Here is a 288,358-nt window from a genome sequence, read left to right on the forward strand (position 1 = left end):
AATTATTATAGAGTTTAAAATTTGTTTCTGCATTCATATGAACCATTCTTGAATAGCCCTTGAAATAGTGACCAAGAAAGATTACAAAGAATAGGAGGTAAAGTTTTTCATTCACTTTTCAAGTGTGCAAATATGAAACAAATTAGACTTTTAAAAAATTTTAAATTATTATGGGTACATAATATATGTATATCTACATACGGTACATGCAATGTTTTGATACAGCCAATACAATGTGAATTAATCAAATCAGGGTAATTGGGGTAACCATCACCTCAGGCATTTATTATTTCTTTGTGTTAGGAAAATTCTAATTCTACTCTTTTAGCTATTTTAAAGTATACCGTAAGTTATTGTTTATTAGAGTCATTTTGTTGTGCTATCAAATATTGTTAATTCTATCTATTTAACTATATTTTTACACCCATTTAACCATCTCTACTTTATCTCCCCTCCCCACTATCCTTCCTAGTCTCTGATAACCATCATTCTATTCTCTGTCTCCATGAGATCAATTGTTTTAAATATTTAGCTCACACTCCATATGAGTCAGAACATATGATATTTGTCTTTCTGTGCTTGGCTCATTTCACTTAACATAATGTTCTCCAGTTCTAATCATGTGGCAGGATTTTATTCTTTTTGTGACCATATAATATTCCATTGTGTATATGTACCACAATTTCTTTATCCATTCATCCATTGATAGACACTTAGGTTGATTCCATACCTTGGCTATTATAAATAGTGCTGCAATAAACATGGGAATGTAGATATTTTTTTGATATACTGATTTCACCCTCCTTTGGATATATACTCAGCAGTGGAATTGCTGGGTCATATCGTAGTTTTATTTTTAATTTTTTTGAGGAACTTCCATATTGTTCTCCATAGTGGTTGCACCAATTTACATTCCCACCAACAGTGTATGAGGGGGTCCCCTTTCTCCACATTCTTGGGGTATTCAATATTCAGTATTCAATATTGTCTGTCTTTTTTTTATAAAAGCCATTTTAACCGGGGTGAGATGATACCTTATTGTAGTTTTGATTTGCATTTCTTTGATGACTAATGATGTTGAGCAATTTTTTATATACCTGTTGGCCATTTGTATTTCTTTTGAGAAATGTCTACTCAGATCCTTGGCTCATTTTTAATCACATTATTTGATCTTTTTCTATTTAGATGTTGGAGCTCCTTATATATTCTAGTTATTATCCCTTGTCAGATGGGTAGTTTACAAATAATTTCTCCCATTCTGTGGATTGTTTTCTCACTTTGCTGATTGTTTCACTTGCTTTATGGAAGTTTTTTAGCTTGATGTGATCTCATTTCTCCAATATGCTTTCACTACCTATCCTTTTCAGGTATTACTCAAGAAGTCCTTGCCCAGACCAATGTCTTGAAGAGTTTCTCCAATGTTTTCTTTTAATAGTTTCATAGTTTCAAGTCTTAAATTGAAGTCTTTAATCTACTTTGATTTGATTTGATGTTTGTATATGGTGAGAGATAAGGGTCTAGTTTTAATCTTTTGCATTTGATATCCAGTTTTCCCATCACCATTTATTGAAGAGACATTCCTGGAAGTCAGGTAATGTGATTCCTTCAGTTTTGTTCTTTTCACTCAGGATGGCTTTGGCTACTCTGGGTCTTTTGTGGTTCCATATAAATTTTAGGATTATTTTTCTATTTCTGTGAAGAATTTCATTGGTATTTTGATGGGATTGCATAAATATGTAGATTGGTTTGGGTAGTATGGACATGTTAACAATATTGATTCTTCCAATCCATGAATATGGAATATATTTCCACTTTTTATGTGTCCTCTTGAATTTCTTTCTCCATATTATAGTTTTCATTTAGAGATCTTTTACTTCTTTAGTTAAGTTTATTCCTAGGTATTTTATTTCATTTGTAGCTACTTTAAATGGGATTACTTTCTTGGTTTCTTTTAAATATTATTTGCTATTGGTAGATAGAAATGCTACTGATTTTTGTATGTTGGTTTTGTATCCTGCAACTTTACTGAATTTGTTCATCAGTTCTAACAATTTTGGGGTGGACTCTGTAAATTTCCCTAGATATGAGATCATATCATCTGCAAAGAAGGATAATTTGGCTTCTTCCTATCCAATTTGGGTGCCTTTTATTTCTTTCTCTTGTGTGATTACTCTAGTTAAAACTTCCAGTACTGTGTTGAATAATAGTGGTGAAAGGGCATCCTTGTCTTGTTCCAGATCTTAAAAGAAAAGCTTTCAGTTTTTCCCCATTCAGAATGATACTAGCTATGGATCTGTCATACATGGCTTTTATCATGTTGAGATATGTACCCTTTATAGCCAGTTTTTTGACAGTTTTTATCATGAAGGGATGTCAAATTTTACAGAATGCTTTCTCAGCATCAGTTGAAATGATCACATGGTTTTTGTCCTTCATTCTGTTGATATGATGTATCACATTGCTCGATTTGCATATGTTGAAACATCCTTGCATTTCTGGAATTAATTCCACTTCATCATGATGAGTAATCCTTTTAATGTATTGTTGAATTCAGTTTACTAGTATTTTCTTGAAAATTTTTGCATCTGTGTACATCAGAGATATTGTGCTATAGTTTTGTTTTATTGTTGTGTCTTGGTCTGGTTTTGGTAGCAAGGTAATATCTTATAGAGTCAGTTTGGAAGTATTGCCTCCTCCTTGATGTTTTGGAATAGTTTAAGTACAATTGCTCTTCTTTGAATGCTTGGTAGAATTTAGCAGTGAATCCATTGGGTCCTGGGCTTTTCTTTGATGGAAGACTTTTTATTACTGCTTCTATCTCATTACTTGTTATTGGTTTATTCTGGCTTTGGATTTCTTCCTGATTCAATCTTGGTAGGTTGTATGTGTCTAGGAATTTACCCATTTCTTCTAGGTTTTTAAATTTATTGGCAGATAGTTGTCCATAGTAGCTTGTAATGATCCTTTGGATTTCTGCCATATCAATTATAAAGTCTCCTTTTTCATCTCTGATTTTATTTATTTGAGTCTTCTCTCTTTTTTTATTAGTCTGGCTAAAGTTGTGTTTATTTTGTTTAACTTCTCATAAAACCAATTTATTTCATTTACCTTTTGTATTTTTGTGTCGATTTCATTCATTTCTGCTCTGATCTTTATTATTTCTTTCATTCTACTAATTTTGGATTTGATTTGTTCTTGTTTTTCTGGTTCTTTGAGTTGTATCATTAGGTTGTTTATTTGAAGCTTTTCTACTTCTTTGATGTAGACACTTATTGCTATAAGCTTTCCTTTTATTACTGCTTTTGTCATAGGTTTTTTTTTTATTTTGGTATATTATGGGGGTACAGATTTTAAGGTTTCAACAAATGCCCTTTCCCCCCTCCCCCCACAAGTCTGAGTCTCCAGCATGACCATCCCCCAGATGGTGCACATCTCACTCATTATGTATGTATATACTCACCCCCCAACCCTGCACCCCTGCCCAATACCCTATTACTGTAGTGCCTATGTGTCCACTTAGGTGCTGCTCAGTTAATACCAGTTTGCTGGTGAGTATATGTGGTGCTTGTTTTTCCATTCTTTGGATACTTCACTTAGTAGTATGGGTTCCAGCTCTAACCAGGAAAATATAAGATGTGCTATATCACCGTTGTTATCATAGGTTTTGATATGTTGTGTTTTCATCCTTTTATTTCAAGACATTTTTAAATTTCTTTTTTAATCTTTTCATTTATCCACTGGTCATTCAGGAGAATATTGTTTAATTTACACGTTTGTATATTTTCCAATGTTGCTCTTGTTATTGATTTCTAGTTTAATTGCATTGTGGTCACAGAAAGTATTTGGTATGATTTCATTTTTTTAAATTTTTTTAAGACTTGTTTTGTGGCCTAATATATGGTCTATCCTTTTGAATATTCCATGAGCCTAGGAGAGGAACATGTGTTTGTCAACTCTTGAATGAAATTTTCTATAAATATCTATTATCTCCATTTGACCTACAGTGCAGATTGAGTACAGTGTTTCATTGTTGATTTCTGTCTGGATGATCCATACAATTCTGCAAACGAAGTGTTGAAGTCTCCATCAAGTATTATATTTGCATCTACCTCTCTTTATCTCTGATAATATTTGTTCTATATCTCTGGGTGCTCCAATGTTACATGCATATATATTTAGAATTGTTATATCCTCTTGCTGAATTAACCCATTTATTATATAATGGCCTTCTTATCTCTTTTACAATCTTTGTCTTAAAATCTACTTTATCTGAGAGAAGTATAGCTACTCCTCCTTTTTTCTGTTTTCCATTTGCATGGAATATGTTTTTCTATCTCTTATTTTTCAGCCTACATGTATCTTTAAAGGTGAAGTGAGTTTCTTACAGACAACATATAGTTAGCTCTTTTTTTTTTTTAATTCATTCAGCCACTCTATGTATTTCTATTGGAGAACTTAATCCATTCACATTCAATGTCATTTTTGATAACTAAGGACTTACTACTGCCATGTTATTATTTGGTTTATGGTTGGTTTATGGTCCTCTCTTTCTTTCTTACACCCTTCCTATCTTCCTTTGTTAAAAATTATTTTCTCTGGCCGGGCACGGTGGCTCACGCCTGTAATCCTAGCTCTCTGGGAGGCCGAGGCGGGCGGATTGCTCAAGGTCAGGAGTTCAAAACCAGCCTGAGCAAGAGCAAGACCCCGTCTCTACTATAAATAGAAAGAAATTAATTGGCCAACTGATATGTATATAAAAAATTAGCCGGGCATGGTGGCGCATGCCTGTAGTCCCAGCTACTCGGGAGGCCGAGGCAGTAGGATCGCTCGAGCCCAGGAGTTTGAGGTTGCTGTGAGCTAGGCTGACGCCACGGCACTCACTCTAGCCTGGACAACAAAGTGAGACTCTGTCTCAAAAAAAAAAAAAAAAAAAAAAAAATTATTTTCTCTGGCAGTGTGTTTTAATTTCTTCCATTTTTTTTATATACCTATTATAGGCTTTTTGATTTGACATTACCATGAGGCCTGCAAAAAAACTTTTTATAATCAACTATTTTAAGTATATGACAACTCTCCTTACAAACAAATAAATAAACACATAAACAAAGAGAAATCTAACAGAAATTCTACCCTTTGACTTCATCCTCCCCTGCTTTCTATCTTTTTGTTTTCATCTATAACCTTTCATGCTATCTCTCAGAAAGTTGCTATTGACATTTTTGATAGGTTTGCCTTTTAGCCTTTCTACTCAAGATATAAGTGGTTTGTACATCTCAATTATAACAATAGAGTATTCTGTATTTGTGTACATACCATTACTGGTAAGTTTTATACCTTGAGATAATTTCTTATTGTTTATTAACATCTTTTTTTTTTTCCAGATTGAAGAACTCCTTTTAGCATTTCTTGTAGGACAGATCTAGTGTTGATGGAACCCCTCCTGTTTTGTTTGTCTTGGGAAGTATTTCCCCTTCATGTTTGATGGGTATTTTTGCAAAATATAATATTCTTGGGTTACGGATTTTTTCCTTCAGTGCTTTGAATACATCATGCCACTCTCTCCTGGCCTCACACTTCTCTAAGAAGTGTGTTGCCAGACATATTGGAGCTACTTTTGTGATTTGTTTCTTTTTTCTTATTTCCCTTAGGACCTTTTCTTTATCCATGACCTTGGGAAGCTTGATTATTCAATGCCTTGAGATAGTCTTGTTTGGCTTATATCTGCTGGGTGTTCTATGATCATCTTATACCTGAATATTGATATCTTTCTCTAAGTTTGGAAATTCTCTGTTATTATTTCTTTGAATAAACTTTCTACCCCAATCTCTCTCTTTCTCTACCTCCTCATTAAGGCCAATATATCTTAGTGTTGCTTTTTTCAGGCTATTTTCTAGATCTTGTAGGAGTTTTTCACTTTTATTTATTTATTTTTTTTCTTTTTCTCTTCTGTGTATTTTCAAATAGCCTGTCTTCAAGCTCATTAATTTTTTATTCCACTTGGGTCAATTCTTCTGTTGAAGGACTCTGACACATTTCTCAATTTGCCAATTGAATTCTTAAGTTCTAGAATTTCTGCTTTTGTGTGTGTGTATGTATGTGTGTGTGTGTGTGTGTGTGTCAATCTCTCTGATAAATTTCTCTGATAGGCTTCTGAATTCTTTCTCTGTGTTGTCTTAAAATTCATTGAGCTTCTTCAGGACAGCTATTTTGATTTTATTTATTTTTTTTTTTTTTATTTTATTTTTTTTGAGACAGAGTCTCGCTTTGTTGCCCAGGCTAGAGTGAGTGCCGTGGCATCAGCCTAGCTCACAGCAACCTCAAACTCCTGGGCTCCAGTGATCCTTCTGCCTCAGCCTCCCGAGTAGCTGGGACTACAGGCATGCGCCACCATGCCCGGCTAATTTTATATATATATATCAGTTGGCCAATTAATTTCTTTCTATTTATAGTAGAGACGGGGTCTCGCTCTTGCTCAGGCTGGTTTTGAACTCCTGACCTTGAGCAATCCGCCCGCCTCGGCCTCCCAAGAGCTAGGATTACAGGTGTGAGCCACAGCGCCCGGCCTTGATTTTATTTTTATTCTGAAAGGTCAACTATCTCCATCACTGCAGGATTGGTCACTGGTACCTTATTAAGTTCATTTGGTAAGGTCATGTTTTCCTGGATGTTCTTGATACTTGTGTATGTCTGTCAATGCCTGAGCATTGAAAAATTAGGTATTTAATTTAATCTTCACAGTCTGGCCTTGTTTGAACCTATTCTTCTTGAGAAAGGTTTCCAGAGATTCAAAGGGAATTGATTTTTGTGGGCCAAGTCTTTGGTCACACCCAGTGTGCAACCCTCGTGCTGATATGGTCACTGCAGCCATATCAACACTGGGGGTGCCATAGCCTAGTAATGCTGTGACTATTGCAGACTCCTGGTGGTATTGCCTTGGTGGACCTGTATAAGATATAGAAAAATTCTCTAGATTATCAGGCAAAGTCTCTCACCCTCTTCCCTCACTCTCTGTACTCTCTGTGCTGGGCTGCTGGAGTTTGGGGAAGAGTGATATGGTTACTTCCTCATAGCCACCAACACCAGGTCATACCTGAAGCCTGTCTAGTCTCACCAAAAGCCAGTGGTGACTATTGCCTGACTACCTCTGAAGTTTATTCAAAGCTCCTTAGTCACCAGGTGTTGAATCCTGCCAGGACTGGGTCCTTCCCTGTAGGGAAGCATGTTTCCTTCTTGCCCAGGGTGGGTCCAGAAATGCCATCCAGGAACCCTAAGGCCTGGGCTCAGGGGCTTCAGGAGTCTGCTTGGTACTTTATTTTACTGTGACTGAGCTGGTACTCAAGTTGCAAAACAAAGTTTTCTGAGTTCTTCACTTTACTTTCCCCAAGTGGAAGAAGACTCTCCCTGAGCTTTACTGCCTGTAGTTGGGGGCGTGGTGGCACAGGCACTGGTTTGGTCACAGCTGCTCATGTCTTACTGGTTCATATGCACCCCAAGTCCACTCACTCTGAGCCAGCACAACCATAGGAATTTCCCAGTAGTGTAGCATTTGTAGCTTGACTGCTTTACAAACTTAGTCCAGGCCCCAAGTTGCTTTTCTGTCAGCCAGCGTTGGGCCTAGCTGGAACTTGTATTTTGGGGCAGAACATTTCCCTCTGGCTTGGCTGGTTAAAATATTCCTTCTGTGGGCCCTGGCAGAATTCTTCCCTGTGCTATGTTCCCTGTGCTAGGGCGACCCTGAGTCTCAATGTAAAGACCCATAATCACTTCACTCTCTCACCCTTGGGCACACATATTCTCTCTCCACTGGCCATGCTGGCACTACACTGCCAGGGTCTGGGGAAAGGGTGGCATAGGCAGTGCAAGATTGTCTTTTCATCCCTCCTCAGTGCCTCTTTCCTTGATATGTTAAAACCAGGTAGTATAATCGCTCACCTGATTTTTGGTTCTTCTGAAGGTGCTTGCTTTTGTGGATAGCTGTTGAATTTGTTGTTTATGTGAAGGGACAATTACTCAAGTTTTCTGTTTGGGTATCTTGCTCTGCCTGCTTTCAAATTAGACTTTTAAGAGAGATAATGGTATTTATGCATGTTTGCATACCATACTAACCAAAATAACAAGTGCAACAGAAAATAATAAAGGAATCTCCATTTATAAATAAATTAGTAAATTACCACAAAATCCCTTATTATAGAATCTAAAATAAAATTTTAATAATATTTTCATCAATATAAAAGGAAGATGCTCAGCTTTGACAGATATCTTTCCCAATCAAGAGTGAGATGCTATTTGGTAAGAAAGTAGGAAGTACTCTTCAAATATTCTTTACTTAAAGATATGAACTCTTGCAATTTGGGTATGTTTCTGAAGTATGGGTCACCATTTTGGATTCCTTAGGCTATGAGTTCTCTGAGGTTAGAAACCATAATGTTTTTGTTAACAATTTTATCCACAGTTCCTGGCATATAGTAAAGGCTGAATAAATATTTGTTGGATAAATGCCTGGAGTTGTTTTCCCTCCCACATAATGGCAGAAGTGGAAGGAGAAATGAAATGGCCATGTCATTTTAATTCAACCCAACCTAGTTTCATATCCAGGAGGAAACAGCTGCTCAGCCACAAAGTTAACCAAACAAACATAAATAAATATTCATCCAAGCAAAAACCCTGTGAATCTTGGAGCATTAACACTGATATGACCTGCCAGGATGACCTGGGCCAGTCTCTCTAAAATGGAGGAAGCCAAAATCTGGGAGATTCAAGATTTGAAGTATTATAATTCAAAATCTGATGTTTTTAATCATTGTATTGGACTGCATCTTTTTCTAACAAGAATGAAGTAATCCTCCCCATGACTAATTTATAATAACATACTTGTAAGGTAACATTTGACTAAAATACAGTCTTGTTCTTCTAGATGGCTCCCAATTAATCAGAGTAATAAAAGAACTTTTGTGATGGAAAGTCCACAGGTTTAATCAAAGATTTGGTGTCACAGGCCACTTTCTAAGAGACTGCACAAAAGCTACTTGAGATGGCCAAGAAGTCACTGTGCAAGTGACTATGCAAGTCACTGTGTAAGACTGTACAAGACTGTGCAAACTTATTAATATCCAGTCCTAGCAGTGTCTGATGCATTATGGGGTCACGGGATTCCACTGGATTTTAGAATGGATTTAAGATTTGATGTCTTTGCCTTCTCAGAATATTTTTCCACATCTTAAATTCTATATTTGGTGTCAAGATCTAAGCTCATCAAAAGTTGTGACTGATTTAGCAATAAAAAAATTCATTTATCTTTATTTTGTTAACTTACCTGTGCATGAAGAATAAATTACAGACTTGTGCCAGCCAAGATCACCATGCAGAAGTTTATTTAATAGAGATGTAGTGGCTAAATAGGGTTGGTGTAAGTCTGTTAAATAATAAAAAAATTACTCTAACTTGAGAAAGAAAGTTAAATTTATTAAATTACTAAGACAGTATGAAGAAGTGAAAGACATGTCGAACCTGCTTTGACAAAGCCTAGGAACAAAGGCTGCTCTGTGTCTTCAGCATCTGAAGCTGTCAAATCTTCTATCAAGTAGCAACATTAGTTATCCCAGCTTAAATAACCTTCATTCTCTATGTGGTTATCTTCTAGTTTAATATTTCCAAGAAAAAGAATTGGGTTTGCCCAACTTAGGTCAGACATCTTTATCCTTGATTAATCATCCTGGCAAGTATATTTTTAAAACAGGAGATGTTGACACAGACACAGACACAGATACAGGGTAGAAATTAAGGGCTGAGCCATTGCTTCAATGTACCTTGGTGCAGTGGGATACCAACATGGTTGGAGCATGTTCTCTTCAGGTAGAAGTGGATCACCAAATTCCTCTTGGAAAGTGGCTTAACCACTGTTGGATTTGTTCTATGACAAAACCAAGAAGTAGAGTCATATCTGTTAAGTTGATTTGGTCAGCAAAGTGGTAATATGCCAAATCCTGCAGACCTTTGACTAGGATTCAGTATTAGAGCTCTTTCCTCCTTCCCCCTCCTCCAGCTGCTGTTGACAGAAAAAGATGCCACATTTTCCTTGCTTCATAAGAGGTTAGAGCTGATTTTTAATTGACTTAGCACTTTCATGTTTAGCTCATTAGATGTAGGAAGCCCACATCTTGTTGGCTCATTGCTTGCATTAGGAATTAGAAAATCTGGAGCAATTATTTGCTGGAAACTGCAAGATCATAGCTATCTCTTCTACTCAAAATGGTATATTATGATGATACTCTGGTGCCCTGTCTTGGAAACATAAAAAAAAATTAATAAATCAAACATTTTCAATCATGTCACCAGAGAATTTGTAGAAACAGAATGACTGAAAGCTTTAAAAAGTTGTAAACAAACCAGTGAATGGCCACTTGCAATCACAAGTATAGATGATAGGGAATTAACTGCCCCCTGCCTACATAAATCAGGGACGATCTGACAGAGATGTAACTTGTCTGAACCTTCAACAATATTTGGTCTGTCCGGAAGGGTTCCAGCCATGTAATAATGAAAAATAGAGACATTTATTGAAGAAGATACAAGATACAAGAAATGTTGTACATAGGACAAAGATGCCTCAGTCCCCTTCAAAGTTTGTACCTTGGGACCTCACATAGTTCTCCCTGGTGTCACTTAACCTAGCCTGTTCAACAATCTCAGGTGTTCTGCTTGTTGCAGCCCTTCCAGAACAGGGATCACTTTCAACAGATTCTTGACCATTTTTGAAGCGTTTGTGCCATACTTTTATTTGTGCTGCATTCATTACATCATCCCCAAAAGCCTTTTGAATCATCCGAATAGTTTTCTGCAGAGGAATATTCAAGCTTAATGCAAAATTTGATGCAGATTCATTGTTTTACTTGTTCAATCATTTTGAATGTGACAGCCACACAGTACACAGTGCTCATTCAACGGTGTCTAGCACCCCCCTTACTAGTATAGTGAAGTCAGCATTGTTCACACTTGCACATCCCAGTCCGCTCTCCTTGGCTGCCAGATTACATCAATGTCACACAAACTGTTCTCCTTATATTAAGAATGGCAGGATACTTTCTGACAGACCTTACATGAGCTTGCTAGAAATACCATGGTCTCAAACAATTCTAGGCAGAGATTATTATGTGCAAGGGTAGCATTTGTATGCTGTTTAATCATTTTCTTTTTGAAACACTCTCCTGTCTTGATTTCCATCACTTCACACTCTCCTTGTGTTCCTCATTATCCCTTGTTCCAGAGGTATTTCCTGTTTTTCCTATTTTCAGTGGATGGACTTCTCTAACATGCACTCCTGGCCTCTTGCCTGACCCCTTAATTACTCCTCCCAATGAAGAAGATATCAGGTTGTATTGGTGGTTGATAGTCATTGGTCCATATTTCATGTCAATCATCCATGATCACTGAGGACTTGAATGCCTTTTCTCCTTTCTCCATCAGACATCCAGTGGGGGCAAAGAGCTGAGGTTAAATATTCAATATCAAGTTTACTCACAGGAAAACCTTCCTGAGACATAAATTGCAGATGTGAAAGGGGAACAGGTGACCAGGACATTCTAATTGATCCATTTACCCCTCATGCTACTTTCAGAGTTTAGCAGCAATTAAGAGGATGCTATAGTCTCTCTCTGACACTCTATTTCAGAATTGGTTACACATTTGACAAGGAAAAGGAAGTATTAGATACTGACAATCTAAAATCTCTGCAATTTGCATTTTATTTGTAATTATTTTTTGATTTGGCATGAGAAGATTTGGTGATTGATTGGATGTGGGAGGTGAGGGAGAGAGAATTGGATAACTCTCAGATTCCAGAAAACAGACTATAGAAGTGACAGAATAAAACAGACACAATGATTCTGTTTCTTTGAGTTTAAGGTACTTGTGGGGCTTCCGTATAGAGAAGTCAAGTAAAAAGATAAAAAAAGAGTTACACGGAGGAGCACCCAGAAGATGGCGGATGAGAAACACCACCAGACAGAGTGTTTCTGCAGAAAAGACAGATTCTAGCAGAAATTAGAAGAAAGAAGCAAGAAGACGAGCATACATCCGATGAGGGTCGGAAGGAGGAGTACCTGAGACCACGGGAGACTCCACGGGAGGAGGTCACAAAGGAGAATGGAAGCTGGGACCCCCAGAGCAGCCCGGAGACCAGCGGGAAGTGTAGGTGGATATGTTGTTTCCCCTCCCCTGCATCCTGGACTGCTGGTGGGCTCCCCAGCGAGTGGAGAGACCTGTGGACACCAGCCCAGCGACAGCCACTGCCAGTGAGCGGTAAGCCAGTAGTGGACATGGCACCAGGCTCCCAACTCCCTCGGGGCACCTCTGTGTGCACAGACCTGAGCTGTGTGGCAGACGCCATATTGCCTCCTCCTCCCCTCCCCCGACCCTACCCGTGGCTGCCCAGAGAGACAGAGAGACAATATAGCCACCAGCCGGAGGCACCTCCAGGGAAAGGGACCTTCCCTCTTGGGGCCCCACAGCTGACTAAGGGGAACTCAGACTATGAGCTCCCTACCCGCCAGCCCTTCCAGGTGCTACTGGCATGGGGATCCCAGGAAAACGGGGCAGACCCTGAGGTTGAGAGACATAGACCCAGTGTGCGCTCCCTGTGGGTGAATTGGGACTGGCACTCCTCTCCCTGGTGGGGATATAGTTTGAACTCTGGGACCCAGAGGTCAGACCTGCAGACTACATCCCGTGCACCCAGGCCTCGCATTGCCTGGGGCACAGAAGGGATATTTGTGAACAGCCTACTGAGGTATGTGTGCCTTCAGGGGTAGATTGGTGTCCTAGAGGGCAACCCTCCCCCCAAAGGGAGGCTGTGTGCCCAGCCCAGGTAGCATTCCTGCGCAGGGAAACTCCCTGATGGCAGCACAGCCAGGGGAGGCCTGGTGGCTTGTGGTCTGGCCTGCTGGCAGAGGCCCAGGAGTAGCCGTGGAGTTGGGGATGGTGGAAAGAAGCCAGACCCGCTCCAGACTGCGAGTCTCAGACAGCCCACGCCCACACACAGACTCTCTGACTGAACCAGGCCATTCCAGCCCCTCCCTGTCAGGTTTGCCAGGAAACAGAGAACAGAACTTTGACCCCTGATAACGACATTGGTGGTGCCTGAGGGCAGGCTTACCCAACCCAGCTCCGCGCAGACTAGACTAGCCCTCTCTGAAGGGGAGAAAAGGACACACCTGGAAGTCCCAAGGCCCCACTCACCACCTGAGGCACTAGAGTTCTCTCTACAGGAACAAGAGCTGATAACAGGACATAAAAACAACAATGTAGCTTATTCCTCCAAGCAAGTGCCACCTACTGACAGGGAGAGCATCCTGCACACCCTTTTCACAACACCTACTGACTCATTATACAGGGAGTGGTCGAATCTCACCCACAGACACCACCTACCGTCTCAGAAACTAAACAAGGCATGTGAATACCCAAACAAAAACCTAAAGAAAAGAAACAACAACTGATCAACATGGGAAGAAATCAGCGAAGCAACTCAGGAAATATGAAGAACCAAACAGAAAACACCCCCCCAAAGAGGAGCCCCAGGCACTATGAAAAGGGCACCAACCAAAATCAGGCAACCAATATGACAGAAGAGGAATTTCATATGTGGATCATAAGAACACTCACCGACCTGCAAGAACAACTCAATAACCAACACAAAGAAACCACAAAAAGCCTCCAGGATTTGGAAAAAAAGTCCACTAAAGAAATAGACACAATGAAGAAAAGTGTAACCGAACTCCTGGAAATGAAGAATCAATTCAGGGAACTACAAAATACAGTGGAAAGTTTCAAGAACAGGGTAGATCAAAGTGAAGAAAGAATCTCAGAGATTGAAGTTAACACTCTCCAACTAAATAAGTCAGTCGCAGAAATAGAGCAGAGAAACAAGAGAAAAGAGCAAAGCCTACAAGAGATGTGGGATTATGTGAACAAACATAATGTGAGGGTCATAGGGTTACCAGAAGGGGAAGAAAATCACACTCAAGGGTTGGACAAGCTGTTTGAAGATATAATAGAGGAAAATTTCCCAGGCCTTGCTCAAAATCTCGATATACAAGTTCAAGAAGCTCAGAGGACCCCTGAGAGATTCAATGCAAACAGGAAGACGTCACGACATGCAGTCATCAGACTGACCAAAGTATCAACTAAAGAGGCCCTTCTAAGAGCTGTAAGACAAAAGAAGCAAGTAACATACAAGGGAAAGCCAATTTGAATAACACCAGACTTCTCTAATGAGACTTTACGAGCAAGGAGAGACTGGGGCCCCATTCTCACTCTTTTGAAGCAAAACAATGCCCAGCCTAGAATCTTATTCCCTGCAAAACTAAGCTTCATATATGAAGGAGAAATAAAGACATTCTCAGACAAGCAAGGCTCAGAGAATTCACCAAGACAAGACCAGCCCTACAAGAAGTACTCAAAACAGTGTTACCCACGGAACATCATAATAATAACCCACAAATATAAAAACAACCAAAACCCAAAGATTAAAGGCCAGATATTACAATGGCTCAAGACAGAAATCATAACAACAACATCCAACCCAACAGAATGAACAGTAATCTACCTTACCTATCAGTTCTCTCAATAAATGTGAATGGCTTAAACTCTCCACTCAAGAGACATAGGCTGGCTGAATGGATAAGAAAATACAGGCCAAGTATATGCTGTCTTCAGGAAGCACATCTAACCTGCAAGGATGCATATAGACTAAAAATAAAAGGGTGGAGATCAGTATTCCAAGCAAATGGAAGCCAAAAGAAGGCTGGCGTGGCAGTTCTAATTTCAGACGATTTAGTTTTTAAAGCAACAAAAGTAGTGAAAGACAAAGAGGGCCATTATATAATGGTGAAGGGCACAGTCCAACAAGAAGAGATAACAATTTTAAATATATATGCACCCAACTTAGGTGCACCCAGATTCATAAAGCAAACCTTACTGGGGCTAAGCAAATGGATTAATAGAAACTCCATAATCACCGGAGATTTCAACACCCCACTGACGGCACAAGACAGATCCTCCAAACACAAAATTAATAAAGAAATAATGGACTGAAACAAAATTCTAGAACAATTGGGTCTGACTGACATTTACAGAACATTCTACTCAAAATCCACTGAATATACGTTCTTCTCATCAGCACACGGGACATTCTCTAAGATTGACCATATCCTAGGACACAAAGTAAACCTCAAGAAATTTTAAAAAATAGAAATCATACCATGTACCTTCTCAGATCACAGTAGAATAAAAGTAGAAATCAACCGCAACAGAAACTCACATTTCTACACAAAAACATGGAAATTAAACCACCTCCTACTAAATGATTACTTCATAAATGAAGAAATCAAGATGGAAATTAAAAAATTCTATGAAGAAAACGACAATGGAGAGAAAAGTTATCAACTACTCTGGGACACAGCTAAAGCAGTTCTGAGAGGAAAGTTTATCTTCATAAATGCCTATAACCAAAAGTCAAAAAGATCACAAATAGACAATCTAATGAAATGACTCAAAGAGCTCGAAAAAGAAGAACAGACCAGCCCCAAACCCAGCAGAAGAAGTGAAATCAGCAAGATCATATCACATCTAAATGAAATTGAAAACAAGGAAGCTATTCAGGAGATTAATAAAACGAAAAGTAGGTTCTTTGAAAAAATAAACAAAATTGACACGCCACTGGTTAAGCTAACGAAAAGCAGAAAAGAGAAATCTCTAATAAGCTCCATCAGGAACAAAAAAAGAGATATCACAACTGATCCCAAAGAGATACAAGATACAATTTATGAATACTACAAAAATCTTTATGCACACAAACTGGAAAATGTGGAGGAAATGGACAAATTTCTAGAAACACACAGCCTCCCTAGGCTCAACCATGAAGAAATAGATTCGCTGAACAGACCAATCTCAACAGCTGAAATAGAAACAGCAATTAAAAAATCTCCCTAAAAAGAAAAGTCCCGGTCCAGATGGCTTCACACCAGAATTTTACCACACTTACAAAGAAGAACTAGTACCTATCTTGCAGAAACTATTCCACAACATCGAGAAGAACAGAAACCTCCCCGACACCTTTTATGAAGCGAATATTACTCTGATACCAAAACCAGGAAAGGATGCAACAAAAAAAAAAAACTACAGACCAATATCCCTAATGAATATAGATGCAAAAATTTTCAACAAAATCTTAGCTAACCGAATCCAGATGCTTATCAAAAAGATAATCCACCACGACCAAGTGGGCTTCATCCCAGGGATGCAGGGATGGTTCAACATACGTAAATCTATAAATGCAATTCATCACATAAACAGAAGCAAAAACAAAGATCACATGATTCTTTCAATAGATGCAGTAAAAGCTTTTGACAAAATTCAACACCCTTTCATGATACAAACACTTAAGAAAATAGGCATAGAAGGGACATACTTAAAAATGATACAAGCCATATATGACAGACCCATAGCCAACATCATACTGAATGGGGAAAAACTGAAATCATTCCCACTTAGAATTGGAACCAGACAAGGCTGCCCACTATCTCCACTTCTATTCAACATAGTACTGGAAGTCTTGGCTACAGCCATCAGACAGGAAAGTGGAATTAAAGGTATCCAAATAGGGGCAGAAGAGATCAAACTTTCACTATTTGCTGATGATATGATATTATATCTAGAAAACCCCAAAGATTCAACCAAGAAACTCCTGGAAATTATGAATGAATTTAGTAAAGTCTCAGGATACAAAATCAATACACAGAAATCAGAGGCATTCGTATATGCCAACAACAGCAAATTGAGAACCAAATTAAGACTCAATTCCCTTCACAATAGCAACAAAGAAATTAAAGTACCTAGGAATATACTTAACGAAGGAGGTAAAAGACCTCTACAGGGAGAACTATGAAACACTGAGGAAGGAAATAGCAGAGGATGTAAACAGATGGAAATCCATTCCATGCTCGTGGATCAGCAGACTCAACATCATTAAAATGTCTATACTACCCAAACTGATCTATAGATTCAATGCAATACCTATTAAAATCCCATCAGCATTCTTCGCAGATATAGAAAAAATAATTTTACGCTTTGTATGGAACCAAAGAAGACCCCGAATATCAAGAGCAATTCTAGGCAACAAAAACAAAATGGGAGGTATTGATATGCCAGATATCAAACTATACTACAAAGCTGTAGTAATTAAAACAATCTGGTATTGGCACAAAAATAGGAATATTGACCAGTGGAACAGCTCTGAGAATCCTGATATAAAACTATCCTCATATAGCCATCTAATCTTTGACAAAGCAGACAAAAACATACGCTGGGGAAAAGAATCCCTCTTCAATAAATGGTGCTGGGAAAACTGGATAGCCACCTGTAGAAGGCTAAAACAGGACCCACACCTTTCAGCTCTCACAAAAATCAACTCACGCTGGATAACAGATTTAAACCTAAGGTATGAAACTATTAGAATTCTAGAGGAAAATGTTGGAAACACTCTCCTAGACATCGGCCTAGGCAAAGAGTTTATGAAGAAGTCCCCAAAGGCAATCAAAGCAGCAGCAAAAATAAACAAATGGGACATGATGAAACTAAAAAGCTTCTGCACAGCCAAAGAAACAGTCATGAAAGTAAACAGACAACCTACAGAATGGGAGAAAATTTTTGCATCCTATGTATCCGATAAAGGGCTGATAACTAGAATATACTTAGAACTCACGAAAATCAGCAAGAAAAAATCAAATAACCCCATTAAAAAGTGGGCAAAGGACTTGAACAGAAAATTTTCTAAAGAAGACAGAAGAATGGCCAACAAACATATTAAAAAATGCTCATCATTAATCATCTCTAATCATCAGGGAAATGCAAACCAAAACTAAAATGAGATATCACTTAACTCCAGTGAGAATGGCCTTTATCAAAAAGTCTCCAAATAACAAATGCTGGCATGGATGTGGAGAGAGAGGAACACTCCTACACTGCTGGTGGGACTGCAAACTAGTTCAACCTCTATGGAAAGCAATATGGAGATACCTTAAAGCGATACAAGTGGATCTACCATTTCATCCAGCAATCCCATTGCTGGGCATCTACCCAAAAGATCCAATGACACTCTACAAAAAAGACACCTGCACTCGAATGTTTATAGCAGCACAATTCATAATTGCAAGGCTGTGGAAACAGCCCAAGTGCCCATCAATCCAAGAATGGATTAATAAAATGTGGTATATGTATACCATGGAATACTATTCAGCTCTAAGAAACAATGGTGATATAGCACATCTTATATTTTCCTGGTTAGAGCTGGAACCCATACTACTAAGTGAAGTATCCCAAGAATGGAAAAACAAGCACCACATATATTCACCAGCAAACTGGTATTAACTGAGCAGCACCTAAGTGGACACATAGGTACTACAGTAATAGGGTATTGGGCAGGGGGGAGGAGGGGGCGTGTATATGCATACATAATGAGTGAGATGTGCACCATCTGGGGGATGGTCATGCTGGAAATTCAGACTTGTGGGGGGAGGAGGGGAAAGGGCATTTATTGAAACCTTAAAATCTGTACCCCTATAATATGCCGAAATAAAAAAAAAAAAAGAGTTACACATCCTTTGTTATGTGAGTTGCCTAAAGTTCATTTCAGAGTATACAGTTTATTATAAATCAACAAGAAAGAGAAGTTTATTTGCAGGTTAATAGAGACAACACAACTTAATCAGAAGTAGCATGACTTTCATCAAAAGACCATCAAATCTCAGGAGAAAGAATTTTAGGAATCAGAAATATTAGAGTCATTTCATTAATTTTAGAATGCATAGTGAATGCATTAGAATAAGGAATAATGACCATAATTTGTTGATATATTTCTTTAAGATGAAAATATGGCAGTCTATTCCATCTCTCCTCTGTCCTAATCTCAACAGCGTTATCGTTACATGATTAACTGTAACATGATTAACTGAAAAATGTCAGTGGCTTGAAGGCCTAACTTAAATCTTAGCAGTCTAAGCAAAGGAGACGTTCTAGATTATAATTTAATGTGTAAACTCTGACAGTGGGAAGTATGCCAGCTTTTAGAAAATAATTTATGACTCAAAAGCAAGCAGAAAAGGGCCCAGCAGGATGTGAAAGTATTAGTTACTAAGATAAAATATAGTTTCCAAGAAGAATGTATTTTTAGTGGGTGACAACCTTTCTTATCATTTTTCTCTTAACAAATGTGTGTATGTCTGTAGTACTTTATCATTTAGCTAGTTCACTAAAAGTTACACCCAATGTGTCACATTAAGCAACCTAATATATGTCAAGCCAAGCTTCTGTAAGTTTTCAAACATGAATCCCAGTTTGATATTTCACTGTGCTGACAAACTTGTATTTTTTACAAACAGCATTAAATAAAATCTGTAGGACATTAAAGTAGGTATTGAGAAATCATATCCAACTGGGGGATTGTGTAAGGCTTCAGAGGGGAGGTCAAACTTGAGCTAGATCATCAAGAACCTTGACAGATGAGGTTATGGCATAAAGAAAAGGTGTTTCTCAAAGTACATTAAACTTAATAAAGTAAAATTGGGTATTTTGAAACCAGTGTTTTCTCTCTCCGTGCTACCTTAACACTGTGTGTTTAAGTCAGCCTCACCTCCCAGGAACTAGTGACCCAAAGGAAAATAAGCCCCCAGGACCTTTCTGGGGAATTCATGGCAGTCATTGAGGGCCCTATCAATTTATTCTTTACTTGCTCCTGGCTCTGACTCCTAGCTGTCTCATCTATGAAGCTACATTTTGTACCTTTTCAATTTGGGTATCTACATTCCATCTCCTGATTTTTGGTTATCAATTCTCCTTAAAGATTTTTTGACACTTGATTGATACTCAATTCTGTGACATTTCTTACTCTAGTCTATCTTGTAGAATGCCTTTGCTTGGTTTTGGTCTTTTGGGACTCTCATTTCCAGTGCCAGGCTTGGTTGGTAGACAGGGTAGCCCAACATGGACCCACCTGGGGAAGAATATAGACAACATTGACCACTGAAGCTATCTTTGTTTTATTGCAATTTTTGTTTTTTCTGGTAAGAAAACAAATACATATTCATTGGAAGAAATTTGGACAAAAAGGATAAGTATACAAAAGAAGAGAAAAATCACCTGCAATTCTACCAGTCAAGATAAACGCTGTTCTCTTTTTTTTTCTAGTCTTTTTTCTATATGTGTTTAATACAAATTTTTAAAAATAAAATTGTGTTCAGAGTGAATATATAGTTTGTATCTTCTTTTTAAATCCTCATTTTATCATGATTATTTCCCAGTATCATAAATAGTCATGGATAAAATTGCTTTTGAATGGCTGAATATTTCAACATATATTAATAAGTGTAATACGATGAAGCTCTGTTATTAGTAATTTATGTCATTTTTCTATTTTCCACTATTGTACATGAAATTCTAATATCTGGTAGCCTATGTACTGCAAGGAATTTCACTTTCAAGGAAATATAGATATAAAGCTAAATGTAACTACAAAAATACAACTTCTATATATGCATCTAGGAGACCATTCACAGGGAACCTATTCACAATCCACTGTAAATTTCTGAAACACCCCCTTTATCATCCTAGGCTTCAGCCTGAATCTTGAGCAGTGTGGTACTCTGACTGAGATTTAAAAACTTCTTTTTCTCATTAGCCAGAATCTCAATTGTTGATCATCCAATTTCAAGAGGCTGAGGCATACCTACATCATTTCTGGCTATATGGGTTTTAAATTTCATTATTGAATCCTGTTCTTTATCATCCAGGAAAGAAACCACTTCTCCTTACTCAGCCTTTGTCATCTTCCCATTTTGGGAATTTTGTGAGTCTCAATGAAATCCAGTGCTACTTATTAATTCCTAATTACAGATAATCAATCTGTGAACTTTGGCCTGTCTGAATCACATAAATCTCTCTTGGGTATTGATTTGTGGTATATTTTTTCTTCATGAATACTACTAATACTACCTAACATGAATACTACCTAACATGAATACTAACATACTACCTAACATGAATACTACTAATTATTTTTCTCTAGTTTGCTAACATCTTGATTACACATTCAAGTGTGTCACTGTTCCTCAGGCCATACCATCAACAATTCTCCAAAAAGAAATACTCTTTGTGGCTTTGCATTCATGAATTTAGTTGCTAGACCTACCAGGACTTCCACATTTTTATGGCATTCTTTGTCTCTGATATAGCCAATTCACTATTTGGGTGGCTTTTTCAATTATGGTTCAAGGTGTAATTTCCCTAATAAATGGTTACAGGTTTTGCAGGGATTGGTTAGCAGAAGATTTAAGTATTTTTGAGTTACTATAGAGTTCTGTCTCAAAAGTTCCCAGTATATTCATATATATATATATATATATATATATATATATATATATATATATATATTTGCAGTTCCATGTCTTTTTTATTATTTTATTTTTAAATTTTGTATTTTTACTGATTATGGGTACATAATAGTTGTATGTATTTATAGGGTACATGTGATATTTTGACACAGGCATACAATGTGAATTAATCAGATCAGAGTAAATGGGGTATCCAGCACCTCAGGCATTTATCATATCTGTGTGTTAGAGACATTCCAATTCCACTCTTTTAGTTATTTTATAGTATAGCACAACCTATTGTTCATTATACTTTGTTGTGCTATCAAATATTGTTCATTCTATATAACTATATAACTATATTTTTGTACCCATTAACCATCCCCACTTTACACCTCACTCCGCACTACCCTTCTCAGCTGCTGGTAGCCATCATTCTACTCTCTATCTCCATGAGATCAATTGTTTTTAATATTTAGCTCCCACATATGAATGAGAACATCTGAGGTTTGTCTTTCTGTGCTTGGCTTATTTCACTTAACATAATGTTTTCCAATTCTATCCATGTTGTTGCAAATGGTAGGATTTCATTCTTTTTGTGGCTATATAATATTCTATTGTGTATATGTACCACATTTTCTTTATCCATTCATCTGTTGATGGACACTAGATTGATTCCATATCTTGGTTATTGTGAATAGTGCTTTAATAAACATGAGAGTGCAGGTGTCTTTTCCATATATTGAATTTTGTTCTTTTGTATATATATCTAGCAGTGAGATTGCTGGTCATATGGCAGTTCTATCTTTGGGGGAACTTCCACACTATTGTCCATACTGTTGTAAATGTACTAATTTACATTCCCATCAATGTTATACAAAGGTTCTCCTTTCTCAACATCCTCACCAGCATTCATTTTTGAACTCCTGACCTCGAGCAATCCACCCACCGTGGCCTCCCAGGGTGCTAGGATTACAGATGTGAGCCACCGCACCTGGCCTACCAGCATTCATTATAGCCTATCTTTTTCATGAAAGCCATTTTAACTGAGTGAGATGAAATCTCATTGTAGTTTTGATTTACATTTCCCTGATGACTAATGACATTGAGCATATTTTATATACTTGTTGGCCATTTGTATGTCTTCTTTTAAGAAATGTCTTTTCAGATCCATTGCCCATTTTTAAATCAGGTCATTTGATTTTTCATATTGAGTTGTTGGAGCTACATATATATTCAAGGTACTAATCCCATGTCAGATTGGTAGTTTGCGAATATTTTCTCCCATTGTGTGAGTTGAATTTTCATTTTTTTATTGTTTTCTTTGCTGTGTAGAAGCTTTTTAGCTTGATGTGATTCTATTTGTCCAATTTTGCTTTGGTTGCCTGTGCTTTGGGGACATTACTCAAGAAGTCCCTGCCCAGACCAATGTCTTGAAGCATTTCCCTGTTGGGGGTGGGACTAGAAGAAAGGATGGATGGATAGAAAGAATGTGAGTAGTGTGAATGAAAGGTCACGTGAAAACGCCAGTCAGAAGCTGCTTGTCTGTGTGCAAAAGTCAGCTGAAAACAGCTGACCTGTATGGAAGTTGTTAAAGAAATTAACAAACGGCCCTGAAACCTTTCCACATGTCCTTGGAAATAAGGGGAGGAATCTAGCTATGGAGGCCATTTTGTCCTTCAGACTTTGGCCTCTCCCCTTCTCTGTAAACACTATGTGTTTCGAGTAATTATTCATTATTCATTTATTCATTCCTTCACTACTGAGCTCAGGAGCGAAAAGCAGCCGCAACATTTTGCCTCTATTTTCTTCTAGTAGTTTCATAGTTTCAGGTCTTAGAGTTAAGTCTTGAATCCATTGAACAGAATGTAATACTAGGAGAAAAGCTCTATGACATTGGTTTGACAATGATATTTTGGACATGATCCCAAAAGCACAGACAATGAAAGCAAAAATAGACAAATGGGGTTATATCAAACTAAAAAGCTTCTGCACAGCAAAGGAAACAATTAACGGTTAAGAAACTACCTATAGAATGAGAGAAAACTTGCAAATTGTACATCTTATAAGAGGTTAATATCCAAAATATATAAGGAACAGACAACTCAATAGCAAGAAAAAAAATCTCAGTTTAAAGACATTAAAGGACCTAAAATGGACATTTCTCAAAAGAATACATATAAATAGCCAACGGGTATATGAAAAAATGTTCAACATCACTAATCATTAGGGAAAGGCAAATTATAACCACAATGAGATATCATCTCACACCTGTCAGAATGACTATTAACAAGTATTGGCAAAGGTATGGAGAAAAAGGAACACTTGCACACTGTTGGTGGGAATATAAATTAGTACTATCATTATGGAAAATAGTATGGAGGTTCTTAAAAAATAGAATTATCATACAGTATTCCCACTGCTGGGTATATATACAAAGGAAATTAGTGTGTCAAAGAGTTTTGCACTCCCATGTTCATTGCATTATTCATAATAGCCAAGATATGGAATCAAGTTAAGTGACTATACCTACACACAACTATTGAATACTATTCATCCTTTAAAAAGAACAAAATCCAGTCGTTTACAACAACATGGATGAACCTGGAGAGCTTTATGTTAAGTGAAATAAGCCAGGTTCAGAAAGGCAAATACTGTATGATTTCACTTACATGTAGAATCTAAAAAAGTTGAACTCATACAAGCAGAAAGTAGAATGATGATTATCAGGAGCTAGGTGTAGGAGGGTGGTTGGGGAAGTATTGGTCAAAGGATACAAAATTTCTATTAGGAAGAATAATTTCAAGAGCTCTATTTTACAACATGGTGACTATAGTTAATAAAAATGTATTGTATACTTGAAAATTGCTAAAGGAGTAGATTTTAAGTGTCTCACCACAAAATAATAATCAATATGTGAGGTAATGTATATGTTAATTATCTTGATTTAACCATTCTATAATGTATACATATTTTAAAATACGTGGTACTCTATAAATATACAAGGGCTGTCTGGAAAGTATCCAGCCATAATTTTCATAATTTTTTATATTACATGGCTGGATACTTTCTGGACATCCCTTATATACAATTTTGTCAATTAAAAAAACTATTCACCAACATGGCTGAATTTCAAATGTATTACATTAAGCAAAAGAAGCTCCACTCAAAGTCTATGTATGACTTCATTTATATGACATCCTGGAAAAGTCAATATAATGGGTATCAAATAAATATCAATAGTTGCATGGGGTGCAGCAGGGGTTAACTACAAAGCAGCATGAGGGAATTTTGGAGGATGATGGAGCTGTTCTATATCTTGATTGTTCACATAAAACTGTATACAAACTCATAGAATAAATTTTACAGGTATATAAATTATATCCCAATAAAACTAACTAAAAAAATGCATGGTTCCTGACATGAGGGAGAGAGAGAAGTAAATGAACTATTACAGCACAGTGCAAAATTTTATGATAAAATTTTGGACTATATGCAAAGGGAATACAGAGAGGAGAATAAACTATTTGGATGGATAACTGAATAAGTCCTTAGGACTGTAGTATGCTGGGCAGTGATAAAGATATTTTAAAGACAGGGAGTTATCCTTCTTCAAAGGATAAACTAATTCATTTGACCTTTATTTTGAGGAACAACTGAATGGTTTTAAGCAGATGATCAGATTTGTATTTTAGAAAGAGCTTTCTGGTTGCAATGTGGAGAATGGATTATGACATAATCCACTGTGAAGAGGAAGGATAAAAGTGAAGATAGGCAGACCAATTAAGAGGCTATTACAGTAATCCAGGCAAGCAATAATTTAAGCCAGTGTTTTGGTGTTTTTTTTTTAACTTTTTATATTGAAATACTTTTAAATTACAAAGACTTAAAGTGTTCCCATATACCCTTTGCCCAACTTCCTCTGATAAAAACATCCTACAGAACCATGGTACGTTTATGAAAAGATTAACATTGGTGCAATACTATTAACTAATCCACAGACTTTATTTGAATTTCACCAGTTTTTCCACTAATGTTCCTCTCTGGTCCAGGATCCAACCCAATCTGTGACGACTTCTCAGTCTTTCCTTGATTTTGACACTTAAAAAATATCCCAGTCAATAATTTTGTTAAATGTATCTCAATTTGGATTTGGATGATATTTGTTCATGATTAAACTTGGGATAAAAAATTATTAAAATGTGGTACTACTACACGTCAAGTGTCCTTGTCCCATCACGTTAGGGCATACATGGTATCAACATGACTTATGACTGATGATATTGACTTTGATCTCTTAATGTAGTATCTGTAAGTTTTCCCTACTGTGAATTTAGGGAAAGTTAGTTTTCCCTTTTCATATTCTGTTTATAAGAAGCAATCACTTAACTGGCTCATACTCAAGGGGAGGGCAAGTAAGCTCCACCTCCTAGAGGGAGGGCTATCAATTACTTTTGTGTTAGTTAAGACCACCACAGTAATTAATAAATATTTTTTAGAGATATGCTTTGAGGCTATGAAAGTATCCTGTTTCTCTTTAAAGTTTTGCCCACTCAGTGTAGCATTCATCAGTGGATCCTGTTTGAAGAAAGTATTAATATGATGTTTTAATGGTAATTTTCTATGTCTCTTATTTCTTCTACATCTATTTTCTGAAATCATTCTGTAAAGAAGATTTGTTTTTTCTTTCTCTCCCATTTATTATATATTCAATCATCCACTTATATCGGTATGGAGTCATAGATATTAATTTTTTCTTTGGGTTACAATTCAATAATATTATTTATTTTATTGAAATTGTTCCAGCTTTGGCCACTAGGAATTCTTTCAGGTATGTATACCTTTATCTCTGTGTCCTTGTCTTTTTCTTTCTTTCTTTTTTACTCATTTCCTTACTTTCTGTCACTACATAGTGCTTTAGACTCATCTTGTATTTTTCCTGCTTAGCTCTGGTATCAACCCATTTCTTCAAGGGGCCCTGGTGCCTTTTTTTTGGAGAATGATATTTAAAAACAAGATCTAGATTAGATGTGCTCATTGATACCAGAATGCCACTGTTTCTAGATCCTCTAAGCAGACAGAACTAGGAAATATGTGTTTTTATACTAACTAAATATACATACATGTCTATACTTATTCTGTATCTATCTGTATATCAAAATAAACATGAGTTCATACTGTTATCGCCAACACTAATCTAGTACCATAAGGCTCATTCTAGTCTTCCCCTTGCTTATTTGTGAATTCTTTCTCTTGACAACAGAAAAATGGTATTCATTCCCATGGTTCCATACACAACAGTTCCATTACCTTAACGCTGTTGTGTGACTTCTTTGCAGTCAGCTCTTCCCTCCTCATCTAAGGCCTGGCCACCAATTATCTGTCATCTATTACTATAGTTGTACCTTCTTTAAGGTGTCTTATAAAGGAATCATACAGTTTGTTGTCTTTTGTGGTCTCGCTTCTTATACTTAGGAAAATTATTATTATAATTATTATTATCATTTTTTAAAAAATTAAAAATATTTCTGCTAAGCCCCAGAATTCCACAGACTTATCTTAGAACTCCCAATAGGAGGTGAGAGGGATGTAAAATAAATAGCACTTTGAATCTTCTTTCACTCACATTTGATCAGAAAAAATGTGCTTTTATCTGATATGTATGGGCTTCCATAGGCCATTTTGGTTTCTAAAATTTTCTACTGGTTTTAAAGAGTTTTCTAGATTCTGATAATTCTAAATTAAGTCAGTAGGGATTAGTAGTTTGAAGCAGTTGTAAAAGATATTAAATAGGGAACTTTGAAAAAACATGAAAATTAGTTTGAATGTGTTGAGTAAGTATAAACAATAAAAAAAAATCCCTAGGGATTTTCCTATATCTGTGTTGAAGAGCTATATATATATATATATATGTATATATATATATAAATAATTTATCAAGATAGTTAATTCAGAGGAAGAGAAGATTTGGAAGAAGAGCTAAATTCTGGTTTGAAAATACTTAGTTTAAGGTAATTCCAGTTTTAAATGGAGAGGTCCACTAACCATTTGGAACACAGCAATTAGGTCTGTATTAAAAATACAGATTTGGTAGTTACTGATTTACAAACATTAATAAAATGTATGGATATCGATAAGGTGCCACAAGGAGAATGTAGAATGAAAAAATGAATAAAAACTTAAGATGCTGCTGTGTGAAACACTGATAGTTATAGAGTAAGAAAAATATAGACCATAAGGGATACAATAGAGCTATGTGAAAGGAATCCAGGAAAGAATGATATCACAGGCTTCAAAAGAATGAAGTTTTTTAAGGATTAGGGTGCTCAACCATGTCAAAAGTTATAAAGAAAGGAAAGGAAACACAACAACAGTGATGGTCCCTCTTGATTTGGCTATTCTAAGTTTGTTGGTGATGACAAAAGTCTCAGTGTATCAGATGAAACCAGATAGTAGTTGATTAGTAGTAAAAGATAAATACATACATATATACACATACATAAAGGTATATTAGAAAGAGTAGGTATAGCCTAGTCTATCTAAAAGTTTGAATTTGAAAAGAGAAAAATACGAGGAAAAGAAGTGTGATCTGAGGAACTTATATGGTTGGTAGGTAGCATTAAAGCTCACTTAAAAATATTTAGAACGTGGCTTAGTTTTTTCTTAGGTATTTTGAAAAATTGCTTTATTTATTCCTCAAAACGACTCTTTTTGGTAAATGTTCTTAAATATGCTTTAGTAAATTTTTCTTGATATATGACATAAATAAAACTACATCCAGTAAGCAGCAAGTCCAGAATTTCTGCTGTCAGATAAGGTAAGAGAAAGAGTTTTTAGAGCTGTCAAAACTTAGAACTGGTTCACTCGTCCTCCTCAGACTCCTAAATATTAAGGGGAAAAATTTTTAAGTATTTTGGATAAGAGTTTGTTTCATGAGCCAATTTTCATCTCAAAATAAAAATTAACTAAAATAATCAAACACAAAAAAGTTAAATACTGAACCCTGTTCTTTCTAGGGTCAAAAAGGAAACAAAACAAACTAAGTATGACTAAAATGATGAATCCAACCATTTGGGGTTTAAGAAGAAAAATAATATCTACAGGTCAAAGACAAGTAACAGAAAAAATGAGATAACAGGGATGAAAAAAGGATTGGCTCTAAATTATTCCAATTCAACCTCTGACTTCAAACAAATCTAGGCAATTAGCTGCCAGCTCAATCCCTTGGGAACTGTCCACTAAATCTTTTTATTTTTTATTTTTTATTTCAGCATATTAAAGAGGTACAGATGTTTAGGTTACATATATTGCCCTTGCCTCACCCGAGTCAGAGCTTCAAGCATGTCCATCCCCAGATGGTGCACATTGCTGTCATTATGTGTATATATACCCACCCCCTCCATCTGCCTGACACCTGATGAATGTTATTGCTATATGTGCACTTAGGTGTTGATCAGTTAAAACCAATTTGATGGTGAGTACATGTGGTGCTTATTTTTCCATTCTTAAGATACTTCATTTAGTAGAATGGGTTCCAGCTCTATTCAGGGTAATACAAGAAGTGCTATAACACCATTTTTTTGGTGGCTGAATAGTACTCCATGGTATACATACACCACATCATAAAAGTGGGCCAAGGACATTAACAGAAACTTTTCAAAAGAAGACAAACCAATGGCCAACAAACATATGGAAAAATGCTCAACATCTCTAATCATCAGAGAAACACAAATCAAAACCACAATGAGATATCATTTATCTCCAGTGAGAATGGCCTTTATCCAAAAGTCACTAAATCTTTTGAAGCCTCAGATATCTCCTCTACAAGATTGGACTAATGATAGCAACCTATCTTATGGAGCGCTTGTGAGGACTAAGTGACCTAATCAAAATGATGTTGTGAGATCAAGGTCTGGCACAAAGTATGCTCTCAACAAAAGGTAGATGGTGATGATGATTTCATTTCCTTAGTCCAGCTTCTTGGTTCACCTGAGAATACAGAGGAAAAAACAAACGTAAGAGTAAGAGAGCTGATTCCCAAGTTTATATAATTTTCTATCTAGCAGAGTTGTATCACTGTAGTCATTTGGACTGAATGTTATCATATGCTATGATTCAAATATACTATATCTCTTTTATGTACTGTAAAGTTAATGAATAATCATTAATGTCCTGAAAACAAAAAATTACACCAAATAAGAATCTTACTTTATTCCATAATTGAGAGAAAAAGTATAGTTGACAAAACATCATTCTGTAAACCATTAAGCTTGAAAAAAAGAGCCAGAAAATATTTTTCAAGTATTTGAACTTTATTTAAAACACATAAGTTGATCCACACAGATTTGAATAATTTACGTGTATTGTCAAAATCAAAACTTGTTTTGACATTTTATTGGCCTTCTATGTGATAATTTTTAGCGTAATTCTTCATAAAATCTGATATGAACAATTCTTTTGGAAAATTGCCTCTTGAAACCTTCACTTTTTAAAAAAATTAAAATACTATAACTCATTTATTAGATTTCACTAAATTACTTGAACAGGTATATCTGCTCTCAGAAACACTTGAAAAATATATATTCAAATGACTTAGAAAAACCAGTAAAACATAGCATTGTATCAAACAAACATAGAGCAAATTGTTTTAAAATACAAACTAAATACAAATTTAAAGCTAATAGATAATAAATTAAAGACATACCACTATTTCTCACTTGGAGTTTTTATTTTTTATTGTTTTTGACTCTGAGTTTTAAAATGTACACTAACTTGGAATGTAGCACAAAATTTGTGGGGGAAAAGGTAGTCTAATTTCTTAGAAAATATTTAAAGAAATATGCATATCTTATGGTGTTTCCTCTTCCAATGTAAAGTACCCACTGTGGGAAGGCAGTTTGAGAATGTTATTTATTTGGAAGTTTTAAAATTATTTTATTAATGCTGTTATTATTTTCAAAGTCACAAAACCAAAGGAAATGTATAAAAATAGAAAAGAATAATTTCTATCATAAAATACTTGTATCATTTTATAAAATTATACTACAGCTTTAAATATTTTACTGATGGCTAATTTTCTTAATGGTAACAAATTTCTAATTATCTTTTGCCAATGAGAATATCTTAATTTATAATTAAAATTTGCAAGTCACTTGGGAATAATAAATATTTTATTAAATGAACTATACATTAACTATTAAGTATAGGAAAATTAATTCATCTCACATGAAAAATTTGCTAAACCTTACACAGAAAGATTTTACCTTCTAAAAGAGAATTGGCACTAGGCTAAGTTGTTGAGGTTGGCTAGAGAATGTAAATCCTTGGAAATATTTATGTCGAATAAATGATTGTGTGATTTATATATCAAGAGGGGTATATTTTTGTGGGATTATAGGACTTCTTGAAATTTCTTCCAGTGATATTATTATTAAACGTATTCTGTTGAAGTGTCCTTGCTCCAAATGAAAGGGAGGGGGAGGAGATTATAAAGACATTAACATAATCATTCCTATCTGGGAACTATATGATTAGATCTTATTTTTTTTTTTTTACTTTTTTTTATTTTAGCATATTATGGGGTTACAAGTGTTAAATTTATGTATATTGCCCATGCCCCCACATATAAATGAAGTATTAAATTATATTGTCTTTATCTCTTCATCACATTTTCAAATGGTATCGATTACATGTTACTTTTTGCATCTGTTTTAACTTAAAATTAAAATCAATGTTTTCCCATGTCATCACAATCTATTAGAAAACAATTTTTATTATAACAAAAGGCCTCAAAGACTGGCTTAAAACAACTATTTGATTATGTCTTATTCTTCTGTGTTAACTGGCTTGGTTGGGCAGTTCTGCTGCACCACATCATGTTGACTGGGGCTTCAGTCATCTGGAAACTCAGTCGGCTAGATGCCCAAGGGAGTTCACGCAAATGCCTGGCAGAATACATAAATTGTTGGCTGGGAGCTGTGGCGTCTCCAAGGGGTTTGGGTTTCTCACTCCATGGTGGATGAGTTCTGAGAGAGAAGGTTCCAATAGCAAGCATTCCAAGGGAGAGGAACACGAAGCTACTACTCTTTTTATTTATTTATTTATTTATTTCTCAGCATAAGAAATTTGTATGGGGGTACAAATGTTAAGGTTACGTATATTGCCCTTTCCCCCCCTTCCCTCTCAAGTCAGAGTTTCAAGAGTGTCCATTCCCCAGTTGGTGTGCATCACACTCATTATGTACATATATATCCATCTCCCCTCCTCCACCTGCCTGACACCGATAAATGTTATTCCTATATGTCCCCTTAGGTGTTGATCAGTTAATACCAATTTGCTAGTGAGTACATGTGGTGCTTATTTTTCCATTCCTGGGATACTTCACTTAATAGAATGGGTTCCAGCTCCATCCAGGAAAATACAAGAGGTGCTATATCACCATTGTTTCTTATAGCTGAATAGTACTCCATGGTATACATATACCACATTTTATTAATCCACTCATGTATTGATGGGCACTTCGGTTACTACCCTTAATGGCTATAGACCTAGTCCTGGCACAGTGTCACTTCCATTGCGTTTTATGGAATAAGCAGTCACAGGACCCAATAAAGGGGAAAAAAATAGACTGCACTTGAATGGGGAAACTGAGAGATTTGGGTGCATCTTTAATCCACCAGAATAGCAACATATTTTTTACTTATATATGCACCATAATTTAGTGAAAGTTAGAAATAATCTCTGCTAAAATTGTTCAACAAAAGAAGAAAGGCTATTATCATTCAGGTTTAGACACATCTGTGCAACTTCTTTGAGTTTAGCTTTTTTTGGAGTTGACTCAGCTTCTTGTTTATGTCTTTTTTGAAATTTAGGGTATTTCCAACCATTATTTCTTCAAATACTTTTTCAGTTCCATCCCCTTTCTCTCTTCCTTCTGAAACTCCAGTGGCACAAATGTTAGGTCTTTATTGCAGTTCCCCAGGTCTCTGGTTTTCTGTTCATTTTCCTTTTTCAGTTTATTTTGGTTCTTATGTTCAGATTGGGTAGTTTCTATTGTTACATCTTGAAGTTCACTGAACTTTCCTTTTTATTCTTCATTCTGCCCTTAAGCTCATCCATGAAGTTTCTTGTTTCAGTTATTGTATTTCTAGTTCTGAAATTTTCATTTAGTATTTTCTATTTTTTAGCTGCAAGTTTTTCATTTGTTTCAAGCATATTTATAATTGCTCACAGAAGCATTTTTATGATGGCTGTTTTAAAATCTTTGTCTTTTAATTCCAACATTAGTGTCATCTTGGCATTGTTATTCAATAATTATTTTCTCTCATTTAAAATGAGATTTTTCTGGCTTATCCTTTGATAGGTGATATTTTTTATTGTATCCTGAACATTTTGTGCATTATGTTATGAGACTTTGGACCTTATTTAAATCTCTGTTTAAGCAGACCTTCTCTGACATGTGGGAGTGAAAGCCCCAGTTCTCCATTTGACCCTCTTTGACACCCTGACTGGGAGAAGTACCTTGTTAGTGCTGGGCAGAGATAGTATTTCTTGTTCCCCACAAGGCATCTGGTGACACCATCCTACTTGGAGGGGGGAAAGCAGTTCATTAATAATTCAACATGATTCCCACTGACACTGCTGAGGGGGTGGGCTACTTGTTCCTGGATCACGTGATGAAAGTTCTGGTTTCCCACTCAGTCGTTTCTGACACTGGTGGTAAGGAAGGAGTACCTTGCATGGCTAGATGGGGATGGAAGTCTAGGCTCCTCATATGCCTCCACTGAAACCATGAGGACAGTGTCTGATTATCACCAGGTAGGAATTAAAAATCCCAGCTCTCTACTCAGCCTTCCCTAACACCACCCTGTTGGAGAAGGAGGGGTATCTCATTATACATTGGTAATAGTGGAAGTCTAGGCTCCCCATTGGGCCCTTTACTGACTGGGATGAAGGTAGACAGTGTTGCTTTCTGTGGTGTTGGTTAGAATAAAGTTGTTATTATTTTAAAGGTTTCTGTTTTGCATGATTACCCCTTTTCCGGTCTTTTGGCTAGAGAGAGCAGGAGATTGTTGCATTAAGCAGGAAGAATAGAGAGAAGTAAGTCTACTCGATCTAGAACTGTTTTTTTTTTTAAATCTGATTATTTTCCACTTTGTATGTATGTCATGAACATTTTCAAATTTTGTTATACTGACTTCTCAAATATCATTTTTAATAAGAAGGATCTGTACTAAAATATAAGAGAAATATCTTTAGATGGTGGAATTGCATGTGATTTTTACTTTCTTTTTTGTTTTTTATCTGTCATGTCTAAATACTCTAGTGAACATATTGCTTTTGTGGTAAGATATTACTAGATAATTATTATTAGAAAATATTAGATTAACATTCCCTATACAACAGTTAAATTTAAACAGTACAGTATAGACAGAGGCAACTCACAGGAACTCTATATACAGTTTAGAAGATTTGACAGAAGATTTTTAATAGTTCTATGTCCTTTAAGTAGTAAGAAATTTGCAAAAATTAAATTATTAATGCCTATCTTATAATTCAATAATAGTTAAAGCATATCCCTTTGTGTTCCCTCTCCTCATCCTCCCCCCTCCACCTGCCCAGGTATAGCATAAAACAATATTTCAGTGCTTTGTTTTTCTTATCTGTTTTGTACTGAAAAGAACAAAGTTAAGAATATCCTTAATAATGTAGTTTAGGGACAGATGGCCATACAAAAATAACCAAGTTTACCAAAATGATGGTAAAAATGCCACATTTCTCTGAACATTGTCACAGAGCAACAGGAGTGAAATTCAAGATTTTTATGCCTTCTCCCTCAGAACTGAAGAGTAAGGGAAAATAACAGTAACAGACTCAGCTAAAAGAATCTTTTCCCTGATCATTTAATTTTAATTAGTTAAACTAAACCTTTAACATATGAATAGTTTAACTTCTACCTCAATCAATTGGTTATTAAAACCCCACAAAACTGTGTTCTCTTTTCCTCTGTGTTAGACAAAATAGGACTTCTTAAATTATTTTATCTTTCAGCTTCCTCACCTATCAAATAAGAAATTGCAATGTTTTCCAACTTTGAAATCATTTTAACTTGAAATGAGAAAAAGGGCATTGTCTGTACCTTACTGGGTGGTCTGTAATCTTCCTTTTCATTCCCTGCTCACAGCCCCTCACAACACTCCATGCACAATTTAACTCAGAGTCCTTGTTAATTTATTAGGCTAGATATATTTTTTTACTTAAGAGATCAATTCAATAGTCCAGTCAACAGTTGATTGAAGAGAAGATGTTGAACTTACTAAAAAAATTATGTCAATATCAGTAATCAGTAATTATGGATCTCCACTGAAAACTGTACTCTTCTGATTTTGGTCGGAGTACCACCAAACACCCAGATAAGGGACTCCAGGCATTAAAAAGAGAAATTTCTTCATTTATAAATCAAAAAGAAACTGGTTGGGTGTTCTCAGAGTCAAGAGAAGAATCTTTTAGTAAAATGATTAGGAAATATAAGCAGTAAATGCTTTTTTTTTTTTTTACAAAAACATTGTGGTGCCCTTTTGTTCATGTTGATCAAGTTCAAATCTTTTAACTCTTTATTCATTCATCCATTTAATTCATTCAACAGACATTGTATTAAATACTGATATAGAGCAGTAAGCTAGATGGACATCTTCATTATGTTCATGAATCTTAACATATCTTCATAATGGAGTGTCTTCAAAAAAGATGAATTTGTAATTTAGCTTGTCTGTTTCTATACTGAAGATAACTTCAAAATGTGCTGATGGATTTACAAAGCCATGAGAAAGAGTGCTAGTGAAAAAAGATAGAAATGGAAACCAATTTTCCTGCCCTGAGGAGGCATTCTCTGTATGTAGAATATTGGCAATGATTATAGACCATGTATTCATTGTCTAGAAAATGACTAGGGGAGGAAAATGGGTAAAAGGACAGAAATAATTTATGTAAAGAGCTGACAAAAATCACAAATCACTTCTTTGAGAGTCCATATTAAATCTCCTTTTATCTACTGAATTCATTTCCTTTTTTAGTGAAATTTTCAACATATTAAGGGTGCATTCCTCCACTGCATCTGTAACCTGTTGTATCATCTTTCACTCAAGATGGCCGAGATATATGACACTAGCTATACATCAGCAAAATGTATGTACAATATTCCTCACTAGGGCTCCTTCCACAAATACCTACCACAATAAGTTTGGCTGGAAAAGCCATAAATATCAAAGCTCCTTCTCACTTTAGTATCTATTCCTTAAAGTCGAGTCCACAGCTAGTCTATCCCCTTCATCCCTTTTCCTTTGGTCCTATTCAGGTTCTCACAGCCATCCAGAGCTGAGCCCTACTGGGAAGTACTGGTCCTCTGTCACAGGGGATTCTCCCTAAAAGACACTGTCAATCCAATCATGACATTCCATCAGGGAACATAAACAACAAGTAGGAAAGAAACAGATACTCTCTTTTATTTTTCTCTAAAACTGTACCCTGCTATATTAGCCTCATTGTGTGTCCTTTAAGCATTCACTTCATATATTTGGGCTGTCTCTGATGAGGGTGTGAGAATTTGTGTTTAAAAGAATAAGAAAATAGGGAATCTAAAGTGTTTGAGAAAATCTTACTATGGCATTGTTGAACCAGAGGAAAAGAGAGACGGGGGGCACATCGCTGAAAGAAATTCTTGGTTAATAAAAAGCTACTGTCAAGGTTATATAGAAAAGAGAGAACCTTAATTTTTTGTTTGTCCAGAAGCTATGATAAATGTTGCTGAGGAACAAATGATGGTGACTATCTTAGTCTAAATACTGAACAATTCCTCACAGGGACATTGAGAGTACTGGACAATTGTATTTAAAGTCTTCATATGAAGAAAGTGGCATTTCCACTTCAGACAAGGATTGACCCAGACTCAGAATTAAATGATTCAATAAAAAATAAACAAAAACCCAACAGTACTAGGCTTATCTCTTTAGAGATTTTCCTTGGTCACATACACCTAACAGTTTCACCAGAGAATATAGTATGACTGTATGCTTTAGAGCAGGGTCTATTTACAGTTATTCTTAAGGTAATTGTATAGTAATATATATATATTAATACATATTTTTTCAGGTTTTCATGTGTATTTAGTTATTTTAAAGATAGTCTTACTATTTATATAAAATCCCAAATAAAATAAATCTTTAAGTGTCTATGAAGGGTAATTTATGTAATTCAAAAGATGCAAAAGAATTACTGATAACATTCAGAGTCTAGATTGACTAGGGAAGCAGAATCCTTTGAGAATAGTAATTCAATATAGCAGATTCTTACTGAGGTGTACAAATAGTTCCTGGGTAGCAATTATTTCATAACCCCTGCTAACATTTGGAAGAGAGAAAAAAAGGTTTTACAACAATTTTAGATTGCCAATGAACTCTATATACCTCTCTTGTCAATGAAAGAATTTCTGGTTTCTTTTTTTTTTTCTTTTTTTTTTTTTGAGACAGTCTTGCTTTGTTGCCCAGGCTAGATTGAGTGCCGTGGCATCAGCCTAGCTCACAGCAACCTCAAACTCCTGGGCTCAAGCAATCCTTCTGCCTCAGCCTCCCGAGTAGCTGGGACTACTGGCATGTGCCACCATGCCCGGCTGATTTTTTCTATATATATTAGTTGGCCAATTAATTTCTATTTTTTTTTTAGTAGAGATGGGGTCTCGCTCTTACTCAGGCTGGTTTCGAACTCCTAACCTCGAGCAATCCGCCCGCCTCGGCCTCCCAGAGTGCTAGGATTACAGGCTTGAGCTACTGCGTCCGGCCTGGTTTCTTAAAATTATAACAAAAGAAATAATAAGTGGCAATAAAAATTACTATTATTTAACATAATCCTAAAAGATATAGATTCAGAATACAGATTTTTAAAAAAAATTTTTACAAAATATTTAAATCAGTGATGGAGTTAGAATTTACACAATCTAAAATTTATTCTAGCCTTATGGTGCATATGTTTTCTCTTATTTCAGACTTACTAACCACTCCTACTCAATTCTTTAAGACCTATTTCAAATACCACCTCTTTGGTAAAGCTATCATTGTCCTCACTCTGCAAATACACACACTTTCACCAGCAAGCAGTACTCACTGTTCTCCCTCTCAAAGGGCTCTCAGAACACTTTGTACATAACTCTTGTCACATTTTATTATGAATTAGTTGTTGCTACATATTCCTTTCCCACTAGGCTGTGAAATTATCTAAGGCATGGACAACTTTTTATCAGGATGTTTATCCCCAGGGTTTAATAGTGTCTAAAACTGAGTAGTCACTTATTATGTATGGGCTTGGTGGAATGGTGGATATGCAGCCAGTTCCACTGTAAAGTGACTATGGGATATATTAATACCAGCAGCTGCCACAGCCATAATTCTGTAGCCATAAAAATTCTACATTCAATTTATTTATCTTTGGCTTCTTTGATCATGCTCCATGTGCATTTTGTTTTCAAAATCCTCTGTGGATTATGTTCAACCAACAAAACAAAATATCCACTGACTTAAACAGACTTGCCTTCTCTAAGAGCTCTTTAAGCAAGTGTCAGAATTTCATGTTCTTTTACAGCTTTGGTAATAAATTATAACTTGTATTATGAGATAGATTATATGTCTGGATCAAGTTTTTAAACTATGCACTATTTAAAAACAACATATTCACTAGGAAACAGATCAACTATTAAGAAACAATAACAACAACAACAACAAAAAAACTGTGAGCAGCTACTGAAGAACCATACAAGATACGACAAGTTCTGAGTGTCTGATAGTTTCAAAGGGCTTCTGACTGAATTATTAAAGAAGTTCATCATTACAGTCCTTGTAAGTATAAAAAAATATGTTGTGATTAAATAATGTCAAAGTGACAACAGGGAGTCCTGAAATCCTCTATAACGTGGCTCTACTCTGAAGCACCTTAATTAAAGTTGCTTATGAAAACCTAGCTCACTTTTGGGAAAGCACCCAAAATCATGAGCACATGGTGATCATTAGACTGGACAGAAACAAAGTTTTCCCTTTTTGTATGTATAAACATTTGTTTCTAGCACATCTATTAGTTTCCTATGAGTAGTGTTTTTAATGGTGTTTGTTTAGATAGAAACTGATATTTTTGGCTAGGTGGAGAATTACTTTAGAATCATGTTGATCTTTTCAGCCTGGGCCACACACAGAGGGCAACACTGTCAGTAATATACTAATCAAATGTAAAAGGTGACAACATAGGGAATGTACAGAATTTAATGTGCTGTTAAATCGAAGTTTAACAAATTCCTGTAACGTTAGGAAATATTTTCTATTAGGAAAACTAGGGCACTCCTCATCCACCAGGAAGACATCAAGAATTGATAACATCAGTCCCAATAGAGAGAGGTGCCAGAGCCTGCCAATGATCTCACAGAGTAAACTGGGGAGCAGAGAAGGAAAAAGATAAAGGAAGGAAGATTTCAAATCCAGGGAGGCTCTGAACCCAGTGAAAGGGAAGACTCTCTGGCTGGGTGGCCACTTCAGCCCCTCTCTGGTGGCTTTACCCAGAAACTGGGAGCAGATCATTGAACCCTGCCAAAACAGTTACCTTATCAGCTTTTGTGAAACCTGAGGGTGAGCTCACCCAACCCAGCCTCACCCACATCACTCCCCCATCTGCCTATGCTGGGGCAGAGATAAGGATACCCCTGGAAGTACCAAGGCCCCACCTATCACCTGGGACAATCAAATGCTCTTCCTGAGGGACTAAAGCCAGTCACAAAAACATCTCTGCACCTTGTTTATTTCAGCAAATGCCATCTACTGACAGGGAAGTCAATTTTCACAGCCCTTTACAGCAGGTACTGTCTCAATCATAAAGGGTGAGGTCAATTCTCACCCACACGTGTCACCCACTCTCTCAGAGATTAATCTGGGCATACCAGTACAATTCACATTGCTAATAAATCCACAGAGCTCGGGAAAGAGAAAGGATTTCAAAGACCTTCATCCTCTCTCATCAAAGAGAGACAGGCAATTTGCCCACAAACATAGCTCACCACTGCTACAGCCTACAAACAACTAGCAACTGAGAAAAACCGTCACACTAAGGATATCCACAACCAAGGCATCTGTTCAGAACCTAGAGTGCCATCAAAACACACACAAAGCCAAAGGATCTTGCCCAACATATATTACAAACACACTTGTTCTAGTGAGGGGAGAGGAAGCTCCATCTAAGGAAAGAAAATCAAAATTTAAGAAGCAACAGCTGCTCCAGATGAGAAGGAATCAGTGAAAGAATTCCAGAAGTATAAAAAATCAGAGCAAAAGGACACTGCCAAAAGGGAACACCAGATCTCTTGGGTGGAGTTTTACATAATTCCATGATTTCAGATGGCAATGATAGTATCTTCTATATAGTTTCCCACTGCTATTGTAACAAATCGCCACAAGTTTAGTGGCTTAAAATAAACACAAATTTATTATTTTACAATCCTGGAGGTTTTGAAATTGGTTGGCAGGGCTGCAATCTGTCTAGCGACTGTAGGGAAGAACCCGTTCCTTGCCTTTTCCGGCTTCTCAAGGCTACTCTCATTGTTTGAGTTCTATGCCTGCGTCACTCCAACCTCTACCAATGTTTTCACATCTTCTCTGATTCCCTTTATAAGGAAATTTGTGATCAGTTTGGGCCCACTCAGATAATCCAAGATAATCTCTCAATTTTAAGATTTTTAACTTAATCATATCTGCAAAATCCTTTTCACCATGTAAAGTAACATATTCACACATTATGGGGATTAGGATGCAGACGAGTTTGGAAACCATTATTCTGTCTACCACATCCTAAACTGAGGGCTGCCTGGAAAATATTTCAAAAGTATTCAAATCCATTTTTGGTGTTGTCCAAAACTGTCTATAACCCTTGCTTTGCCTTAGGTTACAATTGGAGGAGAAGGGAAAGATGCCCTGGGGACTTCGTGGAAAGAAATGGTGTTTAAGGGAGAAACAGCTTGGGTCCTGAGTCTTGATACTGTTACTGACGGGCAGGGTCATTTAAGTTTTCTTACATGTAAATTAATACCATTTTTACTTTAAAGATTACATTGCATTGTGAATGTTAAACACCTGGCACAATATCTGGCACAGTGGGTGGCTGTTATTATCACAGTTACAATTACTCATTTGGATTAGATGTTCTCAATTCTGAATGCCCAGGAGAATCATTAACAAAATAACAAAGTCCAGGAACCACCCTCAGAGATTATGATTTGATTGTTCTGTGATTTTTTAAAAAGCTCCCCAAGTAATTACAGTGACAACAAGAGTTGAAAAAAACACTGACTTAGATTAACTTGGCTAAGATGTTAACTAAATCTTTTGGCTGTATTTACCATAAATATCATTGTACTCCATCTTCTAAAATTCCTTCTTTTTAAAGTCATTATTTAAAAATAAGTTTTACGGATATAATTTGATGAAAACATGTCTGGTGAAGAGATGTATATTAATTACAAGGGATTTTTTTTTCATGTATTTAGGCCTGAAAAAATATTTTCTGATTTTATCTTTTATCAACAGATGATTTTGCTTGAAAGAACAATTTATTTCTCTATTGGGAGCCCATAATATGCTTTCAACATTTTCATGTAGCTTCCAAACATAATGTGGGAGGTAATGACTTCTTTTAAAATTTTTCATTTTATGTTTAATGTGTTTTAACACAGCTTAAAAATTGTTGTTCCCATTGTGTTTTAGGGTGTGCTATTAATTAAAATAATCTGTATGATTTTTTGCCTTGTGGCATGAACATTTATCTTAGATTATCTTTAGAAATAAAGATGATGATTGTGTCTCCATAAAACTAAACAAGATGATTTAATAATATCAGAACAGCCAATTGGTGAGGGTAAAATAATCATTGAAGCAAATTAATTAAAAGAATTGACAGGCTATTTGAATTTGTCTACCTTTTTAAATGTCAACTACAGATTTAAAAAATAAATTATTGTTGTATACAAAGAGATATGTCATATTTCAAGTGTAGGAGTTTGGAATATAGTTATTATTTCTTTGGAATCAATATTTTAAAGATAAATTTTAGAGAAATAAACTTTTATTTGGGCTCAAATAGACTCTGATCCAGACTCATGCTTAGACATCCTTGTGGAGAACAAAATGGACAAAGCATATCCATAAGAATGATGTTTGAGGATAACTGAAACAATTGTTTCATAGCCAAATATTTTTATGTCCTTAGGATAAATAATGAAAAACAGAATTTCTTCTTTTGAAATATGTATTTGAGTAGCAAATCAAGCCAAACTAGACAAAATCAATGTTTTTATCACTAGGTAGTATACTATATATTTTCCTTTATCAACATAGGTAAAGTGCATAGTGTCCTTGAATATTTTCAATAGTATAGAATATCATTCTACTGAATATCAAAAGAAAAAATATCCTTTCTTATATTCTTTTCTATCAATTATTTACCATTTGCCTCTAATACTATTTGCTAAATAATAGTTATGTATTCCACTTGCAAAAAGATTCTTTGTTTTCTTGTCAAAGAAAAGATAATCTCAGGTCTTTCTGGGTCCTTTCTGTTGACAAAGGTTTTGGTAAATCAATAATAGTCTGCAAAATGCAATAATCACATCTGAGTATGTGTGCAAAGCAATTCATTGAAGGATGGGAGAAAACATTAGACCTCTATTATCTATCTTTTGTAAAGAAAGAAAGCTTATTCATATTTAAAATACGAATTGATAGCAGAATATGTATATAATTTATAAATAAGTATTCATACATTGGAATTGTATGCAAAACTTTTGTGCTGTTAGTGATGCATAATCAAGGTTATGAGGACTATAAGTTCTAGTGTTCTATCCTAGTATAGGATAACTATAGTTAACAATAATGTATAGCTTCACATAGCTAAAAGGAGTATATTGAACATTCCCAACACAAATAAATGGTAAATGTTTGAGATGCTGGATATGCTAATTACCTGGATCTGATCACTACACATTATATGTACCAAAACATTATTATGTACCCTATGAATATGTAAAATTAATACTATTCAACTTAAAAATAAAATTTAAAAATAACTTAAAAATTAAAAAGAAAAGGAATATAAAGACTGCTAGAGATGATGCCCTTTTCCCAGCTAAATCCCTTATGGTTTTCAATATATAAAATTGGTTATAGAGAGCTAAATTTAGAAAAATCTGAATAAAGCTAGATTATTTTACATAATAGAAAGAGAAGAAATTGAAATACAATGGCATGAATGGCATATTCCTATAGGGAGATGTGAGGAAAAAAGATGAGTAGGAAAAAGGAGAAAAAGAGCCAGGAAAATAAGAGGCCAGGCCATGACCTATGCAGGGAGCACATAGAGACTCTTTTGGGGTGGAGTAGCCACAAAGCCTTTTAAAAACAGGGGCATATTTTACTTAGAGTTAAGTTATTTAAATGTTAGTTAATGAGATTCCTCTCTCATGACTTGTAAACCTTCAGTAAAAGGTCTACCTGCCATAGATTTGTATGTATGGATACTAGAAGGAGGAAGTAAAGGGGAAATGGCCACATTTGACCAATTGCCAAGGTAGCAATCAAGATGCAACTACTTTTTATTCCTAGCTATGTGAATTTGTGCACCACATTACATTCAGGTTTATCAGTCTTGAGAGTTTTTAAATATCTTCCTCCTGCCAAGAATATTCTCCTCTGAAACATTGACCCTGCACTATGCCACCTGATTTGGACTTTCTGGGTAGCCCCGTTTATTTTTCTCAGTTATAATCCTTGATACTTTGCATCTGTCAATATCAGTAAACTATGGTAAGTATATTTTATTAAGTTACCTTTAGAATTTTGAAGTCTTTTCAGAAACACAGATAAAGTGTTGGTAGAGGTAGAAAGAGAACCTTCCCAGGAGACCAAAGTGGGCTTTCTAGTATACAAAAGGAAGAGCACAGTATTTGAAGTCTACCCAAGAAAACTCAACTCATATTCTAGACCAGGCCCAACACTAACCAGGGTAATTTTTGCTACCTCATTGAATTAATTTTTTATTCAAAAATGGGATGATAATACCTACTTACATAGAAAGATTTAAAGTAAAAAATTAATTACAGTCTGGGCATGGTGGCTCACACCTGTAATGCTAGCACTCTGGGAGGCCGAGGCAGGTAGATCAGTTGAGGGCAGGAATTCCAGACCAGCCTGACCAAGAGTGAGACCCCGTCTCTACTAAAAATAGAAAAAATTAGGTGGCCAACTAAAAATAGAAACAAAAAAATTACCTGGGCATGGTGGCAAGTGCCTGTAGTCCCAGCTACTTGGTGGCTAAGGCAGGAAGATCGCTTGAGTCCAGGAGTTTGAAGTATCTATGAGTGAGGCTGATGCCATGGCACTATAGCCTGGGCAACAGAGTAAGACTCTGTTTCAGAAAAAAATAATAATAATAATTGCATATGTACATAAAATGTCTAGCACATAAGAGGTAATCAATATTAGCTATCATTATTATTTACAATTAAGTCTGATGGTCTTAGACAACATACCCTCACAGCATTACAGGATAACTCAGGCAGCCAAATTAGCAATGTCTTACATAATTGATGCTCAAAGGGCTTTATCCCTGTATAACTAAGCCAGATAAGCATCCCTCTTATATATACACTACTGAATTTGTTTTACTCAAGTTATGTTTTTCACCTGACATGTCATATTTTTAAAAACTAGAAAATAAATTATTTTTAAGTCACTCTATAATTTTTAGTCTCTTGTCATATAACCTGACCTTGTTCCTACCTTCTTTAAAATGATTATCAAGGTTGCTGGCAAGAGACAGCTTGAAGACTCAAAAAAATTCTGTGGTACATACAGAAGCAGGAAAAAAGTGTAACAGTTTCTCAAAATATCTGTTTTCTCTATGTGTATATGTGTACATTATAATAGAATCTTTAAGAAAAAAATTTTATAAACCAATAATGAGTAGTAATTTAACAATTATTAATGTGTTTTTCTCCTTTCCTTTGTTCAAGTCATTCTGAGGTATCCATTTAATAAGAAGTTTAGAATTTGTTAGTAGAGAAGTATAAGAAGTAAAGAAGTAAGATTGAGCTACCAAATATGTAAAATAGAATTATGCAGTTAAGTAGCAAAGAAGCAAGGGTACAGTTGAGCAAGCAAGTCAAGAAAGAGGATTATCCACATTTCTTCATTTCATCCATTATAATATTAAGGACTTGGAGGATCTAGCTCACAAAGATCTCCTATAGTATAGACAGAGCTACCTCTTTACCCATAACAAAAAAGCAGCCAAGCTCGATACTACTCAATGGCAGAAGGAAAATAAGACAAAAAAGGAAAACAAACAAAAAGATCTCCTGGATCCAGGGTAGAATGATAAGAGATCATAAGAAAGGAAAATGGCCGGGCGCGGTGGCTCACGCCTGTAATCCTAGCACTTTGGGAGGCCGAGGCGGGCGGATTGCTCAAGGTCAGGAGTTCGAAACCAGCCTGAGCAAGACCCCGTCTCTACCAAAAATAGAAATAAATTAATTGACCAACTAAAAAAATATATACAAAAAATTAGCCGGGCATGGTGGCGCATGCCTGTAGTCCCAGCTACTTGGGAGGCTGAGGCAGTAGGATCGCTGAGCCCCGGAGATTGAGGTTGCTGTGAGCCAGGCTGACGCCACGGCACTCACTCTAGCCTGGGCAACAAAGTGAGACTCTGTCTCAAAAAAAAAAAAAAAAAAAAAAAAAGAAAGGAAAATGTAAGGTGCCATGTATGACAACATACCTCCAGGCAGTAAAAGGTGATTTAGAAAAGTGAAGCTACCACTGGGCGATAACTTGTGTGTTCCCAATTTCCTATTTAGGACTGTAGAAAGAATTCACCCTGTCAGATATTCTTGCACCATCCGTGTGCTTGGCAACAGTCAGTCTTTGGTGTTCTGAGATTGGAGAGAAGGAGGCTTTAGGGTTTAACTGTCCCAGACTGCTTTCCAGACTTAGGTGGTGTAAAGGAGAGTTGAGGGCAGAGCTCCTGCCATAGGACCTACTGAAAGGGGCAAGATAAACCCTGGCAGAAGTTGGGCAACAGAGAGTCAGAGGACATGGAAGAGCCCCTTGGGTCTGCAGCCGGAAGAAAATGAAGTCAACCAGGGAATGCCATCAAAATCTGGACAAGAGACACCCGTTTATGAATGACCTTGCCTAAAGACCTCAGCATTGGAGACTGCTTTCATTTGGACCAGATGCTAGCCAGGCCTATTCTACAACTATTCTAAAACTTCCTTTCCAACATGAGTTTCTGACACCTTTTGTGGGTTGAAACCACCTGTTTCTTAAATCCTGTATTTCTTTGTTTTCATTCTTATTACTTTCTGGAGCCTAACCGCCACTAGGTTCCTGAAAAGAGGTGTTTGGGAGGAAAATTTTTTAAGACCTTGGGTACCTGAAAATGTCTTTATTTTATTTACACATATCCCTCAATTAACAGTTTTACCTTATTTCTGAAAACCCTGTTGCCAAGTAAAAGGTTGTTAAATTAAAAAAAGTTCTGGTCAGGTGTGGCTCACATCTGTAATCCCAGCACTTTGGGAGGCCAAGGGGGAAAAATCACTTTAGGCCAGGAGTTGAAGATAAGCCTGGGAAACATAACAAGACCCATAAAAAACTCCCAAAACTCAAAAAACTTAGCAGGTCATAGTGGGAGGATCCCTTGAGCCTGGGAGTTCAATGTTGTGGTAAGCTGTGATTGCACCACTGTATTCCAGCCTGGGCAACAGAGTGAGGCCCTGTCTCTAAAAAATGTAATAATAGAAAAAATGTCATTAATTTTAATGGGAAAAACTATTATGGATTCTTTCCCAACCCAAAATATATAAATGATTTTCATAGATAGAAAAATATATTAATTGAGCAAGGAAAATATGCTTCTACAAATAAAATATATCAATCTGAAAATAAATAAGTATAGTTTGTCATGTAACAAGTAATGTAATGAACATTTACTATACTCACCAGGGGGGGAAAAGTGGACTTGACAGTGGGTGGTGGTTGGTGGAAGAAGGTGTGAGGGAGCAATTCTTTGAAAGACGTGGAGAAGGAGGTGATCATTTTTCAGGCAGGCATTCAGTATGGGACTCAGGTATGCTTGATGATAATTTTGTTTTCTTTGAGATTGACAAAATAAAAGTTAAGCCTGAAAGTTCTTTAAAATACATAAGCATAACATATATGCACTAAAGTGTCATATAAAATTATACCTCTTCCTCCTCTTACTGACATTTCTAGATAAAACAAAATATTTTGAATTTGCTCAAACATTGTACCCAATTCAAGTTTTTCCACATTATGTTGGATAAATTGGTGTGAGTGTCTTAGGCTGAAACCATTATATTGAAATAACATCTTTTATTTATTTATTTATTTATTTATTTATTTATTTATTTATTTGAGACAGTTTCACTCTATTGCCCAGGCTAGAGTGCCTGGTGTCAGCCTACCTCACAGCAACCTCAAAGTCCTGGGCTCAAGCAATCCTTCTGCTTCAGCCTCCCAAGTAGCTGGGACTACAGGCATGCACCACCATGCCTGGGTAATTTTTTTTATATATATATATTTTTTAGTTGTCCAGATGATTTCTTTTTATTTTTAGTAGAGACGGGTCTCACTCTTGCTCAGGCTTGTCTCAAACTCCTGAGCTCAAATGATCCTCCCTCCTTGGCCCCCCAGAATGCTAGGATTACGGGCATGAGCCACTGCACCCAGGCCTTGAAATAACACCTTTTAAAGCTTATTTTATATAGTGTGTTTTAAGATGAATAAGAAAAACGAAAATGCTTTCCAAAATTTGGTATAACTACACAAGCACTTATGGCAATAATTCATTAACTGAACTTATGAAAAATATGTCTAAATACTCATATTTAATTGATAGTGAGGCTGGGTAGAAATTCTAGGTTAGAGATCATTTTCCCTCAGTACTTTATAGGAATTGCTTCACAGTTTTCTAACTTCTATTTTGCTGTAAGACCTATGTGACATTCTAATTTCCATTCCTTATGTGTGATATTTTTGTTTTTGTTTTCTCTTTGTATTGATAGTCTTTTCATTGACTCCAGGTACCTAAAATTTCATAATGATGTGCTTTAATAAGAGTCTGTTTTTCATTGTGATTGGAATTTATGGACCCTCTTAATCTAGAAACTCATATCTTGCATTAATAACTTTAGTAATTGTTTCTTTCTATCTGTAGTATCTATTTTTTTCTCCTGGAAATCTAATTGACTAAATATTGGTTCTCGTAGATTAATACTCTAATTTTACCATAATTTCTGTCCTATTTAATATTTTCTAAGGATATCCCCCACTTTTTCTTCCAACCTTCTATTAACAATAAATTCTCTTGAATGTTTAAATTTTATTTTTCTCTGGTATATATTTCTTAATAGCATGCTGTCTTTTTGCAAGGAAGTGATAACACTTTCTTTGTTGAAATATATTGCAGGTATTTTTGAAGTATTCTTCCTTATATTGTCTCTGTTTCCTCAATATATCTTTGTTTCCTCTGAGGTATATTGGCCTGCCTCTTAGATTCAAAGGGCCTTCTCAAACATTTGTTAATCCTTGGCTATTTTTTCATATTTAAGAATGAGACACTAAAATACTGGCTGGATCTTTTATGTTCAGGGATGAGACACATTGACTGGGGGTCATAACTGTAGGGTGATTAATGGGGACACAGATGCTTGTTTTAGGACCCCTAAATTTTAGAATCCATGATATTTTCCTTTTAGACTGTTCTGCTTCTTCAGAAAGTACTATTCAAAACTGGATATCCATATGCAGAAGAATGAAACGAGACACTTATCTCTCACTGTATACAAAAATCAAATCAAAATGAATTAAAGACTTAAATCTAAGACTGAAACTATGAAACTACAAAAAGAAAACATAGGAAATGTTTCAGGATATTGGTCTGAGCAAGGACTTCTTAAGTAATACGCCCAAAGCTAAGGCGACCAAAGCAAAATTGGACAAATGAAATCACCTCAAGCTAAAAATCTTCTGCACAACAAAGGAAACGATCAACAAAGTAAAGAGACAACCCACAGAATGGGAAGAAATATTTGCAAACTACCCATCTGACAAGGGATTAATAACTAGAATATATAAGGAGCTCTGACAACTCCACAGGAAAAAATCAAATAATCTGATTAAAAAATGAACAAAGGATTTGAAGATATTTCTTAAAAGAAGACATACAACTAGGCAACAGGTAGGTGAAAAATGCTCAATCTCATTACTCATCAGAGAAGTGAAAATCAAAACTACATTGAGATATTATCTCATCTCAGTTAAAATGGCTTTTATCAAAAAGACAGGCAATAAAGAATACTGGCGAGGATGTGGCGAAAGAGGATCCCTCATATGCTATTGGTTGGAATATAGATCTGGACATCCACTATGCAGAACAGTGTAAAGCTTCCTCAAAAAATTAAAAATAGAACTATAATACACCCAGCAATCCCACTTCTAGGTATATACCCCAAAGAAGAGAATTCAGTATATTGAAAAGGTATCTTCAATCCTATATTTATTGCAGCACTATTCACAAAAACCAATGTATGGAATCAACCCAAGTGTCCATCAACAGATGAATGGATAAAGAAATTGTGGTACATATACACAATGTGATATTGTATGACCACAAAAAGAATGAAATCCTGCCATTTGCAACAATATGGATGGAACTGCAGTATATTATGTAAAGTGAAAAGAGCCATGCACAGAAAGACAAATCTTGCATGTTCTCACTCATAATGTGGGAGCTAAATATTAAAAACAATTGATCTCATGGAGACAGAGAGTAGAATGATGGTTACCAGAGGCTGAGAAGGGTAGCAGGGTGTGGGGAAAAGAGGGGATAATTAATGTGTACAAAAATATAGTTAGATAAATAGAATGAATAATATTTGATAGCATAACAAAATGACTATGATCAACATTAAGTTAGGGTATACTTTAAAATAACTAAAAGAGTGGAATTGGAATGTCCCTAACACAAATAAATGTTAAATGCTAAGGTGATGGATACACCAATTATCCTGATTTGATTAATTCCCATTGTATGACTATATCAAAACATCACATGTACCTTATGAAGATATGTAACTATTATATACCCACAATAAGTAGAAATAAAAAATATAAGTTAAAAAAGAAAGTACTATTCCAATCTTTTACTTAGGGATGTGTTTGATGGATAGTATAAGCTTAGCTGTCAGTATTCTGGAAACTGAATATAGGAAGAGAGTTGAGATCTTATAGTTCATTCTATATAATTTCACTTGACTTTCAAGTTTTTAGTATGTATCACCAAGTCTAGTACCAGTCTGATGCAATTTCTCCAGAGAACAAATTCCTTTCCTGCTACCAAGATGCAGGAATGCATACACTATTAAAAGGTAGGGATGGAATCAAGATGCCTAATTCCTCCTTAAACAGACTCTCAAATAGTCTTTCTACCTTCCTGGATACCTGATGCCTCCAATTTCTGAATCTTTTTTTAATCCTAATTTCCTTTAATCTCAGTAGGATTTAACATTACTGACAGACTCTTTTTATTTTTCCAGCTTTTTAAAATTTAAAAATATTAAGGGGTTACAAATGTTTTTGTTATGTGGATAGCTTTTGCAACGCTTCAGTCAGCACTATTAGTGTGCCCATCATCCCAACAGTGTTCATTTGCCCTTCCTTCTTCCCTTCTTCTTATTTTCAATCACTTGAACTTCCCTCTGTGCCCACGTGTGCCCCTTGGTTAGTTCTAACTTATTGGAGTGTACATGTGGTGTTTGTTTTTCCATTGTTGAGATATTTCACTTAGGGTAATGGTCTCCAGTTCCATCCAAATTGCTGCAAAAGATATTATTTCATTCCTTTTGATAGATGAGTAGTACTCCCTGGTAAACATATAGCACATTTCATTAATCCACTCATGAATCGATGGGCACATAGGTTGATTCCACATCTTTGCACTTGTGAATTGTGCTGCAATAAACATTCATGTGCAGGTGCCTTTTTGATAAAATGACTTCTTTTCCGTTGGGTAGGTACCCAGTAGTGGGATTGTTGGATCAAATGGTAGGTCTACTTTTAGTTCTTTGAGGAATTTCCATGCTGTTTTCCATAGAGGCTGTACTATTTTGCAGTCCCACCAAAAATGTATAATGCATTCCTTTCTCTCTGCATCCATGGCAATATTGATTGTTTTTTTATTTTTTAATAGTAGCCATTCTGACAGAAGTAAGGTGATCTCACTGCAGTTTTATTTGCATTTCCCTGATGATTAGTAGTATTGAGCATTTTTTCATGTTTGTTGGCCATTTGTCTTTCTTCTTTTGAAAAACGTCTGTTCATGTCTTTTTCCCACTTTTTAATGGGGTACTGGGAAAATTGGATAGCCACGTGCAGAAGAATGAAACAGGACCCCTATCTCTCACCATTCACAAAAATTAATTCAAAATGGATGAAAGACTTAAACGTAAGTCATTAAGCCATAAAAACTCTAGGCTAAAATGTAGGAAAAGCTCTGCTAGATATCAGCCTAGGCAAAGAATTTACAACTAAGACACCAAAGGCAATTATAGCAACAACAATAATAAATAAATGAGACCTGATTAAATTAAAAAGTTTCTGCATAGTGAAGGAAATAATCAACAGAGCAAACAGACAACCTACAGAACGGAAGAAAATATTCACAAATTATATATCATATAAAGCGTTGATATCTAAAATCTACAGAGAACTTAAATCAGCAAGAAAAAAAACAATTTCTGAATCTTTATCCATCTATCTTTAACTAGAAATTTTCTTCTCACTTACCCTTTACCTCAGTTTCACTAGAAGCTAGTTCATGTCAAATAATTTTGTGCTAAAGGTTCAATATAAACCAGAGAGTAAACTTGAAAAACTAAAGTGACAAAAATAAATAAATAAATAAATAAGATTTAAGAATTTATTCCTATTGACCTGAAAATAAAACTTGGAATAATGTTTTATTAGGAGTTTAATTATTATTAAATGGCACCACACTAATTAATGTATAAGAGGAAAGGCTTTGGAGTCAAGTAAACTCGTATTTGCACTCTGCCACTTACTGGCTGTATGGCCTAGAAAAATTTGCCTTGCTTTCCTCCTTCATAACATGAAAACAACTAATATCTTCCTAATAGAATTTTTGGGAAAATTAAATTAGATAATATCAAGAGCTTAATCTAATACTTCACACATACATGGTGCCTTATGGTAGTTACTATATAAATTTGGCTTGCCCATCATAAGATTTTGTACTCTTGAAAAGTTCTACATTTTATAGTATCATTATTTTTACTGTTTTTATATAGGTTATATAGAGTTTTCATATAGGATATATAGAGTACATATATAGAGCACATACATACATGCTGTGTAGTATGAGTGTATTACACAGTATGTAGTATAAGTAAACAATTTGAAGAGGCACTGTCAGAAAAAAAAAACTGCTACAAGAAACACAAAGAGAAAGGACTAGGTTCTAAGGTTCTATCTCTTAAATCACCTATTCCTATTCTACTCTGCTGACTTCCACATTGCCAAGATATTTCTATTAGTGCTGATACTCAAAGTTATCCACTGGACTCTGCTGTGGAGGTCAAAAAGATTTGATTTATGCTAGGAGACACAAAAGAGTAAAATCTATAGCCAAGGTAAACTTTTTGGTTGTCGCGGAGGGATGAAGGTATGAATCGGTACTTTACCTGGTTTCTTCCATTGACTTATTCTCTCCTTCTCTGTGGTCTTCTTTGGGCTTTCAATGTAAGTCTATCTTCAGAACTATAGGCAAACATCTACTGAAGAGTCCTTGCCTAGAGATAAAATGTATAGTATCTTGTTTTTGGTATTTGCTTGAGGTCCCTAATGATCTCAAACTCTGCAAAGAAACTCTGGAACAATGAAGGCACAAGTCCCTCATTCAAATAAAATATCCTTAAGTTCTAATTCTGAAACTTGCACAGCAAAAGGAAAATTATAAATATTAAAACCACTTTTTAATCATTTTCCAGGCTGGTCAAATTCCCCTTAGTCTAGTCTCCAGTATCTATATACATATCTACATATAGAGATATGTATATGTTAGGATATGTATATGTTATGTATATGTTAGGCTATAGATATACTGGTACTATCATGGAGTCACCAAAGTAATTCTCTTATGCAAAGCCTTTTTTTTTTATTTCTCAATTGAGCATAGTGACATCATCAAATGATAATATGATTTTCAAGCAATCTATACTGAAAATTGCAGTCAGAGCAGAAGAGCTCAGCATATACATGAAAACCTACCTAAATAAATAACACTGTATGCAAATACAAACACATATTGTAGGATTATTTTAAAAACTTTCAACAGTTTACCTGTACTTATTCTTATGACACTTCTAATTAATATCCATATTTATAGCCTGAAAATTTCCTCTGGAGATAGGGAGATATTATTTTATCCATTCAAAAGCTGGGAAACTTATTTTTCACCTGATTATCTTTAATAATATAATGTTTTTCCTCAACTGTTTTCAAGGAGAAAATTATCAAAATGCCATTACAGATAAGTGAGTCTTTAAAGACCTCAAGGAATGGGATCAAGTTTAAGACTAAATTTAATATGTCCTTAATACCTGAAATAGATTGAAGTCACGGGCTTTTTAGTACACTAAATTATTATTTTTAAATTTTCATATTTGGAAATTAAGCTTCTTGAGAACAAAGACTATATTATTGGTGAGTTGTAGATTTGGGGATCCAGTCTCATCACATGAGTCATTCGAAGTGGAGAAACTTTCCTGGCTGTGGTCAGAGAGAGACAGATCTCATGGAAAAGGGATCAGTGAGATGCCACATGATAAGGACTTGACCCACCCTTGGTGGCTTTGGAGCCGGAGGAAAGGGAGCACAAAGCCAAAGAATGTGGATGGCCTTTTAAAGCTGGAAAAGACAAATAAACTTATTTTTCCCTAGAACCTCCAGAAACAAACATAACCCTGCCGACACCTTGATTTTTAGCCCAGTGAGACCTATGTTGAATTTCTAACCCACAAAATGGTAAGATAATAAATTTGTGTTATTTTATGCCACTCAATTGGTGGTAATTTGTTATATCAGACTTTAATAAATTTTATAATTTCCACATTTCTTTAGTGTTCCAATTTTATTAAAATAGAAATTATATTGATGAAAATATTTTCTACAAGAGAGGTTAAGGAACTACAAATTTTCAATCTTTCATATGATAGTCTATGGATCAATAATTTTGTACACAGAAACCTTAATTCACAAGAAGGCAAACAGCTATGTTCATGACAAGGAAGTTCTAATATTCTAAAGAAAGTTTTTCGTTATACCAAAGAATAACCCTATATATCAAAGAATAATTGTATACATTGTTTAAGGATTATGTAACATCTCATGTTGCACAAAGGAATCATTAAATTAATTTCCTTTTTTAGCTCTCAGAGTCTATACTAGTCATATCCAAGTCCCAAAGGATAAAATATTCTTATCAAGGCTTTAAGTAGTGATTGAATTAAAACTATTAGTGATATGTGCCAACTGCATTTCAATTCCAAACCAAACATCAAGATTCATAAACAAATGTTAAACAAAACACGTCAACATCTGCAAGTGTACACTATGGGGAAAGATAGTATCAAAAAACAAAAGAATAAGAGATTAATCACCTGGGAATGTTTGTTTCCTGGAAACCAAAGATAATTTCCAAAGTAAGAAATGTGAATTAAATATAATACAAAAACATAATAAAAGAAAACAACCTATTGTACTCAAAATGAATCCCCAGAATATAGCATTAACTGAATATTTTCTATGATAACATGATACTTGTTAGTATATTTAACTAGAATTCAGAAATAAGACACCAAATATGTTTAGATCTCCATTATACAGAGCATTCTGTTAGAGATTGTGAAGCAATTCAGAAAACCCAGTCTCTAATATTAAGGAATAAGGAATTTAAAGATTCTCTCAGGAGTCAAGACAAATGCAAGTGAAATGACTTATAATTATTACACAACAATTTTCAAGAAGTGCACAAGGTACAATGATACAGAAGAAAAATAGGAGTAAAGTATGATTAATCAGGGAAGACAAGAAGTAGGCAGCCATACCCAGAAACAAATTGGGTTGCCGGGTGCATGATACAAATGGAGATACACTGAGAAAACCACTTTCACCCTAAGACGACTTAAATTTCTGCCATGAATCCAATCAATCCATCAGCTATTCATTTAACCAGAAAATATCTATTGACTATAACACATGAGGTTGCATGGGTGCCAGCTTAAGTATTTTCCTTTCTTCTTCCTTTCCTTTAACTTTGGGCCATTTGAAATACAACTGTGTTCTGAAGAGATAACATGGAAAGCTATTATCAGATGATAACATGATATGACCTGCACCTTCCTCTCCTTGCTCTTCTCTTATTTCACCAAGCAAGTACAATAGTCTTTAGATACTTCCCAGCTATCTATTGTATACATTACTATATTAGTGCCAGAGCAATCTTCTAACATCATAATTCTCATCATCTTCTCCTATTTACTATTCATCAGTCAAAATTTACCTGTCCAGTGGCTTAATTCTTCAGAGCTCTAAAAAAAAAAAAAATAGCAGAAGTGAAATGAAGAAAAGTTTAGACAGAGATGAGGAAGAGTGAAGAAAATGACTAGAGCTTGATTACATTTATGGAGTTTGTAATTATCTCAAATGAGAGCTAACTGGTAACAATACAATAGAGAATGAGTGGCTGAATGTATTTTTGAAATGTATCATTCTATAGGAAGAAAGATAAGAGTTCAGTATTTGATATAAGCATGATTGATCTACTGACAATTGTAAAGTTTGGAACTCAAGATCTAGCAATCAATCTATACAAAATTGGTAAATTCATACCATAAGAATGGAGGAGCTTCTGAGAAAGATAAATATTAAGGGAAGGGAGCAATGAACAAGGAATTAATTCCTGGAAATTCCTGAATGGTATTATTAAAAAAAACTCAGAGTAAAAGGAATAAAGGGAGAAATAATAGAAGAAATGAATGTTATAAAATTTGTATTAGAGCTCCTTTAAAAGTTCTATTTTATTTGCAAAGAGTTTGGAATGAGGTAACTAAAAGTGTTCTGTGAAATTCCTCCTGATTCTCCTTGAGGTCAGGTATGATTTGATATTAAGCAGGCTAAATGGTTACAATTTTTCTTTTCTGAAAATTAAATAAACCAGAGCGGCTTTTTTTTTGACTGTTTATAAAAGAAGAAAATGAGCCGCCAAGCCACAGTTAATAATATCGTATATGTTTGAATTTATCACCAAGGAACTGTTAACAAGCCCTAGCGTGACATCTTGTTTTTGCATACCCCCAGCCAAATAACTTCCCAAATTTCTTATTCTTAAAACAACTCATAAGTAGAAGCTGGTATCCACACTATAGCATTAGCCAAGAAGTATTGCTTATTAAACTACTAGGACAAACTGAGTTACTTTAAGTGATTTTACCTACTGACTCATTAAAATGAACCACAATAATGCAATCTTTTTATTTATGTTGAAGTAGCTAAAGGCTAAAGATCTTTTAATATCAACATGAGTTTATATAGAACTTGACTATGAAGAAAAACATCATTTTGGGATGCTGTCCAAGAACATAGACCCTGCTTGAAGAGATAGGAATCAAGGAATGAAAAAGAAAGTGAAAAAGTTTATAGTTGTTCAACTCTTAAATTCCCATTCTCTAAGTGTTTCAGAGGTCCACATGCCCAGGGATGGTGTATACTTATGCTCCCTTATCCTTTGCCAATTGCCAATTGGTCATGGTCTTCCTTTCCCTTCAATAAAGATGAGCCAACATAAGACTCTATATAGCCATGACCAATTGATCCAAATTAGCTTGCTATTTGAAATCAAATTACCATTCCCAATACATCTGAAAGTTTTTCAGGAAAAGAGTTTGACAAAGACAATTTTAATGTGATTTCAGAATAGTTCATGACCATACTTTCCTAATTCCATAATTAAGAAGAGTGGTACACTATTATCTACTATTTTTATCATCTATATGTATTTAATATTTATCCATTCCTCCATTATTTGTTACAATTCCCTTTAGCATAGGCCTCTGTAAGCTATTGCTTAAAAAAGAACTTCAAATTATCATTTTGAATTTCACTCAAATTATTAATTATAACATATAAATTCTAGTTACACACAAAGAAAACCTAGTTACATTTGTGATTATTATATATTGGTTTTATTGTGATTCTTTACAAATGTCTCCTTTCTTCTATCTGACCTGTAGCTTCTTCTAGTGCCAACTCCTCCAACTCCTAAGAGAGAGGGAAAGCATAGCTGCCACATATAGGATATGTTACTTGTATTTACCCAGAATCAATGCAAGCATGTGATTGGTAGTGGCAGAAGGTAGGAATACAATGAGCAAGTCACTTAAAAACATGCTATGAAAGTAAAGCTCTGAGAGCACTAACTTTCTTAGGAGACTAGAAAGCCGTCATAGAGGAAGAGATGTTTTCCAGCGAATGAAGATTAGAGAAAAAGGAGCTTGACATTTCCCAAACATATTTAGAAGGCTCATGGGATGCAGACTTAGATAATGAAGTCAATATGCAGTGCATGTACGACCAGATGTGAAATGACTTTGGATGCCAAGATAAGGTGTTTGGATTTTGATATAGTAAATAAAAATGAATCATTTTTAAAGCTGAGCAGTAAGTACATGACTAGATTTGGAATGGGGGATTAATCTAAACAACTTTTTTTTTCAATTTTAGTTTTTCTTGTGTTTCTTTTTATGATGATCAGAAAATATTATCTATTTATGTTTTGAATTATAAAGTATAGATATCATAGAAAATAAAAATCACCTACAATCTCATCCACTCAGAGATAAATCATTGTTAATAGTTTGGCACCTAATATAAAGTACTTTTTTTCCATGAATTAGGATAAATATAAATATACACATGATATATGTATAGGACTTATATGTAATTATGCTTTATAATGAATCCTTTTATGTATGCCTTTTTGAAATTTGCCTTTTTCACCCTAATAATATACTGTAAATGTCTTTCCAGTAAACTCACATAATTCTGCAATATTATAAATAATATTGAGGTGATGTGTTCTGTATTTATATTTTTGCATATTTAATTATTTTTCTAGAATAAATTCACAGAAATGGAATTGTGGATCAATGAAATTTTGCTATTTTAAACCTTATGATTCAATTTTCTAATTATTCTCTCTAAAAGGCTATATCTATTTACATCCCTATTAGCATTTATGAGAGTGTACATTCCTCCCATGTCTATAATATTTGGTGTTACCATTTTTTAAATCTGTGACTATTCGATTGTGTGAAGATCTCATTATAATTTTATTTTTTACTTACTGATTACTCCTGAGGTTTAACATTTTATATATTTGGCCATTTGTTTTACATCTTCGGGGATGTTGTTTATCTATTGCTTTCTTTTATTGGAGTAATTATTCTTTCCTTTTTTCCTTTGCTTTAAAGATTAACAGAGTAAACTTTTATCTGTAACATATATTTCAAGTATTCTTCTGGGTTTCATTTTTATTTATGATGTTCTTTAAGTGTAAAATTTTAATTTTTAGTAAAATTTACCAAGATGATATTTAACTTAGTGATTCTATTATGTCTATAATTAATTTTGATGAATAATGTGACAAAGAACTTTAAGTAGTCATCCCAACATCAATTACTTAAAATTAGTTTTTCTTTATGAAATTAAAATGCTACCTTAATTCATTTTAAGTTATTAAAGTCAGTATAGCAGAGCAGGTAAATATATTGGATATAGTATCATAGCAAACCCGTTTTTACCGCTTTGACCTCTTCAAGTCTTAGCTTCCTCAAGAATAAAAGATGAAAATAGCACTAGATTATTGTACAAACTAAGATAATACATTTAAAATACTTAGCACATTGTTTGGTTCACAATAAACATCATGAGAGGATAGTGTTATTTTTATGTAGATACGGTCCTAGGTTTTTTATTTTTTTCACTAATTAGTATGTCTATTTTTGTACCCATGTCATAGTTTTAATTGTTTTGTATTAATGATTTTAAGTACTTTTTAATATCTGATAGAACAATTTTATTCAATCAATCAAAAAATATTTGTTGAGTAACTTCCATAGACCTCAAATGGCTAGGATTTTAAGGCATATGGTTTAGCACTAGTTCCTAATCAAGTAAGCCTATAATCACATCTAACTGAGGATTTAAACAGTTTATCAAGATCAAAGTGTTTAAAATATCCTTTTAAAACACACTAATCAGACAATTCATTTTTTGTGTATTTTCAAAACAGGATATAAAATCTAGAAAACTTTTAAAAAGTCCTGACACACTTGAAGTTCTGGCTGGGGGCGGGGAGGGGGGAGGAAGGAGGGGGAAAAGGGAGGGAATGGCAACACATGTAACCTAAACATTTGTACCCCCATAATATGCTGAAATAAATAAAAGAGAGAGAAATGATTTTTAAAAAGTCCTGTTATTCCCTCCCTTTGTGTAATCTTATCAGTTCCAATCTGTCTTTGATTAACGTCAGACACACTCCAGAAAAACATGTTTCCTTGAAAGAAGTTTTTCTTGTATTACAAAACACTGAAAATGTATTTAAATTTTTAAAAATTTTGTGTCAGTAAGTTTTATTCAATTTTAATATGAGCAGAAACCCAATCCAAAAGACAGTTGGACCCATATTTTTCTGTTGATCCATCATGTTCCACTACTGTCAGATTCCATGCTTTTCCTGTTTGGAGATGGCTGACTTCATTCAGTGTTTCTTAGATTATCTCTTAATGAAATCCAGTGGAAAAAGACCAAGAGATTCTTTCTGGGAAGTCTCAGCATCTTACTAATTCTGATTGTGTTACACATGAGTTCTTGAACTTAGCTCTAAATGATTGTCCCAAGGAGATGGAATATATTTATTTCCAACACTATGGATTATGTGCTTCTATCCAGTGGAGCATTCTTGAATGAATCTCCAAATAGCAGTACTGGAAATAGCTTGAAGTGATGTTGGAAAGCAAACAAACAACCTGGAAATGTCTAATCATTTGGCTACTTCATCTTCCCATTCATATACCTTCAAAAATATCTGTCCACATAATAAACTTATGTCATACTCCACAGAAAACATGCCCTCCACCCCTTCTCCAAAGCAATAATATGCAAAGTCTTATTCATTTACTGCACGCAGTTCTAAGTTCAAAATATCTATTCAATGCACAGTCTTCTCTGTTAGATCCATCTCTAATTTCTCTTGGCCTAGAGAACTAATGCTATATAGTATGTTTAATGAGTCCCAAAACATTCAGTACAGATTTTTAAGCTCCCATTTGGGGAAGGCAAAAAACATAAAGCGGTTGCTGGTACATAATTTATATGTTATGGCAGGGAAAGCATGCCAGGGAGAGCACAGACTCCTTGACCTAGGAGTGAATGAGCAAGAGCAAAACCACGTCTCTACTAAAAAAATAGAAAAAATAAGCTGGGAGTGGTGGTGTGCACCTGTAGTCCCAGCTACTGAGGAGGCTAAGGCAGGAGGATCTCTTGATTATATATATATTATATATATATATAATTTATGTGGGTCTGCTTTGACAGTTCATTTTGTTAAGTTTACACAGTTGTTTGTATGACCATAACGGAGATGTTCCTGTAATTCTTTATTAGTGTACTTCATTTAACCTCAGGTTCTGGAACCTGAGGATTATTTTAAGGCTTGGACAACCTTAGCCTCTTTTTTGTAAGGCTTTGGGTTTCTCTAACTGTAAGACTTATTTAAACTATTGATATGTTTTTAACCTATTTCCATTTTCTCTACCTCACAGGGTGGTAAACAAAAAAAGATACCATGAAGAATCATAGTATTTCTATCTGGAAATCATGCTTAGATTTTCTGTCTTCAAAAAGTAGTCCATGGCCACTGTTGTAGCTTGAATTATGTCCCTCTAAAAGATATGTTGAAGACCTAACTCCTACTACCACAGAATGTGACTTTATTTACAAACAGAGTTGCAAAAGATTAGTTCAAATGATACCACACTGGAATAGGGTGGACTCTTAATTTGACTAGTGTCCTTATAATTAGAGGAGCAGAAACAGACACAGAAAGAAAGATAGCCATGTGAATGATTAAAGTGATGTGTCTATAAGCTAAGTAACATGAAGGATTGCCAAGAACTGCCAGAAGTGAGGAGAGAGGCATGAAACAGATTATCCCCTCCAGTACTTACAGAAGGAAGCAATTCTGTTAACACCTTGATTTCAGATTGCTAGCCTCCAGAACTGTGAGAAAATAAATTTCCGTTTTTTAAAGCCATCAAAGTTTGTGGTACTTAGTTACAGTACTCCTAGGAAACTAGTACATCCACAATGCACTGCCAATCTCTTTAGCCCTAAGCTGAATGTCCTTTTTTATTGGTATCTGTATCCTTGGATTGCATCTTCTCAATGGGAGTAATGCATTCCCTTGTCAGGAAATGACTGCTTAAGTGGAAAAATGTGGGAAGGGCTTGAGAAACTAGATTATAATTTTTCTAACTGCCAGTCATATGTCTTGCTAGCTTTCCCACTTCTGATATTGCTTGAGTCAATGTTAGCTTGGAGCAGAGTACTTGGCTTTTTCTACCCTGCTACTGTATTTATAGCTATCTCAGACTTCAGATTGCAGGTAGAAAGAACATTTATGCTGAAATAATATTCTCTGGTTTCATTGTTTTCAGGTGGACAATATCAAGCTTAAAACTTTCTCATTCTTGTTTGACCTTATTAAAAGTTCTAAATGCTGAATTTTTTAAAACAAGTTTTATCATCCTGTTGCCTTGTTCAGTCTAGGATGCACAGTGGACAGTTCAACCAATTGTTTTCTTTACACTTAATCAAACTGCCAAGTTCCAAGACTGGAATTGAGTCGTCCACATTGTCTTCCATGTGACCTCATGAGCTTGGCTAGACTACATACGCAGTCTGGTCCCTGTTCAAAAGTTGGCACAAACACTCAGATGTGGCTCAAGTTGCTTATACTTTGATTTACTTTATTGTCCTTTCAATGAAGTTTGATTAGGCCTCAAACAGTATCACTGTGACCTAATTTCCTACTTTCATGATCTGCTTACTCTGTTCTGGTTCCATTCTCACAAAAGATCTCTCTTTATGGTGGAAAGATTGCTGCCACAGTTTTAAACTTACATTTTCTCTCATTTTAAGTCAATGAGGAGTTAGCAAAATCATGATGTGTTAGCAAAGTCATTTCACTGACTTTGCTTTAGGCAAGTTTACATTTCTAAATGAATCACAGTGGATGAAGCAACACCATGTGCTGAATGACTTAGGTCTAAATCATATTCTCTGACTCCTTTACCTGCAGAAAAATATGGGCTAATCACAAGGGAAGACTAAATCATCAAATGATCTTTTGTAGATGTAGAGTTAATTGAAGTTAGCCAGTCAGAAAATGTCCACTATAAATAATGGAATTAGAAAGAGGGATAGGGTGAAATGGTGGAGTAAGACTTTCTAACAATCATCCCCCCACAAAAACATCAATTCCCGTGCACAAAAATGCCTTCACAATAGGTAAGGAAACCAGATGAGAGATCACAGTAACTGATTATAACACAATAGTAAGAAAAGACCCATTAAAGAAGCTAGAAAGGACAGTTTTACATTACCTACATCATTCCTCTCCCAATCCCAGGCAACACAGTACAGAGAGAGATACCATCTTCTTGGGGGAAAGAGAGGAAAGTGACCATAGGAATTTGCCTTGGACCCCAATCCTGGGACCATCACAGTAAAACCCAGTACTAGATAGACCATCACAAACACACATTCTAGGCCAGTATCCACAAACTGAGCCTGTCCTGGTATCAGGTAAGAGTACCTAGTCCCAGACTTCAGGCTTATGTGACAGACTCAATCTTCAGCCCACATCTCCACAGGGTGACTTTGGACAGTCCTCAGTGACAGGCAGCCCTCAGTGATGCTAGGCTTCTGGCATACCTCAGTGCTACACAGGCTGCATCTGCCATAAGCACTACACCTTCCAGAGCAGACACCAGGCTTCAGATAGCACTCCACTGGCTACAGCTGCCCAGGGCTTCTGGCCCTCCCTAGTGCCACACCTGCTTCAGGGCTTTACCAGATAAAGCCAGTCTCTGAAAACTGGAATAAGTACCTACTTCTTCCAGTGTGCAATCAGAGCTAAGTTGTTACTGTCTTAAAATAATCTGTTATGCGATTATTTTGTAAGCCTCGTGGTAACTACAAAGCAAAAACCTATACTAAATATACAAGAAAATCAAGAGCAAAAATCAAAATATACCACTAGAGAAAATAAATCACAAAGGAAGACAGCAAGAGAGGAACAAAGAATCTCTAAAACAACCGTAAAAAAACCCAATTAACAAAATGGCAGTATTAAGTTCTTACCTATCAATAATTACCTTGAATGTAGATGGATTCTTATTCTCCAGTCAAAAGATATAGAGTGGTTGAATGGATTAAAAAGAAAGAAAGAATCAACTCTATGTTGCCTACAAGAGGCTCGCTTCACCTGTAAAGATACACATAGACTGAAAGTGAAGGATGAAGAAAGGTATTCCATGAAAATGGAAACCAAAACAGAACAAGAGTAGCTGTTATTTATATCAGGTAAAATAGACTTTGAGTCAAAAACTGTAAAAAGAGACAGAGAGGGTCATTGTATAATGACAAAGAAAGCAAGTTTAGCAAGAGGACATAACAATGGTAAATATATATGTAACCCAAACTCAGAGCGCCTAGTATACAAAATAAATATTAATATGTCTGAAGGGAGAGATTGACTGCAATGCAATAGTGGTAGGGGACTTCAACACCCCACTTTTAGCTATAGATAGATCATCCACACAGAAAATCAATAAGGAACATTGAACTTAAACTGCATTCTAGGTCAAGTGGACCTAACAGACAAATATAGAACATTCCATTTAGCAGCTGCAGAATACATGTTCTTCTTAACAGCATATCAACATTCTCTAGGTTAGATCATACATTAGGCTACAAAACAAGTCTTAACACAAATTTAAGAAGATCAAAATCATATCAATAATGTTTTCTGACTATACGATTATAAAAGTAGAAATCAATAGCAGGGAAAAACTTGAAAAATTCACAGATACATGGGAATTAAACAGCATGCTCCTAAGCAACCAAAGGGCCAATAAAAAAAATTAAAAGGAAACTTAAAAAACTTCTTGAGACAAATTAAAATGGGACATAGCATACCAAAACTTATGTAATACAGCAAAAGCAGTTCTAAGAGAGAAGTTTATAGCAATAAGTACATGCATCAAAAAAGATGAATGATTTCAAAAAAACAACTGACTGTTGCACCTAAAAAAATTGGAAAATCAAGAACTAGAGCCCAAAATTAGTTGAAGGAAATAATAAAAATCAGAACAGAAATAAATGAGAGATTAGAAAAATAACAGAAAAGGCCAACAAAACTAAGAATTGGTTTATTGAAAAGATAAACGACGTTGAAAAACTTTTAGCTAATCTAAGAAAAAAAGGGAAGACTCAAAGTAAGAAATGAAAAAGGAAACATTATAGTTGATACAACAGAAATATAAAGGCTCATAGGAAACTATTATGTGTTGTGGCCCGATTGCAGGATGGGGGATGAACACAGAAAGACACAGACACAAAAGAATTGACTACAGCCCCAGAAAAAAAGCACACAGTCAGACACAAAAGACGGTTCAAGACTGCAGTGCTTAAAGCACCAGTCATTTTATTTTTATACTGTTCAATTTAGCAAGCGTGGCCGCAGCTATTTTCTCATGCCAGCTTCTTTCCCAGCTACTTTTTGGTATGTGACTTCCTATGGGTCAACAGCACCTGTTTCTCCAGACATAGCACCAGAGATGCCCTTCAACGTCTGATACTGTTTGTGGATAACAAGATGCCTGGCTTGCATGCATAGTACGATGAAGATGCTTGCATACTATCCTCTTGGTGTTTGATACCATTTGCAGATACCAAGACGCCTTGGCATGCATGCAAAACCCCATGTCCTTGGCTGTTTGTCTGAGGAACAGTTCTCACTGCTGGTCAACAAGTCATGTCCTGCTAATTGTGGGAACAAGCAGCGAGCTCCCGTTCTGCTGACTTTGGGTCTCGGCCAATCTGACCCAGGGATGGCTCCTTCAATTATGAACAATTATATGCCAACAAATTGGATAAACTTGAAGAAATAGATAAATTCCTTAATGCATATAACCTACTAAGATTGAGTTATAAAGAAATAGAAAATTTTAACAGGTCAATAATGAGTATGGAGATTGAATCTGTAATAAAATGTCTCCTATCAAAGAAAATCTCAGGACCTGATAGTTTCACTGCTATATTCTATCAAATATTTAAAGAACTCATACCAATTCTTTTCATACTCTTCCAAAAAATCAAAGAGGAAGGAATACTTCCAAATTCACATGAACCTAGCATTACCTCTATATAAAAGCCAGACCAAAAGAAAGGTCTACAATCTACAGGTCAATATCCCTGATAAACACAGATGCAAAAATCTTAAAAAAAAAAAAAAAAGGCAAAGAAAAGATAGTAGTAAATCAAACAGTGCAAACAGCACATTATAAACAACATTCCATTCACTATGACTAAATGGCACTTGTCCTGAGATGCAAGGATGGTTTAACAGACATAATTCAATGAATGTGATACATCACATTGACAGAATGAAAGACACAAACCATATGATCATTCCAATAGATGCAGAAAAAGCATTTGATAGAATTTAACATCCTTTCATAATAAAAACTCTCAAAAATTAGGTATAAAAGGAGTATATCTCAACACAACAAAGGGCATATATGACAAACCCACAGCTAACATCATATTCAATGGGGAAAAGTTGAAAGCTTTTCCTCTAAGATCTAAAGCAAGACAAGGATGTGCACTCTCACTACTTCTATTCAATACAGTACTAGGCCTAGCCAGAGAAATTATGCAAGAGAAAGAAATAAAGGCATCCAAATTGGAAGGAGTTAAATTGTCCCTATTTGCCGATGACACGATCTTATGTATAAAACTCTAAAAATTCCACCAAAAAACTGTTAGGACTAATAAGTAAATTCAGTAAAGTTATAGGATACAAAACCAACATATAAAAATCAGTATAGTTTCTATACACTAATAACCAACTATCTGAAAAAGAAATCAATAAAACAGTTCCATTTACAATACCCGTAAAACAAAATAAAATATTTAGGGATAAATTTAGCTAATGAGGTGAAAGATCTTTACACTGAAAACTTTTAAACTTGATGAAAGAAATTTAAGAAGACACAAATATATGAAAAGATGTCTTATGTACATAGATTGGAAAAATTGATAGTATCGAAATGTCCATACTACCCAAAGCAATTTAGAGGTTCAATGCAATTTCTATCAAAATACCAATGACATTATTCACAGAATTAGAAAACAATCCTAAAATTCATATGCATTAATAATACTCTAAATAGCCAAAGCAATCTTGAGCAAAAAGAACAAAGCTGGAGGTATCATTTTAAAATATACTACAAAGCTATAGTAACCTAAACAGTATGGAACTGGTATAAAATCAGACACACAGGCCAATGGAACAGAATGGAAGGCCCAGAAATTAATCCATGTAGATCCAGCCAACTGATATTCAGCAAGGTGCCAAGAACACAAAATGGGGAGAGGACAGTCTTTTTAATAACTGATGTTGAAAAAACTGGGTATTCACATGCAGAAAAATAAAATTTGATCCTTTTCTCACACCATATACAAAAATCAAATTAAAATAGATTAAAGACTTAACATGTAAGATCTAAAACTATGAAACCACAAGAAGAAAACATAGGGGAAAACTTCCTTGACATCTGAGCAATGACTTTTTGGATATGACCTCAAAAACACAGGGAGCAAAATCAAGAATAGACAAATGGATTACATACATTGAACTAAAAATCTTCTGCACAACAAAGGAAACAATCAACAGAGTCAAGAGACAACTTACAGAATGGAAGAAAATATTTGCAAACCATACATCTGATGAGAAGTTAGTATTGAATATGTATAAGGAGCTCAAACAACTCAACAGCAAGAAAACAAATAACTCAATTTAAAAGTGGGCAAAAGACCTCAGTAGATATTTCTCAAAAGAAGACAAATGGCCAACAGGTATATTTTTAAAATGCTCAACACTATTAATCATTAGGGAAATGAACATTAAAATCACAATGAGGTATCACCTCATACCTGCTAGTACAGCTATTATCAAAAAGACAGATAAGTGTTGCTGAGGATGGACTCTTGCAAGAGAGCTCTTGCACACTATTGGCAGGAATGTAAATTAGTACAGGGGTTATGGAAAACAGTATTGAGGTTCCTAAAAAAATTAAAAATAACATCTTGAAAATTATCACCTCAAAGAAATGATAAAGGTTTGAGGTGATGGATATGTTAACTACTTTGGTTTGATCATTATACAATGCATATATGTATTGAAATATCACACTGTACTGTGATAAACATGTACAGTCATGAAGTGGGATGCTTGTAGTTAGAAAGCTTTTTGAGATCAGATTATAGTTTCCACTATACTGCCTGCAACTTTACAAAGAAAGTAGTTCACTTGACTTAACCTTTGAGATAGTTAACAAGATCTACCCATCATTCATATATAAGTATGGATTAGTCTACATTCACAATATATAAAACTGGTCTTATAGAAAAGGCAAACTAGAATGGTTTCTTGAGAAGTATTTTATTATTATTTTTTTATTTCAGCATATTATTAGGGTCCAAATGTTAAGGTCACATATATTGCCCTCGTCCCCCTCCCACCTCGATTCAGAGCTTCAAGTATGTCCATCCACCAGATGGTGCGCATCACACTCATTATGTATGTATAGACCCATACCCTCCTCCACCCTCCCATCGGCCCGACGCCAGATGTTATTTCTACATGCGCACTTAGGTGTTGATAGTGAAACCAATTTGCTGGTGAGTATATGTGGTGCTCATTTTTCCATTCTTGGGATACTTCACTTAGTAGAATGGGTTCCAGTTCTATCCAGGAAAATTCAAGAGGTGCTATATCACAGTTGTTTCGGATAGCTGAATAGTACTCCATGGTATACATATACCATATTTTATTAATCCACTCATGTATTGATGGCCACTTGGGTTATTTCCACATCTTTGCAATTGTGCTGCTATAAAGATTCGAGTGCAGATGTCTTTTTTATAGAATGTCTTTTGTTCTTTTGGATAGATGCCCAGTAATGGGATTGCTACATCAAATGGTAGATCTACTTGTATCTCTTTAAGGTATCTCCATATTGCTTTCCACAGAGGTTGCACTAGTTTGCAGTCCCACCATCAGTGTATGAGTGTCTCTATCTCTCCGCATCCACACCAACATTTATTGTTTTGGGACTTTTTGATGAAGGCCATTCTTACTGGAGATAAGTGATATCTCATTGTGGTTTTTATTTGCATTTCTCTGATGATTAGAGATGTACAGCATTTTTCATGTTTGTTAGCAATTATTCTGTCTTCTTTTGAAAAGTTTCTGTTCATGTCCTTAGCCCACTTTTTGATAGGGTTGATTTTTTTTCTTGCTGATTTTCCTGAATTCTAAATAGATTCTAGTTATCAGCCCTTTATCAGATGTGTAGCTTGTGAAAATGTTCTCCCATTCTGTGGGTTGTCTGTTTGCTCTCTAGACAGTTTCTTTGGCTGTGCAGAAGCTTTTTAGTTTGATCAGGTCCCATTTATTTGTTTTTGTTGTTGTTGTGATTGCCTTTGAGGTCTTCTCCATAAATTCTTTGCCTAGGCCAATGTCTAGAAGAGTATTTCCAACGTTTTCCTCTAGAATTCTTATAGTTTTACACCTTAGGTTTAAGTCTGTTAGCCAGTGTGAGTTGATTTTTGTGAGAAGTGAAAGGTGTGGATCCTGCTTCAGTCTTCTACATGTGGCTATCCAGTTCTCCCAGCACCATTTATTGAATAAGGATTCTTTCCCCCAGTGTATGTTATTGTCTGCTTTGTCAAAGATTAGATGGCTATATGAGGATGGTTTTATATCTGGGTTCTCAGTTCTGTTCCACTGGTCAATGTCCCTATTCTTGTGCCAGTTCCAAGCTGATTTAATTACTATAGCCTTGTAGTATAGTCTGAAGTCTGGCAAATTGATACCTCCCATTTTGTTTTTATTGCCTAGAATTGCTTTTGCTATATGGGGTCTTCTCTGATTCCCAAAGTGATCTACAGTTTCAATGCAATCCCTATTAAAATACCAGTATCATTTTTCACAGATATATATATATATATATATAGTATTTTATTTAAGGCAGAAACATAAAGGTATCAGGTTCTTATACAACATAAATGTTACTTTATGTAAGGAAATATGCTATCCATTGACAGTCACAGAAATGTTATTGATAAAGAATGTGAAGTTCCAAAGAACATGAATTTTCCAGAGATTGTCTTCAGAGACTATCTAATATTTCATCTTGTTCTACCTCCCTGATGGAAGTGAACCATAAATGAACAAGGTAATGCAATTCTAAGGTGTCTTAGTTCCGAATTTATGCATTTTAACTTTACCCCAAGTATAATTTATTTTAGGCTACCTATGTACTTATTGGCAAGACCTAAGAAACAACCATTATTAGATTTCTAATTATTTGCTTGCTATCATGATGGTCAGTGACATTATCCCTACTATCACATATGCAAATTTAAGTCATATGCATCAAATGTATGTTTAAACCTTGTGTTTATATTAATACTAATAACATTTATTTACTATGTGCCAGAAACTATTCTAAGCAATTTAAATATATTAATATGTGATATATAATAACACCAGTATATCAATACTGTTTAAGAGGAAAGGATTTTTTCCAACTTGCAGATGAAGAAACTGAGGACATATGGTTTAAACAATTGCCCCTGTTATATGGAGGTAATTCCAGAATTTAAACTTGTATATAATTAAACTTGTATATAATTCCAAGTTTGAGTTTAACTGTTTTTTTCTCTTAACTTGTTTGCTGTCACTCATGGTTGAAAATGTATCACAATCAGGAACTAATTAAATGTATGCTATTGCTAATAAACTACATGCCAGGTCTTCTTTCTTCATGGGAGAAAAATCTCTTTATATACACTAATGTATGTTTTTCATTTTAACAATTAAAGGCAAGTCAGGTTAAGGTTTTAAAAAGTAGCAATTTAATACTGAATATTTAGAAATATGGTACACACAGACACAATCATAATATAAAATGCATACAATTTTAAACTGTTTTCTTATGAACTCTTAACATGTATGGCTGATGCTTCCAACACATAAAAATTTGGACAAAGGTATCAGATATTTTGGGGGGTTCATTTTAAATACCATCCAGTCATGCAGTTAGGAGGTTTTTAAAAAAATAAATATGACAAATATATGGATTTCTGAAGTATAAATTGACATACAAATCTATATATTTTCTTCATAGTTTTCATTAAAGCATCTTTAAAGAAGATGCATTTTGTAATGTGAAGTTGAGAGCTCAAATTAGATGCAATGAAAAGGCATGATGTTTTATTAGAATTGTGTAATTCACATACCAAATATTTACATGAATGTATACACAAAATTGAAAAACAAAATTACATATTTTATTTTACTCTCCAAGGCTTCAATTTCAGAAAACTACTCACTGTACAAATTTATGAGATAAAATTCCCAATTCTGAATGCTAGTAAGGAAACACAGGTATGAGCAATTCCAGAAACTTAAATTCAACCTTCAGAGAAGCAGTGAAGAAGTACTGTTTTAACACTACCCCATGGGGATTGTCAAAGCTTTTTCCAGAATTCCTGGGGAGTAGCTTCTTTTGTAAGACAATAATTAAAACTCCATCCATTCACCAGCCTATAAATTTGTGATAGGCTTTCTTTTCCAAACTTAAACATGATCACAACCATAGATTAGTGATTTGGGCTTAAATGTCCCCCACTCCCATTTCCCTAAACAGGCAGCTCCAGAGGAAAAAAAATATTATCTTTTCTCACTTGAATAGTTTCAATAAAATATCTATTTTGAATTTATAAATAAATAATCTCACAAACTGAGAGCTTGTGAATTTAAGATCTTAAATTTCAAGTAATAAATACTAGTTATTGGAAGAACATATTCCTTAATGGAACTTAAAACACCAAAACTTATTGTGTTATATTGCTAATTTAAAAAGTTAACACAGGAGAAATAAAAGGATTTTCCCAAACTATTTTAGAGCAGTGGTCCTTATCCCTGACTACAAATTAGAATCACTTGGAGAGTTTTTTGGAAAAACTGAAACATGGCTCTACCTCTCAAAACTCAGATTTAATAGTTATGGGATGGAATCCATATTAAAAGCCCTCTGAATGATTCTAATACAAAGTGTGGGTTGAAAAACATTGATTTGGAATAATTATTAAATTATTATTTACTCAGGGTAGATGTGACTTAAATATATTTTTTAAAATTCAAATATATGAGCATTTCCACTAGGCACTGTTCCAAGTGCTAATAAGACAATTTTTTCCCTATAAAAATTACTGGATAACCTTATATATACATTTTATCATTTGAAGTCATATAGATTTATTAAAATATTACTCAAACTTTTATTATGCTGCTGTCATGAAAGATTTCTTCCTACTTTTCTGATCTATCTTCCACTTGATACTACAGCAGAAGAGATCACACTCTGAAACTTTTTCTCAAGATACATGGAGGGAAGATAAGATAGATTACATTTTTCAAGTCATAGTATATGAGGTATTCTCTACCTGATATCTGGAGGCACAAAGTCATAATCTAAGAACTGAAATTAAGCATTGCTTTGATGCTTCACAGAATCTTCCACATCATGAATTACCTCCCACTGGTATCAGTGCTTGCTTTAAATTGCCTAAAAAAAAAAAAAAAAAAAAATCTATGACAGATCCTTAGGGAACCTAGTAAGAATGGGTCTTTTAATTCAGACCATATATCTTATGACCTATTTGCAAAAGAATTCTTAAAAAAAATTACATGAATATGATCTTTGAAACATATATAATTAGAAATTAGTTATCTCAAAGGAACTAAAAAAATATATAGTTTTTGACATACTGTATAACTAGAAATTAGATACTATCCCAGGATGATAGCTTGAGCTTTAACATTTTAAATTAAAACCAACTTTATTAGATATTATAAAACTCATTTGAAATGTAATTTAACTCAAGAAAAAATCAGATTTAAATTAGTTTGATTTATATCTTTTTAACCTAACATTCAAGTTTAAATATGTCAAAACCAACTAACCAATTTATTAATCCTATATTAGGTTAATTATCTTTTATATAGCTGGACAGCAGGCCAATAATGATGGAATTTTGGTTAAACCATAATATACGTACATACAGAAAACTGGAATAGAAATTTTTTTCCATACACAATAGAATTAGAACAGCTTTAAAAGTTTTATGAAACCTCAGTAGTCAAAATAAATATTTAATAAAAATATATACCGTAACAAGATATCAAGAATTTAGTGTTTAAAAATAAACTTTGTCACACTGTTTTGCTTTCAAACAGAATAGAATTTAGTGGCTTAAAGTAGCTAAGAATGATTAAGGTGTGATTTTGGAAATAGAAAATTCAAATTCAAATAAGACCACAGAGCCAACACTAAGATGAAAGAGAAATTTACTATATTATAACTCAAAGTTTAAAGTTAGGGTTATTGGGATTTCTCAATGATTATGATCCTATGAAATATGAATAGTTTGGGGAGTAGAAATAAAAAAAAATCATGATTATGTGATTCATGCTGTGACATTATCAATAAGTAAAAAACAAATGAAAAACACCAAACCCCTTCCCCCAAAACTCAGCAGTATATATAAGCACCATTAGAAATGTGTGTATGTATATATGAGTGTATATATATATATGTGTGTGTGTGTAAAACTTTACCTGCTTAAAAATTGCATTTTAGAGTGACATTAAGGACATGTGATTATGAAAATACATTCTTAAGCTAACATGTCAAATTACTTTTTAAAAAATATTTCATCCATCATTCCTTCTAAAAATCAACCAAAAAATACAACATAAAGAAAGCCAGTATTCTTTTGTAGTGCAAAGTCCCTTGGTTAAATAAAATTAGTGAATGAAAACAATGTGTTCAGTAAGTGTTTTCAATCCATAGCTAAATTCCAAGAAGTAAAGGAAAAATGAAGTAGGCTAATAAATGGGAATTCACAGAATAAACCAGCACATGTTGGATTGGCCCTGAAGGGATTATCATTTAGGTCTCAGCTTTTAATTGGGTAGCAAAGATTATTGTGCCAGAAAAACCTTCCTTCTATAATAAAAGTTGCAAATTTGTCACCTACAATTTAATATTTGTTATATTCACCAAAACTCTGAAAACTTTTATATAATATATATCCTAGGAAAGACAGTTCTTTAATGAAAATGTTATTTTAGTGCTATGTAGAGATAGTTCACAATAGACTGTTATGTATCCTTGATATTTTTAGAGCTCTTAATACAAGCAATCACATGATACAGATTGAAGTTCTTTGATAACCATTGTCACATGATAAATAATAATGCTATTCACCATTTAAAATACGTTCAATCTCTTCCAGTCTTTTTAAAGCAGCAATTCTTTTCTTTTCAATTTCTTTGATGTCTTTTGTTGTTTTGTGGGGAGTCTCTTTGTCTGTATTTTTTCCTAATTGTTTGTTAGATTTAGACTGACTTTTATCATCACTTGTTTTTGTTATTTGTGTCGGTCTGGATTCACTTACAATTTCTTTTACACTTTCAGTTGGATTTTTTTCTCCTTCTACTACACCTGAAGCCTTCCCAGTTGGGAATATTAACTCTTCTGCAAAACTAGATGAAGAAATTTTATCCCTGACTATACCCAAATGGCGCTGAATATATTCTTCATGTGGTGCTAATGCCAATGTTTCAACCAGGCACCTTTCAGCTTTTAATAAGTCCTTCTCTTCAAAATAAACAACACAAAGATTGTGTTTTCCTTGCACATTGCTTGGATCCAACTCCAAAATCTTTTCAAAACATTTTTTTGCTCCAAGTATATCTTTCTTTTGATTCATCAAAATGTCTCCCTTCAAAATGAGACCCTTGATATGATCAGGATAGTATCTGAGTAACTCTTCCAAAATTGGCAAAGCTTTTAGTTCTTTTGCAGTCTGAGAATACAGGAGAGCCAGATTAAACAAAGCACTTCTGAAGTCGGCTTGTAATTTTATGGCTTTCTTCATCCAAATTTCTGCTTCAGTGTCCTTTTTGTCATCCATGGCAAGCATTCCCAAATTGAAATAGCCATTAGCATCTTGTGGCTCTTCATTTACATAGCTCAGAAGTCTTTTTCTAGCTTCAGGTCTGAGTTTAATCTCACCTAAGATTATTTTTTTAAAAGAAAAAAATTGTAATGTTAGCAAAACAATTAAGTCTGAAAAACAAAGATATTTACAAGTATTTAGTACAAAAAGATAGTATCAAAACAATTTCTATACCTAAAAATAGTTGAAAGCAAAATCTGAAAGTCTTCATAGATAAGACATATTTGAAACACTGAAATAATAGTTCATTTCCTTTCCTTTAAGGCAGTATGAGTGTTTCAGAAGCCAAAATCTGCTTACTAAATCAGATTATTTTGTATGTTGCATTTTTTGAAATGTTTTAAGGCCAAAAATATACCATTAAGTATAAAGTTATAAAATTAGGATTTAGGAAACAAATATTTATTGAGATAATTTCTATTGTAAATAAAAATATTTTCAAGTTGTACAATTGCAAACTTTATGATGCAATCTTATGTGGAATAATGAACATATTTCATGATTATTAAAGTTAGATAACCTTACAAAATTATTAATCTCCAAATGTATACCTTTTTCAATATCAGGCATAAGGATCTCCTTCTAGTCTTTCTTTTGACAGCATTATGAATAAAAAAAAATTCAAAATAAATCAGGAGGCTTCAGTTGTTATCTTGGATTAGCTATTAAAATAGCCATATGAAACTGGGGTAGTCATTAGATAGATAATGTTGGTCTTTAAGCTACTAAACAGAAGATCAGCAAAAGTAAACTAAAAGAGTCTCTTCAGCTCTAACATACTATGATTTCATGATTCTTTCATTTTTTGCAAAAGTTTTAAGAAATATATCTAAGAAATAACTAAAAAGTTATAAACAGATTTTTCCAACAGAAAAATTAAAAAAGATTATAAATCGTGTACACTGCCCTGTAAGGGAGAACTAAAATTCCTACACAAAATATGGATCAAAGATCTAGATTTACTGTGGTTAATTTAGTTTTGCTAAATTATAGGAAATACGAGAAATTACAATAGTATATCAGAAAATGTAGCAAAATTGGATATAAAATGATGCCAAAAATATTTGCTCTTATAAATCAAAAGAAAATAGAATGTTATTTTTTTGAAAACATATAATGCTCTTGGCTGCTTAGAGCTAATTATGTAAAAAATTTCACAAGTTCATTATTTGGGTAGCATATTTATTTATAAAAGAGGTTATATTATATTTATAGTACATAAAATGACAGAACAGATTAATTAGGTATTATTTAATAGACTATCTGAAATATTAGTCTTAACACATACCAAAAGAATAATTACTGTTATCATACATTTTAGTGCATATTACTTAAAAAGAGTATTTAAATATTCTTTCTTCAAATATTTTACATATTCTTTCTATAAATCATTTAAGCAATGTTTTATTATAAACTATCCACCCATAAAACATTTGCTATGGGTAATGAAGTTTAAAGTTTTTTACATTCTAAACTACAATTTATTTAAACAGAAATATTTTGAGAAAACATACCTGATTCTTGCATTAATATAGCAGAATTGAATAATGCTAGCTTATGCTTTGGATTTAGTTCTAAAGCATGATTAAAGTTTTTCAAAGCTTCATTTGGTTCTTTAAGTTCGATATATACAATTGCCAAGTTATACCAAAGATCTGCATTATTTCTGTCCAGCTCTAGTGCTTTAAGATATGCTTCTTTTGCTTTGAGAGGTTTATTCATTTTTAAAAGTAATTCTCCTCTGTGGAAAAAATCAAATACAAACTTTACTTACAACATTACCATGTCAGTTTGTAGAGACCATTTTTAACAAGTTTTAAGCCTTTCCACATATAGCTTTCTTTTCTACTTTCAACTTAGGCTCTTAAAAACTCTCTATCAAAAATAATTCTTTGAAACTGTTCCCAAATCTGAACTTCTTAGTTCAGCAAATTTGGCTTGATATATTTTCAAATATTATTAAAGAAGGAAAAGAACATGCCTGACTTTAGAGGGCAAGATGTGGGGAGGTATGCAAAAAAAGGAGACAGAGAAAATATATTCTTTGAATATATCTTCAAAAGAGATAGACTAGACTGCATCAGAAAAAATGACAGCTAACCAGAGTGGAGATCAATGAATTTGTCAGGTGATGAAGTAAAAGCATTTGAAGAAAAAAGTGTGTTACTCTTATTATAATACTAATACTATTCTTTCCTATAGTATAAGCTTAGGAATAAAACAAATAAATCATGATTAACATTCTCATTAAAGCAACTTCTAGAATCAGTGTCCAAAATGTTACTTTTTTAATGCAGAGATTATTGAATAATTCTTTGTGGATTAACACATGACAGATTTTATTTATAGATGTAATCCTGTAAAATTGGAGGATTTCAGTGAGCACTAGATAAGGATGAACAAAGACAACTTCCAATTTAAGAATAGATTTTTATTTTAAAAACTTAAATTCTGAATATACTTTCCCATAGCCAACAATGTTATAAATCATTAGGTTTCTAGGCCAGGATGCAAAACAAAGTTTAAAAATACATTTTATTCATGTATAATACAAATAACATTTATATAAGAAAACATATCAAGTTTTAACACATGATGTCAGAAAACTTTTTTACTGACAACCAAGAAGTTTTCTTTGAGGCAAAGGCATCAATAACCAGTCAATTCTCAAAGTTTATTTAAGAAAGTTCCTGAGAGTTGGATATTATAAGTAACTATTACACAATATAAGTTTTAGGTCTTAATTTAGATAGGAAAAAATTATTTTGGTGATGAGAAGAAAATGAAACTAAGAAGCTTTTTTTGTCCTTTCTTTCTTATAAAACCTAAGTTGGCTATTATAAGTTAGGGATTCCCCTTGTCAATTTCAAATCTATTAAATTTGATTGTCAGTCTAAAACAAGCTATGCCCTTCTATGTACTTCGTTGTCAGGTAAAATTACTAAAAGGAAAACATACGATTTAGTCAAAATCATCAAAATGTACATGCAGATGCAGCTTCCATATTTTATATATTATAGTTGTAAAGTGAACTACAATACCTGCTAATGTAAGCCTGCTTGAAGTCAGGCCGCATGCTTATTGCTTGTCGGTACAGTTGATCTGCTTCTTCCAGTCGGGACTCATTTGCTCGAATCAGGTTAGCCAGATTGATATAAACATTTAGGTGGTTAGGGGCAATTCTTGCTGCATATTTTTTACCAGGAATAATCTGTTTAGAAGAAAAAGCATTTTCATAATTTGATATTCTCTGCCAAATAAAAATCAAAAATAAGTATTCCTTGTGGATTACTTAAAATAACACTGAACATAAGATTATGCTGCTAATTTTACTAAAAAACTAGTTACTAGTTTAAAATATATCACATAAATGAGAAAAAAAGTATCTATGGCATTTATAAAAATGTAAATAAAATAATATTTTGTGGCAATGAAGGACATACTTTTTCATTCATGTCAGTTTCATGGACTATTGTTAGCTTTTTATTTATACCTATCTTTTTATGAAGTCAGATGAATCAGAACTTTTAGAGGTCAAGGTTTCAAGTTAGCATGAGAACAGGAATAGAACCCTGATCTTCCATCTCTTAGTCCAAAAACTTTTTTTACACTGTGTCAACTTTCATGTTGTCAGCAAAATATTTTCTGGTTGTGACAACATAGTAGTTAATTTTATTTTAGAATTATACTAAAGCTTCATGTGTCTGGTGAAGTTGGAATATAAAATGCTCCAAATTAATTATTTAGTTAAGTTTAATATAATATATATTTGGATCCAAATTTTCAATGAACACAATAAATTATAAAACTGATAAAAACCTATAACAAATACAATTTAAATAGAGTATTTCAAGACTGAAATAGCCCTTAGGATGTCAGATGGTCTAATTTTGTTTTTAAAAAAATTTATTAAATTACCTAATTGTTATTGTTAGTATTATCAATATTACCACAATTGAGAAAACTACAGCCTGGGCTAAACTATCTTTTCTGATGACACAATTTCTTCGATGTCTTTTGTTGTTTTGTGCAGGATCAAGGGAAGGATCAGATCTTACAACTTAGATGCTATAATGTTATAGTCAATGACTCTTGTACTTGTGCCATTATACTAACTGATGGACAGAATGTAGCTACACAGATGTATCTATTAATTCGATCAACTTTATTCATTTTTTTGCTAGGAATAATGCTTAATGTACATAAAATTCTTTTCATTTAAAGTCATTTAACTCACCAATAACTTATCCAGGATATCTAAAATTCAAACTTTATAGACTTAGTTTATACTTACACAGACTATAAAAACCAACTTTTTAAAATTAAGTGAGCTAGAAAAATATAGTTCTTTATAAAACATGTAGAAATAGATGATTCACATACACCTTACTTTTATATCAACAAAATGAAAAGATAAGGATTTTCCATCTAGATAATTCTAATATGGACATATAGTAGACATGACACAATAGATAAATTATGACAACTTACTTGAGGCATCAGTGATTTAGCCATCATGTAAGATTCTTCAGCTTCTTTGGTTCTATTTAAATTTTTATAAGTTCTTCCTACATTCATATGGGCACCAATATCATCTAAAATTTAAAAAAATTGTTGGCAAATACACTTATCAGTATTCAATATAATCTACTGAGAAGATGTGTTTCTAGAAACAAATAAACTAGGCAAAAAATTCAAAAGGAGGGAACAGGTCCTGCTTCCTCCTTAAAGTTCTTTTAACACAACTTATTATAACTTATGACCAATGGTACACTACAAAATTACTTAGAGCACTGTTAAGGACAGAAAATACACACATGACATGAAAAAACTATTTGAATGGATCTTTGAAGGGTTAAGACGTATGAAAAAAGAGATAAAGGTAATGAAGAAATTTACATCACCTCTCTTCACTATATTTTACTATACTATACTGAAACTTATTTCTATATCCTTAATCTCATACCTTTGGAATTCACTCTAAAACTATGGTTCAACTCTCTAAGTAAAATGGATCATTTCACTGATTTTTAGAATTATTTTGAGTTTTATAACTAACAAATACACATCATGGTGGGATAGGGACAAAGAGGCCGTGAAAAAGTTTTATGATTTGCTTTTTTAAAAGTTTTGTGAATGCTGTAGAATGAGAATATAATAGAGTATCAGGGTAACAGTATTACTCAAGATGCAGTGGCCCTTCTCTCTTAAATGATGATAAATTCCTTATATTTAAACTTTTTAAAAGGTTGTGTTAATATTAAAATGTCAGGAACTTATGTCTTGTTTTCTGATGTGGAAAATAAAAACTCCAGAAAATTTATTCAGGAAAAGAAAAAAAAATGCAGTTTAAATAAGAAAGACATGAGGACTCATTGAGCAGTAGTTTTTTCAAAAGATACATTTCCCAGTAAATATTTCAAAGGTTTGGAATAATGATGGAAGGGAGAAGATCTTAAATCAGACAATTTTTACTCAACATGAATTTCTAACAGACATGACAAGGTTTCAAATTATGATTACTACTTGCCTGTGACACCGATGGTTTTGCAATTGTGGAATAGTTCTCTGCCTGCAACTCCCAGGACACATAGGGGCCAAGCATATATATCTTGGGCATTCCCCTAGGAGGAGAGTAACAGTCCTAAGATCTTGCTATATTATGTTTCAGGCTGGCAATTTTGTGCACTGCACAAAACTGGCAAATGGAAGTGAAGGTTTGGTTAGAGAACTGGGTGACAAGGTTGGGAGTAAGGAAGTTGATTTTTCCTTTTTAGATATACTGCGGAATCTCACAAAGCCAGGAGAGTGTCAAGCAAAAAAATGTTTAGGCTAGCCATTCCCAATCCTGGCTACAAATCAGAATACCTGTATAGTTAAAAAAAAAAAAATCATGATACCTTAGCCCCACCCAGCTCTATCAAAACAGAATCTTTAGAAATGGTATCTGCAAAAACATGTTTGTAAAAATTTTCAAAGGCAATTTTGATGTAGAGCCAGGCTTGAAAAATCATTGTATTATCAAGTGCATATAAAAATATGGAGTAGAGTGATCAGATCAATCAAATAAATCCACACCATTTGTTACAGAGATCAGAAAGTTATTTAGAAAAATCTAAGGATATATAAAATCTAAGGATATATAAAATCTAAGGATATATAAAATGTGAAAAAATTACTTATACAGTAAGAATTTAACCTAAGAACAAATAAATTGAAAATTTGGATAAATAAAAGTATAACAATGCCAGCTGAATTCTTTAAATGTCACTGAAATTAGTCCCAACCAATCTCAGAAAAGGATGAGATTAACAACTTAGGTAAAAGATGAGGCAAATTACTACCCTCTGGAATCAGATTCTTAGAATTATGGCAAGGAGATATTGTCATCAATGTAGACTTCAGACAGTAAAGCAGCCCTACTTTCTCAAAGAACAAAGATAGCAATTAGACACTCTTTGGCATCAAAAGGGCTACTCAATACAGCTAATAAAATGAAAGATGTAATTTCTAAAGTTACAAAGTTTTAAGATTCTCAAAAGAGAAATAGTATTACTTCTAAGGTAAATGTAAATTGGAAAAAAGGTAAGAAAAAAGGCAAGATGTAAAAATCTGTGACATTTAAACAAGTAAAGGGCTAAAGGAATTAAAAAGAACAAGCTCACTCTTATGAATACACGATCCAAACAAACAGAAGCATGAGTTAATCAGTCCAACTTTTAATTCAATGTATATGAAGACCTCACAAATCTCAAATGTACTCTCTCAGTCTGTCAAAACTGTAAGGCTGGTGGTGGGCTTCCCTCCCCTCCCTAGATCAGAAAGAAAAGGCTCACGTGACCAGACCCACCAAAAACAACTGCCAGGCACCGCCAGCCCCTCCTACTGGAATCTGCAGATACAGCCAGCCCCTCCCATTCCTCAAGAACAGACAAAGGCTACAGTGGAAAATCCCCAGCTCTTCCCGCCAAAAGTCCCAGCCCGCCTCAGACAGTATAAAAGCCCTTTACCCCTTTCAAATGGACTCCTTCTCTAGCCCCTCACTTGGGAGCACTCAATAAAGCCATGTTGTTTGGCCCTACTTTGCCTGTATTTTTCTTTTGCTACCAAAAACTTTACAAAAACTACATTTTCTAATCAACTCACTTTTCTAGAACCTTCATTATTTCACTCCTCTTTTCTCCTCAAATCTTGAACATCTTATTTTCACGAGGAAAAAAAAGGATTAGAAGGGAGCTTGTTTATCATCCTACTGCCAAAGCTATCAACTTATCTATATGAATGTGTGCATGTCTTTATAATGCTAACACATACCTACCTGTGTATATATGCACACACAATCTACTTTCCCTCCTATACGTCTTCTCTGATCTAAGGCAAACCAATCTAGTTATGTACTGGATTACATTCCTTTTCCCCACTTACGGACTTTGTTTATGCTATTATCCTACCTACCCTGTAACACATCCTCCTATTGCTAATAGGAGTAATCTATATACCAAATCTCTTTGGAAGAGTTGTATATATATGTTCTGTTTGTACTTCCTCATTTCCAAGTATTTCATGGACAGAATTCAGGAGATCTGTGAACTTTGAAGGGAAAAACAATTGCATTTTAATATTTACTAACATCTATTAGAAAGTTTGAATTTTTATCAATCATTATAGAAACACAGTTACCAAATCCTAGTAGTATTAGAAATAGCTTGACTTTTATCATTAAATGAAATCACAGATTTTTCATATCACATTGCAATTGCAGCAGATAATCTTGAAATTTAGCTTACACTCACCATTCCTTTCAAATGATAGTAGTTATTAGACACTGGCTCACATGTGATCTTCAGTCATCCTCTCTGTGGATGTACATGTGATGTAGCTGGCAAGTACCAGGCCAACTATGTTTGACTAATAATGTTTCAGACACCAAACAGTATTCTCACATTGATGGCTCAGATATCTATGTTGCTTCCTAGTATTTCCTATTCACAAAATTGTCAACTTATTTTAAAAGATAAATTTATAAATATCTGGAAATTCCTAAGTTAGAACTTGATCCTTCATAAATACAGAAGTAAAAATTAACAGCATTTTAGTAAATCAAATCCAAAAATATATAGTAAAGATAAAATGCCATGATCAAGTGGTATTTTACTGAAGGAAGGTAAGGTTTTAAATTATAAATTAATCTCAATCAATGCAATTTACTATATTAACAGACTAACAAATGAAAATCTTATTATCTCAACTGATACAAAAAAAGCATGTGACAAAATCTGACACCTGCTTGTGACAAAAATTCTCAGCAAATGAAGAATTAAAAAAATGATGGGCTCTTTTTTTGCTGCCAGACTGCTGCCATCATGGGTCGTATGCATGCTCCCGGGAAGGGCCTGTCCCAGTTGGCTTTGCCCTATAGCCCCAGTGTCCCCACTTGGCTGAACTTGATGTCTGACGATGTGAAGGAACAGATTTATACACTGGCCAAGGGCCTTACTCCCTCACAGATCGGTGTGATCCTGAGGGACTCACATGGCGTTGCACAAGTACCGTTTTGTGACAGGAAATAAAATCTTGAGAATCCTTAAGTCTAAAGGACTTTCTCCTGATCTTCCTGAGGATCTCTATCGCTTAAATTAAGAAAGTGGTTGCTGTTTGAAAGCGTCTTGAGAGGAATAGAAAGGATAAGGATGCAAAATTCCGCCTGATTCTGATAGAGAGCCGATTCCTCGATTGGCTCGATATTAAAGGCCAAGTGAGATCTTCCTCCCACCTGGAAGTATGAGTCATCCACATCATCTGCCCTGGTTGCATAAATTTGTCTCTGAACTCAAGCAATAAAATCATTGTTTAACTAACAAACAAACAAAACAAAAAAACCAAAAGGATGGGGGCTCTATTATACTGCTGGCAGGAATGTAAAATAAAATACATTCTTTAGAAAACAATTTGACAGTCTTGTAAAAAGTTAAACATACACAAATCATATGACTATGCCATTCCTTTCCTCGGTATTTACCCAAGAGAAAAGAAAACAACCTCCACACATATGAACATTCATATACCAGTCAGCATTATTTGTAACAGTCCCAAACTGCAAACAAGTCAAATGTCCATCAATGGGTAAATGGATAAATGAACTGTGGGTACATCCACATGAAAGAATACTACCTAGCCACACAAAGGTACAGTTTTATGATTCATACATCAATATAAATGAGTCTCAAAATACTTATGCACAGTGAGAAAGCAAGGGAAAGAGAGTCCATACAGTATGATCCCATTCATCTAAAATTTTATAAAAAGCACAAGTAATCTGTAGTCTTAGAAAGAGGTCTATTTTGCCTGGAGCAGGGTGGGGTAGAAAGGGGTAGGAAGGAGATATTATAAAGGGACATAAGAAATTTGGGAGGCTAATAGATATTTTCATTATCTTGATTGTGGTGATGGTCTTATGGATATATACATATGTAAAACTTAGCAAACTATACATTTTAAACATGTATACTGTGTCACTTGTACTTCAAGATAGCTATTCAAAAAAATTATAATTCAATCATTGCTTTGGGTTATTGCAAAAGCCTTCTAAATGGTTTTCTTGCTTTTCTTTACTATTCTTTGCATAGCCAGTGATCTTAAAAATTATCTACACCAAAGTATATTTGCAGAGCTTGCTCTCTAACCTTATTCTTGCCTCTGTCAAATGCTAATTTTTCAGAGCCTTTCTCTGACTACTGTTTCTAATCTCTACTCCCTTATTTTTATAGCTTTTATTACTTTTGTATAATATATATGTGCATATACATGTATACATATTTTTGTATATTTGTTTAGTTATTATTTATGCCCTTATTTAGAATGAGAGCTCCATGAGGGCAGGAAGCTTGTATTATTTACTGGTATCCACAGGACTTAAAACAGTACCTGACACATGATAAATAAACAAATACATGCCTGATGAATAAACCTATATAACCACTTGCTATTCATTCTCTTTTCCGCCTTCCTCCCTGAATCCTGCATTTTTTATTTCCCTCCTCCTTTCCTAGTTTCAGTGAAAGTACTGTCATTAATAGTTACCAGCTCATATTTATTGTGTATACACTATTGGCTAGAAACTGCCCTAAGTCTTTTACAACCAGCATTTAACATAATCCATACAAAAGAATGGAAATATTTTTATTGTTCCAAATTTATATATAGAAAACTTAGGATGATTGAACTGAATTTGATACAAGGTTTGTCTGATGCCAGGGTCCAAGCTTTTAACCAACCACTACACTATCTGTCCGTTTTTAGCCCTATCCTGATCACTTTCTTCCCCTCTCTCCAATATCTAGTCTTAATGATACAGTAAAATAACATGTCATTGTATCTGTCAAATCCCCCTATGAAGAACATAGCTAATACAAGGAATAAGACAAGAAGCCATTGAATACCACATTCAATGGTTCTAAGTTTATATACTTTATTTATAATAAATTCTAATAAGCTGGTTTACCTAGCCCATGGCTTATCGGAAATAGCTATTTTGAAAGTGTGATAGTGAAGTCATAGTAAAGGAGACAGGTTTCAGCAAATATCTCAAAAACAGCAGTAAGTGATAACTGACAATGAAGGGGAAAATTATTTAAATACTGAGTGCCCATACTTGCAACATTCTGTGGTACACAGAGTATTCACTAGACAAAATGCAATATGTGCACACATACCCAAGCACACACTTAATTTAGTATTTACAACACTGCTGTGAGATAAAAATTATTATCCCAATCTAGAAACAAGAAAGATGAGTGCAGTGGCCTTAGTAACATCTTCTAAGTCTCAAAGTCCTTGTGTGTCTGACATCAAAAATGACTTCACTCTCCAAAAACTCTTAGAATGAATCTAAAAGACCTTAGAAAGTAATGAATTAAAACTACTGCAAGTAGGGACTACTGACTGTGATAAGGACCTTACTACATGATGCAGTGGGTACAAAGATGAATCAGATATTCATGCTGACGCCAGGAAGCTCCACGGTTTAAATAAATATTTTAAATGAGCTAACATTTAAGTAAATACAATATAGCATTAAATAAAAAATTACAAATATAGAAAAGATACAGAGGAAGTTGTAAGTAGTTTTATAGATAAAAAACATTTGCTTCTAGCTGAAAAGATAGTAAGGTTTTCAGAAGAGAAGGCCATGTGAGATGGGGTGTAAAAGATGACTAGGTTATGATGGAAGGTGGATGGGAGAGAAGAGAGAAGGGAGAACGGGGAAATTCTAGGCTCAAGAAGAATATAAACATAGGTAAAGAAGTGAGGAAGCACAGGACATGTATCCCATATTCTAAGAAAAACTAAAGTACATGAAGGACTATGGGAGATAAAATTGGAAGGCTAGATCATCAGTTATATTTCTACAACCTTTTCTTCACCTTTGTCTAATTGAAACTTGTCTCGGAGACATGGTTACCCTGTAGCTCTTCCAGTTGGCGACTGTGTTCTTTTTCTTATCCTTTGCAACACTGGGCCTGGATGAAAAGTAGGTGTCCACCTTGATCCCTGTTGCCACTTTCAGACAATTCTCTTTCCTTTTAAAAATCACTCATCTCTGAATCTCAGGTCATTAAACTCTACTATCTACTATTCCTCTTTGGTGCAGTCACCAATCCCTGTATCATAGATCCTGCCTGGCTCCTTACTGCTCTCTTCAACACCACATTTGTCAAAATTCTTTGTGATTTCAAAATCCACGTTGATTAATCTTCTAATATTGTGGCCTTGAATCCTTTCTTTCATTGATTTTTACCTCCCTCCTATCTTAACTAGTTCAATGGCCATAGTCATACTTACTAGAAAAAACTGAGATAGTGTCCACCACTCTGCACCTCTCTGAGGATGTTTAGTAATGTGGGGGTAGTGGTGGTTTCTTTTTGGTTGTTACTCTGAATGGAAAGTAATGATGGTATTTGGTACATCAGAGCCACAGTTGGTATATATCTTGTGATACAGTTCTATACAGTAAAAATACCAATAACACTTCTATTGAAAAATACTGCTGCTCTAGCTACACCCTATTCAGACACCAATAATTCTTCAGGCCTATAATCTACTGATCTTGTTATCTTTCCTCCATCCCTCACCCTCTCTCATATCCCTTCTTTACCAGTTTAGATTCAGTGTCTTATCATTCCCTTATCCCTTTTTTGTTCAGTAATATACATCTGACAAAATCCTAATCCTGTTTAACTGAATTCTCAATGCCTCTGCCATCACCATTACAGTTAAAAAGTTGCAAGAGAAAAACATGTACCCATACCAATTAGTTTAATCTCAAGCAGGGTGTTAAGAGTTATATGGCAATTATATTACATTTTACTAGTCAACACATTTTCCTAGTGACCTAGATCTTTGGTTCTCAAAGAAATGTGGACTAATCATCACTTGGGAACTCAGGACCTACTCTAAGCCTACACCAGAATATGTACTATAACAAAATCTCCAGGTGATTCACATGCACATTAATCTTCAACATTCCCTCCTCCTTACTCTCCACTGATGATTTTGCTATTTCACTGAGAAAACAGATGCAAAGAGAAGACAACTTCCAGAAGTTTCCTATATGTCATCTACTCACCTGCCTATATCCATATCACTATACTGTGCTTTCCTTGTTACCACAAGTTAACTATCAGTCCTATGATTAAATGAAGTCCTCAACCTGTGCACCAGATCCTATCTATCTCCTCAAGGACAGAAGATCCAGTAATTCATGCATCCACCTTGCATTATTACTTTTCCCAATTTTACTAGATTAGTCTCAGACATGCTTTGTTTCTCCCAACTTAAAACAAAAATAAAACTCTATTACCCTACCATCCTCTCTTGACCCATACACAGCACCACCACCCTTTCTTATCAATACTTTTTTAAGAGTTTTCTATACTAATTGTCTCCAATTATTCATACTCCACTCTATTATATTCACTCCTTTCAGGCTTTTGCACCCATCACTCCACCAAAATTATTCATCTGTGCCACCCAACAACTGTACGTTAAAAAAAAAAAATCCTTAAACATCTGATATAAGTGGCTCTTATATATAATTCACTTCAAAATAAGCAAGTATGGAACACTAGTATTTAAGTCATTGGAATAGAGCTTGAAAATAAACTCTACCTTATTTCCCCTAAATATAATCAAGTTTTTTAAAAAGCAAATAAATGATTAATCAATTTATTAATTAATAATACTTACCTGGCTGAACGTGGGTAGCCTGTAAGAAGTATTTTAAAGCTTTCTCAAAATTCTTTTCATTTTCCAGAGCATGACCCACATTATTCCATAGTTTGGCATTATTTTTATTTACCTCAAATACAAGTACAGATAGAAATAAGTTACAATTAAAAAATATGACTGTAGTTCACACAGATATTTGTTTGGTTTATTATTAGAATGAAATGTTCTATGAAGATGTCCCTGGGGATGAAGAAGGAGCCAAATAAAGACTACTTCACCAAATTAACTCTCTAACCCACCCCTGAACATAAACAAACTAAAACCACAGTAGTGTGATTTCATCCACTTTACATATTAAAATTTTTAGTAAAATTTTATCTGGTCAAAGCACAGTACTGTTTGAAAACTTCTACTCTATTTATATTCTTTTAGGAGAGAAAGTACTGGAACATGAGAATATGATTAAACATTGCACCGATGACTTAATTTTAGGCTTGACATATTTAAAGCTATTTATAGAGTCTATTATGGTAATGGGGACCCTGAGATTAAAGTTCTTGGTCAATCTGTACATTTAGAATTCACAGACTGGCATGGTGTTTTTTCAGGTAGAGGATGATACCCAACCAAAGAACTAACTGCAGTGGTTGGGGCTGTTGAGTATCCTGGGAGTGAGCACAAGCACAATTCCTGAAAATTACAGGGCTCCACTGGTATCATAGGAGTGTGGATTAATAAGCACAGTAAAGAGGTCTCACTTGTCTATAGACTTCTGAACTGGGGATGAGAGTGGAGCTATTGAGGGTAATTAAGAGGAGAGTCATCCAATCTTAAGTAGACACCAAATAAAGCTGTCTATTGGAATGAGGCAGCAACCCAATAAAGGCAGGCAATGGAGAGTAAAGAAATAGCCAAAGGAAGCAGAAATTGAGAGATCTGAAGAGGAATGTTGGTAACTGAGAACCTAAAAAAATCTTTGCTGATAACTTTTACAGAAAACAAATTTGTGTTTTCTTAAAAGACCCTTTTTTCCAATTTATGTTTTTCATTCTATAGAAACGCTAACTCAATCCTTTCGACCAGTTATCTTTCCTTAGTATTCTAACCACTGGTTATCTTCTACATAGTAGGTTACCATTTTTGCTGTGTATTTCATTTTATTGAACTGAAGATGCCATCTAAATATAAGACTTTTATGTACCATTAATAAAGAAAGTCACTAATTAATCGTAAGGTGCTTTCACTATGAGCCTTATTCTAATTTAAGAGATACTAAAAGGTAAAAAAAATGTGCACCTTAATAACCAATGGAATATAGTATTCTGATTTAAACATTTTATCATTTGAGCTTCTAAATGTATAGCATTCAGAGCATTATTCACATATGCTTTGGACATACAGCTAAGTACTATTCAAAGCACTTGATTATGACATTAGAGAATAAATTATTTTCATTAATCTTTTGGTGAAGTACTTAATATTGAATTAAATGGTCTAAGTAAAAGCAAAGTTAAAACAACTTAGAAATGACTACATGAAATAATTGATGACATATTCTTTTGTCATTCTGAACAATACTTTACCTTTAAGGCTGACATAAACAGTGTATATTCAGATTCCCAATCCCAATTTCTGTGGAGCGTTTTTAAGGCATGAGTGAGTATCACCATAGACAGACAAACCCAGGATAGCTTTTTTAAAACACTGTTTAAGACAAAAAAGGAAAACATATAAAAAACATCATCTACATCACCAAAAGCATTTTACCTGTTAGAACAAAATATGTTAAATGGTCCCAAACTATCCTGTTGAATTTATCCTACATCATTCTAATGATCATCCAACTCTGAAGGAAATAACACCCAACAAATTAAATACTGTGAATGTTATCTTCCAATTCAGCCTTCAATTATATTATATATTCTAATATTTGCCTCTGTTTTAAAAGCTTTGCTTAGATTAAATGACAAAAATTTGATAAAATTGGTTTTTAATTGCTACTTTTTATATTTAGAGTCTTTTGTATCATTACCTACAATTTAAGTATTCTTAATTGAGTTTATAAAGGGTCAACTTTATCACTGGCTATATTTAAAAATGTTTTTCATTCCTATTTATACCATGGACTATATGATATTCTTGCAATAATTTTACACTTTAAAGCTAGAATTGCTCATTAAAAGGCATAGTAAACATTAACTCTTTACAAAACAGATGTGGATTATCTTTACAACTTTAGATTGTTTGAGACTCAATTCTTCACTTAGAAAAAGATAATTAAGTGTTGATTAGTTCATATCAATCTGATGGTGAGTACATGTAGTGCTTGTTTTTCCATTCTTGGGATACTTCACTTAGTAGAATGGGTTCTAGCACTATCCAGGATAATACAAGAGGGGCTAGCTCACCATTGCTTTTGTGGCTGAGTAGAACTCCATGGTATACATATACCACATTTTATTTATCCACTCATGTATTGATGGGCACTTGGGTTGTTTCCACATCTTTGTAATTGTGAACAGTGCTGCTATAAACATTCTAGTGCAGATGTCTTTTTTATAGAACGTCTTTTATTCTTTTTGGGTAATGCCCAGTAACAGGATTGCTGGATTAAATGGTAGCTCTACTTTTAGCTATTTGAGGTATTTCCATATTGCTTTCCACAGAGGTTGTACTAGTTTGCAGTCCCACCAACAGTGTATGAGTGTTCCTATCTCTCCACATTCATGCCAACATTTACTGTTTTGGAACTCTTTGATAAAGTTCATTCTCACTGGAGATAAGTGATCACTGTGGTTTTGATTTGCAATATACTTTAATAACCTTTATAAACTCATTTATTATTAATATTGAGTCTGTGTTTTTGCTCCTATAACATAGTTCAATTTCTTTCATTTTGATAGATCTACTTAACCAGAACAAGAAAGCATAGATGAGAAAGGATGGTAATTGGAAGCAGTCAGATGCAAATCTAAATCAAAACTGTTTACTAGTTGTGTGATCATGGTGAGCTATATGAGCTTCCATTTTCACATCTACAAAACAGAGTTAAGGAATGTCAAAATTAAATTAAAAAACAAATTTAAAGTGTCTTGTCTATCATGTCCCTTTGCACATGGCAGGCAGTCAAAATTGGTAGTGGTTGTAATTGGATATATGGGTAGATGCTAAGAGAAAAGATTTAGTAGGTGGTAGTGAAAATTGTAGACATGGATGAGAACATCTACAGAACATATGCACTGTGAAAAAAGTGGCTGTGAGTAAAACTGTGAGAAATATAAATATTCGAAGAGCAGGTACAGCAAGAAGAATCTAAGCAGAAACGATCAGATGTGGAAGAAAATCTGGAGAAAGATATTTTATAGGCACTAGGGAAATACATTTTAGATAAAAGTGTTGACTGGATTTAGCTACCAGAAAGCAATTTGTTACATGTGTTAATAGAGTGATATAGGGAGAGGTCAGAATTCTGTGGGTTGAGGAGTGACTGGAAAATGAGAAAGAGAAGTGATCATTTCTTTTTCAAGTTGCAAATGCAATTTTAATATTATTTTATTAGTATTACTTGACCATAAGCAATCTGCTTTATTTGATAATTTTAGTACCATAGCATATGTATACAATAAAGAATACCTATAACAATTATAGTTTCTAAGCACATATACAGTGTGACTATGCCATTCATTAACTGTTAGTTTGAGGCAACTAGTACACAAAGATTAAGACGAAGATAGTGATGATAGCAAGAAATTACAAATTGTTTACTCTATGCATTTTTACATATATTAACTCAATATGACTCACTTAAGTTGGATGACTATTATCTTAATTCATTGCATATGGAAGTGGCAATGGTCACTTGTGACTTTAGTCTCAATAACATCCTTGTTTTCATTTGAATCTGACTCAAAGTTTGTTCTGTCTCAGGCTGTAAAATAAAGTCATATAAATATGGGGAAGAACACAGGATGAGTAGGTGCTGTGGAGCTTTCCTAATGTGAATTATATGACAAATGAGGAGAATATTGAGAAGATCAAAAGAAATATGAAAGTATGACTTATAAAACTAAATACAGATTTTAAATAACTGAATGTATCACACTTAATTCTACAGTTAATAAGCATTAAATGAACTGATATTTTAATTCACCTTTTGTTTGATATTTTCTGCCATCCATGGGCTACCAAAATACAGAACCCCATGCTAGGAACATATAATACTCGCTCAGCAACAACAAATCCAACTGGAAAAAAAAGGTTTGATGCAGGAATAAATGGTAATGCCATTAAGCAAAGTGCCTAAAAAGAAAAAGAAGATAGTTTATTAAATTAAAAATATATGAACACCTAACATTCAAATCCAAATATTTTATCATTTAATTTGAAAAAGGTAATGGTAGACCATTTTTAATGATACTATGAAGAATACTAATTTAAACATAAAGAAAGCAACTTAGGGATGGTAATAACATATATCAGGATGTATGTAAGCAAGATGAGATGGAAGTCTTCATGAATTCTAGAACTTAGAGGATATCTATGAGCTTGCTTTGAAAACATGATTCCTAGGTGTATTTAGGAATGATTTCTTCTTGAAATGAAAATTCGAACCATTATAGCATTTTAAATGTAAAAAGCATAATTACTGGTTTTCTGTGAAGAATATGCTTGCATAGTAAAATATGAAAACTTTAATAAAGGTAAATATTTATATCTTTAAACAAAAATTGAATAACAAAGGTTTACCCAATTAAATAAAAAAGTAGAAGTAAAAAAAAAGTAGAAGTATTTTTTGAAATTATATCTAAAATAAAACACAAATAATTCAATCCTAAAAGAGAAATGATTTGATTATAAAATGGGCAAAGGATCTGAACAGGTATTTCTTTAAAAAAAAGACATACTAATGGCTGACAGGTACATGAAAAAATGCTCAAGATCACTAATCATCAGGGAATGCAAATTAAAACCACTACGAGATACAACATTTAATAGCCAGGAGGATGGCTATTAAATAACAAATACTGGCAAGAATGTGAAGAAAAGGGATCCCTGCCACTCTCTGGTGGAGATGTAAATTAGCAAAGCCATTATGAGAAACAGAATAGAAGTTCCTAAAAAATTAAAAAGAGAACTACCATATGATCCAGCATTCCCACTACTGGATATATATTCAAAGGAAATGAAATCAATATGTCAAAGAGACATCTGCATTCCCAAGTTCATTGCAGCATTATTCAATTCATAATAGTCAAGATATGGAAACAATCTAGATTTCTATCAATGAATGACTAAATAAAGAAAATGTGGTATATATACACTAAGGAATACTGTTCAGCCTCACAAAAGAAGGAAATCCTGCCATTTGCAACATGGATAAACCTGCCAGACATCATGTTAAGTGAAATAAACCAGGCACAGAAAGACAAATACCATTGATCTCACTTATATATAGAATCTAGAAAAGTTGAACTCATATTAGTAAAGAGTAGAATGGTAGTTACCAAGAGTAGGGGAAGGGGGTTCGGAGATATTGGTCAAAAGATTCAACATTTCAGTCAGGTAAGAGGAACAAAAATAAATAAATGAAATGTTTACACATCTGACTTATGTGCATGTGATAAAAATAAAATGACAGGGAAAGATGCTAATAGGTTTTTCAATAAAGCAAAACTAGAAAGGTTAATAAAATAGCCAAACATGTCACTTTTTATAACTTTACTACTATAAGAAACCACATGATAATGTAAATTGAAGGAACGAAATAAGGTTATGTTCAGACAAGACAGCAGACTCTGCCTCTGGACCTTAGTATCACTCTGTATAACATTTTGCCAGGTCACATAAATTTAACTAGAGGTTTAGTATATGTATAAAAATAAAACTAACCTCCCCTCCCCTTAATCAATAGTCTTTTATTCTGTAAGAATTTCTAAAATTATAACACTATACACTGAAATAAAACATCACAAAAATGTTTAGATTTCTTACCATTTTCAAAATGGGATGACATGGTTTTCTCAATAACCACAAATAGTATACAAAAAACTTGTGGAAGGAAGTTTGGTCATCATTAGGACAGCTGTTTCTATGGATATCTGCTTCCATATTTTGTTACCCTAATTTGTTTTACAGTACCTAATCAAATAAATATGCTAATCCTTCAGCTTCAGAAGTTTGAGCCTCTTCTAATGCGGAGAGAATGATCTTTTTGTAATTAATATTATACTTGATTAGCAAAATATAGATGTAGAGATGTACATTGAATACATTGAAAAGAACACTTTCTCCATAAATGTTTACACATTATAATGAGATAATGAAACTGAGGAAGAGCACTACTATCAAATTACTCAGTATCATACTAATTTATATGCCTGAAATTTTAGTGTTTTTTTAAAATCAAAAAGGTAAAAAATAAATAAGGAGTGCACAGAATTCACTTATCATTTCTTAGAAATGCTTGACAAAAATAACCACCTAGATGTGAAACAGATAAAGACATGTTCCTAAATATATAGTTCTTAAAAAAAAATGTCCCCAGTAATTCATGGATGCCCTAAAGGAGTTTCATTTGAAGCAATTAAAAATGTTAAATTAACTCAAAGATGTATGGTACACCGAAGCATAAACTACACAAAGAAAGTAAAACAATCTCTCAGGAAAAATATATTGGATCTAGGGTAAGAAATGTCTCCAATGATTAACTTACTCAGAAGTCCTAATATGCTTCCTAATAATGTATGCCAACCTAGTTAACTATCAGCAGCTTATAATTTCCTTCTTCTAGGAATGTAAACTGTCTAAAAAAGTTTGAGACAAATCTGTTTCACTTATTTCCTATGTAATATAAAGTAAATTACTCAATCACCCTGAGAATCTATTTCTTTATAAATAAAATAAGGAGTAATAACTACTTACATTATGTAAAGATATATTTGACATCTTATCTTATAATTGCTTAAGATGGTATCTAGTCCTTGGTAGGTACTCCTTTGCTCTACTTACCCCTTCCAGAGATTTTCAGAAAATACTACCATAAAAAAGTAGTATGTTTAGGATTATACTTAAAGCAGAGTTATACTCAAGGTCACAACTGGTCCTTTTTTATATACATGAAATAATACACAACCCATGTAAATGTTTATTTCATTGGCATTATTCTCTATTTTTTATTCAGCTTACATTATATATGCCATTATTTTATTTGCTGAAACCTTAATTTCCTTTTTAAACCTTTCTTTTAGCAGAACTTCAGCTTTGTATGTATTCTACTACTTATCTATTTCATCTGTATTTATCAAAGTAGCAATATGTTGCTAGATAAAGTCCCAAAGTTAAGATAGACTAATATCACCATAAATGCATGATTACCAAGTTCAAATCGACTCTTTAGACTGCTTAGGATTTTTAGTTTCCTCTGATAGTTTTAATTCTTGACTGTTTGGGATGTTGCCTACTTTTCTCAAACTTTTGACCCATGTCACTTTCAGCAGGCAAACACACTTCCTAATTTGCAGAGAAAGCTGAAGCCATAAAACAAGAATTTCTTCAACTTCCTGCTACTAAACCTAACAGTATCCACATTCATGTTGTTCCCTTCCTTAACATAAGGGGTATCTCTTTCTTTTACCTCAGGCCAAACCTGTGCTCTGTATTCTCCTGCTTCTCACAAACCTCACTAACAATTATCTCTTCTCTCATTTATTCAATCACTTTCTTAATCAACTATATTCTTCATACCTATATTTTAACATGCTCTTTCCTCTCCAACCTTAAAAATCTTAGAGTTGTCAATACAACTCTAGGCTACCTTTCTCACTGATGATGTTCCTTAGGTATAAAACAAGTTCCCACAATCTTAGGAAAAGATTTTTGTAGCCATGGTAACAAGTAGCTAAATAATCTCAAACCCATTTAACAAGTAGCTAAGTAGTTCCAAACCAACTTAGCCACTCAACATTTCAACTTAATGAATATGTTTTTGCAAGCCAACCTATTAGTTATATCCCTTTGCTTCTAAAAGTCAGCCAACTGAGTACTTCAATGAAAATGCTTCTAAATGCCAACCACTCAACAGTCTTCCCCTGCCATCAACTCACTCCTGCCTCTGAAAGTCTACCAATCTCAGATATCCATGCTTTCCCCAAGCTCTAATAAGGTCAGCAGTCTGTTATGCTTGAAGCCACTGGCTAACCAGCACAGTCTTCTGTTACTTAGGGAGGCAATAAAATTCAAGTGCATCTCATCCTTTTAAATAGTTGAAGTTAAATTACCCCTACAAGGTTACCTATACCAGTTCTCTGCATTTTCTCATCAAATCACTCACTCTACAGAAATAAATTTAAGTAACTAATAGACCTAAAAGTGGCCAAAGCCAACAGACATTACTTTTCAACTAGATATCACTTTCCTACTCAACAGCATCTATTAATATTAACTTCTGGGCTCGGCCTCAGTGTGATGAATAGTTGGGATCACAGGTGTGAACCACCCTGCTCAGCCATTTAGTCTTTCTTAAAACATTTCTTTACCTTTCTGTTCATTTGCTCTGTCTCCTATTTAGGTTCCTTCTCTTCAACATCTAAATATGTGAGTTTATCAAGACCTACTTACAGGCTTCCTCTCTTTTCAATGTATGTAGCCTTGTCAACTGTTTTCTGGGGGAGAATTAAGACCAAATATTCTAAGGCTGCGGTCCCTAACCCTTGTGTCACCAACCAGTACTAGGTCCCTGGTCTGCAGCAGGAGATGAGTGGCAAGCGAGCTAGGGAAGCTTCATTTATATTTACAGAAGCTTCATTTGTATTTGCAGTTGCTCCTTATCCCTCAGATCACTGCATAAGCTTCAACTCTTGTCAGATCAGTGGGGGCATTAGATTCTCACAGGAGGGTGAACCCTACTGCAAAATGCATATGTGAGGGAGCTAGGTTGAGTGCTCCTTATGAGAATCTAATGACTGATGATCTGAGGTGGAGCTGAGGTGGTGATGCTAGCGCTGGGGAGCTGCTGCAAAGACACATTATCATTAGCAGAGAGGTTTAACTGAACAATAAATGTAATGCGCTTGAATCATACCAAACCCCACCTCCCCGTGGAAAAACTGTCTTCCGTAAAACTAGTCCCTGGTGCCAAAAAGGCTGGGGACTGCTGCTCTGAGGCATCCACTATGAGTATGAATTAACTTCTATGCATCTAGAATGTTACTAGCTAGTTACCACCTTTGAGAGAACTGACAAAACCCTAGTTGAGAAAGGTTGTTCTACACCTCTCCCATAGGCCACCTCATCTACTTCCTGGTTTCAATTACTACCTGTATGCCAGTGAATAAAATTTTTATGTGCAGCGTAGGCATCTCCTCTCAAGACACGAAGTGCTGTTCAAAATCTCCAACAAGATATTTCAAAGATCACTCACAATCAAACATGTCCAAGTAAACATGATCTTTTCCACACACTCTATAGTCTTTCACTCTTTGTACCTCAGACATTCTTCAGACAATCTTTTCTGCATCTCAGACATTCAAATTTCTCTAGAATGCAAGTTCTCTGGAAATAAGGATTTTCTATTTCCTTTTATTACTATATAATCAGTGCCTAAAATGCTGCCTGGTACTAAGGTTGCAGTTATAAATTTTTATTAAATGAGTAAATGAATCTAGTGACTGTAGACAAAAATGACATATCTGTGAAGCATTAAACATACTTTCTGACATATAGTAAACATTTGAGAAAACTTATGAGTAAGAAGTAACGCAGAGTAAAAAAATCAGAAAGAAGCAGTTTAGAAAGTGAACTGATTATTTGAATAATCAGAGTTTCTGAACATAGTAAGAACTACATTTGGGAGTAATGAAAACCTTGCTAATGAAAACTGAAATGTTATGTATTTCTAGCTGCATATCTCATATGGCATTCTTTTTGTGCCAGGAAAACAAGTACATAGTATGATCCATTTCTTCAAAAAATATATAATCTAGTTAAATAAAGGTAAGGAATACAAGAAAATGAATCCAAAAGGAATGCTTTAAGATTTCAGAGTTCCTACCAAATTAAGAAAAATTCATAACCAGTTTTCATTTTACATGTTGACTACACACGTCAAATTATGCCTACAAATTAACTTGACACATAATTTTAGGATAACCTAAAATAAGTTCATAAATTGGGATGCTATTGAACAAAGAAAGATACTGCTACTAAAAAGATGCTTTTCATGAATTAAAGGTACTTTCTTAATCAAGTGAATGTAATATCATCTGAAAAATTAATATCTCTTACCATTAGAACAGTCTTGGAAGAATCACCAGGGTATCGGAGACTGAATATTCCCAAAGCTCCCAGAAAGCAAAAGAAAGTAAATGTGGCCAGATTTCGAATATCCAGTAATGACTCTATAAGTGGTATTGTTCCCATGGTCCAATCACAGCAGAGCTCTGAAGGATTTAATAGAAGCCAAGCATTCACAGGAAGGAGGTAGTTAAAAGTTAGCTGCCTTGTAGGAGTTGGGCTTACAGCAGCTGGGTTATCAAATCTGTATAAAGAATAAAAAAAATTATATAAAATACTATTTTAAAAAAAATTAATATGTAACATAATAAATAAAATACTGAATAGTAAAAATAATATTTTATATATAATCTTGTTATACAGAAGACACAGATGTATTTTATGGGTACCTAGACTCTAGAGTTTAGTCTAAATTTTATGAAATGTCTAGCTGAGAGAAGTGATATTTATAAAGAACTCTTTGAAGAGCAAGCAGGTCATCGATTTCTAGTTTATTATTAAGATAATTCTGGCATACATACTATATAATATTATGACACTCTGCAGAAGTGCCCTCATTAAATTATGATGTTGTGATTAAAAGTTATAAAAGTTGTATAAGATTCATTATTGTGTATGTATTGCATAAATGCTTTTGAGAACATTCACCAGTGTTTTCCTGAATGAGATATTTCTTTAGAGCTAAATCCTAATAATATTATGCTTCCTACAAAGAATTAGTATGTTTTTTTCCTGTCATTGACAGAGAAAATTGTATCACCTAGGAGCTTTCCCTCTTGGACTCCTAAGAAGCTAAAAGACTAAATTTTCAGTACAAAGTAGTAACTGTTTAGGCCTATATTTAATTTGTGTTCTACTTTTTCTCTTAGTATATATTAATATAACCTTGTATCCTAGTTTATCTTTCCCCAGGCCCTGATACATTAAATATGTATTTCATTAGTTTTGTCTATTTCCCTAAATTAAGTCAAATCATTTTTTAGAAGTATATTTCAAATGAATAGCTTTAGAATTTTATTTCTCTAGTCTATGCTTCAAATTTTATTGGCTATATTGATATATGGTCCTTTAAAAATCCATTTTAAAATAAATAAGTCAATGAAAAACTAACCACTGCCAAATAACTATTTATTAGAGATAGCAAATGGTTGAGACAAAGTAAGATTAGACTATTAGAACAAATAATATCATTTTTAAAACTTTCATATTTGAATCCCTATATATATGAAAAATAATAAATCTTGAGTCTGGACTTAAATTTTCAAAATAATCAGAACTGAATAAAAAGCTATCTTTTTTAATTTAGAGTTTAGTTTTTAGAATTAACAGTTTATTTAGGATAGCTGATTTAAAGAAAGGGTTAATGGCAAACAAATCAAATCGTATTATAATCAACTTCACAGGGTAATATAATAAAATTTATATACACACTTTTTTTAATGCTTCTATTTCAAAAATATATACTCACATGCTAACAGCATCATATGCCCACCCACACATACATACATTCACATCTAAAAACCACATTTTCAGACTGTAGAAATGGAAAATAGTTGATTCAAATTCTCTAAAAGGAATGATAAGCAAAACAAAACCATTGAAACTATGGGGCGAAGAAGGAAATAGAAAGTACATATCTGTAATTCAATCTACTGTATTTCAAATACTGTAATATCTGCATGAGTTTACTTCAGCATGGCTAGACTCAGAGGTAAAAATTCAGGAAGATGAAAAGTAAATATTCTTTACAGAAAAAAATGCTAAGGAGGATAATTATGTGAAAATATATAATGTGGGGCTTAGAAAATTACCTGAATAAAATTATTCTAACCAACGCTAGCAATGCACTATCATGGATTATAACATGAACAGCATTTTGGCCTTTTGTTAAGAAAAAAGAGTTCTTGCATGTAATACCAGTAATTTAAAATTGAATAGAGAACTAGTATAAATTTCATTTTAAATTTTAGCTGAGTCAGATGAAATGGAAAATGGCTAAATGTTCAAGTAGGAAAACATGGTATGTAGACTGCTAAAATTCAGTATAACTTCTGTTTCTACCTTTAAACTAAAGAAAACTGGACAAGAGGTATATAACTCTTTTTAAACACATAGAACATCAGGTAAAAGAGAGTGATACTTGAGGGAAAAAAACACATGAGAGCAATCCTACTTGGAGGGAGTTTAGCACCTGAGTTTTTAGTCAGTGAAACACCAAGGGGGAACCTAAGCCAACCCCAGCAGTATACCTGAGTTGAGAAGACTGAGCTGGGACCTGAGGAGTCCAGGGGGCTAGAATTTGTGGGGCAGAACATAAGAGAGAAGAAAGTTGCTGAGAAAGAATTTGAGAGATCTGCAGAGGGTCTTTCTCCAGTTTGGGGTACTGAGTTCTAATCATAGCACATATATGTGAAAAAATATCCAAGATCAGTGTAGTGAGTTGACTCGTGTTTCCCAAATATCCATGTCTACCCAGAACTTTAGAATGTGTTTGGAAGTTATGCAGAAATAGAATTTTTGCCAATGTAATCAGTCAAGATGAGGTCACATCAGATCAGATTAGATTAGGGTGGGCCCCTAATTAGGGCCCCACCCTAATCTAATGACTATGGTCCTTACACAAAGTGGAGAAGACAAACAGACACACAGAGAAGAAGGCAATGTGAAGACGAAGAAGACCGGAGTGCTGTAGCTTCCAACCAAGGAATACCAAAGACTGCCAGCAGCCATCAGTAGCTAGGAGAGGTATGGAACAAATTCTTCCTCAGAGCCTCAAGAAGGAACCAACTGTGCTGACATCTTGATTATGGACTTTTGTCCTCCTGAACTGTGTGAGTGTAAATTTCTGTTGTCTTAAGCCATCTAGTTCATGGTTATTTGTTACAGCAGCCTTTAGAAAACTAATATGGTCAGGAAAATAAACTTCCTGGATTAGAAATAAAAATTCACAAATACCCAAATACAGAAATAGTTCCTGAGCAGCTAGAGTGGAAATCTTCATAATTCTTAGTCCATCAAGTAGTATCATCAGAAAGTCTTCGGTCAGTACTGGGGCAAAATTAGTCCTACCCTAAATGCTGCTGTGGTCTCACAAAACAAGTTTAAAAGTATGACTAGAAGATGAAACATTTTCCAAATAACTCAAATACCTCTCAGAACAAAGCTCAAATTTATAGAAATATTTTAAGGTAAAATTCATGCATAGTATCCACTCACAAATTACCAGGCATATAAAGAAGTAGAAAAATACTATCTGTAATGAGAAAATGCATTCAATATACACTGATCAAGAAATGACACAGATATTAAAGCAGAACATGAAGAGACACAGAGATGAAAAAATCAGACTTCCTCCTAAAGATGAAAATGGCTTCTTAGATGAGAAATAACTAGATGAAATTAAGGGCAGATTAGACACTTCGGAAAACAGACTAGTGACCTGAAAATACAACAAAAGAAAATATCTAATTAAAAATGGGAGAAGAAAGATTGGTGGAAAAAATAAACAGAGTATCAGTACAACAACTTCAACAAGCCTAAATATAAGCAAGTGAAGTCCAAGAAATAAAGGCGAAACAAGAAAACATCAAAAATAGCTAAAAATTTTCTTAAATTTTTTATTAATGTAAAACCTACATATTCCAAGAAGCTAGGTTCGCCTAAGCACAAGAAACATGAAGGTATAAGAAACAATGACAAAGTGAAAATTTTAAAATAGGAAAAGAGAAAAATATACGCAACATATAGAAGCATGAAGACGACAGAGGTTTTCTCATTGAAAACAATGCAAGCCAGAAAATAGTAGATCAACATTTTTAGAATACTTAATGAAAAACAATTAATGTAGAATTCTCTACCGAGGGAAAATATCTTTCAAAAAAATATTTTTAAATGCAAAAGCTACAAGAATTCATCACCACTAGACTTGAAAGTCAAGAAATGTTAAAGTTCTTCAAGCAAAAGGAAAAATGGTATCAGATGAAATTCTTGATCTAGCAAAGGAATGAGAACACTGGAAATGGCAACTCCATGGGTTAATGTAAAACTATTTATTATTTAAATTCTTCCAAAGGTAATTGTTTAAAGCAAAAAATAACACTGTGGGATTTACAATGTATGCCCAAGGTAAACATATGCCAACCGCACAAAGGCTAAGTTCATATATATATATAAATATATATTATACATATGATGTTTCTATTATATATGCTGATATTTATGTTATATATACTTGAAATTACAATAGCCTTTGAAGAACTGTGATAAGCAAAGGATGTATACTATAAACCCTAAAACAATCACTAAAATACAAAGATTCATAGCTAATAAAATCAACAAGGAGATAAAAAGAAATAAAAAATATTCAAAGGAAGATGGAAAGAGGAAAAAAGGGAACAAAGAACTGATGGAAAAAGAAAACAATTAGCAAGATGACAGATTTACAGCAAACTGTATGAATAATCATATTAAATATAAATGGATGAAACACTCCATTTAAAAGCCAAATTACATGACCAAACAACAAAGGAAGACTCAAGTATATGCAGCCTACAAGAAATTCTCTTTAAATATGAGTATAGATAGATAAAAAGTAAAAAGATGGAAAAAGACACACTATGTAACATTAACAAAAAATAGCTGGGATGGCTATTAATATAGAACAAAGTGAATTTCTGGGTAAAGACTTACTAGCTATAAAGAAGTTCATAAAAATCATAAAAGCATTAGTTCATCTAGATGACATGACAATCTTAATTATGCACATAATAACAGAGCTTCAAAAACATATTACGCAAAAATTGATACATCTGCAAGGAGAAATAGACAAATCTACAATTATAGTCAGAGATTTCAACATTCCTTTCTCAATAATTAGTAGAACAAATAGACAAAAATCACTGAGGATATAGAAGACTTAAGTAACACAATTAACACTAACCTTAACACCTAACCAGTTTGGGGGTCATTATTTTTATTGTGGTGGTTTCATGGTTGTATGCATATCAAACTTATCAATTTATATACTTTAAATATATGTGATTTTTAAAATGTTAATTATATCTCAAAATTATTGAAAAAAAACATGTAAATCAAAGACTTCCTGGAACATTTATAATCACTTAAAATCCAAAATTAAAATAAAGAAAGGAAAAAACATAAAAGAACCAGAATTCATACCTGGTGAATACTGGAAGTTGGGATTGAATGACCTGGACTCTAATCACAACAAGTAATAATGTACTGAACATCAAGACAATGAGTTTTATTAGTGTCTGCAGCATAGAAAATGGTATACTACCCTTTCCACGGAGAAACTGTCCAGCAGCAGTACATAATAATGGCAAAGTATACTGAAAAAGTAAAAAAATGTTTTAAAGAATAATAGTACATTGCAATGCTTTTAATAATGTCTTTCTAAATGTAAGATTAGACACAAATTAAGTATAATTATAAAATCAATGTGGTACAATTTGTGGAACTGATAACAAATAAAACTGAGCTCAATAATACTACCCAGTAATGAATTATAACTGTATATTATTGCATACTTTTCTAAATTGCCTAACAATTCCATCACTGAAAGTTAAAAAGCAGTCCTTAAAAAACTGATAGTATCATAAAATATTAAGTATGTAATTTTCAGTGTGTATGAGGACCAAACATGACTATTTCTTGTAAAATTTGTTATTATTATTGGTAAACAGACTGACTTATATAAATAACTATATACTTAGAAAATAAGGTTACTAAAATTTGATTCAGTAATGATAAAAGAGAGCAATAAGAAAATTTATATTTTTCCTCACCCCCTGGGCAATAAACACTTCATATACACAGCAAATTCCCACAACTGTTATTCCTTGTTCTTTACACAATGTTGCAACAGCCACTAAAAACACTGTCAATGCAATTGGAGTCCACACTGTAATTTAAGAACAGAAAAAAATAAAAATACACAAAACAATTTTATAGTATCATAAAATATTTTAAGCCTTGTGATTCATATTCACATTTGTGATATTTCCCATTGACCAATACTATATGCTTTAAAATGGACTTAAATTTTATAATTTTTGCTATACACAAGGGCTGTCCAGAAAGATTCTAGTCATGTAACCATTTTTGTGTTAGCAATGGCTGGATACCTTCTGGACGGCCCTTGTATATATTTAAAGCAAAACACCAAGATGTATAATTTGAACTAAAAAAATTGTGTGGAGAAGAATATATCTAACCAAATATTAACTTTTAAAACAAAGAAAGGGTAGTGAGATTTTTGGAAAAGAGAAATTTACAGGCTTGAGTGTTATAACAAATGAGCTATCAATCTGAAATGAAGAAAAATACCTGATATTATCACATAGATATATACTTTATTATATCTGTAATTCATTTAAAATTTGAAACCTAAAACTATTGGTCAAAACATGGTACCATTCTTATAAAAAAAGAGCTATAAAAATTAAAATGAAACAAGTTAACAATAAGCACTTAAATCAATACTATTCTTTAAAAAATTCACAGTAAAATATTCACAAGTTTCATTTAAGAACTTCATCAACTTTAAGGAAATGCCCACTACTTAGTAATTTGATTAAAGAGCAATGAACTATGAGAATAATTCTGGATCTACTACAAACTTGCTTTATGAGTCTGAGCAACTTTTCTGAGCTACAGGTTTCCTACTGGAAAATATAACCTCCAATTCTTTTTCAGTTAAAAAAAATACCTGGTAGTATGATCGTGTGACCTCAGTTTTTATTAAGAACATTAAAGCAAAAACTCAAATAATTGACTTAAGTCCAAGTATAAACAAGAACTTAATTCATGAATATAATAAATTTTCTTTTGTCATTGGGCTTAATATAGAAACTCATCTATTTTTAAAATTGCTTTCAGTTTTAAAGTACTATACAGAATAAAATTACTAAAAAGAAAAGAAAAATAATGAAAAACAAAAAACCAAACCCCAAAAAACTGTTAGGGATACTAATTATAACAATATTCTTTCCTTAAAAAAATTTATATTCTAATTAGGCCCAAACCATCAATACTAATGTAATAGATTATATCAAGGGCTACACTTTTAGTGCTAAATTCAACAAGAAATTCATAGAGGAAAGAAATCAGTATATGGTTATTCACAAAACAGGTTGGACCTAAAGCTTGATTTTCAAAGATATACAGGACATAGGAAAACTGGGGAAGGGAGATGTATGAATAAAGGAGTAGAAGTAGGAACAAGCTGAGCAAATAAATTATACAGAGAATAGTATGACTGGATGGGTATGTATATATTAAAAATTAGTGGGAAATAATGGCCTTTATAGCAGGTAATTTAAAAATATATTAATATTAGAGAGTTTATATAACCAGTTTAGCATATATTACATTTCACCGAATCTCAAAATCACCCTATGGGTTCAGAGGGCAGATGTAATCATACGCATTTTTTAAGATGAGGAAAGAATTTTGGAGGTTTTAAAACAACAGTCATGTACAATAAGGAGACCATGACTTTAACATAGTTGTTCTGACATTAAATTCACAGCTTCCAACTAATTTATATTTCCACTCCAAGGATGAGAAAGAAAACAGTTGTTTCTATAACCCTGGATTCAATCTCACCAATTAACAGCTCTAATAAAGGCAAAAAGCCTTACCAGTCACTTCAGTTCTTCAACCTTTAGTGACTATATTACTATATAAATACATATACTTTGATTTTATAATCAGATCTCTGTAGTTAAAGTCACCACATGTGATTTTTTCCAAAACAAGTATACCTACTTAAAGAGATTACTGGTTTGCAACTCCTATTAGTTCTTGAACTACCTCTTACTGCATGATGGACTACATAGGTAGAAGACAATTTTTATCCACATTTTATAAACAAAGGAAAGCATGGTGAAGTAATTTACACATGATAGTAAAGGGAGCTAGAAAATAATGGAGCTGGAATTTGAAACCAGATTCTTGAATTCATCATGTTCTTAACAACTATGTGTGCTGCCACTCAAACTGCTTTAAGAAGGCATTATGCATAGCAGTAAGAGGCAGACCTACTCATATTATAAAACTAAGAAACATTAAGCTGTTAGGTTAAATCACTTATTCCTTGAACCTTAGTTTCCACATATATAAAACTAGGCTTCTTATCATCAGTACCTTGGGACCATAGTGAAAAAATCCCCCCAAGAACTTAGGGAAAAAAATCTCAGTTAAATTTTAAGAGCAAATAAATAAAAGTTAAGGCTATTATGTCCCTTTCATGCCCACTATGCCAATACTCTAAAAGAAAATCATTTTTATTGCCTGGAACTTGTTTTGTGACAATTATCAGTCATCATCAGGACTAAGTACTTTCCAGGACAGATCGCATGGTAGGGGCTCAATAAATAGCTAAACCATAATCAACACATAATAAAAGTTATACCCTAACAGGCTTTTAACCTTGCCTAAACAATATCATAGCCTACCACTTATTATTTATCATAAGATAACTGAAGTACTGGTACTTGTATCATAAGTAGATGAAACTAGAACTGACTCTAAAACTCTAATATGCTAGGGTTTTGAGTTTTTAAAATTAGGTCATATAGAATCTATTTGCTTGTGATAAAATATAAAGTACACACACACATTTTTAAAGTATTGACAAGGTTCTATACTTCCACATTTTTATACATGCTAAAGTAGAACAATATATAAAGATAAACCCCAAAAGTTTGGCATATGTTTTATCAGAAGCACTTGGAGTAAATAAAAATTACTTGATCAGGTTTTATAGCTGTAAAAAAACATCAAATGTTAAATACTTACCTATGGAATTATCTGGTCCTTTTGATTTGGTATATGACAAAAATGCAGCTAGAAAAAAGATAGATGACAAAAGTTCTGCTCTTCCTACAACTCCTGTTACCTAGATAGAGAAAAGGAAGGGGGTTTATAATAAAGAGTATCTTGAAAATTTACTATATATAACAGCAACAATATTCTAACTAGAAACCAAATTCCATAACTTTTTTTTTTTTTTTTTTTTTTTTTTTTTTTTTTTGAGATAGAGTCTCGCTTTGTTGCCCAGGCTAGAGTGAGTGCCGTGGCGTCAGCCTAGCTCACAGCAACCTCAAACTCCTGGGCTCGAGCGATCCTTCTGCCTCAGCCTCCCTGGTAGCTGGGACTACAGGCATGTGCCACCATGCCCGGCTAATTTTTTATATATATATCAGTTGGCCAATTGATTTCTTTCTATTTATAGTAGAGACGGGGTCTCGCTCTTGCTCAGGCTGGTTTTGAACTCCTGACCTTGAGCAATCCGCCCACCTCGGCCTCCCAAGAGCTAGGATTACAGGCGTGAGCCACAGCGCCCGGCCAAATTCCATAACTTTTCAAGTGTACATTTCTGTTTCTTAAACATTCTTTGAGTGCCCTCAGGTGGTGAATTTGTATATCTTACATAAATGGAAAATCATCAGCAATTTTTAATAGTTCTTTTTATTATTGTTATAACTTTGAATAACTAAAAGATTCATAAAAATTTGAGAAAATAAAATAGAGAGGCCCTGTGTATTCTTTACACAGCTTCTCCCAATAGTTACATCTTATAAAATTATAGTACAATATCCAGAACTTAAGAGCTAAGTGCATCTTACATATTTTCTTAAAATACAAGCATTCAGTTCTTTTAAATTCTAAAAATTCAAATAACTCAATGTAAAATTTAAAACAACATATTATTTTTATAAATGTGTTGAAAAATGTCTGCTCAGCTAGGCACCAAAAGGTTCACCACAGTGAGAGACAATCTCCCTCTAACACACACACACACACACACACACACACACACACACACACACACACCCCCTGCATACACACTTGGGCTTATAACTGAAAGTTTGTAACAAAGCAACTCAACAGAGTAATCTTTGTTCTTGCTGGGAGGTAATTTTGAACTTCCAAGGTTACCAAGAAAAATAAATTATAGTTTGGGTATATCTTGGTAGCTAGACCTGACGGATATATTGGCAATAGCAGAGATAGCTCATAATTTTGAAACACATGACAATAGACAATATGACTGAGCATCATCATTTGCTAGAATGTCTGTTCACATTCCCATATATTTGATATATTTTCATCCCTTATTTAATTTGGCTTACTGATGGACTATTTTCTGTCCTTTGAAACATAAACATTGACAAATTGACAAATAATACTTAAAATCTGCATTGATAAAAAAATTAGCAAAGAACTGTACACATTTATACTACTAAAGTTAAGACATTTTTATGTTCTTGAATGAAAAATGTTTATATTTCAATAATTGTTTTAAATTTTAAAATTTTATGCAGTAGGAAGTCGGACTGTGCACTAGAAAGTTAAGACTTAAGTGTACTAATTTAAAAGTCTTCAAATACTTGGATTAAAGTCATGGTTACATTATTTTCTTAAAAATATGTAACATTATAATCACTGTAGGATTTATTAAGAAATAATGAAAAAAATTGATTTATAGTTTTACTTACTGCTTCAGTGTGTATTGGATGTACTGCAAAAAGTAAAGAAGCAATCACACTACTCCGGTTCTCCAGAAAAAGTTTGCAGACTTTAAGAAATATTACACTAACCACAGCATGAAAAATCATATTTAGGAGATGATATGACATTGGTTTTAGTTCACTAAACAGATAATTTAAACGAAAAGTCAATACTGTTAAGGGACGGTAAGATTTGTGGCTTCTCTCCTAAAAGGAAAAACAATCACTGATTATTAAAGTACTTTGCTCTTTCAGGGTACAAAAACTAATCACTGCATTTACTACTGAAGATATCTACATTTGACTGAGAAATAACAATACGATAATAAAATGTCCCAATAGTAACACAAACATAAAGGATAGCTTTATGATCTGTGTTTTTCTACTTCCTTATAGTATACCAACAAGGTAATTTCCTCCCTGATATATAATGATCATAGAAACAACAGTAGAACCAACAGTAGAAGAAGAAAGGCTATTAATTCCTCTTGAACCTTTAGTTGGTAATGACCAACTAAAACGACCTACGTTTTTAAAAAAGTAGGACAATGCTGGCAATGGTCAAGTTGGGTAGAGGATTCTCTCCAAAGCCTACCCCCCTAACTATTACCAATACAAAAGTTTATATAACTGTTGGCTAGATCTTCAAAAGAACATAAGAACATAATGCTTACCAGGTCAGTTCAAAGAGTGATGACTCAAAAAGGTACTCTATTGGTTTTATGAAAAAATGTCCATAATGTATAAACCAAAATATATTAAACTAAAATCCCCCAATACTACGGAAAGTAATACAAAAGCAAAAACTTTGTTAGAATGTGAGAACAGACACCTTTGCTGTGGTATTCTCTGTTGGCAATAAATCAGATTTATGTGAAGTATTGGATTTCTTTACAAATTAGAAGTTACATTTAACCAGAAATATTTTCTATCCTAAGATAAAAATCAAAGCAGATTAATAATATAACACATAGTTCAAAAATATACATAATATTACCCTATTTATTTTTTGTAGTTTTATTTAAAGGCATCCACACTCAGATTCTTTGCTCTTCTACCTCTCATTATATTCTGCTGTAACTCTCTGGCACATAGGTATAGCCTTATGCCTGTTTGTTTGTGTTTACTAGGGAACACTAGGAAACACAAAGAACGAACCTTTCCCATTTTGAAATGTTAATGTAGCTCTGATGGAACATATCTGATAGGTAAAAGGATAAAGCCAGAAAGTAGAAGGGAATATTTTTAATTGCAGTACACATAATTGCTTGGGTAGGTCTATTAAATGTACATATGCCATAAGTAATGACCAAATAAAAGACAAATTAATTATTATAAATAACTATCCATACATTTGAAACTTATTTCAGATTCTACCGCGAATCTGAAACTTATTTCAGATTCTAACCATCAGCTTATTAGATATCATGTTTACTCTGTAAAAATACAGTAAGACAGCTAGGTCCATCATGAACAAAACAGATCATTATTATCAAGCATCTTAAAGAAAAATTACTTATGATATTAGTTGGCAATAAAAATAAGCATGAGTATAATGAATGAACATGCTAATGAATAGGCTAATAGGCTTTGTTAATGTGAATCTCAATACAGGGATGGCAAAAACATAGTGAGATAGGATATCTCCAGAAGCTACCTTAACACAAGGTACTTTATAGGCCAAATGCTGGAAAAGGGTGGCTCATTACAGCCCAGTGGTTCTCAGCCATGGCTGTACCACAGAATCATCTAGATGACTTAAAGCAAACAAGCAAAACCAATCCTCCTTCCCCCTAACAAAAAAATAAAACACACACACACAAAATAAGACAAAAAATATTGATGCTTACATTTTACTGTGAGAGATTATCTCAAATAACAGGTTTGGATAGAAGCTTGGTAATATTTTTTTTGTTTAAATGCCCAGGCATATTCTAATATGGCAGCCAGGGATGTGATTCAGTCAACTATCGGTAAACAGATTATTACATATCTAAAGAATGGACCTACTAAAGAGATAATCTAAACACAGAGAAGTCCAGAGGAGTCTAAAGACCCCTACTATGGTAGTACTTTCATATGGCTCAAGAGAATGTCCTAAAATATGTTTTTAAGATCTATATTGGCACAAAAATCCTGTATGTATGCACACACACATGCTTCCAGGCTGTAATTACCTAATGACATCAACCATTAGATCTTTGAATGTGCTAATTCCAGGCTTATCATGAAACCTTATAACACCTAAATACTACTTAGAACAATTTTTCCTTTGTGTCACATTTGCCTACAGGGAGAGAATATGCCCATCAGAAAATATAAGGAAACTACACTCTTCAGTACAAATAGTTATTTTAGTTTGTTCATCCATTATGTCTAAGTATACTATTAAGACTCCTTTTCTTTGTCTGCTTATGGGTGGTCTGAACAAAATCAAATTTTCAATCTGAAAAGCTGACAAAATCACTAAACAGATCATTGACACCATGGTATGAGACCCTTTAATCTGGCCAGCTAAACTTTCAGTTCAAAATCTCAACATTATGACTAAAATCACTACAGATACTAGCATAAGGTGGGAGAGTGAACACATATATCCAGGGGTCTCTGGAAACCAAGGGTAGGCATAGAAAGGAATAAGCTGCCTAGAAATAATTTATAATAGGGCCATATTTTTCCCTCGTTATCAAAAGATTTTTTTTCAAAAACTAGAATTGGGTGAGAATAGAAAGGTTATAGGAGAATAAGATCTGTTTACTTAATAAGAAAAAAAATTTACTATGTGCTTGTGCCTAGAGGAATGAAAGATTCCATCCCTACCATTGAGAAGTTTCCAAATTTGGGGAATGAAAGAGGCCACAAATGACTGCTGAGAAACAAGCTATTACATTATTACATGTTATGTATTAACAATAATTTATTCAATATCTATGTGCCATGCATTGTATATAGATATATTAATTCATTTATTTATCCTCAAAGTGTTATTCTCTTTGACAGATCAGGAAAATGACTTGCCGTCTATTCATAAAAGCTGTATTCCCATCTATTTCGCACAGTTAATGTAAAATAGAACTGAAATTAGAACCCAATTTATATGATCCCAAGTTGACAAGGGTTTAATCCTAAACAGTTTAACCAGTTGCTCTTCAAAATAAAGTTACTGGCAGAGTAAAAATACCCTCATAAAAATGAACTAAACTTTTGAGTTGTCAATATGAAACTCAAATGACTAGTAGGTAAGAGATATGACAATGATTTAAAATTTTTAATAACCATTTCTTTCCCTGCAGAGGATCTGGCAATGTGTACTTACTATTTTTACCCTTAAAGTCTAATCTGTTTAATGTTGAAGTTGCCATATTTTAAAATGGTGAAATATAACAGTCATCTCTTTCGCCTGACTTATAAGACAGAAAAAAGAAGGAAAAAGTCATTTAGCAAGAAATAGACTTCTATTACACCTATTGCTTCCCTTACATATTTGGTTTTCACATACACATAATATTTTTTAAAAGTTAAGCCAAGGTACACAGCCAAAAAATAATCAAGTACTGCTTTATAGGAGATAATCACACCTTCGATTTTCTGTCCAATTTATTTCAGACATGTTTTGTCTCATATAAAACTTTAAGGGAAAAAATTCATAATTGCTATGATGACAATGTTGATAAAGAAAGAATTAGAAGTAATAAACTACCAGAATATTTTAAAATTTGAGATATGTATAAGTAGTATATAATTAATTACCTCAGACATAGGGGTTCCCCAGAAGTCATTCTGAAATAAAGTTTTTAAAGGTGTAGATGGATGAAGATCTTTATTATCAAGTATCGCCGAAACATCGTCAAAAACAAAACCACAAAAGAGGCTGTTCCAATAGCAGGCAGCAACTACACCTACTATTAAGGTTACTTCTTTGAGGTTAATATCAGCCATCTTTCCTATGAGCACTTGTGGGGAAAAACTGGAAAAAAAAAGCATGAAGATAAAATAAGTAACATGTTATTTGCAAATATGTTCAATTTTAGTAGGTAGATAATAAGTAAAATAAAGATTGTATGTTAATTATCCAGAGAAACGTTCAGCTCAAGGGCCATCCACCTCTACACAGCATTAGTGGACCACACTGTTAAAGTTCAGACCCCCTCTCTTACTAGATACAGCTAAGTAACCATCCCTCGTATACCATGGCAGAAGACTAGAGATTTCCCCTCTGGAATATTTAAAACACAGGGTCTCTGAAACAGGGGACACAAATGAGAACAATGGTAGCATACTGAAAATAAAGCTTAAGTAAAAGTATTTTATGTTGAGACCCTCCAGCCCTGTTCTTCAACTGGTCACAGAATTCTGTAAAATTTTATGACACTGGAAACAAAGAGAAGATTCTAAAATCTTCCAGAAACAAAGCAGGTTCCAGATCAAAGACCAGGAATCAAAACAAATCATTTTTTTCACCAACAATTCTGTAAGCTAGGAAAAAAATAAAAATTACCCCTCAAAATAAAAAGGAGAGTAATGCTTCAAATTTCTAAGAAATAATGATTTCCAATCAAAAATTCTACATTAATAAACCAAAATTTCCCAAATGGGAAAGTAGAATACATTATAAGTCATTCAAGGCCTCAAAAAATTTACCTCTGATATCCCTTCTCAGGAAACTAAGAGAGGTATCGTAATAAAATGAGGGAGTAGACTAAGAAACAGAAAGAGAATTAAGAAATGGGATCCAACACAAGACAGTAACATACATATGATGTAATTTAGAAAAACAAAATGAAAACAAGTCAGGGTACCTGTCATTGGGTAGGTAAAAATCAAGTTTTGTGCATAGGTCAGAAACCCCCCTCTCCTATAAATAACTCAAGTCCTTGACCTGATAACACCAATTCACTTGGGTATAAAAAAGTTCTGTTTGATTAAATGTTCTAACCAAAGGGAAGTTTAAAATTAATAGAAGACGGGAGGGTGCGGTGGCTCACACCTGTAATCCTAGCACTCTGGGAGGCCGAGGCGGGCGGATCGCTCAAGGTCAGGAGTTCAAAACCAGCCTGAGCAAGAGTGCGACCCCATCTCTACTAAAAATAGAAACAAATTAATTGGCTAACTAAAAATACATAGAAAAAATTAGCTGGGCATGGTGGCATGTGCTTGTAGTCCCAGCTACTCAGGAGGCTGAGGCAGGATTGCTTGAGCTTAGGAGTTTGATGTTGCTGTGAGCTAGGCTGACCCCACGGCACTCTAGTCCAGGCAACAGACTGAGACTCTGTCTCAAAAAAAAAAAAAAAAAAAATTAATAGAAGAAAAAGATGTAAATTAAACCCATGGTTTCAATACTTTGAAATTATATTTGGGAGTAACTTATGCATCTTATTTTTAGAATACTTGTAATGTTTGAGAGGATTTGACATCCTGGAGACTTTGATACATTAGCTTCATAACTATACTTTTAAAATATATGATATATAATATATATTATTTTAAGTTGTTGACTATGCAATTTCTGAATTTAGAATTTTTAGTTGAAAAGTACTAAAATTTAGGCAAGTGTACAAACAGCTTTGGAATTTTTATGAGAACTTCGGAGTTGCTATAGTTTTAAGTTTAACTTGTTAGATTTATAGCAGTTACTTAAATACTGAGAAAGTTTTGCTTGTTAAGTTAGGCATTGAAATACTTAAGTAAAAATGAATGCATTCAAACCAATTCTATTCTTCATTATAAATTCCTCATGTGATACAGATATACATGTGTATATATATTTTCTTTTATATATACATATTCATACACACACACATTTATGGGTCTTTTGTTTGTTGTGCCTGGGGTCATTCATGTGCTTACAGTTATCCTATGGCTTGACTATGGCTGGATGGTTTGAAGGGTAGGAGTCTCAGCTTTCAAAGCTAGTCTCTGTTACTTATGGTCATATCCTCTATTAGGTTAGCCTGGGCTTCTTAAATGATGATCTCAGGACAGTAGGAGGGTAAATCCCAAAGCACAAGCCCTTTTTATGCCTCTGTTTACTGCGTATTTGTTTACTATTAATCAAGCAAGCTAAATCCAGAATCAAAGAGGGAGAGGTTATTAAAGGACCAAGGTAACAAAATTTTTAAGATTCCTCAAAGGAGTGTAATATGAGAGAAAGGGAGAGAGGGCATGTCATGAGCTCAGATGTGGAGTCATCTTAGGTTATGTCCAAAAGAGTCTATCTGCAAAATAGAAGTTGGGGGGAAAGGAGGGGTTTACACAAGGGCATAAATAGACATGATTCACTGGGGGCCATTACTATAATTATGTAACATACCACTGTTGTTAGCTGTGGGACCTTCTAGTTTTTCCTAGGCACACAAGGACACTCTCAGATGCATATGTTCTAAATGGATGGGATGACTAATTTATGTTTGCTTATAAAAATGGGACATCACCATCTATGTGCCCCAAATCCAACTGCAATCGAAGTCTACTCACAAGCTACATTGTAGAGATACAAAACACAGTTCTTTCAACAAAACTATATTGAGTTTGTAATACAACATTACGACTGTAGAAAAAATAAATCCACAGGATAAATTTACATGAATTTGAAAATATTTAGCCTGGAAAGGAACGTTCTCCCAGTTTAATTTCCTGGGAAGTTGGGAAAGTCCTCTCAATTTCATTATTATTATATTATCGTTTACAAGAAGAGTAATCTACTATATCTGTACTATTTTAAGGTTTGTTAAATGTAGTTTGGCTTGCAAACTTTGCAAAGTTTGTATTTACACTGACTCCTACTAAACTTTCTAGTCTCCTCATGTTGAAGGAAAACAAGTGTCTGCTTGTTGCACACTCATTCCTATCCATGAAAACAAAACAAAACAAAACAAAACATTTACTATACACAGGATACTAAATTCTCATGGCCACACTTTATTGTAGACACTGGAAAAGTTAGCTACCATTTTCTTGATAAGTCAGCAAAAAGGAAATGGAGGTAAAATCTAAGGAACACAGATTCTTTGGTACAGGGAACAAAGTAGCAATTATAAAAGGCAAGGGGCTTTCTTGTGCAGTGATTTTGGTCAGATAAAGCTGTTCATAAAATCCTAGGAAAGGAAGAAGGCAGGCCTAGATAAGTATTCCTCTAATAGGCTATCTGAAAAATTGTCACATAAATCCCATCTCTTGATGAAAATTGACAGATGCAGAAAATCTGATGAAAAATAATACAGTTTTAGCAATTTTCCTCAAAAAACATAGGAAGTTACTGAACTAGAACTTGAGTTAAATTTTCTCATTCACAGGTACAAACTGATCACAGTGCATAAGAACCAGCTAACTCGTTCCCTGCTGTAGTTCCATCACCTAGCACAGTGTACAGTATCAAAAATATTGTTAGAATGAGTTAACAAATGAAATTTAAGTGATTTTGCTTTTAGTCAGGATTGTCATCTAGGTTACAATCTTAGCTTCATCAATTATTAGAAAATAACTCCTTTGTACTCATTCTCATTTTTTAAAAATTAGAAAAAAACTTACCATTAGACCAGGCACCTTGAGTTCCTGGTAATATAAATGTAAGCAAGAGGGTGAAGGAAGAAAGGGTGTAAAAAACACAAACAAAACTAGTAAATTAGTAAAAATAAGAGTTATAATAAATGAAAAAAAACAAAAGAAAAACAAGGTGCTGCAGTAAAAATAACAGATTTCTATTATGAAAATAAATAGGTCACAGTAAACATAGTAAATGACATAGTATGTGCTCAAATATTAAAATTTCATCCCTACCACCTTCTGCTAAATTATCAATTCAAAACACTTAACATGAAGAATATTTATTCAAATTCTTGAGTAATCAAAGTTATATTAGAATATGACAATATTTAATAAAAATAATAAGATTGAAGAAAAAGCACTTTATAGCTATTGTCTCCCAGAATATCTGAAGAGGTAGTATAAGCAGTTAAGAATATGTCTTCCAGGCACAAAGATCTGTGTTCAATCACACTATTTAGTTTAGAACAGAGTACTTAACCTCTCCAAGCCTCAGTTTCTTAATATAGATGGAAAATGAGAAGTAGGTAGACACCTGTTCCACTAGATTGTTATCATTAAGTAAGATAATGAGCAATATTTGTCATAAAAGGTTTCAGAAAAGGAGTAAACAAAATTGTTCTCACAAATCTGATGAATGTCTAAAAATTTATCTCACAAAGTCAGTGTTTTAATTTCCTACTAAAATACTTCTTGTTTTACCCAAACTCGAGGTTTAAAAAGAAATCTCTTCATTATTTTCAAAAATAAAATTTAATCAATTATGTAAAACAATAAAAAATAAGTGCTTAACAAAAAAAGTTAAAGATGAGAGGCACTGGTCCAAATAGTTGGAGATGTCATTTACCATTTCAAGTCTACAGCTTTTTAAAAGAAAGCTACCTAGTGGTGTATCATATTCCAGAGCAGTGAACAGTGGGATGAACAAAACTTGCCAAGAGTTAAGAGTGGTAAATACCTGAGAAGGTGCTTCCAGAAAGGGCGCTCTGGGCAACAAAACAAGTGACAACAGCAGCACAGGTGAGTCCTCCCGTCCCTTAGTCTCTCTCCACCCCACGCAGTGGCCAAGACAAATACTAACCTCTCCTCTCTAGAACCTTCACTTTTTACTAGCTCCTCAACCTTCAAGCCCTTCTATCCGCGAAGGCTATGGTGCCACAGGTAACCCGGGAGTGGTCGGAGGATGCAGTGCCCTCAATTCTTCGCTCGCCTCCAAACCATGGTCACGGCTGCCCGGCCCCCACGCTACTATACCCGGACAGATTCTGATACCAAAGAAAGCTAAAACTTCTTTTTCTCCCTTCTTAGAGAAGGCACTACTCTGGACGCCACTTGCAAACGCTTGATGGGAAGGAGAGGACTTCCCAGATTCTCAGGACCCTGCCAGGCCCTTACGCCCCAATAGTAAGAGCTTCTCACAGCCGGGACTGCACCCCTCCACTTCTCCCCATCCGCTGATCGACAACTCGACCTCACCTGGGAGCGGTTCCTTCAGGGGATGGTTTAGGAAAGCCGCAGGAAGAGCAGCCCAGTGAGTGACGCCACCGAAGCCACAGTCATGATCTACCTTGTTCAGGCCACCAGCGCGGACGCACCTCAGCCACAGCGCCTCCCGCCTCCCGGTCCTCCCCTACCGCCCCTGTACCGTCGCAGCCTCTCGCACTGCACGCCGGGAGCGCCCTGCCCCTCCTGAGACTTCGGTTCCCAGCATGCACAAGAATCCTGGCAGAACTGCACTCTGGGATTTGTAGTCCTCATACCACGCCTTCTCGTTTTTAACTCAGTAGTAGTCCAGGGAACCTGGAGGGTAATCTAAACGTAAAGCGTCACCCACGGTCGTGAACTGTAGGCTCCCTTTGCATCCGGGACCTTATTGTGGCCTTAGCTGGGTGGGGAATGGTGTCGCCTAGCAGCCGTCGCCGCTTTGGCTAGCTCGGGACCGGTTGGCAGGACCCAGAGAACGCGTGGAACCGCTCTAGGGAGCTGTCAGCTTGGTGGGTGCGGTAGATGAGGGACCTCCGCTGGCTACCAGGCTTAGTCTAGGTCGGTGGATCCTTGTAAGCGGGAGCAGGGCCCCTTTGCAACAGCGTAGTTACCCCTCCCCTTCCTAGGCTGTAGTTCGCAATGCTTCTGCCTTCTTATTTCAGTTCTGGTTTCCCAGACATAGCTTCACTCGTTTTAATTGTTTATTTCTGCATTTTTTTTTTTTTTACCTTCAATCCCTGGTTCTCCGAATCAGAGGTCACGTTCAGCCTTCCACACACCCTTGCACTTGGCACTAGTAGGGGTTCACTCACGTTTGTGGTGGGGAGTGTGGAGAAGGGGACTCAAAATCTTAGTCTTGACCTAGATTAGTTTTAGCAAGGAAGCCAGTCATGTTTTGTTTTGGCGGCACAATATTTGTGCTGACTGCTATAATTTTGATCAAGGCTGTTTTTGCGCACTTACCTGTTTTGCAGTTAAGGAGCCATAGCTCTGCTTAACACCACAGAGAGTTATAATGATGTAATCTGTGAAAAGTGTAAACTACTGTAGAAACAGTAACACTGTTTAGCTTGAAAATGCTGATACTCACCTATTTTGTTACAGAGAGTGGAGCACAGTGAAAGAATTCAAGATGCCACCTAATATAAACTGGAAAGACTTAATGAAAGTTGACCCAGATGACCTACCTCGTCAAGAAGAACTGGCAGATAATTTATTGATTTCCTTATCCAAGGTGTTTAATTGATAAACAATACATAGATATATACATTGATCTATGATTAATTTAAGTTGTCCTTGAAATCATTGAATGATACAACTGGAAGAGTTCTTATATTTTGGTTAAAGTTATAAGATAAAAAATAGTTGCTTTTCTCTTTACTTAGGTGGAAGTAAATGAGCTAAAAAATGAAGACCAAGAAAATGTGATACATCTTTTCAGAATTACTCAGTCGCTGATGAAGGTTTGTATGCAGTAGGCTTTAATGGTAGCTTTGAATGTTAGAGGAAATTTAAAAACTGTTCTTATATAAGCTAATCCCTCTGAAAGTACTTGGTAATATCTAAATCACCACTCAAACATGACACATAGTCAAATGTGAATTGAGGATTTTAATGTGCAAAACATTGCTAGTTTCTATGTAAAGTTCCTGAAAGAATGTGCAGCAGAAACAGAATTGTTTGCTAAAAATAACATAGGAAGGTATACCCTGAGGACCAAGTGAAAATATGGACAATGACTGCTATAGGGATATGTTAGTGGGGAAAGTGATTTAAGAGGTATCAGAAGACTTCATAAAAGACAAAGACTGAGCAATAGTTTTAGATAAGTGGAAAGCAGTGGTAAGATGGTAATGGAATTGTAGTGCTAGTGGTTACCATAAATAAATATTGGAAATGGAAAATATGCTTATTTTTTGCATTTGAGGAAACAAGTACAGAAAGTTTTTAGCAGGGTGTAAAGAAAACAAATCTTAGATAGATAGTTTGGGGTAGGCTATCCAGAGCCTTAAAGGTATATTATATGCTATCAGCAATTGAGCGGCCAATGAAAGTTTTTGAACCATGATTAATAGATATAGAAATATGCCTTAGGATGGAAAAACTGAGTATGTTATATAGGACAAATAGAAGGGAATTGGAGCTGTTTAGACATAGAATGATTAAGGAGTTTAGACATAAAATTATAGATTAGAATAATGGCAATTGAAACAGAAAAGAGTAAGAAACATTACAAAGGGAGAAGGTGCAATACTGGATATAAGACTTAGGGAATTGAGGTAAAAGGAAGAATCAAAGATATTTCAAACTTAAAAATCTAGAAATTGTAGCCTTAAGTACAAAAATAATTCATTTATTCATTCACCAAATATTTACTGAGTGTCTCCATGTGCAATCATTGCAGACACTAAGGATTGTGATAGGAAATAAAACAAAATTTTTATTTTCAGTGCTACATTCCAGTATGAGGTCATATTGAAATAATTTTTTTGTTTTTAATGTTTAGATGAAAGCTCAAGAAGTAGAGCTAGCTTTGGAAGAAGTTGAAAAAGCTGGAGAAGAACAAGCAAAATTTGGTAAGTATCTTGAAAAAAGTTTATTATAGTATTAAATAATGAATTCCATTTATTCATTAAGCAGTAGAAAATTTAATGTATTCTATTAAATGTACATATTCAATTTATTTTTAGAAATATTTTTTTAACTCCTATTTTATGGGTCTGTTGTGAAATACGTTTTCTTATGTTGGCTTGTTATAATCATAACAGAATCTTTTAAAAGAATTTTTTTATTTTACTTAAATTCATTTAAAAGTTTGTTTTGAGATAACTCTAACCAATTTAAACATTTGTCTTTTTTAAAAATAGAAAATCAATTAAAAACTAAAGTCATGAAACTGGAAAATGAACTGGAGGTATGTCCTTTTGTATTCCCTATAAATATAAAATGTAATTGTCATTCATTTTATTATTTTGAATTAATCATTTTTTATTATTGGTTAGGAAAATCACGAGGATAATATTGTGCTCATAGTTACTTGTTCAGTATATATTCTATATGCCTATTACGTGCCTTAAATTCTAGTAAGGATTGAGCATCCAATATAATACAATACAATATAATACAATACAATAAAAATAGTAGCTGGATGGAGCTTACAGTCTAAGGGAATATACAAAACGATTACTAGTAACTAAAGTAGAGGGTGAAGATTTGAGAAATAGTGAAAGAAGAGTATTATAGGAGAATTAGCTTTTGAGAAAACCAAGGACTAAAAATATGAATGTATTGTTGAGGAACTAAATACATTGAAATTCCTGAGAAGGTAGGAAGTTATACAAATGGATTAGCCTTTGAAAGGAGGACTCTCCCACTTTGTATTAGGAGAGAGAGGAAGATTGGATGTGTACGGAAGCTTTTATGTTTGTAGGTGTAGTGCCTAGAAGTTGAGTGGTTGGAGATGACATCATATGCTAAAAGCAGGAGTGGGAAATGGTGTGGTCACATTGTAAGGAAATCAGATAAAGCTTAAAGCATAAGGGAGAGAATAGGATGAGATTTGAGTTCTAGTCCTGATTCTTTTATTTTTTAACTCTGAACTTGGATGAGTATTTTTTATTTTCTATTGTATATCCAGCTCTTGGAGAAATGCCAAGCATTTTTAATAACTATTTATTGAATTATGAAGTTGGATTGATTCTATGTTAGTATTCTGCCAAGCAGCTGCTATAGAATAGAAGGGTAGGGTGGTTGAAGATATTGGTAGGGAAGTGGTTGAAGTGAGGATTGTGAAATCTTAGGTGAATAGGTAAGGAAGTCAAGATTGGAGTTGAGTGGGGAGAAAATGTAGACATGGGGAGGGAGAAGAGAAGTCAAGAAATTAAAATGTCCTGTGAGGTCAAAGAGCAGATATGGTGGTAATAATTGAGAGAATGTTCCTGCTTGGATAAGGATCTAGTGTGTGGAAGTAGGAGACGGTAGTGAATTCAATAAACAAGATAAAAAAATAGACTTGAGCAAAATTATATAGAAATTGCTTAGGCAGGCTTTTGATGGAAGACAGTATGCCATGTGCTTAAATTCTCAATGAATTTTGAGGAGTGACTGGGAAGTTGGTCACTTGCTGCTACCATGAGTAAGTAGGGATGAATAATTGGATGTCATGTGAGATTCAAAGCAGCCAGAATTTTTGCAGGGTGGTGGAGGAATGATAATCTAGAAATTGCAGAATAAGGTAAATCCAGTAGAGTACCAACACCTTCTCTTGACCCTGATGTATAGGGGATGTGAAAGATTGAGCAGTTTCCAATTGAAAGAGTTCCAAGGCAATTAGCATACTGAAGGAACTAAATTATAGCTAAGACAAAGAAATGGAAAGGAACATTCAGTAAAGAAGCTGAGGAGGTAAAATAATAATTTATTTTGAAAGAGGATTTTAAAGAGCACAGTGGAAGGCTTTTTGAAGAAGGGAAAGAGTGAGAAAAATTTGGTTAAGGTAAAGGAGTAACAGAACTGTATGGTGAAAGATGAATAGAGACCAAATGATATGATGTTTTGGGCTGTGACCTAAATTAATAGGAATATGAGGAAAAATAGGTTTAGTTCTCTGCAAGATCTTAAAGATAAATTAAATCTGGGCTGTTTAATATAGTAGCACCAACCACTTATGGCTATTTATATTCATTGAAATTAAAAATTCAGATCTTCAGTTGCACTAGCCACATTTCAAATGCTCAATAACTACATGTAGATAATTGCTACTAAACTGGACAGCACAGAGAACATTTCCATTATCCCACAAAGTCCTGTTGGACAGCACTGGTCTAAATAGTGCATGTTCTGAGGGAAACGGCAGGTTAAAAGCACCAAAGTTTAGTGCTAGGGTGAGGCTCTGATGATTTATAGCCAGTTTCAGATCTCTGCCATTCAGGAGAAGCCTTGATAATTCATTGCCTACATTGTATGCCTTTGTAGTTCAGTTTGGTACCTATGGCTCAGGGAGAGCTTAAGGAGTTGTCAGCCTGTGAACTAAAGTTTGTGTAAGTTGAATTTTTAAAAAAGTGGTCCTTAAGCTAATCTGATTTTAAACATCTGTGCTAAAGTATAATAAAAATTTAAAGTCAAACCTCTAAATGTAATAGGATTAATTTATACTTTTGATTTATTGCTTTAAGATGGCTCAGCAGTCTGTAGGTGGACGGGACACTCGGTTTTTACGTGATGAAATTCGCCAACTTGAAAAGCAATTGGAACAAAAAGATAGAGAATTGGAGGACATAGAAAAGGAGTTGGAGAAAGAGAAGAAAGTTAATGAACAAGTAAAACACTTTTTTTTCAATGAATCTTAACTATTCATGTTACTTCAGTTAGAACACCTGCTTTTGTTTTCTGCAGTTACTGGTTATAGTATCAGTTTTTATGTTGTATAGTTGAGGAATGATGCATACTTATCTCGAAGGTTTTATAACACTGTTCATTTTGTCATCACAACTTTAAAATATAATGGATCTGATACTTCTCATTAATATGACTTGGAGATTAATTCTTTATGTTTGGAGGTACACTTTTCTCAGGACATTAAAATTATAACATACATAAAATTTATGCTTTGGTCTTGAATATTGGTATTAAGAAATTAACAGTCATTCGTAAAGTGATTTTTACTATCATAGTTGATTTTGCATAAAAGTTATATTTATTTGTTTTAACATATTTATACTAGAAGGAGATTTGGAAATGAACTTTTTAATGATGTCTTTGATAATGGTTAAATTCCTTGTTTTCAGATCTACCTTACTTTATGTAGTATATATACATTCTTGCAAAGTTGTTTTAATGCCAGTATTTTATAAATCATTCCTATTTAAAATCATGACTTTCTAATACTAGCATATTTTGTTATTACCCCTTAGTTATTTCTTATTAGTCATAAAATAATTCACTTAAATTTAATTTTAGGAAAAAGTTGTTTTCTGCAGATAAATTTGTATTTCCGGGTAGAAAAGTCTATTTTACTTCAGATTCTTAGTCAGTATTTTATTTATTTATTTAGCATACCTATTTAATGTTTATTTAACAATTCTTATTTTACCTTAGCTGTCAGTAAACTTAGTACAGATTTGGTACCTAACTGATAACTCTTCCATCGCTGATAGCCAGCAGCATTTTCTACCTTTGTGTCTTTTAGAAGGTAACTGCTGTATTATATCTCTTATTTTGTCCATTGTTCTGTCAGAAATCGAGGGTTATAAATTTTAAGTAAACAACAATGATTATCAGATGATACTGCTATTTAAAGAAAATCTATCATAAATTGATTTGTAGGGAAAAATATCCCCATTCTTGATATATCTATTTTACTCTCTAATTTAGAAGAATCATTTAAAAGTTAGTTATCAATACAGTTTTTGTAGTGGAAAAAGTATGCATTGATGCTACCTAAAAGGTTAGTAATAAACTCTTAGAAGATTATCTGGTTAGTTGACTCAGCAAAACATAACATACTTATGCATTTTTTAGCAACTGTAAAGGGTCCAACCTATTTTATTCACTTATAGAATTATTTAGGAGGATGTCTGGTTTTTTGGTCCTTTGTTCTTTTATCTAGGCTATATATCAGTTTACTTAGCATTCATACCACACACTTTTAGCTAATCAGAACTACCGTTTCCATTCATGTCTTAGAATACTTTGTTCACAGGTGCACACACAGAGAATACTTCAATATATGGCTGATATACATTTCTAGCTGCTAGAATCCTTGAGATGGAATATGGATTTAGGCTGGAAATTCTTTCCTTCTCCTTTAACAGTCATTCAGTCATATTTAGTATTTATAGCATGTCAGAGACTGTACTGGTTACTAGAAATACAGTGGGCAACTATATTCTGGTTCTCAAGGATATTCATAGCACTAACAAGCATAACATAAGGATAATATACTTAAGGGGACACAAGGATGTATCCTAGGGTAGTCTGAGGAGGGATACCTAAATGAATTATGGAGTTCAAGAAGTGATATGTATGTAAACTGAGGCCTGAAGTAGAAGTCAGCCTGGCATGGGGGATGTGGATGAACATGGTGGTTAAGGAAAGAACATTCTGGGTAGAAGACACATTGTTAAAGTAAGAGATATTATGGTATAGTCAGGAAACTACATTTATTCATTTGGCTAGAATACAGATAAAAATAGTTTCCATAGAGTCCTTACTATGAGCCAGATACTTTATATGCATTAATTCATTATTCCTTATTTGACACTTATCCTATGGGATAGGTCATTTCTATCTACTATACTACAGATGAAGAAATTGAGACACAGAAAGAGTTTTTTGAGCACAGGATATACTATACTTTTAAAGTTTACTGTGCTTTGTAGAGTGTGTATTGAAGGGGACCAAGACTAGTAAGGAGATATTTGTGTTGATTCAGGTAAGTGCTAATAATGGCCTAATTAAGGTAATGACTGAGAGTATTAAGGGACATAGACATGTTTGAGTGAAGCAGATGTAATTAGTTGTGATGAATTATTGGTTGTTAGAGGAGAATAGAGAAAGGAAATTCTGCTTAATTTTGTGGGTTGGGCCACAAAATAGGTAAATTGTGCCATTCGCTAAAAAGGAGAACAAGAGGACTTTGGAAGGTTTGAGATTATTATTTCAATTTTGTACATGTTGAGTTTGAAGTCCTTGTGGGCATATTCAAAAAGGTTATCTGTAGATATGGAATTCTCAAGAGACACTGGGTAGATAATGAGGGTTTATGGGTTGTCAGCATAGATATTATTGAAGTTATTGTAAGGCAGCTTTCTGAAAAATGTCATACCTTCGGAAAGATTAAAAGAAAAACAATAAACACCCATATTCCTTTCATATAGATTCACCAGTTGTTAACATTGTGCCACATTTCCTTTATCTTTCTGTCACACAGATATATTGTACACACAGATATATTTCTCTTTCTCTCTTTTTTGTTTTGCTGAGCCATTTGAGTTAAGATATCATGATATTTCATAGTTAAATATTTCTGTATGTCTCTCTGAAAAAAAAGAGTATCCTCCTGTATAACTACAATATAATTATTATGCTAAGAAAATTTAATATTGATTCAATACTATTATCTAATCTGGTCCACAATCAGATTTTCTCTATTGCCTCAATAATATCCTTCATAGTCCCCCACTTCCAATATCCATAGAAATTGTCAGACAAGGGATAGAAACCTAGGCCAGTCTGATTTCAGATTGCTTCTTTTAACCCTGACGTTGCACTGCCTTGTATTTTTAAGTAATTTAAATCTCACTTAGAGCAAAGAATAGTCTAGCTATGACATAGAAGAATGGTGAAATGTGAAGATCTTGGAGAGAAAACCACTCATTTTATTAGGGTTGTTTAGTAGGGGAAAGGGGATGATTTATTTGTTTGTTTCTATATCTTTTGGTTAGAGGGGTGTGTGTGTGTGTGTGTGTTTAATCTTTTAAACTGAACCTGTTTTATCCCTCCTAATCCTTAGTTTTTGAATTTTTGGCCTATTATTTATTTATGTATTAGGTAGATAGAAAGTCCTTAGTAGTTAAAACTTCTCTACTTTATTAAAGAGGATTTAAAATTTAAATCAGTTACTAAATACCTAATTTTATATTAAATTGCTCTTGAATTTTACCTTTTTTTATTTTAGTTGGCTCTTCGAAATGAGGAGGCAGAAAATGAAAACAGCAAATTAAGAAGAGAGGTTGGTAAAAAATTTTAGTAGTTGTGGTTCAACAAAGATACTTGTTTAAAAAGTTTACATAAATTTGTATTATAACTAGAACTGGAATCTTCTAAGTAACTGATGTTTTCAAACTGGCTGGTTTTAGGATATGACTTTGTCTCAGGAAATTAGAAAACAAATTAAAATGTGAGGCCATTAAGTACTACATTCATCTCTTAGATCCATGTGGGTATATCTTTCTTTCTGTTTTTTAAGCTATTCTGTGTTAGTTTGCTCATTGAATAGATTATTGGATTTCTGTTCTTATTTCTCTTATTTTACCCAGAATTCTTTTAAAATTTTTGTTACTCATAAAATCTCATAAATTCTGAGCATTATTTGGTTCTTCTGAGCCAAATAATGTTTGTATATTGTTCATTCTGATAAGAGTTCTTAAGTTTCTAACTTAATCAAAATGTTCTTTGTTTTGGTTGATAATTAACATTGTCACTTTCTTTAGTTATTCAAAATAATAAAACTCATTTTCCTAAAATTTCCTTTTTGTTCTTTTTAATTTCTAATTATTATTTTTAATTATGTATTGCCTTTCTCATTTCTAATTACCTTTTTCCTGTCCTTTCTGGAGAACAAACGTCTAAAGAAAAAGGTGAGGCTTTAAGGGTGGTGAAACCTTGGGAATTTAAGGATATGTTCTGAGAGCACTATTTAGAAAATGTAAATTTGTTTCTTTACAATGAATGAATAGTTCTTGATGGATTATTGTCTTTGGTCTACTTTTAGAATGAACAGCTTCGACAGGATGTTATGGACTACCAGAAACAAATAGATTCACAAAAAGAAACACTTTTATCAAGAAGAGGAGAAGACAGTGACTACCGATCACAGTTGTCTAAAAAAAACTATGAACTTGTCCAATATCTAGATGAAATTCAGGTAAAATGAATAGAAATGGGTTCAGAACAATGATTCTTACAAAACTTAAATTTCATTATAATGTAAATTGAATATTTAGCCCTACATGTAAATTCTAGTGTAAATCTGAAACTATGTATTTGTAAAACATGATATAAATTGCATCTTTGAAGTTACAATTGTTTAGTCATTGTTTTTATATGTGCCTATATTGGATATAAAGAACAATTGGGGGCCTTATGTACAATTTTCTTGATATTTACTTTGAATTAATTGGTCAACACCAATTTAGAGTAAAAGTTCATAAAGAATTATTTTTTTTCCAGTGGACACTTATGGCTCCATTTAGTTTTAATTTGGTTTAAATTTCAGTTTCTTTAAAAAATTATTTTTTAACCTAATGCTTTTAAACTGGTTTAGACTTTAACAGAAGCTAATGAGAGAATTGAAGTTCAAAATGAAGAAATGAGAAAAAATCTAGAAGAGTCTGTACAAGAAATGGAGAAAATGACTGATGAATATAATAGAATGAAAGCTATTGTGCATCAGACAGATAATAGAATGGACCAATTAAAAAAAGAAAATGATCATTATCGACTTCAAGTAAGAATTACTGTTAGAATGACTTTTTTACACAAACTTTATATTGTCTTATTACTATTTATTTGAAACTAGAAAGTACTTTAACTTTCTGCAATGTAAATTTTTGTCTGTAGTCTCAATATTGTAATATTTTGCTATGTTAATAACATTTATTCATATGTGTTTCTCTAATCCCCTCACAAACACTTTGTAATTCTTGTCATCTGAGGTATATAAATGGTGCTTGAATAAATGTGTACACAACAATCCTATAAATCTCATAATTGTAGGAATTTTCTACAAAAGATTCTTGGAAGTCCTAAAATTTAATTTTATCTTAAAAATAAATATAATATAAATATATTAGAAACCAATGCATTCTTTGTTATTTATGTGGTATTAAAAAGTAGAATAATGTTTAAAAATATAATTCTCTAGTAATGAAAGATAATTATGTCACTATAAAGATGCAAAAACCGTTAAAAGTCATCTTTATCTCCAGGACTACTCTAATAACAAATAGGTATATGTAATGTAATGTATCTGTATATATGTGCATACAGAAACATGTGTCTGCATGTACATATGTGTGTATGCAAATACATGCACATATATGTAATAATTATGCATATGTATGTATATATGTATTTATATAATGTATATATAAATATGCATATGTAATAAATATACTAGTTTGCATCAATTCTTGAAATAACTGTTGTATTTTAGGTCCAGGAGCTTACAGATCTTCTGAAAGCAAAAAATGAAGAAGATGATCCAGTCATGGTAGCTGTCAATGCAAAAGTAGAAGAATGGAAGGTACTTTTCTCAATTGATATAATAGCTTTTTCATTTTGTAGTTTAGACTTAAAATATAGTCTTATTTTTATTTAAAGGCCTTAGACTAGTTAATAACATTTTTATTAGGGTTTTTAAAAAGTTTATTATATTTCTTAGCTAAAGAAGCTCTAAAACCTATGCACTCCTCTAGCTAATTTATTATTGCATAAACTCTTCTAAATCAATGAGTTGAACGTTAAACATTTTGGTAGACTTCTAAGTCCAAAATATATTTGTCATCTAATTATATAATTCTAAATATAATTGAATTTTTTACTTAACTCATAGTTACTTTGTATTATATGTATTAGTTGTATAGTTCCAGATTTAACTTTAGTTTTTTCAAATCTTGTCTTTCATGTCAGATTAATCAGTGCGAATAGGAGTAAGCAAAGAGATCTATCAGAATCATTTGGGGAACTTTTTCAAAATACACCTCTCCCTCCTCACCACTGTCCAACCTCAACCAAATTCCCTGGTCTCACCATGTCAGAAGCTGAGATTATAATGGTTGTATACTTGAAAAACATTGGAGATGATTCTGAATGAATAATTCTAATTTTAAAAGCTACCACTTCTAGAGTCATTGCTTCTAGTGGGGATATATAAGTCTTGTTAGCACTTTAAATTGGTTATCATATGAGAAGCTCACATAACCTATATTTTATTTTTATTTTTTTATTTTATTTTATTTTTTTTTTGAGACAGAGTCTCGCTTTGTTGTCCAGGCTAGAGTGAGTGCCGTGGCGTCAGCCTAGCTCACAGCAACCTCAAACTCCTGGGCTCGAGCGATCCTTCTGCCTCAGCCTCCCGAGTAGCTGGGACTACAGGCATGAGCCACCATGCCCGGCTAATTTTTTACATATATATATCAGTTGGCCAATTAATTTCTTTCTATTTATAGTAGAGACAGGGTCTCGCTCTTGCTCAGGCTGGTTTTGAACTCCTGACCTTGAGCAATCCACCCGCCTCGGCCTCCCAAGAGCTAGGATTACAGGCGTGAGCCACTGCGCCCGGCCTGTTTTTTTTTTATTTTTTTTTGTTTTTTTTTGTTTTTTTTTTTTTACTTTTTTTTTTTGGTCAATTAATTTATTTCTATTTTTGGTAGAGACGGGGTCTCGCTCAGGCTGGTTTCGAACTCCTGACCTTGAGCAATCCGCCCGCCTCGGCCTCCCAAAGTGCTAGGATTACAGGCGTGAGCCACCACGCCCTATATTTTAAACAAAAGTAGTAGCAATGGAATGAGGCTTATGGAATCAATCAGAGGTTAGTCAACTTTATGTAAAGGATCAGAGGGTAAATATTTTAGACCATCTGGTCTCCAGTATAATTACTGAACTCTGCTGTTATAGCATGAAAGCAGCCATAGCCAATACTTAAATGAGTGAACAGAACTGTTGTTACTAAAACTTTATTTACAAAAACAGGTGGCAGGCCAGATTTGACATGTTGGCCATAGTTTGTTTACAAACCCCTGAAAGAAACAGTTGTTTTTACCATATTTAATTTTGTGGGGGCAAATGATAGCATGTTATATGTATTCTTACCTAATATCTTTTGGTAATTATTTTATATCAGTACCTATAATATTGCTTTGTTCTTTTCAATGGGTATGTAATTTTTCTTTGGAGATACATATATTATTTGATAATTGATTTCCTATTATGTGAGGTTTATGAGGTTTCCAATTTTTGCTGTTACAGTGTTTTAATGATGTCCCTATATAAATGTTATTTTGAAAATGTGTAAGTATATCTGTCAAATAAATTGCTACAAGTGTAATTGTGATATATGCTGCAAACACATTCTTCCAGTTTGTCACTTGTTTTTTCCTTATGGTATTTTTTTCTATGAAATATTTTTTTTATATTTAATAGTTATATTTATTGTTTTTTAATGGCTTTTAGCCTTTGTGCCATAATTAAAGCTTCAATAAGTATAAACTTGTTTTCTCACCATTTCTCCTAATATCTTTTTATTTTTCCTTTTACATTTAAAACATAGAAACCCATATAATTCATTTTGGTATAAAGAGTGTAATGTGGATGTGACAGAGCTACTCTGTTGTCCAGACATCATATATTATTTTCTCTTACTGAAATAGAGTTCCATTTTATTACATACAAAATTCCTGTTGAATTTGGATGTAATTTTGGACTCTCTTTTATTCAATTGATCTATTTTCTAATCATATATACTCATTTTAATTATTACATGTCTTAATATCTAAAAGCTAATCTTATTATTTTTCTGATTTTAGATTTTTTTTTTTTTTTTTTTTTTTTTTTTGAGATAGAGTCTTGTTCTGTTGCCTGGGCTAGAGTGCTATGGCATTAGCCTAGCTCACAGCAACCTCAAACTCCTGGGCTCAAGCCATCCTCCTGCCTCAGCATCTAGAGTAGCTGGAACTACAGGCGTGTACCACCATGCCCAGCTAATTTTTTTATATTTTTAGTTGTCTGGCTAATTTCTTTTTTATTATTATTATTATTATTATTATTATTTTTTTTTTTTGAGACAGAGTTTCGCTTTGTTGTCCAGGCTAGAGTGAGTGCCGTGGCGTCAGCCTAGCTCACAGCAACCTCAAACTCCTGGGCTCAAGCGATCCTCCTGCCTCAGCCTCCCGAGTAGCTGGGACTACAGGCATGTGCCACCATGCCCGGCTAATTTTTTATATATATATCAGTTGGCCAATTAATTTCTTTCTATTTATAGTAGAGACGGGGTCTCACTCTTGCTCAGGCTGGTTTTGAACTCCTGACCTTGAGCAATCTGCCCGCCTCGGCCTCCCAAGAGCTAGGATTACAGGCGTGAGCCACAGCGCCCGGCCTATTATTATTATTTTTTAGTAAAGACAAGGTCTCGCTCTTGCTCAGGCTGGTCTTGAACTCCTGACCTCAAGTGATCTTCCCATCTCAGCCTCCCAGAGAGCTAGGATTATATGCCTGAGTCAGCACGCCCAGCCTGATTTTAGATTTATGAACATTTTTAATGTGAATTTTAATGTGAAAAGAACAAAGCTTGTTCAATTTTTATAAAATATCTTGTTTATTATTTTATTGAGTATGTATTAAAATTATAAATTGATTTATAGATTCATTTGGGATAAAAATTTTTATGATATTTGGTCCTTTTAACTAAGAACACAAGGTACTTTTCCTTTCATTCATTCAAGATACTTAATGTTAACTTCTTAAAGATCAATTATGTGAAACTTTTTGTAGTTTTATGGAGATACTTATAACTTTTTATTTAGAAATGAATTTTGAAAGATTGATTCTCAAAAAGAGAAAATTACAGTGTATATTTTTGAATCATTTCCTGTTGGAACTTCAAGTTGTATATACTAAAGAAATAAAGATTGTATCAGTAGTTGCTGATACTTTCTCACTTCAAAGAATTTTATTTCCTGTAGTTTCTTAAATGTACTAGTGTTATATATTATTTATCATAATGAGGAATATTTTATTAATTTTTATTTTATATAACAGATCCTATTTTGTTTATTTTCTAGTTAATTTTGTCTTCTAAAGATGATGAAATTATTGAATATCAGCAAATGTTACATAACCTGAGAGAGAAACTTAAAAATGCCCAGCTTGATGCTAATAAAAGTAATGTTATGGCTCTACAACAGGTAAAATCTTCTCAAAATTTGGTTTATCAACCAGTTTTATTAAAGTTGGAACTCTGAACAATGTCTTTTTTTTTTTTTTTTTTTTTTTTTGTTCGGTTTCAAATGAGGCTTATTGAACAATGTCTTTTTTATTATTAAATATATCATCTGTGCCTAATCTAGTGGTTTACACTCCTAGGTGTATAATAAAGTCTTTTGAAATTTCTTACCATCTAGTCTCCAGGAAAAATTTAGAATTAACTTTAGAATTAGGGTTAGAATTAGGACTAAATTATTTTGTTTATTTTTCTATGTTGACATGGATAATACATTGTTTCAGTTAGGAATTATTTAATAAGAAACTTAAAAACTTTCAGAAATTTTAAAATATCTTAATACTCTGTTATTAAGGTTTATTATGTTGTATCTTAGTCCTGACATGGCCTATACAATGTGAAATAAGCTAAAAGTGTGTTTATAATTTGATTGTGAAAATATTTTAGTGAAAATATACTCACATAGAAAGAAGTCATCATCAGTGCTGTAATCACAGTCCAGAAGTAAGGAAAATTGAGAAATATTTGGAGAATAAGAACGATGCAGGGGGCAATATTTTTGTGTGAAGTTCTAAAGGGGTAAAAGGTAAGTGGAACAAAAGAGAAAGCACAAGGCAAAGCCCAAACATACAAAATGGTAAAAGATAAAATTCAGTGGTTGATGAGGAAAAGTGACACCTAAGGAGTTGAAAGAAGCTACAAATATTAGAGAGTTCTAGAATTCCTATTTGCCAGAGTGTTAGCCATTATATCCATCTTTCAGTGTTGGAGTGACAGCAGTATACCTAATACTGTGTTGTGCATTTAAGATGTAAAAAATAATAAAAGGCATAGTTTTACCTATAGGAAAATATATTCTACAGTATTGTTGAAAAATATGAGACCTACCTTTTCCTTTTCATTTAAAATATATGTTACTGTGTAATGTTTTAAAATATTTTATAGGGTATACAGGAACGAGACAGTCAAATTAAGATGCTCACTGAACAAGTAGAACAATATACGAAAGATATGGAAAAAAATACTTTTATTATTGAAGATTTAAAAAATGAGCTCGACAGAAACAAAGGTAATTAAATATATTAAAAGTATATAAAGGTTATTTTATATGCCATTATGTTTTTAAAGTATCTTATTTTTATTAAAATAAAATCAGGTCATGTCAATAGATACATTATTGAGGTCTCTTCATTTGAATTTCATATTTTCAAAAAATTATACAGGGTATTACTAATTACATATATTACTAGAGCTTAAATTTGTAAATAGTGGATGTGTTTTCTATAATTTTTCTCCTCTGATGAAAATTATATTAACTCTATTACCAGATTGGTTGTATGAAAGAAATGAAAAATGGTGGTATAATTATTTTATTTAACCTTTTTATAATTAACTAAGAATAGAGGATAGTAAAATTTTGATCAGTACAGTGGCATTGCAGATAGTTTTCAGAAGTAATTTGACATGTCAGCATTTGGATTAATCTTACCCAAATTAATATCTCATCATATTCTCCTTACCATGAATTATACTACCTTGTGTTAGTACTGCCTTACTAACACATCGAATCCTCTGCATATAAGCCCTCACAACATCCATGGTATTATAATTCCATAGTACTACATACCATAGTTATACAGGGCACACTAGGGCCAGCTATTCATGATAAATTCATGGACATATTTATTATAATTGCTAAAGATAAAAAAGACATGAAGGAGAAGTAGTGAGTCTGTATGTGTGTAAGGGTAGTGCTGATGGTGGTGTTTGGAGGTAGAGTTGTAATTTAGACAGTGAGGCAGAAGGCTCACTGAAGAGGTAATTGAAGTAAGGAAACTAGTCATACAGATAGCTCTAAGCAGTGGGAATAAGTGCACTGAAGAAGCACTGAAGAAGGAGTGTACTAGGCATGTTCAAGGAACAACAAAGAAGACTTTGTGGCTGAAGTAGAGTGAGCAAGTGAAGTACTCACTGTACTGAGTGAGAAGGGATAAGATCAGAGAGGTAACCAGAGACCATGATCATATGGGGCCTTACTGTTCATTGTAAGGACTTTGGTTTTTATTTTAAGTGAGAAGGGGCACCAAAGGCAGTTTCTAAAGATAAGGATGATATAATTTGACTTAGGCTGTTGTCTGCGATAGACTGTAGCAGTAGTAATTACAGAAGCAGGGACATCTGTTATAATACTATTGCAGTAATCTGGAGAGAGTTGATGATAGTTTGGAGCATGGTGGTAGCAGTGAAGTTATTAGATGTAGCCTGTTCTGGATGTATTTTGAAGGTGATAGAAATGGAATTTTCTAACAGATCAGTTATGTAGGATGTGAGAGAAAGAGTTAAGACTTTTGGTTTGAACACTGGGGAGGGTTGTGGGAAGAGCAGGTTAAAGACAATTAGGTAATTAGTTTTGGGCATGAAGTTTCAGATGCTTTTTAGATATTGAGGTGAAGTGTTAAGTAGGCACTTGTGTATAAAAGTCTGAGGTTTAGAAGAACAATCTAGGCTAAAGATAATTGGGAACCATCTCCACCAAAGTAGTATTTGAAGTTATGAGGTTAGCTAAGATCATCAAGGGAATGAATGTTGGTTAGGAAGAAAAATCTAAAGAGTGAGGCCTGGGATACTTCTACTTCAGAGGCTGAGGAGGTGAAAAGGAACAACCAAATGAGACTGAAAAGATATGGCCAGTGAAATGGGAAGAAAACCAGGAATGTGGAGGGTGCTGAAAACCACATGAGGAATGTAATCAAGGAAAAATAAACAACTGTGGTCAGAGATGTGTTCATTGCTGCTGATAGGTTAAGATGAGCACTGACAATTGACTGTTGGGCTTAGCAATGGTCATTTTTGGATCTAGAGAAAATGGATAAAGAGGAAATGGGGAGAAGAAATATAGGATCTCTTTTCCAGGACTGTTTCTATAAAGGGAAGGAGATTGAGAAAGAAAAGAGATTTTAAAAGGATTTTTTCTCTCTCTCTTTTTAAATTTAATTTTTTTTTTTTTAAGAGACAGGACCTCACTCTGTCACCTAGGGTGGAGTGCAGTGGCATGGCATAGTTCACTATAATCATAAACTCTTGCACTCAATCGATCCTCCTGTTTCAATCTCCCACGTAGCAAGGACTAAAGCCATATGCCCCCACTCCTGGCTAATTTTTTTTATGTTTTAAAAAAATTTTTGTAGAGATGGGGGCCTTACTCTATTTCGCAGACTGGTCTCAAACTCCTGGCCTCGAGTGATCTTCCCATCTTAGCCTCCCAGGTGCTATGATTATAGCTGTTGAGGCACCATGCCTGGCTATATTTTTCTCTTTAAGATGGAAGAAATAACTCATGATTCTAGGTTCATGTGAAAGTTCCATTAAAGAAGAAACATTTGATGAATTGGTGAAGCAGAGGAGGTAGGGAACTTCTGGAGCAATATCCTGGAGAAGGCAGTGGGATGGATTCTACTGTACCAGTGAAGAGGTTTGATAGCAAACATCAATCCTAGCCTTAACTAGGAACACAGAGAGTTCATCCATAATTACAGAAAGTAGATAGAGTGTATAGAGACAGATGCTGGTGGCTGGGTTGATGTCTTAGTTGGGGGAGCTTGTAGAAGTTCTCTACTGATTGCTGCTTTTTTCTCAGTGAATAAGGAAGCAAAGTTCTGAGCTGAAAGTGAGAGTGGGGGAAGATATATCACAAGTTTGAGGAGAGAAAAGAGAAGAGAAAGTATAAAATGATTGTATGAAAGCATGAAGACTTGGGAGGTGTACTGTAACTGTTGAATGGTATCAAGGGTCCACTTATATATGGGCCCACTCTCTGTGTGTATTATGTTTGTATTAGAATACTTTGACAGAAGTTTAAACTGCTTTAAAAGGATGACTGATAGTGTGGATTTTACATATTCCAGTCACCAGGAGGAAAGTAGTGATTGATGTTTGCTATCAAATAAGGAAAAGGTCTTATCTAATGACATTTTGGTCCATACATAGTCATATAACCTTAAAACTCAAAGAAGGCATGTCTACTAGACTATACTCTGTACCTACAGATAGATACAGAGTATCTAGGTATCTATAAGTAGATACATAGATGTATCTATGGCTAATGGTGTCCTTCCTTCATTGGCTAGGATTAGGTTTAAGTATCACCAGCAGAAATATGAAGAACAGTGGCAAAATCAAGATAGTTTATTTCTCATTTGTGTCACGGTGGCCTAAAATTAGGCAGTCCCGGATGTTGCCTTCATCTGCCCCATCCGGAATGGAGCTTTACAATCATGTCTTTATCCCAAACAGCAAGATAGAGAAAGAGAGGGCAAGAGACAAAATCATGTGCTGAAGGATAGGTGGGCAAATACAGTTTTTATTGTGGAGGGCCACGTGGAAGAAAGGGAGAATGGGTACCGGAGGACAACTCAGCCTTCTTATGTTCCACAGCTAGGCTGTTAGCTCCAGAGAGCAGGGCTCATTTTTAAAAACTTGTGTGATCTCCTACACTAGTCCAATGTATAGCGTAAGTCCAATGTAGGTAGGTGTATGCCATATGGAATGGTAAATGTTTATTACTAAATGTTTATTTATAGATGAGTGTGAGGAAAATGTGTGATCTCCTACACTAGTCCAATGTATAGCGTAAGTCCAATGTAGGTAGGTGTATGCCATATAGAATGGTAAATGTTTATTACTAAATGTTTATTTATAGATGAGTGTGAGGAAGATCTATGTCAGTAAATTTTAGAATGATAGGAATATTTTGTCTAGTAACAATTTTGTAAGATAATACAAGTAGTGATTTAGGAACTTTTTAGTTCAGGATTAAGTATAGCTATAAGCGACAAAAAAATAAATCAATTATAGAACAATGGTTTAAACAAGATAGAAATTTATTTCTCTGTGGTATAAACAAAGTTGATCTTTGTAAAGCAGTGTTTTGTAGCCTTTTGTAATCTGTACCCTTTTAGCTAAGAAGATTTTACTGAACTCACTTTTTTAGTTAATTTTATTAATAAAACCAGAATAAAACTTTCATCTTACAAGTATGAAATTGTAACATTAAGGGAGCTTTTTTATGTGGCATTCTACTTCTCTTGCCTCCATATTGGAACCACTTATTTGAAGGAATGAATATGCAATTCAGTTAATTCATGATTTTTGTTTTTACTCTGTAGGTGCTTCCACTCTTTCTCAACAGAGTCATTACATGAAAATTCAGTCAAAGGTACAAATTTTAGAAGAGAAAACTAAAGAGGCTGAGAGAACAGCTGAACTGGCTGAGGCTGATGCTAGGGAAAAGGATAAAGAATTAGTTGAGGCTCTGAAGCGATTAAAAGATTATGAATCGGTATGTATTTTTATCTTGTCAATCAGGAAGCTTAGAATTATTCTTGCCACTCACGGTTAGAGTATTCTGTGCTGTTTATACCATCTAAAAAATGTTCTATGAATATATTTTGATAAGGGTTACCCTAATTAATTTTTATGAAGCTATTTAAACTTTTGGGCATTTTTTGGCAGGAGAATTGTTTTCAAGCTTTTTGATCAGGGCATTTTGCCCAAATAATCAGCTTTGGTGAGACAGCAGAATTAGATTCTTTGTTATATGTGTCCTTCTTGCCACCATGTAGATATGACACCACTGGCTAGGTTGATAAAATGTGTGACAGGGACAGTTTTGTTGCCTACTGTGTTAGCACAACTTGCTTTGTACTTTTTGTACTTTTTAATTTATTACAACTAAGTTAGGCAACTAATGACATACATATTCTATTGGTATTGCCGATTCTCTTTTACTATTCTTTCTCTGTGTTTTATTAAGTATTAAGTGTTTTTTATATGTAATACATATTCTGAGTCACTTTGCTATTAGGATGTTTTACTGGAAAGTTTGGACTGTCCCACATTCCATCATCATCATTATTACTATATTGGATTTATAAAATCACAATAAAAAACCCAATTTAGTGATGTATAATTCTAGGTATATGTGTATTTTCCCTTAGACTTAATAAAAATTCATGCATTTGATACATGTATTCAAATAAACAATGTTATATTTAAATTAGATTGGATATTTTTCAGGGAGTATATGGTTTAGAAGATGCTGTTGTTGAAATAAAGAATTGTAAAAACCAAATTAAAATAAGAGATCGAGAGATTGAAGTATTGACACAGGAAATCAATAAACTTGAGTTGAAGATAAATGATTTCCTTGATGAAAATGAGGCACTTAGAGAGCGTTTGGGTAAGCCAATTTTTAAGTTATGTAGTTTGTTCAACTCTGATGTTCAAGTCTTTCTTTGCTTTACTTTTTGTTTATTTATTATTACTATTTTTAAGTAGTTAAATGCTTTTTTTCCAATAAATACTTCTCTCAAAACATTTAAAACAACAGTGGAGTTGCTCTGATTGAAGTGAAATTGGGGATTTGATGGGATTTTAATGGTGAGTGGGCAGGCCTTAAACATTGTTTTATTCTAGCATCTGCGCAATAATAACTGCTTGTTTAAAAAAATTAGTCTATTATATTAATACCACATATTAGAAGTTAACCTTTTTTTTTTTAGCAAAAGCACGGTCTTGTCTGTATGACCATGTTTGTTTGCAGAATGCCATGTTTTTGCAGAATGCGTTATTGAATATGAATTCATTGAAGATATTTAAAAATACTTTTTAAAGTTTTTAAAGACTCTTAAGTACTTTTAAAATCTAGACTGCTTACGTTTTACTTAGGTTGAGTATTTTATAGTTTCCATTGATTCTGCAAAGTATTGATAATTAGTAAATATAGCTTGAGAGTTTATATATTGAATTCAATAAATAGTTTATTAGTGAATGTTACTAGTTTGAATGTTATGACGTTCAGAGTTGCTGCATCTTTAAAATGAAAATCAATATCTAAATACTGATTTTTATTAAAGTTGCTAAATTTCAGTTAATGCTTTCTTAGTTAAAATGACAATCTGTAAAATCTTTTCTCTAGAGGAAGGAAACATAAATATTTTATAGAGATTATATATTTGTAAAGATGTCTGTCTAACAAAGACCCAGAGTTATAATAGGACCTCAAGTCAGACTTCTGATCAACTCGACCTGTCAGATTACACATAGCCAGGAATCTGGAAGTTCTTTTTCTTTTTTTGAGACAGTCTTGTTTTGTTGCCCAGGCTAGAGTGAGTGCCGTGGCATCAGCCTAGCTCACAGCAACCTCAAACTCCTGGGCTCAAGCAATCCTCCTGTCTCAGCCTCATGAGTAGCTGGGACTACAGGCATGTGCCACCATGCCCGGCTAATTTTTTTCTATATATATTAGTTGGCCAATTAATTTTTTTCTATTTTTATAGTAGAGACGAGGTCTCGCTCAGGCTGGTTTTGAACTCCTGACCTCGAGCAATCCGCCCGCCTCGGCCTCCCAGAGTGCTGGGATTACAGGGGTGAGCCACCGCGCCGGGCGGGAATCTGGAAGTTCTTAACGATAACTCTGACCAATCTAGATAGCTGTCTCAAACCCTTATTTTCTGTGTTTAAAAGGCTCCAAATCTTGGTTTATAATTTGCTTTAGGTTTTTTCAGGATTGCCATTAATAATTGCGATACAATTTTAACTTAGGTTATAGTTCAAGTATCTGGAAAATTTTTACACAAAGAGTACCCCATTCTTCAGTGATATTGGCTATATGAATTATAACCAGATGCTTGATGGTATATGAATTTTTGTAGTTTATTTGAATGTTATTAAATTTTTAATTATATTTCTTTTTACTTTAGGCCTTGAACCAAAGACAATGATTGACTTAACTGAATTTAGAAATAGTAAACGTTTAAAACAGCAGCAGTACAGAGCTGAAAACCAGGTTCTTTTGAAAGAGGCAAGTATGGTGGTCAGTTGATTATTTTCTTGGTTGAACTAAAGAGAAATACTAATAATTCATACTTTGCAGATTGAAAGTCTGGAGGAGGAACGAATTGATTTGAAAAAAAAAATTCGTCAGATGGCTCAAGAAAGAGGAAAAAGAAGTGTAACTTCAGGTATACTCAGTTATTCCAAACCTTTAAAAAAAATCACTGGGAAGTGAGTTGTCTAGATCTGGAATTTTTTGTATATTATTTTTGCTATTAATACATTACTGTGATTCTGCTACAAGTTTAATGAATGAAAATAAGTGGCTTGAAGAAGAGATAAGTGTGTATCATTGGGTTCAGCCCTGAATATGAAACAGGTAAAAAACAATAAGCAGATGAAAATGAACCGAACAATTGTAGAGTTATGAAAAGTTTATATTATAGTCTTAAATTCTAGATAGCCCCAATATGTTGTACATCATAAATATACTATTTTGTGAATATGAATGATAACACTTAGTAATTTTTATGTTAATGTGTGTTCTTAATATTTTTCCTTTTGTTAAGGGCTATGCATTGAAAATCTTTGTAAGTTATTCTTTACTATGTGAAAGTAATATTTTATTGAATATAAATTAGCATCCTTTTTTGTTTTATTTTACTTGAAATAAAGAGAACATTTAGTTAAGTTTTATACTAGCCATTGCAGTGCATTTTTGTTAGAAGACCATAGAGAAGGAAGTTTTTTCCCCAAGTCTAATAGTACATCTAAGAATATGAGCAGAGAGGTTTTTTAGCATTGTGGTTAATATAATACACCAAAAATTTTCTGTAGAAGTGGAACTTCATAATTTATTAGTATAGTAAGTTTACTCATTCATGATTTTTACTTAAAGATACTTTATGTATCTTTTAACTCCTTTTGTGCCTATTAATTAGCACTTTAATGTAGAATGGGCAAAGAATGGTAGAGAAGAAAAAATTCAAATTAGTTTCTCACATTATTAATAGCTTATTAAAAGTGAGCTAGATCAGAGAGAAGTTTGTATTGGCTACATGTGAATCAAGGATTTTGGAAACAATTGTTCTATCTTTTGTTTGGGTTAAAACTTAATTATAGTTTTTAAGAATTAAAATACTGGAATAGTAGGAGAGTTATTTTTATGTTTTTAATTTGTTAATTTTTTTATATTTAGGATTAACCATTGAGGACCTGAACCTAACTGAAAATGTTTCTCAAGATAGAGTAGGAGAAACAAAATGGGATTTAATGAGCCTCAGAAATATGAATGAAGCACAATCAAAGGTAAACAATAAAGTAACGCTATGGCAAAGAGCATAAAGGAAAACATTATTATCAGTGCTTTCATTTTTTCCCCCTTTGTCTCATTTTGAACATTTACTTCTTTTCATAGTTGTTAAATAATAAGTAGAGAAAAATGTTTGCTATTTAAATAACTTGTTGATCCAAAGATTGATTAATAAGCCATTATTTATTCTGAATACAGATTAGGAGTTCAGATAAAATAGAGCTGCTCCCTAGGAGACCATCATTCAGTATTCCACAATCAGATCAGAATGAGCCAGAAGAAAATATGACCTTAGGATCATTATCAAGAATGTTATCTGAAATCCATCATAGTACAGAAAGTGGAGTGGATCCGTTTGTGTCTTTAACTAGACATTCTTCATCTGTGCAAGTAAAAGATAATTCAACTCCAGAAACTATTACAATAAGAAAGATTTTTAAAGCACCCTATCTACAATCTTTAAGAAATCTAGAATCATTAGTCAGTACCTTTAGTAGGGAGAGCCATGAAGAAATAGATGACTACCTAGGCTCTCTTTCTGATGACTATATGAAGAAAGTATCAAGAAGCCATCAAACAGTAGAGAAGACTTTCATACAAAAAAGTGATTCATCTTTTCAAGCTTTATCAACAGCTTCAGACTTAATGCAGAAGTTATCACTTAGGCAAAAATCTACAATATTTTGTCAACAAATTCACGATCATAGAGATGACATGGATAAATCACAGTTAGCAGCATCAGAAGATGAACAGGTTCATACTCAAATAAAGTATTCTGATATCAATTTGAAAGAAGATAAAAGAAAAAGGAAAGTACCCTTACAGACAGAGATTTTGAAAAGTAAGCTTGAGGTTAATCTTCTGGACCCTGTGCCTATTACTGCACAAGCAAAATTATCTCAGATAGATCCTCTTGACAATCTTATAGAACAGCTACGGAGAGAACTAGTATTTCTTAGATCTCAGGTGAGCTTTCCTCCAAATTATATTCCTAGGATTGCTTTTTTTTGGCTTCTGTAACAAAGTTCTATAACAATTATAATAAGAATTTTTTTGTTTGCACATTAACACTAATTTATACATATTGTATTTTTAAAAATCTAAAAATGCAGTACATTTGATTTGAACTCATTGACTTGTCTAATTTATTAAATGTTTCTTTAGAATGAAATCATAGCGCAGGATTTATTGATCAAAGAAGCAGAGAGTAGAAATGCAGAAATAGAGCTTGAACGTCATAGAAGCCAGGCAGAACAGGTAGTGTAAAGGTAGACCATTAAAGAAATGACTATGATACTAAAGATAAAAACCTTCATTATATTTCTTTGCTTTTTACCAAGGGGTTGGAGGAGGGAGAAGATGGGAGGAAGATCACCATCTGTTTTACCATTTAGATTTTATTGTTATGATTGCTGCTATATCTCTATAGCTTTTCTGTTTGTGCTATATACTTCAATCAAACTTTTTCAAATTGGAAACTGTAGACTGTTGTGATATTTTGTAAAAGAAAAAGTCAACTTTATTTTCTTTGTTTTATTCAGAATGAATTTCTTTCAAGAGAACTATTTGAAAAGGAAAGAGATTTAGAAAGAAGTAGGACAGTTATAGTCAAATTTCAGAATAAATGTAAGTTACTGTTATCTTTTATTTTTCTATACTTATATTTTCTATGCTTAAAATCATGGTTATGAAAGGACTTTAAATACATTTTGTCTTCTAATCCTTTTTACTCTAAATTAGTTCCATAATGTATATACTTCAGTCTCTCACTCATACTATTGGTTTATCTTGCTATTTTTATTGCCAAAGAATGTTATTCATCTGAATTTTTTGTGAAGATACATATAATTTTTCTTTTGTGTTCTCTAATTAAAATGAAGTTAGAAAATCGAATTTAAAAGATTTTTAATATAATACATAGTTTAAGTTAAGGTAAGAGTATACTTGTGATTTATTTCTTCCAGTAATGAGATGTGTTGTATATTTTCACACATATATTAATAAATAGGTTTAACATTTGACTATTTAATTCAACTGTTTGCACTGGATTTATAGTTGAATGTTTTTGTATATTTATTTACATTTGCATTTCCCAATGAGTTTAGTTTTTTCTGTATGTAAAATATTCATCATCTCTATAGAATAGTGTAAATTGTGAAAAAAGATCTTTTCATTTAGTGAGAAAACTATTTAATTACAGTAAAAGAATTATTTGAAGAAAATAAGCAACTTGAAGAAGGTATGAAAGAAATATTGCAGGCCATTAAGGAAATGCAGAAAGATCCTGATGTTAAAGGAGGAGAAACATCTCTAATTATCCCTAGTCTTGAAAGACTAGTTAATGTAAGTTAATTTTTCATGTTAATGTTTTTTTCCTCCAGTACTTTAAAGATGTTCCACTATATAGTGTTCTCCATAGTTTCCTATGAGGCATTTTAAGTCATTTGAATCTTTGTTTCACAGTATAAAATATGTAGCTTTTCTCAGGCTGCTCTCAATGCTTTTTCTTTATATTTGTTTTTCACCAGTTTTGACTGTAATGTGCCAAGGAGTGTGTGTGCATTTATGGGTGCATGAGAGTATCTGTATCTTCTTGGGGTTTGCTGAGCATCTTAAATCTGTTCACTTATGCTATTCACCACAATTGGGAGGTTTTCTATCATTATTTAATAATTTTTTCTGTTTCATTCTATCTGGAACTTCAGTGACACAAGTATTGCATCATTTTTTGATATTTTCATACAGGCCCTGAGGGTCTATAGCTTTATTCTTTTTTTAAATCCCCTAATCTTTTGTGTTTACTTCTACCAATTGGATAATTACTATTGATCTGTCTTCAAGTTCACTGACACTTTCCTTTGTCCTCTTATTCTTTTGGTTCAAGGGTTAGCCTGAGACCTACCAGAGTTTTTTATACAGAATTTGGAGCTCCTTTTTGCTGACTTTCTTACTGGGATTTCCTGCTCACTTTCATGGGGCTTTGGTCTCTATCCTCTAGTTTTAGAGACCAGAAAGATGATAGGTCATTGCAATTATAGCTTGATCTCTAACTAAAGCCTTAAAAATGGCAAATTCAATTTTTGCTGGTCGTGGCTTCCAGGTTTCAAGTCCCCTCCAAAATGTGCTTACTTCTGTTTATTTTCTAGAACCCTTAGGTAGTTGCTTTTGTATTTATTTTTAAATATGGGAGTGTAGATCTGTTAGGAACTTATGCAATAAACCTAAAAGTTTTATGGAATGGCTTTATTGTAAATCTTTAAAGACTTATTACTATAGGAAAGATTTAGCCATCAAATAATATTCTATTTATATTTTACCATACAGGGACTTACGTATTCCACAGTATTGACTGTTACATAAACTTGAATAAAACACATATTTTAGATTCTTAATATTTAAGTATATGTCATTTACATTATTTGAACACATTTAGCATACTAAACAATATGGTGTTTCCCAAATTTATGCTTGATTTAAAATAGAAAAAAAAATCTAATTGTTCATCAAATTGCTTTTTTTTATTGTGACTAATCAATAGTTGAATACTTTAATAATCTGTAATTGTTAGCAGAGAGAAAGAATGATACTGGTATGTTAAAAACTTCCTAAGGAAGAAAACCATTTGACAAAATTTATGGGAACCATTTGATTTCCATTATATTTTTCTCATTCTGACTTTTCTGGTTGGTGACTTTGTTTTGCCTCTTGTTTTGAATGTCTGAAATGATTCTTCATGTTTTTTTAATGTGAACATCTTTTGTCTATCATGTCACCCACTACTAATACTGTTTCCCAGATCCAACTTCATTTACAAGGGAAACTCTACTTAGTGACCAAATGAAAAAATGAAAACAGCCCAGGAAATGATAACTTCTATTTCTGTTGACATTCTATGGGCTTTTCCCGAACCACTGTTTCCATAGAGTTCATTTACTTCTGTTTTGGACTGTCATCTTTTTTTTTTTTTCTCTGATTCATATGCCATTTCTGAAATTCACGAATCCTCTAGCAATCCTTTTTCTAGGAAATTTTCAGAATCCTTGACATTTTAGACCAAATAATTCTGCATTATGCACCTCAGTTTACTTTATATTAATACAGGATATTTTTTAGTACTCTGAACCACTATCTAATTCAACCTCGTTTTGCCAAAAGGCCATTTAGACAACATGGTACTTATTCCTCAACAAGACAACTAACTAGATTACCTTGTCATTCAGAGTACCTCCTTCTATGTTCTTCTGTCTTCCTAGTATCCTCTTTGAATTAAATATAACTTATTACTCTGTGTGGCCTGCTCTGATCTCCCTCAGATGAAGGCTTTTATAAATCTACTACCTAGAGTTAAACCACAGATCCTCCTGAGTAGGAGATTACATTTGTTTTTTCTCATCTTACCTTATTTTTCTTCTACTGTCATTTCTGAACCTTTAGTTTGCCTTTAACAGTTTTGTTCCTTACAATTCTTCTGAAGTCCAAATAATTTATATACATATATTGTGTAGATGTGTGTGTGGCATATGTGTATTTATGTATGCCATTGTTGGGAATTAAGGCAATTGAAGACACTCTAATATTTTAATATTTGGCATATTATTTTTGCTTATTCAGTACTTGTGGATAATACTCTGTTACCATACCTTGCCTTTGTTGTCATGTATGCTTCAACTGTGGAGAGAGGAAGCACTGAAAAATTCACTTACTGGAAATTAGTAGCTATTTCATTCCTTTGTTCATGCTTTAAATTCAGACACTGCGTAATTTAAAAGCATTTACATATAAATTATTTCATTTTGACTGTATAAAAACCCTGTGTAGTGGGCAGAGCTAATATTATTTTCCCTTTTTTTTAGAGACAAAGAAACTAAGGTATAAAGAATTTAAGTCAATTGCCCAGCTAGTAAGGCTGGTTAAGAGTCGAACCCTAGTTATTTTATTATTGTTTGGTTGTTTTTCTAGTGTTCCAGCCTATTAAGATTAACTAGATATTTGTTAGTTGTTATAATGAAGTAATTACTATGCTTGGTAATATAAATTAAAGTTTTATAAATTTATAAATAAGAATTTGAATTAGTATATTTTATTATGTATGGCAATGGGAAGAGAAAAATGCTTAAATATCAGTTTTATTTAAAGGTAGACTTTTTAAACCATGATTTTATTGTTTTTCCTTATATTTTTAATATATAATATAATTATACTAGGCTATCGAGTCAAAGAATGCAGAAGGAATCTTTGATGCCAGTCTGCATTTGAAAGCTCAAGTTGATCAACTTACTGGAAGGAATGAAGAATTAAGACAGGAACTCAGGGAATCTCGGAAAGAGGCTATAAATTACTCGCAGCAGTTGGCAAAAGCAAATTTAAAGGTGAGAATTTTATTAAACAAAAGAAAATGCATAAGCATAATAACATAGATTTAATAGGAAACTTGTTTTTTTAAATAACTGCCTTATGATGAAATACCTCGTGAATTTTTTCAACATTAGGAAAACTGTTTGGATTTTTTCTTATAAAATTAAGTGGAAAAACAAATGCTTTATAACATAAAAAATAACACAGAAATTCTAAGTCATACTTAGGCATTTCTAAGTAGAAATTAAAGTATGGTTTAATTAATTCCTGGCAGGGCATTCACATATCTATTTTTAAAAAGTAGTCAGTAGAAAAAGCATGAAGTATAAGTTACAGCTTTTCAGTTTGTCTTTCTTTGAGTGTAACAGATGTGATTCTCTTCACTGGATTGTTTATTTCCAGATAGATCATCTTGAAAAAGAAACCAGTCTTTTACGACAATCAAAAGGATCAAATGTTGTGTTTAAAGGAGTTGATTTACCTGATGGGATAGCACCATCTAGTGCCAATATTATTAATTCTCAGAATGAATATTTAATACATCTCTTACAGGTACTGAAAATTTCACATATGAATAACAAAAATCCCTGATAGTATATTTCTTAATTTAGTCTGCATATATTCCTTTGGGTTTTCAGAATAATAATAGTGAGATCTATTATTAATGGATTTTGATGTTATATCAAATGTGACAAATAAGAGCAATTTACTCCATTCAATTTATGTGTATGAGAAGCATGTTCATTCATCTTGTTCACATGCATGTCATTCATATGAAATATATGATTGACATGTAGAACAAGCAGCAACTACTATAAAGTAGTGATGTGTAAATAAGATGAGCACTTTTATTTACTGCTGTTTGGAAAACAATTCAAGAGAATAAAGTCTTTCAAAGTTTTTTAGATTTATGATCAGAATTTTTCCCTTTTTTGTGTTAACCATAAGAAAAAGTTGTTAAGCCAAATTGTCTTTTTTTCTTCCCTTTACCCTACAAGGGGTTAGTTAATCCATCAGCAAATAAGAAAGGGTACTATACTATAGTGCCTGTGTTGCTTTTGTTTCTTATTTTTGCTATCTATATCATGGTCATTATAAATGGCTTAACGAGAGATGCTTTTTATTATTTGATTTGAAGTTTAAATATTTGTAACATCACCTACACTACAAATTCAATTACAAAAATGTAATTCAGAATCAATGAAAATATGTTTTTGATGATAAGTACTCCTCTTTCCTTCTGCTAGATGATCCATTGGTGAATATACTTGAGTTATGATTATCAAATACTTGTTTTTGTATTTGGAAATTACATTAATCTTTTTTTAAATATTGGAGTTTGTATGTTATCTAAGTCAGGTAGGGGCCACCTTAACTATTTATCAGAACATTACTTTATAATTCATGTTATATCATTATAGTTCAATGTATAATTTTAGCACTCTTTATGATTTCTCTCATTCTCCTGAAATATAGGGACACTATTAGCAAGTAATGACAGTAGGCATTGTTATATTGTTTGAGATAAGATTCATGTTTTTTCATCTTTATTAAAAAAACATGAGAACCATTGTAGTGGATTAGAGAGCAGCTAATAGAGAGTTTGAAAACCTGTCCAAAGTGTTAAAACAGATACTTAGTCTCTCAATCCTAAAGCAGCATAGGACTTGGCAAGACCTTGGGAGTTAGGTAGACTCTACCTCAAATGTTGGATCTGCCTATATGGAAAGTATTTGGCACCAAGCCTGGCATATGTGCTTGGTAAATGGTTTCCAATTGTAGCGCTAATGGATTTTTGATGATGAATAAGTTACTTAGTCTTTTTAAGTTTTAATTTCATTTTTAAAGTAAAGTAATTTGAAAGAATAATTTAAGTGGGGATATGAAAGTATATGTTCACAAAAGGGTATATAGCTGAATGGAGGTGAGTTTGCAACTGTTCTGATAAAAAAATTCATGCATACGGTAACTATTGTATCTGGTAATTTGTGTGCTTACTGTAACTATCATATATGATAAAAATTATTTTATCTCTTGTAAATTGCTTCTTTTTTGCAAATTACTCATTCCATGTGCCTTAAACTAAAAATGTCCAAAATAATCTAGAAATGATCTATGTTACTTATAGGTTGATGACTTTTTTTCTCTTTTATATACTTTTCTATAACCTTGTCAGAATATGAGTTTATACTTTCTAATTCAAAGTATATTCTGAAGCTTCTTTTCTTTCTTATTTCTAAACCAACTTTTAGGAACTAGAAAATAAAGAAAAGAAATTAAAGAATTTAGAAGATTCTCTTGAAAGCTATAACCGAAAATTTGCAGTGATTCGTCATCAACAAAGTTTGTTGTATAAAGAATATCTAAGGTATAGGTATTAGCAAAACTTTATAAATGTAATTGCAGTATATTCTTATTCAAAGTGAAAGTAACTTAAAAAGAATTTACATATTTTGTTTTGTATTTCCTGCTTACGTCTTCTTTTTTCCCCATCACCCTACACCCAGTGTAGCTTAGTGATTATAAGCCCACCCTGGATTCGTTCTGCCTGGGTTTAAATCCAGACTTTAACATTTATTTATGAGACCTTGAACAAGTTATTTTACCTGTCTGTATCTCAGTTTCCTTATTTGTAAATTTCTGTGCTGGAAATAACCCTTTTCATAGAGTTGTTATGAAATGTAAATTATTATTGCATGAAAATGCACAGATGAGTGTATGACACATATAAATAGTTTGTAAATGTCACCTGTTTTTAGCATCATTTATCATCATCATTGTTATCATTAATCTTACATGCTCAGAGGGAACTAACATACTTCTCCTTATCTCTGCCATCTTATCTATATCAATGGAATTCTTTCTTTTTCTTTTTCTATTTTTGTTTTTTTTTTAAGACACAGTCTCACTTTTTTGCCCAGGCTACAGTGAGTGCCGCCTGGCGTCAGCCTAGCTCACAGCAACCTCAAACTCCTGGGCTCAAGCAATCCTGCTGCCTTAGCCTCCCAAGTAGCTGGGACTACAGGCACGTGCCACCATGCCTGGCTAATTTTTTCTATATATATTAATTGGCCAATTAATTTCTTTCTATTTATAGTAGAGACGGGGTCTCGCTCTTGCTCAGGCTGGTTTCGAACTCCTGACCTCGAGCAATCCGCCTGCCTTAGCCTCCCAGAGTGCTAGGATTACAGGCGTGAGCCACCGTGCCCGGCCATATTTCTTTAGTAGGAATTAGAATACCTAATCAAAGGTGATTTAAATACTAAGGGTGATTGTCAAAGGTAATTTAAACTCTAAGGATGATTTTCATCTTACCAAAGCTAGTTGTAGGGCAGGTTATATTTAGGGATTGTTGTTAATGCCTACAATGATTGTAAAACAGCTACATGAGTTTAAGGAAGATGGAACCATGCCCATTGAAGAAGAGGAGCATTTTTTCCACCTTACTTTTAATTTAAATTTAAATTAAATTTAATTTATTTATTAATTTTGAGACAGTGCCTCACTCTGTTGCCACATGTAGAGTGCAGTGGCATCATCATAGCTCACTGCAACCTCAAACTCCTGGCTCAAGCCATCTTCCTGCCTCAGCCTCTCGAGTAGCTGGGACTGTAAGTGTGCACCAAGACACCTAGCTATTTTTTCTATTTTTTGTAGAGATGAGGTCTTGCTCTTGTTCAGGCTGGTCTCCAACTCCTGAGCTCAAGCAGTCCTCCCGCCTCAGCCTCCCAGAGTGCTAAGATTACAGATGTGAGCCACCACACCTGGCTACTATCTACCTATCTGTCTATTTATTTATCTGTCTATCTATTTAGTACAGAGTGTTGCTCTGTCGCCTAGGCTAGAGTACTGTGGCATCCACCTAGTTCACAGCCTAGCTCGCCCTTCCACAGTGCTAGGATTACAGGCATAAGCCACCACGTCCAGCCTTTATTTTTAAACATTTTTTCCAGAGGTGTTTGGCTGACTTTGACTCAGATCTTATGATCTAGAATTAGGTCATATGTCTAATTTTGAACCATTCAGTGACAAGGAGAATAATGCCATCATAATTGGTATGTACCAGGCAGATTACAGGCAATTATGGAGTGTCACTTGTGTAGGCAATAGTGTCTTACATCCCTTTTAAAAAAGTTAATTAACATATTTTTGAGTTACTTTTTTAGTTGACAGGGTGATATTGTGTATATTTGTGGTGTACAACATGGTATTTTATGTGTGTATATATGTGTGTGTATATATATATGTATATATAAATATAGTACAGTGGTTAAATCAAGCTATTTAACTTATGTATTACCTCACATGCTTATTTTTTTGTGCTGAGAACACTTAAAGTCGACTCTTAGCAGTTTTCAGGTATATAATGTATTGTTATTAACTCTAGACACTATGATGTACAATAGATCTCTTGAACTTACTCCTCCTGGCTAACTGAAATTTTGTGTCCTTCTTTTAAGTCTAATGATTTCAAATATTGTTTGTATCTTAAATATTTTGTAAATACCACTCAAATTTAAAAGTAGGATCAGAATGTGAGACCTGATATCTAGAATTCATTTGGGATATTATTTTCTTAGTCCTCTATTTTCAAAAAAATGTTTATAAGATTCTGCTTCAATTATTATATTGTAATCCTTTTAGAGTGATGAATCAAGGAAGAATGAAAATAGTTTGATAACCTTGTTATCTTGGATTTATTTTTTAAGAATTTCAGGCTAACCTATTTAAATGAAATTTTAACTTCTTGTGTTATCAGACACTGAGTAGCTATGATGTCTCTTTTAAGAAAACTTTAAATTTCTATAATCTAAAGTTATCTCTTCCTATAATTAAGCATTATTAAATTTACTATATTGTCTTTCTTTTGTTTTTGTTTTTAGTGAAAAGGAAACCTGGAAAATGGAATCTGACACAATAAAAGAGGAAAAGAGAAAGCTTGAGGATCAAATCCAACAAGATGCTATAAAAGTCAAAGAATATAATGTAAGTAAAACACTTAAAATCAGTATACAATATTGTATAAACTAAGATAACTAGATTTCAATAAGTAATATCCACATGTCTTTTTGCAGAATTTGCTCAGTGCTCTTCAGATGGATTCAGATGAAATGAAAAAAATACTTTCAGAAAATAGTAGAAAAATGACTGTTTTGCAAGTGAATGAAAAATCACTCATAAGGCAGTATACAACTTTGGTAGAAATGGAGCGACAACTTAGAAAAGAAAATGGGAAACAAAAGAATGAGCTGTTGTCAATAGAGGCTGAAGTTTGTGAAAAAATTGGATGTTTGCAAAGATTTAAGGTACTTCTGATTCTTGTTTTGTTTTTGACTATGAAAATTTTCAGTTATACAGAAGATAGGATAGAATCATTAACACCCACCACCTGGATTAATACCACTTACTAACATTTTGCCATAATTGCTTCATCTGTTTTTTGTAGGAATGTTTAAATTGCAGAAATTTCTACCCTAAATATTTTAGTGTACATCTCAAAAAAATAAAGCCTTTTTTTGTCTACATAACCACGATAAATTGATCATACCTAACAAAATTGACAGTAATTCTCTAATATTACCTAATGTCCAGATTATATTCACATTTCCTCAGTTTCCAATCAAGGATCATGCATTTATTGCATTTGTATGTTACATGTCAAATCTTTTTAATATAGAATCCCCTTGGTTATTTTTTCTCTGAAAAATGTTTAAAGATTTATCTGATTTTTCATGTATGTCATTTTGTTCTTCTATCACCTACATTTACTGAAAGTTAGTTTTAAGCCTTTGTCAGAGTCAGATATAAACTTGGCCACAGTACTTCATAAGTAATGCTTTGTACCTTACATTGCATCACTTCAAGAATGTCTGGTTGTTCCACGTGTTGTGATTGATAACTACGTTAAAGAAGACAGCCACATACCTCCATTATTAAGTGATTTAGTTACTGTTTAGTGATATTTTGGTCCCATAAAAATAACAAGTTCTTCAGTCCTCCTAATGATTTTAGCATCCTCTGATAATTGTTGCCTGATTAAATTATTTCACTAAGAATTGCAGAAATCATAATTTTCTCATTATATTATTCTTTTACATTTATTAACAGACATTCTATAAAATAGAAGAGCTTTTCCTTGTTAGTTCAGACAATTTGGTATTCTTAAAGTATAATTCCTACTAAAAAGACAAGATAAATGTTTCATTCTTTCATTTTAATTGCTAGTATTCAGAATACACAATTGGTGTCATCTGCTTCTACCTGTTTTTTGCCCCCTCAGCTTTCTCTTCCAGTATCATAACAGACTCATAGATTTTTAAATATTCAGTGTGTTTTAGTTAATTAGAGTCATAATGTTTTGTTTCAGCTTGGGTCAGTGGGAGTCCTTTAAAGTTAGCTCTTAAGTCCTTTTAACAAAAATTGATTAGTTTTTGAACTATGTTTCAAAGCTTGGTTTGTTTTCTGGTACAACAAAATGTCTTAGACTTACCTTATATATTTCCTGTTTGTACTTGGAATAGCCATTTCTCTAAAGAACCCTAGTTTTTTTTTTAGAGGGGAAAGCATTTCTATACCAAAAACTGGCCACTGGGCGTCATTGCTCTCGGAGTGTCATTTCTACTAGTCCCTTTCAGTGGACAAATTAGGAAAATATGTATGTATCTAAACCATGAATTCATGCTGTTATTTCCAATTCAAATTTAACATTATAGGGTAAGTAAATAGTATGGGATTTTTGCTAACATTCTTTGATTTTGTGCTTGTATTATTTTTTCTTACATAGAAAATCTTGGTTATTAACTTTAAAATATTTTTTTATCTTACAATATGCATACATTAATTTGAAAATAATACTTGTATTCGTATTAACAATAACAACAAAAGCAAAGCTAACAGACAGAGTTTAAAGTTTCATTACAGGTCTTTTTTTCTTCAGAATATATCTTGCTGAGGATGTGTAGGCAAAGTAACATATTCTACAGTTACTTGAAATAATCTTGCTCCTCATGTTGTTATGTTATGTATTTGATGCATAGTTAAACTCATTTGTTTTCCATTTTTTTCAATTGTAGGCATTGTTTTCTTTTTTATTAAATTTGAATATATAGAACATTTATATATTCAAAAGATTTAATCAGAGAAATCTTCTCTCCTTGTACCTTTCACCTTATTCTGCCCTACCTGGTCTGGGTAACTGATTATCCTTCTAATGTTTCTTTTTGCAAACATAAATAAAGACAGAAAAGGTTACATCATATGAACACTCTTCTGCACCTTGCTTTACATCTTATAGCTTATTTTTGAGCATGTAAATGTTCATTTTTACATGACTAAATTTAGACAGAATCATATGAACACAGAATTTAAAGTAAAAATAAAATGAACTTGAGAACTTTACCATCAACTTTAAAGATAGTAATAGGTGATATTGTCATGCTGATAAACTTATTTCAGGGTGATCTTAAAGCTGAATCCTAGATACAAAAAGAAACCTGTTATAAAATGAAAGCTATTTTTATTCTGACATGTAATAAGGGAATTTTGAGATATAAGAAATGTTCTTGTTTTTATTTTTGTGTTAGATTTTTTAGGATCTTCTTAGAGTTTTACAAATATAGTTAGTATTTGAGATAGAAAGGAAAACAAAAACTGGAATTTTCTTCCTCTTCAACCTGCTCGTTCAACTTGATTTTTTAATTTTTTTTTACAAAATTGGAGGCACCAAAAAGATATTTTTAAGGGATAGGAAACAGAACCCTATCTACTCCTCTCTCCTCTCACAAAAGTAAAACTGAATCTCAAGGGTAAGGTAGAATAGGATGTACTTATTTAGATGGAGAAGAAAAGCTGTCAAATGAGATCTGGAGCCCTATTAAAAATATTTTTCCATCATTTTATACTTCAGAATGAATTATAACCTTAAGTTCTTCCTCACTTTATAAATTTGGTTATTCCTTTGTACCACTTCTTAATCAGCTTCCATCACAGTCTTCACTGTACTTTTCTATGTAATTTTTGCTTATCACAGAGCAGTTTACTGGAGAGAACTAAAAGTTCAGACATTTCTTCTTGGTGTTAATAATAAAGTATCTTTGAATAGTTATACAGCTGATGAATAGAATATGAAGCAAAATAACTGAAAGTCCTTGACATTATTTATTACAGAGAACTATGATAGGAAGTTTTTTGCCCTTAAACAATGTTTCCTTTATGTGAACAAGGTTTTCTTTTGATACAAAGCTAGTCTGTCTAACTTATAATAAGCAGAAATAACTAAGCTATAAAAGTTACTTATCATAATGCTAATTTTGCCATTCAACTATCAAAAGTTGTTTTTTGATCTTAAAAAATTTAGAAGAGTCATTCAGTGATACATTCTGAATGATATATTTTCTTGTTGCTGTTTATTATGCTTTCTCAAATTAATTAAATTTTATTATACTATGACAGGAGTTATAAAAGGATTTACTTTATTTTTATTTTTACTGTGATTAAAAATTAAAAATAGCATCATTGTAAGGAAGAAATTAATATTCTTGCAGATTTTTACTCACATGGGAAATCATGTATTTTCTAAATGGTTTTAAAATCTGTTTTGTTTTTAGTTGTATTATCTTGTGTTATCCTTCTCAAAAGTGGCTACTGTTTCAAAAAAAATATACAAACATAACTCAGTGTATCTTTATTTACATAGGAAATGGCCATTTTCAAGATTGCAGCTCTCCAAAAAGTTGTAGATAACAGTGTCTCTCTGTCTGAACTAGAACTGGCCAATAAACAATACAATGAACTGACTGCTAAATACAGGGATATCTTGCAGAAAGATAATATGCTTGTTCAAAGAACAAATAACTTAGAACACCTAGAGGTAAGTTTGTATGATCCTTGAACTTTGTGATATTAGCCATTTTTCGTTGATGATGTCTTTGCGTTTTGGAGGATTTTTGAAATTTTAATTTCAAGTTTATCTCTATTTAAGTAAATTTAACCAAGGTATAATTGGGTAAAAATTTTATCCTAAATATTTTGTTCCTGAATATCAACACACACACACACACACACACACACACACACGCACGCACACATGCACACATATATAACATATCTATTTATAGTTGCAGAATGACTTCCAGAGAACTTCATTCAGGTCATCCTCAGCTCACTTGCATGATTGAGCTGCATTGAATCTTTTCAACTAGGCACTTCATGCACTGACTCCAATAGTAGAAAAAAATTTTTTTTCCCTTGGGGCTACGGTGTTTCACTAAAACAAAGCGCTCTTTTCTAATTTGTTTCTTTTTATTGTTTTCTGTGCATGAGTTATATGCAAGGCAATCCATGTTTTTAGAATTAAATTAGAATACATTCTAATTTTTAATTAATTAATTAATTTTTAAAAATTTAATTTAAATATTAATTTTTAGAATACAATTAAATATTAATTATAACAATAAGAGCATCAACAAGTAAGATTCTTAGGAACCAACTGCAGGGTTTTGCTTCATGAGGCTCCAGGCTCAAAACTAGCCTGAGTTAAATACAACTCACATGGCAGTCAATGTGTTAAAAAAGAAAAAGGAGCATGAAACAGATAGGGTATTGTAATCATAGGAGGCGTAAGTATCCATTAAGTACCCATCCCTTTCTCTTACCCCTGTTGTCAGAGCAAACTGTTCTCTCATGGTTTCTGAATTCTGTTCATTAGGATGGATGTAGCCAAAAGTGGATGACCTTTATGGCTCTTCCTGGACCATGGATGAGCTATACAAGTCTCCATCCTTTCTTATTTTAGAGATGTGAAAGAGTAGGGTGCTGAGCACGAGCGACACCCCGTCTCTACCAAAAGAAGAAAAAATTAGCCGGGCATGGTGGTGCATGCCTGTAGTCCCAGCTACTCTGGATGCTAAGGCAGAAAGATCACTTGAGCCCAGGAGTTTGAGGTTGCTGTGAGCTAGGCTGATGCCATGGCACTCTAGCCAAGGTAACAGAGTGAGACTCTGTCTTAAAAAAAAAAAAAAAAAAAAATAATAGAGTGGAGTATCATAAATTTCACTTAAACTGTGAATATGGACTTTGTAATTCTCTTATAGCCCCTTGACCTCCATACCTTGTACTAATATGTTCACCTTCCTCATCAGAAATAAGGGCTTATGTCCTTTGCCTTATTCTCTTTTAACATCCTCTCACAAGAGTAGAATGAGATCTAATTCTGTTAGCTCAAAAAGGCTTTTGCTTGCTTAGAGAGATATGTTGAAATAAAACATTCTGTGTAGCTTTCAATGACTCCTACAAAATTGGGTCATTATTTATTAATGCTATCTAGAAGTAATCATGATCAGTTTACTTTTTTTACTTCTTTTGCCAAAGAGATTATGTTAATTTTTATAGAAAATTCTCTATGTTTAGGTGTGGTAATAATTTATTTTCTTTTTTCCCAATTCTCCATGTCCTCTGTCCTATCCTCTCTAACATTAGAAAATCCTAGGTAAGAGATTTCTTGTAGATAACATACCATTGAATAATTTTTAACTCTATTTTATCATTTTCCAAAAGGATATTTTTTATTTTTCCTCAAAATTTTAAAAAATGTGATATACCTTATAATTTAATCTTTGTCTTTTTATATATGCATTTATATACTAAGTTAATTACTTCAGTTCAACAGAATATGTTAAATGCCTGTGTCCTAGTTATTGCAGTGCAACAAAACAACCCTGAAAACTTAGTGTATAAAACAACCATTTTTATTCTGCTCATAGATTCTGTGAGCCAAAATTCAGATAGGGCAGAGTGAGAATGGCTTGTCTACTCTGCAGAGCCGCATCCTGGGAAGACTTGAGCTGGGGGTGACTTCATCAGTGTAGACTAGAATCATCTGGAAGCTTCTCTTCACACAGGAATCTGGGCTGGGATGACACTAAGGCTGATTCTCAGCTGAGAATGTACTACCGTGTTTCCCCGAAAATAAGACAGAGTCTTATATTTATTTTTCTCAAGAAGACACCCTAGGGTTTATTTTCAGGGGATGTGTTATTTTTTTTAAGTACGGTACAACAATCTACATTTATTCAAATAGAGTTACGTTGTCTTCTTCCTGGAACATCATCATAATTCTCCAAACCCCGAATTCCATCCTGAATTTCTTGCAACTCTATTTCCTTTAGAACCATTGGCCCCCCAACTCTCATGTCAAGCAATAGAGCTCTCATGGGGCAAATGAGAAGGGCTGCTTCTCTTCTTTTCCGCTCCACGAGGAAATGCATGGGTTGTGCAGATATCCTGCGTAGCCACGCCCATCACTAGGTCTTATTTTCTGGGTAGGGCTTGTATTGCGCAAATGCTTAGAAATCCTGCTAGGGCTTATTTTATGGGTAGGTCTTATTTTTGGGAAAACACAGTAGAGTATCTACATGTGTTTTTTTTTATACACATGAGCTTCCCCACAGCATGGTAGTCTAAGAGTAGTTGAACTTAACAAATACATGACTACTCAGGACTGCAGCTCTAGTATTCTAATGAAAAAGGTGGAAACCATGATACGTTATATGGTTTAGCTTTCAAAGTGACATAGTGTTATTCTCTGCTGTTTTCCATTGCTCAAAGAGGTCACAAGGCTGCCAAGATAATGAAAGAGAACATAGCCCCTACCTCTCAATGTAAGGAATGCCAAAAATTTTGTGGTCTTTTTTTCTTTTAAACTGTCACCTACACCATTTTCAAGGAATTTTCTATTAGGCTAATTGACAGCTACCTCAAACTCAGTATGTTCAAGGCTATTTCCTATACTTTTTATAGCAGACCCATCAGCCAATTAAGAGCCTGTTAGTTGTATCTCTTTCTCTCCTGTACTTCCTGCATTGTAGTTATAATTCTAAACATCATTTCTAGGGATATATCCCTACTGGCAAGGTCTTAGTTTTATTTTTTATTGTATTTATTGTGGCAGGGTTTACTCATATCTCTGTCTCGAGTTTTACATCCTCTTTACTGCTACTAGAATGATCATTCTAAACATGAATCTGACCATGTTGCTCCCTTCTTTAAAACTTATTAAAGCTGCTAGTCACCTGAAGGGTAAAGGTCAAATTCCTCTTCTAATTATTCTTAACTCATGTCCTAAGGAGTTTTGCAATTTATGTTTTAGAAACTGAACTACCAGTTTTCTGCAATACAGTGTTCTTTCTTACATATGTTCTCTTGTACATGCTGTTTCCTTTGTCTAGCAAACCATTTCTCTCTTTTAGTGTATATGTGTAGTGAATTTCTATTCATATTTCAAAACTTTATTCAGACATTACCTTTTTTCCTCAAGGATCTTTATGGAATAAAGTGACTCCTCTGTCTATACTAGTTCTATATCTTATATGTGGTTTTGTACATAGTACACATTTATATTACCCCATATTGTATGTGTTTCTGTGTCTGCCTCCCTTACTGGAATGTGAGGAATTCTATTTAATTTATTTTTGTGTGTTTAGCATCTCCTGTTTAGCACAGAGTTTGAGCTAGGATATGTTGACCTAAGACTGATTAGTGATGAAGAGTCACAGTGCAGAAGTCATCAAATGTGGTGATTAGGAAATCATTGATACTTTTTGAGACTTAATGTTTCATGAGAATAGAGATGGTGAAAATCAGATTTCAAAATATAAAGAACAGAGTGGATGATATGGAAATACAAAAACTGATGGATAATAAAACAATAGAAAAACTCTAAATTTAATAGAAGAAATGAGAAATTATCTGATTGAGGTAGAATCAAGAAGGGGATTTGTTTGGTTTTATGTTTTGTGGGGGTTTTTTTGTAATAAATATGAACAATGAAATTTCAGGGAAGATGGAAAGAAAATTTAGAGCTAATAAAGAGAGAGTGATGAATATTAGAGATGAGAGTGGTAATAAGTGAGGGAGTAAAATATCAGGGTATGTGTGAGAAAATGGGATTTGGAGCAAGATTAGGGTTATCCTGTGAAAGAAGATGGAAGGAAGAAAAAAAATTGGTTAAAAGTTATTTAAAACACCCTCAGCCCTCTTTTTTTTCTCCGTGTTTTCACAGTATCTAAAATTGACTATAATTATGTACTTTACCAAAAAAAAAATCTCATTTTATTCCCTTATTTTACTTATTATAGCATCCTCTTTTTAAAATCTCATCATACTGTTTTTATTATTCTTCATAACGTATTACCTGACATTGTAATATATATTGACTTATTTTCCAGCTATTCCACTAAAATGCAAGCTCTAGGATGGAATTTATTTACCATTGAAATCCACTGCTTAGAGTACCTGGCATGTAGTAAGCATTCTATTTGTTGAAAGAAACAATAAAGGAACTTCAAATATTACATTTATGTTGCTAAACTCTTACATTTATGTCTTTAGCCTAACTTTTTCTCACAGCTCTATTCCACTGTATAGAATTACCTACTTTATAACTTACATATTTCAAGGGGATCTCAAATTTAACATATTGACAATGAACTCCTGATTTCTGTTTCTCTCATCATCGCTCTTATTTCAATATATGCTGCTCTTACCTACCCAGTTAGTCAAGGAGCTACCTTACAGTTATTCCTTAGTCATTCCTTTCCCTTACCATATCGATTTCCCAATTGTATTCATATGTGTACTCTTTCCTCCATCTTCACTGATACCACCCTTGTCCTAACCAGCATCAGCACTTATCTGGACTTCTACAACGTCTCTCTGACTAGTTTCCCTCATGTTTCTATTTAATTAATCCTTTATTTATTCTCCACATCACAGGCAAAATGATTGTTTAAAGCTTCTTCCTTAAAATCCTCAAATTATTTCCCATTATACTGTTAAATTCTTGTTCCTTATCTTGGCATACCATGTCCTGCTTGCTATGGCCCCTGATTACCTCTCCAGCTTTATCTTAAACCGCTCTTCACTCTTACTTTTGCTTACTCTGCTCAAGTCCTCTAACACCTCAGATATTTTTTTGCTTTAGACCTTTTCTCTTCTCAGGTTGTCTAATACTCCAAAACCCTTTTTTGCTTTTAGAGCATCTGGGTTGACCAGTAAATACATCAGATCTTTCCATGGCTGATTTCTTGTCAAGACTCGCTCCTTCTCAGATCTCACACTTCAGCTTAAATATTACCTCTTAGGTGCTTAAGACCTTCTTCAACTACTCTATTTATATATGCACCCATTTATTATTCGCTGGCTCAGTACCCTGTATTTTCTCTCTAGGTGTTGAGATTTTTAATGGACTTTATGTTTGCTTACCTTTTTATTATCTGCTGCCTTCCACACCCTCCCCAACTCCTTCCACATACACATAGAAACAGACACTAAATGGTCAGAATTTTGAAAGCCAGAATTTTATGTTTCTTTTCACTATGAACATCTAGTATCTGTCACTTAAAGCATGTTAGGGATGCTCAGTAACTAATGGAAGGAAGTAAGCACCAGTTTGTGAAGGTTGTAAAACTCTTGAGTATTCTAGCTTGCCAAAATGAATGTATAGCTTTAATGGTAGAAGCTAATACTCAAAAGTTGAGGGTCACATATTAGAAACACAGTATTTTGATGATTATTTTTAAATAATAGCTTACATTATATGTATATATATGTATATGTATAAACATATGGAAGAAATTCTAATTTTGTAAAAAAACTAGATTGTAAATTTTCGAAGATATTACATAAAATTAAGAGAATATCACTTTGTGTTATTGGTTTAAATTGCAATGTAGTTTCTTAATGATGTTATTCAGTGTGAAAATACATCCTTAAAAGAACAAATAGAGGCTGTAAATAAAGAACTGGAGATTACCAAGGAAAAACTTCACACTATTGAACAAGCCTGGGAACAAGAAACTAAATTAGGTAAGTCTTATGACTCTGATCATATAAAATGATTAAGATCTACTAGTGATTATTTTTCATGTAAAATTCTTTTTCTCTACCAAATGAAAAGGAAATATTTAGACAATATTTAGAAAGTACTAATTTTAAAAAAATGAACTCTTTGCTTAACATTTTAATTTTGTAGGTAGTTAATGAATAATATCCAGTACTAATCCCCACCAAAATTTGGTTTTCAGTTCTTGAATTAGATTTGTTTCTAATGAAGTCATACATGTTAAAAATTTATGACTAAGCATTAGCTATTTTGAACTATTTAATAATGAAAACTGGTGATAGTGTAATATTAATAGTATTATGAGTTCTTTCAGAGTGTAAGTTATATTAGTTATACATCTCCTGATACTTTTAAGTTAAAAGATCACCATAAAACATCAAGGAAAATTTGAAAAGAATTTGTATTGCCTTTATATTGCCCATACTTCCACTACTATACAATCACATTTTTTGCTTATATATGCTTATATATTTTATATACTTTAAATTATAATAAGCAGATTATTTGTTATATACTGTATTTAGTAGATAGCAAAAATATTCCCATTTTATTTATCATACTTATAAATGTAAATATTCATGCAATTTTCTTCTGAATGATTAAATAGCTCTTATTTTTGCTATTGCTTATAATGCTACAATGAACATCTTCATGTATATGTGAAAGAGATATTACTATCTCAGAAGGTATTGAAATTTTTGTGGCTCTTGCAAGGGTTTTCCTTATTAGTTTTCCAAATGGTTAAGAACGCTTTGATAATTTTATCTCATACCATTGTGCTTTATAATTTTCAAATAAATTTGCTTCTATGGATAAGATATTTTCATTAGTTTTCTAGACTTTGGAGCTATTTGAGGTTTCTGTTACTAAATAGAGTTGTTTATTAAATTGGTAATGAAGACATTTGGTTTAGAAAGGCCTCACATTGGGAAATCTTAGATATGATTTCTACTTTTAGAAATGTAATTTTTTAACTCAAAAAGATTAAATATGAATTGACTTTCATTGAAACTAAGATGTAAGAGTATTATATAAGATGTAAGAGTATTATATATATATGTAAGAGTATTATATACAATTTTAGTAGATTCTTGGTTCACTTTATTAAGTGCCAAATTCCATACTTCAATTCCATTATTTTGAAGTATGTTAATCTCTTCCTTACATGGATTTATATCACTGAAGTTTTAAGAGCTTTTCCCTGTTTCCTGTTGCCCTTATATATTTGTTTTAAAATGTCACTTCATTAGCTTTTTTCATCCAGGAATTTGTTGGTGCTGGGCTGTTATACTCTATCCATCTCTGTAAGAAAACTCCAAACGTAAGAACATCAGGAGGCTAATCTGCTTCAGCACCTGCAATGCACTTTTTTCATTGTCAGAATTGAGCACAATGCAAAATGGAACAGGGGTTTTATGTTCTTTATATATTTATATGTAGTTCAGTTTTTTCTTCAAGTTGCTTAGGGTTGCTTGAATGGGTCTCTTATTACATAAAGAACAGATTTACGAACTTTTAGCTTCTTTTGGTGATTTTCTGTTAGTTACTTGATCGCTACTTACAGTAACTATTCTAAAATCATATATTAATATTTTAAAGACATGTAGAGAACATAATTAAGTACTTTTTATTTTTTAGAAATAACATTTTTAAATTAACATTGTACATAGTTTTTGAGATATAATGCTATTGCACACTTAATAGACTACAGTATAGTATAAATATAATTTTTGTATGCACTGGGAAACCAAAAAATTTGTGGGACTCACTTAATGGTGATTTGGCCTTATTGCAGTGGTGTAGAACTGAACCCATAATATTGTTTTTTAATTTAATTTAATTTATTATTTTTTTAATTTCAAAATATTGTGAGGGTATACATATTTTTGGTTAATTACATGTATTTATTTTGTTATGTTTGAGTCAGGGTTATAAGTGTGCCCATCACTCAGATAGTGTTCATTGTACTGTTAGGTAGGTTTTTGCCCATCCCCTTATCCCCTCTCCCCACTGCTTGATTTCTGCTTGGTTTCATTTCCTCTGTGCACATGTGTGCTCATCAGTTAGTTCCAATTTAATAGCAAGCAGATGTGGTGTTTATTTTTCCATTCTGTAGACACTCTACTTAGGAAAGTGGTCTCTACTTCCATCAAAATTGTTGCAAAAGGCATTAATTCATCCTTCCTCGTGAATATGTAGTATTCCATAGTATACATACACCACATTCTATTAATCCACTCATGTATTGATGGGTACTTGGGATGTTTCCACATTTTTACAATTCTGAATTGTGAAGTACTTTTTAAAACTGAGACAGTCACCAAAATTTTTTTCTTTTAAAAAAATGTATATTATTTTGAGAAAACTAAGTTATATAAAACTTGAATTTAGGAAGCTTGAAAAATAAGAGGGGACATTATCGATATTGTAAAAGACTATCTACAAAGTGTGCCATTGATTAATTCTTTTAAATAATTGGCTACCCTAAACATATGGGTTTTAATTAAGTCTCTAAAAAGCAAAATACTATACAAAATTTTGTCTTTTTCTAGAGCATGTCAGATAAAGGAAAAGTGTAAGTTTTTTTCCTTCTCCCCCCAATTTAGAAAGTAACTAATGATACTCTTATGTGATACCTTTTCATAATAAACTGGGGCTTTTAGTTCTCTTTTCATTTAACTACAGACTTTTGTGTCCAAAGACAAGCCATATAAGTACATATTTAAGGTTAAGTTATAACAAATAATAAAAGAATGTAAAATATTTGATATGAGATGTATACAAAGACCAAATAATACTCATGGTTAGAGAAGATCATATTTGGTTAAAATCAATCATACGGCTTTAGATTTTACTTTTCAGCTTGGCTCTTGAGACTTCAAAAATCAAATCATTGCACTTATAGTCACAAAGTCATGTTGCTTTATTGCATTGCTTTTGATACATTTCATCTCATTTGAGTGAAATATAAATTTATTTACCATTTTTTTATTTCCTCTATTTGACACCTCTGCGCTAAGTCCTTTACCTTGTTATTTCAACAATTATTTTTTATTATCATTTGATTGATGAAGAATGTACGTTCCAGAGAGATTAAATGGGACAGGCATCATATAGACAGGAAGTAACAGAGCTCAGAATAAAGTCCAGGTTTGTTGTAATTCAAAAATTCATTTGCTTTCTGTGGAACAATATTGCCTCCTTATATATAGCTAAAATACCTGAGATTTTAGGTAATTTTAATGTAAACAACATGAGATTGACTTAAGTATTATTACATATAGGAAATGAATCTCACATGGATAAGGCAAAGAAATCAATAACGAACAGTGACATTGTTTCTATTTCAAAAAAAATAACTATGTTGGAAATGAAGGAATTAAATGAAAGGCAGCGGGCTGAACACTGTCAAAAAATGTATGAACACTTAAGGACTTCATTAAAGCAAATGGAAGAACGTAATTTTGAATTGGAAACCAAATTTGCAGAGGTTTGATATTATAATTTTTGTTATGCAATTAGTAAAGAATTAGTATCATTGTTATGAGGTTGGTTTAGATCTCTAAAGTAGCATATTAATACATTGCTTGGGTTGCATGTAATGAGTAAATAAAAGATTTACTTTTAAATCTGAAGTGTTTAAAATGAAAGTAGTTAAAATGAATTGTTTAAAATGAAACATGAAACAACTGTAAATGAGTTCTTGTTTCTCACCAAGGTTACATTATTAGATTTAATGTACAAAAAGGATGTTATTTACTTAATACTGGAATTGCCTTCCATTACCATCCCTTCATTTAAAAAATATTTATTCATTGCTTGTTATATGTCAGACCCTGTATGGGGACTGGGACTATCGCAAGAAATAGAATAGACAGTAATCTCTGCTTTCAGGGACCTTCTACTAGGCGATTTTATATTTTTAGATGTGGTCAGAATCAATTGACTGGCAGTAAATATAGTTTGCAAATATTTGACAATGTATGCTTAAACAACATTCTTATAGTGCTTGCTTACCTTAAGATTTAATATATTTTCCTAAGCATAAATATCATTTGTGTTCATTTTAACTGAATCTCTAAATCTATATTAATAAGTTTTTATTAATTCATTTAGATTTATTTATAGATGATATAATTGAAGTAAAATATAATGAATATGCCACATTTCTAAGCAAATTAAGAATAGTAGAAGTTAAGACATTATTAGTGAGTTACATAATAAAAATGACTTTTAGTGGATTGGAATATAACCAGAGTTTGCATAATTTATTCCTGACTCTTTCATCTCTTTCCTTTCTTTAGTCTGTTCTTAATACTCACACTCAATTTAATATCTGGACCAAGACAAAGTAAAGAGGACTGTAGTACTCCAAAAGCTAAATTACAAGAGAAACCCCACCAAAAACTGATGTATCTGAACAATTTTTTATGTTACATTTTCTTAGCTTACCAAAATCAACTTGGATGCACAGAAGGTGGAACAGATGTTAAGAGATGAATTAGCTGATAGTGTGAGCAAGGCAGTAAGTGATGCTGATAGGCAACGGATTCTAGAATTAGAGAAGAATGAAATGGAACTAAAAGTTGAAGTGTCAAAGTAAGTGCATACAAACACTTTAGTCATTTGATTAAGTGTGTCAGCTCCAATTTGTCTTTAAGAAACCTAATTACAAGCATATAGCGGTAATAATCTTAGTGGCAATTAATACTGGTTTCTTTATATAAGAACAGGAATAAATAGTATTAACAAGATTGATTTTAACAGGGTTAAATAATAATATTGAAGTTCAGGAAATGACCTTTCAAGATTTGTAATTTTCAGAGTCCAGGAATATTATTGCAGAAAGCACTGAATTTGGAATAAAGACCCCGTGAGGTCCAGTTCTTTTGCATAATGATTTTTTTGAGGGAAGGAGCAATGGAGCAGGAATGGTTATTTAATGTATTTAAACTTAAGTTTCTTCACTCTAATAAGGGAGTAAGAAAGTAATAGTAGCTCTTCTACCTGTTTTATAAGGTTATTGTAAAAATATAATGAAAATTAAATTTTGATTTAAGTTAACATTTATTAGGCATCTGCTATGTACTAGGCACTGTGCAAAGTATTAAACATATATTTACTCTATTATAGATAGAGATAATTGATTGTATCTCTAAAAATAATATATTCTTTTATATTTGTATTTTTATATAGCCTTTCACGTATTTTCACATTATATATTTTTGGGGGACTTAAAAAAATACACTGAATAAGTATTATACCAGAATTGTTATTTGCTTATGAAAATTAAAAAATAAACCAGTAATATTCCAACTGTTATTTAATTAGATTTGGATTTTTAAGTTTGTTTGATTCTAGGTTTTTTTCTTTCATACTTATTAACCCTGAAGTAACATTGTTGTTTTCATTTTATGTGAGGAAACAGGCCTAGCTAGTTTAGTACACAAAATATATGTAAGGAGTGAATACTGCGTGCCAGTTAGATGCTGTCTTTCACTCTCTTTTGTAATTAAGTGCTATTTCAGTAGCAAATATGAGGAGCACTGAGAATCTGTCAAGTACAAACAATTAGTGAAAATATTTTTATGGCTTACTCATAAGGTTATAGTCATTCCATTAGAGCTTTCATAGTCCTCTTGGAAATATCAGTCGTTGATGCCCTTTTCACTGTGAAAGACAACTTTTTTTTATTCTTCCTATCTCCTCATGGACCTTACCTTTTGAAATAAACTAATTTCTAATTATTAATTTTATTAATCAAAACGTATATCTGGCAATGAGAGCTCTGTTCAGTATAAGAAAACCTGGTTTATCTGAGCTAAAAGTAAAGAGACTTTACATTTTACTTTGCCTGTACTATCACAGTAGGTTTAAGGGAAATGGAAGCACTTACGGACCATCAACAATCCCCTCTTTATGTAATTGTAGTAAATGCATACTTGGTGTGTTTTCACATTTCTGAATATGAAATGTGAAAATTTATAAGTTAAAACAGGTCAAAACATCCATTAACACAGTTATGGAATCTAGAAATTTTATGTTTCTGTATTCTTAACTGTATGATGGTATCAGATAGACCTACTTAATACTTTATCCTAGCTTACTCCAAATTACGATGAATATCCTATAAAAAGTATAGAAGTGGAGGTTCTTTGGCCACATACATTTGGAAAATGCTATGTATTAAGTACGATTTGAGGTAATTATTTATGTTAGAACTTCTGAGAACATTTAATATTGTATACTATGAATTTTCAATGGGGAGGGATGTTAGGAATGGAGTTTTTAAATAGTACACTTGTTATCATTTCATGGAATTATGCTTCATGAAACAGTTCAGGAAACCCTGTTTTAGTATTTTGTGCAAAGCTGAAAACTAATGGCTTTTTGCAAAAAGGGTCTAGAAATTTTTAATTGTATTATTTACTTAGAAAGTATACTTAGTTGTTCCTGAAATATCTTAACACTTCCCAGGCTGAGAGAGATTTCTGATATTGCCAAAAGGCAAGTTGAAATTTTGAATGCACATCAACAGTCCAGGGACAAGGAAGTAGAGTCCCTCAGAATGCAACTGCTGGACTATCAGGTATGTGCAGTATTGGCTCTGCTATATAGAATCTGCATTTTTTCTAAATTCACATTAGATACTGGGATGATGTTACAGTCTTAATCAGAAGATATACCAGTCAGAGGCTCCTATTCTTGTTAGTTGGAATCTGATTAGAAAACATTTATAATTTGAAATACCGTTCATAATTCAGAAAAGCATTCAGATGCCTACAGATGCATTATGCTGCTGAACAAAGTTAAGACACTGAGAAAGAATAGTTAGTAAATTTCTAATAACAATATTTTCTCTTATATTTATATGTAGCTTTTCATATATTCTCACATTATACTTTTTTTTGACTTCCAAAATATATACATCATCTGAGTCAGGATTATACCAGAATTGTTATTTGTATACGGAACTTTAAAAAAACTAGTAATATTCCAACTGTTATTTAGTTAAATTTGGATTTTAAGTTTGTTTGCTTTTAGATTTTTTTCTTTTACATTTCTTTGGTAATTATTTGTATTAAAGCAAAGTTAGATTTTTGTAGAATCTCATTTACCATACCATTTTAAAACTTTATTTAGTATTAATAAATTGTGATTTTTAAATCCCTGATAAGTTTCATTGAACAAACCTGGAACTTACTACATATATGTATTTTCTAAAATTAGGCACAGTCTGATGAAAAGGCACTAATTGCCAAGTTGCACCAATGTATTGTCTCTCTTCAAATTAGTGAGGCTACTGCTCTTGGTAAGTTGGAGTCAGTTACGTCTAAACTGAAGAAGGTGGAGGCCTACAATTTGCGGTTAGAACAGAAACTCGATGAAAAAGAACAGGCTCTCTATTATGCTCGTTTGGAGGGGAGAAACAGAGCAAAACATCTGCGCCAAACAATTCAGTCTCTACGACGACAGTTTAGTGGAGCTTTACCCTTGGCACAACAGGAAAAGTTCTCTAAAATAATGATTCAACTACAAAATGACAAAATTAAGATAATGCAAGAAATGAAAAATTCTCAGCAAGAACATAGAAATATGGAGAACAAAACCTTGGAGATGGAATTAAAGTTAAAGGGCCTAGAAGAGTTAATAAGCACTTTAAAGGATGCCAGGGGAGCCCAAAAGGTAAATGTTGATTTTAAATTCAGTATTTCCCAAAGAGTTACATAATAATTTTAAGTTCTTAATATTTGCCTATATAAAAAATGCATAATATGCAACCAAAATTCCAATTATAATTCATTAATTTAGGTTTTATAAATTAGGAATTTTGGCTATTTGAATGTTTATTATTTGTGAAAATAAAATGGAACATTTTTAAGAAAAGATTTTAGTGAAAGTATTCAAATTGTATAACAGCAAAGAATTTTAAACTCTCTAGAAAAATTCATATATTTAATTAAATACTAATTATACTATTTTTAAACATTGTAGTGGTCATCAATTGATTTCTTCCTCAATTTATTTAGACATAAAATAATCTGTTTAAAATTATAAATAATTTTATATTAAGTAATGGGCCCACATTTATTTTAATATGATTTGCTTTGTACCCCCATTTGGAAGGAATTAAATGAAAAATAATTGTCTTGCAACTGAATCCTATTTTCTAGGCTAGAAATATAATATTTAGGATTTCCATTTTTGAAAATAATACCAATGTTTCAGTGACATGATTATAGTAAGTGGTCAATAAATACATGATAGCAAATGAAAATGAATATTAGTGATATCCATTCCAGCATAATTTGAAGAATGTTTTAAGAGCCCACATATTCTTAGAAATGTCTATGAAATCCTAAATCACATTTGCCATGTGGCTCAACAAAGGATAATTTTATATCTTACTTTATATCTTTCTTTATTATAGGGTATCCATTAATTTCAATTAAAATTATTACAATCAATGGAGAAATATTTATATAGCATTTACATTTGTATATATAATTTGTAATTTTTAGGTAACCAATTGGCATATGAAAATAGAAGAACTTCGTCTTCAAGAGCTTAAACTAAATCGAGAATTAGTCAAGGATAAGGAGGAAATAAAATATTTGAATAATATAATTTCTGAATATGAGCATACAATCAGCAGTCTAGAGGAAGAAATTGTGCAGCAGAACAAGGTTTCATTTTATATTTACTTTGGTGTTTTTTTGCTAAAATTTTAAGAACATTGCATGAATGACTTATTCTCTTAATTGAATGCAGCTCTCATTATTAATGGATTATAAAATAATTCATGTATTATCTTCTAAACTATTCTAAAACTTTATATTTATTGAGTTTTTATAACAGTAGTCTTAGACTTAAAAGGAGCAATATATAAGCAAATTTATTTGGTAAGTTAATTTTTATTTTGATATTGGTCATTTGACTTTTCACAGTTACAAGTTTCTACTGGCTCTCACTGATTGTAGTAGAGGGCAGCTTGGTATACACTAAAGCATATGCTTTGGAGAGAGTTGAAATTCATCAAGCATGTGATTGTCTCAGAAATTTTGTTGTTACCTCTGCTTAGATTGTTCTTATCCTTGATACCTGTGTTGTTTATGCTTTCACTGCCTTCAGGTCTTAACTCAAATGTCTTCTTACCTTATCAGTGCAAACTTCACCAGCCACCTAATATGTAACAGTAAATCCTACCTAAAGATTCCTTAAATAGAGATTATTTATCTTAATTTTTCTCCATAGCACTTGTCTCCCTCTTACATATTACTTACATACTTGTTGATTGTTGGTTGTCTCCTTCTCACTAGAATGTAAGTTCCATAGTGACAGACACTTCACTGCTGTGTTTACACTGCCTAGAATAGTACTGAGTTTATGTTTAGGATGGATGCATGGATAAATGAATGGATGGAGAGGTTGAAATCCTAACCTCACATCTGCCTATGTCTGTGATCTTACGCAAGTTACTTCACCTCTTTGAATTTGTATCCTTTTCTAAAATAAAAATAATTATAGTGACTTCAAGTATTAGTGTCATGATTTTAAATAAGAAAATAAATGTAAAATGCCTATTACATACCTGGTGTCTTTGTGTGTACATCTGACACACATTGTCTTTTTTTTTAGTTTCATGAAGAAAGACAAATGGCCTGGGATCAAAGAGAAGTTGAGCTGGAACGTCAACTAGACATTTTTGACCGACAGCAAAATGAAATACTAAATGCTGCACAAAAGGTATTAATGATTAATCCTGTTTGCTACTTTGTAGCATGGCCTAGAGCATTAACTGACAGAAATATTTTCTAAATCAGATGTATTATAATTTTAATTGAGGTTATCTTTTTATATTAAAATATAAGTGGAATTTAATCTATCTTTTGTCATACAATTGTAAAAATTAATGTTATTCTCAATGCTGCAACTGCATTTTTAAAAAACATACCATTTCTTAATAGTTTGAAGAGGCTACAGGATCAATACCAGACCCTACTTTGCCCCTCCCTAATCAACTTGAGATTGCACTAAGAAAAATTAAGGAGAATGTTCGAATAATCGTAGAAACAAGGGCAACTTGCAAATCACTAGAAGAGGTAATTAGAAGAATTTGCTTTTTAATTACTGTATTATTGGTTATGTTTGTCAAATTTTCTAAATAGTATTTATTATTGAGGACAAATCATAGAATGATGAATCTCTTGCTTATTCCACTCTCTGTCCCTATTCTCCTATAATGGTTGTAATAGCCAATAATGAACAGCAAATATGACTAATTTGAATCCACTATTCATTTAATAACTATTTGTCATTTTAGGTACACTGGTAAGTAATAGTGAGCATGAAAAGAAACAAAAAGCATTTAATTATATCTTTATGAGCAATGTATTACCTTTCCTTATATGATCTTTTCATTCTGATTTATTTTTATGTTTTACTTTGTAGTGTATTATTATATAATCTGTGAATCACTTTTCAGCTCATTTGTTTTTATGCGTGGTTAAATGGTTGAAGGTAAACTAAACATTACTTATTACTTTAATCTAGATATTGAATTTGATTAATAGGTGATCAAATCTATCATCTTTATTAAATTACTCAGAAAATTATATAAACTAAATATGATTTTCATTTTAGTTTCCATCTAAACATATTTACTGCAAATAAATTTCAAAACAGCTTTTCAAATTATATTGTACATTTCAAATCAATCTAGGAAACTTGGATTTTCTTCTGTAATTGTAAGATTTGTCATTTATGTGAATTGCCACTTAGTTACTTGATTTAAAGTACCTTCTGAAGAGTAAAAACTTTTTTGGATTATTTTATGTTTGTTTTAATAAACTACAGGTTTCATAATAATGATTCATTGGCTTGGGCCACTAAAATTTCAGTTTTTGCTCAGCTGACTTTTATGGATTAGTTTTCCAGAGCTTTGATAGTCAATGGACTAAAATAAAAGAGATGATTTGTTACATTTTTTTCCTACATCCAGAAACACCACACATTTCTAGTTCTCAACTGCAAGATCTAGATTAAGTACCTTAATTAAATTTCATTTTCATTTACCAGTGAAGTTGCTAACACATGTAATAATCTTATAAATAAATAGTACATGCTATTAACTGTACTGCCACATAGAAATAGTTTAACCTTACTAACTATCAGATGGCTATGGTAAATATGCTGTGAAAAATAAAGTGAAACTCCTTTTTTTGCTAATAACCAATCTAACTAAAATTCAGATGAAGCATTTTAAAGGAAAAAAATACTTTAATAATTTATTGTGATTTAATCATTGCAGAAGCTAAAAGAAAAAGAATCTACTTTAAAGTTAGCAGAGCAAAATATTCTCTCAAGAGACAAAGTAATCAATGAACTGAGGATTCGATTGCCTGCCACTGCAGAAAGAGAAAAGCTTATAGCTGAGCTAGGCAGAAAAGAAGTGGAACCAAAATCTCATCACACATTGAAAATTGCTCATCAAACCATTGCAAACATGCAAGCAAGGTTAAATCAAAAGGAAGAAGTGTTAAAGAAATATCAACATCTTCTAGAAAAAGCCAGAGAGGTATTTTATTATATTATGTTATGCTATTAACATGTTTTTTACCCAAATGCCAAATATTATTCTTCCCTAAAGTGATAGTTCATGTCTTATGTTCAAATGATTCTATTTAGGAATGCTTCCTTCGATATGATTGGATTATAGATGTGTCAGTAAAACTGGCAGTTTGTGTATGTGCATCTTTCTCTTATAGACTGACTAAACCAGGAATAGCTGTCATGGTGAAACCGTATGATTTTGAAATATATTAATTCAATTTATAGGTAAGGATTGAGGCAATAATTTAGGATGAACTCTATCATACTGGGAATCAGGGGAAATCAGATTAGTTAGAACTAAGGGAGGAAAATCTAACATTTAAAAATTTTTCTAGAAACAAATTAAAAGATAATAGATACACATGTTATTCTAATGTTTAGAATAAATTACAATCTGAAGCTGGGCTTGTCAGCTTGAACATGTGCTAGGGGAGATGTATACTGGTCTAAATATTTGCATGAAGATGTTATTTCTTCCCTATCTTGTAGAGATTTGAAAAAACTAGAGATTATAAAATATTTAAGATCTTCTAAATTTATTCAAATAGCAATTTAAGATACAGTTTTGATTTTCTCTAAAATAGGAGCAAAGAGAAATTGTTAGGAAGCATGAGGAAGACCTTCATATTCTTCATAATAAATTAGAACTACAGGCTGATAGTTCACTCAATAAATTCAAACAAACAGCTTGGGTAAGATTCTAATTTGTTCGATTTGTTATTGATTTTTGATAGCATATAATTTAAAATTCAGCTCTCTTTTTTTTAGAGTAGAAGCCACCCTACCTTTTTGTTGCCAAAATAATCTTCTGAAAATGCAGCTCTGATTACTCTTCTCTCTAGACCCAAATCCTTCAGTAGGTCACCACTGCCCATAAAATTATATTTACACTCCTTAGCCATACAGAGTTTTCCATGAACCTACCTGTCTTTCTTTTCAAATTCTACTCGTTTAAGCTTACCCATATTTAAGTGCTTTACATCTTTTGAATTCAGCTGATAATTGCCTCCTGAGATCTTTCTGTTCTGTGGCGTGAAATGGCCTGTCTTTTGTCTCTTAATGTGCAACCTTAGCATTTTTGAGCTTAATTTAGTTAACATTTATTGACCCTCTAATACATATAGACACTTTGCTAGAAATTGAGAATACAAAGAATAAGTTCTCTATTTCCTATATTTTGTTAATACCAATAAAGAATGAGCTTTAATCCTGTCTTCTTTAAGCCTTCATTCCTGTTAAATCACTAAATTGTAGATTAGATATTATATTTTGATCATTTGAGGAACCAAATTAAAATTATAGAATAAGTACAGCATTGCGTTATACATGCCCATTGCTAATATATTCAAATTTTCATAGGATTTAATAAAACAGTCTCCCACTCCAGTTCCTACCAACAAGCATTTTGTTCGTCTGGCTGAGATGGAACAGACAGTAGCAGAACAAGATGACTCTCTCTCCTCACTGTTGGTCAAATTAAAGAAAGTATCACAAGATTTAGAGAGACAAAGAGAAATCACTGAATTAAAAGTCAAAGAATTTGAAAATGTCAAATTACGGTGAGTCTTAGAATATATTATTGTAAAAATAGGGAAATGCTAATAATGATATAATGAAGATACAACAGGAGCATTTGCTGTGCCAGGTACTGGTCTAAGACCTTTATGTATATTATCTTATTTTTATTTTCAGGACTACTTATGACATATGTTATTAATTTCCCCATTTTTCAGATAGGAAACTGCTTCAGTATTGCTCAGAGCATGCCTAGCAAGAGATGGGAAAGCCATAATTTGAAACTAGTTAGTCTGACTCAAAAGCTAATCCAGATTCTTCTCCAGAATCTTGTTTTTAACCTCTTTAGCTTCAGTTTCATCATCTTTGAAAAAGAAGTGACAGTACTTACCCTGGCTCTCGTAGAGTGGTTATGTGAAGGTCAAGTAGAACTGTATATTAAAGTAATTTGAAAGTTGTAAAATAACATACAAATATAAAACTTCTATTTACACACCTCTGCCAGTGTTTGGCACATAATAGAGGCTTAATAAATGTTTGTTGAATAAAAAAGTCATTATTTTCTGTATTAATTTATAGTGACAGTAACATATTCACAGCATTTCCTATATTAGACATTCTAAACACTGTTTAATCAGTTTATCAGAACATAGATTTTAAATTTAAAATAGATTCATAGTTATGCAGATTCTAATCATTGTAGAATTATCTCTCTGTGCCTCAATTTTCTTATCTGAAAAAAATGAGAAAGTTGAACTACCTATAATTCCATTCCAGCTCTGAAGCATCTGTGAGACTCTTTGATTCATTACTGACTTATCCAGGATGCCTCTAACAAAATTAACACTATTTTTGCTTTGTTAAGGAGCTTATTTTGTACCTTACTTACTATGTCATCTTAGCCTAAATTATACTTGTATTCTCTGTATGAACAGTGTGCATGTTTTAATGCGTCTTATGAAATTATATATTTCTGTGATTTCTTTAGTAAAACCTGATATTTTCAAAATTTGACAATTATTTAAAGTTAGATTTAAGTTTTACTAAAAGCATCAAGTCCCAAAGACTTTAACATTTGTTCGTGGCTTAACACAATCTCCCTCTCATTGGTCAGAGTTTAATAATTTGAATCGTAATGCAGATGCAGTGTCTGTATGCACAGTGAACTAGATATAATTCATTTTATCAGACTTATTAATACTGAATGAGTAGTAGGATTAATTGAATTAACTAAGTCTCTTGATGGTATCCACTTCCATATATATAGTTATAGATACAATACTAGTAAATTTGAACTATAAACAAGTTAATAATACACGTGATTTCTGTGAAAGTTTATATTTTGTCTTTGCAGCATGTCAGTTTACGGCAGTAGTTCTCAAATATAGGGGTTAATTTTGTCCTCTTTCTCCTTCTCGGGGACATATGGCAATGTCTGGAGCCATTTTTGATTGTCAAGGCTAGAGAATATTACTGGTATCTAGTGGGTAGAAGCAGGAGATGCTACTAAACATCTTACAAGACACAGGACACAGGACAACATCCCCAAAAACAAAGAATTATTTTGTCAAAAATGTTAATAGTGCCATGGTTGAGAAACCATGATATGGAGGAAGCAGTCACATCTTGCAGGAGCCATAACATTTAAAGTGCTGTTGTATTCATTCTCTATATGCTATTTGACTAGAGCCTACAAAATAACTTGATGATATTGTTATCAAAAATAGTAGGCAGAAACAAGAAGAAAAATTTCTATTTTATGTTAAGAGTAGTTAAGTGGAATAAAGAATTTTTCTTTTAGATTTGGATGTCTACATCAAGATTTATATTGTAAGGATAGATAGGACTGAACATTTGCTATTTGTGGAATTTGTATCAATCAAGGTATTAATTGCAACAACCACCAATATGTTTGTTTATATTAGGCTCCAAGAAAACCATGCAGATGAACTGAAAAAAGTAAAAGCAGAAGTAGAGGATTTAAGGTGCCTTCTGGGCCAGTCACAAAAGGAGTCACAGAGTTTAAAATCTGAACTTCAGGCTCAAAAAGAAGCAAATTCGAGAGCTCCAACAACTACAATGAGAAATCTGGTAGATCGGCTAAAGAACCAATTGGCTTTGAAAGAAAAACAACAGAAAGTAAGGAATAACAGAAAATTAAAAACATTTAGGAAAAATATATGATATTTTTATTTTTATAAGCAATATTGCTAGATTGCTTTTAGAGGAGATTTGTAAATTTCTAAAAGATGGTAATACCAATCGGTTTTAATAAAAAGTATGAGCTTTGTCTTATACTGTTAAAGGGAGTCTTTCAAGACAGTTCTTTTAGATAGCCTCAATAAGTGCTGGTTTTCACTGTAAATATAATCCATTTTATCTTTTCATGTTGTCATCAATCTGATTTGTATATTATCTATAGGAAATGAAAGGGAATCTTAATTATTTTATCTCTTTTTCCACTGAGATTTTGTGCCACTGAAGCAATTTTGACCAGTTGAACAATTTCAGACAATTTGGGGGATTGAGGGAGATATGATAATGAGAAGGACAGATTAAAGAAGAGGGTAACAGAGATAGTTTTGTGGGAAGGACTAGGTCAATGGATTATCTAATTTATTAGGTTTTTTGTTTATCTCATATTTTATATAGTCAAATTGTTTTAGAAAGTACTGCTGTTTTTCTACACTAGCTCATGAAATTTATTGGTAAATTTTTAGCTTTTTTAGTCTATAACTTTCCTTGTCCACTTAAATTCAATTAATTTGACATGGAAGGATGTAGTAAGTAAGTAATTTAAATATCTAACCTTGGATATTTGAAAACAAAACATGTCTGATTTTTGTAATACAGATTGCTTGATTTAGTGCTGGGTTCTCAAAATCATTAAGATTTTGAACTCTCATATTCAATTTGGAAAGAATTGAGTATAATTACTAAAGGAAATGTATTTGAAGAAGTTGGGTTGCTAATTTGTGAATTATGTTTGATTAAACATAGAATATTTTAGGAAAATAGCAGAAAGCAATAAAGTTTATTTTTTATATAATATATTCCTCATATAAAATTTCAGTTTTTCTTAAAAAAATCATATATGTTGTAATTTGTAGGCACTTAGTCGAGCACTTTTGGAACTCCGGGCAGAAATGACAACAGCTGCTGAAAAACGTGTTATTTCTGCAACTTCCCAGAAAGAAGCACAACTCAACATTCAACAAATTGTTGACCAACATACTAGAGAGCTAAAGGTGAACATCAACACATGCATTAATATATTAATAATAAAATTTTTTTTTTTTTTTTTTTTTTTGAGACAGAGTCTCGCTTTGTTGCCCAGGCTAGAGTGAGTGCCGTGGCGTCAGCCTAGCTCACAGCAACCTCAAACTACTGGGCTCAAGGGATCCTCCTGCCTCAGCCTCCCAAGTAGCTGGGACTACAGGCATGTGCCACCATGCCCGGCTAATTTTTTGTATATATTAGTTGGCCAATTAATTTCTTTCTATTTATAGTAGAGACGGGGTCTCGCTCTTGCTCAGGCTGGTTTCGAACTCCTGACCTCGAGCAATCCGCCCGCCTCGGCCTCCCAGAGAGCTAGGATTACAGGCGTGAGCCACCGCGCCCGGCCTAATAATAAAATTTTTGATAATTCCTTTTGGAAGAGAATTCACTTTGATATATGGTACTTTTTGCTGGTAAATACAGAATTTATAATAGGTTATTGGTGGATAGATATATTTACATACACACATTTTTGAACAATAAGTATCTTTATGGTACTCACGTACCGATTATCATCTTGGGGACTAGGAAGAATAGGCCATTATGAGCTGTTCTTCCTAATAGAATTAAATTTAAGAAACATTTTACTTAGGATTTTATTTTAAATACTTTTTTTAGAGCTGTCTTAGGTCCAGAGCAAAATTGAGAGGAAGGTACAGAGATTTCCCGTATATCCCTTACCCCACACATGCATAGCTTCTTCCATTATCAATATCCCCGACTAGAGTGGTACATGTGTTACCAATTATGAGCCTGTATTGACACATCATAATCACCCAAAGTCCAAGTTCACATTAGATTTGTCTCTTGGTGTTGTATATTCTTTGGGTTTAGATAAATGTGTAATGTTCTGTATCCATCATTATAGTATCATAAAGAGTATTTTCACTAAAAATCCTCTGAGCTCCTCCTGTTTATTCCTTTTCACCCTGCCAAATCCTTGGCAACCAGTGATCTTGTTAATCTTTCCATAGTTTTGCCTTTTCGAGAATGTCTTGTAGTTGCAATCACACAGTATATTTCCCATCACTGTCACTTTCATTGTATAAGATAGCTAGGAATTCATTTCTAGTGGCTAATATATACTGTGCAGTATTGCAAGTTATCTTTTCATTCTTTATAAAGTAGATTAAAAACTACTTCAAATCAGAGATTTTGTTTTATACTACTGTTATGCTTCATAGTGCTTAAAATATTGCCATGCATATTGATATGCACTTGTTTCTTTAATTAATTCAGTCATAATGAAAATTTGCATATTTGATCAAATTTTGTTTCTGGGCGTTTGTTGAAGAAGAATTGCTTTAACTATTTTTTTTTTCTTGAAGTAGACTTTGTTCATTTGGCATGAACATGAAAGAATGTATGTAGTTTGTGGAGGTTTTTTTCCTTGTGTACTTAAAAATTGAGATTGAAATTTTCTTTTTATTAAGTACTAATGGTATACTTTTTGTTTTGTGTTGGTTTTGTTATTGATACATGATAAAGATTAATGAATAAGACTTTTCTTTATCTCTTATTAGTCACAAATTGAAGATTTAAGTGAAAATCTTTTAAAATTGAAAGAAGCTCTTAAAACAAGTAAAAATAGAGAAAACTCACTAACTGATAATGTGAATGACTTAAACAATGAACTGCAAAAAAACCAAAAAGCCTATAATAAAATACTTAGAGAGAAAGATAGAATTGATCAAGAAAATGCTGAACTGAAAAGGCAAATCAAAAGATTAGCCAGTGGATTACAGGTAATTTTATGTTTAATTCTGATAATGCCTTTAATTTATGAAATATAGGCAGTAGTTTATTCCTGCTTTGTAATTTTGTCTATGGTATTTGCTAAAACTGGTTTTCAAATCTCTTTGATTAATGTAAATAATTCCTGTAGTGACCTTTATTGTGTTTATAGTTCTAGAGTAGCATATTTCATTAAAATGCAGAGGCAGCTACCAGGTTATCCTATGTATTAAGAGCATCATTTAGAAAGTATGTTCAGCGGTAGCCTCAGAAAAGTTTTCTAATTGGATTATTGTATATTTTATTTGATATTTGTTTGTAAGATATAAAAATAACATCTTAACTTTTCAGGGCAAACCTTTGATAGATAATAAACAAAGTTTAATTGAAGAACTACAAAAGAAAGTAAAAAAGCTAGAAAGCCAACTGGAAAGAAAAGTGGATGAAGTAGACATAAAACCTATAAAAGAAAAGGTATGTGAAGAAACATACTAATTAATATGTTTAAGATAGTGATAGAGTAAATTAAATAAGTAGTTGATGAACAGATGATACACTATATTAATTTGAGGACCTGGTACACACTATAAGTGGTACTGGATAACACAGAGAAGTCTAAAACAAGTTTCTGTCCTTTAGAAATTTACAGTCTACTTGAGGAGATACCTATAATGCAACTCTTACTTGGAAATTACATCATCTCCATGTCATCTTCATGACATTAGAATACCTCCAGAGTCCTTTCGCACCCTACATATCCAACTCTATTTATCATCTGTCCCCAATGTAATCATTTACATAAACTGGGCCTTTGGCCTTTGGGACAGAAAGCAGGGCATTTTAAGATCTCTACTTTAATCCAAATGTGTCTGTTTTGTCCTTCAGTAGACTAGGCCGCTGTTTCAGGGTAAACAAAGTGTTTTATAATATATTCGGTATTGCAGTTATAACCAATAATCAATCTGTTCATAGTTTCTGTAATGTGAGAAAAATTGCTTGAAATTTTACAGTTAATAGTAAAATGTTTGGTAATAAAATTTATTGATAATCAGAAGAACCCTAAAAAAAGTAAAATTGGCTAAAACGCCTGCAATTAAATTTGTTATGAACAACAAACTGGAGATAACTTGTTGATAACATTGAAAGTGTCAAAAGTGACCTGAAGAGTGTTGGTGTTAGTAGTAATATTTGCCCCTGAAGAAAATCACTATGGAGGAGCTATGGTTAGGAAAAAAATTTTATTATAAAATTTACCCAGAAAATATTTAATATCTATAAAATAATTTCAATAACATGAAAACATAAAATTGTCTTTAATGGCACTGAATAGAAAGTAGATAATGAAATTCATGTGTTTTAATAGAGTATACTCCAAAAAAATATGTTCCCTGTGAAAAATCATCAATATCAGTATAATTTTGATGAAAATATTAGCACTTGTATGCATGGAGTCATAACATGCTTGCTGTCAGAGCTTTGCTGGTGAAAATGGCAAGATGAATATGTCCTTACTCCTCTGTATTACTGTCCTTGCTGCCTCCCTAATTGAGAATAAGCCTAATCCTTGGATACCTGTTCCTAATCTGATTCCTATGAGAGTATTTTAAGAGCCTTGTAGCTTTGCCAGGACTCCTAACCTAAGTGATTCAGGTTATTCCTCCTTAAAATGGATGTAATACTATCTGTATTTCCAATTTCTGAATATTATTTTACAATCAAATAAAATAATATGTGGAAGTCTTTCATAAGCCATCAAGTCCATAACAGTATACTACTAATAAGAAAAAGAACACCGAGGGCAGCACCAATATTAAAATCTATATCCAGGAATCTAGTGAGAATATGTTTTCATATTCTATAGTGCTTGGCCATTTATAATTTATACTCACAGAATGCTCTCATATTATTTGGAAATTTTTCTCTGTAAAAAATGTCTGTAGCCTACCTATATATTAAATAAGATAACAAAACCCACTACCATACCTTGTATTCCTTTCTCCATAGCATTTAGTACTATCTGAATGTACTACTAGGTATTTACTTATCTGTATGCTCATCTTTTATTTTTTCTTATCAGACTGTAAGCTTTAATGGCAGGAACTTTGCCTATTTTTGTTCATTGCTGTATTCTCAGTGCCTAGAACAGTCCCTGGCACATAGTAGATGCTCAGTATTTCTTGAGTTAATGAAAATTTTAAAATGCTATATTATTTTAAAATATACATAAGAGGATTTTGGTACAGAAAATATGAAAAGAGAACTTTTGTCCCTATCCTATCTTCTCCCCTCTTCTCCCTCAGTCTAGAACATACCCACAGTGACATTGCCTTTGTTTTCTGTTCATTTTTAAATTCAGCTTTGCTTCCCTCAGTCTTAATTTAGCAGATAATGTTAGGTGGGATAGAATTGCCCAATCCCAACAAAGCACTCTGTGCTGCAGGATTATTTACCTACGTACTGTATAACTCCAACTAATATTTACATTTCTGGAAGTACAAATAAGGTAAAAAAATTGGCCAGTATTAGAGTATTGGAGAAAATAGTTCTCCAGTATTGGAGAGGATAGTTTTGATATGGCAACTAATCTTAGTTGGGAATTTGACTTTAAACTATCGTTCTTAACTTTTTCAGACCAAACATTCCCTTTTATCATAAATATAATGTTTCATAATATTCTTTTTACTATTCCAAATGATAGTCATAGAAAATGTAAACTACCTACTTAACATAATTAGGAAAATATCATTATAAATGTCCTAAGTGAAATATATAGGAGGAACATAAAAGGAAATGACTTAAAATAATAAAAATATTTAGTATTCATATTTCAATATATAAATGCTTCGGCATGACTATAGTAGAAAACAAAATGAACTAGTTATGTGCTTGCACCTTTACATGGCATTAATGTGAATCTAAAGCTACATGTAGACTGATACATGTGCAACTCATATGTCATGATAGTATTACCATTTGTAATTTGATTTCTAAAATGGTAAACAGGTTGGGCACCACCCCTGGTGCACGTCTGTAGTCCTAGCACTTTGTGAGACCAAGGTGGGAGGATTGCTTGAGGCCAGGAGTTTGAGACCAGCCTGAACAACATAGTGAGACCCTGTCTGTACAAAAAAAAAAAAAAAAAAATAGCCAGTGTAGTGGCCTATGCTTGTAATCCTAGCTACTTGGAAGGCCGACACAGGAGGATCCCTTGAGCCCAGGAGTTTGAGGTTGCAGTGAGCTATGATGATACCACTGCACTCAACCCTGTCTCAAAAAAAAAAAAAAAAAAAAGGTAAATAATTGATGGTACAGTTTTCATAAGACCATTGTATTCCTAGAAAATTTAGTATATAGTAAAACCATTAAAAAAAATAGCTTAATGTTAATAGGTAGAATGGAAATAAGTCCTTAGCTCAAACCATTGTGAGCAAAATTTTTAAGTGTGTTGAATATCCAGTAGGACGTTTGAAAGTTATTCAGTGCAAGGGACTATTCTGCATTACATAGGCTTTCTTTGGTTCCTTTATCACAATTATAACAAACCATGACAAACCTGTCATGTTTTTTTTTTTTCCTTAAGCATTTATCGCCAGCTAACTTACTACAAAATATATTTAGATTTTTCCTGTTTTGTTATCTATATTTTGCTCCTTTTTCTACCAGTTTACCCAACCAACCAACATAAACTATATTGTAAAATTCATGAAGATACAGTTTTTCATCTGATTTATTCATTGCTTCTATTCCTGGTGCCTCGAGTAGTACTTGATATGTGGTTAGCACTAAATAAATATCTATTAAATGAGTAAAGTAATGTGCATTGAAGACTTGAAGGAGTTCTGATGCTAGGAGACTATCATGGGGTAACAGATTGGGTTGGTCATTTATACTTGAGATTCTTTATTAGAAGGTTACCTTAGTCATGATAGTCTGTATTAGAATATTTTATCTAAAAACTCATTAAGGGTGTTTGCATTAGTCAAAATTATCTCCCAGAATTGTATCTGTCATGTGATAGAATAAAATGTACTTAGACTGAAAGGCATTTTTGCTAATAGCTTGGCATGCCTAAAAATTTACACAGGTTGAACATCTCCAATCCAAAAATCCATAATCTACAATGTTCCAAAATCTAATATTTTTTGAGCACCAAGGTGATGCCACAAATAGAAAATTTTACATCTGACCTCATGTGATGAGCTGCAGTCAAAACTTTGTTTCATGTACAAAATTACTAAAAATATTGTATAAAATTACTTTTGGTTATGTGCATAAGATGTATATGAAACGTAAATGAATTTTGTGTTTAGACTTGGGTCCTATCCTTAAGATAACTCATTATGTATATGCAAATATTCCAAAATTTAAAAAAATCTGAAATTTGAAACACTTCTGGTCCCAAACATTTCAGATAAGCCATATTCAACCTGTATAGCTAAATGAATCTATTTATATACAAGGGCTGTCTAGAAACTATACAGCCATTGTTAATATAATGAAAGAATTGTTGCATGTGTGGATACTTTCCAGAAAGCCCTCATATCCTCTAGGAAGTATTGGTTTACCATTTCTCTAGGTAAATTGTAATTAATAAATTTTAAAAGGAAATTAAAAATAATATTGATAATTTTCTGTCTTCTTTGTTATTGTTTACAGAGTTCTAGAGAAGAATTAATTAGGTGGGAAGAAGGTAAAAAATGGCAAACTAAAATGGAGGGAATTAGAAACAAGTTAAAAGAGAAAGAGGGGGAAGTCTGTACTCTAACAAAGCAGTTGAATACTTTGAAGGACCTTTTTGCAAAGTGAGTTTATATTTCATCATAGAACAAATTATGTGTAAAATCCTTTATTGACCTGGAAGTTATGTAATTTTACCATAGTTAATAATATGAGAAATTTTCTAGTTTAAATGGTGATTTACTGTCTACTTTTTATTTTCTTTAAAATGTGCTTTAAATATATTTTAACAATTATAAATGGGGTTTCCTGTGATTTTGAGGTAAATTAGTTCAAAACAAATACAGAATGATATAATTATCATATATTGGTCTAGTAATGAGTAAACAGTTGAACAAGCTAAACAATGAATGGCATATATTCATGTTTTTCTGTATTAAATTCCACAGAGCTGATAAAGAGAAACTTACTTTACAGAGGAAACTAAAAACAACTGGCATGACTGTTGATCAAGTGTTGGGAGTACGAGCTTTGGAGTCCGAAAAAGAATTGGAAGAATTAAAGAAGAGAAATCTTGACTTAGAAAATGACATATTGTATATGAGGTAAGCTATTACATGGAAATGTGCTAACTGTTACAGTGAAGAAAAATTAGTTGACCCATAGAAATATAAATAATAAATGTGTGTTGTTTTAAGCTTGGGTTGTTTCTCTTTTCCCATGTGAGTTGAGATAGTCCTAATTCTTTGTATGCCACCTATGTTTGGATTATATTCCTGAGATCTTAAGTAAGATGTTGTGAGATTCTTGAGTCTTGTTTAAATTCTATAGAAAACGTAGATATTTTTGTTTCAGTATGCAGTTGGTCTAATTAGGTGCAGGCTGCAAGTTTCAGTCTCCTTTCTATGGGCTATTGTGCCAATATCAGTTCCATTTTCAAAGCCTTTGCAGTACTATTTGGATCTGTCATGCCTATACACATCTCAATTGATGGTCTGTATGTGGGCTATGTTCTGTTAGTTCAGTTCTCAGAAACTTTGGTACTCTGATTAGGATCAGATACATACATGTGCAGCTCAAGAGTGAGCCCATAAGTTCATAAACAACTTTATAGGCTCCCTTTCTTGAGCTTTGTGATCATTCTTTGTGATCTTTCCATGATACTTTGTTTTCCTAGTACAGGGTATAAAACCTTTTCCTGTTGTGTGGGGAAAAGTTGAGGAAGGACGGCAAGGAGATCAGCCGCTTCTCCCCATGAAGCCAGGTGCCTTAGGTAGGGTTCATCACAGAGGATAAGAAAATTGATAGGAAGAAGAGAGAATAAAAGAATACACAGAGTCAAAGGTATAGTTTATAGTTTTATATAAAAAGATCACAATAATCACAGCAGGGTACTCAGGAGACTAGACTCTCCATGAATGTCTAGCAATATGGTCTGATTCACACAGGTTTTTATAATCACAGATATCAATTACCAGTTGCTATAGTGACATATTTACATATCAGGGAATGCAGTTGCTATGGGTAACAGATAGTAACAGGTAGTGAGTTAGGGTCAAAAGTCCTCTCAAAAGGCTTCTAACAATTTCTAATCTATCTAGGTGAACAAACAGGTACAAAGTCTTCCAGGGGTTAACTTCTAAGTTCTAAGAGGTAGTTGTCAATTAACAAAGATATAACCAAAGAGGTATAGTGACTTTATATTTCTTTGATTTAGTTATTGTGGACTTAAAGGCAGACAGTCAGGAGAGAACAGGAAGCCTGTTTTCTACAAAACAAGTTGTTTATAACCACCGGGGCATCTCTGGGCAAAGGGCACTCATTGTCTCCAGTTCCCATCCTGTGGGCCATATTTGCCCTGCTTTGTCTTTCAAAGAAACAGGGAAGTGCACAGATTTTGAGATACAGGGAAGCCTTCCTGGAAAACATCCCTACTGGAGCTAGGAGAGCCCTCCTTTGATAGCAGCCTCTGATAAGTGAACCATTGAGTTTACACATTCCTTCAGGGCAAAACCCTGCAAACTCCTGTTTCTGTCTTTAACATAGCAGTATTGGATGATATAATAAAATAATGGTCTTATGAGCTACATCTCATTAATTCCTCAATCATATTTCTCAACAATGTTGGAAGACCTCATTAATTTAGCTGCAATCAAATAAAGCTACATTCAAGAAACTTCAGTTAGATATAATTAAAAATGTACAGTATTTTGTAAAAATCTAACCACTGTGTACTTAATTTAAAAAAATGTAAACTATTTCTTAATTTTAAAGTTAACTAACCTTTTAATGACTTTGTTGTGTCTACTTTTTGTTGGAAATCATTTGAATACTTAGTTCTAGCATGGAGGTCCACATATTCATTTGATCCTCTAGATGGTAGGTATGAGTCATTTGTGACCTTCAGGACGTCTCGATTTGGGTTAGGTAGGAGAATGTGGATTTGCAGCAATAAGTGGTTGAAAACCAAAAAAGCACTTTTTGGGCATGTTGCTGAAGTCATGGGTATTCTACTGCATTTTTCCATATCTCAATTGGATCTTTCTTAGCATCAAACAATAACTTTAAAATCATCTACTGGGAGCTCAATCAATTCCATCTGTAGTTCTTTAGGTGCATTGGTGATATCAACTAGGTGAGGTTGAAATGCTAATTTGTGTTTGATGTCTTGATTTTCAGTGAATCTTTCATTGTATTCTCCAATTAATAGGTCTATACCAGCTGCCTATTCTTCTAATGATTTGTATATGTCATCCTGTTCATCATTGACCTTTGCTAACTGGGGAAAATGTTCATCCAAAACTTTCTGATGAAAAAGTGTTTTGAAAAAAGATAGCTTTTTTTGAAATGCTTGGATTTTTTTGCCACATATCATATAAGACTTAGTTTTACCTTGCAAAGAAGTATTCAAGTTATTTTGATTTGACGTATCACACAAAAATGCTACATTCCTATAGAAATCTTCTTTCAATAATTCACATTACTAATTCTGTTCTTAACTGAAATTTAACTATCTGTTCTCACAGAGATAAAATTTGGCTAATATCTATCCCAGCGATATAGCCCACATCCTTTTAGAATGATATGGCACATCCACACTGAATACCACATCTTTCAACTTGAGCATGTTATAAAACTGAGAATGCCAAGTTGTGTTTACATGCATATAGTTAACAATGCTTATAACTTGTTGCAAAGTGTCAATTAAAATAGTAGCTTTAGCACAGAGATTTTGCTGATGTAAGATACAATGAAAAGAAATGAGAGCATCTGGATCTGTTAATACTTTATCTGTGTAATAAACGCCTCATGTTTTCTTGTCACAGAAGGTACACCGTCCGTACATACACTCACTAAATTTACCAAATTCAATCTAACTTCAAAACATTTATCTTGAAAGTTGTTGAAGGTATCTGTTCCCTATGTTTTGTACCACAAGATTGCCCAAAGCAAGTAACTCTTTATAGGAAACAAAATCCTCTATTACTTTATGCTGAGTAAAGCATAAAACCTGAATCCAGTCAGTAGTATCAGTTTATTCATCCAAAACAATTGAATAAAATATATTTTCCTTTTGAAGTATTGCATGAAACTGTTCTATTAAGTTGAAGGCTACTTCATGTTTCGATCAGTTATGATTCTCCTTGAAAGAGACAGTTGTTTGTACTTTGAAATGTCATTGGGGTGTAAGCACCTTAAACAATGCTGCATTCTTTCACAATTTCTACATTACTAAATGCCTTCCCTTTTTTTCCAAGTATATAGGCTACTTTATAAGTTGCTTCAGTGGCATTATTTCCAGGTCCTATTGCTGCTTGAAAGAATTGTCCTTGCTTTTGTTTTTCATCTTTTAATTTCTCCAAACAACCTTTCACGCCTCTCCCTCTGATTTAAAATATTTGTGGTCCTTATGAGTGTTATAATGCTGATGAGCATTGAATTTCTTTAATGTTGATATTGCAGTATCAGAAAGCAAGCAAATCTTCTAATGTTTAGCAGAAACAAGATAATATTGCAATTCTCAATCCTCATTAAAAAATTTGTTTACTTCAACATTCTCTTGGTCTTCTTTGACATGACGGGCTGTTAGAATTAGAAAATACTGTTGAGCTGTGCACCTATTCACAAATTCCACTTCAAACGTAAACATAGTGCACCACTGTCAAAAGCTGGTAACAGACTGGCATATTCGACCCCTATAAACTCTCACCAACCATCCCTGTACAGTAGTGGCTCCAGTCAGGTGAGGGAAGTTAGAACTAAATCATGAGCATGGCAGCTTTCAATTTAGCCCTTACAGCTTACTAATGTTCTAGTTGTGCTGGGCAATCTGAAAGGATTATTTCTTTGAAACTTTCTTTATTCTTTGATATTTTAAATATGTTCATTTTAAAAATAAAAATATAAAATATGAACAAAAATGTATTAATAAAAATAAAAGGGATTTGTTCTGTAATATTTGGATTCAGTCAAAAGGCCACTGTGGCCTTAAGGCCGCAGGTTCCCCACCCCTGCCGTAAGGCTTCTCATTTTGGTACTTCGGACACAAATCTGAGGCTTTAATTACTGAGTTATGCTGTGTACGTTAGCAGTTTCAGGGTTCTGCAGCCAAGCAAGCAACAGGAGGGCAGAAAGAAGGGAAACAAAACTACTTTTACCCTACCCCCTTAGTAAAACAGTGCTGCTAATTAGAGGAGATTCCCTTCCCTAAAAATACTAGGTCTTATATGGGCTCCCATTAAAGCCTCTGTTACCACCTCTGTGAGATTGCTTAAGGTTTGGGTGTGAAAGAATAGTTAGAGGAGAAAAAATGAGTTATTTTCATATTCTCTGTAAATATTAGAAGATTTCTTTCTTCTTACTTGAGCTAGAACTATAAGGTTTTTCTGGAGTGCTTGCTATCATTGCAGACACCCACCTTCAAGTTTCAAATAATGTGGTGCTCTGGCCAGGTAGTAACAAAGGAAAAGAAAAGAAAAGGTAAAATCATCACCTGTTTGCTGATACTTCAAATTCTGGTATTCCATCCCAATCTGTTTCTACTGTTTACTTTCCTGAGTCCTGAAATAGCTGCTCCATGCAGTTGGTAGAAACAAGATTGACTATGTTTACTTCTTTGTGCCTGGAATCAGCACCCACCCACCTCCTACTCCCCAGCCCATGTCATTTCTTATCAGAGCCTTTGAGATTTGTTGGTTTGTTTTTTTTTTCCTGTCCCTTTCTAAATTGTATCTTCTGATATAGTCGTGGTTATGAGAAGCAAAATAAAATCATATCCTAACAACAAATAATAAAATCATTTAATTTTCTGTTTCACTCCTTCTAAGACAAGCTTAGGTTAGTTTATATAATTTGTTGTTTCTTCTAAGTGCTTACAAACAATCTGTAATCATGTTAATGATCATTGTCAAGGGCTGGTACCTACCTATAATATTTGGATATAAGGATATTTACCCTTCATAAATTTATAATTCTTTTTTCTTTCTATTAATCTTCAAAAATTACCATTAGTGCTTCTTTATTAATGTCTACTGTTGTGTCATTATGAATGTGATGTAGTCATATGAATTTGAACTTCTTTAAGGAATGCTCTCAGGAACTTCTAAGCTGCATTCTATCCCCTTTCCTTTTAAATTTTTGTTTGTTAAATTCTTTAGAATTTTCCTTGATAGGGAAGGAAAAAATGATTGAGGAATTTTTCTTTCTTTTAAGATACAGTTAGTGTCTGGTCCTAACAGTGAATCTTTCCCTTCCTTGTTTTTCTTGGTATAAACATATGTTGCAAACAAAACCCTTTTATTCTCCTTTGCAGTTTTCACAAGGATCAAATCATTTTAGTTGAAACCTAATACTTTTAGAGGCTCTTTTTTTCCTCTAATAATGTGTTAATAATGGAGAAGACTTTATAGAAGAGATTGAATTTGTTGTCTTTTTGAAGTCAAGAAGTTTGAATTTCTGAATTTTTTGAATCAGATTCAGATATTAAATAGAGGAAGGACATATCAAAAAAGAGAACCCTAGCAGAGACATAGAGGCAAGAGTAAATGCTTTCTGCGTGAATAAGAGTGGATTTATTTGCTTAAGTAAAGGTAGTCTCCTGGACAATAAGGTTGGATAGACGTGGCTATGCCAGACTGTGAAGGGTCTTATAGGCCAGGCAGATGAGTTTAGGCTTAAAGTGATAGATTATTATCTGGAACCATTAAGAGCTTTTTTAGATCCTTGAGCTTCTTGAGAAAGACATGTATATTATGCAATTATTATATAATGTTTTTATAATAGTGAATATTTTAGTTTAACTATCTTACATAATTCTACATAAATAGAAGCATGTTCTTTTAAAATGTTAATGTATTTCAATAAATCAAAATACACTTTTTAACTCAAAGTAAAAGGAACCCTTCAGTGAATCCTCTGTATGGGATTATTTTATGATATAAATCATGATGTTCTAATTTATGTTTTATAAAGTTTAGCAGTTTTGAAGAATTTAAAATTAACACAGTGTTAAATACATTGAATTTTTCTTTCTTTTAATATAGTAAAATAGGGAAAAATTGAAGCTTGCATAGTAAAGAGTCTGTGGTTGTAATTCATAGGACCCAACAAGCTCTTCCTCGAGATTCTGTTATAGAAGATTTGCGTTTACAAAATAGATACCTCCAAGAAAAACTTCATGCTTTAGAAGAACAGTCTTCAAAGGATACGTATTCTAGGCCTTCAGTAAGTGTACATATTTTCTTTTCTTTTTTCTATTTTTAAATATATAAAAGTGAAATCAGCTTCTTTATCTGGCCATAAACATTAGATCCCTCTCATTAATACTAATATAATAAATTCAACTTTTATTTTTACTAGATAGTGATGTATAATACTTATAATATAGCAGTAAATTTAAGATTTTTAAGCTTTGAATAAAACTTTTACAAATGATTTCTAGAAATTTTAAGTATAGTTATAAAATTTGCTATGGCATGAGCATACATAAAATAGAAAAATATGCACTATTTCTATTCAAATATGTATGACATATTTCTAGTTTATGAAAATTAATCATTAATGTAGAATTATTTGTTAGATATTATTTTAAATAGTATATATATTAATATTTTGTTATTATTTTTCTTTTTATGTTTCTTCTTTTTCTTCTTCAAGAAGAATCAAGTATGTGACACAACTATGTTTTCTACTCTTATTACCAGTATTAATAAATATAGGCATAATATTTTTCACAAAAAAGAACACTTCATTCAGGAACAACAACAAAAAAATGTATAACAATGCTCAGAATTAAAAATGGGAAGGGGATAGATGCCAGTAACAACTTACATCATTGGGCACCTAGAAATATTTTATGGCATCATAGTAATGAAGAAAAACACAAAGCAGAAGAGGTTGTAGATCCTTCTGAGTTAATTATATCTGAGGAGAAGACTAAACAATAAATCAAGTCCGTTTAGGTTAACTAATAGTACCTTGGCAGATTTTAACTCTATTTTTAAAAATGAACCAGATTGTAAAGTTGAAAATTAATCAAGAATATTGTGAAAATTATAAAGATGAACATAAAAACGAGGAAGAGAATAAGATAGGCAAGAATGAAAACGGAAAGGGACACACAGCTAAAGATTTGAGTCACAACATGGATTCAGAAGAATATGTTGTGGAGGACCATGATTATGCCACAGTTGCTGATGCAGTGAATCAGTGTCCTAGGCATGATATACAGGCATAATAGTCCAGCCAAGAAATGAAATGTCCCTGGTTTGAATACATGGCAGTCCTTTATTTCTTTGTTAACTGATTTTCTTATAGCAAGTAGTATGCATACATATATAGTTCAAATGGGGGGGAAAGTGCATAAGATTCATAAAAATTATTAACTATTAATTATTAGTTAATAAAATTTAAATTTAAAAATTTTTGACTAGTTCCTACAAAAATTAGTGGTTACGCATTTCCTAGTTTAGTTTAGCACTCTTTTTTATCATTTGTGTTCACTTAAAGAGTATTATATTAGATAAATTAATAGCGAAAATAAGACACTTTAGAGGTGTTTGTTTTGCCTTAGAAATTTCTAATTTAGCCTGCTGTATTTACAAGTAAAGGCTCACTACAGTGAATAATACCAGTGACATTTTTGTTACGATGTTGTGTGACATCCTAAGATGTGTAGCAAGTTCTTTTAGTGGTCTTTTTGCCATGTTTTATAACAGATAGCTATTTTTATAATGAGAAAAGGGAGGTTACGTATCGCTATCTATCTATGCTGTGTTGGGCTCTGTATCCATGTACATTTCTGACAATACTTTGCAGAATATTATCCTAATTTACATAGGAGGCTTGGAGAATAAGTGCATCTCTAGTGATCATGAAGCTACAGAACTAGCATTTAAATCCAGGTCTAATTACAGTTTACCTCACATTCGGAGGTACTGGGAGTTACAACTTTAACAGATGAATTCAGTGGTGGGGGGGAACACAATTCAACCCATAACAGGTAACAATCATACTTTATTTTGGACTAGCAGAACCACCATAAATTAGTTTAACCATTATTAGATTATATATTAAGCCTATTTAGCCATGCTTGATTTTGCTTTCTATTTTAATCAAAATAAATGACATTACCTTGTCTTATGCAAGTTTTATATTCTAATTTTTATTTTTGGCTTTCTCTAGAGCTCTACAATTTTCTCACATTCTTTTGAGAGAAAAGTTCCCTTTTGACATAGTGTTTTCTTATCCAGTATGTCTTTTGCGTTTTCTTATTTATTAAACTTTAAAAACATTCCTAATTTCATTTTCCTAAAGACTTCAGGAATAGAGTCAGATGATCATTGTAAAAGAGAACAGGAGCTTCAGAGGGAAAACTTGAAGTTATCATCTGAAAATATTGAACTGAAATTTCAGCTTGAACAAGCACATAAAGATTTGCCAAGATTAAAGGTAAACTTAAATGTTTATATAGTTAGGAAATCGAAGCCTGGAATTTCTCCCCCCTGCCTTAGTTTTATGTTTACTTATATTACCTTATGAAGAAAAGAAATAAAAAATGCATATTCATAAAATATCATGGTGGTATTATACTTTGTATATTTGCTCATTTTTTATTTGTTATGGGTCTACTTTGTATCAAATACTCTTCTAGGTGCTGAGAATCAGCAGTCAAAAAGAATCCTTCCGCTCATAGAACTTATGTTCTAGTGGAGAAGACTGATAATAAACAAGTAAACAAGTCAGATATATAGTATGTCAGCTGATGTTAATGATAAGGAGAGAAAGCACGATTGATATGAAGGGTCTGGAGGGAGGAGGGGTATGATTTAAAAGGGGATAGTAAGGGAGGGCTTCCTTAATAAGATGATAGATGAACAGAGAGCTAGGGGAAAGGTAAGGAACTTGGTCATACAGATACTAGAAGAAATCCTAGACAAGAGAAATACCAAGTTAAAATGCCCTGAGGTGGGAGGATACTTGGTATATTTCATTAACAGTTGTCACACTTTAAAAATATTAGGATAATTTTTTATTTTAGAATTTTTACTTTCCTTATTTTGATATTTTTTTAGCATTGGTTTTCCAAATCTTACTTAAGGGAATCTTTTGTTCTCTTGGTTAACTAATTGTTTCAGTTTTATTTTCTATTATGGGATATTAGCAGTCTATTAATGCCACTGGTGTGATATAATTAAATTATTTCCTGCTTCTCTTTCTTTTACATTGATAGAATGAGTGTTAAAGGTTCAGTTGTCTTTTTCTCTCTACTGCATGGATAAGGATCTACATGTATAATTTAGGGAACAGTTAAAAGCAGAGTTCTAAATTTATATTGTATACTAAGGCAATCATGTAGAAAGTATTTCTTGACATTTCATTTAGAAAATATTCTTGTATTAATTTAATATATGTCTTAGTTCAAAATCTTCCTTGTTGATCTGGAGACCTAGTTTTTTAGTTTGGCTGTACAGTTGAAGAGAATGATAGTTCAGATGGATTGTTTGCCTTTCCTTTTCAATAGGTATAGTTATGTTAAATTGTTACCTTTGCTTTTTTTATCTTTTAGAATCAAGTAAGCGATTTGAAGGAAATGTGTGAATTCCTTAAAAAAGAAAAAGCAGAAGTTGAGCGGAAACTTGGTCATGTTAGAGGGGTAAGTATGTGAGAATATGCTGTACATTTGTTTTGGTTTCAGAAGCAATGAGCCAGAAATGAAAAGTTGAGATATACCATGACAGTAGTAATATGCCTTTACTAAGTGCCTTCTAGTTACAGATTTTATTCTGCTCCATCCATAATGTAAAACATCATTAAACTTTTCTCTGTGTCTCAAGTTAATGTATTTTATCATCTTTATGCCTGACATGCTTTTTATTTTACTTGGACTACACATCATCTCTCTTTTCATTGCATATCCCTCTGTACCTTGTAAACCTTTAACTTCCAGGAGTCCTTCTGTTCATTGAGGTAACTGCTAACTGTTCCGTGGTCCAATTCTACCATTTCACAACTATTTTTTAAGATATCCATGGCAACTTCTTGGTATAATGCTTTATAAATGTTTGCCCATTTTCTTTTGTATTCTGGTATTTTTCTTCCCATGTTATATTGTGTATTTTCTTTGTATAATGAATAAATACTACTTATGAGGCCAAGGCCGAAGATTTAAGCTCCTGTTGATTTCATGTTGGTCAGTGGTACAAATGGAAACAATCATAACGTAAAAATTCATTCAAATCATAATATTAAATATATGATAGATTCAGTGAAAACATTAAGAGTGTTATCAGGAAAGTATATAGAAAAAATATCTTGCTGACAGCATTTGTTTCATAAGTGAAAATATATGTGTTGATTTGACCTTTTCTATCTAAGTTAATTATGAAAATATACCCCATCTCCTAAAGTGTTATAAAAGTTTGTATTTCAGGGTTTTTCATTGCAAAGTATGAATACTAACTAAAATTTTAAAAATTAGGCATACCATTTTACACAATTGTTAAAAACTTTTTATTTTAAATAATAAGCAGTTTAATTAACTGGTGGCCCATCTCTGTTGATAATCTTTATGCAAGATTTTTCATTTCAGATGTCTCTTCTGTTTACTTTAGACAGAAACTGAATTTCTAAGCAACAGCTATTCTTAGAGAAAATTGCCTTTATTATACTGTAATTAAAATTTGATTACTTGTGGCCAGGCATGTGATGCCTTTAGCCCCAGCTACTTGGGAGGCGGAGGCAGGAGGATCGCTTGGGCCAAGGAATTTGAGGTTGCTGTGAGCATAGGACACCCAAGGCACTCTAGCCTGGGCAACAGAGAGAGACTATCTCAAAAAAAAAATTTTCTTTTTGATTACTCGTAAGCTCTTTAAAGACACAATTTCTCTTTTGCGGTTTTATTTTATTGTATTTATTTTTTATTATTTAGTCCTAAAAAGGAATGACATTCTGGTACATGCTACAACATAAATGAGCCTTGAAAACATGCTAAGTGAAATAAGCTGTATATAAATGCATAAATAGTAATATTGTATGATTCCACATATGGAATAGACAGATTCATAAAGACAAAAAGTTGAATGGTGGTTACTAGGGGCAGGAGGGTGGAAAGAAGGGACGATATTGTTTAAAGGGTATAAAGTTTCTGTTTGGGATAGTGAAAACTTCTGGAAACAGATACTGGTGATGGTTATACAATATCGCGAATGCCACTGAATTGCACACTTAAAAATGGTTAAGATAGTAAAGAAAAAAGTTACTAAATTATCCCTTAGTATATAGTTATAGACACTCTCATTCTTCAGTATCACTCTGAGGTGTAGACTTATTCCATATAAAGAAAACTTTGGTATACTGGAGAGAACATTAGCTAAATAGAATATTTAGATTTATTCATTTTTATCAGACATTAAGGCTAGACTAAGCTATTATTATTAGCTCCATGATTTTAGGAATATCACATTTTCTAAGTCTTGGTTTTCTTCTATGTAAAGTAAAAGTTCCTATATGATAGGGTTCTTTTTTTTTTTTTTTTTTTTTTTTTGAGACAGAGTCTCGCTTTCTTGCCTAGGCTAGAGTGAGTGCTGTGGCGTCAGCATCGCTCACAGCAACCTCAAACTCCTGGGCTCAAGCAATCCTCCTGCCTCAGCCTCCCGAGTAGCTGGGACTACAGGCATGAGCCACCATGCCCGGCTGTATGATAGGGTTCTTTTAAGGATGAATTGAATTAACTCACCTTTGGCATCAAATATTGGGAATTTTAATAATGAGTATAATGAGCTTGTCTTATTGTTGGTACTTTATGTTATATTCTCTAAAATAATTGATTGAATTAAAAAATTAACATATTCTTTTGTAGTCTGGTAGAAGTGGAAAGACAATCCCAGAACTAGAAAAAACTATTGGCTTAATGAAAAAAGTAGTTGAAAAAGTCCAAAGAGAAAATGAACAGTTGAAAAAAGCATCAGGAATACTGACCAGTGAAAAAATGGCTAATATTGAGCTGGAAAATGAAAAGTTGAAGGTAATATTTTTAATGTGATCATTTTTATGAGAGTATTTTAGTTTTTACTTTTATTAATTTTGAGGAAAATTTTAAATATAGTACATAAAATGGCTTTAACATATGCAGTACATATTTTATACATATAAACAAAAACTTGTAATAGCTAATGCTAAAAGTTTATAGAGTAGCTCTATTTAATCTTCCTTAAAATAATAAGTATAGATTAATTACCCGTGTCTGTTTTTAGAAATATAGATATCCAAACCCTGATCCCTGAAATTGATTTTATTATTTCAGAGTGAGACCTAACTTAGGTGTTTTGTTGGGGTTTTTTATTGTTTTCTTAAGTGAACAACTCATTCTGATGTGTAGCCAAAGTTGAGAATTTCTGTTCTAGATAACCAATGTTCAAGAGCAGACTTTAATTTTAATCATTTCAAATATAGTCTCTAATACTACTTTGAAGTAAGTTTTATGAGTTTAGATGATAATATTTTATTTTATTTCTTTGTTTGGATAATGTATAGTTTTTTTGTTTTTTGTTTTTTATTACTAGACTGAATTAGAAAAACTTAAAGTTCATTTGGGACGTCAGTTGAGTATGAGCTATGAGTCCAAGACCAAAGGCACAGAGAAAGTTGTTGCTGAAAATGAAAGGCTTCGTAAAGAACTTAAAAAAGTATGACTTTTATGACTGAGATTGTAATTATTTATTTTTATTTTAATTAAGTAATACCTCTTAGAAAAACTGAAAGTAGATCCTTGATGAGAGTATCTATTCAAAATATACATTAAGAGATTTATGAATTGTGTTTTTATGCCTACTGTTATCACAGTCTTTCACCAAGATGGGCAGTGATAGTAAAAGAATTAATATAGTTAGAGGCACTATAATGTATAAGCCACTCAGCCTGGATTCAGTTCCTAGTTCTATAATTTATTAGCCTTGGGAGCTAGGGAGAGCAACTTTACCCCTCTCTATCCCTTAATTTCCTCATCCATAACATTAGAAATAATAAGTAAAGTATGCATATCTCACAGAGCTGCTGTAATGTTTGAGTTCATGTTTGTGCACATGACTTAGAACAATGCCTAATACATAGTGAGGAGCCTATGAAATTGTCTTAGTACAGTTTCTTTATATTTAAATAGCAAAATATATTCCTTGCTACAAATGGGTGTTGTTATTTATATCGATGATCCAGTAAATAAATTTAAATTAATATTTTAAACTAGTTAGGATAGTATCTGCATGTATCTTGCGGCCAGAGCAATACTGTGCTTTGAATGTGGGTCTTTAATAGTAGAAATAATCTGTTACTTACACATAATTTAGGCTTTTAGCTAGGTTTCAAATTAGGAAGTCAGAACAAAACATCTTTTAAAGTGTAAAGATATAGTTTACCCCATTATTCAAAAAATATTGCATAAGAACAAAATGACAAATTTAAAGTAATCACTAGAGTAAAAGGCTTGTAAATATATTTTTCTGACCTCATTTACTGTTGTTCTAATAAATATGATCATATTGCTGTTTTAAAGGAAGGGACACTTTGAATTTATTGAAATTTTGATCACCATTTAGAACTCCAGATAACTTTTTGTTTTCTAATTTGTAATGACAATTTCGAATACTTTGCATCTGTGAGAACAATATTATATTTTGTCATAATATACTAATTAGTTTTTAATGATAGGAAATTGAAGCTGCAGAGAAATTGCGGATAGCCAAGAATAATTTAGAGATATTAAATGAGAAGATGACAGTTCAACTGGAAGAAACTGGCAAGAGATTACAGTTTGCAGAAAGTAGAGGTCCACAGCTTGAAGGTGCTGACAGCAAAAGCTGGAAATCAATCGTTGTTACAAGGTAGGAACAAATAGTTTAAAACTTGTACAAAGTTTAATCAGTTCTAATTCTGGTATTATTGTTTTAAAAGATGACACTATTCTGAATAACCTAGTTTTTTCCTCATGAACACTTTGGTTATATTTGTTTTACCATAATACTTTTTTTCTGTTCTAGCATTGCAAATCTTTTTCTTAAAATGTTTTTGTTTGGGTAGCAGGGCATGGAACGGAGCAGAATTGGGCCTGGGCTAAGTTGTTGGAGCTACCTATGCATCATGCCACTGCCTTCAGCTTTGAGCCTCGCCTGATGCTGCCTAGTTTCTCCTGGGTGCTGCTTTTATTCAACTGCAGTCTCAGCTTCTTTGTATCAATTTTCTACCTCAAGTATGAGCCAGGAATAATGGAGCTATCTTGTCATGAATCATGGCAGACTAGATCTGGGTCATGCTGCAATGCTTTTGGAAATATATCCTGGGCAACTTTCTTTTAAGATAGCCCCAATAGATGAATTCAGCAGCAGCTTTAGTGTCTTACTGGCCTCTACTTTCTGGTACTTGATTTTTCTCCCACCCCATGAACCTTTTGTACAAGTATCTGTGGCTATGAAAGAGGTGGTGGTAGTTTATGTGTAAACATTCATGTGTCCATTGCCACAGTCACCACAGGTGATTCATCATGACTATAATGAGTCGGTAAAAGGCTCTGGTGCCATTCTCATTCCCAATATTAAGTAGGTACTTCAAGGACTCTGGAAGCCAGTGCCCAGTGGGATCCTGCCCATGTCCTTTCCCATTAAAACCATCCTGGATGAAGTTGTTTACTATCCAGTACACCTGTGGTTCCCATTTCAAAAGGCAAACTCATCTTTATCTTACTACCGTTGTAAAGTTCCTTATATCCATGCATCACCAACTCACCAATTTCCTCTTTGAAGTCTTTGAGGGCTTCATTTGCCCCATCTGCTATTTGGAATTGCCTTTATGGGAGAGGTGAGATAACAACCACCAACACTACCACTAGGATGGGTGTATCAGCACTGTGAGATTACAACAGTCCCATACTGGGCTTGTTGTAATCTTGTTGTGCAGTGCCACACTGCACTTACTCCTGTCAGCCAAATCGAAGGAGAAAAGAAGTTAGTAGACACATTAGAGGGCAGCCCATATGGCCATGTACTTCTGGAAAAGGTGTCCTTGGTTCCTGTCCTAATACCAGAGTAGTCAAAATCCACTCTTCTCTCCTCCAGCTCTCACTTTTCTCATCTACAAACCAGGAACAATTATTTTATCAGAAAGCTAGCATCAGAGTTAAGTCAAATAACAAGTGTGATAGTATGGGCGGAGGGGAAGGAGGGTCTCTTCTTTTGTCTTCCCGGACCCCAGCAGTGGTGCTCACTCAGCAACCCTATCAGTGGATTTCTTGGTCATTCTTTATTTCCTTCTACAATCACATGGACTCAGAAAGAATTCTGAGTTACTTTGAGATCTGTTTATTCAGGAGACATTTACTTAGCGTCTGCTACTGCCAGACTCTGTGCTTCATGTTGTATGTTATTTCTAAAAGGCCCACCTTGCCTAGGTTACTTTAGAGAATCAGGTAGCTTCCATGGTTTAGAAAGCCCTAATTCTTACTGTGACCTTAAGTAAATTATATGCCTTCTGTGGGCTCAAGTTTTTATTATTATTATTCTTTTTAATCTGAGGAGATTATGATCCTTGACCTTCCTTTTCTAAAAGGGCTCTATGAGGCTCAAAAGAGATTGTTAGTTTTAAGAGGGTTTATAAGATTTATAAATGGTTAGTAGGGGATGATATTCAACCATGACTGGAGATGACTTTGTATTTTAGATCATTTATGTGTTTTTAATCTGAGAACTATATGAGCATAGAGCAAACCTTCAGTAAACCATTTTGAAGATGTAAGTGTAAGTAGAAACCTCTTGTCAGAGAGAAGGCTCATTCTGATCCTTGACCCCCAGGTTCCCAAAATCCATCAAAAAAAAAAAGATTGCTAAATTTTAGAGCTGGGATTGTACATCCAGCTCAATAAAGCAATTTAGAGATAACTCTCTTGGGACCCATGACACAGGTCTTGCTCATGCTGAAATCCTTGTAGTTACTGTATTATTTACTCCACAAACTTATTTACACATATTCTGTGTCAGGTCTAATGCTGACTCCTGGGACAGGCAAGGGTGATGTAGGGGCTATTTTAGATAGGGTAATCAAAGAAGGCCTTTCTTCTTGGGTGGCTTTTGAACAGAGAATTAGATAAAGTAAGGAAGCAAGCTTCTGATATTTCAACATTAACTTTTGGTAGATAGTCTTGGTCACATTAAAAATATTTCCTTCTAATCTAAGTTTCTAAGATCTATCAAAAGATGTTTGAAGTATTTAGACAATCATAATTTTCCTTTCACATTTTGTTGCCAAAGCTATACTAACCTTTTTAACTTAAGCTAGAAGGTGTTCCTTCTATTTTTTTGTCTGGAAAAGTTTTAATATTGTATGCATTATTTTCTTTTAGGTATGATGGGCCTATTTACACAAAATTTCTCTCACCTATGCTTTTGTACAATTTTTTCCCTTTCCTTTTTTTTTTTTTTTTTTTTTTTTTTACAAGACAGGGCCTTGCTATGTTGTCCAGGTTTGACTTGATCTCTTAGGCTCAAGAGATGCTTCTGCTTCAGCTCCTGAGTAGCTGGGACTACAGACATGTGCCACTGTGCCCAGCTTCTTGCCATCACCTTTTAATGCTAAATAAATATATAGCATTTGACTAGAAGAAACAGTAAAATAAGATATTTTTAGTGCAATAATTTTAACTTTTAAATCAGTAAAAGAAATCATTTGCCATGTCTGTACTATTTTTTTTATACTTTTAGAGTGTATGAAACCAAGTTGAAAGAATTAGAAACTGATATTGCCAAAAAAAATCAAAGCATCACTGACCTTAAACAACTTGTAAGAGAAGCAACAGAGAGAGAACAAAAAGTTAAGAAATACACTGAAGACCTTGAACAACAGGCATGTAATGTAATTTTTCTTTACATGATAAAATAATGCATTATATCACAAGATGCTCCCTGCATTGTCTTATGTAGATAAAAAGACTCTTGATTAATTCCTTTCCTAGAGGCCCATCTAAGTAAACAGCATCACCATTTGGCCTATTTGTTTAAGCCAAAAACTTTGGATCATCATTCACTTTATTCTTTTTCTCCTTTCCCACATCTTTTTCATCATTAATTCATATCAGCTTTATTTTCAACCTGTATCCTAAATCTGATCACTTCTCAGTGTCTATCAATTTTGTCCAAGCTATTATTAATATCTCATACCTGAATGATTGCAGTAATTTCCTAACTGGTCTCTCAGCTTCCACTCTTGCATCATTTCACCTTCTCTTTATCTCTGACCAGTCCTATACAGAGTTTCCAGATAATCCTTTGCAAGCAACAAGGAAATCATAGCAGTACCATCCTCAACTCACAATCTTCCAGTGGTTCTCCATCACCCTAAAATAAAACTTAAATTTTCATAGCCTATAATTATGTACATGGTCTGGCTCCTAGTTTTCTCTCCAGTCTCATCTTCTACTACTTTGCCCTTCATTCAGTGTTTTAGCCATATTAACTTTCAGTCCTTTGAACAAACCGAACTCATTAAAGTTTCAAGTCCTTGAATTTTTTTTCTTTGTTTAGAATACTATTCACCCAAATATTCCCATCGCTCACTCCCACATTCATGTCTCTGCTTAAATGGAGGCTTCACAGAGAGACTTTACCTAGCCCTAACCCTATACCACTTTCCATCATTCTCTATCATCCTGGATTATTTTTTACCCTGGATTATTTTTTTCGATAGCTCTTCCTACCATCTGGCACTTTTATTACTTCCATCATCACATCATATTGCAAACTCATTTTTTTTGTCTTCTCCCACTATTAATAAAAATGTAGGAACCATGAAGGCAGGGTCTTTGCCTATTTTATTCACTGCTGTATCTTCTGCCTAGGACAATGCCTGCCATGCAGTAGTTACTCAGTACTTAATTGTTGAGTGAATGGTGAATTGAACATAGAAATATGCTTATGTATGCTTTTGAAAACCCAACTTTGAATATTATGCTTCATTAAAAATGTGTATCTTTATAAAACCTCATATTTCCATGTCAAACTTTATCTTCTAACTTTTCTTTATACCCAAAGATTGAGTTTCTCAAACACATTCCTGAAGGTACCGAGACAGAGCAAGGCCTTAAACGGGAGCTTCAAGTTCTCAGGTACATCATGTGTTCATATGACTGTTTTGTTTCTTTTTCTTTCTTTTTAAAAATTATTTTTTATATAACCAGGTTTGCTAGAGCTAGGCTTTTTCAACCTCACTGCCCAATAGGTTCATCAGGTCCTTATTTCATCCCTCTAATGCTAATCACTAACTTTTACATAATACATACTGGAAAAAAAGAGTAAACCCAATCCTAATTTCAGTTTCAAGTTTGTAATGTAGTTTCAACTTGTCTAACAGCATAGAATGAATTAAACCTGAACTTCCTAGAGATAAATACTAATAAATAAAAAGAACAAGTAAGTTTTTACTTCCAGGGGTCTCTGTAGTCTACTTTCATTAGGCTCCTTTTGTAACAAAACTACTCTGGAAAATGGCATCAGGTCAGATATTAAAAACTTGAACACTTTGATTCCATACTTTGAGAATGGTGGCATTGCAGCATCGAGAATAAATGTTTATCTTGATACATCCTGATTACTGTACACTAACTAGTTAATAAGAAATGCCCACATATTTTGTACAACAATGTCTATTGGCTTATTATTTTTGTTTTAACACATTATCATTGTGATCTAGATTAGCTAATAGTCAGCTGGTTAAAGAAAAAGCAGAATTAATCCATCAGATTGAAGTTAACAAGGACCAAAGTGGACCCGAAAGCATCAAGCCTGGTAATGTATATTAGAAAACTATCCCAAGTTTTTGAACTCAGGTTTGCCTTTTTGTGGTTCAGATTCTTTATCATCATTTCTCTACAAAAGCAAATCCTTGATATGAAGTTTTAGAGCTGTTGTCTGTCCATGCTATAAAAATATTCCCATTCATCCTTGAGTTGTCTCTACTATAGTAGTAAGTACCTAAGTATTTTTCTCCTTGTGTTCTATCTAGGTGTTAGAAATTTAATCACAATACAAGGCTATGCAATGAATACTAGGTCTGTTGTTTCCAGTTCCTAATTATAGACCTTTTCAGTTCCTCTGAACATTTTTTTCTTGTTATTGTTATTATTAATTTAAGAACTACAAATAAGTAAACACTGCCTATATTTTTTCCTTTTAGAAAGTAAAAAGAATGTCTATCTACCCTTTTCTATTCTCATTCCAGAGAATTACTATTCATTCCTATTCCTGTGTGTACACACACACACATACATATACACATATATTCATATATGTACATACAGTGAACAGTTCGTCCTCATTATTAGTGGATTCTTTATCTGTGAATTTGCTTACTCACTAAAATGTATTTTTAATCCAAAAATCAACACTTGTGGCAGTTTGTGGACATTTGCAGAGCAGTAGAGCATTTGAATAATCCAACCTACATGTTCCCAGCAAGATCCAACAAGGCAATGCTCAGCTTTCTTGTTTTCATACGGAGATGACTAGAGGATGGACACAGTAGGGGGCAGCACAGCATAGTTTAATAAGCTCAATTCTGATACTTACTAGTGGGAGTCTTCAGAGAATAACTTAACACTTCTGGACCTTGTTTTCTCTTTTGTAAAATAAAGAAAATAGAATCGACCAGGATGAGTAATTTCTAGGATTTTTAAGATAATAATCTATGTAAGATGTGTACATATATGTATGTAGGTATATGTTTGTATATATTTCCCCTAGGAACAGTAGTTTGATATTCACTAATTAAAAGTATTTGTGCTGAGTTTATAGAACTACTGTGAACAGAGAATAGACTTTATATTGGTTATATATACAGATATATATTTTCTTGTGCAGTGATATAAAATTGGATTTATACTATACATATTTCTAGTTTATTTGCCTTTAACAGTTTATCATGGACATCTTTTGAGGTCTGTTTATAAATCTGTCTCATTCTCTTAATAATTGTATAGTATATTATTGTATGGATACATTGAAACATTCACCTTTTGATGGACATTTGCTTTCAAATTTCTTTTAATATAAAATAATACTATGATGAATCTCTTAATCATACCATTATTTAACAGTTTACTGAAAACACCAAATTTTGCTCCAAAGGATTTTATCAATTTATATCTGAACAATCTGAGTATTTCATATAGCTTTTTCAATATCCAACTATGTAGTCTTGTTGCTACTTTGTATTAAAGTCATTGTGTATGAGTTGTACTAGACACTATGCTAAGTGCTTTACAAGCATTCTATTTTATTCATATAACCCTAGATGATGACTACTGTTGTCTCCATTTTACATGTGATAAACAGGTTCAAAGAGGTTAAGTAACCTGTCCCCCATGGTCACAAAAGCTAAGAAGTAGCAGAGGGAGATTAAAACCTAAATTTAAGCTGAGCATGGTGGCTCATGCCTATAATCCTAGCACTCTGGGAGGCCGAGGCAGAAGGATCACTTGAGTTCAGGAGCTTAAGACCAGCCTGAGCAAGAGTGAGACCCTATCTCTGCTAAAAATAGAAAAATTATCCAGGTGTAGTGGCATGTGCCTGTAGTCCCAGCTACTCAGGAGACTGAGGCAGGAGGACTGCTTGAGCCCAGCAGTTGGAGGTTGCTGTGAGCTAGGTTAATGCCATTGTACTCTAGCCCATGTGACAGAGCGAGACTGTCTCAAAAAAAGAAAAAAAAAACCTAAATCTATGAAAGTAAAAAGCTGCTTACCATTCCAGCCCTTAACCACTGTGCTATGTTGCCTCTTGATAACTTAAAACATATACATATATCTGTCAGCAGAGCAGCCAGCTTAGTGTATACCAGACTAGACACGGTACCAAAGTCCTATTAATGCTGTTAACATTACACAAGTCTTTCTAAACCTCAGTTTCCTCCAGGAATTTCTGAGCCATCATATTCCTTACTTATCTCCCATGTGAAGGCGATAAAGAAAGATACCTGTCATGTTTCAAAGACTGTAAAGGTTTAATATCAAACCGGAACTGTTTTGGAAATTCAAAATCATTAACTAAATAAAAGTGGTCATTAAGATAACTTTTGGAAGATGCTACACATAGTATTATACGTATGTAAGAATTTTTCCATATTAAAAAAACCATGATTCTATACTTATAATACCTATCACATGCCTCTTTTTGCTTGCCATGGAATTACAGTACTTAATAGAGGCAGCATATAGTATTCACATACTGAAAAGTCCTTCAGCCATAAAATGCCGTATCTTCCAGGCTGTGGGTTTCATAAGTTTTCTGCTTATTCTCCATAACAAATCCTTTATCTTAAATTTATTCAGAGTGGGTAAAACCAGAGTCTAATTTTTGTAACTTTTTCAGCAGATGCTGATCAACTAAAGGAAAAAGTAAAAGATCTAGAGACACAGCTCAAAACATCAGATCTAGAAAAGCAGCATTTGAAGGTAATTAAATATTTAATTACATCTAATTTTAATTTTGTTTTGTGGAAACAGCTGTTGAAAACTATTTTTATGACCACCATCTTTGAGTTTTAAGTATGTATCCTAAACATTCCTGTAATTACATCTTATATTCATATTTGACCTTGATATTACAATCAGTATTAAATAAGAACTAACAAAAAATAAACAGAAAGAATTAAAGAGTAAATTTATTTTTTAATTGTAACAAATATAGCTCATTATTTTCATACTTTCTTAATTTAAGTTTTGGGTCATGTTGAGAATAGTGTTTTTAGTTCATTTTGAAATTCTTTTCAGGAATTTTCTCTTAAGGTTATAGTGCTCTTAAAAAAATATTTGCCATACTTTACCTCTTAAGACTGTAAACAACAAAAGGGCCTGGATATGAAAATTAGCTAATGATCACCGGCTATTCCAAATAGTCACTGGAGCTCAAATTCTCTCCCTTCACTAGATGCCTGACTTAGCCAGGCAGAAATCTCAAGGTTTCCCTGATTATAAATATATTTATAAAAAGTTAGTCATCATTCATTAAAACTTAGATATTTAGAAAGAAAATATAAATGAAGTGTAAATCAAAAAATCTAAACCAGAATAACTTCAATGTTGTGAACAGCAAAATCTTTTTGACTGCTTTATTATGATTATCCTATGTGCTTTTAGAGAAAGATAATCCCACCGTAAACTAAGAGTTGATAAGTTTTAGTCAAAGAATAGATAATTTGATGCGACAGCTAAAAACTTAGTTATTTATACTGTACAGTGAAACTTCATATAACAAAATCTTAAGAAAATACTTTTGCCTTTATAACTGTATTTGACTATTCAGGATACCTTGGTTTTCACATTTATAGTTAAATCTCTTTAATTCAAACCTAAAGCACGTATTATATTTCCTATATGCAACTTTTAAAGATAATATGTTTCTATTAGGAGGAAACAAAAAAGCTGAAAAAAGAACTGGAAAATTTCGATCCTTCATTTTTTGAAGAAATTGAAGATTTGAAGTATAATTATAAGGAAGAAGTGAAAAAAAATATTATTTTAGAAGAGAAGTTAAAAAAACTTTCAGAACAATTGGGAGTTGAATTAACTAGCCCTATTGCTGCTTCTGAACAGTCCGAAGATGAAGAAGAAAGTCCTGTTAATTTTCCCATTTATTAAGGGCCACCTATACCTGTAGCTTTATTTGTCTATTTATTAACTTTATAAGTTAAAATTCCATGTGGAAATAATCTCTGAATTATAGAATTTCCTTCTACCATGTACCTTTACTTAGATTAGAATTTTTAGTATATAAAATGACATTTTTAACTTATTAGACAAGTATATTTTTGAAGACTTTAGAATAAGTATGACTATCAAGAAGTATCAGGGTAAATTTAACAGCTTTAACATTTATAATTGGGGTTTCATATATACTTTTTATATGTGTTAAGATTCTCAAATACTATGACATATATATACACACACATAGATATACATATATCGATTATGTGGTTTAGCCAAGTTTTGTTAAATGTATAGCAAAATTAAATTGAATTTAAATTATTAAATATTGGAAATAAATCATAAAAAATTGTTGGTTTAATTGTCATCTCTAAATTACCACCCAGTTATGGTGGAAAGAATCCAGCCTTTGTAGAAGTTTGGGCCAAACTTACATTTTTATGGCCAAAGGTTAAAATTTATTTGCTGATTCTAAATAAAATTTTGAATAGGTATTTTGAAACTGGAAAATTCATTTCTTCAAATGGTAGAAGACATACTACTATGTTTCACAATGAATAGAAACCTTGAGATATTTTTAAACACAGCAGAATATTCAAGATTAGAATATAACAATAAAATGAATTTTAATTACATTTCCATTTTATACATCAAATATTATATCTTTGAGCCTACCAAATTTCTGATTATCTAATTTTAAAAAATGATTAAACAAACACTTAGTATCAAAGGCATAGTCATATTTGTTTAAGTTCATGTTGATAATAACTGGTTTTGAATTCATATAAGTATCTGGAATTGGCCAGCATAAACCAAGATGATGGCGATGGACCTAGAAAGAGAAAAAAGCATTAGCTATTCTCATTTATTTGTGAAGAATGGACAGCACAGGGGTAAGACTGAAGGATACTGTTTTTGGAGGGTGATATGATTCAAGCATGAGTCTTAGTCTACATTAAAATTAACAGACCAGGCATGGTGGCTAACACCTGCAATCCTAAGCACTCTGGGAGGCTGAGGCAGGAGGATCACCTGAGGTCAGGAGATCAAGACCAGCCTGAACGAGAGTGAGACCCAGTCTCTACCAAAAAAATAGAAAAATTAGCCAAGCACAGTGGGGCATGCTTGTAGTCCTAGCTACTTGGGTGTGTAAGGCAGGAGGACCCTTTGAGCTCAGGAGCCAGAAGCTGCAGTAAGCTATGATGACACCACTGCACTCTAGCTGGGGTGATAGAGTGAAATTCTATCTCAAAAAAAAAAAAAAAAAAAAAAAAATTAACAATTGGGAAGAAGTAGACAAATTCAATAGATTAGAATCTTTAAGAACTGATAACTAGATATATAAAGTAATGGAAAGGAGGGTTAAAAATAATATCCAAGTTTTTACCTTAGTAAATTTGGGTGTTAAGACTAGGTCTAGTTTTGAACATTATGAATTTCAGGTACATGTGAGAAATCAAATTGGCAAGTCTAGGAGACAGACTGAAAGGGTACAAAGAATAATAAAACTCATTCTGTATATATAAACTACCATCCTGGTACTCTTTTTACTCAACAAATTCTATAATCAAGTAAATTGGAGATACTGAGTGAAACTACGTACAGGATGTCTCCGAGAGCACTACTGTACAACTTGAATTTCCACATGGGGATATGCAGTATCACTGAAGCACATCTCATATGGCCAATGCCCACAGAATACACACTGGGAAACACTGTTTTTAGCATTTAAAGAATGGTGGCATGTGAGATGAGGAAATTAAATTTCTTTGCTCCAAATCAGAATTGCTGCAATTTGTAAAGAGTATTTTAGTACTGCTTAGAGTTTGTTGTAGGAACATACTACAACATAGCCCCACACAAGCTATATTTTGCCATTACCTTAATTAAACAGCCGTCACCGCAATGCCAGACTATTCCTTCAATTTTACCCTCTCTGCAACCTTCAAACCAGGACAAAAGATCATTGTGCTTCAATGTAGGCAGATTTCTTATTTGAAATGCTCCATGTGGTATAAGAAGATGTAATGGATGCTTCTTGCTTCCTAACCCTAAATGGTAAAATTTGCCATTAACCATACTCATTCAAAAGAACTTTTCAGACAGAATAAGAAAATTTGCCTATCCAAATAAGTCTTCTAAAACATTTAGGAATAAAGTTAGAAAAAAATAGTTGGACCTTGAAGAGAATATAATCAAAGTGCATTAAGTCCTGTGTTCTCAATGTGGCACCATATTCTAATAAACCTAAATTCCAACTCTGTGTACTTTACCAAGTCTACATCAGTAATCAGCAAACTAGGATCTACAGACCAAGCCTAGATTGACATCTGCTTCTGTAAATAGTTTCCATGGACACAGCCACACCCATTCATGTAAGTACTGTCTATAGCTCATTTCAAAGGTGGTAGCCCACAAAGCTTAAAATATCTACACTGACATTTTGGAGAAAAAATGTGCTGACTCCTGGTCTTATATACACCATTAGTCATATTCAACTATTATTCAATGTTTATCAAACAGATGTACCATAATCTCTGATAACTTATATAATTATCATCTTAGTTGCTTTATACCTGCCAATCAATATACTTTTGATCTCAATACAGGATTTTCTTACTATAGCTTTAATATCCTTAGGTCTATCATCTCATCCCCCATCAACAATGTATTCCACAGTGCCCTCAAGACTTGTACTTGGTTCATTGTGGTATATATTTTGATGCTTGATATGGTATTCATTGTAAATTCTTTATTTACTTTACTCTTGGCCGTTTAATGCTGTAACCATGAAAAGTGCATTTTCAATCAACTCAGCTCACCCAAATATGAAAAAGCAATGAGAAGTTACACCTGACTAATTACTTTTCATATACAGTTGTTTAATGTAATCATAGGAAGGAATGAGAGGATAAAAATCAGCCTTTTGGATTAATAAAGTCATGAATAAATTTTTCCATGATCATAAAGTTAACAGAAATGGATGTAATCCCAGAAAACTATTTAACACAAATTTGTTAGTCATTTCTGTAGTGTGTTTCTTAAGTTGACCCTAGAAAGTTCTCTTTATAAATGACAGTAACTATAACTGAATAAGAAAAAGGCTTCACTCACCATATGGATTTCCATTGATATTTGTTCCTATAAGCTCCAGTGTTTGCTCTAAGAGATCTGATAGTGGCACTGCACTAATTTCCAAAAGTCCAGGATCATCAGAATGATGCTTTAGTACCAGGGCAATTTCAAATTCATAATTAACTACAGAGGAATGCCAGCAATACTGTTTGTTGTTTTTCTCTACTGGTACCCAACCTATCATTTAAAAAAATATATATTTTATTGCATCATTTTTCTATGGATTGAAACGACACGTAATTCTATTTTTGTTATAAATTTCCATATTCTTTGGATATCTATCACATAGTCATCATTTTTTAAATCAGTGGGAAAGTCAACAGTTTCACAACTTTTTTTTTTTTTAAATCATAAGGGTTCATTTTTTATTCTGTTTAGGAATTCACCTGTTTGATTATTCTCTACAGAGCATCCAGAATTTTCTTACTAGAAATTTGACCCTAATTCAGTAAAAAATTGAACACTATTCTAAGACATAGCATTAAAACTTTTTTTTAAATAAATGCTACTACCTTCACTATAGTTTCAGGGACAATGACACATGCAGTAAGTGTTCCACAATTTATTGAACTGTTTGTTCTCTGTCTCCTTTGTAGTTTCAGGGACAATGGACATATATAGTAAATGTTCCACAATTTATTGAACTGTTCCAATATTTATTGAATAATTTATTGATACCACATTTATTGAATGTTATTTTTGTTCCCCTTCTCATTCTTATTGCCAGAATTGGCCACTCATTGTGGAGAACTCATTACCAAAGAAAACTAGGACATACATGCCATTGTGACCATATTGTTAGCCTTTATTATTCACCCCAAATTACTATAATAATTTCTTTGCTGGTCTGCTAGCCTCCACTGTTATTATAGTTCTATTTCAAAAATTTCAATTTAGTTCCTCTGTATCTCTACTTAATAATCATTATCTTCAGGATAAACTTCAAACTCTTTTTTTTTTTTAAACTTCAAACTCTTTTAGATGGAATATAAGGGCCTTTAAAATCTGAGACACTTCAACCCTCAACTTAGTCTCCTCAAGATGTCATACACCCTAAACATTCCAACTACAACAAAGTGTTATGTCCAAAATACTCCATTCTCGCTCCCCTTCCTGGAAGTCTGCCTAAGCTGACCTTCTTTCTCCTTGCCAACTAAATTCCTGGTTCTTAAGCTTTGGTACAGATGCTAACTCCTCCTAGAAGCTAACTCTAACCACTACACATTGAAATAAGAATCCCTCTTCTTTTCTCCAGTTATATCCTATGTATTCATTACTGTTAATCCTTAAATCATACTATTATTGGTCAATTTTTCCCAATGTCTAATAAAAGATCATTGAGGACAAGGGTTCTGACCTTCATTTTTGTATTACCAGAAACTAAGCAGGTACTGCACATAATAGGCATTCAAAACATGCCTCTTTATCTGCCCATAGTCTTTTTTTTTTTCTGAGACAGAGTCTCGCTTTGTTGCCCAGGCTAGAGTGAATGCCGTGGCGTCAGCCTAGCTCACAGCAACCTCAAACTCCTGAGCTCAAGTGATCCTACCGCCTTAGCCTCCCGAGTAGCTGGGACTACAGGCATGTGCCACCATGCCTGGCTGATTTTTTTCTATATATATTAATTGGCCAATTAATTTCTTTCTATTTATAGTAGAGACAGGGTCTCACTCTTGCTCAGGCTGGTTTCGAACTCCTGACCTTGAGCAATCTCTGCCCATAGTCTTAATCTGGGGGTATCTACAAACTCAGCTACCTCTGCAAAATTTTTCCCATTCCCAGAAAAGCTATTTGTGAGACACCTATTTTTACTCCATTCAATGAGATTCTTCTGGGATCTTCACAAAAATAAACACATATACCATATGTTATTCCCAATTTAAAGGTAAAGATTTCTTGAAATATTTCAGACTACATCAATCATATTATTTACCCTGACAAGAACTTTAAGGTCACTGTCATTCAACACTTTGTCATAGACTACAACTAGTAAACTATTCATCTTAGAAAAGATTCTAAACCTAAGAGGACATTCTTGATATGAAATATCTTTGATATAAATTGCTAGATTTTATATAAATGATTCAAAAAATTTATGCTATACATATTGATAAAATGAACCAGATTAAAATTCATTTCTCATTAATTGCACCTTTTGTTCTTTTTACTAGTCAACACAAAATTCCATTTAAGAGATTTCATGATACCAGGAATGTGTCCATTTTCATCAGGCATTGGATTCCCATTTAATTGTTCTATTTCTTTTGCTGGTATCCAGCACTCTGGAGCAGGTTTAAAGTCCTCCTCAACGTTCCAAAAAAATTCTAAAAAGAGTCAGATAACATTATATGTGGTGATACTTTAAAAAATGTAAAACACTGAACAGATTCAAACTGTGAACAGCTAATAAAGCATAATATCTGATATGATACAATTATTCTTCATTCATTAGGACTCCACAATGTGACTGTACTTTTCAGGGCTGGGGTACTTTAAATTTTCAGTTTTAAATACATGACCATGAGTATAGAGTATAACCAATATCCATTATGTATACATTTTTTATGAATTTTTAATACATTATGGATACATATGTATAAATTATATACATGAATGAGTGTAGATATACAATGAGTGTAGATATCTACTACGTATAATATTTACAGGTATTTTAATGTAATAATTTAAAATACTCATTTTCCTTTGAAATATGTACCTGATTTGTAAAATTACATATTTCTCTTACAGAGACAAAATCAAAATGTCTCACTCATTATATCTGTAGTAATTTATATGTTTTAATAAAATAGACTCAAACTATAATGAAGAGTCACAGAAATATTAAGAAAATATTTTAAAATATTTTTCAAGAATATTCTTTATATAAAATTACTCAATTATAATTTTTCTAAAATATAATATTCTAAAATATAATTTTTCTTTTTTTCTAAATTATACAGAAAGATGAAATGTATAGAAACACTATCGCAACAAATAGCCACAAATTTTAGCTATTTAAATCACGAAAAGTTAAAAAAATAAAAAACCACTAACCTTTTGAGTTTTCTTTTGAATGTAGAAAATTTTTAAATCTTTTGTCAGCTTGTTTGTTAGGTTTTCTATCTAGCCGAGCCCAAAGGTATGGCTGATCTAAAAAGTAACAATAAAAGGAAAAGTAACATATAAGAGACAGACAAAACTTATCTTGAAAGATATTTCAGAATAAAATTTTCAATGAACAGTAGGGTCATTTCTCTAAGAGAAGAAGCAACTCTAGAAAAACAAAGGGAAACAGGCAGTCTTAAGATATATACCACCTGGCTATGCTATACCTGATGCTATGGAGAAGACTTATTTCTTTGGTTAATGGTGAGGATGAGATAAAAAGTAAACTCATGATCCTGTTATAAGGACATTCCATAGTTATATTTTATTAGTAATTAGTATTTGTGAGAAACTAAAGCTACCTCTATATAAAGTGGAAACATAACCAGATAATTGTATTCACACCTCCCCTGAATATTAAACTGTAAGAGTTGATTTCTGGAACATATGGAATTAGGCTGAGCTGTTTTACATGGGACTGATCCCTGGTCAATGCATGAAATGATTAATAGTGTTGATTTGCATTCATGGGTCAGGGGAGTTTCAGGGCACTGTGCCAGTATTCTTTATTGGTAAGAGTGAGACCCTTGGAGGGCTCTGCTGTTGAGGCTGGTTACTTAGCAGGAAGATGCCTGATGTAGCCAGCAAAAATATAAATACAAAATATAAATTCCAGCTCAGACTCTATTTTGGACTCCCTGGTTCCAAGGTATTGCCTGCACACATCAGTGGTTCCTTATCTGAGAAAATGTGTCCTGCCAAGGCCTTAAAGTAGGGCACAATAGCAGCTTTTACCTGCCCTCTCCAAACCCTGTGCTGTGAGATAGTCCTTGGCTGTGATACTTTTAATGCCCTTGCTATACTGTGCATCCTTTACCAGTAATAAAATGTGGATTTGTAAGCACTGTCATTTGGGGTCCTGTGAGTCTTCTTTGGCAGTTAAAGTACAATCTTGTTTAACTGCCATCATCCTGCATAATCACACATAATGATGCATACTGAAGTTTCTTAATATAAAAGCCTGAAAAATCTTTTACAGTTCTCTCAAATACATAATCTGAAGTTTGTAAAAAATATTACACTTTGGTTCAGATTTTATCTATTACTTATTAGCTGATAAATAACATGAAGAACCACATTAAAATTATATTGTGATTTCTGGTTGAATGGACCTTTTTATTTACCAGTTAACATAAAAAATGTATTTCACTCAGATCTATTAGGATGACTACTATCAAAAACAAACAAAAAAGTGCTGGTGAGAATACAGAGAAATTAGAAACTTTGTGCACTGTTGGTGGGCATGTAAAATGGTACATCCATGATGCAAAAACAGTATGGTGGCTCCTCAAAAAATTAGAATTACTATATGATCCAGGACTTCTACTTCTGGATATACACCCAAAAGAATTGGTAGCAGGACCTCAAAAATATATTTGTTCACCCCTATTCATAGCAACACTGTTCATAATAGTCAAAAGGTGAAACCAACTGAAGTTTCCATCAATAGTTAACTAGATAAACAAAATGTGCTCTACATAGACAATGGAATATGATTTAGCCTTAAAAAGGAATGAAGCCAGTTTCAAAAAGATAAATACTGTATGTATGATTCCACTTTTATGAGGTATTTAGCATAGTCAAATTCATAGAGATAGAAAGTGTGGTTACAAGGGGTTGGGGGTGGGGAGATAGGGAGTTGTTTCATGGGTATACTTTCAGTTTTACAAGATGAAAACTTCTGGAGATGGATGCTGGTGACAGTAGCACAACAACATGAATGTTCTTACCCCTGAACTGTACACTTACAAATGGTTAAGATGGTAATATCACGTATATCTTAGCACAGTTAAAAAAGTTTTTAAATGCATTTCAGAAGAGATTTTCTGATACAAGCAATGTGTCTAGATGCCCATTTCACAGTTCTATTTATTTTTGTGGAATTGAGAGGTAATCTCCCCATCCAGAAGTAATCACAAAGAATATTTCTCTTTTCAATGCAGTTTTTTTCTTAACAGGGTTGACAATTTCTATTTGAGTTTCTACCTCTTTTAAAATACATTAAAATGAAATTAATTAGCAACATTGCCAACAGTAAAACACTAAACACTAAAACACTAAAATCAGCACTGGGATCAGCGCAAGGAGAACAAGCTTTAGGGCCAGACAAACCTAGGTTCCACTGCCAGTTCAACCATTCATTAACTACATAGTTTTGAACAAATTATTTAAGTTCACTGAGCCTCATTTTCCTTATCTGTAAAATGTAGAGGCTTCTTGTACAAGTTATAGATAATATGTATGAAGCATTTATCATACTGACTGGTCCTTAATGCGTATTAAGTGTTAGTTTACTTTCTTTCCTGCCCCAAGAGAAAAATATAATATAAAATATAACAATTGTGACCTTTTAATCTTGCTACTAAGGTATCCAAGGATTTATGAAAAGCAAATGCCCCATTTCAGATTTATATAATTTGTAAAGTGATTAAGAAAAATAAGTAATATTTGTAGTAAACATAATAGTTTTATTTTACCTTTGTAGGTAGTAACATAACAACATGTTCCATCCACTTTTTCTGTTGGAATTGCACTGTATACATCTGCATCTAATGCCTTGTGACTTATAGTTTCAGTTGCCAAAACTTTAAATGGCTTAAAAGAGAAAGAGAGAAAACTTGTTTAAGATAAACAGCCTCTGTACTTTGCACACACTCTCACCTGAAATGTTCTTAATTTCATTAATTTTAAGGGATGATCCTCCTAGTCATCCTTCAAACAATTTAAAAATATTTCTTCTGTGAAGTTTTGAATTACCCCCTCTTCTATGCTATCATAGCAATACCTAGTTTTCAACACAAATGTGTAATTATTTACATGTTGCTTTATCCATTATAATGACTTAACACCAGGAACTATGTCCTACACAGCACTGCATCCCTAACACAAGTGTTCAGTATATTCAATCATACTTGACAATTATTTTCTAAATGCCTACTATGGATTAAGCATTGTCCTCAGCACTGGAAATAGAGGTTTCTGCCTTTGGTGAAACTTGCATCTTACTAAAGGAGATAAAAGAAACAAAATGCATAATACAATGTTAGTTATGATAAATGCTAAAGAGAAAAACAAATGGAGTAAGGCAAGAGAGGAATGAGGTACTATTTTAGATATGGTAGATAGGAAAGACCTCTTTGAGGAGCAGCATCTGAGCAGATTTGAAGTGAGGAAATACACCATGTAAACATTCAGGGGAAAAAAGGCCCCAAGTCAAGAGGTTTCTTGATGTGTTTGAAGGATGCAAGGCAGCCATTGTGTTTGGAGCTAAGTCAAAGTAAAACTAGATTATGTGTTTAATTAACTTAAATAATTCCATAGGTGCTTTCAGTGGTTCAGTACAAGTATTTTCCAATCATAATTTTTAGTTTTTCAAGAATCAATCTGCTCTTCAATATAGGAGACTTTCCATCTTTTTTTTTTTTTTTTTTTGAGACAGAGTCTCACTTTGTTGTTCAGGCTAGAGTGAGTGCCGTGGCATCAGCCTAGCTCACAGCAACCTCACACTCCCGGGCTCGAGCGATCCTTCTGCCTCAGCCTCCCGAGTAGCTGGGACTACAGGCATGCGCCACCATGCCCGGCTAATTTTTTATATACATATCAGTTGGCCAATTAATTTCTTTCTATTTATAGTAGAGACGGGGTCTCGCTCTTGCTCAGGCTGGTTTTGAACTCCTGACCTTGAGCAATCCGCCCGCCTCGGCCTCCCAGAGAGCTAGGATTACAGGCGTGAGCCACCGCACCCGGCCCCATCTTTTATAAACACAGACATTTTTATGATTTACAAAACTTATTTTTCAATTAAGACTGGGTTCTTAGTAAGTCTTAGCAAGGATCTGGTAATGTACTTCCACCTCAGGCCACAGTCTCAAGGAGCAGACAGAAGATATGGAAAATAGTCCATTTTTTTTTTTTGCTTTTTTCAGCCTTTTTTCTAAATAAACACATGCTAATTACAGAAAATTTATAATGTGAAATATACAAAAGCATAAATAAGGAATCATCCATAACATCACCATTCAGATATAATCACAAAAAACCTTTTGGCATAATTCCCATGTTTTTTCAGTGCATTTTTCTCCCTAATATAACTGATCAATTTCTATTTTCTACAGAGGAAAAGCCAAAAATCAAATGCTTTCTGGATTTACTGATTTCATATGCTTTTCCTCCTCAGCTGCATGATAAACATAAAAAGCAATATCCTTTTCCTTTTCTTAATATTTCATCTCTGAAAAATGTTAAGTACAAGCATAGGATGCCTAAACTATACTTATTCGCATCCTTTTCATAAAGTAATTATCAGTAGTATATCTCCATTGATGGAGCTTGCATCCCTGTCTAAACATTTCAGGCCACAGACTTTTACATAAAAGTTTTATAACCTAAAAATACTTGGATGCATTATAAAGTTCAACAAGTACTCTTTTGGAAAATATACCACCTGCTTCAAAGGGAAATTAACCCCTGATGGTTTCTTACCATTAATAGTTACTTCTTATATTAGATAAATATGGTATTACAAACTCCAATTTCTGAGCTATGTTAACTATGATTGTTTTACATTTGCTTATTTATTTTGAAAATGTCCAAGAACACAAAAGAAAAATTGCCTCTGTAAAACAAATGTTTCTTGATTCTGAGTCAGGCTTCACTTTGATAATAGTTTTTTCCACAGCTACCTAACTTCCCCATGCAGTCTCATGAATCTTTCACTTTGGAAGTTGTATTCAGGAGTCTCACTACAATGTTGATCTTTAAAAACTCTGTGATCACTCATTCATCAAAGTTAGAGCATTTAGTTTGTGAAAGGCCTTGCTCTAGAGTCCTAGATTACGCAGGCAGAGCATAAAAAAGGAATAACACTGGCTGGCTAGGTGAGACCTCAAATGTGTACTCCAGTAAATACAGCCCCATTGATGACCCCAACTGGTCTACTATGCCACCTTAGATATGTTACAGTGTATACTTCAGTACCTTTTTAGTTCTAAGTCTTTGCATAATGAGTACTCAAAATTTGAGGCTGATTTGGGTTCATTCATGTTTTTTCCATAACAACTTTCACTGTTTGACTGTTAAAACTACCAAGGATCACTTGCCTTTTATTTTTCCTTAGATTTTGTTTGCTTTCAGAGCACTCACTTCTTGTCCCTCTCAGCTTTATCGGTAGTAACTGTTTTACATATTTAATTTATGGTTATTGTCAAGAAGATAAAAGAACATCAAAGATGGAGGAAAAGATAGTTTCTCAGGTTTCTACCAACTTTTTATCTGTAATTTATTTTCATTTCTGAGATTTAAGCCAGTTTTATAGTCTTAATCTGAAGGAACATCGTCTTACATTGTTAAACAGCATTGCACAACATAAACATACCAGTGTGTATAAGCTTAAGACTATTAAAGTGGAAGTACTATTTCAAACAGGTAAACAAGGAAATTAGCCCCATTCTACTACTGATTCAGTACTTTTAAGATAAAACTGATTGAGGATTTATCACTAATTTATGACAGTGGTATCAGAGCATATCAATTTAACCTATGGTGGTAGAGCCACAGGGTCTGGACCAATAGTAGTGTGAGTGAGAGTGTGTTTGTGTGTGTATTTGAATTTATCAAAGATCTTAGGAAGGTACTCTCCATGGAGTTCTTGATGAGTGTAAACATTCCTTCCACAAGAATCAATCATCTACCACTCTTAGCTATTGACATGTCCAAAGAACAACAGAAAACACTGAGGGGTACACAAAGTTCTCCTTCTCTACCTGTTATCAAAGACTTTAGACTATTACTGAAAAAACAAGGCATGTGTGTATAAAAAGTATATAATGAATATCAACTGGGTGGTCCTCTACAATTTCCGGGTAAGGGAAATCAATGTAATGATTAAACTGATCAAAGATTTCACAGACAAGGTCTGACTTGAAAAATTAAGAACACTCTGGAGGTGATGCAGACAGAGTGATTAGTCTGAACAAAAATATAAGAGGATTGTGGCTGGTATGTGAAAGAGATTTTGCTAAAACAGAGACTTTGAGAAGGTTGGAGAGTAAAATGGGATTGATTCATGGGAGATGTTGAATTATAATTAAGAATTTGAATGCTAAGCTGTTCTTAACCACAGAGAGACAAAAGGCTTATTTTCTCCTGGTGCAGGGTACTTTTACAAACTACTCCCCTCTAACATACAAAGTTGAAAATCACAGCCAGAGTGAACCACTAACACAGTGGCGATGCTTCATATGGATTAGATTTGTTAAGGCTTTTCTAAAAAGGCTGATAAATACTGTTACAGACACTGAGTAAAAATTGGGGTTTTGTCTAGGGAAGAATATGGTGATGATCGTTCTGGATGGAATGTAAGACCAATTAGGTAATGCAATAAGCAGGACATGAAATCATTAACTATAACAGGGAGAATGAAAAGATAAGATGTTCTAAAATAAAATGCAAGGTGAATGGAAAACTGGCATGAAATGACTCAAAAGTCCCTCCCTTTATTCCACAAAATATACCCAATGTCAGGTCCTAGAAGCCAGGACTAAAGAAACTCGGCAGTCTTTGCCTTAAAGGCCTGTTAGTTTAGAAGACAAGATGGCCAGTGCCAATGATGAAAGGTAGGGTGGATTTCAACCGGACACGTTATTTTGAATGAGTTGACAGCATCCAGCTCATAAATATGGATTCTACTGATCAGGACGACCCATGTCCTTGATCAGTAGATTATTAAAGAATTATCCTGAAATAGTTACTTACTATTCATTGACTAGCATTTAGTGAGGGCCCACTATATGTAAAGCACGTTGCTAGAATAGAAAACTTTGAGATGGAAACACCAAAGTTCAAGTCAAGTAGGTAATTACTGATAATAATACATGAGGTCTGATCTTTAGTGACATAATCAGGCTAGCTGTCAACACTGCCACTGGTTCTCAGATTATAACAGGTAAAGCAAGTCTTCTAATATCTCCACTTTTTCACCACACTCTTAAAAAGTAGTAAACCTTGAACTGTAGGGATCCTCTGGACATTGAGGGGTTTTCTCCGGAAACTGCTACCCTGAGAAGAAAGGGACGTTATTTTGGATATGGGTTTTCAATTTCCCTGCAAGGGCAGGACTGAATCTCCTAATCAGAAAAAGTGCTCTCGCAGATTCCCTTCCTTACAAACTAAGAAATGCCCAGAACCTGGAGCTCAGGCCTTACGAACTCCCACCCCAACCTCCCCACCGAAACCTACAAGAGATCCCGGCCTGCACGGCGCCTCTAACGCGCCCGGGCGCGCTCGCCTGGTTCGAACCGAGCCAGCACCGCGGGGAGCGGCCCACGCGCGAGTGCTCCGCCGGCGCTGCGCTCCTCGGTACCTGATGCTCCCTTTTGGCGGAGGGCTCCTCTTTCACCTCCGTCACAAACAGACACGGCATTTTCCGCTGCACGGAGCCCAAGCGCCTCATGCTGAAACCGACAGACAGTACAAGTGGAGAGCGCGCTCTCGAACTGTGCCGGGTCCAGGGGGAAAGAGAGCCCTGCAGCAGCAAATCCCTCGGCTCACGAACACACTCCGCGCACAGCAACGGCGGTTGCGCCTTCGCGACGCCAAACCCGAGCGAGGGGCGGGACCGCACGCCCGGAAGCGGCCTCCAGACCGCGGTGCCTTCTGGGAGTTGTTGTGCAAGAGCTAAGGCGCCGGGTGCTCTCCCACGTGCGTCCCCCCGGGTTTTGATAACCATGAAAGTACATAGATCCGCTTCCTGAGCGTGTTTACCTAACCACACTCAGTAACCGATGATATTTTTGAAAATTAAACAATATCAAGTTTTAAGTGATGAACATTTCAGATGGCGGTTTAACACCGTTCTATTGAAAGCTGCTTTACTGTTTTCTTAAACAAGTACATGGGGAAAGCACTGTAGTTTGGAAATATCTAGAGACATTCCCAGATTCCAAGTAGAATGAAAACTGGTTTCCCAGGAAGAATGTCAGGAAACACTACAATTAAAACACCTGGGACCAAAAAGATTTTTTTAAAGTTACCGTTTGAATTATGCCTCATTGTGCAGCATAGCGCGGTCGAAGTTGGTTTGGATGTTCTTTCCAGAATGAGTGTGAAGTTTACCCTTAGACTAATCCAAAACTACAGGAATACCAACGGACTTCAGTCTCAAGTGTTTCATTGGACTCCTATAATCTTAATTAAAGATGAGCTCCAACCGCGTCCAAATGGCCTGAGTAGTTGTCAATCAGCTGCAGAGCTAAAACCTACTTCGACGTATTGCTCAGAAGAATATTAGTAAGTAATAAGACAGTCAATGACTGAATAAGATAAATATTAAATATTTAGTAATAGTAGCCTTTCTATCTCATTATATTTAGTAATCCTCAACCTAAAGTTGTAGAGGAATTTTGACTTTACTGTCATCTTTTATGTGCTTGGACAAAGCCCAGATCTCATTTCTATAATTGTTTTATCTGCATATATCCACCTGTCCAGCATTTTACTGAATTAGCCTTTGGAAAAATTAAACAACTACATGTCACTTGGAGATATTTATAGTAAGGAGATCCCCAAAGAATGAAATATCCCTAAAAAAAAAAAAGTCATTGTTTTTGATTGCTGGATTCAGAGAAGGGGAGGTAGGAAGAGATTTGCCATTTCAAAGTGTTTACTTTCCCTATGCTTTCTTCTATTTTCTCATAGGAAAATACAAAAACTCTCCAACCCCCACATACCCCAAAAAACCTGATGGCTCTGTGATATTGGAACAAGAAAGTTCTTAGCATTTTGCAGTCAAGAAGCATGACTTTTCTGTTCCTTCAGAGGAAACCTAAAAAGTAGCTTGTCTCATGAACCTCAAAAGACAACAATTAAATAACCTTCACCAACTATCAACTGTCATTTTCCAAACTGCCACAGAATCTTCTAGGTCCAACATTCTGTAATTTCCGAGAAAAGATCATCTCTTCTAAAACACTCCACTTGTTCTTTGAATAGTAGCAGCAAGCTTAATCATCTCTTGGGAAGCACTCTCTAACACTATGGTTTCGCCAGTACCTGGAGCAAAACTTTTGGCAGAAACACAAGAGTCCAAGTTTGGGGAGAGCCACAGGATCAATTCACAGTTGTAAACTGGACTCCTACTCTGAAGGGTAGCAGCCATCCGCTTTGCCTGATTCTTATAATCCTGAGGAGTCACCAAAGAGTTGCTACCATTTACTGTACTTAAAGTGGTGTTACAGCATTACAAAATGGAAGAAAAACTTTATTCTATGATATGTTAGTGCTCTAGCATACATCAAAGATGAAAAATACTCAATGCAAGCCTGCTTTGGTCAACACAAAATACTTACAGAGTCTTCAGCCCTCCTGGGAGACAAATTTCACATTACTCTTCATTACAAGGAATAAAAATCCTCGTGAATAGGATCATAGGTTTCTGTGAAAGACTAGAATGAAATTCACAACAGGAAAGAACAGAAGTGAAGAGATTTAGAAAAAGAAAAAAGTCAGAGAAGGAAAAGAAAAGTTTATTTTTTTAATATTTTTATTTATTTATATTTTTTGAGACAGAGTCTTGCTCCCATCACTCCAGGTAGAGTGCAGTGGCATTATCATAGCTCACTGTAGCCTCAAATTCCCGAGTTTAAGTAATCTTCTTGCCTCAGCCTCCCTAGTAACTGGGACTACCAGAACACACCATCACACCCAGCTAATTTTTTCTATTTTTGGTAGAGATGGGGCTCTCCCTTGTGCTCAGGCTGTTCTTGAACTCCTGAGCTCAAGTGATCCTCCCGCCTCAGCCTCCCAGAGTACTAGGATTACAAGTGTGAGCCACAATACCTGGCCAAAAAGAAAATTTTAAAAAGAAGAAAAAAGTACAACTCCAGGCATTGTAAAGACTCATGTAGAGAAAATATAGAGATCTATTCAATATTTTCTATAATGACAAAAAACAAAAATAAAAATCCCCATGTGAGTTTGACCCATTTTTGCTGCGTCTACTGGAATGTAGCTGTTTACACCTAACTTAAAGAGGTAAAAACATTTTCTCAGCCTTGGGGTAGGGTGAAAATAAATACTTTTTTTATCCATTGTAAAACATGGATTATCACAATGACTTTAATCATAATACATGTAATCATGCAATTACATGTGTTCGGTAACAGTATTTGAAAATAGTCCATGAAGCTACAAATTCACAGTTGGATATAAAAACCACTTAAAAATATTTCTTAGAGTTGTTTCTCCCAGTATGTACTTAGGATGAGTGCTTTGTTGTTCTAAAGTTAAAAAGTAGGGCAAAACACAACTGAAGATATATAATTTTCTATATATCTGTGCTAATATTTTTAAGAGTTTAGCCAAATCTTTATTCTCTACTTCTTTACTTCTAATAATACCTAGTTCTTTGTTCTTATTATGTTCTCTTATTTACAGGAGAACAGCTCTTTCCTAAATTTTAGTTTCCTGTTTTATTTCTTAGATTTTTTTATCCTAAAGCATTGTATTTAAAAAGTTCATAGCTGCTTAGCTTGTTTTACTTAACCAAAGTGAGATTCCATATTTGTCTTAATCTTTTAAATTTGCAATTAAAAGTACAGGGTAATTTAAAAATGCATTTTTTATCTAGTGTAATCTGTCATTTTCATGGCATCTTTTAAGTCTCCTACAATGAATATTTTTATGAGTGTCTGCTAGGTTCTGATTCTTAAATATACTAAAATGGGGACAGGCATGAGACAATGCCTGTAATCCCGGAGCTTTGGGAGGCTGTGGTAGCAGGATCACTTGAGGCCAGAGTTTCAGACCTGCCTGGGCAACATACAAGACCCCCATCTCTACAAAAAAATTTTTAAAAAATTAGCTGCGCATGGTGGCATGGGCCTGTAGTCCTAGCTACTCCAGAGTGTGAGGTGGAAGATCACTTAAGCCTAAAACTCCAAAGCGACAGTGAACTATGATTATGCTGTTGCACTCCAGCCTGGGCAACAGAGCAAGACTATGTTTCTACAGAAAAAAAAAGTTACTAAGGTGAAGACCTCAATAGCTGCTGATTGAAAAGTCTCATTCTTGAAGCTCCAGTGGCATAATCGGTTAGTGCACAGTACTCATATGAAATGTCTCCTTCTGGGAATCAGAGCATAATACTTTGGTTTGTTTTCCACAAATTTTCAAAATTTCAAACACCCTGGAACCTGCTATAAGAAAAAGTTACTCCTCCTTTTGTGATGGATGAAAAATAAATGGAATATAGGTACAAGATGAATAAGTAGTCCAGTTTATTTTCAGGTACTTATATCACAATCTGAATATGATTTTTCCCCAAATCAGCAGATAGAAGAAAGTCCATATTTAAATAATTATATTATCTTGGAATGTGAATAGCATATTTACCTATTATATTTTTAAATTTTAGTTTTATTTCCAAACCATGTATAGAAACAAGAGGGTTAGAAAATAGCTATTTACTTGTGACATACTTATTACTTTTTAATTATGAAAATATAAACTAGTTTACATTCCATATTTAATCAGAATGTTAAAAGATGAAATATACTATTTTCTTTTAGTCTTTTTCAGTTAATATACTAGAAATGAGTAAGGGAAATAGTATTCACTAAGGTAATAGCCTTAGTGAACTAGTCTACAGTTACATGTGAGGTCATTTATGATGAGCAAACAATGGATTAGGTAACAGTGAGGAAAATTCTGGAAGTCTGAGTTTGTAGCTTACTAGCAACCACTTTCAACATTTCTGCAAAGCTAGAGAAGGTATCTTCTAATTTAAATTTCTTTAGGAATTGTCTATTGTGTAATATACTGCCAACAGGAGGTCAGTTTTAAAGGAATACTGCTGATAGCCTGTGGAAAAGAAATTCTTTTTCCCCCCTTACACACTGATAGTTCTTATATTTGTATTCCTGCAATTCTTATATATATCTATATTTTTAAAAAACACATTGGATTAGCAGCAAGAGAGTTGAAAATGGCAGAAGTTGGGAATGACTGCTATTTCTTTTTTAATTCCACATGCATAAAGGTAAATATTGTACAATTTACAGTACTTCACATGCTTAAGCTTTCTAGTAGAATGAAAGAAGATATGGCAATAATTTGCACTGCTTAACCAAAATTTACTATTTTCGGCAAGATATATTATATATGTAAAATCTGAAGTAAAAGCTTATCATGTATTTCTGAAATACTGAATTTCTCTGAGGAAATCTGGCATAATTAAAATTATGATTTGTTTGAAATTACCCTTATATATGCTGGTTACATGCCTATAGCTTTTTAATCTTCATGTGGCACTTTTACTTGTATTATGGCTCCTTCAGACATCAAATCCTAATATTGAAATATAATGTGATACGCCATATTGTTTTGGTCAATGTGATTTCGGTTATATCACTTAAAATAGTTGAATTTAGGTTACTATCAAACTTAGTGTAATAAATATAATTGTTTCCCTATTACTGAATTTCCTCTTGTCAAAAGTCTAGGTGATAGCAAATATTTAAATATAATTTAAAAAGGAAAATAAAAGTAAGATAAACAAAATGGGCCAAATATAAATTAAAGTTTATAAACTTAAATGGGAAAAAGTTTAACCCAAGGAATTAGGATTAATGGATCTCAATGAAACCTAATAAATGTAGAAACTCAGTGTTGAGAGCTTCATGCTCATGCTACTGAAACCCAATGAAAGAAATGACATACCTGGTTTTAACATGTTTCATCTCTGCTAGTAAGCCTGACTGGATTGGTTAATAGAGATCATCTCCATAATTAGAATATGGTTAGTGAGTCTTAAAAATTTTGTCTGGCTTCTTTTAGAAAGAAAAATTAAGTTATTCTTCATTGGATTGTGATCAAGAGTATCACTGGTTTTTTAATCTCTATTCTTAGTGAACTACATGGATTAATTGATAACAAAAAGTGATATTTTATCAGTGACTTGTGTCATGTACTATTTAATAATTAAGTTATCTTGCCACTCTCTCACTAAAGTTAGACTAATTTGCTAAAATTTAGACTTATGGTCTTGTATTGGTAGTGTGTATTTTTGTGATTCTAATTTGATCTACTCGTTTAGCAACCTATTGTTGTCGATCACTAAAGTTAATATATTGTCAATATTTTCTACACTGTTTACTTTTCTCTTTTAGGGTTCCCAGTGCCAGTTCCGACACTGTGAAGAGGCTCTTGGCAGTGACACTGTGTGCTCATTATGGAGAGAGAGGAAATGTTTAGATCCACTTTGCAGATTTAGACACATGGAAATGCAGGTAGAATTTCTCAGCATCATCATTTTTGTTAAAAGCATTTCCCTCTAATAATATCGAATTACATTTTACAAAACAATAAGGAAGAAATCATTCTTCCAGTATTTAATTTTAGGCACTTTGTGCTTTGTTCAACTTAAATTCTTAGAAAAATGGAGGAACATGTTTTAGAAATACCCATTGCTACCTAGCAGGGCTTAGAAACACTGAAAGCCAGAAAACACACATGATCCTAAATCAGTAATTGCAATTTTTTTCCACATTGTGTTGTGTTGTAGCACATTGTATTTATTGTGAATATGGCGTCTAATCATTACATTTCTCCCCACCTCCATTGTCTAGCAAAACTGCAGCATTTCATGCTTCTGGGAAACTCAACCTCTTGGTTGTGTGAAAATCAGTTGTATCTTTTATCACAGCAAACCTCGAAATATCAATGGATTATTTTTGCCACCAAGTAGCAGTGAGTATATTTTTGAATAACATGGACATACCATATTATAATCTGGTTTTGGAGTAGCAGCATAGAATGACATATTAAATAAAGTAGAACAAGGTGAGCAATGCAGTTCAATAGCCAATGGATGATTTGGGATGATGCTGCCATGGATCATGAGATAAAGCTTAGAATGAGCCATCAAGTAGCTAACAAGATGAAGTGAACAGAGTGAGTTAAATTTGCTCTGACTATTTGTGTATAAAATGGATTTTATTCATCATAAAAGTGGGATGGCTACTGACTTCAGTAGAAGGAGACTGTGTCACAGCAACGCATCACACAGCTGGAGCCAAGGTCAGAGGTCATGACCTCACTGATGCTCCCTCCTTATCAAATGTGGAAATCTATCTCATGGGTGGGGAAAGCAGGGGCATGCTATAGGTTACACACATATTCTGCTTCTAGTAGAGCAGCTATATGTTGTGGTTCTTCCTAAGACCCGTTATGGAGAAAATGCAATCCCATTGCTACAAAAGCCATGGCACAATTCAATGTAACTGATACTGAGACACTACTACATGAACCTTAAGGTAGGTCCTGAGAAGGGGATACAGAATATACTGAACTATAAAGTAGTGAATGGCAAGAACCTTGCTGAAGAAGTTGGTGCCGTTAGGTTTCCCTGATGCTGTAGCTACTCTGTTCTCCTGCTATAGTCACCAAATTTCTCTGATCAAATGGTTCTAGAAATGAACTGATAGGATATTCATCCCTTGGGATTTAAAAATTTGGTTGCAGATAATCTTTGGCAAATAAATAACTAAAAATTAGGTTTCCCTGTTATATTCTTCTGGAAAACTCTGACCTCATAGTACATATCATTGCATGTAGTACCTTGATCAATGTTTCTCTTCTTCACTAGGCTATAAACATCACAAGGATGAGGGTCATAAGTTGTTTTTTTTTTTTCCCATCGCTGTTTTGCACAATGTCTGGAACACAACAGCTCAATGAAATTGGATGTATGGGTAGATGGATGGGGGATGGATAAGATGACTTCAGAAAGGCAACCTTCTGGGATGAAAGTTAATACCTACTTAGTGATTAATTGGCCCCTTTAGTTTACAGGTAGTACGATTTTATTTTGTGAAAAACATCATACTAAATTCTTTCATTTATTTACAATATCTAGTTAGTAGTTTGTTCTCTAGTAGTCTATGGGGAAATTACTATATTTCAAACTAGCTTTTTCAGAATTAGAGGAAAAACAAAGACTGCATCTCTGGGAAAGGAATAGTATAGTGTCTGTGTAACTAATTATTATTTGGCCCTCTTACTATAAGACATGCCCTGGGCTAAGTGCTGTAGGCATAAGTTTCATTATTCTCATTTATTAGAAATAAAATCTGAGGATTAAAGATAAATAGCTTCTGGCTTTTCTGGAAGCCTCACTTTCTTCAACAGGTGTTTGACTCTTAGAGTAAGCTTTTCCCTTAGTAGGGTCAAATCAAGATCCTTGCATTGGAACCAAATGCTTCCCCTAAGCATTTCACCTCCATCATGAGAGACAAATAGGAGGTACATAGGCCACTAATACTCTGCTTCTTCAAACCTCCTAGAGGACAAGAGGGAGACTCATACACCCACCTCACCCTCCAAGACAGCCACATCATGTCCATGTATGTGTTTTGGATTCACCAGGGCAAATATTATTCTGTCTTTTATTCCTGTTTATGTCAGTCAGTAGAAGAAACTCCATCTCTCAAGTGACTTACTCCTTTCCCTGTTCTGTCCTTTTTACTCCTCAATCTTCCATTATCAATGTAATTATTTCTTCTCTAACTTTCCTTCATATTCATATGCTTATGTAACAGTAGTTTTCCACTGAAGACCCTGTTTCTCCTGTAGCACTTACTTCCAGCACTCAAATACTGCTGGACTTGGAGAAGAGATGGGAAGATTCTTTGGTCCTCATTGCCAATCTCAGACTGTTCTCTGGCATTTCTCTCTAAAACCATCCAACTTGAACCACACATCAGCAGACTATATCAGTTTTACCCCTTAATGTTATTTTTTGCTTTCATCTACCTACATCTAGATCCTTCTTCCTTGTTTTTCAACAATATGAACTCCTGCTTTGTTGTCGCCCCAGCAACACTCCTGTGTCAATTTTTGGTGATTTCAATGTATAAATACATGACCTATCCATCACTGTAGCCTCTCTTTCTTTAGCTCACCTCTTCCATTGGCCTTATCTCCCCCATTTCTGTCATTCTTCCTTAGTCATATAGCATTTAACTCATTATTATTTAGAGAATGCTAATTACATACTTTCCTAATTCAATGCTTTCAGAACATTCACTTTAACATGCTTAAAAACCACTGGGCCCTCCTATCCCTTGATTCTATTATCTTTCTACAATCCCTCACTTCCTTAATCTCTTTTGTCACCTCTATCTGGTAATCTTTTCCTTGCACACACACCCCACTTTCTTGCCACTCTCTGGCTTCACTGTACTTGTTAGGCAACTGTAACACTGCTAAAGCTTAACTCTCCACCTTCTCTGTGCCTGCATCCATTAGAGCTGAACGTGGCTGCAGAAAAATACATAACCATACTGGTTGGGTTAAATTCATGACCACAAACCTCAAAGGAGTGCTTAATGCTGACTGCCAGTCATACTGCATGATACTCCCCTGTTCTCCTTTATCCTTCACTGTTGTTTTATGCTTTCTTCTCCTTAAACCTCCAACATCTATTCCTCCTCTCTGATGGTGACCCTATGTCTTACTGAGAAACTTTTAAGTAATGAGAAGAGAACTTCTGCGGATTTCCATCACTACATCTCGCCATTCATTGCTAACTTCTGTAGGAGCCTCTTCCCCACTCTTATACTTTTAAGCCTATCCTTCCACTTGGTAAGTATTATTCTATCTTGTGTACTCAAGAACACTGATTCAAAAATTTTTCCCTCTTTCTTCTACAGAATCATTTTTTACTCTTATTGAATTATTCCTATTAGCATACAAACATGCATTTATCTCTCTAATTGTTAGAAAAACTCTCCCTTCTCTTGATTCATTTTCTCACAAACTACCACTGCCATTTTCTTTCCCATCACAGTAGTTCTCCTTATTCTTACTATCACCAAATTCTTTCCTTCCTTCCTTCCTTCCTTCCTTCCTTCCTTCCTTCCTTCCTTCCTTCCTTCCTTCCTTCCTTCCTTCCTTCCTTCCTTCCTTCCTTCCTTCCTTCCTTCCTTCCTTCCTTTCTTTCTTTCTTTCTTTCTTTCTTTCTTTCTTTCTTTCTTTCTTTCTTTCTTTCTTTCTTTCTTTCTTGTTGTTAGAGACAGGATCTCACTTTGTTGTTCATGCTGGAGTACAGTGGTGCTTTTATAACTTACTGTAACCTCAAACTCCTGGGCTCAAGGGATCCTCCTACCTGAGTCTCCCAAGTAGCTAGGACTACAGTCCTACACAACTCTGCTTGGCTTGTTTATTTTTTTAATAGAGACATGGTCTTGCTATGTTGCTCAGGCTGGTCTCAAACTTCTGTCCTCAAGTGATCCTCTTGCCTTGGCCTCCCAAAGTGCTGACATTACAGTTTTGAACCACTGTGCCAGCCCCCTCCCATTCTTTATTAATCCTATGCTATTGGGGCTCTTTTACCCATTTCCCTAGTAATAGTAACATTGTTAAGTTCAGTAGTCAATTCTCAGTCCTTAATTAACTTGAACCATTAGCAGGATTTGACCCATTTGATCATGCCTTCTTTCTTGATAAAATTTCCTTATCTAGCTTCCAGGACACCACATTCTCTTCATTTTCCTCCTACCTTCTTAGTGCTCTGTTATTGCTCTTCCTTTCTGGTTTTTCCTCTTCCAACCTCTTACATGTACAGTGTTCTAGAAGTTAGTCCTTAGTTCTCTGTCTCTCTGTCTACTTCCTTGGTAATCTTATCCAGCCTTATGGCTTTGAATATAATTTACATGTTGATGACTACCAAACATATATATATCCATTCCAGACCTCTCACTTGACCTTCAGGCAATTTTGTTCTACTTCTGAATTGAACTCTTAACTTGGATGGCTAATAGACCCTTCACACTTCACATGTTCAAAACCAAACTCATGATTTTACCACCTATACTCTCAAACCTGCTACATCCATAGCTCTCCCTGTCTCATTCTGATGGAAGTTCCATTCTTCTAGTTGCTCAGGTCATCGGAATCATCCTCAAATTTTCTGTTTCTCTCATATTGCACATCCAATCCATATGGAAATCTTATTAACTCTACCATTCTAATATATCCAGAATCTGTCTTTTCTCATCATCTCTGCTACTCTCACATGGGCCAGGCCACCATTATCATCTCATGACTGAATCACCGTAGTAAATCTCCTAACAGGTTTCCCTGCTTTAACTTTTGCCATTCTATGTCTGTTCAAACCACAGCAGCGCAGTGATATACTCTTGTACACTAATCAGATGTCACCTCTCCACTCAAAATCCTCCAATGTCTTTTCATTTCATGCAGATAAATTCAGAGTTAAACAAGAGACTCCATCTGATCCAGTGCCTATTAGCTCTCTGAATTTATCTGCTACACTCATGTGTTACACTTGCTCCCTGTACTCCAACCACACTGTTCCCTTATTCTTCCTAGAGCATGTTAGCATGCTCCTGCTTTAGGGGCACCACATGAAATGCTCTTCCCTTAGTATCTTTATGGCTAACTCCTTTATTTCTTCAAATTCTTGCTCAAAGATCACTTTTTAATAAGGTCTATTCTGAACACACTATTTGAAATGTATTCAGGCTTTCCATCTCCCTTCCTATACACTTAAGTCTCTCTTGCTTTGCCTTTCTGCCATATCCCCTAACACTGTCTCAGATACAATATAATGTACTTGTTTGCTATGTCTACTGTTTGTTGTCTGACCCCACCCTATAGAATGCAAGGTCCGTGAAAACAAAAACATTTATTTTTTTCCCTGGTAAACCTCTAACACCTAACATAGACATGTAGTATTGTCTTTCACATAGTGACCAGTTCTATCCCAGGAAGTCCTGAATGGTATTTATTCATATTAAACCCATAGCTATTTTCCCTCTGCCCAAACACATGTCTGTACTCTAGGAAAGAGGATTCAATTTACAAACTGTAGATAAACTACCAAGCTCAGCTGAAATATGTATTGAACTACTGCGTTTACCTATTCATTTGGAAATATTTCAGTACCTTAGAAGGTATAATTTGATTCTTGGTAGACCTAATATTTCCTACAATATTTCCTCCAAGGTCCATATTAACCAAAACTTACAAAGTAATACCTTTATGAAAATTCACCTTTTTGTGTTTCTGTAAATGCATATGATTAATTGATAAAATCAAGATGGGATTGTTATAAACTATTTGGTAGCAAAATTTAACTGGCTAAGATTTAGTTCATACACAGCACTGTGCAATTTGTGTGTAATTTTTTCTCTTGGATCAAAATAAGATAAAATTTAGATATTTAAATGTGCAACATGTAAAAATTTCTAAAACTTCTGCTGATGAATTGAGACCTATCACATAGTTCATATTAAGTAGGTAAGTTGGAACCACAGCAATCCTATCTAAATTACCAGCTGTGCTCTTCCAGTATTAGGTGCTTGCCAAAAGCAATTTTTTATTAAATGATTTACCATTGTATGATATCTTTAAGCACTGAGCACAATTATCAGGAGTCTTGCATTTTTTGTCTGAGGGTATAAAACTGCCAGTTAGTCTTTTTTACAATTTAAACTTTAAACCACTAGTGAGTTAAGAAAGGTTTTGGACTCTTTTGAAAAATATTTCATTTAAAGACACATAATCATTCTGGTTTTCTCCAAGTTTAAAAGCAAATAGCTGCTAAACCAATTGAAAATGCTAGGAAAACATAATTCAATTGGTATTTAAAATAATTATATGAATTCCCTAAGCATTTCTGAGAACAGTTTGTATTTTCTTTGCAAGCGTGGTAGGTACTTATTCTTTCTCCCATGGAGGGAGAAGTTAGTGTACTCTGTTCGACAAACTGTTGTTTAAAAAACTCCTTAAATATGGCTGAGGAAAAATGTTTCACAAATACAGTAGCTTGAACATTGAAACAATTGGTTACCTCTCCTTGGCTAGTTGCTGTGTTATTCTATAATGAAAAATTGAATGAGATAATTTGATTTTTATTTACTCTACTTCAGTGTTTTAGTGATACTTTGGGAAACTGATTATTTGGCCACTTAATTTTTTTTATTTCAGAATATTATGGGGGTACAAATATTTAGGTTACATATATTTCCCTTGCCCCACCCATGTCTGAGCTTCAAGCGTGTCCATCCCCTAGATGGTGCACATCATGCTCATTATGTGTGTATATACCCATCTCTTCCTACCCCCCATATGCCCAACACCTGATGAATGTTATTGCTATATGTGCACTTAAGTGTTGATCAGTTAAAACTAATTTGATGATAAGTACATGTGGTGCTTATTTTTCCATTCTTGCAATACTTCTCTTAGTAGAATGGGTTCCAGCTCTATCCAGGATAATACAAGAGGTGTTATATCGCCCTCGTTTTTGTGGTTGTATAGAACTCCGTGGTATACACATACCACATTTTATTAGTCCACTCATGTATTGGTTGGCACTTGGGTAGTTTTCACATCTTTGCAATTGTGAATTGTGCTGCTATAAATATTCAAGTGCAGATGTCTTGTTTATAGAATATCTTTTGTTGTTTTGGGTACATGCCCAGTAATGGGATTGCTGGATCAAATAGTAGATCTACTTGTATCTCTTTGAGGTATCTCCATATTACTTTCCACAGCAGTTGTACTAGTTTGCAGTCCCACTATCAGTGCCTGAGTGTTCCTATCTCTCTGCATCCATGTCAACATTTACTGTTTGGGAATTTTTGATAAAGGCTAGTCTCACTGGGGATAAATGATATCTCACTGTGGTTTTGATTTGCATTTCCCTGATGATTAGAGATGTTGAGTATTTTTTCATATGTTTGTTGCCCATTAGTCTATCTTCTTTTGAAAAGTTTTTGTTCATGTCCATTGCCCACTTTTTGATTGGGTTGTTTGATTCTTCTTGCTGATTTTCCTGAGTTTTATATAGATTCTAGTTATCAGCCCTTTATTGAATGTGTAAAATGCAAATATTTTCTCCCATTCTATAGGTTGTCTGTTTGCTCTCATGATAGTTTCCTTGGCTGTGCAGAAGCTTTTAATTTGATCATATATTTTTGTTGTCACTGTGATTACCTTTGGGGTCTTCTTCATAAATTCTTTGCCTAGGCCAATGTCTAGAAGAGTATTTCCAATATTTTCTCATAGAATTTTTAGAGTTTCATGCCTTAGATTTAAGTCTGTTATCCATTGTGAGTTGATTTTTGTGAGAGGTGAAAAGTGTGGATCTCATTTCCGTCTTCTACGTGTGGCTACCCAGTTTTCCCAGCACCATTTATTGAATAAGGATTCTTTTTCCCAGTGTATGATTTTGTCTGCTTTGTCAAAGATTAGATGGCTATATGAGGATGGTTTCATATCTGGGTTCTCAGTTCTGTTCCATTGGTCTCTGTCCCTGTTCTTGTGCCAGTAAAATGCTGTTTTAGTTAGTATAGCCTTGTAGTATAGTTTGAAGTCTGGTAAATTGATGCCTCCCAATTTGTTCTTTATGCTTAAGATTGCTTTTGCTATGTAGGGTCTTCTCTGGTTCTATACGAAGCGTAAAATTATTTTTTCTATATCTGTGAAAAATGATGTTGGTATTTTAATAGGGATTGCATTGAATCTGTAAATCACTTTGGGTAGTATAGACATTTTAACAATGTTGATTCTGCCGACCTATGAGCATGATATGGTTTTCCACCTGTTTACAACCTCTGCTATTTCCTTCCTCAGTGCTTTGTAGTTTTCCCTGTAGAGTTCTTTTACCTCCTTAGTTAAATATATTCTTAGGTACTTTATTTTCTTTGTTGCTATTGTGAAGGGTATTGCATCTTTAATTTGGTTCTCAGTTTGACTGTTGTTGGTATATAGGAATGATACTGATTTCTGTACATTGATTTTGTGACCTGAGACTTTGCTGAATTTGTTTATCAATTACAGTGGTCTCATGCCAGAATCTTTGAGGTTTTTTAGGTATAAGATCATATTGTCAGCAAAGAGAGATAGTTTGACCTCTTCTGTCCCTATTTGGATGTCCTTGATTTGCTTCTCTTGTCTGATTGCTCTGGCTAGGACTTCCAGCACTATGCTGAATAGAAGACATGATGTGACAGAGGGCAATCTTGTCTAGTTCCAGTTCTAAGTGGGAATGCTTTCAATTTTTCCCCATTCAGTATGATGTTGGCTGTGGGTTTGTCATATATGGCTTGCATGATTTTTAGCTAAGTCCCTCCTATGCCTATTTTGTTAAGTGTTCTTATCATAAAACGTGTTGAATTTTGTTGAATGCTTTTTCTGCATCTACTTAGAGGATCATATGGTCTTTGTTTTTGCTTCTATTTATGTGGTAAATGACATTTATAGATTTGCTTATGTTGAGCCATCCCTGCATCTCTGGATGAAGCCAACTTGATTGAGGTGGATTATTTTTTTGATAAACATCTGAATTCAGTTTGCTAGGATTTTGTTGAGAATTTTTGCATCTATATTCATAAGGGATACTGGTCTGTAGTTTTGTTTTCTTGTTGTGTCTTTCCTTGGTTTTGGTATCAGGGTGATATTGGCTTCATAAGATGTGTTGGGGAGAATTCCTTCCTTTCTTTCTTTGTTGCGTTCTTTCCTGGTTTTGGTATCAGAGTGATGTGGGCTTCTTAAAAGGAGCTGGGGAGGATTCCATCCTTCCTGATGTTGAGGAATAATTTCTGCAGGATAGGCAACAGTTCTTCTTTATAGGTCTGGTATAATTCAGGTGTGTAACCTTCTGGACTGGGACTTTTCTTTCTAGGAAGGTTTCTTATTGTTGTTTCAATTTCAGTACTTGATATTGGTGTTTAGGAATTCTGCTTCTTCCTGATTGAGCCTAGGGAGGCTGTGTGTTTCTAAGGATTTGTTCATTTCCTTCACATTATCCAATTTATGTGTATATAGGTTTTATATTATTGATAGATGATATTTTGTATTTCCATGGCATCCATTGTAATTTCTTATTTTTCATTCCTGATAGAACTTACTAGAGTTCTTTCTTTTCTACTTCTCATTAATCTAGTGAGAGGCATGTCAATTTTGCTTATTTCTTCAAAGAGCCAACTTTTTGTTTTATTAATCTTCCATATAGTTTTTTTGTTATCAATTTCATTCATTACTACTCTGTTCTTGGTTATTTCTTTTCTTATGCTGGGTTTGGGATTGGTTTGCTCTTCCTTTTTCAGTTTTTTGAGATGATTCATTAGATTGTTGATTTGTGATCTTTCTGTCTTTTGGCATTTGTGGATTTAAATTTTCCTCTTAGGACTGCTTTAACTGTGTCTCACAGATTTTAATAACTTGTATCTCCTTTGTCATTTAGTTCAAATAATCTTTTGATTTCCATCTTTATTTCCTCCTTGACGAGGTAATCATTCAGCAAAAGGTTGTTTAGTTTCCATTACTTTGTATAAAGATGAGAGTTTCTGTTGGAGTTGATTTCTAATTTTATCCAACTATGGGTTGAGAAGATGCATGTTATAATTTCTATTTTTTAAATTTTTTTGAGACATGCTTTGTGATCTAGGATATGGTCAATCTTAGAGAATGTACCTGAGCTGATGATAAAAAAGTATATTTATTGGTTTTTGGGTAGAATGTTTTATAAATATCAGTCATGTGATTTCTTCTAGAGTTTTGTTTAAGTCCATTGTTTCTTTGTTACTTTTCTGTTTTGAGTATCTGTCCTGTTCTGTCAGAGGAGTGTTGAAGTCTCTGGCTATTATGGTATAGCTGTTAATCATTATGTCTTCTTGTTGAATTGTATTCTTCACCATTATATAGTGACCCTCTTTGTTTTTCATCACTTTTGTTTGTTTGAAGATTAAGTTATCTTAAATCAGAACTGCCATGCCAACTTCCTCTTGGCTTCCATTTGCTTGAAATATTGTTTTCCATCCCTTCACCTTGAGTCTGAATGCATCCATTTGGGTTAGATGTGTTTCCTGAAGACAGCAGATACTTGGCTTGTGTGTATTTTTCCATTCACCTAGCCTATGTCTCTTTAGTGGGAAGTTCAAGCCATTCACATTTATTGAGAGAATTGATAAGTGGGGTAGATTTCTGTTCATCCTGTTGAGTTGAGTTTTGTTGCTTTGTTTTCTCTCTTGAGCTATTGTGGTATCTGCCATTTGACCTTTAGCATTTGGATGATTTTACATGGGTGAGTGTTTATTGTGCTGATCTATATGTAATTCTCTTTTGAGTACTTCCTGTAGGGCAGGTCTTGTCTTGATGAATTCCTTCAGTCTTTGCTTCTCTGAGAAGATATTTATTTCTCCTTCATATACAAAACTTAGTTTTGTGGGGAACAAGATTCCAGGCTGGGCATTATTCTGTTTGAAAAGAGTGAGAATGAGGCCCCAGTTTCTTCTAGGTTGTAAGGTCTCAGTTGAGAAGTCTTACGTTATTCAGATGGGCTTTCCTTGGTAGGTTACCTGCTTCTTTCACCTTATAGCTCATAGGAGGGCCTCTTTGGTGATTATTATAATCAGTTTGATGACTGTGTGTTGTGGTGTCTTCCTGTTTGCATTGAATCCTCAGGAGTCCTTTGAGCTTCTTATACCTGGATATCTAGATTTTTAGCAAGGCCTGGGAATTTACCTCTATTATATCCTTAAATAGCTTATCCAAGCCTTGTTTATTTTCTTCTTCATCCTCAGGGATACCTCTGATTCTCACGTTAGGCCTCTTCACATAATTCCACATTTCTTGTAGGCTTTGCTCTTGTTTCGTATTTCTTTGTTCTATCTCTGTGACTGACCTATTTAATTCAAAGGTGTTATCTTCAATCCCTGAGCCCACCAACAGTCTGAGATACAAGGGAGGAGAAACTGAACCACTCTACACCCTTGTCTTTGTTCTCAAGCCACTAGGGGGCCTTTCTCCTTCCAGTTCTCCTTTGCAACTTCTTCCCATGGAGTCTCCTGTAGTTTCAGGCACCCTTCCTTCCAACCCTCATCTGATCTGTGTTTATCTGCCTGTTTATTTTTGTTTTTACTTTCTTCTAAAATCATGTATCTTTCTTGCAGAGACACTCTGGCTGGTGATTTTTCTCATCTGCCATCTTGCCCCTCTGTGTCCTACTTATTATACACATTTTAAAAGAGCTTAGGCCAGATGCTTTGTAGGATACCCCTTAAATGGGGAATTTGTTCATTTCTTTCCTCTTAATTAGATTTATATTAAACACTTTTTTGCAAGAATATTGCAAAGGTGATCAATGAGTATATTTAAAAATCCATGCAAGCGTTTCTAATGCCCTAACCAAACCATTCCATGTGGATACTCTTAAAGAATTAGTAAAAAGTGAAGAAAAAGCATTAATGAAGGACTTTTAATCTGTGAGTTTTATAAAAATTAGTATGTTTTTTACTTTTTCAAGCACAAGGAAAGGACGGTGCCCAATTACCAAAGATTCTGAATAAAAACAAATTATTTAGTTATAAATAATTGAATTGTTTATGTAATAGTTTCTTATAATTTGCATGTTTTGTATTGCATATGATCTAGCTATGGAAGGTATTTATAGCAGGAAATATTATATTATGATGACAGTGTATATGACATTTATTTTATCATAATTAAATTTGTTTTGAAAATTGACAAAGCATAGAAAGTAATTGTTAATGTTTGAAATGTCTGGGCATGATATAATAGTCTATCATATATACTAATCGACACTTTCTTGGTTGTAAGCAGTGGTATACTGCTAAATGTTTAACAAGTGGATTCAGATATCAAGGCCTATGATGTGAAAGAGAGTAGGACAGTGTATTATTGTCCAAGGTCTAGACAGTTTACAAATGGAACAGAACGGAGAGCTGAGAACAGACCCCAGCACTGCTTTGAGATATAACACACTCATTATATTGGCAAAAATTGAAAATTCTAGCAATTGTTGGTGAAGACAAAGAGCATTAGGAATTCCTGTGCATTGTAAGTGGATATATAAACTGATAAAAGCACTTTGGAAAACAGCCTAGCATTGTGTAATTTATTAGAACAACATAATTACATTATAGACTTTGACAATTATTACACATCAAAGTATAATTTTATTGGGAAAGTATCTCTTAGTGAGATGAATATTGATCAAAATTATTCTTATGTATTTATGAAACAAAAAGGCATATATTACTGCTATGGTTTGAATATTTGCATGTCTCCAAATTCATGTTGAACAAGAATGGGATTAAGGCCCTTATAATAGAGGCTTCACACAGAACTTGGCCCTTTTTTGTCCTTTTACCCTTCTTCCTTTTGCCATGTAAGGACAGAACATTCATTCCCTCCAGAAGACACAGTAACAAGGCACAATCTTGGAAGCAAAGATTCCTCATCAGAAATAAAACCTGCCAGTATTTTTACCTTAGACTTCTCAGCCTCCAGAACTGTTAGAAATAAATTTCTAACAATTTATAACAGAAATAATTTTAAATTTTTTTAAATTAACTTAATCTCAGGTACTTTGTTTATAGCAGCACAAATGGACTAAGACAGCTGCTAGAAGCTAATGTCCAAGACTACAATGTTATTCTGATATTTGCTAAGATTGTTAGAATATAGTAAACACTTTATAAGCTGAAGTACTCACTTCAATTAGAAGATTTCATAATATTATTTAATAAAATAGGTTTTAACTATCTGATGGAATAACATTCAACTGCAAGAAAATCATTTCAGAATTTTATCCATTTTATTTAAGATATCATAAATAATTTACAAACACATAAATAATTCTCCTTGCATTAAAAAAATTATGACTATAGGATAACTTTCAAAATGGTGTTGTGAAGAGTTCCATGGACCTGCTCCCCAGTGAAATAATCATAATTGGTGAAAATTACTCTTAATTTTTTTTTCAAATTTCTAGAAACTGTCCTAAGGGCATATAGCAAATAAAGTAATATTTAGTCAATAAAATCTACTAAATCTCAGTAAGAACAGCAAGTTTGTGGTATTTGAGCCACTACTCACTCCTTTCATCACCTCTCAATTTAGTGTGACAGAAGCTTTACTCTGAATGGGCGCAGCCAAGACGATAGGCCTTTGTTTTACCTCCAGCTTCCAGTCAAGGACGATAATATCTTCTTCTTTTTTCCTTTTCTTTTTTATTTCAGCATATTATGGAAGTTCAAATGTTTAGGTTATGTATATTGCCCTTGCGCCACCCAAGTCAATCTTGTATTATCCTGGATAATATCTTCCTGGCAGGAGCAGGCTGCCAACATTTCTCATCCTCCCCAACTCCCAAGTTGGGTGGGAGCAGTTCCAGAGCTCTATTTTTCAGGCAAGTGTGGCAGAGAAATCTGGGCCTTTCTTCCACTCAGCCCCACTCATAGGGTATAAATTATATCCCAGATGCAGCAGGCTGAGAATAATGAAATTATTCTCCCCAATTATCCTTGCTTCTAGCTTGAGCATTGGGTGGAGGTTTTAGGCCAGGAGGCACAAACCATGAAGATCAGAGATTATCACCTTTGCCCAGTGCCATACTTATAAAAACAGGGGTGTCGCTCCAAGAGAAGTGACTGTCTCTGTCCCTACTCTTAGCATTAGTCCTTGCTCTTGCACAGGGAGAGAAGCAGGCTGTAAGAGTAGAGAACTCTGAAGCTCTCAAAAAGAAAACTGAATTTATTTGGAATAAAACGGTAATACTTCCATCCAAGTACTAATCAGGCCTGATCCTGCTTAGCTTCCAAGAGAGGATAATATCTGTATGGGAGCAACAAACTAAACTGTAAGTCAGTTGGAAGTTTACCAAAGACAACCAGAAACAAAACAAAACAAAACTTAAGAAGAGACTTCAGAAATTGGAACGAACCTGAAAGATTGACCTCAGATATGACCTCTGCAAGGGAGTCAGAACTTAATTGGATCAAACCATGAAGCAATTTATGCCCTAGTGCATTGATGAAAACAATGGATCAATAAGCCAGCAATGGAGGCTAATATTGGGTATTAGTATGTTACCAACAGAGATGGACAGCCTAACAGAGAAACCAAGGCAAGAGGCAAGGAGAGCCCTGCTAAAGCCATGGTCATCCCAGGGTAACTGTGCACATGCCAAATCCATACCTTCTGAGGAATGAAAATGAGGCTGTACATTGTGGGAGAAAATAGATTTCACTAAGTGTAATACATATACAGGAAAAAAGGAAGCAACAGAATGCCTTTGAGATGGCTCTGATGTTAAACTTAGCAGACAAAGAATTTAAAGCAGTAATTATAATATATCCAAAGACCTAAAGAAAATCATGCTTAAAGAAGTAAAGGAATGTATAATGACAACATTGCATTTTCTCTGTAGATATCACACTACAGAAAGAAAATCAGGAAGGAATTCCACCCCCGACCCAGAGTCAGGAACCTCTGAAACCTCAGGAAAATATATCACGACCCATTCACCATCCTTTAGTTTTAAAAACTAACTTTGAGGAAGAAGAGGAGGAAGTAGATGAGCAAAATGGTTAGTAAACCTTTTCTCAGATTTACAATGCACATTCAAAAACCTCACAATATTTTTTACATATGTGTTTAACTAGTAGAGGTCTATGATATAATACATAAGGCAGATTTGGGTGAAAAAATAACTAATGTTATTAAATAAATTTAATTTGTTATGTTATAGTTTGTTCTACATCTATATGTGTATGATAATTTGGATTGAAAGGTTTTTGTTGTATATGGCTGGGAGACAGATCTTACGTTTAAATATGTACAGGTACTTGTACGGATACTAATAACTTCTCTTAATGTACAATAACTATTTCTAAAACACATTGATGCACACGTGTGCCTATCTGTTTATCTGCATATCTATGAAAAACATATTTGTTTCACATTTAATCCTTGAAGTTACAGAGATCTGTAGTTTATAGTGTATAAAGCATTGTCATCTGTATTATCCTAGGTAATCTTCATGAGAGTATGAGCAGGGTTAGGATCTATGTCATTTGTATCTTAATCTATTCTTTTCCTCTGAAATCATCACAGTACAGTGGTGCCAGTAAGTGTGTACATACAAGACAAACATGCAGAAAAATAAACTCTCACTCTGTCTTTGCTTTGGAATGTGTCCTTCTGTGGGTTATAGACCACCATATTTTCTGTGCTTCAAAGATACAGAACTATTACTTTTTTTGTCTGCTGCAGCTCATGCCCACATATGCCTCCAACAAACACACACCATCTCAGCATGTGAGTCTATACTTCCAACTTCTTGTTTCAAGATACATAACACATAAGTAGTCATTTCTTTTCTCTTGACTGAGTTTTCCTCATTTTTTCTAATACTTAAAATGTAGAAATTAGAAACATTTACCAGTATGCAAAATTATTGATTTTAAAAATTAAAAAAAAAAACTAATTCATTCATGAGAACAATATTTGGGATTTTTTCTTTCTGGTTTATAAATTTTCAGATTATTTGGCTTTGGGACAATTTAATTTTAAAAAAATATATCCTATAGATGCTTCTAGTTTATGGACAAAGACTCCTGAAGAAATTGAAGAAAAAAGAGCAATAAAGGAGATGTGTTATAAATCTGGTAAGAAAGCAAACCTTTTTGGATTTTCTAGTACTTTATGTGGTGAATATACTAACCAATGCTTTTCTTATGGGAGATTAGGTGAATACTACAGATTTCATACTCCTCCAGATATTTCATCGTCAAAAAGCATAGCTCCTACAGCAGAAAAAGAGTTAGAAAAGCCTTTGGAAAATGGCAGTGAATTGCAAGAAGGTAAGAAATCAAAAGGCACCATTCAGAGTGATGTGTAAGAGATATTTGGTGTAAAAGACTGTGAATTATTTAGTATGGTGAATAAAATAATAGAGTTAAATGATAAATAATACAACAGGCTTGAGAGTGAAAAGGAAGCGTTTATAGTGAATGACCCAAATTTCATATGAAGAGCTGCTTTAATGGGGACTGTGTTTTCCTAGAGGAGCCACAAAATGAACAAACTTCATAAAGACATGATGACACTACACATTCCATGCAGTAATCCCATAAATAATTTTCTTTTACCATTTTATTTGTATTTGAAATAACTTCTCCTGTGTAAGCGGTTTAGGTTTTGGTTACTGAATAGAAAAGTAAACGTAGCCCAGGAAGAACAAAAGGGCCATCACAGAATGACATTAGTGCCAGAACAACGTTCATTGAATTGAGGGTCTTCTGTGTCAGGATATTTCAAGGGCAAGGCTGGTGGACAAATCCAAGGCTCTGACTTTCCTGGAATTTATCCTTTGGTGAATCTGATTTTACTGTTGGAGAACATTTTGCCCTTGAATGCAGGATAAGAAGAGTGTTGTATTCTAGATATAGAAGCAGAAACTCAGAAACTTCTATATCTAGAACTCTAGATACAGAAGCAGAAACTCAGAGAAAAATCCATGGGTGCCATAATTTTCTTGTCCCTTAAAATGAGCTTACAAACAAATTTGGAAGCAGTAGAAGAGATTTTAATCCCTCCCTGCTCCTCCATAAAAAATATATATATATATATATATATAGAGAGAGAGAGAGATAGTTGGGAAAGTCTACTAGGATCAAGATGTGCATGGAAGTACAGGATGGAATACTTAAAGTGCCATTTTGCAAATCTGTATGCGGCAAACTATTTAAACATGTGGCGGTAGGTGGCAGCAACACACCATCAGATGGAAGAAAAGTCTGCAGAACTTAATTGGAGCCATCAAGGGAAGAACAGATCTCAGACTTGTACTACTTAGACAAGAAAAAACAAAACAAAATAAATAAATAAACAAGTTAGCAATGAAGAGTAAAAATGGAAGATTACAAAGATAATTATATGTACGTTTTCTTTGTATTATGTTTTTTAAAGCTTTTTATTTCTAAATAGTTTCAGTTAATTCCTATACACCCTTCACCCAGATTTCCCCCAAATGTTAGCATTTTGCCACATTTTCACTCACTTACTCTTCAGATACACATATTGTTATTGTTATTTTCTGAACTGTTTGAAGCAATTTTCAGACATAATGCCTATGTGGTCTTCTATAACTGTAGTATAAATATCAAAATCAGGAAATTACCACTGGTACAATATTATTGACATCTTTTCTCCCCACAAATGTTATCAATTATGCTATTAATGTCCTTTATAACAAAATGAGTTTTTTACTTGGTCTAGGATCCAATCCAGAATTTCATATTGCATTAGGTTGCTATGTCCCTGCTAAAAGCAGCTTTTAACAGTTTATTTTAGAAGATAATTACCCAGAGATGTATAAGGAAAACTGAGAATAATTTAATTATCACTGTGTAATTAGCATTTTGTAGTCAGTAGTGACCCTCATACTTTTTACTCAGTTTTTTATGGTAAATAGATAAAAACAAAAGAAATATTACAAAATTCATTATAGAAAAACACATCAAATAAACTAAATATATATTATGTACATACAATAGAGTTTTTAAATTGCCATTTGATAAATCGGAGAATATGCTTGCTTGCTTCTTTGTTAAAAATTACAAAATTTGCTTAACATGCATGTATTTATAAATTTATTATTCATCGGATCACTATGTAAATAATGCTTACATTAACTTCTAAGCTTTTGACTTGCATTATAAATTCTATCATAAACTTCTTATTTAAGCATCTATTAATAATAGCTCCTGGGATGACTTTTTTTCCTTCTCATTTCCAGGGGATGGTCTTACAGTCCCAACAAAATATAGCCTGGAAAGGCAAGGTGAGATAAAAACATCATTGGATAGGAAACCAAGGACTGACATTGCTGAAAATGGAGGTGAGTTAATTTTATTACTGGAGGTGAGTTAGTTTTTTACTGATGGATTCTGAATATATCACCATATAATATATGAGTTTGAATTTTCTCTCATAACTAATTTTGTTTCATTTTTTAAATCTATTTCATGTTTAACACGGGATTGGAGGTATATCTCAAAATCAGATACTTTCAGAAGCTGATATCTCTACCAAATACTTCGTGTGAATTTATACTCAGTGTGCAAGATATTCCATTTTCCATATTTTTATGAGAAATCTGATATATGTGTGTGCATGTGTGTGTGTGTAGACTTGACTCTATCCTGTAATGGATTTGAGTATCAAGCATGTGCTATACTTTAATAGGGCTATAAACAGAGGAGGCACTTAATAAATCCTTTGAGTAATTCTATGTTAAGGCAGCTATATTCAAATATATGTATCATTTGTGCCAAGGCATAGCATCCTAATTGTGTGATATAGCTTAAGCATTTTGAATGGCTTTTTAGCAGAAACATTTTGGAAAATTCATCCCATCACAGGAAGTTCTAAGCCTTTATTTTAAAAATATGCAGACTTTTTTGAGGAGGAAAAAGGGTGTGACTGGGTGTGAAGAGCAGGTAGGAGGTTGAGAGCAGGTACCAACATGTCTTAGGCATATTAGCAATCCCTTCTGCAGTCCCATTTTCACCCTTTTCAGCTGTTTTCCTCTGTCTATTTTTTTCCTGGTGCCAAAGTACTTAATTGTTTCCTCTTCTTTCTTATATTTGCAGCAGTTTTAGACTAGCTGTCTTTGTTTGGTTGCCATGAAGCAGTAAGTTTCTCCAAGTGGAATTTACACTGTCAGTTACAATCTAGTGGAGCACAAACTGGATCCACTTAACCATACCAGTTCTAATTGTACATTTTGTTGACTATTATTAAATCATATTGCCTTTTTGGTTAATAAAATATTATTTTCAATCACTGATAAACTGATGCTTTCATATAAAAAAATAAACTTTTCTTCATTTTGTGGCATCAGTAATATATTTTCTACTTTGTTGGGACCTAGAAAATGTGAGAATGTCATTACACTTTCATTAGTCTGTCCAATAATATTATTAGAGTAATAAGCTAGTTGAACCACCATGCCAAGGGAATGTTAAGATTTTCCATCATCTGGGATACTAAGTTTCTAGCATAGTCAGGCTTGTTGATTTTCCAGGCATCATAATGTTATTTATGTCACTAGATGGAAGAATCACCAGGGTATATGCACATGAGAGCAACATAAACATATTTATACCCTTGTATTGATATCATTGAAAGGAAGATGATAAAAAATTATAATTAATGAATTAATATTCAATTTGAAGGAAAACAGACATTGTTTTTAGTCTTAATATTACTTTAATGTTTTATTAAGCCTTGACTTTACTAAGTCCACAAATTTAAACTGTATAGCCCAATAAAATTTTACATGTATTTGCATCCATATTTATGGTACTACAGAATGCTCCTCCTCTCCAAGTCAATAGTCCCCTCCCAATGGTAACCACTACTCTGACCTCTGTTACCAGAGGTTTATTTTGCTTTTCTTGAGCTTTATATAAGAGGAAATGTACAGTTTGAATTCTTTTAGTTTTGAATCTTTTCCTTAACAATGTTTGTATGAGACTGATCCATGCTATTGATGGTAGCAGTAACAATTTTACATTGTTGGAAATATCTATCACACAAGAGTGTGTGTGTGTATATACACACAGTTAATATGCAGGTGTGCGCACACACACGCAGAGTTGATTCTCATTATTCCCAGTAGTTATGTTCCGTAAGTTTGATGTAAACACTGAATTTGCAAATAGTAAACCATTGCTCCTAGAGGAAATACATACATACACACAGACACACACATATTATCTCACATAGATTATTATCTTAAATCCTAGAAATTACTCATTCTGGTAGAGTCTATTTTCTTTAATTTTACAAAAGAGAAAAGGTTCAGAAGTGTTAAGTAACTCTCCAAAGACTATTCCATAACAAGCATCAGAATTATGCTTCTTAAACAATGGGGTGCTACTCCCTACTGTCTCCATCCTCTAGTCATCTTATAAAAACTGAAACAAGAACACCAAGCATTGCCTTGTTGGGCCTCAACTAAGAATGTGAGAGTCCAGCAACTCAAATTTTTCACCACTCTGCATGTGTGTGAAAAATCAAAAAAACACCATGAGTATTGATATGGCTATTTGATAAACACTGTTGCCAGTTTGGGGTTATTATGAACCCTGTACATGTCTTCTGAATCACGTAGGTACTCATTTTGTTTGGGTTAAGCTTGCTGTATATCCTTATCAACACTTAGTATTTTTATTCCTTTTAACTTTAGCTTTTCTGGTGGGTGGCTGGTAGCTCTCACTGGTATTTTAATTTGTATTTCCTTGATGACTAATTGTGTTGAGCACCTTTTTATAAATTTATTGGCCATTTTAACTTTCTCTTTTTTCAAGTGTGTTTTTTTTTTGGAGACAGAGTCTCGCTTTCTTGCCTAGGCTAGAGTGAATGCCGTGGCGTCAGCCTGGCTCACAGCAACCTCAGACTCCTGGGCTCAAGTGATCCTCCTGCCTCAGCCTCCCGAGTAGCTGGGACTACAGGCACGAGCCACCATGCCCGGCTGATTTTTTTTTATATTATATATATTAGTTGGCCAATTAATTTCTTTCTATTTTTATGGTAGAGACGGGGTCTCGCTCAGGCTGGTTTTGAACTCCTGACCTTGAGCAATCCGCCCGCCTCGGCCTCCCAGAGTGCTAGGATTACAGGCGTGAGCCACCGCGCCCGGCCTCAAGTGTGTTTTTAAGTCTCCCTAGCACATTTAAAATTATCCTTTTATTACTGATTAATCTGGATACTTTCTGCTAATATGCTGTCCTGTTCACTAATCCTATTCCTCTCTGTTCTTAAATTAAATTATTAATTTCTGTTTTAAATGTTTATGGATTCCATACTTAAATTCTCCATCAGTTCTCTATTTTGATAGTAGTAATATTATTTTTTTCTAGCTTCCTGTTTTGTTATACTTGGTTCTCTTTCATTTTCCTCTGGCTTTGCTAAATTATTCTGTGTCTTAGTATGCCTTCTAATATTTTATTAGATGCTGGACATTATGGATAAAAAAATTATGTAGTATATGAATGATGTTGTTTTCCCACAGAGAAACTTTTCTTTTGGCAGGCAGCTAGACTACCTTGATTCTGTGAAGGATTGGTTTTTGACTTTAATAAGAATAATGTGGTAGATGATGTATTATTTGACCTTTCATTGACGGTATGGATCTTATTACTAGGACAAGGCCCTTACTCCTAGATATTGTTTTTCTAAGTTGTCAACTGAGGGCTTGGGGTGTTCACCAAGATCTCTCTACTCTGGTGAGGTTTGAATTCCAAATTTTGCCACCCAAGAAGTATGCAGGATCTGAAATCTCTGACCAATTCTTTAGCTTTCCAGATGTTGTTTACACTTGTTTCCTAGGGTTCCACTTTGTTCATGAAAAGTGTGGGAGTCAGGTAACAACTTAAAGAGAGTTTTACACATATTTCAGGAGAACTTCTTTTTTGTGTCTTCCTCGTTAAGAGTTCACCCTCAAGTTCAAACCACTTAGGCAGTTCCAAACTTTGGACTCATTTTTTTTTTTTTTTTTTAGCCTAGTTGGTTGGTCACTTTTTGCTTGGTATTTCCCTGCATGATGAATTAGAAATGGTTTCAGGGAAAGATCTGTGGTGAGTGTGGAGTTTAACTCATTCAGGGGAAAAAGACAGGGTGAAGTGAATGTGGAATTGACTTTGGGTACCACCATTGCTCTCAGGCATTGCAGTCCTGTGCATTGGGTTGTTTTCCAATCAGTTTGTTTTTGGTATTTATAATTGTTTTTGGCAGGAAAGTTACTCTGACACAGCCATTTGGTCATGTAGGAAACCAAAAGGTTTTTTTTTTGTTGTTTTTACATTTTTGTCATTGATTTAATATAAGCTCCTTGATGGTAAAAACTGTATATAATCAATCACTATAGATAAATCTCTGTAGTATAGATAAATCACTATAGATAAATTTCTGGCACAGGATGTGCTCTCAGTAAATACTTATAATGGTATGTTTAAACATATTGAATGACTGGGTGGATGTGGAGACATGTTTATCAACTTTACAGATGACTGAATGTTAATTTGCTGGAATAAGCCAAACCTAGCAAACAATAATAAACATAAAATCTTACATTTGGGTTAAAGACATTAATGGTGGCTTTTCTTCAAGTTGGGAAAAATCTGACATGATGTAGTTTGTGAGGCGGGGAAAAGGGTGTTTTTTTGTTGGCCACACTGTTTCAAAATGATTCAGTAATGTGTTTCCACTACCAAATACCTAAAGTAAACTCACAATGAATTATTAGGAGTAACATAGGGAAATAGTTAAATGTGGTAAGTCATTTAAAGTACTTGTAGAGAGTCTAGAACATAGAAAATTGGTCCAAAATGTCAACTATTATTTTACTAGTTCCACTGATTTCTCCACAGGTTAATCCATATTTGGGTGTCATTATTAAATAAGGTTATTTGAAATAAATATTTTATATTAAGAAGGGGAAACTTGTATGGTGAAGGATTTGGAAATTTTGTATATAAGTAATATTTAAAGCAACTATGGATATTTATCTTGGAATTAGAAGACTTTTAAGGAACATGAAAACTGTTTTCATATATCTGAAGTCATCATATGGAAGATAAATTATATTTACTCTGAGTATCTCTAAAAGATGGGCTAAGGATTATTATAAGTTAAAGGACAATTTTTTTAGATATGTGAATTTTCTTGCAGTTATCTATATGTAAGTTTACATACTGAATATTCATACATATATATATTAATGTAAACATATATGGTATATATAGAGTTGGGATGCTACCACTGAGAAATATTCAAACAAAAGTGGACAAAGGGGATATTGTAGAGGATACTTATGCATTGAAAGGCAGTTTTACAACGCTTTGTGCCACCATTGCCACTGACAGTAAGGTTTTGTCATAGGAGGTGACTGTTACGTTCCACAGAGAATCATATTTATTGGAGTAGATGAAAATGAAGCTTTAAGTGAAGAGAAAGAAAGCAGCACCATATCAAAATGTTCAAACACTAAAGGTAATTCATTTTGTAATTTTCATTCATTTATAATTTGTCTAAGTAAGTTAAACACAAAGCTTGAATATAATGAAAACCAATGTAAAAGAGAAGGCAATAAAATCAAAATATACACTGGATAGGAGTCAAGAGCCCTAAGGTTCTAGTCCTGCCTCTGTCCTTAATTGTATGCCCATGGGGCTTCATTGGTTTTAGCCTCAGTTTCCTTATCTAAAAATTTAGCCCTTTGGACTACATAATTTCTAGGAGTATTGGTAGCTCTAAAGTTACTGGCTCTCCTAAATGGTTATACCAAGTCCTTTTTAGTTTGTTTTTCCAGTTTATCAGTATGACTGAATTTTGTTAGGAAACATTGTGAATACTGTGAAGAGTATTACTCTTGTGATGACTTTCCTGTTTTGTACTTTCTGCTAACTATAGTCTGTGAATTATTGAGAGACATGACAAAATATGTCCTTTATAGTTTTATGCTGCCTTTACTGTGCTGAGAATCCCCCAGCTGATACCTCTCTACTGGGTACCTTTCTCAGTCACAGACTAGAAGTACAGCTGTCCTGTAACTAGAGGGCTTCACATCCTCTCCAGCAAAATGTAAATCCATTTAATGTACTGTTTTCCCCAGCATTAACTATTGTCAAGCATAGGAAAAGTATTTTTATGGAAAATTTTATGCAAATCTCTCTTTCTCAGAGATGGAAAAGGTTCTCCCAATCCATCAAAGAAACTTAAAGCTATACTAATACAGTAGCTACTAGCCTTAACTATTTAAAGTTAAGTTATTTAAAGTAAAAATTCAGTTTTTCAGTTGCTCTAGCCACATTCCAAGTGCTCAACAGCCACATGTGGCTAGTGGCTAGTGGCTACCATACCGAACAACACAGATTTAGAACATTTAGAACATGTGGAAAGCCCTATTGGATAGTCTTGTTCCAAAGTATAGAACAAGTGAAAGTTGTTACATTTAATATTTTCAGGATCCCAATTTAAATGGGCTCATTTAATGTAAAATTGATAACATTTTAATTCTTTTGTATGGAGATATTAAACATATTGCCACAATTTGTCATTCACACATTGAAGATAATGGCATAGTATTTTTTTAATCAAATGAATATTTATTAGGTCAGGTGAGAACAACAAAATGGGGTAGAAGGGATAAGTGTCCTATTTTGAATGAGATCATCATTTGGGCAGAAACCAGAAGGAAGAACATTCCAGGCAGACCAGCCAAATGCAGAGATCCGAGGTCAATGACATAGTGCTGAATTTTAAAATTTGGTTAGTGATGATATTTGGGGAACAATGTGGCAACTAAGGAACTTTAATGATGCTTTCTCAAAATTAATATACATATATATTCTAAAGAGGTATGCCCATCATGTAATATTTGAATAGTGAAATACCAACTGAAACACTTCTCTTACTAATATTGACATTTTATTTTCTTAATTTGCTTTAAAAGATAACAAGGACAGTCCTCATCTAAAGCGTTCCCTAACTACCCGACTAGTACCTACAACGCATGTATTAAATGCTACTGAGAATATCAGTATGAAGTGCAGAGAGGACCCCTCTTCAAGTGAGACATTAGCTCTATCACTTTTTGGCCTTAGATATATTTGTCTAATCATGGATTTATTTTGCTTATTTAAAATAGAATTTTTAAAAAAAAGAAAAAACGAAGGTTTGAAAATTATTCATGACTAAGAATTAAAGACAAAATATTCTCCTACTAACTCTGACAATGAATTGTGATGTAGGTCCTAGTAAATTGCATGCTTTCCCACTAGTTTAATTTAGATATTAACTTTAATAATATACTACCTTCTCAGAAGATTCACTAGTATAATAACATTTTAAATTTTACCCATAGTGGAATACATTGGCATCTTTTTATTATGTTTTTGGATTATTTTTAATAATTTGGTTTCTCCTCGAGATTCAGTCCTCTGAGCTACTTCCTTGATGCAGTTAAGACTAGTGAATCTTCCTGATTCCTTCCCTCCTTCTTTCTGTTCCTTATTTTATTTATTGAATCCTTATAATATTCTTGAATCCTAACTAGGGCCTGATGGGAATCATGATAACTTGCCCCAGAGCAACTCAATTTAGTGGTACTTGTTAAAAACATGGTTTTTAAACCTTAGGACTGGGAGAGTGGGAGTAGAGGTGGAGCATGATGTTTGAAGAAGAGACAGTGAATCACAGCTTTATTGGGGGCTTAAAGCTTAAGCTGAGGTTGAGAGCCAGGACAAAGACAGATTTATTAGTCCACTGTAGAGAGCTGGTGGAATCTACACAGTGCACTTTATGTTCATTTTCTCTTTGCAGTAGTCACTTGTGAAGGTTTCTTACACAAAGAAATAACAGAGTGCCCCTCTCTACCAAATTATTTTAAGATTCTCTGAAGAAATGTACCTTAGAAATTTCTGAAAAATTGAGAATGCATATATAAAATTTTGGATATAAAAATAGACAAAGTAAAACATGAAAAATTTAATATTCTTAACACTTAGAAATTTAAGAGTTCAGTCTTGTTTGACCAAACTATCTGTATATCCAACTTCTTAAGATTTTGAAAGAATAAGGTAAAATTCAATGAAAGTATTTTACTTTAATCCAACTTCTTAAGAAGTAATAGTTTTAGCTAAAAAGGTACAAAAATATGTTGAAAATAACAATTCTAATACTACCTAATAATAGCATTATAATGAGATTTATAATTATATTTGGAATACAATTTTATGTTCTTTTGAAAGAATCCACATTCCTTTGGAAAGAAGCATTTTTCTTTGATGAAAGCTACTTATTGAAGGTTTTCTCATCAATCTATTTGCAAGATAGATTTTTTTTTTGGTACTTAAAAATAAATCACCCTTTGTTCTAAAAAGTAAAGCATTAGGGTAGTACATTTATTTTTTTCTCTTGCTTGACATGTGAATGCACAGATATGTAATTATCACCTACAGTAATTTTCAGATGAAAGCATCTCTTAAAAACATGTAAAAATTTGTATCTTCTCTAAGCAAATGATGTCCAGCCAGTGAGGAAGCCTCATTTTAAAGGTGTGAAGAAAAGGAAATGGATTTATGATGAACCAAAGAACTTTCCTGGCCCTGGAATGCGGAGAGGTAAAAAAGTGTCCATATATTTGATATTTCTAAATTATAATTTAAAAAGAGATTAAATATCAAGTATTTTCAACCTGAAAAACAAATCACGGTCATGCAACACAAATGTCATTATACTTTAGATGTCAACCCAGCTTCTCTTATTTTAGTTTACATTGTCTTCCATTGTGCTATCAAATATTTTTAAGTGCAATATGTTTTTTGGGGGGTGTGGAACCAGCTTGTTTTATGCTCCCCTCCTTCCCTCTTTTCTTTACAGCAGTACAGGCTCCAAACCCCAAAAATAAAATGAGTTACTATCGCAATAATAAAAACCGAAATGCTGAGAATGCATCCTATATCCATGTTCAGAGGGATACTGTCAGGACTGTCTCGTTGAATGCACCTCCCCGCAGCAGACCAGCGAATGGGTCCTACAATAAAGTTGATGTTAACAAGGAACCCAAACTCAATCTCTATTCAGGTGAGGCCCTTCACTAATGTGCTTTACTCTTGTCTGTGGTTTGCATTCTCATGAAATTTCTTGATGGAGTGCTAATCTTCACTGCTACCCACTCCTCTCTTTTTTTCCCCCAGGCCAAACAGCACTATAACATCTTAGAAACCAGGGAGAGGATTTATTCCTTGTGTAGGATTGTCCATGATTTAAAGGATATGGAAGAAAGCTCATGTTGGGTACAGATGACATGACACTGTACCTCCCTAGAGTCTTGTCTCAGAGCACTGCACTTTGTTCTCCCTGGATAGCTTTATTTCACTCTGGAGTATTGTTTTTAAATGGTTGACATTTTCTTGTTCCACTAACTGCCTTGTTCAATTATCACTGTCAGGCTAGTGCCTTGGCTTTTCTTTAGGTCTTCGTGATTATTTTCTCAAAGGGTTAGTTTGGGGGTTAACTGCAATACTTTTGACAACCTCTCATCTCTCCCACCATGCACATATTGCTCCTCAATCATTTCATCATGTAATAGGCAAAATCATAGTATATGTCAGGAAGTATAAAGCCACAGAGGGGAAGGGAACCAAATGTCTTTTTCTTTCCTGTCTCAGATGAATTTTGCTCTTTTGAAGTTGGGTTTCAGTTTTTCAACTTAACCAAATGCCACTCAATGTTTGTATTTTTCCATGTTCATAGTATAGTTAGTGGAGTTCTGGATGTTTTGCACTTTTGGAAGCGTATGACTCTCTCTTTCTTAGTTTCTTTATTTTATAATTTTAAATAGACATTAGCTTATTTAAATTATTTTTCTACTTGTTTTAGAGTAGAATGACATCTGAATGAAACTGGATTTTAATTTTAATTTGTCATTATTACTATTATTTTATTTATTGTTATTGTTATTGCTTCATTATAGTGCAAGTGGATGGCTGTGAAGAATACAATGAGTCCTAGAACAGTTTATTGCCAATGTCTAGATTTGTGTGATGGTGCCAGCAGTTATACTCTATATTGTTTTTGTACCATTAGTGCAAATGTCAACATAGAGAAAAAAGAACATTCTTGGTAGTGTTATGGATCATGCTTTGAGAACCACAGCTGTATAGTAATACTTGAAAACACAGATATAACATTTTGGATAGTAGTTGAAATGTAGACATCTCAGAGAAAAGTAAACATTTAAGGATCAGGTCTGTATATAAATGCATTGGTTTCCTGGGGCAGTGAGTTCACCATTGCAGAGTGATCATTGTGATCATGGAAGTCACTTCATAGAAGAAATGGAAATTGGGCTGTACTACAGTTTGTTTAGTTTTGTTTTAAGTTCCATAAACATTAGCAGAATTGTACGTAAAGACATGGTAAAGCAGTCCAATAAAATTTTAGTTACATTCAGATATTTTATTCCCCTCTAGCTTAGCCTAATGGGAGAGAGCATTATTTGAAGAACTGGACAGCCAATTAACAGATCTGTAACCATGTTCACTGATAACTTAAATGGTCTTAATAAACTCACTTATATCCCTGATGCCCTAGCTTTGAAATGGAAAGTGAATTACTCAGAGAATAGTTTCATTCACCCTTGAGATTTTGTAACTTTGAAATGCCTTAGAATATGATTTTAAAGTTGTAAAATATTTAATTCTAGTCTTCTTTTTTTTCTCAGACAAATATACGCCAACATCATATAATGGCTCAGCCTGGCGAAAAAGAATTCCTTTCTCAAAAACATATTCGAAAACTGAAAAGATATATACAGGTAAATATGTACTGGTGATTTTAATGTATCATGCAATTCTGAAAAATAAATAAGGTTTTAAGTTCAAGGAACATATTTTAAAAAACATTAAGATAAATACAAATTTCAAGATATATATGCACACTTAATTACTTGGAGTTTAGTTGATATCTTGTCTACCAGAAATTTAATTTTACTTTATATTGTGATTGTTTTTGCCTAATTTTGTGTAGTACCATAAAGCCATTAGTGCAGTCCTTTCCTGGGCAACTAACATAGTAATTGCAGCAATTACATAATATATTATGGTGCATTCTTTGCCATGCTACAAAGCAAATATATAAAAGTATATTTTGACATAAATAAGATGTGAAAGCTCTGCTATATCTACTATAGACAAATGTTGACAGGTACAGGCTGACAGAGCAACCAAAATGAAATTTCTTTGCCAGGAGGTTCTGAAGGACTGCATTCTCCCCCTTGTATCCTGTGTCTAAGACAGCAGGGGGTTCCTGGGAACCTTCTCAGGTGAAGGGTTTTAGTAGCCCTGACCTCAGGTTATTCTTTTGCTGAACAGCTTGGTGTCTTTTTCCCAGCTTATCTTTTCCTTTGGAAAAACCACACAGGATAAAATACTTTCAGTTACTTCTCAGACAACTGAACCTCTCAGAAGTTCCAGATAAAGAGATCCTACCTAAACAAGCAGCCTACAACTTTTAGAATAATGTGAAATCCATGAGCCCTTATACAAGAGCTTCTCAGAATGGGCCAGAACATGTCCAGACCAGGAAGGTTTCCCTTTCCAAAATGAATAGCTGACATGGCATTTCTTGAAATCTTTTTGACTGCAACTGTGAATCAGTATGCAGATGTGTGTAGATATACACTGGTGACAACTATTATTTTTCCTCATCTTTTCCCAACTCATATTGTACTGCAAGACAACTCCTCTGCAGTGCTATTTAATTGACTATAATTTAACTTTGTATGAATTTTCACATGCGATTGTACTTAAATTTTTGGGGGGAAGAAGGTGAAGAGTTGATGAAAATCCAGGGTGAGACTAGAAATTGTTGAGCTACAGACTTTTCTCCTGTGCTTTCCTTTTGGGCGAGATGATATTTGGAGTAATCAAAAATGTGCTCTTCCTCTTATCCCTGTCCCAGTGACTGATCTTGTATTTCAGTAGCCTTCTTCTCTCCCATCCCAGATAGTTAAACTCGAATCACAGGAGTTGGGCAAGGGAGGGTTACTTCGGAAGACAGAACATATACCATCTATGTGTAGCACAGGATCTATACTTCCCTGTATGGCTGCATTGCACTTCCCAGATGCAACCCAGGGAAAAAACTTTGAAGAGAATTTCTCAAGTAATCTAGGGGGGAAGACAAGCCATATATAACATGGGAGAACTGTTGATAGCTTTTTGAGATTTCCAAGTGCCAAGGTTGTATGGGAGGGCATCACACATTCCTGTGAGTTTCAAGTGGGAGACAGTTCCTGGAAGAGAGGACCAATGGATCTTCTGGCTGGGATAAATGAGATAAGCATCAGAAAAAGGCTGTTGTTGTTGAGTCCTATTGGGGTTGGTGATACTTAGCTATAATCTTAACAGATTACCTCTGCCAGAGAGCCAAATAGAAACCAACCAAGAATCCACTGACCAAACCCTTATTAGAGTATGGTCTGAGAACTAACAGCAATGACATCACTTGGGAGCTTGTTAAAAATGTGGAATCTTAGGCTGGGCGTGGTGGCTCACGCCTGTAATCCTAGCACTCTTGGAAGGCCAAGGCGGGCGGATTGCTCGAGGTCAGGAGTTCGAAACCAGCCTGAGCATGAGCAAGACCCCTGTCTCTACTATAAATGGAAAGAAATTAATTGGCCATCTAATATATATAGAAAAAAATTAGAAAAATTCTAATATATATAGAAAAATTAGGGCATGGTGGCACATGCCTGTAGTCCCAGCTACTCGGGAGGCTGAGGCAGCAGGATTGCTTGAGCCCAGGAGTTTGAGGTTGCTGTGAGCTAGGCTGACGCCACGGCACTCACTCTAGCCTGGTCAACAAAGTGAGACTCTGTCTCAAAAAAAAAAAATGGTGGAATGTTCACGTCAGGATCTGCATTTTAACAACATTCCCAAGTGATTAAGATACAAATTAAAGTTTGAGCAACCTTAGACTAGGGTATCTGGGCCACCGTTCAAGGGAAATAAGAGTTCAGCACAGTACCCAGACATGTCAAGACTGTTGAAATTATATTCTCTTACTAATTCTCACACAGCAGCACCTCAGAAATTGGGATCAACAGCAGGGAGGGGAGAGGAGGGAGGAAACTCTGAGAATGAGTTTTAAATCTCAATGTGACTGGAAAAAGTGAAATGACTAAGAAATCATTGAATTGGACTGAATTTATGTGCAAAGGACTAGATAAATTTTCTATATTAGGAACAATAGGGACATAGAGTTAAAAAATTAAGTAGATTTTATAATAACATAATTTGTTTTCTTATTTTCTTTTGATTGGGAAATTCATAACCTAGAAACTCTTATCCTTTCCAATTGTTATTATCACCAGACCAGGAAGAGAAAAATTAGCTTGTGTTCTTCCTCTCACGTATTCCTTCTAGGGCACAGAGCGGCAATTCCAACATTTCCCAGTGGACAGATGGACTGCTGGAGGGAAGGAGGCAGAAAACACAAGCTGCCACTAGCCTGTTCCTGTAAGGCTTTGGCAGCCAAGGCCACAGAAGTATAAATGGGCAGGAGGGGCCTTTTGGGAAAATGTCCTTGGATGCTATAAGGATACCACAATAGGGGAGGAAAATGCCTGTGGGAATTAGTGGGTGAACTGAAGGTGACTAGAGATGTCACTCTCATTGGTGACCTTTCCTTGAGGCCACATGTCCTTTCTGATAATAATACTACTGGTGTGAGGGGAGGTGCCTGTCTCAATTCGGTGGATTATTCGTCTATTCATTGAGTGTCCCACAGTGCAGCCTTATATGTAGTATTGCTTTCATTTTTTCACCCCACCCCACATGCAAAACACAGTAAGCATGAAAAAGAAGTGGATTCAGTTTGGATGGTATTTTGAAAATATGAATTAAAAAAATAAGCTTAGTTTTTGTTTTGCCTTTAGATTTATGGTAAGCAATTAGCAAAAAAACCATATATATATATATATATGAATAGTGGTGCCCCAAGGAAGGCTGAAAAAGAAAATAATTGAAATATTTTGTGTATTTTATTATTAGAGCCAAGAAGAAATGGGAGCAAGTAAACCTGGAGGTTGAGAGAAGAGAAAAATGAGAAAAGAGAAAAGAGCCAGACATCATTTGATTTACAATCAAAAATGAAAATTCAAAGAATGAGATACTCAAGTACTCCATACTATATACTGGATAGCCAAAGATGATAAAAATGCAAATTCTGAAAATAAGATGCAGGAAGTACATTGTGCTCTTTCAAAACTGATAAAAATGCAAATTACAAACAGCTGCCTGTGTATTTAGTAGGTTTGAAATTCATTCCATGCATTACCGCAAACATTTAATAAAATTTAAAAGTTTGACAATTAAAATCATTCTTTAATTGTAAACTAAGTTAAATTGTACAGATTGAGAAGTAAAATGGTGCCTTTGATCTCTGTTTTGCAATATTCATTATGGAGGAAACCTTACATTTTCTTTCTTTACCTAGATTTTCAGCTGGGTCCTCATCAATGATAACACATAAAGTGTAAACAAATTCAGTGAAATCCCAGAGTTACAGTTTGTTCATAAATATGTTAGAAGAATTCCAATAGAAATACACTTTAATGTGTGGTAGAAAGACACAAATATTGGTTTATTATACAGGGCAGTTGCTGAACAATATCTTTTAATTGGCAAATACAAAATCTGTCTACTGAGGTGTGCTACATTCAAAACTGAAAAATAAACATTTTCCTACCATCAATAAAAATATCTGATCATGTTAGAGAAAAAGACATGTTTAAGAAAATTAATTAATGAATTAATGAATGGTGTCCCAAAAGTCTTAGTGAAGTTTTAAGATGTTAGTAACACTAGAAGTATGAATGCTTACAAATGTAAGAGTGATATCATTTGAAAACTTATTTTGATTTTTTTTGTACTTTTTTAGAATTCTGTATTTTGAATAATATGTTTTTATTTAATATTTAAAATTTTAGTCAAAATTAACCATCTGCAGAGTAACTGAAACAAAACTTAAAATTTTATTCTTTAAACTTAAAAACAAGTATGAAAGCAATATAATTAACCTTTTGTAAAAAATTCAGAATATTATGGGGGTACAAATGTTGTGGTTACATGGATTGCTTTTGTATTGCTTGAGTCAAAGTCTACCAATTTAAATGTAAATCTCACCCAAAAACATCCTCACTGGAGCATCTGGAATAAAACGTTTTACTAAATATCTTGGCATCGTGGCCCAGCAAAATTGACACCTAAAATTAGCAGTCATATTGGACCTACCTGTATAATCCAGGATATTCACATTATCTTAAGGTCAAGTGATAAGCAAACTTAATTTCCCTTTGCTATGTAACCTAAAATATTCACAGGTTCTAAGGATCAGGATATGGATACCTTTAAGGAGCCATTATTTTGCCAATTGCAGCTACCTTTCACATACATAATAAAAGTTGTTGTTGTTATGATAGTTGTTGCTATGTAGCAGACACTATACCACATAAAATAACTTAAAAAATGAACTCTTACCCCAACAAAACAAAGAAACGAACAAATAAGGCACTAAGAGCTATTATTTTTCCCATTAATGAGAAACTTAATTTCTCTTAATTTCACTAATTGGTTATGTTAACTTGTAAGTTGCAGGGGCAGGATGGTACCATGTCTATGGCTCCAGGCCCATGTACCTCACTGCACTAGACTGGATGAAGGTCTGATTGTACTTCATCTTCTCATGGCCTCACTTATCTTGAATCTACCCTGGCCTGCTCTGGACCAGGGATGTCAACCTCTGAGCCATGATGGTAGAAACCTTAAGGTTTCTTCCCCATTACTTTCCTTTTTCTCTCCTTCAAGAGTGGTATAGATATGTTGTATGCCTCCCTGTCTGTTCCTCAAGCAAATATCAAAATAAGCATATTGCGAATATGACATTTAATTTTGAGTTTTCTGACAAGGCAAGAAAGAAAACAAAGATAGTTATATCAGAAAATTATACTAGTGATCCAAAGAAAACATTTTTTTGATAATACTACTTTCAAAATGGAAGACATTTTTGTGTAAATCTAACTGTAATTCATTTAATAAATGTTAGAAGAGTGCACTTTAGGTCAAGTCCTCTGCTAGCTATTACAGATACAAAGATAAACATTTCCTTCTAAATTCTTTAATATATTAAGTGATGAAAACAAGTGATTTAAGCATTTATATGATGTACCACGTACCATAGTACAGGTACAAAATAAGTATGGAGAAGGCATGCTTCACAGGTACTTCAACTGACAGTTTAGTTTGGCATTGAGTGGTCACAAATTTTCTCAAACTTTTTTTTTTTTTTCTGCTGCCAGCATTCCACTTTTGAGCAGGTGTGCTGACTTACAGCACTGTATGAGGTAGTGGCCTGCTTCCACACTGGCACCACTGTAGGATGAAGGATGAATAGTTACATTTCGAGAAGTAGTTCTTCTCCATTTTAAAACTGAGAAATTGTGCTCATGTGTTCCTCAGAGAGGTGTTGCTAAGAATACTAGTTTTAAATTAATAAAACAAAAAGTTGGTTCTTCAAAAAAATAAACAAAATTGACAGACCTTTGCCTAGACTAAAGAAAATCAGAAAAGAAAAATCTCTAATAAGCTCCATCAGGAACAAAAAAGGATATATTACAATTGATGCCACGGAGATACAAGGTATAATCTATGAATATTACAAAAACCTTTATGCACACAAACTGGAAAATGTGGAGGAAATGGAAAAAATTTTTAAAAACACACAGACTCCCTAGGCTCAACCAGGAAGAAATAGAATTCCTGAATAGATCAATATCAAGTGTCGAAATTGAAACAGTAATAAAAAAACCTTTGTAAAAAGAAAAGTCCTGGACCAGATGGTTTCACACCTGAATTTTACCACACCTTCAAAGAAGAACTGGTGCCTATCCTGGAGAAATTATTCTACAACATCGAGAAAAATGGAACCCTCCTCAACTCCTTTTATGAAGCCTACATCACTCTGATAGAAAAGAATGCAACAAAGAAAGAAAACTATAGAACAATATCTCTTATGAATATAGATGCAAAAATTCTCAACAAAATCCTAGCTAACAAAATCCAGGTGCTTTTCAAGAAAATAATCCGTCACGACCAACTGGACTTTATCTCAGAGATTCAGGGATGGTTCAACATATGCAAATCTATAAATGTAATTCACCACATAAACAGAAGCAAAAACAAAGACCATATGATTCTTTCAATAGATGCAGAAAAAGCACTTGACAAAATTCAACACTCTTTTATGATTAGAACACTTAACAAAATAGGCATAAACAGCTTACCTAAAAATGATTCAAGTCATATATGACAAACCCACAGCCAACATCATACTGAATGGAGAAAAATTGAAAGCATTCCCGCTTAGAACTGGAACTAGGCAAGGTTGCCCACTATCTTCACTTCTATTCAACATAGTGCTGGAAGTCCTGGCTATATCAATCAGACAAGAGAGTGGAATTAAAGGCGTCCAAATGGGGGCAGAAGAGATCACACTCTCACTGCTGCTGATATGATATTATACCTAGAAAACCCCAAGGATTCAACCAAGAGACTCCTGAAATTGATAAATGAATTTAGTAAAGTCTCAGGATACAAAGTCAATACACACAAATCAGAGGCATTCATATATGCCAATAACAGTCAAATTGAGAACCAAATCAAAGATTCAATACACCTCACAATAGCAACAAAGAAAATAAAGTACCTAGGAATATATTTAACTAAGGAGGTAAAAGACCTCTATAGGGAGAACTATGAAACACTAAGAAAGGAAATAGCAGAGGACGTAAACAGGTAGAAAACCATACCATGCTTGTGGCTCGGCAGAATCAACATTGTTAAAATGTCTATGCTACCAAAAGTGATCTACAGATTCAGTGCAATCTCTATTAAAATACCAACATCATTTTTCACAGATATAGAAAAAATAATTTTACGCTTCATATGGAATCAGAGAAGACCATGTATAGCAAAAGCAATTTTAAGCAATAAAAACAAAATGGGAAGCACCAATTGACCAGATTTCAAACTATACTACAAAGCTATTGTAATTAAATGAGCTTGGTTATGGCACAAGAATAGGGACATTGACCAGTGGAACAGAATTGAGAACCCAGATATGAAACCATCCTTATATAGCCAACTAATCTTTGACAAAGCAGACAAAAACATACACTGGGGAAAAGAATCCTTATTCAATAAATGGTCCTGGGAAAACTGGATAGCCACATGTAGAAAGACTGAAGCAGGATCCACACCTCTCACCTCTCACTAAAATCAACTCACGCTGGGTAACAGACTTAAACCTAAAGTGTGAAACTATTAGAATTCCAGAGGAAAACGTTGGAAATACTCTTCTAGATATTGCCTAGGCAAAGAATTTATGAAGAAGACCCCAAAGGCAATCACAGCAACAACAAAAATAAAAGGGCAAAAGAACAACAGTTTCTATCTAATTCTCATCTTTTCCTATCAATTCTGTAACATGAAATTTTCACATTTGTACTCCTGTAATATTCTGAAATTTAAAAAATAGTAAAAAAAATTTTTTTCACACTGATTGTTTCTGGTGTTCTTTATTATCCAAGTCATGGATAGAACAAGGAAGACTAGCTATCACAAGAGTCTGGCTTTTTGCCAGGGGTTTGTCATCCTAGTAAAAGAGCTGGGGGGGGGGGAGGGCAGTGTTAATTACATTTCTAGACTATTTGAGATGGTGAATGTTTCCATTTTTTTGATTCTATGCTCCATAGGTAATTTAAGAAACTACTGTAATATGGAATCACTGTCATTATTAAAGAAGCCTTGGGCAAAAAGTAATGCATGCCATTGTTCTTTGCTATTGACCAAAGAGTGATTTGGGCAAGTTATTCAAATATGTTTAGTGTATCATCTAATCTCTAATATAAAAAATCTGGAAGAAAATAAGACTAATATCTAGAATGCATTTATAGTTCATACTAGAGACAGTATAAGTGACACTCTTAAGTGGTCATTTTTTTCTCAATTATTTCAATGCTACTTTACTCCTGTATCAAATTACTATTTGTTGTAAAAATAAGGTAATAAATGGATAGATAGACAAATAGATCTTAGTGCTTGGCACATAGTACTTATTGCCCAGTAAATTGTAGCTGCTATGAAAAAAATAATTATAAATATTTGTAAAGAATGAAAACATGAGCCTTCAGTTTCAAGCAGTATGGTAAACTATATACTCAGAGAAATTTTTCCTGGAATATCCCACTCAAATACAGTTAGAAATAAAACAATGTCAAACAAAAATACCTTTTTCAGTGTATGTCTGAATAGGTGGGTGGGAAAGGGATTTCCTCAGAGGCTAGAATGACAAGAGGGAATCCCCAAGAGTAAAGAAGCCTCAGAGCTCATGTTTGCCCTGAGGTATCTGAAAATACCTGGTATAGATTTTGAGCTTTAGGGGTCCATAGATGGGAGGAATATCTAGCACATGGACAAGGTGGGGCATAGAATTGTAACCCCCCCCCAAAAAAAACAGGATCTCTTAAGAGTGACTAGGAAGGAGGGAACTAGAAAAAGAACCCTTGCTCTACAGTCAGAGACAGTGTTGATATATATTTTCTTCTCTCAGAGATTCTAAAGACCTAGTTTTTTTCTTCTGAGCCTGAGTCTACGTTATCAGTACGTTCTAACAAACTTCAAGCCTAAACCCAGGCACCTGGAGCAAACTAAGAGTGAAAGGAATCTTTCTTAAACTGATGAAGGGTATCCATAAAATCCTACAACAAATAGAGTTAATTGTGAATTCTAAAAATTTACCTTTAAATTGAATATCAAAACAAGGCTGCTTACTGTCATTGCTTGAATCACCATTTTACTAACAGTCTCTCATAGTAAGATGAGAAAATGTAATAAACCCTGTAACAATTATAATTAAGAAAATAAATGTTATTATTCTTAGGTGATATATTTGTCTATATAGAAATCCTCAAATATTTATGGACAAATTATTATATTTATCAAGGGAAGTTAGCTAGTTTTACATATAAGATTGATAAAAGTCAATTGTATTTTTATATACTAACAGATATTTAGAACAAGCAACATAAGCAAAAATAATACATTTATAAATGCAACAAAAATATAAGGCAACTAGGAATAAAACTAACAATGATGTGAAAAGGTTTTGTGCAGAATCTATAAAACTTTAATGAAAGTCAACAAACAAATGGAGTGCCATAGCATACTCATGGATAGACAATATATTAAAAATGTTGTCTGGTGTGGTGGTTCACACCTGTAATCCCAGTTACTCAGGAGGCTGAGGCAGGAGAATGACTTGAGCCCAGTAGTTCAAGGCTGCAATGAGCTATATTTGGATTGTGCCACTGCATTACAGCCTGGGCAGCAGAGGAGGACTTCATCTCATAAAACAATAATAAAAGTTAATTATCTGCAAATTTACCTATTCAATGTCATGTTGACAAAAATTCTAACAGGCTTTTTTTCATGAAGCTTGATGAGATTATTTTAAAATTATATAAAATTTCAAAGCTTTAAGAATAGTCAAGACACTACTAACAAGAGTAAAGTGTAGGGAGTTGGCCTGTGAGATATCAATACTTATCCTCAAGCTATCTAATATTATAAAGCTATATTTAATATTTGTTACAGCAGAGTATTGACATTGCTATTATTATTTGAGGTAAAATGGAAGATAATAGAGACCTCAGGACATAAACTTATGTATTTACATAAACTGACACATAGCAGAGGTGGTATTGCAGATCTGTGAAGGAGAGACTATTAGATAAATGTGTTGGGCATAGACCCACAGAATAGAGAACCCAGAAATAATAAATTCACATTTTTATATCCAATTGATTTTCAGCAAATGTGCCAAGAACATTCATTGGGGAAATAACAGTTTCTCCAATAAATGGTTCTGGAAAAGCTGGATGTCCATATACAAAAAAAAAAAAGAAAGAAAGAAAAGAAACTAGACCCCTATTTCTTATCATATACAAAAATAAAGTCAAAATGGATTAAAAACTTAAACATAAGACTAGAAACTATGAAACTGCTAGAAGAAAAATAGAGGAAACACTTTAGCACATTGGTCTGGGCAAAGATTTTATTCAGAAGACCTCCAAAGCACAGACAACAAAAGCGAAAACAGACACATGGGATATCAAACTAAAAAGTTTTGCACAGCAAAGTAAACAATCGATGAAGTGAAGAGCCAGAATGGCAGAAAATATTTGCAAACTATTCATCTGACAAGGGATTAAGATCCAGAATATACAAGGTACTCAATAGTAAAAACCAAACATTCCAATAAAAAAAAAATGGGCAAAGAAGCTGAATACACATCTCTCAAAAGAAGACATACAAATGTCAAAAGTTAGGTGAAAAAATGTTCAACATCACTAATCATCAGGGAAATCCATATCAAAACCACAATATCTCGTCCTCCTTAGAATGGCTATTATCAAACACACACACACACACACACACACACACACACACAACAAATGCTAATAGGATTTGGAGAAATGGGAACTCTTATGTACTGTAGGTGGGAATGTAAATTGGTACAGCCACTATGGAAAACAGTATGGAGTTTCTTCCAATAGGTAAAACTAAAACTACCACAAGATCCAGCAATCCCATTACTGTGTATATCCAAAGGAAAGGAAATCAGTATGTCAAAGGCATCTCTGTACTTCCATGTTTTTAGCAGTACTCTTCATAATAGCCAACGTATGGAATCAACCTAAGTGTCCATCAATAGATGAATTGATAAAGAAAATGTGATACATATATGCAGTGGAATACTACTTAATGATAAAAAAGAACTAAGTTTGCTACTTCTAGAAAGATGGATAAGCTTGGAGGATATTATGTTATGTAAATAAGCCAGGCAGAAAGACAAAATTTCTCACTCATACGTGGAAAGTAAAAAAGTTGATCCCATAAAAGTAGAGACTATAATTGTGATTACTTGAGACTAGGAAGGGTAGGTGGAGGGAGGACAAACAGAAGTTCGTTAATGGATACAAAAGTACAGCTAGATAGGGGGAACATGTTCTGGTTTCTATAGCATTATAGGGTGATTATAATAATGATTTATTGCATATTTCCAAATAGCTAGAAGAATTAATTTTGAATATTCTTAACACAAAGAATTTATAAAAGTTTAAGGTGTCATATATGCTAATTACCTGAATTCCATCATTACAAATCATATACATACATCAAAATATCATACTGTATCCATAAACATGTAAAATGACTATATGTCAGTTAAAATAATAATAATAAATAAAAATATGTTGGGGAAATGGGTATCCACAAAGAAAAAACAATGGATCTCTAGTCTCATACAAAAAATAAATTTTAGAGAAACGAAGCACTTAAATGTCACAGGCAAAACTTTAAAATTTACAAAAAGTATTTGCTGAATGTATACATGAGTTATAGCAAATTTACAAACGTATCACTGAATTAAAAGTTTGATAAGCCTCAACTTATTGTTATGCTCACAAATATTTGGGTAAAGGAGAGAGCAGGGAGAGAGTCAGGCCAACATGCTACACTCTTAAAATCACATAGAACTCCCTAAATATACTTTCTAAATAAACAAGGGCACATTTATAAGAAATTAAGTACTAGTCCTCTGGCATTTATCACTTATGGCGCTACGTCTTCATGGTATTTCTCTTGCTTAATTCATTATTCCTGGTTGGACATACCTCACAATATGACTACTACAAATTTTTACCTATTAATAAATTCTCTTTTCTTATATTTACCTGAGGGACTCAGCTTGTTTCCAACTCTAGTCTTAGGACATGTCTATTTTATCTTTAAGAAAAGTTTACCATGGACAACTTTTCCTTTGGAAATGACTTTTGGCTCCTTTTACCAGAGACTGCCATTTGAGGTGGAAATGAAAGTTCTAGCTCAATAGTTTCTTACTACTTACAATTAGTTTGTCACAACCTGGAGTCTCAACTGCTTGGCAAAAATAAAAACCACCACTTCTACTTGGCTCCTGGCATACACTCAAAAGGACGATTTGTAACATTTGTAAGCTAATCAAAACAGATCATCCACAGTAAGGCAGTGAGAACTTTGGGTTCCAATTCAATCTGCTTTGAGTTGGCTTTGCTGGATGGTGTTTACAGAGATAATTGCCCCTATTGCCAGGATGATGTTTATGTTCTTTTCTCCCAGGGGAAAGACTGCTGTAGAACAAATTAAGTGCGATTTAGCAGGAAGGTTGGGTAATTGCCAATAAATTCAGTAAACTCTCTAGGGCTGTAGAGCCAGAGGGCCTTTTTTAGGCTCCTGGTTTTGCCATTTGCTAATTGTTTGACCTTGGAGGAAATACTTAATCTCTCTGAACATTAATTCCCTCATTTGTAATAATAATTTCCTTTCCTGATATTAGAGACAATATATTAAGCACCAAGAGTTGTGCCTGAGACAGAGATGGTTTTTGATAAATGGTACCCATTTGTTACCATTGAAAAATGTCTGACAGGTCATCATCACTTACTGATCAATATAATAGAAATAATGTGACTGCATTTGCTCTTAGGACTTAATTTCACATTTGGTTTGCATGATATTAAACAGCAACCAAATATAAAATCTGGATGTTTCGCTGGAGCATGGATTAGAAATACAGTTTGAAGATATTTTTGACAATAGATTGGTAATTCTCACACTTGTTTGCTCCTACTGTATGAGATACCCTGGTGACTCAGGATGCATAAATGTTTCCCTTTCTTACAGTGTCGATTCAGAAACAAATCTAGATCTAGTATTTTGATAGGAATATATTTTTAAAACATAAGACCAAAATAAATTTGATACATTACAGCACTAAAAATTAAACAATAAAATACATGTTGCAGCAGAATTTGTGTTCATTTGTTTAAAAATTCTGATTTAATAATTTATACTCCCTAGGCATGCAGCCCTGGGAAATTTCTAGCCCAGGGCATTGCAGCTCTGCATGTAGTCAACTAAATGATTTTCATGTTTTTTTCCATAGGGAAATAATTTCAAATTTGCTCCCTCCTGACACCCAGAAGCTTCTTTTTTCCCTCCATAGCTAGTGGGTTATTATGTTTCAAGGATATAAAATTGCTTAACATCATACTGAATGAATTCTAATAAAAACACAAATTGTTTTATCAAAAGATATATTTTAAATAAAATAGATAACATATATTAGTTAGTTGTTGGTCTGCGTTATCCATATTATGCTTCTTCCCCGGGCCTAAGTAATCAAGACACGGTGACTCATTATTGGAAAAAAATAATTCTATTTACATAAGTATGTATTTTCTGAATCATCTTCATACTATCTTTGTGTTATGTAATCTGTAAATTTTTCTCTCTGAAATATATTAATGTAATATTTGACACATGATTATATTAATATATAACAATATATTAATACAATATGTTAGGGGTTATTTATTTTCACAAGTGCAAAACATTCAGATTTTACTCTTTGCCAGACTTTCTCCAGTGGTATACTGATAAATGTTTAAAAACTGGTTCTCAGAAAAAACAGGCTCTCTTTGTAGCATTGCTTATTTTCATCATGTAAAAACTCCCACAGTGGCAAATTTAAAGCTACTAAAGTGAAGTCACTAATCTCACAATTAGGAAGAAATGCACCTAATTGGCTCTTCTGAGTTGGGAAAAAGCTTACTCCAGCACATGTCTGCATATTCCTCATAATAACATAACTTAAAATGATCAAATTAAATTTAATTCATATTAATTGGGTGCCTGTTACAAAGCAGTTCCAATTCAAGATATTGGAGATATCCCTTCAACTATATATATGCATATTATGTACGTATTTATTTGTTTATTGTCAGTTTTTACCCTGAGAGTAACAGCTTTAGGAAGGTAAAGTCTTTTCTTTTTAGTTCATTATGGGTTTCTCTAAACCTAGAATGATGGTTGACACACAGCAGGCAATGAATAAAGATTTGTTGAATCAAATAAATGGGACTCAAACTTCAACAAGCTTACAGTCTATCAGAAAATTAAACAAAATGATTTTTAAGGAGATAAACAAACTAAATTACATTAGGATTGCCAAGCTTAAGTGCTTTTCCTAAAGTTAAAAATTAAACTGTAACCAATTCCATAATGCTATAATTAATAATAATTTATGCCTCTAGCAAAAGTTATATTTCATTAAAATGTTACCAGCAGTAATAGCAAACATTTATAGAGTGTTTGTTCTATGGTAGGAATATGCTAAGTGAATTACACGTACAGGATTATTGAATTTAACTCTCATAATATTCTTTCAAATATGCACTCATTTTATTATCTTTTTATAAATGAGAAAATTGCAGTTACAAATTGTTCAGTAACTTTCTTAAGTCAATTGCTGATAAGTGTTAGGCTCTATTTTGAACTTGAATCTTTCTGATTCTAGAATATATAGTTTTAACCCATAATCAGTTTTTAAATACTTATTTTCCTCTTCATTGTTTCAAAGTGTTGTAAATTCTGGAGAGTTCACATTTTCCTTTTGATGCTTTGCAATGCACAGATGCAAGATCAGCAATTAAGATTATTTTTCAAAGTAAAAGATACTCTACCATTGACAACAGGGTCTCTATAAAGGACTGCAAATTGGTCAGAGGATTTGAATGAGTTCACTATCTCTTGTAAGAGGAGGAAATCATAAACCATCTTTATCCCTGAGATTCTCAGAAACCCACTGGCAAGCTGTTAGTGGATAGTAATGATGTAGCTCTCTTTAGACAGCTATTTTGGGGCCATGTGGTGGAAAATAGTGTTATCATACATTTCTTATGTTAACTATTCCTTATTGTCTTATCTAATACCTATACAATTTTAATGTTATAATTTATCAATGACCTCACCTCATTCCTGCAACTATTCTGATTCTGTCAGTGGTCATGTGACCTTTGGCAAGTAAATAGAGATATTAATACGAAAGTCTTGTAGAGTTGAGAGGAATAGATAAGATTAATAATGTATAAAGCTTTAAATAGTATCTGGTACATGGTAAGCTCTCTCTATATGCTAGCTTTTTATTATTTTTATTTTAAATTGGAGAGAAACGTTTCAGCATTTCATAAGTTAGGTACCAATATGCTAACCACAGTTCTTTGTTCTGAAGTATAATGTCATTTATAGGGATTGGGGTGGGGTGATTAGTGGAGTGTAGGCCAGGTGTTAAGGTTTTTTTTTGACCCTTGTTAAGACAATAAGGCAGACTTTATTCAGAGCTGTCGCAATAGGTATGGGGATTACTGCAATGGGGCTTTGCAGTAGGGGAGAGAGATTGTGCTCTATTCCAAATATAGTGAATAAAAGTGGGAATTCATAGCAGAGAAGCAGAATGGGGGGTTGGTCAGTGGATGGAAAAATACTAAAAAGAAATATAACAGAAGTAAGGGCCTCAAAAAAAGCAAAATGTATTACAAGTTGTCTCTTTAAAACCTCCCCCACTCTTTTGGGGAATTAAAACCTGTATTCCTGCCTGCAGCCAGTAATCAAAGGGGCAGAGGAGTGATTTTTTGTTTTTTGTTCCAAATCATAGGAGATAGCTCAGCAGAATTGTCCTCCAGGCAAAGGGCATGAGGTCATCTTCACTGGAGATAATGCTGACCAGGACCATGAATCATAGTTAAATAGCAATGGCCTAAAACTAAAATCCTCTTTAAAAGCTCTATATTTTTCCTTAAAAGGAGGATGATGGCTCTTTAATATGATAGTCTATCACCCTCCTTATTTGCTGGCAAATTAACTTCTCTTTCCTTTCCCTCAAACCTCTTGTCCTCCTTCTTCCTTTGGCTGTGGGGACAAGTACCAAACTCTTGGTAACAGAAACATTAGGTGTTTGAGGAGATTCTGGCTAAACCAACCTAATAGGACTCTTGTTTAAGACAGGCCTGAATGATCAGGCATCTCTTTAGGGATGGTGGAGGATGAGGAAACTGATCAGATATTGAGGGTGGTCAGATGTCAAGGATGGGGTACACTGGCTAAACCAACTTGATGAATTCTTGTCAAGATTAGCCAATGCAAAGAAGGACATGGAAGTTCAAAAGTCAAGGTCTAATTGGAAGAGGATCTATAGGAATCTGACTAAAGTTTGGTCAAGGAGAAAATCTTGGTAACAAGGTACAGTAAATATTCTCTCCTTAAATTTTATATTCTTCTAAATCTTCCAGTTAACAAGCAGTTCACAAATTCCTCTCAAAATATACCCCCCAAAATAAAATAAGATGAACCCCTATTAATCTCTCAGCTACTCATTTTAATTGCTATTATTAGTTAGCTCTTCCTGATTTCCATTTTGAAATTGTTCCATATTTTATTAAAAAATCATCTTTTATAATAGGAGCTACATTTTATTCATTGTTATGTCCTCTAAAATGCCATTTAGTAGATTCTTTAATAAAGTTGCTAAATCATAAATTCAGAGGAAGCAAAGAAGAGTGATACACTTAAGTGTGTATTTTTTTCTAATGGAGTCTACGTTTTTGTTCTTACCTTTGATTTTTCTTTTTTTTTTATTTCAGCATATTACGGGGGTACAAATGTTTAGGTTCGTATATTGTCCTTGCTCCCCCCAAGTCAGAGCTTCAAGCGTGTCCATCCCCAAGTTGGTGCGTACCAGGTGTATATACCAGGCCCCTCCTCCCTGCTTCCATCTGCCTGACACCAGATAAATGTTATTATTATATGTGCACTTAAGTGTTGATCAGTTAATAACAATTTGATGGTGAGTACATGTGGTGCTTGTTTTTCCATTCTTGGGATACTTCATTTAGTAGAATGGGCTCCAGCTCTATCCAGGATAATACAAAAGGTGTTAGATCACCATTGTTTTTTGTGGTTGAGTAATACTCCTTGGTATACATATGCCACATTTTATTAAATCACTCATGTATTGATGGGTACTTGGGTAGTTTCCACATCTTTGCAATAGTGAATTTGCTGCCATAAACATTCTAGTGCAGACGTCTTTATTATATAATGTCTTTTTTTCCTTTGGGTAGATGCCCAGTAATAGGACTGCTGGATCAATGGTAGTTCTACTTGTATCTCTTTGAGGTATCTCCATACTACTTTCCATAAAGGTTGTACTAGTTTGCAGTCCCACTAGCAATGTAGGAGTGTTCCTATCTCTCTGCATCCATGCCAACACTTGTTTTGGGACATTTTGATAAAAGCCATTCTCACTGGAGTTAAGTGATATCTCACTGGGGCTTTGATTTGCATTTCCCTGATGATTAGAGATGTTCAGCATTTTGTCCTATGTTGGTTGGTCTGTCTTCTTTTGAAAAGTTTCTGTTCATGTCCTTTGCCCACTTTGTAATGGGGTTGTTTGATTTTTTTCTTGCTGATTTTCCTGAGTTCTATATAGATTCTAGTTATCAGCCCATTTTTGAATGTGTAGCATGTGAATATTTTCTCCCGTTCTGTAGGTTGTCTATTTGCTCAAAGAAAATAGATTTTAAACATTCTCTTCACAAAAATGATAAGAATGCGAAGTGATAGATATGCTAATTAGATTGATTTAATCATTCCACAATGTATACATGTATACATGTATTAAAACATCACATTATAAATGTATATAATTTTTCATTGGTCAATTAAAAATAAATTTTTTTAAATGTCAGGGATGTAGCAGTGAACAAAACAGAAAAAAAAGTATGTGCTCCCATGAAGTGTACCTTGTACTGAGGGGAGAAAGCCAGACGATGATAAATTCAGAGGCAAGGATGAATCAGGTTAAGGGGCAGGTGGGGGGAGGGTCGAGTTTGCTGTTTTATGTAGGGTAAGGGAACTTACTTATAGGGTGACATTTTGAACAAAGGCCTGTGAAGGAAGGGAGGGGCTACCTGTGCCTGTTAATTGGTCTTATAATTCCTTTCACAAAGGAAAAGTAAACTCTCTTATTTTTATGACTGGAGGTCCTGCCAGAAGAAAGTTAGGCTCCTACCTTCTCTCACAGAAACTAGCAGATAGGGTCTGTTGTTTCCCTTCATGATTGCTTTTCAAAGGAATGGCTCCCAGGTCCTTGAGAAAGAGAGTCCTGGATTGTAAACCTAACAAGAAGCTTTAAAAAAATTTCCATCTCAAAAGGACAGAGAATGAATTTACAATTACAAGTGTTCTAAAGTGAATGCTCTAAGGAAAGGAGGCCTGGAGCCTAGAGTAGGAAGAAATCTGTTTAAAGTTTAGTCAAACGGAGGGAACTTTATGGCCTTCTTGAGGTGGGGGTGGAGTCAGGGGTAGGGGCTGGGAGAGAGAGAGAAAAGAGAGAGAGAGAAGAGAGAGAGAGAGAGAGAATTAGTTTTGTAAAAGATGAGGTTAGAGAGGTGGGTTGTAGAGGCAGGTCAGACAGGGATTTGTAGGCTTTTCTCTGAGAGCTGTAGGAAGACATTTGCAAGGTTTGAGCCCAGGAATGCCATAATCTGCTTTCCATTTCTAAAGGCTACAGTGACTGCTGATGCCAAGAGATTCCATGTGGAAGGGGAGCTGTGGCCTTAGAAAGACCAGTGAGGAAGTTATCACCATAATTCTGGGGAGAGAGCCTGTGTCTTGGGTCAAGTTACTGTTGGCAGGGGGTGAGAAGTGGCTGGATTCTGTATGTTTGATAGTAGAGCCCACAGGTCTCCTCACGGATTTATAGGATGAAAGAAAGAAAGAAGTCAAGGTTAACTCAAGGTTTTTAGTCTGAACAAATGGAAAAAAGGCTGTAGACTATAGGAGGAATGTGGAGTTTGGTTTTGAACTACATTCAGTATGAGATGCTTCAAAGGGAATGCCTATTTATCTCTCTGAAAAAGTCACATCTTAAAAAGTTCCCAAACCTTAATTTTTATATTCAGTTATTCAATGAAAATGCAACTATTTGGTTATTGATGAACATAGAATTTTTACCAGATTCTGCTAATACAAGAGCCAAACCCATGAAGAAAGCTTGAAAATAATAAGAATGAAGTGAAAACACACACACACACACACACACACACAAAACAAATGAGAGTTCTGAACACTAGAGGTCAGCACTTTCACAGGAATAGAACAATTATGTAGCAAGCCTTCACAAAAAGACATTTTGTTTGGGTACATTTATTCCTAAATCACTAATGCTAGCAGTAGGAATCTCCAGAAATGAAAATAAACAAAGCATAACCTTTTCATGGAAGACATTTTATACAGAGAAAAAGTAATTTATTTCAGATTATAAAGAGCCAGAGAAGCTACAATGGAGCTTGGGGGCTTCTATAGTATTTGAAAATAAAAGCATAAGGACAGACAAAGCAGGGGACACACCAAGGCATATTTTTCTTTTGATGCCCTTGTTGAAATCATGCTGGCAGTAATAAATTGCATGAGGGTAGAGAAGAGAGCAGCCCAGGTTGCCCCAGTTCAAATTCGGTATTCCTCTCAAGGGCTAGGCTGCAGCTTTGCTATATGTACCTCCTCAAAAGGTGACATCTGTGCTCAAGGCCTCACTGAAATCACTTTTAGCTGTTGGGGCTAGCAGGTCATAAGTGCTTGAGTCAGGCATGATAACCTCCCTTCCATCAGGGAATACAGGAGAATGCAAGAAATAAAACAAGAAAGAAATAAGGCATAAAGGAAGAAAGTGCAGAGTTGAAGCAAAACTAATAAAACTATAGGGTCTGCAAAAAAGGATGAAAAAAGTATTTGTATATTTCAATATGAGTGAAAGAGACACAGAGTTGAGTAAAAGTGGAACTATATTGATTTTTGTTAAAAAATGGGGTAGGTGGATAAATAAACTGTCAGAAGCTAACAAATTAGATTTAAATTTGGGGTGAAGGGTTGTCTATTAGAGAAAAAATTTTTTTAATAAATTAAAAAGGAGCTGTGTGTTTCTGCAGGTTTTTAGCTTCATCCTCTTAAACTGCTACTTATAGCTAGAAATGTATTCAATAAAGGTATATTTCTTGTCAATGGTATTTCAAAACATGGTGCTCATAGAATGATGTTAATTATGTGGAAAAATTACTGACTCATTTTCTCTTTGGAATAGAGAATAATATTAATATTTGTATCTGTTTATAGGAACACAGGACATTATAATCTATTGCCTCAAAATCCTGAAGGACAATGGGCTAAATTATTAAGGCAAATTAGGCACATGTGCTTACAAATTACCATAAGCACACCTCATCACCTGCATCCACTTGAGAGTCCCTTTTATCCTTACTTCATTAATCTGTGCAGGCAATTATATATCTTTGCTGCTTTCAACCATCGTCATCTATCTCTTCTAGATGTAAGATTTTGAGTAGGACTTTAAGGTACTGATGAATTTTTTTCCATTCACTTTTTCTTACTTGGATCATTAAAACCAGCCTACTTTCTTTCTTTCCTTCATCCTTTCTTTTTGTTTCTCTTCCTTCCTCTTTCCCTCCCTTCTCTCCTGTCTTTTTCCCTTCCTCCCTCTCTTCATTCCTTCCTTGCTCCCTTATTTTCTCCCTCTCTCTCTTGCTCCCTTCCTCCTTCCTTCCTTCCTTTCTTCCCTCCTGTTTTCTTTCTCCTTCCCTCCTTCTCTCCCTCCCTTTCTTCTGTCTTCTTGTATTCAATGAATATTTAGGAAGCTGGCTATGTGTAGTACATGGCAGGCACTTTGCAAGATGGTAGGATTAGAAAGCTAAAGAAAACACTGGAGAGAATACATGGTCCCTTCTCCTAAGAAACTCAAGGCTAGATTAGGTAGACAGATATGAGAACAATTACAGAGCTGTTCAATAAGTGCTATATTCAAGGAATTTGAATTTTGTCAATTATAAAGCTCATAGCCCAGGAAAGTAGAACATCTATTCTTATTCTCACTTCATATATATGATAAAAGAATTAGAGAAGTCAAATGACACATGTAAAAATTTATAATTCTCAAACAAATAGTGAATGGGTTTGACAAAGTCATTTCTGTTGCTTTTTCCAAAATTACCTTATTGCCACTTCAACCTCACCTCTCATTACATCTTCTTTCATGTTTTTATAAGTGACTTGTATCACTTCTTTCCTTCATGACCTTTATTTCACTTCTTTTTTCTTTGTGTCACCTTCATTACTAGATCTTCCTCAACCTTTTTCTTTACCCCTATAGCTAATAAGTATATATATATTTTTCACAATAGAAAGTTGTTTGTGTGACTCTGCTGTCTTCCAGCCATTCAATAAAATATACAGTGTTTTCAGTTGTACCAGTTAGTTTATTAGATAAGATTGCATCCCTTTTAAAGTTAGAGAGAACTCTTAAAGAATGAAGAAAGGGTTTATATTATTTTTAGTTAAACTTTATTTTTAATAGTTTTAGGTTCACAGAAGGGTTGAGCAGAGAATTTCCATATACGCTCTATTCCTACCTCCTCCACTATCCAGAATGGTGCACTTGTCACAATCAATAAACTTACACTGCCACTTCATAGTCACCCTTAGTTCGTAGTTTACATTAGGGTTCACTCCTGGTGTTCTACGTACATTCTATGTGGTTTTGACAAAAGAATAATGACATGTATCTACCATTGTAGTATCATACAGAACGTTTTCAGTGCCCTAAAGATCCGCTGTGCTCTGTCATCCTTCCCTTCTCACCAGTTCCTAGAAACTACTTTAAAACATTTTTTGCTATCTTTATAGTTTTGCCTTTTCCAGAATGTGATATAGTGGGAATCATATAGCATGTAACCTTTTCTGATTGGCTTCTTTCACTTGGTAATACACATTTAAAGTTCCTCCATGTTTTTTTCAAAGCTTGATGACTTATTTCTTTTTAGCATCGAATAATATTCCATTGTCTGGATGTGCTACAGTTTGCTGATCCATTCACATACTGAAGGATATCTTGGTTGGTTCCAAGTTTTGGCAAATATAAACAAAGCTGCTCTAAATATCTGTGTGCAGGTTTTTGTGTAGCAAAAAAATTTTCAACTTTTTTGTGTAAATACCAAAAAGCGCAATTGCTGCATAGTATGGTAAAAGTGTGTTTTGTTTTATAAAACACGACCACGCTGTATTTCAAAGTCCTGCACTATTTTACATTCCCACCAGCAATGAATGAGAGTTTTTGTTCCACATCCTTGCCAGCATTTGATGTTGTCTATGTTCTGGATTTTTGCATTCTAATAGGTGTATAGTTGTATCTCGTTGTTTTAATTTGAAGTTCTCTAATGACACATAATGTTAAATATCTTTTCATATACTTAACTACCATCTACATAGCTTTGGTGAGGTGTCTGTTCAGGTCTGTGACCCATTTTTTTAATCAGGCTATTAATTTTCTTATTGCCATTTCTTATTCATTTTCTTTATTTAAAAGATTTATGAGCTCTTTGTATATTTTGGATAACAGTTCAGTATCTGATATATCTTTTGTGCATATTTTCTCTCAGTCTGTGGGTTGTCTTCTCATGCTTTTGACAGTGTCTTTTGCAGAGCAGAAGTTTTTAGTTTTAATGATGTCTAGCTATTCAATTATTTCTTTTATGGACCATGCCTGCCTTTGGTGTTATATCTAAAAAGTTATCGTCATGCCCAAGGTCATCCAGATTTTTTCCAGTGTTATCTTCTAGGAGTTTTATGATTTTGTATATTACATTTGAGTCTCTCATCCATTTTGAGTTAATTTTTTGAAGGGTATAAAGACTGTATCTAGATTTGTCTTTTTGCATGTGGATGTCAAGTTGTTCCCACACCATTTGTTAGAAAGACTATCTTTTCTCCATTATATTGTCTTTACTTCTTTGTCAAAGATCAGCTGATGATATTTATGTGGGTCTATGTCTATTCTGTTTCATTGATTTATTTGTCTGTTTTTTCACCATTGCCATACTGTTGTCTCTTAAAGTCTGGTAGTGTCAGTCATCCAACTTTGTTTTTCTCTTTCAATATTGAGTTGCTTATTCTGGGTCTTTCACCTTTCCATATAAATTTTAGAATCAGTTTGTTGGTATCCACAAAATAAGTTGCTGTAGTTTTGATTGAGATTGCATTAAATTTATAGATAAATCTGGGAAGAACTGACATCTTGATGATATTGAGCCTTCCTATCCATGGACTTAGAATTCTATTTGTTTATTCTATTATTTTATTTATTCTATTTACTTTTCTATTTATTTATTTTATTATTTATCATTCTATTTATTTATTTAGTTCTTCCTTGAGAACTTTCATCACACTTGTATAGTTTTCCTTATATAGATCTTGTACATATTTTGTTAGATTTATAATCATGTGTTTTCTCTTTTTGATGCTAATGTAAATGGTAATGTTTTTAATTTAAAATTCTACTTGCTCATTGCTGGTATATAGGAAATCAATTGACTTTTGTATATTATAGAAACCTTGCTATAATCACTTATTAGTTCCAGGAGGTTTTTTTAAGTGTATTTTTTCTGATTTCATATACAGATGATGTTATCCATGAACAAAAGCAATTTTATTTCTTTCTTCTTAATCTGCATATCTTTGTATTTCCTTTTCTTGTGATATTGAATTAGCTAGGACTTCCAGTATGAAAGTGATTGCCCTAGACTATGCACTATAGTCACATTTACAACTAATCCAAGTCCACTTTCAAAGAACATTATACTGCTTCACAGGTAGCGCAAGTACTTTATAGTAACAAAATAATCCTAATTCCTCCCTCTCATCTCTTGTGCTATTATTGTCATTCATTTCACTTTTATATAAATACACATGAGCATATATATGTACACACACACATATACACACAAGGATACATAATTAAATACATTTTGCTATTATTTTTAACAAATGGTTATCCATTAGATTAAGAATTTAAAAAATAGTTTTTATTTTACATTTACTTATTCCTTCTCTGATGTCTTCTTTATGTAGGTTTGAGTTTCTGACCTATATGAATTTTCTTCTGTCTTAAGAATTTAACATTTCTTGCAAGACAATTCTACTGCAACGAATTCCTTCTTCTTCTTTTTTTTTTTTGTCTAAGTCTTTATTTCTTCTTTACTTTTGAAACATAATCTCACAGGGTAAAAAATTCACTCCATTCTTCTTGCTTGCATGGGTTCTGGGTAAAAAATCAGATATAATTCTCATTGTTACTCCTCTATAGGTAAAGTATTTATTTCCTTTGGTTTCTTTCAAGTTTTTTTCTATATCTTTTGAAGTTTGAATATGATATGCCTCAGGTTTTTTAGCATTTATCCTGCTTAGTGTTTTCTGGGTCTCTGGTTTGATGTCTGACATTAATTTGGGGAAATTGGCTGCATCATTGCTTTAAATATTGCTTATGTACATTTTTCTTTTTTGTCTTCTGGTATTCACATTGTGTGTATATTATACTTTTTGTAGTTGTCCCACAGTTTTTGGATATTCTGTTCTGGTTTTTCTTCAGTATTTTTTTCTTTGACTTTTAGTTTTGGAAGTTTCTTTTGTTATATCCTTAAGCTCAGAGATTTTTTCCTCGGCTGTGTCTAGTTTGCAAATGAGCCCATCAAACGTAGTCTTCATTTCTGTTATACTATTTTTAATTTCTAGCATTTTTTTCTTAGAATTCGATCTCTCTGTTTACAGTGTCCACCTGTTCCTGCATTCTGTCCACTTTATTCTTTAGTGCCCTTAGCATATTAATCATAGTGGTTTTAAATTCTTGGCCCAATAATTTCAATATTTCTGCCATATTTGCCTAGTTCTGATGCTTGCTCAGTCTTTTAAAACTGTATTGTTTGCATTTTAGTATGCCTTGCAATCTTTTTTTCTTGAAAGTAGACATATTGTACTGGGTAAAAGGAAGAATATAGGCCTTTAGTAATGTAAGGTAAGGTATAGGGGAAGGGGAAATGTCCTATAGTCCCATAATTGGGTCTCAATCTTTTGCTGTGTCTGTGCCTCTGGACTGTGTTTCACTGGGGGAAGGGGAAGAGGAAGAGGAAAAGCAACCACTTTGAAATACTCCAGAGCATTCTTCTTAATAAGGCTTTCCCCCAGGAAAAGTGAGTTTACCAGAGACTAACCTGTTGGAATTTTTATCAAAACTTAACCTATCTGGCAAAAGGGAAAAATCCAACTGGGGATTCAATGGGGAATCAGAACAAACAGGTCCATGCTCTTATAAAGCTTCTTGTTGAGGAGGTATGAAAGACACAAATTAAATAACCACAAATACAAATAGTATTGTTGTGGTTGCCATAAGGAAAACCACATCAAGCTATAACATACACCTGGAGGATTTGAACCCCTCTGCATTCCAAGGGATTCTTGAAAGATCCTGCTCATGGTCTGAGAAGCCTTTGGATATTTTTGCCTTGTGACAGCTCTTCCTTCACCTTCAACATTGAAAAACGGTCACTATCATTTTTAGAATGAGATATTATAGGTTCTGACTGTTTTATCTGAAGAAATAACTTGTGCATGTTGCAATAAGGATAGAAAATAGGAATGAGTCATATTCCTTTAAATTCCTGTATTTCGTTGTTTAGAATTTGTGTCTGCTACTTGCTAGTGTTTGATTTTTCCATTAGGAATAGAAACAATGCCACTGCCTCTCAGTGCTTGAGTAAAAAAATAGAATAAAATAAAAAAAGTATGTTATTGGATTTTTTCACAATTAAATAACTAGTTTACAAAAAAACAGGGTTGAATATTAGGAGAACTGAGGATATGAGGATAAATTTTCTCTTTGGATGCCGGGTAATATTTTATGGAATATGATTATCACTGTGTCTCTCTTTTTTTCTAAGATGGACAAAGGTGGGGGGAGGCTTACACTCCTCAGCCACTTAAGTAAATGAAGAAAACTCATCAGGAGAAGGCTCTGAAATCAGTGAAGGAAACATGTAATCATTAGTTAATATTATCTTTGATAGAAAATAAAAAAGACTTGTCCAAAATCCCTTTTCTGACCTCTCTTAACGGCCTGATGATTTGTTTTGTAACTTTAGAAAAGGATCAATCTGTCTTTAAGGCCTGTGGCAGAGAATGTTAGTTGTCCTTTGAAATCCATTTTCCTTTTCTTCCCCAGCATAAAGCTAGACTACATTTAATAGCCTCCTTTGCAGTTTGGTGAGGCCATGTGACTGAGCTTAAGGGCAAGGAGGTGACCGGAGTGATGGATGCACTGCTAGGCCTGGCACATAAAACATCCCAAGTTCCTCCTCCATGCTCTCTCTCCTTTTGGGCTGAACAGGATCATAAGCCCCAGGGTGAATCTGGAAGCCATGTATTTTGAAAATGGCAGTCTCCATAAAGCTGGGTCCTCAAATAATTGTATGGAGTGGTCTCTCGTCCTCTTACTGCAATAGGAGACAGCACCCTGGGGCTCTGACAAGAGAAAGAAATACATTTTTTGGTCCTCAAATCATTGCATTTTGGGGGCTTTTCTATGGCACAATTGCACTACTTAATGTAGAACCTGATGAAAAGAAATGGCACATCCATGATTTCAGAAGGATGTTGAAACATTTGTAAAATAAGAGAATTCTCCTAAAGGAAATGATGAATGAGTTACCATGATAGCTGTTATTGTCATTGATATAGCAGTTCTGAAATATTTATGCATGCACACATAGGACTGGACCGCCAAATCAGGTTTACAGGACTCTGAGATCTTACCCAATATTAATGTTTGCTATATAATTTTTAGAATGAGCATCCTAGAAAAGGTTCAGACAACCCAGAGAGAGGGCTGAGATATCAAACATGTTTTTCAAGGTCCTTCCTCTCCACATCAGACATGCCTCTTTGGTGCAGAACAGATGAGGTCTCTAAGTGTGCTTCACTGGCAGAGTTCTGCAATTGCAAAACATCTACATTCTCTACCCCTGAGAATTGCATAGCTTATGTGACATCCCTCAGGGAGTTATGCTTTCTAGATCTTGCTCCCTATTCACTGCAGGTAATCTTTATCCAGGGATATCAGGGATATCTGTGAAATATAAGGACATTTTAAAAGTAAAATCTCTTCTTCATAATATATATTAATGATCTACTTACCCAGTGGTCCAACTGACTAGGTTCCCTGCTTCCCTCTTTCCCAACGGTAGTCCCTCATGAAAGAGGTGAATGGATTGCAGTCTAGCTCTTTTAATTCCTTCCTTACTATTTAAAACTCCATTATAAGAACAAAAGAGGGCAGATCAATGGTGTTTTATGTATATTGCCAAAGATTGATTTGGATAAGGCTAAAAGAAAAATGCATTATATAGCAGCCCTGTATTTTTTAAGCTCTCCACTTTGTGCTATGGAAATTTAGGCTTAGAAGTAACTTAGAAACTACTAAGTTCACACAGTCAGTAGTCAAAGGAGAACCATTGGACTGGTCTTGTGACTCTGTGAATAAAATTCTGTCCTCCAGCTCAAGGCACCTCCCCAATACATGAAGTATGGTCCTCTGGCCATGTTTTGACTGTACTTTTCTGAGATTCCTTCACTTCTGTTGATCATATATTTGTGAAGAAAGGTAGTGGTGATAAGTGAAACAAACAGATATTACAAATTGAAATTCCCAGCCTTAAGTTTTGGTATGGTGGTCTCTACAACTGGCTTTGTGGGAAATAAAAGGAAGACCAAAGAAAGGAGAGTTCTTTAAAGAGTTTAGAAAATTAAAGTAGAAGGTAATTGAGAAATCTGTTTTATTTAACTCACTTATATGAAGTACTTTCTGAACTCACCATTTTATTATTTAACAAACTGGTGTCCATAAGAGCTGAAACTGAACAATGAGTTACAGGAACAGAGCCTAAAGATCTGGCTGCTAACCTTAACAACAAAAAGCAGTGAGAGAGGGAGATGAGAGAGAGAGAGACAGAGAGAGAGAGAGAGAGAGAGAGAGAGAGAGGAAGAGAGAGAGGGATATGCAACATCCAAGTTGATTTTTAACATTTGTGAAAAGCAAAAGGAATGATAATAGTCAAGATAATATTGCACAAAAGTTAAAAATATGTATAATTCTAGATTGAGGTAGCCTGGATATGTGTGACATTATCTCCAAATTTTCTATTCTGTGAAGTTTATGAGGACAAAAATCTGTCTGTCTTACTCATTTTTACATCCCTGATAACTAGCACAATGCCTGGATTTCAGTCCATTTTTGTGGTGTTGGAATCTTCTTAGCACTCTTGGTGTATATTTGCGTGGGATTTCTCTTGTGTACAGGCACAAGCCAGCCAACACCCTGCTGGGTTCATTCACATGGAAGTGAATGGATACTGGTTTAATAAGCTTTTAAATCATTTACTGAGCTGGAAGTTTTGTTCATTTTTTTCCTCCCTAATGTTCTGGGTATAAATGAATATCTCAAGTTTCTAAATATATTACTTTATATGCCTTTTAAAATCTAATAATAAAATCAATGAAATTTCATACATTTGTGTAGTATATTACATTATAAAAGGGGTTGTCATGTGATTTCTTATTAAATTTCTATAACCAGTTGAAGTAGGGATATTCTTGTTTTAGATATCAGCAGACCAAAATTTGGATATGTCAATTGTCTCATCCTGTGGTTATATATCTACTGTATGAAGTTTTGACACTGAGATACAAGTTTTCTACATTATTTTGAATAAGCTACACATAAAGATAATTTTATTGTTAAAGTTGCAATTAAAAGTTACATTATTATAATGGAAATTATAAAAATATATAAAGAAGGCTATTAAAGTTATCCATAATCTCATAATTTAGAGATAATACTGTTAATGTGTTCATATATTTCCTTCTGATACAATTTTCTATGTACATGTATATCTTTTTATAGTAAAAAAAATCATACAATATTCAATTTTATAATTAGTCTTTTATTTCTGTGTCAGCCCAGTTTGGGACCTTTAATTAGACCTTTCTGGGAAATTAGATTTTATTATTATGTTGCCTAGAATAATAATACCTAAATTGTTATAGAAGACTGATGAGCAGGAAGGTGTTGCACTTCAGAATTAATTGCTGTCATTTTATAGTATAGCTTACTATGTGTCAGGCATTATTCAAAGCGTTTTACATGCATTAATTCATTCAATCCTCATATCAATCCTATAAGGTACTGTTACAATCACCATTTTGCACATGCAAAATCAGGCACAGAGAGATTAAATATCTTTCTAAAAGTCACACAGCTAGTAAGTGAAAGGGCGGAAATTGAATCTGAGCTGTCTAAATCTGGAGTTCATGTTAACTATTACACTCAACTGCCTCTCAGAATCCCAACCCTGTCCTAGGAGTGTGTTCTAAGAAAGCAAATACTGTAGTTGTGCTGGTGCATGGAAAACGCTTAGTACTACAAGCTTTGGGCTTTTAAATGAAGGTCGCCTATGATGCAGTCCAAACGGTAAAGGAGTTGCCTGCAGAGGGACTGTCCTTCAAAGGATCATGGTTAGGGAGCTCAGCAAAAGAGTCTTAAACAGACATGGGGAGAGACTTCACTGTGACATTGGCCAGCAAAGCTGAAGTGAAACATTCTGCACAGCTCACCTGTGTGGTGGGGAGGAGAAACTGTAATTATGACAGCTAGAGACTGGTGGAGACCAGATCTCCTCCCAGCCTGGGAAAGGAAGTCTGATTCATTCCCCTTGTGCTTCATAAATGTCTTATAGATCTTGAATGGGAAATAAAGAGGATGGGATGATGGGAAGAGGTGGAGCCACCAAGAGTGTGATAATAAACCTTTTTCCAATATATTAAATGAGATTTCAAGTCAATTCTAATATAATTTGAGTTATAAATAAATACTGTGGATGCAAAAAGATCTGCCACACTTATGAAACCATTACCATATTATTGAATATTTTGTGGGGTTTTTTTGGCATAGGTAATGCTGTAATAAACATGTTTGAAATTGTACATTGTAGAGCAAAAGTTTTATAAAATGATATATAATTCCTCAGTCATAATATTCAATGATAGAAACTTTATATGACAAATTATAAATTGTCCAACTCTATTTATATGATATTCAAAAATAGGCAGCATTTATTCATATTGGTAGAGTAAGAGGGGAATTACCTGTGCATGTATTTGATTCCTAAGAAGGACAAGAAGGCCTTCTTGGACATGTTCTATGTCTAAGTCTGGGCAGTGTTTATAGGGCTATATACATATGTAAAAATGAATTAAACTGTACATTTAAGACTTAAGACTTTAACTGTGGGAATACTGTCACTAAAAAATAAAAAGATGAATAATCAAATGAAGGACAGATATCTAGGACCACTCATTTATTTATTTATTTCTAATAAATAAAATTGTATATATTTATCCTATACAACATGATATCTTGAAATATGTATGTATTGCAATGAACATGGGAATGCAGCTATCTCTTCAACATACTGAATATACTGATTCATTTCCTTTGGATATAAACACAATAGTGGGATTGCTGGATCATACATGGTAGTTTTATTTTTATTTTTTTGAGAAACCTCCATGCTGTCTTTCATATTGGCAGAACTTTTTTTGTTTTCTGAGTTAAAGGAATTTCTTCTTTGTATTTTCTTTTTCCATCTTGTGGCTAAACAGTTTAGATCAAAGATGGCCAAACTATAACCCATTGGCCAAACCTAGCCTACTGCCTGTATATATAAATGAAATTTGATTGGAACACAGTCATGCTCCATGTTTTGTATACACTACTTTCAAGCTGTAATGACAGAGTTGAATAGTGTGACAGAAAATATGGCCCAGAAAGCCTAAAATATTCACTAATTCTTTACAGAAAAAGTCTACTGTTTTCCAGTCTAGAAGGCCTTTCAGTTCTTTTCTAATACTGAAATTTTATGACTGTATAAATTTGAAGTCCAAGACACTTCCCTTTGGAGACTTCTTTACAACGAATCCCAATACTTATTAAGATTTATCATTTGTAAAGAGAAATTAAAAGGAGCATAACCCTTTCTGTCTTAATTTTGAATTTTTTTTATACTTCTATCAATAGAAAAAGGGAACAGAAATGTTTTGAGTATAAACATTTTCTAAATACTTACATTAGTTTGGACTGAAACTTCGGGGATGACTCAGGTGAAAACTGTCTTCTTTTGTACAGGAAGGATGACAATGAAATCCACAACAGAAAATACAGAACCAAAATTTTATTTTAAGCATTTTAAGATTTGAAAGTAAAGAAAGGAAAAAATTGGGAGAGAAACCAACCTGAGAAATCTTCCAGCTCTACCTCTGCAATGATTCCAGTCTGAAAGTTGGCTAATGCTTAATATTTTTTACTTTGAGGCTGTGGATACTGCTGTTTGATTTAAGGCATTTGAAAAAAATGATCAGCTTGCACTGTGATGAAATTGTTGAAGAATAAACAACCTCATAAGCTTAGCACTTCTGCACTTTTATTGTATTATTCACCCCTTCAGTTTTCCTCCACTCTTTGGTAACTTCATAGGTTTCACAGAATCCATTCCTAGCCTATGATATTAATGATGCCAATAGGCAGGCCCTAGAAAGTGCTGTTTTAAGAGGGCTGTACTATAGCAATCTTAGTATAACTCTTCTGAGTTTCTTGGGTTTTTTATTTTGTTTGGCTCTTTTTTTCCCTTTGCCTTGTAGAGTTGCAGTTTGCCATGTCTTGCTGCTACTTACATTTTCTCCCCTGCTGACACTGTGAATTAAGGTTGTTATTAAGTTACCATTCTATACCTTTGGGACAACCCTGTCTCTATACACTGTAGGTACAGCCTTTCTGGCAACCTGCTGTTTGCAACACACAAATCAAGAACTACAGAGGAAGCCAAGCATATCCTTTGTTGTTGTTGTTGTTTCAGACATACTGAGTGCTGTCAATGTACTGAGCATACAAAACAGAAGTATCCTACCCTCTATAAGCTTGCAATATTGGTCTTCGAAGATATTTATAAACTCACAGGAAAAACAAAGCAATTAAAATTAGTAAGGACAGCAATAGAACAGGCTCTAAAAATAGAGTCTGAAAATGCTCAACTAAGAGAATCTGAAAAATTACTTCTCCAGCTCTAAAGCCATGACCTGAATCTTCCATCTGCTCCATTGTAACACTTCACAAGACCTTGAAGTTTTTTAGAGTTTATTATGAAAACCTTATAATTGTCATTCAGTCATATTTCTTGTGGGTCTTAGCAAGACAGGACCTAGCATGCCACACCTCTCTGAAGGGGTGCTACTTAGCTGGAGCTGCCATCTCTGAACTCAGAAGAGGAGTCCCATGGGGCTGGACCCAGACTTTTGAGGAGAAGTGCCAGTC

At 33.8% G+C, this 288,358-nt stretch overlaps 4 protein-coding genes and 1 pseudogene across 17 annotated transcripts; 3 read left to right on the forward strand and 2 right to left on the reverse strand.

Moving 5' to 3' along the window:
• Positions 1 to 69,896: 69,896 nt before the first annotated feature.
• Positions 69,897 to 117,349, reverse strand: TMTC3 (transmembrane O-mannosyltransferase targeting cadherins 3). Of its 3 annotated transcripts, none has more exons than XM_012757858.3 (15): positions 117,166 to 117,349; positions 111,898 to 112,114; positions 108,136 to 108,354; positions 106,433 to 106,532; positions 103,417 to 103,532; positions 102,788 to 102,960; positions 97,601 to 97,853; positions 91,470 to 91,618; positions 88,903 to 89,023; positions 87,338 to 87,449; positions 78,584 to 78,687; positions 77,134 to 77,303; positions 75,607 to 75,833; positions 73,339 to 74,148; positions 69,897 to 71,634 (listed from the first exon to the last, which is right to left on the reverse strand). In XM_012757858.3, the coding sequence occupies exons 2-15, from the start codon at positions 112,084 to 112,086 to the stop codon at positions 71,591 to 71,593; spliced, it is 2,787 nt and encodes a 928-aa protein (XP_012613312.2). In that variant the 5' UTR covers positions 112,087 to 112,114; positions 117,166 to 117,349; the 3' UTR covers positions 69,897 to 71,590. The 3 variants fall into 3 exon arrangements, with proteins under 3 accessions (XP_012613312.2, XP_012613313.2, XP_012613314.2); XM_012757859.2 differs by lacking the exon at positions 117,166 to 117,349 and adding an exon at positions 116,648 to 117,129; XM_012757860.2 differs by having other exon boundaries at positions 69,897 to 74,148.
• LOC105867608 (small ribosomal subunit protein uS15 pseudogene) lies at positions 82,456 to 82,908 on the forward strand (annotated as a pseudogene).
• Positions 117,350 to 117,542: 193 nt separating the features above from the next.
• Positions 117,543 to 208,622, forward strand: CEP290 (centrosomal protein 290). Of its 5 annotated transcripts, none has more exons than XM_076007121.1 (54): positions 117,543 to 117,732; positions 118,279 to 118,408; positions 118,560 to 118,637; positions 119,681 to 119,750; positions 120,042 to 120,088; positions 122,349 to 122,492; positions 125,852 to 125,905; positions 126,513 to 126,533; positions 126,668 to 126,820; positions 127,220 to 127,402; positions 128,111 to 128,200; positions 131,736 to 131,858; positions 132,839 to 132,962; positions 137,059 to 137,231; positions 137,969 to 138,131; positions 139,654 to 139,754; positions 139,827 to 139,914; positions 140,925 to 141,034; positions 142,580 to 142,664; positions 143,239 to 143,381; positions 146,243 to 146,407; positions 146,796 to 146,945; positions 148,646 to 148,761; positions 151,277 to 151,379; positions 151,469 to 151,699; positions 155,089 to 155,262; positions 161,144 to 161,255; positions 164,577 to 164,782; positions 165,740 to 165,891; positions 167,770 to 167,881; positions 168,523 to 168,978; positions 169,815 to 169,979; positions 170,932 to 171,039; positions 171,261 to 171,395; positions 172,604 to 172,870; positions 173,490 to 173,597; positions 174,265 to 174,464; positions 176,346 to 176,559; positions 177,531 to 177,668; positions 179,223 to 179,444; positions 179,785 to 179,907; positions 184,090 to 184,235; positions 184,560 to 184,715; positions 190,710 to 190,833; positions 192,925 to 193,059; positions 194,177 to 194,263; positions 196,469 to 196,633; positions 197,172 to 197,294; positions 198,313 to 198,485; positions 201,351 to 201,492; positions 202,677 to 202,750; positions 203,335 to 203,429; positions 206,007 to 206,089; positions 207,044 to 208,622. In XM_076007121.1, exons 2-54 carry the CDS (start codon positions 118,307 to 118,309, stop codon positions 207,272 to 207,274), a joined length of 7,443 nt encoding a protein of 2,480 aa, XP_075863236.1. In that variant the 5' UTR covers positions 117,543 to 117,732; positions 118,279 to 118,306; the 3' UTR covers positions 207,275 to 208,622. The 5 variants fall into 5 exon arrangements, with proteins under 5 accessions (XP_075863236.1, XP_075863238.1, XP_075863237.1 ...); XM_076007123.1 differs by having other exon boundaries at positions 206,010 to 206,089; XM_076007122.1 differs by having other exon boundaries at positions 117,543 to 117,683.
• Positions 207,942 to 221,237, reverse strand: RLIG1 (RNA 5'-phosphate and 3'-OH ligase 1). 2 transcript variants are annotated; one of them, XR_012921418.1, is made up of 8 exons: positions 221,001 to 221,237; positions 216,118 to 216,235; positions 213,530 to 213,625; positions 212,683 to 212,799; positions 210,455 to 210,652; positions 209,222 to 209,391; positions 208,944 to 209,128; positions 208,084 to 208,172 (listed from the first exon to the last, which is right to left on the reverse strand). XR_012921418.1 is itself a non-coding variant. In XM_076007126.1 (7 exons), exons 1-7 carry the CDS (start codon positions 221,088 to 221,090, stop codon positions 207,984 to 207,986), a joined length of 978 nt encoding a protein of 325 aa, XP_075863241.1. In that variant the 5' UTR covers positions 221,091 to 221,237; the 3' UTR covers positions 207,942 to 207,983. The 2 variants fall into 2 exon arrangements, 1 of the variants encoding a protein (XP_075863241.1); XM_076007126.1 differs by lacking the exon at positions 208,944 to 209,128 and having other exon boundaries at positions 207,942 to 208,172.
• A 4,086-nt stretch (positions 221,238 to 225,323) lies between these two features.
• On the forward strand, positions 225,324 to 259,424 carry C10H12orf50 (chromosome 10 C12orf50 homolog). 7 transcript variants are annotated; one of them, XM_076006795.1, is made up of 14 exons: positions 225,324 to 225,406; positions 226,804 to 226,923; positions 227,263 to 227,383; positions 241,899 to 242,057; positions 243,013 to 243,138; positions 243,220 to 243,333; positions 245,271 to 245,372; positions 250,421 to 250,531; positions 251,994 to 252,110; positions 253,558 to 253,662; positions 253,922 to 254,125; positions 255,768 to 255,860; positions 258,472 to 258,564; positions 259,099 to 259,424. In XM_076006795.1, coding segments are annotated over exons 2-14 (1,359 nt in total). In that variant the 5' UTR covers positions 225,324 to 225,406; positions 226,804 to 226,911; the 3' UTR covers positions 259,101 to 259,424. The 7 variants fall into 7 exon arrangements, with proteins under 7 accessions (XP_075862910.1, XP_075862911.1, XP_075862912.1 ...); XM_076006796.1 differs by having other exon boundaries at positions 253,925 to 254,125; XM_076006797.1 differs by having other exon boundaries at positions 243,061 to 243,138.
• Positions 259,425 to 288,358: the final 28,934 nt, after the last annotated feature.

Source organism: Microcebus murinus, chromosome 10 (assembly GCF_040939455.1).
Source record: "Microcebus murinus isolate Inina chromosome 10, M.murinus_Inina_mat1.0, whole genome shotgun sequence".
Lineage (NCBI taxonomy): Eukaryota > Metazoa > Chordata > Mammalia > Primates > Cheirogaleidae > Microcebus > Microcebus murinus.

What these genes read in the sequence shown, in the direction of transcription:
- TMTC3 (XM_012757858.3), bottom strand. Translation starts at nt 112,086, where the DNA reads ATGGCTGATATTAACCTCAAAGAAGTAACCTTAATAGTAGGTGTAGTT. An exon ending in ATCCAATACACACTGAAGCA is followed by an intron (nt 106,533 to 108,135) that starts GTAAGTAAAACT and finishes TTCTCTATCTAG; the next exon opens with GTAACAGGAGTTGTAGGAAG. An exon ending in AAGTGTTTATTGCCCAGGGG is followed by an intron (nt 102,961 to 103,416) that starts GTGAGGAAAAAT and finishes TTACTTTTTCAG; the next exon opens with TATACTTTGCCATTATTATG.
- CEP290 (XM_076007121.1), top strand. Translation starts at nt 118,307, where the DNA reads ATGCCACCTAATATAAACTGGAAAGACTTAATGAAAGTTGACCCAGAT. An exon ending in AGTCAAATTTCAGAATAAAT is followed by an intron (nt 142,665 to 143,238) that starts GTAAGTTACTGT and finishes ATTTAATTACAG; the next exon opens with TAAAAGAATTATTTGAAGAA. An exon ending in AAATTGTGCAGCAGAACAAG is followed by an intron (nt 169,980 to 170,931) that starts GTTTCATTTTAT and finishes CTTTTTTTTTAG; the next exon opens with TTTCATGAAGAAAGACAAAT.
- RLIG1 (XM_076007126.1), bottom strand. Translation starts at nt 221,090, where the DNA reads ATGAGGCGCTTGGGCTCCGTGCAGCGGAAAATGCCGTGTCTGTTTGTG. An exon ending in CCGCCAAAAGGGAGCATCAG is followed by an intron (nt 216,236 to 221,000) that starts GTACCGAGGAGC and finishes TTCTCTTTTAAG; the next exon opens with CCATTTAAAGTTTTGGCAAC. An exon ending in TGAAAATGGACACATTCCTG is followed by an intron (nt 210,653 to 212,682) that starts GTATCATGAAAT and finishes TTTAAATGATAG; the next exon opens with GTTGGGTACCAGTAGAGAAA.
- C10H12orf50 (XM_076006795.1), top strand. An exon ending in TGACATTGCTGAAAATGGAG is followed by an intron (nt 245,373 to 250,420) that starts GTGAGTTAATTT and finishes GTTTTGTCATAG; the next exon opens with GAGGTGACTGTTACGTTCCA. An exon ending in AAAATGTTCAAACACTAAAG is followed by an intron (nt 250,532 to 251,993) that starts GTAATTCATTTT and finishes TTGCTTTAAAAG; the next exon opens with ATAACAAGGACAGTCCTCAT.